The 288,358-nt window shown below is 37.6% G+C and overlaps 7 protein-coding genes, 2 long non-coding RNA genes, 1 other non-coding gene and 1 pseudogene across 15 annotated transcripts; 5 read left to right on the top strand and 6 right to left on the bottom strand.

The window, feature by feature from the left end:
* The first annotated feature begins 16,437 nt into the window (after positions 1-16,437).
* TMEM229A (transmembrane protein 229A) lies at positions 16,438-21,638 on the top strand. Its single transcript, XM_077857186.1, has one exon. The coding sequence runs from the start codon at positions 16,551-16,553 to the stop codon at positions 17,658-17,660; it is 1,110 nt and encodes a 369-aa protein (XP_077713312.1). The 5' UTR covers positions 16,438-16,550; the 3' UTR covers positions 17,661-21,638.
* Positions 21,639-37,606: 15,968 nt separating this feature from the next.
* LOC144289181 (gametocyte-specific factor 1-like) lies at positions 37,607-61,665 on the top strand (annotated as a pseudogene).
* A 5,054-nt stretch (positions 61,666-66,719) lies between these two features.
* SPAM1 (sperm adhesion molecule 1) lies at positions 66,720-86,038 on the bottom strand. 2 transcript variants are annotated; one of them, XM_077857184.1, is made up of 4 exons: positions 85,907-86,038; positions 74,263-75,398; positions 73,704-73,793; positions 66,720-68,171 (listed from the first exon to the last, which is right to left on the bottom strand). In XM_077857184.1, exons 2-4 carry the CDS (start codon positions 75,217-75,219, stop codon positions 67,593-67,595), a joined length of 1,626 nt encoding a protein of 541 aa, XP_077713310.1. In that variant the 5' UTR covers positions 75,220-75,398; positions 85,907-86,038; the 3' UTR covers positions 66,720-67,592. The 2 variants fall into 2 exon arrangements, with proteins under 2 accessions (XP_077713310.1, XP_077713311.1); XM_077857185.1 differs by having other exon boundaries at positions 85,824-85,946.
* A 45-nt stretch (positions 86,039-86,083) lies between these two features.
* On the top strand, positions 86,084-97,478 carry LOC144288361 (uncharacterized). The gene is made up of 3 exons (XR_013356306.1): positions 86,084-86,243; positions 96,842-97,014; positions 97,102-97,478. It is a non-coding gene; the product is annotated as an uncharacterized LOC144288361 (long non-coding RNA).
* Positions 97,479-99,170: 1,692 nt separating this feature from the next.
* On the bottom strand, positions 99,171-119,331 carry LOC144289004 (hyaluronidase-4). Of its 2 annotated transcripts, XM_077857183.1 has the most exons (4): positions 118,616-119,331; positions 105,793-106,788; positions 101,624-101,713; positions 99,171-99,895 (listed from the first exon to the last, which is right to left on the bottom strand). In XM_077857183.1, exons 2-4 carry the CDS (start codon positions 106,768-106,770, stop codon positions 99,494-99,496), a joined length of 1,470 nt encoding a protein of 489 aa, XP_077713309.1. In that variant the 5' UTR covers positions 106,771-106,788; positions 118,616-119,331; the 3' UTR covers positions 99,171-99,493. The 2 variants fall into 2 exon arrangements, 1 of the variants encoding a protein (XP_077713309.1); XR_013357063.1 differs by lacking the exons at positions 105,793-106,788; positions 118,616-119,331 and adding an exon at positions 102,060-102,710 and having other exon boundaries at positions 99,848-99,895.
* A 4,314-nt stretch (positions 119,332-123,645) lies between these two features.
* Positions 123,646-132,938, bottom strand: LOC144289003 (hyaluronidase-1-like). Of its 2 annotated transcripts, XM_077857181.1 has the most exons (4): positions 132,735-132,938; positions 131,113-132,056; positions 127,276-127,365; positions 123,646-124,182 (listed from the first exon to the last, which is right to left on the bottom strand). In XM_077857181.1, the coding sequence occupies exons 2-4, from the start codon at positions 132,031-132,033 to the stop codon at positions 123,736-123,738; spliced, it is 1,458 nt and encodes a 485-aa protein (XP_077713307.1). In that variant the 5' UTR covers positions 132,034-132,056; positions 132,735-132,938; the 3' UTR covers positions 123,646-123,735. The 2 variants fall into 2 exon arrangements, with proteins under 2 accessions (XP_077713307.1, XP_077713308.1); XM_077857182.1 differs by lacking the exon at positions 127,276-127,365 and having other exon boundaries at positions 132,735-132,937.
* A 498-nt stretch (positions 132,939-133,436) lies between these two features.
* Positions 133,437-191,278, bottom strand: LOC144289178 (uncharacterized). Its single transcript, XM_077857426.1, has 4 exons — positions 191,230-191,278; positions 190,484-191,021; positions 134,935-134,982; positions 133,437-133,574 (listed from the first exon to the last, which is right to left on the bottom strand). The coding sequence occupies exons 1-3, from the start codon at positions 191,276-191,278 to the stop codon at positions 134,955-134,957; spliced, it is 615 nt and encodes a 204-aa protein (XP_077713552.1). The 3' UTR covers positions 133,437-133,574; positions 134,935-134,954.
* On the top strand, positions 143,077-143,290 carry LOC144289241 (small nucleolar RNA U3). Its single transcript, XR_013357227.1, has one exon. It is a non-coding gene; the product is annotated as a small nucleolar RNA U3 (small nucleolar RNA).
* On the top strand, positions 190,893-263,943 carry WASL (WASP like actin nucleation promoting factor). Of its 3 annotated transcripts, none has more exons than XM_077857178.1 (11): positions 190,894-191,393; positions 232,955-233,089; positions 235,029-235,115; positions 236,394-236,490; positions 239,841-239,864; positions 246,452-246,620; positions 247,688-247,730; positions 249,157-249,310; positions 254,509-255,029; positions 258,700-258,808; positions 261,316-263,943. In XM_077857178.1, the coding sequence occupies exons 1-11, from the start codon at positions 191,277-191,279 to the stop codon at positions 261,375-261,377; spliced, it is 1,518 nt and encodes a 505-aa protein (XP_077713304.1). In that variant the 5' UTR covers positions 190,894-191,276; the 3' UTR covers positions 261,378-263,943. The 3 variants fall into 3 exon arrangements, with proteins under 3 accessions (XP_077713305.1, XP_077713304.1, XP_077713306.1); XM_077857180.1 differs by lacking the exon at positions 190,894-191,393 and adding an exon at positions 231,976-231,999; XM_077857179.1 differs by lacking the exon at positions 239,841-239,864 and having other exon boundaries at positions 190,893-191,393.
* On the bottom strand, positions 249,125-255,495 carry LOC144289002 (uncharacterized). Its single transcript, XR_013357061.1, has 3 exons — positions 255,418-255,495; positions 250,192-250,329; positions 249,125-249,638 (listed from the first exon to the last, which is right to left on the bottom strand). It is a non-coding gene; the product is annotated as an uncharacterized LOC144289002 (long non-coding RNA).
* A 15,624-nt stretch (positions 263,944-279,567) lies between the features above and the next one.
* Positions 279,568-287,657, bottom strand: LMOD2 (leiomodin 2). Its single transcript, XM_077857175.1, has 3 exons — positions 287,227-287,657; positions 280,647-282,068; positions 279,568-279,937 (listed from the first exon to the last, which is right to left on the bottom strand). The coding sequence occupies exons 1-3, from the start codon at positions 287,497-287,499 to the stop codon at positions 279,911-279,913; spliced, it is 1,722 nt and encodes a 573-aa protein (XP_077713301.1). The 5' UTR covers positions 287,500-287,657; the 3' UTR covers positions 279,568-279,910.
* Positions 287,658-288,358: the final 701 nt, after the last annotated feature.

Below are 288,358 nucleotides of genomic sequence, written 5' to 3'. Positions count from 1 at the left end.
ATGGACAGTGGTCAGCAGAATGATGCCCACAACGAGGACCACATCTTGTAAATATGTTATCTTATGCGGCAGGAAGGGACTTTGCAGATATGATTAAAGTTCAGGATCCTGAGATGGGGAGATTAGCATAACTTATCTAGGTGGGCCTGACATAATCACAAGGTCCTTAAAAGTAGAAGAGGAGGGCAGCCCGGGTGGCTCAGCTGTTTAGTACTGCCTTCAGCCTGGGGTGTGATCCTGGAAACTCAGGATCGAGTCCCACGTTGGGCTCCCTGCACAGAGCCTGCTTCTCCCTCTGCTTATCTCTCTCTCTCTCTCTCGAATAAATAAATAAATAAAATTTTTTAAAAAGTAGAAGAGGAAAGCAGAAGGGAGTCAGAGGAGATGTGACTAGGAAGAGTAGGTGGAGAGGTGTAATTTTGCTGGCTTTAGAAATGGAAGAAGATGCCAAAAATGTAGGCAGTCTCTGGAAACTGTAAAGGCAAAGACATTGATTCACCCCCGGAGACTCCAGAAAGGAATACAGTCCTGTTGACCCCTCAATTTTATTTCAGCAAGATCCATGTCATGCTTCTAACCTGCCAAAGTATAAGAAAGATTTTTGTTTTATTTTACCATGTTTGTGGTCATTTGTTACAGCAACAATAGAAGACTAATACATGGACTTACATCTGACTGAATAAACTCCTTTTGATGTTTTCCCATCTTAGACTATTATTTTCCTTTCAGCTATTATGATCAGGTTTTCCATTTTAAAGGGCAGCAAAACAGACCCTTTGCTTTTCCTATTTTATAGGTACTGGCTTTTTTGTTTAGTATTTCAGGCAGTTTACCACCATAGTATCAAATCTTCCTTGGTATCAATTTTGGATCCATTATAATGTGTCTATTTTCAGTGATGCCATGATGGAACATTTTTTGATGATCTTCTTTCCTAGAAACCTGAATAATTTCATCCTATTGCCCATGTCTTTTTTTCAAGAGATTCAACATCCAGAAACCACATTTTCAGAAACAAAAAAGAAAGTGATTAAGTGAAAGAAAAAAATGATTCTGTTTTTTCTGACACGATTAGTTTTATTTTTCTGTATCGAGTCTTCTAGACATAACTTCAGGTGTCACAGCAAGGTCAGAAGCTTTTGCTAAACACTCCACTTAACAATCATGTATTTTCATTTAATTATACCTTAAAGTAATTTTATGGTTGTCATTATATATGTACTAATCTTCACTTTCTCTAAACTGAAATTCTCTTTGCCTCTTTATGGGGAAAACATGGACTTTGAGCTAAATATATCTAGATTCCGGACCTGGCTCTCTCATTTACAGTCTACATAACCTTGAGCAAGTTATTTAACCTCTCTGAGCTTTCTCCAACTATAAATACAGAGGTTGTAATACTTTATACTGCCTACCTCACCACTGCACTACTGACATTTTGAATCAGAAAGCTCTTTGTTGTAAGGAGCTGTCCTCATGTTTTTCAGCAGCCCTGGTCTCTCTATTCGTTAGATGTGAATACATCCTCCACCCCTTGTAACAATCAAAATTTTTTCCAGACATTGTCAAATGCCCCCCTGGGGCAATGATTACTTGTTTGTTGAGTGGGTTAAATGAAATTATATGAATCATTTAGCACATTTTGACACATAATAGGTACACAATAAATGTAATTTTTGTATTATTGGTAGACCTGGATTCTCAATAATGACAACAACCACATTGTATTGCATAAAAACAAAGAATGAGAAATCAGAGAATGAAACTTTTTAAGTTATTATTATCAGGGAGAAGATTGGCTATAATTCAGAAAGGAAATAATTCAGTATTAGTTCGATTAGGATTATAGGAGTTTGGTTGTGCCTATTCTGAGGGAAGGAAAGGAGGGAACCTGAGTAAGTTAAAGCATTTGTGAATTTGACAGATACCAATTTCAACACTAGCTGCCATTTTTTTTTCTTTTAGTCCCCTGAGAAAAACATAGCCATTGGAATTTCAAATTAAATTCAAGCCTTATTTCCAACTGTCTGATAATGTAGAAAGAGTTCAGCATTGAGAAACAGGCAGGAAAATGTCTAACCATTCCAAGCCTATTTCCCTATCTGCAATATAAGGAGCAATAATATTATTACTTGATAGTGTTTTGTGAATATTCTGTATTTCATCTGGCAACCTACAATAGAACGCAAGGATTAAGCACCTGAGACCCTACCATTTATTGGTATCTCCTATGAACCAGGCATTGGTCGAAGAGCTTGCATATATTAACTCACTTAATCTTTAAAACAAAGACAAAAACTCCAAGAGTAGGACAGCACTAATTTAACCCTTTTTAAAGAAAGGCACCAAGGTGCTAAGGAACTTGCCAAAGGTCACATGACTGGGGGTGATGGAGCTAGAATCATAACCTTCCAACTCCAGAGTCTAAACTTGTAATAAGTAACATTTCTTAACTCTTATCCTCGCCTAGTTAGATATATATAGCTGGAGTCTGCATAAGGTCCCTTACTTAGGTTGATGGAAATGCCTTTTCACTTTGTTTTAAAGAATTTTGGGTTAATAAAGAAAATAGACATGATAATTCAGATTCCAAACTCTGGATTCAAAGTCATCCATAGTACAGCGATCACACAAACTAGTACCTGCATACCAGGAGCATCACATCAGAGCCCTAGGCACCTAATGAGAATTATTCATAAGACAAAAGTAATTTGTCTCTTGTTTAGACTATTTGGATGTTCTGCTTTTTAAAACAAAACCAAATCATAACTAGGTCATGTACATCATCTCATATAATCCTCATAACAACACTATCATTATACCTAATTTAGAAGTGAGGAACGAGGGGTGACTGGGTGGCTCAGTGGTTGCATCTGCCTTTGGCTCAGGTCATGATCCTGGGGTCCTGGGATTGAGTCCCAGATGGAGCTCCCAGCAGGGAACCTGGTTCTCCCTTTGCCTGTGTCTCTGCCTCTCTCTCTCTCTCTCTCTCTGTGTGTGTGTGTGTGTGTGTGTGTGTGTGTGTCTCATAAATAGATGAATAAAATCTTAAAAAAAAAAAAAAAAGGGAGGGATGAGCCTAAGAGAAATGAAGAGAGAGATTTGCCCAAGGTCATCCAAACAGGAGAAAGTAGAGCTAGAATTTAATCCAAGAAATCCAATGGCAGAGGCCATACTCATTATCACTAAGCTTTAGGAAACCATCTACTCTTTGATCTATCCAAAGGCATCCCACCCAGATAAAAATCAGTCGTTTCATTTTTTAACTTTTTATTAAACTATAGTATATGTAGAGAAAAGAACACATCCTTATTTTTTAAATGAGGAGCATTTTCAAAGTGTTATCTGGTTTCTAACTTATACTCTTTCTCCTCATTCATGTGCTCATTTTCCCTTGTCCCCAGATGACTATGTAAGCACCATTCTTTCCATGTTTATTTTATGACCCAGAAACACATTATTAAAAGACTCTGGAGACTTCTCTTTTGTAGGCTAGAAAACCACAGGTCCTTATGCTTTTATTTATAGATTTAATTTTCTAACTACTTGAATTATTCCCACTGTAAATCTTTAAGCATTCTTTAATCCCTCTCAATCTTTTACCTAAGTACCCTTCGTGGTGGCAAACTGAGCAGCATATATGGCTTGAGAATGGGTTTTTCACAGCACTTCCTTTGTGCCAGGCCAGGATTCATGCATTAGCCCACCCATCATATTGAGTAGATTTAAATACTTGGTGAGTTAAGAAGTTCTTTCTGTTTTTTGGAGACAAAGAGAGCTTTGTGTCATTGCTGAAAAGCCACATAAATAACTTGAAAACAAAGAGTTTGTCAATTACAATCTGTTCTTTATGTTTTCAGGATTTGTATTTGGCTAACCATAATCCACTAAAAGTCATCTGTAGACAGGAAGGCATGGGAAAAAGTGGTGCAATAGTTTCTTTCTGGGACAGACCCAGGGGGTCAGCAAATAGGGAGAGGTACACCATGCTCGAGAGGTAAATTTAGAGCAGGACAATTTCCATGGGTTAGGACATTGTCATGAGGAGAAATAAGCTCAAGAAATACAACTTGCTGTCACACACCCCCAGAAAAATCCAGGTGCCCAAATAGCTTAGATTCAAAAGAAAGATCTATGCCACTGTGAAATTCTAAAATTTAGAAGTCTAGAAGTTAATTTGTTTCCAGATATTTGGGTAAAAAAATTCAGAAAAGAAACATGACTTTTGCTAAGAAGGAGTACTCCGAGGTAAGATTAGAATCTCAGAAGGTTGTCTAAAGATGCTCAGAAATATGGAAAATTGGAAATTGAAATTCATCAACACTGTAAATTAATTACAGAGATGAAATAGTCTTACAGGAAAGAAACAAAAGGAGTATCATTACATGCAAATAGATAAATAATGTGAAAGATTTGCAAGTTCTGGAGATACTATCATTAAAAATGATTTTTTATTATTTTAGTATAATGATAAGAACATGAAATTTAGATCCAAAAGTCATGTGCATCACACAAAGAATGGATTTCTCTAATATATGAAAACTGCTGTTAATAAATTTAAAAAAGACCTATCACCCCAATGAAAAGGGACATGAAAAGATAGTTTACAGAAGAAAGACAAATAGTTCTTCTATATTTGACATAATGCTCCACTGTACTCAAAATATGACAATTAAAAATTAAAACTACCAATGAAATACTTTTCATCTCTTAAATTGGAGCATCAAAAAATGTAATAAAACATTATTCGCAAGACTGTGTGAAATAGACCCTTTCATAATTGCTGGCAGGAGTGAAAATTGATCCAATTTCTTAGGAGATCAATTTGGCAATATCTATCAAAATTACAAAGGTATACATCCTCTCACCTAAAAGCTTTGCTCTTACATCCTTAAGTCATCTACTCCCACATCTTGAAATGACTTGTGTTCAAGGCCTTTATAATGTAGCATTTTAAAAACTTGAGTATAGCTGACACACATTGTCACATTAGTTTCAAGTGTACAACATAGTGATTAAAAACTTTTATACATTATGCTATGTTCACCACAAGTACAGCTACCATCTGTCACCACACAAGGCTATTGCAGTATCATGGACTATATTCCTTATGCTGTGCCTTTTATTTCTATGACTTATTCATTCCCTAACTGCAAACCTGTATCTCCCACTCCCTGCACCTCGCCCCCGCCTCCTCTCTGTCAACCATCAGTTTGTTCTTTGTATTTATAATCCCGATTCTGCATTTTTTTGTTTGTTTATTCTTTTTTTGTAGTTTTCTTTTAGATTCCACATGTGAGTGAAATCATGGTTTGTCTTTATCAGTCTACCTTATTTCACTCAGCATAATACCTGCTAGGTCCATCCCTCTTGTCACTGAAGGCATGATCTCATCCTTTTTATGGCTGCATAATATTCCTCTGTGTGTGTGTGTGTGTGTGTGTGTGTGTGTGTGTGTCTCATATCTTCCTTCTTTCTTATCTTTTGACAAGTGTCCTATTGATGGACACTTAGGTTGCTTCCATATCTTGACTATTGTAAATATTGCTGTAGGAAACATAGCGATGCATATATATCTTTTCAAATTAGTGTTTACATTTTCTTTGGGGTAAATATCTAATAGTGGAATTATTGGATCATATGATATTTCCATCTTAATCTTTTGAGGAAGCTCTGTACTATTTTCCACAGTGGCTGTCCTAGTTTATATTCCCACCAACAGTATACAAGTGTTCCTTTTTATCCACATCCTTGTCAACACTTGTTTTCTTGTCTTTTTTATTTTAGCCATTCTGATACGTGTAACATGATATCTCATTATGGTTTTGATTTGCATTTCCCAGATGAATGATGTTGAACAACTTTTCATGAAGTCTGTTGGCCATGTATGTTTGTATATATTGTAACATTTTTACCATGATGAAAGATTTTAAACTATTTAAATGCTCACTGGTAAGGGCCTGGTTTGATCAATAGTGAATCACTCAATCAATGCACTACTTAGCTGTTTCAAATAAAAATTGAAGATGAATTCTTTATGCATAGATCTGGAATGATTTATGTGCAGAGTTAATAGGTGAAAAAAATAAGGTACAGAATAAAATGTATAGTATATTAGCATCAGCATAAAAAAAATGGTAGAGGAGGCTTCTATTCACTAGTATATGCATAGAATATCTCTGCATAGACAGCCAACTAACTAATACTAACCTAATGATATTGCCCCAAAAGGAAAATGGGTGGGTGGAGGACAAATGTCAGAGGGAAATTTTCTCTGCATAACTTTCTGTATCTTATAGATATTGACCATAGGAAAGTAGTAGTTCTTTTTTGTCTAAGAATAGTTCACATACAATGTGAATTGTTTTTAAATTAAATAAAAGCTAGATTAAAAAATCATCTAGGCTTGGACTCCGCCTCTCTAAGAGTTATTTTAACCTATTTTGAAATACAATTTACTATTTTGGAATTTCCCTAGCAATAAATGGTACTTCTTGCCTATCACACATTATTTCAGGGAACCAATGAGAAAACAAGCATGAGAGCACTTTGTAGACTATAAAGTACTATGCAAAGGCAAAAAAAAAAAAAAATTGTGTATATATAACAGTATTGACTGAGCCTAGATCCTTACTATAAAATAAATACCTAATATTCTAATAGTTTTGTTGAAACTCAGTTTAAGAATATCATACAAATTCTAACCCATTTATTTGCAAATTGTTTATTCTGGCTCCAAACAATGTTTGTTTTTTTGTTTGTTTGTTTGTTTTTGCCTTAAACACAAAAAAGAACTCACTTCATGTCATGTAATATTAAAAAATAGTCATGTGTAACTCAAACAATAACACATTTAGTGTACTAGGAAAGGGAATACCTGGGTGGCTCAGTCCAGTAAGAGTCTGCTTTCAGTTCAGGTCATGATCCCAGGGTCCTGAGATGGAGCCCCCTACTTTGGGATCTCTGCTGAGCAGGGAGCCTGCTTCTCCCTCTACCTTCTCCCTCTGCACTCCCTTCCTGCTCATACTCTCTCTCTCTGAAATAAAGAAATTAAATAGTTTTAAATGTTCTTAGGAAAGCTTGTGATCTCAAAAAATCCTACTGTGAGGATTTGCTTACCAGGAAGAGAACTTTTAAAGAATAAACAATTACCCCAAACATGAGAACATAGGTATATAAATGCAAATTATCATATATCTAATTTACCCCAGAAAGAGATAAATGCCCCATGTACATTCTAGAATGAGAATGCCATGTATGATTCATTTTCTTGCCAACTTCTGTTGATTGATGCTATCTTCTTGTATCATTCTGTTGAATGAGATTCCAAGGCAAACTCTGGACTTAATGGGAAAACATGCAGCAATAATTATGTCTGCCATGTATGTGAGAGTAAGGAATAGTTGGAAGGCCAGACACATTCACAACTGCTCTCTGCATTCGCATATGTTTCCCCTTTCTTCTTCAGCACCATAATTTTCTACAAAAAGATTGCTAGGAAAGAGGTTCAGGATAGGATTTAGGCAGACTGGTAGTAGGAAAGAAAGAAGTGTTCTCCTCCCTAGACTTCCTTAGCAAAAGGAAAGGATGAAGAGATGGAAGAAAAACTTGTTTGGAGCTCAGTTAGTTTTTCGCTCTGGTTATTATCATGACTAGTTCATATCGATACTACTAGATTTCATTTATATATAATGTAATAAATGAAGGTCAAGAATGTCCAAACAGTAGCTCATTTACATCAACATTAGAATCCACAGAAGTTGAATGATCTCCTTTTTGTGTATGTCTCCTTTTTTTTGTCTTGAGATTTTTATTTATATGAGAGAGAAAGAGAGAGAGAGAGAACACCAAAGCCTTAAAATGTATATAACTTTGATTCTCTATTTAAACTTTAAGGATATGTGGTCTAGGTAAATAAACATGGCTACATGAAGAAGATAATTAAGGAAATGCTTGTCACATAAAAGTTTATAGCAGCAAAACTTTTGAAACAACCTAACTAGCTAAATATTGGGGATTGGCTAAACAAATTATGGGATATCTCTACAAAGGAGTCTATTGTCGTCATACCCATGATGTAGCAGATTATCAAATGAAAAGATGCTCCCTAATCCCCAATAAGTGACAAGAACAATTATAAATTATAAAAGGAATGCATAATATAATCTTCTTTTTGGTGATACTATAATATTGTTGAAAGCCTACATACCAAAATATTAACAGTGGTTAACTATGGGTGGCGGTATCACGGGGGATGTGTACTTCTTTTACTTTCTACATATATTTATTTCCAATTCATTCAATAGACAAGCATATCTTTTGTAGTAAGCTATACTTGAAACGTCAAGAGGAGTAGACTTTGTTATATTCATTTTTTATGTCCAAGATATAGCACAAAATATTGCACATAAGTGTTCCATAACTGTGTGTTGAAGAAAAATATATTTAAACATATATTTATATTTAGTTATTATAAATAAAAGTTAAATAGGATATAAATATAAGAAATATATATTCTCTAAAGCAAGAGTTGTGGCAGTCGTAATCTCAGAGGAAAGCAATGTCACCAACACGACCATTCTCAGAAGAAACAGTCACACAGGTCAAGCCAAATAACTACAGTTAAAGGAAGAAAACCACTAGGTAATCACCAGGTGGCAGGAAATAGAACCAGCAACTTAGCTAAGGAAGCCAATGAGTATAGTGAGTTCTAGAAACTGCATCCTCCACAGAGGGCCTAAGAAATCCAGGCTATTGGCCAACAGGACTGACTCAGGCCTCCTTCACTTCCTTCTGCAATTCAAGTGAAAATAACTCCTCTCTTCTGAGCCCTGATCAGTGAGCTTGTTTCACACAGCCAGGGTGGGCGCTTAGAACCCTCCAGTGGGCTGGAGACATTTTGTAAGATAGGGAGTGTAGTCTGGAAGAAGGAATTTTTGGATTTTAAATGAGAAACAACTCAAAACAACTCTGTCATTAACAGCGTGTGAGTTTTGGCAAGTTGCATTTTCGTTTTACCTGTTAAGCATGAATTAGAAAACTAGCTCTGTTTGTCACAAGATAGAGGACAAAATGAGATAATGACTGAAAAAAAATTAAGAAGTACCATAACTAGGTGTTAAACTATAAAATATATTACCTTTACTACCCCAGAAAGAGAGAAATGCCCCATGTACATTCTAGAATGAGAATGCCATGTATGATTCATACGGAAGATGCTGAAATATAATATGCACTTAGGTTTTGGAGACCAGATACAAGTGGACTTGGGTGGCAGCCCGGGTGGTTCAGCGGTTTAGCGCCACCTTCCACCTGGGGTGTGATCCTGGGGACCCGGGATGGAGTCCCACGTCGGGCTCCCTCCGTGGAGCCTGCTTCTCCCTCTCCCTGTGTCTCTGTCTCTGTCTCTCTCTGTGTGTGTCTCTCATGAATAAATAAAATCTTAAAAAAAAAAAAAAACGAGTGGACTTGGGTAACTAGATGAACACATGCAAATCTATTGGTTAAGTCTCTGCACGGAAGCATGCCTAGGTTTTTAGGTTATGGCAGCCACAAATAGATGTGTTAACTGGAATAGCAGGGTGTGGTTTTGCTGAACTTCGATATCTAGAGACATGTCCCAACAGCGCACAGGAATACATTTGCATCCCATACTTATTTTCCTATTATCTGAGCTCTATCTTCTATTCCACACCAAACAGCAACCCCTTCCAGACAGCCCCATTTGTACAAATAAAGAGCCATTACTAATTTGTCATGAAACCCTGAAGGGGGAAAGTGGGGCACAATAAATAAGTACTGAACAGTAACAACAAAAGGATGTGAAAGATTGCATAGGTTGATGATTAAAATGATAGCCAAAGGGATGGAGTAGCTGGGGAGGGGTTAGGGATTCTTAAAGGAATGCCCACTAGAACTATAAACAGAATTGATCTTTTTTATTAAATCTGCAACTTCAACTCATTCAAGGTGGCTTTAATATAAGAACAGAAGAGAAAACACAGTGTGTGACAAATGAGCTGCGATGTCAAGTGGAAATGACTTCATTGTTGGCATTGGACTTAATAGCTAAGACCTTGAGCAAGTAACTTTTCTGAGCCCCAGTTTCAATATCTGTTCAAAAAAAAATAATAGAACAGTTGTAGGAATTACTGATAATCTATGTGAAGTGCACAGCTGACATGTAGGTGCGCATTAAGTAGTATCCATTGACAGTGATGACCTCTCTCACCCATAAACCTCAACCAATGTACCCAAGTAGTTTTATTCAAAATAAACTCCTTCCTCTGAAAACATAATGGAATTAACTAGGGAGGGGAAATCCTCTCCTTGTGCACTGAAGGTGAGTCACTGGCAGGCAGGCAGAAATTACACAAAGGGAGTGTTTCTGATTTGAATATTGCTCAAAGTGAAATTTTTAAGCAAGATTTTCCAAAACAGCTTGGTGCTCTTTTGGCTTTTCTTTAAATGTTGTGAATTTAAAGAATTTATTCAAAGTCTGTTCCTTAGGGCACCTCGGTGGCTCAGTCAGTTAAGTGTCTGCCTCCGGCTCAGGGACCCTGGGATGAAGCCCCACATCAGGCTCCCTGCTCCATGCGGACCCTGCTTCTCTCTCTCCTGCTACCCACTACCCCCACCCCCCGCTTGTGCTCTCACTCTCTCTTTTATTCTCTGTCAAATAAATAAATAAAATATTTTTTTAAAAAAGAAAAAAGAAAAAGAAGAGTATAGGTAAAGTAAATGAAACTGTAGACATATGCAGACAAATATTTTACACGGCTGTTTTTATGGAACTGTCAATCAATCTCTCTCTCCCTTCCCCTGCCCTCCACACACACTAAGGATGAGCATCATTTTAGCTAAACTCAGTATCAGCCTTGCTTCTTTGTTACCTTTACCTGTCCTTACTCAAATTATTCTCCTCAGATTAAAAACTGGTCCTCACTATTCGATTGTGTGAACCCAAGATCAGACATCTCTAAAGCTTATTGTCTACGTGGCCATGACATTATTGTTTGGCTGTCTTCATTAACATGACTTCTACTGTCTTCATCAACACAACTTTTTTATTCTAGGAAGCTCTGGAGCAGAGAGATAAAAGTTTATTGATTCTCAATACTTTTTGAAACACTCACCTCAAAACATTCATCTTATGTCCACCAAGCCAAAACTATTTTATCATAATCATTAGCTAATTCTAATCAAGCCCGTGTATTGAAAGACCCATTTTAAACTCAAACCCAAAAACCACTTAAATAGTCCAACATTGTCCTTCCCGCTCCAAGATGCTATTAAAACTTTGTCAAGGAAGAAAGCTTACTTAACCATGATAAGCAACAAACTCAGTTTTGCCTTAGCAACAGGTTATTTTGGTGGTATTTTTAGGGAGCTAGCATTCAGCAATTGCAAGCCTTCTTGGAACGGGTGTTCTCCTTAGTTTGATGATTATAGTATATAGGAGGGGGGTGTATGGGTATAATTTGATCTATAATAAGAAAGGTTTTTATATCTAGTGTTAATGTGGCTGCTGCCTTTTACTGTTTTCTTCTGTCATTACATTCATGCTTTACCCTAGTGAAAATTCCTTAAGCTTTCTTCTAAATGCTGTACTCTCCCCTCACTTTCCTTTGTTCTTCTGGTGTGCAATGAAAGGTCTCGGGCATTCCGCACATCTAAAAGACTACAACCATGACCCCATATTCACTAGACAACAATTCACTGAAGATTATCATAATCCTCCAGAGGACCCTTCTCCTAATTAGCAGATCTCTCCCTGCTCACACTAACTACACAGCTCAACCTGGCCAGTCCAGAATTTTTACATCTCTACAGGTCGTTACTGAGACAGCTTCACAGCTTCGGAGGACAAAGGAGACTGTGTTTTCCATGGAAGAACAATGCTTCAAAACATCCTTTGAATGGCTACTTTCTAACCTAAGGAGTCTCAACTCATGTTATTTTATTGCAGATTCCTGTTTCCTATTTTTAAATTTCCCTCACTCTTATGCCCACCAACTCCCAACAAGTTGCTGCTTTAACTGGTGGATCTTTGCAACCTAATGTTTGTAGTAGTCAAGACCAACACAGAAATGCTTTTAAGCATTTTATGATCATGGAGATTCTGATGCAACCATTGTAAATTATAAAATCATCATGGATCAGCAAAGCCGTTCTGCAGTTTTCCATTTGGAAACCCAGCAATGAAGTGTTTAAAACAAAAGAACAATGTGAAGATAAAGCAGAAACAAAGATTGGTATCATTGATGGGCTAACTTTTCAGAATGGTAGAAGATAATTCACTTTTTTTTTTAAATGAGGCAATGAGTGAAAATAATTAATAATAGCAAGTTATATAATGAATAGTTTCCTTGCCCTTTGTTTCATGCCTTTTTTAAAACTTTTCCTTTTATCCTTTTGGTCTACTTTTTAAAAAGGTTCGTGTTTCATACATTTTGAAGTGGCCTAACTAAGGCGAGGCCACAACAAAAATATAAAAAGAAATATAGAATAACAGGTAATAGCTGCTTTTTCTGCTATGGACTTATAACTGTTAATTGCTATTTTGCATTACTTCTCCCGGAAGAAATGAGAAACAGATTCAAAAAAAGGACCTAGAACATTGAGATTTTTAGTAATCTAACCCACTCCCCACTTAGCAGAGCAATACATTGACAACAGTGGTGAGACACAAGCCTTTTATTATATATTCCCTAATTTTAAAAAATTAGCGTGTTTAGAACATGCATGTGCTATACATGCATAAATTTTATACATGTCTTATTATACCAATATAATTCATATGACATGTATGGTACACAAAATTGAAATTTTGTTAAGTGTGGAAGCTAAAAATACAGAAATAGAAGATACTAATTTTTGTGTTTAATCCAAAAGATTTTCCTACATTCCCTGAGATGAACTAGTCTGAACTATCAAATTAGACCTTTCAAGGTTTTCCTTGCATCTTTAAGAAAGTTTATAATAGGGCAGCTCCAGTGGCTCAGCGGTTTAGCACGGCCTTCAGCCCAGGGCCTGATACTGGAGACCTGGGATCGAGTCCCACGTCAGGCTCCCTGCATGGAGCCTACTTCTCCCTCTGCCTGTGTCTCTGCCTCTCTCTCTCTCTCTCTCTCTCTGTGTCTGTCATGAATAAATAAATAAAACCTTTTTTAAAAAAAAGAAAGTTTATAATAAATAGAGGACTTAGAAGAGGACTTAGACCCTGGAAGTTTAGTATACTGTTAGAAAACAATTCAAGTTTAATATAGTGAATTAATATATGCATGTTTGAATGGCTATATTTATACTACCATGAAGTGCTTTCCCTTGCTTGGATAGCAATTTTGGAGAACAAGCGCATTTGTTTTTTAGTATCAATAAATTGGGCCCAGGGTTGAGTTTATTTAGTAAAATAATAACTCAAATATATTCATTGGTATGTATAGTAGTTCCCCTCCTTAGCCACAGGGGATATGTTCCAAGACCCCCAGCGAATGCCTGAAACCACCAGTGTTGAGTATATATACTATACATATTGTGTTTCTTTCCTGTACATACTTACCAATATCAAAGTTTAATTTCTAAATTAGGCACAGTGGGAGATTAACAGCAACAATAATAAAATTAAACAATTATAACATTAGACTTTAATAAAAGTAATGTGAATGTGATTTCTCTCCCTCAAAATATCTTATTGTACTATACTCATCCTTCTTATGATGATGTGAGATGATAAAATGCCTACATGATGAGACAAAGTGAGGTGAATGGCATAGTGTTAGGCTGCTACTGACCTTCTGATGATACATCAGAAGGAAGATCATCTGCTTTTGGACGGTGGAAAGCAAAATTATTGATCAAGGGGAGCTAGCTGGTCATAATTATTACCAGTAATAATCATAGGTAGGCTTTACACAGATATGGTAGGTTATTATCCTATCAACTAGAGTATACACTTCTTAAACAGTGCATCTTAAAACTCTTTATTTTCCCAGTGTATTTAGCATCTTGTATATAGTAAGTGCTCATGAAAATGTTTACAGTGTTTTAAAAAATAATAATAACAGACTCACTATGGAGTCCTTTGCCCTAAGACAGCAAACCAAGACTTAGTTACAGAAATGTGACTTTTAATCACCGTCTGGAATTTCCTGATCAGTACTAGTGTGGTGGTCTGCACGACAGACCCCCAACCCAAAGGAAGATGACCTTGCCTGAAACAATTCTTTCTTTGCTTTTACTAATAACTTTCCATGTCTTGCCTTGTTTCTGCCTATAAAAGTCTTCATTTTGTATAGCTCCTTGGAGCTCATTTCTGTTTGTTAAATGGGATGCAGCCCAATTCATGAATCATTGATTAAAGTCGATCAGATCTTCACATTTACTCAGTTGAACTTAGTTTTTTTTAACAACATTATTATTTTCTTCGTTGTACTTGCTCAGGCATTTGGGCAACTAACCCTCTCCTCTTTTGCAGCTGGTCTGACAGGCCTGTTACCTGAGGCTTTTGTCCCTGGCATGACCATTTCCACCCACTAACAGTTATCAAAGGAAGTCTGCCAATAAACCACAAGCTAACAAAACTAAAAAGAATAAGTCATTACTTTGCCCTTACACAAGTGATATTACTTTAACAATTTTTCTTCTCATCATACTTTTATTTCTCTCATACCCAAGTCACAGACAATTTAGCAACTATAGACTTTAACATAGGGGGTTGAAATAAGTAAAGGGAGGGAGTGTGGTGGAGATTGCTTTTAAAAATAGGGGCATTGGCCTCAGAATATTTATTTCTCCGAGAGGAAAAAAAGAAATCCCCAGAAAGCCTTCCGTCCAAGAAACATCCCATCTCCTTTCAGATTAGAACTGTTACCTAGTTTCTGCCTACAGATGAAGGGGGTAGGGGAGTATAAATCCCTTAAGGTAAAATATACCTTACGGTATAATTTACCTCTAAGTTTCTTTTCAATTTTAAGGCCTGATTCAAAATTGGATTATAAAGCACAGGCCCCGGGGCCGCCTGGGCGGCTCAGTGGTTGAGCATCCGCCTTTGGCTCAGGTGGTGATCCCAGGGTCCTGAGAGTCCCGCATCGGGCTTCCTGTGGGGAGCCTGCTTCTCCCTCTGCCTATGTCTCTGCCCCTCTGTCTCTCATGAATAAATAAAATCTTTAAAAAAAAGCACAGCCCCCAACACACCAAAGTTCTAGATTCTCTCATTCTACCTTAAATAAATAGATTAATTAATTAATTAATTAATTAAAAAATCTCACTCTCAGTCTTCATCTCTGGGATGATCTGGTTCTGCAAGGAGAAAAAGCAGCACTGGGGTGTAAGAGGCAGAGACACAGACAGAGGAGAAGCAGGCTCCATGCAGGGAGCCCGACGCGGGACTCGATCCCGGGTCTCCAGGATCGCGCCCTGGGCTGCAGGCAGGCGCCAAACCGCTGAGCCGCCCGGGCTGCCCTCAAGGGGGCTATTCTTGACAAGAGCCTCCGCGTCAGCCAGAGCAACGTCCAACCCAACTGGCCTCAGATCATTTCATAATTCGGGGGTGGGGGGTGGGGGTGGGGAGCCTTGGCCCCTCGCAGACTAACCTAGGAAAACAGGCTTGTCGGGGGGAGAGAGTGCAAAAGTGGACCAGGCGACGTTTCGGCTGCTGGGCCGTGCGGGCTCGGAGTCTCGGGTTTATCCTTTGTGCCTGGGACACGGCCGGCTCGAATCGGAGCGGGACACACACCGCACCGCAGCCTGCGCCCGGCCCGGCCTCCGGCGTGTGGCACGAGGCCCCGGTTGCGCGCTCCCGGGAGTGCCGGGCCCCCGCGCAGCCGGCGCAGCTCGGGTCACACCTGGTGGGGGTTTCTCCGCTCCTGCCCCCCCCCCCCGCCCGCCGACACCGCCCCAGGAGGGCGGAGAGGCGCGGCCGGGCTGCGTCGCCGGGACCCCGCGGGCCTCTGCGCGGAGGGCGGAGCGGGAGGGGGCCCGGCGAAGGCGGGAGAGGGCGAGCCGGAGGGGAGCACCGGGAGGCCGGGGAAGGGCGTCACTGCTCGCTCTCCGCTTCTGGAGCGGGCGGCCGAGGCGGCGGGGCGGGGCGGGGCGGGGGGGCTCGCGGCGGTCCTCGCCTCCACTCCTCCGTGGGCCGCGCGGAGGGAGCGCGGGCGCCGCGGGCTGCACCCACCCGGGCCGGAGGGCAGGGCGCGGGGCGGGGGGGGCTGCGCGGGGGGGGGCGGCCGCGCGTCTCCCGGACTCTAGGGCTCCCGCTGCACCCACCCGGGCCGGAGGGCAGGGCGCGGGGCGGGGGGGGCTGCGCGGGGGGGGCGGCCGCGCGTCTCCCGGACTCTAGGGCTCCCGCTGCACCCACCCGGGCCGGAGGGCAGGGCGCGGGGTGGGGGGGCTGCGCGGGGGGGGGTGCTCCGCGGGCTGGGCGGCCGCGCGTCTCCCGGACTCTAGGGCTCCGGCTGCCATCGGGCCGCGGCGGGACGGAGCTCCCTGCGCGCCCCGGGGGCCTCGGCGGCCCGGCCCCGCAGCTCCACGCCCGGGCAGCTGCGGAGCCCATGGCGGGCAGCGATGCGGGCGCGGAGGGGCGGGCGCGGAGGAGCGGCGCGGCGCGGCGCCCCGGGGGCCCGGGCGGGCGGGGGCGCGAGGCTGCCGCCAGCCGCCCGGAGCCGCTGTCCACTGCTGAAGCGCCGGCCGCCGGCGCCGCGCTGCCCGCCTGGATGCGACTCTACTTCTACGGGATGCACGGGATCACCCTGGACGTGCTGGCGTCCTCGGCTGGGCGCTTCGCCCGCAGCCCGGACCTGGACCTCCGGATGCTGGGGTTCTCCTCGCCCTACCGCTGCCTGCTGCACTCGCTCACCCACTTCGCCCTGGAGCAGGTCTACCTGCAGCGGCCGCGCTGCCCCAGCGCCTTCGTCTTCAATTTCCTGGTCTACCCGTCGGCCCACGTGGCGCTGCAGACCCTGGCCGGCCTGCGCGGCGGACCGGGCGCGGCGGTGCCGGGGCCGCTGCGCTGGGCGCTGCAGTACGTGCTGGCGCTCTACCACTGCCAAGTGTTCCTGAAGCGCTTCCTGCGCCTGCGGTACCGGCGGCCGCCCGAGCCGCGGCCCCAGCCTTGGCCGCGCGCGCCCCCCGCCGCCGCCGCCGCCGCCCCCGCCCCCGCCCCGGGCGCAGGTGGCCGGCGACGACCGCCGCGAGGCACCAGGGGCGTCGGGGGAGCCCCGGCTCGGGGGCTGCCGGACCCGCTCCGCTTTCTCTTCTTCGGAATGCACGGCTTTTTGGATGAGATCTTCTTCACTTTCTTCTTCAACTTCCTGGGGCAGGCGGACGGGCCGACCAGCGGCCACACGTCGCTCTGGTCCTTCTTTATGTACGGCAGCTGCAGCTTCGTGGTGGAGAGGCTCTACTTCCACCTGCACCGGGGCCGCGGCTGGAGCACCTGGAAGCGGGTGCCCGTCTACGTGACCTTCATCTACGCGTGGGAGCTGTGCTGGGGCCTGGGCCTCCGCTCGTGCGGCGCTTGCTCCTGGGACTATTCTCACTACCCGCTCAACTTCATGGGCCTCATCACCCTGATGTATTTACCTGGTTGGATATTCCTTAGTGTGTACCAGGACCTACTTTTCAACGTGTTGTGGCGGGTTCAGTACATACCAACTATCTAAAAAAGAAAGAAAGAAAGAAAGAAAGAAAAAGTCATTCGAGTCCCACGAACCAATTCGATTTATTTTTACACGTTTAAAACGGAGTGGTTTTTTTAGCCTTTTAATTTTTATACGTTTGCCTAAGCTCTTCTAATATGTTTTACTCGACTTTTCCGTTTTTCTGACACTTTGGAACCTATGCATAATACAACATTTTGAAATTTTACTCGAAACATAACTCAAAGTACTTGTCAATATTTAAAACCCCTTACAAGCCCAAACAGCAAAGCCATGATACCTTGACATCAGAAGCTGTAGTATATTCACTTATTGGGGCATGGGTGGGTGATAACTACTAGTCTTTTTTTTTTTTTTTTTTTTTTTTAAGAATGAATTTATTCAAACCAGAAATTAGTGATCTTTACAAGATTTGGTGAAATTTTCTAATTCAGTCATTTTTTTTCTTACTTTCTTTTTAATCCAATTTCATTTTAATTCCCTGCCGTATTTACCAATCACTGCTGAAACTCAGTGTCTTTTACTCCTAGAATGACAGTTAATAACTCTTAAAGTGCCTCCCTCTAGCACGCAAGTGGAAAGAAACTGACAAATGTGAAAACGCATCCTATGGATCGATTTTTAAATAAATCTTTTCTAGCAACTCAGACAGGTGACACTGTGTTAAGATATTTGATCTTCATCCTGGAGATGATTGTTTTTCCAATGTGGATTAGCCTTAAACGCCAAGTGTGTTAACATTGATCAGATGCTGTGTTATCTATAGCTGTAAATTTTTGCTGTAAAATGTTTACCTTATATGCCCAAAGGCCAAGCAAAGTTTTATCACCCACAATAGTATTCTAACCCTAAGGACTCTCTCTACACGCAGCTTCAAGAACAGAAACAGTCCCTTGGAATAAAATGAACCTGAATGTTCATTATACTCGCATTAGACCTAATTGCTTACCGTGAATACAGATAGGCGTTTTCAGAGTATTTCTGCCACGGCTCACTTGTAATCGTCTTTCTTTTTCCTTCTGCACCCACAGAGTTCTTGGGCCAAACCTGATGTGCTAATGTGTGGTATAAATCAATGATAGCTTTTTGGTGACTCATTATTGTCTGGAAGCTCCAAAGTTAAATGAGATGATAAAACCCGCTTTAAAAAATCATGTCTAATCAATAATAATGTACTTTAAGGTTGTTTGTTGTTTTATTATATTTAGAAAAGATGTAGAATTGAGTATAGCTCAGCCAAGGATGACTAACACTTTCTCAGTTTTCGTTACGAAAATTATGAGGAAAACTTACAGTTTGTACAAATGAATAGTTTCCGCTTCAAATTATTAGCTTGTCTATGCTATGCTTCTTTCTGGTTTCAAAAAATATTTGCTATAGCAGTAAAAACGAATATGTATTTAGATGATTGTTGGGAATAATTTTGAGAATGTTATTTGAATCCACTATCTGAGGTTGTGAGCTAAATTATAAATAATGCAATATAATCAACCCCACCTGTGGAATGAATCATGTCAAACTGATTAGTTTAGCTAGTCAAAGCTGAGTAGCAAACCAAATGTTTGCAGAAAGTTAAAGGGTCACTTTATGAAACTTGGTCATAGGTAAAGGATTTCTGAAAACACTGGCCAGAGAAAAGTAGAAGTATAGACACTAGTTAGTCAGATGCTAAGCAAATATTTGTAATATGAATGTGACCCATTGCACAGGAATCTGAGTTAAGTGTGGCACCACACCACACTTTCCTGTAAATGCTTAACCAAATCCTTGACTTCTAGGATACTTGCTAAATGTACATGTTTGCACTTACGTCCTTCACATGCTGCTCCTCATCCCTGCTTACCTGCTTACCAGCGTTCCTAAGTTCAGAAATCTGTCAGGAAGTAGGAAAGCCTGTTACTTTTTGTTTGTTTGTTTTGGTTTTAATGTTAAACTTATTTTAAAGAAAAGACCAAGGTTTCCATCCATTCAGTTCATTCAAGAAATAATTACTGTGCACCCATTATTTGCAAGGTGTTTGCCTAAATTCTGCAGATACAGCAATGACCCAACACAAACAAAATCTGTCCTGATGAAGCTCAGGTATTAGTGTTTTGGTTTATAGGAAGTTATACTTAACTCGGAAAGCTACTGTTTTAGTACTAGGCAATGAGAGGCAGTTGCTAGGAGGGTCCTCATCAGGCTGGATATTCATCAGAATGAACATCAATCCATCATCTCTAAAACAGAAGTCCATTAACAGCCCCTCTTCTAGTTCTACAAAGACTTCATTCGTATGTATTCCGGAAGTGATTATCCTGTCTATTAACTCAGCACCATGCTATAAGACTTCTTGTTATGTGTTTACTCAATTTCTTAATTGACATTTTGCTATAACTGAAACTTGAAAGAAAAAACACGGCAAGAATCATCAGATCAATCAATTTTGTTAACTCATTAGCAGTTCAGATATAGAAGTGACAAGCCAATATAATAGTTAATATTTAAGGAACACCACCTGCCAAAAAATGAGCCTCTATTACATACATAAAATCTGAAGTGAATATATGTATATATCCATGTATATATTTTAAATGAGTATCATTTATACATCTTAAGTAGATATATATAATCTTAATATATATCCATATACAAAGTAAAGCATATAAAATATGATCTATATCTCTTAATTGTGGATATATATACATATGTATGCATATACATACAGATACAAACCCACTGATTTTACTTAAACCTCTAGCAACCCTCCTTTTGCAACCAAGACAATGAAACTGAAGCCGGAAGAGGTTAAGTAACTGCTCAAGTCATACAGCTATTGAATATTTACACTTGAATCCAAGTACTCTATGCTCCAGGGTCTGTTCTTAACAGAAACACTGTCATGCCTCTGTCTACTGACAGCAATGATTTTGGATCTTCTACGGATTTCACCTTACAGTTTGTATTGCTCTTCCCTTTCACTATCACAAATGCAAGTGTAGATGTCTAAAAACCAGGCACTAGTAACAAAAACACTCTATTCCATGGGAAATAACAAGGATTTATTAATACCAGGATACATAACTGAAAATCAGCCTAGTACTAATTCCTCAGGTAATAGTCTTATACTTAAGCAGAGCTCTGAAGTGGAGTTCTTCATTTGAAGTCAGGCAATCTTGATCAAAGAATAATACACCAAGAGGCATGATACCTTATATCACAAGCTAGGAAAAATAGATAATTATTGCTACATATTTAACATAGCATTTGGAAGGATCATCATTGTGAGAGCTAAACGCCCCAAAAGTTAAAATTAAATTTTTTGCACGAACATTTATTCTGAGTTGGATTAAATACCTTAAAGTCTAAGGAGTCCTGAACAGAAAACATGGAAGAAAAGTAACAAGTATGATTTTTGCTCCATGTTTAACTTCAACAACACTGAAATTTTCTTCTAAAGGTGCTTTAAATTTTAAATCAATTCTATCTGGACACTGTATCTACAGAGAAATATGATCTTTTAAGTTTCTCATGTTAACAATGACATTTTTAGGTTATGCAAAGACTCCAAAAGGTTAATAATCCATATCAATATTTCAGACATTTCGGTGTACTTAACTTTGAATATTTTATCAATATTTGACATTTCATGTTTCGACTCAGCAAAACAAAACAGAAAAATATGACCTGTCCTTTGTTATTTAAGAAATGTTTCTAACTGGTTAGTCCTATCCTTTTGAAAAAATAATTTTCCCATACTGTTTTGAAATAGACTCCATTGACATAATGGACCTGGTTCTATTTAAGAGGGATGGTGAAGAATTTTGGTAGACTGCTTTGGTTCTTTTTCCACTTCCATAATACATTTAAAAATCAATGTACTTGGAAAGGAAGTTATAGTCATGCTACAGACTTGGAGTGATAAGTAAATCATTGTATTGTAATATCTGAAAGCATTTTAATAAAATCAATTTTTGTTTATATTAAAAGGCATTAAAAACACTTTACATTTTAAATTAATTTTAAATATACTATCTCCAATATGTTTTCCAACATTGTTTAATGGAACTAAGCTCCTTTACTGAGGGGATTAAAAGAAACACTCTTTCCCTCCCTCCATCAAACACATGCCTCAAAAAAAAAAAAAAAAAAAAAAACACATGCCTCAGTTTATGCTGAAGAGAAAGATGGCTGTAAAAGATGATGTTGTTGTGTTGCCAGATTTTTTTTTTCTTTCTATTCTTAGACTTGGTACCAGAGGAACCAACAAAAACAGCAATTGTTTGTGTGGACTTCTATTCACTAGAATTGGCCTCATTCTGATTTTTAACATTGAGGTATGAAACCATCACAGAGGCAGTGGCTTCTAGACACTAGCAACCCAATTGTAAATTAAACTGGGATGAGTGTAGTGAATTTTTCCCTAGAGACTTTTTCTCTTAATATAAAGAGAACATAAATTTAGAGACTTTTCCCCTTAATTTTTAAATTCTCTTTGCAGAAATGGTCTATTTTTAGGTAGCCCTTAGAGGGAGAAAGAAAAAGAAAGAAAAGAAAGGAAAAGAAAGGAAAGAAAGGAAAGAAAGGGAGTGGGAGTGAGGGACTGGTCTTTGACATACAGAAAGACTTGATTTTCATCTTTTAATGATTCCATTAGAATCCAAACATCACATGGACCAACTTTCCCATTTGGAAAAAATGAATTTTTACCATGATTAAGGAGAGTCAAGGTTTGAAAGAAAGCTGGTTAAACTGGTTAACATCCAGTTCCATCCCAGGCAGGAATTACTGACATGACATCTCTGACAGATGGTTTCTCAACTCAGCTTGGACTATTCAAGGCAGTATTAATTATGTTTTTCATGCAAAGACTGAATGAGGGGAAAGCTGTCAACAGCTGAGCTGATAAAACCCACTCTCTATCAGTGAAGGAAAAGGCTTTTCAAGGCTTTCAGGAGCTGACATATCTTGTGTATTGCACATTGCTAATGTATTGCTTAATACGTTGCTTGTGTATCGCAATGAAACGTTTTATAAGACACTCTTTTCTTGTCATTAAAAAAATCAGTGTTTCATTCTTTTATCATGATAAGTATGGTCTTACATCTTTCCAAATGATGCCTTCATTCACTGAGTCTAAGCAGCAAGGCTTTGAGAACTTTGAGAGTAATTGACATTACTTCAGAGAAAGAGGAAAAAAGAAACATTGGCTGTAGATGTAGGAGTTGAAGGTTAAATAGTAGGGACCCTGCTTGGGTTGCTGGAGTCTCAATGTGGCTGGACCCAGGAAAAGCCTTTGGTTGCTGCTTAGGGCTACCTACAGAATGTCAACTGGGAGACTTTCCGGATAGTTTCCTCTGGCAGACCTAAACAGCTGCATTAAGAAAGGAATTGAGAGGCCACAGGTGTCACAGAAGCAAGTAGCGAGTCAGGAAGGATGAAAGATGCCAATCGGAAAAAGAGAATTATATATTAAAGGGAAAGCTAGCTCCACTTTTGATGGGATTCCAACAGACATTTATGTTATATCTGAGATACTTTATTAATGTATTATTAAGATCCATGATGAAAATAAGACTTGTTTCACAGGATCTCAGATTCAGAACTTTAAATATTTGAAAGGTAGTTGTTGTTGGAGAAAAATGGTATTGAGAAGAATATGCAGAAAGTTTACATCATCTCATTTTGATTACCCACTAACTTTAAGATACTAAAGTAAAATTAAATATGCTCTTGTACATTTCTGAAGGAGAACTATTTTAGTCTTAACCTTTTATTAGAAACAATGAATGGACAGGAAGATAAAATAAATAAGAAAATTCCCTGGAGTACATCAGAGCAAGTACTCAGATCCTAAGTGCTCAAAAGCAAATATTTAACAAAATTTATCATTGTTCTTACTTGTAATGAGGATATTTTCAACAAATAAAACAGAAACAAAAGAATAATAAAGGCATTAGTAGGAGATATAATGAAAAGGATAGTATTCAGTAGCTTTAGAGAGCCCATGGATTTATCTTTCTATGTAAAATAATTCAGATTATGAATGTTTTTCTAAGTCTTTATATCATGTAAGATTTGAATTAAAAGAAAATGTTGAGTTCATGAAATACTGTACACCCTTAGTTTGGTGAGGTATCAAAATGTGTACTTTGTTATGTTAATATTTATTCAGCAAATTTTCTGAAGGTTTTTTTTTTTGCATGTGTAATGATGTGATTGGACATACTATAAAAGTTTTAATAATGTGCTTTTGAAGTGTCTACAAATGTACAAGTAAACAGTCCACAACTTACTAAAATATAAAATTATGGTATTTCAGGGGCACTTGGCTGGCTTAGTTGGTAGGGCATGTGACTCTTGATCTGGGGTTGTAAGTTTGAGCCCCACATTGGGTGTAGAGATTACTTAAAAAAAATTAAAATCTTAGGGAAATAAAAATAAATAAAACCATGGAGCTTCAGAATTTGAGGAGAGAACTAAAGGTCATCTAATTTAACTTCCAGACAGTAGAATAATTCCTTCTAGATCATCTTTTACAGGTGTCGTCCACTCTCTTCTTAATCACATCCAATGAGATTATGATACTTACTCAGCTCTCGCAGGCCAAGCCATTCTTTGTTCTATTGTTTTAGTTGCTAGAAAGTTCTTAACAGTAAGGGATATCTGTAATTTTCACACATTTTTCCAAGTTTTCACCCATAGAAAGAGGACCAAAGGTTTGAAGAAAGTTTCCAAGTGTGTCTTAATTGTTTTACTTCAGGTGAAATATCCAAGATCTTTCAGCAATAGATAATAAAGTGTACAATTAGAAAATTGTTATCTACTTCAATCAGGGCACTTTATTTCTGCAAATGGAACAACATTAAGCACTATTAGCTTTTTTAGCAGCTCTGACCACTTGATTGTTTCTTTTCTTTTCTTTTTTTTTTAAGGAGATTTATTTATTTGAGAGAGGGAGCAAGCTTGGGGGTAGGAGAGGGGCAGAGGGAGAGGAAGAGAGAGTCCTAAGCAGACTCTGCACTGAGCATGGAGCCAGGCTTGTGATCTCAAGATTCTGAGATCACCACCTAAACTGAAACCAAGAGCCTGACTGATGTTCAACTGACTGTGCAACCCAGGTTCCCCTACTTCAATGGTTTCAATTGAATTTTTATTTCTCCAAATACTCCGAGTCTCCTGTAAACTGCTGTTAAGCCCATGATCACTTTGTGTATATGCACATTAGTATAAAAATAATCGGCATGGATCGGTGCTATTCCCATACTCCATGAGTTAGCTTGAAGGTGAATGATAGAGAAATGAAGACAAATTGAGTGAAGAACAGAGAATCTACCATTGAATTCACTCTTCATTTCCTTCTTTCCTCTGATTTCCTACTCTCATTTTGAGAATGAGCATTTGTCATTCTTTATGTTTTCTCCACAGTTTGGAAAGAACCTAGCACAGAGCAGGTACTCAAATTTTGTTGTTGATGATGAACTTATCTGAGCTTTCATGTCAGACAATTCAATAGTGGAAGCAGGAATTAGGAATGTGCCACATGGCCACCTGGCCACAGAGGACATTAATTTATGGAACGTACACGAGACTCACCACGTGCCTAGAGTAAAGGTGGAATTTGCTTAATCTCTCCTCTCTTTCCCTCATCTGTTCAGCAACTTCTTTTGTCAGGTGCAGAACTCTATAAGAGATCTTAGTTACATTATAGATTAAAATTTGTAAGCTATTTATAGAACCTAAGTACCCTTTGAAATGTTATTTTGGAAATATGAATTTTAAAAAACTGACATGTACATGAACTAGTTGGTGGTATAAGTATTACTACATGACACTTCCCTAAGGACTGTCTTGTTCAGTTTGCAGCTTACTGATGCCTGTCTTGATTTTTGTTGGTTTTTTTTGCTGATGACCTTCTGGATTTTGGCAATTTTTGAATAAAAAAGAAAAACAAAATTCAAAATTAGTTATATTTAGAAAATTACTGCTAGTGACAGGTGGTAAACATTTATGTTTATTATCTATGTATCTGATAACTTCTTGCTATACTTTCAACTCCAAATATTATTGACAGATTGTATTAGTCAGGATTCTTCAGAGAAACAGAACCAGTAGGAGATATATATGTGTAGGTAGACAGATATTGTGATAGATAGATACAGAGATGGATAGAGATATACAAAAAGAGAGGCTTATTATAAGGAATCGGCTCACACAATTATGGAAGCTGACAAGTCCTGAGACCTGTGGGGTGAGTCTACAAGCTGGAGACCCAGGAGGGCCAATGGTGCAAGTTCTAGTCTGAGCCCAAAGACCTAAGAACCATGAGAAACAATAGTGTACCTTCAATTCAAGACTGGCAGTCTCAAGACAGGAAGAGCTGATGCTTCAATTGGAGTCTGAAGGCAAGAAAATACCAATGTCCCAGCTAGAAGGCAATAAGGCAGGAAGAATTTCCTTTTATTCAGAGATGGTCAGTCTTTTTGTTCTATTCGGGACTTCAGCGATTGGATGAGGCCCACCCACATTAGGAAGGACAATCTGTTTTACCTCATCTATTGATTTAAATATTAAACTCGGGGCACTTGGGTGGCTCAGTCGCTGAGCATCTGCTCAGATCATGATCCCGGGATCCTGGAGTCGAGCTCTGCATCAGGCTCCCTGCAGTGGGGAGCTTCTCCCTCTGCCTATGTCTTTGTCTCTCTGTGAGTCTCTCATGAATAAAATAAAATCTTTAAATATATATGTTTATATACTAAATATACTACATATATATATATATACACATATATATATTAAAGTCAGCCAGAAATATCTTCACTGAAATATTCAGAATATTTGATGAAATATTCAGGCATCCTTGGCTCCATCCAGTTAAGACATAAAATTTACCATCATACGGAGCAAAGCATTTGAACCAAAGGATTAAAAATGAGCATAAGGAAAATTGAGGAGGGTTTATTCACTCACCTGTTCAACAAATACTTAAATGTGTATTGTGTATTAAAAGCCAAAGGAGACATAGATAATTCTTCTTCTCATGGAGCAAAGATACCGATTTTAAAACAAAATTTTATGTCAGAGAAAGATGTTATTGGAGGAGAAATAACAGGCTGCCACCTAAACTGAAGAACATGGTGGCAAAATTCTACAAAGAGGGTCCAGGATGCTAAAGGTCCTGGCAAGAGTGAGTATCAGACACTGAGTAACTCAAAGCCCATGGAGTGTAGATTAAGAGAGAGTAGTGTAGAAGGGTGAATGAGAGCTGAGCTAGAAAGGTAGGCAAAAGGCAGGTCCTGAAGCCTTCCTGGCACATTAGAGTAGGAGAACCATTTCCTAAGGGTGTTGACAAGTTACTTAGAGAGTTCGAACAGACAAAGGACTGATCCTCTTTGCATTTTTGAAAGGAAACTGAGAGAGGACAAGATGAGAAATAGGAAAAGCCAGCTACGGGGCTATTATACAAAAAAGTGAGAGGGGCACCTGGGTGGTTGAGCATCTGCCTTCGGCTCAGGTTGTGATCCCAGAGTCCCTGGATCAAGTCCCACATTGGGTTCGCTGCAGGGAGCCTGTTTCACCCTCTGCCTGTGTCTCTGCCTCTCTCTGTATGTCTCTCATGAGTGAATGAATGAATGAATGAATGAATAAATAAATAAATAAATCTTTTTAAAAAGTGAGAGATGGATGCTGGACTGGGCCAGGATTGATGGTGGAGATGGACTGGCATAATACATCTGAGAGACACGTAAGAGACCCAGCAGACAGCGTGTGGTGATTAGATGGTTGTGCAAAGAGAAGGAGAGAAGCAGATGTAGTTGGCTGAGAAGTGACTGTAGACTCAGAGCCTTGATGACCTCCCAAAGCAAGTGATAAGAGGAATTCTGCAAGAGATGCAGGGATAAATAGTCAGATAAGCAGGTCGTCCAGAGAATGTGGTTTGGCAGACAACAGAAGAGAGAGAAGGAGGATGTGTTCAGTATCATTAAATTCAGCTTGAAATTAAAGCAAATTAAGAACAGAATCAATGACCATTGTATTCCAAGATATTCAGGAAGAGGAAGCGTAGGCAGGGATCTGAGATGTGAAACTGAAATATACTGAGGGTTGCAACTTGGGAAAATGATGATGGTGGCATATGTGACTTGTCTGAAAAGTGGCTGTGGGGGCACCTGGGTGACTCTGTCCACTAAGCCTCTGGCTCCTGGTTTCGGCTCAAGTTATGATCTCCTGGTAGGGGAGGGTGGGGAGATTGAGCCCCATGTGGAGCATCACATAGGACTCTGCTGAGCGGAAGTCTATCCCACTCCCCTGCCCTCTGTCCCTTCTTCCCTCCCCCACCCCATCCACATGTCTTTCTCTCTCTCTCAAATAAATAAATCTTTTAAAAAAAAATGTAAGCGTAGAGGGAAAGGACTGGCCTGTAGGCAAAAAGAGGTAAAGGGTCAAGGGAGAATTTTTTATCTTCTAAATTGGGAGATTTGTTCATATATAAATGTTGCTGGGAAGGAGCCAGTATAGAGGTTGAAGGTACAAAAGGAAGGAGATATTAGATCTCTGGTTAAAGTATGCTTAAGAATAATTGATAACTATGAGTGATGAGAGCTCACTATTTGTTTTCTAAGTATGACATGTATCAGTTTAATTCCCACAGCAACCTCCTCATAGGTACTATAATTATCTCCATTTTTACACATGCTGTTATTAGCACATGGGGTAGTTAACCATCTTGCCTAAGGCCACAAGAGGTAGAGCCAGGACTTGGGCCCAGGCAGTCTGGATCCCAAGCTGCATTCTCTGAACACCTTACATTCAAATGGAGGAAAAAGGTAAAGGGGCAGATAGAAAGGGAAGAAGAACCTGGGATTGGCTCTACACTGAATGTCCATGCTGCCCATATACAATCTAATAAACAAGTCAGAGAATGAATCTGAGAATTTAGATGCTTATCTGTTGACTAACTTTTGTATTTTGGATTCAATTATAGATTCGTTTATTCAGTAAAGACTTTTTGAGCACCTACTATGTAATAGGCACCGAAAATGCTCTGGGATTAAAAAATGAGCAAATCTAGGAATGCCTGGGTGACCCGGTCAGTTAAACATCTCCCTCTGGTTCAGACACGATCTCTGGGTCCTGGGATCAAGCCCGGAGTCCACTGGACTCCCTGCTCAGCAGGGAGTCTATGTCTCCCTCTCCCTCTGAACCTCCCCTCTTCTTGTGCTCTTCTTTGCTCTCTCTCAAATGAATGGATAGAAAAAATCTTTTAAAAAATATGAGCAAGTCTAACATGGACCCTACCCTTGATACCCTAACTTATTGTATTACTCAGCTCAGGCTGCAGACTGGTGCTGTGAGCAACAGAAACTTATTTTCTCTGTTCTGGAGGCTGGAAGTCCAGGATCAAGGTCCAGCAGGATGGGTTTCACGTGAGAGTGCTCTTCCCGGCTTGCTGATGGCTATCTTTTCACTTGTCGTCATATGGCAGAGAGAGCAAGGTCTCTGGTGTCTCTTCCTATAAGGACTAATCCTATCAAGATCAGAGTCTTACCCTTATGATCACATTTAAACATTACCTCCATAAAGGCCCTGTCTCCAGATATAGTGACATTGGGGGTTAGGGCTTCAACATATTCATTAGGGTGGGGAGGAGGGGAGAGAAAATTCGGTCCATAGTATATATTCTTTCTTAATTCCCCCAATGACCCTGTATGGTGGTGGTCGTTGTTATTTTTTTATTATCATTATTAATTTACAGTTCACAGATGAAGTGATTGAAACCTATCTGCCACACAGCTAGTAAGGGACAGGAATGAGACTCCATTTCAGCGTTCTTTTTAGGCAACACATCAGTCTCTTAGAAAGTCCAGGGTGGTATTATTAGTCAAGAGGGAAAGACTAAAAAAGAAGGAGCATCCTGTTAGTCTTAATCCTCTATAGTTACATAAACCAATCATCACTGGTTTTCATTCTCTCTAGAGATAAGTTCTATTTTGTCCATGCCTAATTTTAACCTTTCTTAGTATTTATACACAGATTTCTAAGTGAGCCCCTCCCCATTTTTATTTTATTTTTTCCCCAGTCTATTTGTTACCCAGAAAATTAGCTCTCTGGAAACATCTGATCACAGACACTATGTCTCCAGGACTTTCTGCAGGCTGACACAGAGGTTTTAAAGGGCAACTACACTCAGAGCCAATTCACTTCATTTCATACAATATATCTTGAGATTAGTGTTTAATATAGTTGCCCAGTGGTATTCAAGAGTACAAAATCAATTTTCGATGTATTATAACTTTTACTGGGTAATCACATTTCCATTAAGTTTCTAGGGTATTTATTTCCATTTCAGAAACATGAATTCCTAATATTTCTAGATGATCTATAAATAACTGTAGATATGCTTGCCAGTGTGTTGCTTTGCTTTTGATGGCATAAAATGGAAAACATAAATAACAAAGTATTTTGTTTTCTTAGCCAAAGGAAAGAATATCTTTTTTAAATCCAGAAAATTATATATTATTTTGGAAGCTGTATGCAAATCAGACAATTTAGATGCAATATCAGAAGGAAAGGTGGTCTCCTAGGAAACTCTTGGCAATTTAAATGTTTGGTAGGTTCCTTCTTCAATTAAAGCAGAGTACAGCAAAGGGATATATCCCTTGAGTCACCCCATGTATTAGAAGTCATCAGCCTTCCCAAAACACTAGTAGTCTGAGTGAAACTTTTTGTTGGAGCAACTGGGTGAAATCCTGGAGCGTAAATAAATTCCAGATTTTAAACTTCACCACACAGATTACATTTTGGGGGGATAATATGTTTAATTTCATGGTAAGAAATCTGTTGAGGGTCAACTTGCTGCCCCCAAATAGTTTAAGTAGGTCAATGGAAACTTCTCAAAATGGTAAAGGTCAGTGAATGGCCTTTCTACAAAAATACTTTCTTTTCCAATACTAGACTTTCTTGAATAGGCTCATTCACTAAATCAGATAAATGTTGATAAATAATTTGATAGTCAACTTTACACCAGGATGAACCAATGGAACACTTGTTTTGTTTTGTGCTTTGGCCTTTTATAAAACACAGTTGGGAAAAGGTTGCCCTAAATGGATCAACTAACATTCAGCCTATGCCATGACTCACTCTGATCTCTACAACAAAAGCACTCCTTTTGCCCAGGATTTAAGTGTATTAAAAAAGTTTCTCAAAATTTAAGAGTAGTTGAGATTCCTCCTTTTTACATACCTTACATGCAGCCAGGAACCCAGAATCTCCTCTGAAATTATCATTTACGTTAATTTCTTTCCATTCCCTCAGCCTCCAGAGCAAACAGAAATCAACTGTAAGGGTCTCATACATTACCTCCCTCACCCCAATTTCTGTACAGTTCAATGTCTAAACTAATCTTAGAGGACAGTATCAGGAGTTACATCTTCTACTGTATACCTAATACCTGTAGTTGACTTTTAGCAAAGCAACATCATCCATCATATTAAACAGTTTATTTTTTATGTTATTGCTTTATATTAATATAAAGATGCATTTCAGTTTTATCTTCATGTAGAGCCATAAATACAAGGTTTCATCCCCATTTTTGTCTATTCATTATTTAATATCCCTGATAATTTTTTCTCCCTCATAATTTTTTCTCCCTCAAGGACATTTCTGTAAGTTTCTTTCATGTAAGTGCCAGAAACATACTTTCTGCGATTTCCAGTTTTCATATACTATATTGTAGAAGAGCTTGGTACTTCAAATTGTGGCATTTTTTGTTTGTTTGTTTAAGGTTTTTATTTGTTTATTCATAAGAAACATACAGAGAGAGAGGCAGAGACATAGGCAGAGGGAGAAAAGGCTCCCTGCGGGGAGCTTGATGTGGGACTCCATCCCTGGACCCTGGGATCACGACCTGAGCCAAAGGCAGATATATGCTCAACCACTGAGCCACCCAGGTGCCCCGGAATAACAGAATTTAAAGACAGGTGCTGGCAAGTTCCAGGACTTGGGGTCAGCAAATAAGCAGAAGCCACACTTCCAAGCAAGGTACACGGTCTGCTTCTCATCCTCTGTTATCATCCCTCAGGCTGCCACAGGCTACGTTTTGGAGTGTGCATTTTTAGTAGAAGTAAGACAGCCCTCCTAATTGCAGCTTGCAAGAAAGCACTAGGAACAGAACTATGTTAAGGACACTTTCCCAGGAGGGCACAGATGTTCTGGGTGAAGCCCAGGTCTAATGGTTATGAATCCTTCAGTGGATCCATATTTTTTTATTCCAGAAAGTGTGTGTATGATCTGACTCTGAGCCTATGTACAGATGTACATGGGAGATCTAACAAGGGAAAGTCCTATTACCTGACCTATTTCCACATTGTCTAAACCAAGTGAAAAATCCATTTAGCCATAGGCTATAGAAATACAAATAAGAAAGAAAGATTTACTAGTAGAATATCTCTGACTAGATTTATGATTGTATAAAAAACACTATGTTTTTCTTGTTATCTCAGAGTTGAAAGCTATCCACTTTAAAACAAATACAGCATCATAGAAACATAACTTATTATAATACCTAATAAATAATAAATGTAAACATAATACTTATAAATACATATTAATAACTTTCTTGTATTAGTCTGGGGTTTCTTTTGATTACCTTGCATAGTATATTAAGTGATTTATACAGTTGAACTCTTTTACATGTTTTAGAAGACAAGCATATCTTAAAGTAATATGCTTAACGTTTTCAAACAGAAATTTGCAAGTCTTTCATCTTTTAAAGTGTCCTTACTTTCTTTTTTGAATGTATTTTTCATTTAGGCCCATAAGAAATGGTTACATTAGCACATTATAGTAGCATGTTTTAAAAATAGGTTGTTATAAATTTGTTGAGTATGGATATGGTTTAACTTAAGGAGTATTAATTTGGAATAAAATTGATTTGTGTATTTTTATCATTCAAATATTAATGTAGTCTAAGAGCAAGATACTTTAATACTCTAAAGTTCAAGTAGGTTCAATTTCATTGTTATAACATTTTATTTTCAATGAGTATGCACATTTATATGACACAACTCAAAACTATTCAAAAACGTATTCAAAAACTACAAAAGAGAATAAGAAACAAATCAGATTTAAGTGTTATGATACATTTAATTGCAATGCGATTTTAATGCTTATATGTTCTCCATAAGAATTCATGGTAAAAACTAAGGAAATTTCTTGTGTCTAGCAAAAAGCAACTGATTGAGACATCTCAAGATAACTGACTTATGTATTTTTTTTTAAGATTGTATTCATTTATTTGAGAGAGAGGGAGAGAGAGAATGAGCAGGGGAGGGGCAGAGGGAGAAGTAGACTCCCCCTGAGCAGGGAGCCCAATGCAGGGCTTTGTCTCAGGACTCTGGGAATATGACTGGGCTGAAGGCAAACACTTAACCTCCTGAGCAACTCAGGCACCCCCTGATTTATGTATTTTAATCATCAGATTTTTTTTTTTAAGATTTATTTTATTTTAGTTCAGGGAGGGTAGGAAGGAGCAGAGGGAAAGGGAGAGAGAGTAACTCAAGCAGAGTCCCCACTGAGGCAGAGTCCCACATGAGGCTTGATTGAAAGACCCATGAGATCACAACCTGAGCTGAAACCAAGAGTTCAGTGCCCAACTGACCGTGCCACCCAGGCACCCCAATCATTAGATATTTTGGTTAGAGTTTCTTGTCATTTACATATATTACTAGTTAGTCAATGTGGTGGATACAACTATTGTGAATTAACATTTGCTTCCCCCCCACACACACACCCACGGGTGTACTGAACTTATCTGACCCTTGACTTTGGGCTTGGCCATGTGACTTGCTTTGACAATGGGAGATTAGGAGGGTATGATAATTCAGGCCAGAAAGCACTTGCACAATTGAGTTTGTTTTCCTCATTCTTGCTGTTCCCACAAGAACATGCCTGGGCCAGCTTGGAGGTAAATGGAGCCCATCTGCCTCTGATGAGCTGCCCCAGCCGGGCCTAGCCAACCCCAGACACATGAGATATAATACATGATGGCTTGTTGAGGCACTGAGTTTTGGGGTGATTGGTTATACACCATTACTTTGGCAATGGGTAATGTAGAGGCTGCTTTTAGGCTACCAACTTGAACAACAGCAATCTGAGTAAGATAAAAGAGCCCACAGTAAAACCACAGAGCTATAAGCAAACAGGCAATGCAAACAGCCTCCTTAAGCAACCCACCTCAAAATAGCCGTAGGCCCTAACTGACCAATTACAACCAGGCACAATTTCTAAGATTACCAAGAGTGGGAAAATTTCATATGCTCCCATCCTCCCTTCCTCCCTCACTCCGCCCTCTAACTGTGGCCCCTTATCCTTCACACCCTCCACACCCTCCACACCCCATACACCTCTGCCTCATCACAGTCTCTGCTTTACTGTCCTGCCCATTGCTCCCTTACTGTGTATTTAAAATGCTCATATCTTTTTTTTGTTCTGCCTTGGGTGAATTCTTTCACTGCCTGGGCCACTGTCCTCCGCCTGGTAGGAGCACCCCACAGATAATCAATGCAGATACCAATAAGAAATGCAAGGGACAATACCTGCCTGGGTTTGAGTTCCAGCTCTGCCAGAGACTAGCTGTGTGACCTTGGCACATTTAACCTCTCTGAGCCCCTTTTGCAGCCTTTTCCTACTAGGAACATAAAGACAGAAGACTCCAGAAAAGCAGCTTCTCTGGAAGAAAAAGAACTTTGCACTAATTGGCAAGTTTGACAATATGGAAATTATATTGAGAGACTAATTGAGGATGTAGGAGGATTTAATGGTAGTTATAAAGAAAAGTATGTAAACGGGGGAAAAAATGAGTCAGTGATTACCTTCATGAGAAGCAAAAGTTATATCAAAAGGAAACAATCATAATACATGATTTGGCTCAACAATAAAAAAATCATAATAATTTAAATGCTGAATATTAATGTAAATAACAATCGTGCTATATCTGAGTTGAAAGGAAAGAGTGAAGGGAATATCACAGCACTATATTTACATTTACCCTCAGGTTTCTCAACCTTAGCTTTTGGGGCTACCTTAGTCTTTGTTGTGGGAGACCATGCTGTGCATTGTAGGGTGTTTAACAACATCCCTAGTCTGTACCTACTAAAAGCTGGTAGCGCACTCCCCAGTTGAAAATCCCTGGTGTACATTAAGAGAGAAATACGTAATGTCTAAAGCTGTTGAAGTTTCTAAGATATAAAAGTGTGTTTGGGGGCCTCTGGATGACTCAGTTGGAAGAGCATGCGACTCTTGATCTCAGGTTTCTGAGTTCAAGCCTCATGTTGGGTGTAGAGATTACTAAAAAAATAAATAAATAAAATAAAACTTGAATATGACCTTCTCTTCCTTTCCTGTCTCTCTCTGGTACATCTTTCCAAAACTCTAAACCTGGAAAAATCTGCTCTGTCTATTCCAGGACTTCACTCAAGCAACTGATAATGCAGAGAAAGGAGCTAGAAGAACTTAAGTTTAGAACTCAAAATCCAATTGCCCCCTAACATTGGCAGGCAGTATAAATACTTTTCCCTAGACAAGAAGTTGTCTTACTATTTTATAGTCTTTTGTGTATCTGGACTTTAATTCCAACATGTGAGGAGTAGGGGGGCCTTCTCTATAGCAAGAAGCAATGCTTGGACACCAGTAGGGGGTTTGAGAATTCAATCTAATTTAATTCTGATCTATTTACTCAAAGAGAGTATTAGATTTCACAGTTTGAAGGCTCAGTCCTACAAGATTGCCCCTACCCCACCTCCTCTGCAGATGCCTGTCACAAGCCCAGACTGTCACCTGTACTTCTGATTAACTGGCTATAGGATCATAGGTTCCAATGACTTCCTCCTTGGGTTTGATTAATCTGCTAGAGCAGCTCTCAGAACTCAGAGAAACATTTTACTCACTAGAGCACTGGTGTATTATAAAAGGACAGACTTTAGGAGCACCCAGATGGAAAAGATGCATAGGGCCAGGTATATAAAAAGTCCATGCCCTTTCCAGGCATGCCACTCTCCCCTAATCTCCAATGTGTTCACCAACCTGGAAGCTCTCTGAATCCTGTTCTTTTGGGGTTTTATGGAGGCTTCATTAAATAGTCACAACTGATTAATCATTGACGATTGCCCCTCTGCTTCAACCCTAACCACAAGGTGGATTCTCCTGGCAACCAGCCCCTATCCTTTGGGATTTCCAGAAGTTGCCTCATTAACATAACAAAAGACACCTTGGTTGCTCTCTTCACTTAGGAAATTCTAAGGATTTGAGGAACTCTGTTCCAGAAAAGGGACAGAGATCAAATATGTATTTTACTATCAATCACGATTTCACACCTAGCTTCTCCTTTTTCCTCACACTTCTGATACCCTTCTGTTTTTACATGAGATCATGACCTTGCTTCTTAGGACTAAGAAAATAGAGTCAGCAGAAGACAGTGTTGAGATCCCTGCTATCAACCAAACTACCAACCTCCCTGCATTTACAATTTTTATTCTGGCTTTTCTCCTATTTTTAAGAGTAAACATATTCCATATATTCCAATTTAAGGCCAGCTCCTGCACTGATGCACTGCCTCTGACCACTTCTTACAAACGTCCAGCATTTTGCTCCTATGGTAATCCCATTACCTCCTGTATCATCAAATTTTCTCTCTCCATTAGATCGATCATTCTCATGAGCTGACATACTTTAATAGCACCCATCTTTAAAAAACAAATTTAAGGGGCTCCTGGGGGGCTCAGTCGGATGAGTGTCCAACTCTTGATTTCAGCTCAGGTCATGATCTCAGGGTCATGGGATCGAGTCCCATGTTGGGCTCTGCACTGGGTGTGGAGTCGGCTTATGACTCTCTCTCTCTCCCTGGGCTTCTCTGCCCATTCCTCTAAAAAAAAAATTAAAAACAGACTAAAATGTCCCTTGACTTCACAGCTCTCTACCTATTGTCCATTTCCTGTTTTCCTTCACAGCACAGCTCTGTGAAGTGGATATCCACCCTGAAGTCTCTGCTTTCTCACAGCTCATTCTCTGTTGAATCCACTCCAGCAAGGTTTTATTTCCACCACTTATGGAAAATGCTCTTGTAAGGTCACCAGTGACCTCCAAGTGGCCAGATAGGAAGCCAGCCAGTGTCGTCTTCCCTGACCTCCCCGCAGCAATGGTGGCTGTGGCACCAACACTATTCCTCCTTTGCGCACCTTTGAAACAGTGTGTATTCGACTCTGCTCTAGTCTCCTACTCCCTCCCTCCGATATATCCTCAACAAAGCTTTAGGGCTTTTTTTTTCTTTTTCAAGCACATATATTACTTCACTATTCAAAAATTTTTAACAGCTACCTTCACCTTTGGTTCACCTAAAATGTCTTTGTTGGAGGACTTGTTTCCACATGGAGCTCATGTCGAAAACTCTACCTCTCTAACACTCATAGTCTGAAGAAGAGAGAAAGACTGAAGTCAGAGAGAAAGTCTGAAGAGAGAAAGACCCAATGTGAGGACAGGGATTCCTTCTTCAGCATTTCCAAGGCCAGCCTCCCTTATCCCAGCTTCCTGCCCAAACCCCTGCCACTTCTTCAGAAATTGACACTAATTATCACCACTTCACAAAAGACCTCTGCCCCCTAAGCACAGGAATGTGGCTTTACACTGTGCCTTCATCAGGGCCTCCAGGTCCGAAGAGAGAAATTGGAGTCAAGTCCTGGGTTCCAGTCCCCACTCTGCCAAGTTCCAGCTGTGTGAGAGCAGGTGACTAAATCCCTCTCCACCTCAGTGCCTGCCTTTGTAGAACAGGGATAATAATAGTACTTGCTTCATGGGGTCAATGTGAGGATGAAGTAAGATAATAGATGTCGAATACTGGAAACTCACCATGTTTAACTAGCTGTCATGCAGAGACATGCCTATGGCCCATTCACAGGGCACACAGGTAACTGGGAGAAATGTTCTTTGGCAAGAGTACTGATCGTGGAAGGCCTCGTCAAGAGTATCTTTGTCAGGCTGCAAAGGAACATGAAACCAGAGAGGGGCAGAGCCTTGACCAGCACATAAGGTAATCCCCACACCATTCTGCAAAGGAAGAATGACAGTTTCCGTCCTGTCCCTAGTCCGCTTGCCTCATCCCCATTTAGAATTCAAAGCCATTGACCTTCCCTGCTTCACCAGGATCCTTTGAAGTGCAAGTTTCACTCTGATCTTTAGAGGAGCCCCAGGGCCGGGTAATTCCTCTGCCCCTTTTATTATGCCACCGTGTTTCTGATCAAACAGAATTTGAGGAGAAGATCGAATCCATCCTGTCCAACAGTAAACAAAGGAACTCTCACGGTAGCCCAGCGCCCTCCCAGCGCCTCCAGCCTTAGGTGTCCTGGAATGCTCCTGCCCCGTAGAAAGCTACTTAACTCTTGAATGTAGAAAAGGATGGAGTATAATGACAGGACAGTTTGGCTGTTAAATGTGTCTGTGGGTGACTGTACTGATCTTTACGTTTTCAAAAATGCTGTAGAAGTATAGCTCGGTTGGTAAGAAGGTCAGCAATGTATTTTTCTGTCAAAGTCCAGATAGTAAATATTTTAGGCTTTTGGGCTATACTGTCTCTGTCTCAACTACTCAGGTCTGCCAGTGTAAGGGGAAGCAGCTACAGGCAGTAAGTGAAGGGCGGGACTGTGCCCTAATGATATGCTGTTTACAAAAGCAGGAGTGCATTTGGCCCAAGGTCCATAACTTGCCAAACACTGGCCTAGCGTAATGTTTCTCAATCTGGAGTCACGTCCGTACCACCTTCACTGTATTTTCTAAGCCTATGCACCTCTATGATTATAACATCAGTAAAGCTCACTCTATTTTTATTTTTATTTTTATTTTTTTAAAATTTTTTATTTATTTATGATAGTCACAGAGAGAGAGAGAGGCAGAGACATAAGCAGAGGGAGAAGCAGGCTCCATGCACCGGGAGCCCGACGTGGGATTCGATCCCGGGTCTCCAGGATCACGCCCTGGGCCAAAGGCAGGCGCCAAACCGCTGCGCCACCCAGGGATCCCTCACTCTATTTTTAAATAAATTGATCATAAAATAAAAATAATATTACCACAATAAAAGGAAAATGACTAGTGCAAGTACCAAAAAGGAGACCTTAAAAGTATAAGTACCATTAAAACAATTTAATTAATTAATTAATACAATTAAAACAATACATTGCAACTAAAATGCTAATTGAAATTTGAAGAATAAGATTTACCACTGAAGGTAAAGTTCTTTAAGTTCTTTAAAAAAGCTGGTCTCATTTTGTGCCACCTCGTTCCAGATGCTCTCTCCACCTTAGCACCGTGGCCTTCTTATAATCCCTTCTTGTATTATCCCTGCCACCATCGTGTGTGTGTGCACAAGCTACTCTATGTGTGCATAGTGTAAATAAGCCAGATCTCCTATTATAGCTGCTCATAGACTAGCAGGCCACTCCTTGGAAGTATATGTCACAAATGCCATTTTATATTGGAAATTATTGGATAATTTTCTGACTCCCCTGCTTATTACCATCTTCTTTTTGAAGTCAAGGGATCAGTATCTAACACTGCAAGTTACCACAGCAGCTTCTGAGAAATAATTATTGCACTGAATGAATAAATGAAATAACTAAGATTTTTAAAAATCTAAATTAGTCTTTTCTGGTTGTCACTTTTCTTTTTTGTAATCTAAATCTACATTTCATCCATGAGGCTCTATCAATTCATATTCTTATAACTAGTTAAAAGCCAACACCTTCTTAATAAGGGAAATGTTTAACTAGTTCCAGCAAAGACAAGGATCAGAACTATGCCCTCAAAATAGGGAAGAGAAAAGTTGAGTGACTCTGGGCCATTTGGAGGCTTAGCTTTCTCCAAATATCCCAAGACGTCACCCTTCCAATGTCAGGATCCCGTTCTTTCTTGGGCAGTACCGTCCATCTCATGAGACCTATTGAGAATGTCAATTTCATGCTTTAAAGTTAGTAGGCAATTCCTAAAATAAGAAACATTCATGTCTCATGTCCCTATCATCCAAAATGATCTTGCATTTTGCAACTGTGCTGTACATACTTGGGAACAGTGGCAAGTTAAACAGTAAAATTTTGGATCAAAGCCAACACTGGTTAGCATCCTTACTCTGCCCTTTACTGACTTTTGCAATCTATATTTCCTAATCTGTGACACGTGGATTTTTTTTTTATATCTGCAAAGATCCTATTTCAAAATTCAAAATAACATCACATGTATAGGTCCTGGTGATTAGGATTTGGATATATTTTTGCGTGTTGGGGGGGGGGACAATATTTAATGTGTTATAAAGTGAATGAAGGAATAGGTCTCTTCATAATCTGATTAATACTCTAGCCTTAGTGTGCAGGTCCAAAGCTATCTCGCAGGAGTTCAGTAACAAAAATTCAACCAAGTAAAGTTTAAAGATCTCCTTGGCTTTATTAAATCAATTCATGAATGAGGTAGCATTGAGGAAGTAGAGGGGAGCTCCAGAGGACCATGGAAAGGGAAAGGCTTTTCAAGGCAGGACAAGGAAATCATAAACAGAAAAAAGGATTATTTCAGGTGAGGTCACCTCTCTTTGGGAACAAAAAGGTCCTACTCATCTTTCTCTGGGTGATGGAGAGGGTCCATGTGACAGATTATCTTATTGATGTTGCCCAGACAATTCCTGACTGACCTGTTTAAGACTACATTTTGGGCAGAGATTGAAACTGCAATTAGATTAGCTGTTAAACTCTGGTTTGGTGCCATGGCCTAGAACAAGTGACTCATTTTGGGCCTGTGGTTTTCTTTTGAACACAGGACTATTCTAGGGATTTCGTTAAGATAATAATGTAGAGTAAATATTAAGCCCAAGATCTTACTAGTATATGATAAGCACCAAATAAATACTCATTATTGCTGCTAGTGTTACTTATAAAATTTACAAGCTCCATTCTCTTCAATGAAGATGAAAAAAAATGCTATTCACATCAAGAACATTTTTTTTTAATTGAGAAGAAAGGGATTATCCAGTAGATCTTTTCTGACTTAAAATACAGCATTATCTCTTTAACATTTCCTTTTGCCTTCATTAAGCACAAAATCCAAAAATAATTTGGAAGACAATTCTATGATAATAAACTCAATTTCAATGCAGATGAAAAAGAATGGAAATATAAAAACTCTAACCTGTATCTAAGGCTGATATCAAAAATGTTGGGGCAGCCCCAGTGGCCCAGTGGTTTAGCATCGCCTTCTGCCCGGGGTGTGATCCTGGAGACCAGGGATCAAGTCCCAGGTTGGGCTTCCTGCATGGAGCCTGCTTCTTCCTCTCCCTGTGTCTCTGCCTCTCTCTCTGTGTCTGTCATGAATAAATAAATCAAATATTTTTTTAAATGTTGAATGTAGGGAAATTTGTGGCAATCTCAGTATTTTTTAAGTTTTTATTTTTATTTTTTAAAGATTTTATTTATCTGAGAGAGAGAGTGTGTGAGAGTGCACAAGCAGGGGGAGGGGGTAGAAGGAGAGGGAAAAAAAGGCTCCCATCTGAGCAGGGACCCCCACCACCACCACCACCACGTGGGGACTCCATCCCAGGACCATGGGATCATGACCTGACCTGAAGGCAGGCAGCTGCTTAACTGACTAAGCCACCCAGGCACCCAAAAGTATTGTTTTAATCAAAGTGGGGGTTTTTTGTTAAATAAAAACTCCTTCAGCACTTTCAAGTCTTTGTCACTTCTCAGTGACATCCACCCTGACTGTCATGTTTATGATGTAACCTGCCCCATACCTCCTCTAGAAGCCCCTGGTCTCCCTATCCCTAGTCCTTTTTCCCTGTTTTCTGTGGGACTTCATCTATCTATCATCTATCTCTCCATTAGAATCTTCACAGGAAGGAATTTTTGTCTCTTCTCAGATGCCTCTCCTCCATCTATAACAGTGCCTGGCTGTTGTTGGACCTCAGTAAATACATGTTGAATAAAAGAATTAAGAAGGACAGAGACTACAGAACACCTTCTTATAGAAGAGTTATGTCCCCCAAATATTTAACAAAATCCTAAGCAAAAAAGCAACAGGAAATACCAATGTATAAAAGATATTATCTTTGTATTATATGTGAGTCTATACTTTAGGCAGTGCAAAGAGCTAGATTATGGCACAAGGAAGTGAGCTGGGGTTATATTAACTAACTGGAATTAAAATAAAAAACTAAACAACAACAACAAAAAGAAGTGAGGTAGGGTTGAGTTCTCTAGGAGATTTAGGGCTAATCCTGCAAAAGAACAAATCAGAGTCTCATTCCAGTTCCCACAATGATTTGCATGGAATTAGCAAGATACTCTTGCATCTATGAATTTAATAAGTCTCTGTTTCAGTAAGAGATGTTTGCGTAGAAATCACTGTCATGTCTTCATCATGTACTTGTTTGGAATGAAGCTTAAGCTATCACCTTATTTCTGCAGAGACCACCTCAGGTATTCAGTGTTATTATTGGACTTGATTAAACCAGTGTCGAAATTAATAGGAAGTGGAAATCTAATATATGGATAATATAGTTATATAGCCTCCAGATATGTCTAGAAACTAGAAAACTATAATATAAACTACTCCTAGTGGAGTATATGTATTACTTTTTTAAAAAAGTCATGTGTTTTCTCCATCTGTGTATACTTACTTCTTTTTGGAAATTTAACATAAACAATTATCCTTGTTCTATAAAATAGATTGAGACACAACATTTTAAAATTGATCTACAGCTAATCCTATCACATTTTAAATACCCAAGATACATTATTCAAAGGAACCCTGGAGTGGAAAAAGAATTGCCCTAAACAGCTGTTTTTCTGATCATTTCAAACCAACCGCGAATATGATATACAAATTTTGCTTCTTTCCTGTTCTCAGAGCAATAGAAAAATCCTTTCAGGGTAGAATATAAAGCAGACAGTAGACAATACAGTAGAAAAGGCAAATCAGGGAGATCCCTGGGTGGCTCAGTAGTTTAGCGCCTGCCTTTGGCCCAAGGCATGATCCTGGAGTCCCGGGATCGAGTTCCACGTCGGGCTCCCTGCATGGAGCCTGCTTCTCCCTCCTCCTGTGTCTCTGCCTCTCTCTCTCTCTGTGTGTGTCTCTCATGAATAAATAAGTAAAATATTTTAAAATAAAAAAAATAAAGATTGTGGTCAGTGAAAAAGGCAGAAAGAGGAAGAATCGTAGCTGCAAGATTTACTTCAAATTGTAGAAACTCAGTAAAAGTTGCATTTACAGTCAAAGTGCCCCCTTATCTTCACCTACAGTTTGGGAATAAACAAATAAAATCTTTTAAAAAAATACCAAACAGCTAACATCCCAACTGGGCATAGGCTCAGAGTTTGAAGAACTGGTCTTCTGAGAGCTTCATTTGATGTGCTACTCTGATGAAGGACGTTGGTGATGCAGGAGGCTGTGTGAGTGTGTGCGTGTGTGTGTGTGTGTGTGTGTGTGTGTGTGTGTAGTGGTGGTGGGTGTGTGAGAAATCTACGTACCTTTCCCTCAATTTTGTTGTTGAACCTGAAACTACTCTTAAAAATTGTCTTAATTTATTTAAAAAAGTAAACTGCAAATCAGTGTGTATGATTCCATTTTTTGGTAAACTATATTAAATGATGTATGTTTAGTTATAAGCTTAGAAACTAGTTTGGAAAAAATTTATTTACTTATACAATTCTGTGATGCTTATTTGTTTTAGAATTTACTAATCTTGTGCTTAATTTTTTTCTTAATGCTAAACCAAATGTAACTCAGTCACCTAAAAAGCACCAAATTATAAATTGTTTTTATAAGAGCTAAACTTAGTTTAATATCTGTTCCATATTTCTACCAAATTGGCATTTAAATCATAGCACACAGTCAAATAAGCCAATCAACCAAGCATTTGCCCTCTTTGAATATGATATTAACGGACTCTTTCTTATCTGTTAAGAATGTCAGGAACACTGAAAATAGCTAAGATTAGAATCACAAAATAGGGAACTTAATACCAAATAATTACTGTGTTTAATATTTGCCTTCCATTGTTCTAAGAATTTTTCAATTATAACTTATTTTATCCCCTAACAACCTTATCGTTATTTGCATGATACAGCTAAAGAAATTGAGAAATAGAGAGTTTGAATAACATGCCCAACGTCAAAGGTATTAAATGTGGATCTAGGATTTGAACTAAGCAATCCAGCTGCAGACCCTGTATATTTACCACTCAGTAACCAGTGGTCCTTCCAGAACTATTCTTAGACTAAACAATAGACAGCACACATCATAGGGCAGTCTTTTCTTATAGGGACAGTCCTAAATATTGAAGAGTTTTTGTTTTTAATCATATTGAACCAAAGTTGGCTTCCCTGTATCTTATGCCCATGGGTCTTAGTACTTCTATTTAGAACAATATAGAACAAATCAGAGAATCAGAGATCTTTGAGTAGAATAAACCTTAAGCTCAGACATCCTTCCGGTGCTTCTTCACCTAAATGGTATTTAAAGAAAGCTGTCATATCTCACTGGATTACTCTGCAAGCTTCACTCCTTCAGTTTCTTCAACCTGAGTTGCTTGTCAAAGTTTCTCTTCTTGATATGCAGAATTGACTTTAGCACTCAAGATTTGATATATTACAAAATCAGAGACATAAGTTCTTCATGCAGCTACTACTATAGTTTGATAGGCAGGACATCTCTGTTCTGCCCATATGTGTGTATCTCGTACCAATGTTGAACTATCATCTTAGGACACACTTGTCCTGTTGAGGTCAAAGTGTACTCTCATGCCAATCACAAGAGTAGAAACTAGGATCTCATTGTGATGAAGTAGTCATTCCCAATGTCAGTTGTCCATGGAAAAGACACATGCTGGGAATAGAATTAAGACCTGGAAGGGGGCCTATCATGTGAAAGAAATGGATCATTTTCCTCACTCCACTCAGGATCTTTGGAGATGTTTGGAGGTGTCTTGGTTGCTGGGGAAATTAGATACCACACAGGGAGGTAACTGAATGGTTAGCAAGGAAACAATGCTGTGGTTGGGCAGAGGGTCACACCCACAGGGGGTTCTGAGGCAAGCCCTAGTTCTGTTGTTTAGAAGAGCCATTCCTAGAAGCTGATTGCGTAGGGTAGTCTTTTTGTGGAAATTCCCTCATTTCCTGGTGACTTCCCTTAAATTATAGCTTGTGCCAGTGTAATCTCTTAAAGGATAAGAGAAAAGCTGTGATGTCCAACTGCTCATCCCTATCTGGAGACTCTCTGTCCATGGCCTAGCCTGGGAAATGAGTTATTCTATTAAGGGAACTGGTGAGCTTCTTTGTAGCATGCTAATACTTTAAGCTTTTCAACAATGACATCATACCTTAAAATTATGATACACTTCAGATCAATTAAAGTGCTCTAGATGTTCAGATATCTCTTCTATACACATACAGTACCTGTTTGAATTATGTTTTTTAACCAAAATATGAAGGCTCACAGTTTTTTGGGTTTTTTTTTCCTTGATTTCCCAGCATGTCAAGATCATACAGCCAATTTTTGATTGATTGTAGTGCTAGTGAGCCCTCTCTTACCTCTGGTCACATTCAAAGTGGACAAAAATGTTACTATGTCTTCAAGAGAATCATTTGTGAAAAAGAAAAATAAGATAGGGTCAAGGGTAAAAACTTGGTTTCTTTATCTGGCACTCCTTGAAATGAATTCACTTAATATTATCCAGTACATAATTCATCAAGTCCTCAAGGATATCCTAGGAGGCTTGTCAAATGGCTTGCTGCATTGACAGTACACTATGTTTATATCATTCCCTGATAACCTACTAGATAGTTATGGGAAAATAGAAAAAAGAAAAAATAGGTTAATTTAGTTATCAAATCTATCATATGGTTCTTGTGATCAACTTATTCCTTTCTAAAATACCAACCCATCAGCTTAATACTCATTTTTAACTTTTTGCCAAGAATCAATTTTAGTACTAATAGTATTCACATCCCTATTTTTTGAAAATATGAGCAGCAGTAGTCCATCAGTCTATTTTCTTTTTACAGAAGAGAAAAAAATCCAGCAACGTATCAGGTAGCTCTTCCACTGATATCACCTACTGCTAGTTCTAGAGATTTGGCAACAGCAGCAGAGCAATAGAGATAAAAGCCAAAGATCAGAAATAGGCTTCCTCCATTCCAAAAGTCCCTAAATATAAATGACCAGCAGAGCCAAGCAAGGAGTGTTGGTAAACTAGTTGGCAGATTTGTTTTAACATACATTCATTCCTTGGACCCACTCCCCAGTACTCCGGTTCAGCAGGCAAGGGGAGGCATCCAGGAATCCCCTGGAAGTTCTAACAAACAGCCGAGTTTGGGAATTATCATGCTCATACCACTATTTTTTTTCTCTTATATATGATGCAGTAAATCATTTAGAGAACTAATATGATTACTGTATTCCATAGATCCAAGACATTTTTATGCCCTCTAATATTTCTTATTAAGCTATATCTTACAATTGATCATTTATGGGTTTTTTTTTTTTTCATTTATGGTTTGAGAACTTTTTCTTCTTTCTTAGTGGAACTTAAAATGCTGCTGCTGCTTCCATTGGGATGGAATATTAGATTCAATGAAATATGGTGTTACAAGTTGTAAATTAATTTCTCTGTTCCAGAGTCACAAATTTATCTTTTATCTTTAAGTTCTAGGTAAATAAATACATGCCTTTGGTTATAAGGTGGAATTCGCTAAGGACATGTAAGAAACTATAAATTTCCTTAGGACTGTTGGAAAAAAATCAGTACTCTTTGTATTGCAGGAAAAGCCAAAAGTGTCTAGGATTTTTGGTAACAAAAATTGAGAAAAAAAATGAGCAGGGTCCATGAGGAATTATAGACTATTACAAGTTCTCAGCTTCATGTGGTTACAAGTGAGTTTTTAATAATGGTAACTTGAAAATTATGCTTAATAAGTTACAGAGGATAAAGTTTTTTTTATTTTCTTGTCTTCAGGAAAGCTTCCTGAATAGGAGGTAACGAAAGTAATAAACGGAGACCAGACAGTGACGAAGTGACAGGCATACACATCAGTGTAGGTTGCACAATGAAACACATGTGACAGTCACAGCAAGGGAAAAAGAAAGTACTGACCAGGAATCCTTAATTATATGAAAGAAGGAAATTAAGGAGAGTAGGAAAAATATCTAGTTATAGAGCAGGAATGGGAAACCAGGAGCATGGCTCTGAGTCCAGTGCTCTTTCAACTCTGTCACTCTATCAGGCTACCTCCCTTGGCACCTAAGCAAAGTGTGTGATTTTCTTTAACCTTGAAAATCAAGATTGCTTTGTATATCAAATTTTTCCATAACCTAAAGAACAAAATCCTCCAGTTATGTTTCACTGAGAAGTCTGTTTTTTTTTTCTTTTTATGGAAGTACAGATTTTTTTCAGCAAAAATATTTATCTTGGGAAAGAAGTTTGACCTCAAGCATTATCCCTTTCATTTCCTGACAATTATTTAAAAAGAAACAAAAGCAGAGCAAAAACCAATTTAAGTTGCTTACTCAAGACTATGGCAAAAATCCAAGACTGTGGTGGAGTCTTGTGGTGGTCTTGGCTTAAAGATCATTAAAATGCATCTTTAAAAAAAGTCTGCTTTAATAACAACAACAACAAAATTAGAGAAATCTTTTATCATGGATTCCAGGTACATAACAAAAAGATGCATATGTGGTGGAAAAGAAAACATTCTTCTCAGGCTTTACTCTATTTGATTAGGACTATTTAAAACAAGTTGTATAAAGTGACACTGAAGAACAACAATGGCCTTAACAAATGGTACTGGTAAAATCAGACATCTAAAAAGGATAACCAATGAACCTTGACTCTACCTTTCACCATAGAAAATAATAAATTCTAAATAGATGGCAGGTCGAAATCTAAGAGGTAAAACAATAGAATTTCTAGAGGATAACTGTAGACTTTTCCTTTGAGAGAGAGAGAGACAGAGAGACAGAGAGACAGAGAGCATGGGGGGAGGGGCAGAGAAAGAAGGAGGGAAACAATCCCAAGCAGAGTCCATGTTCAGCATGGAGCCCAACATGAGGCTCAATCTCACAACCCCAAGATCATAACCAGAGCCAAAATCAAGAGTTGGATGCTCAACTGACTGAACCACCCAGGCCATTCCTAGAATAACATAGAATTTATTAATGACCCTGGTCTAGGCAAAGATTTCTTTTTTTTTTTTTTTAATTTTTATTTATTTATGATAGTTACAGAGAGAGAGAGAGAGGCAGAGACACAGGCAGAGGGAGAAGCAGGCTCCATGCACCGGAAGCCCGATGTGGGATTCGATCCTGGGTCTCCAGGATCACGCCCTGGGCCAAAGGCAGGCGCCAAACCGCTGCGCCACCCAGGGATCCCTAGGCAAAGATTTCTTAAGCAGTACAGAAAAAGCACTACCTGAGAGAAAAAGACTAATAAATCAGGCTACATTAAAATTAGAAACAGTAAAGTGTTTCAATATGAGAATGCTTTGAACTGTCGATGTATGATCTGTATCTCTTTCTGAATGTATTGTTATACTTCAATAAGACAATTATTATAAAAAGGAAAAAAAATTCCAGTAATAGTCATCAATTGTGAAATTGATTAGGAATTGATTAGAAAAAAAAGGAATTAATAGAGCTGTAAGCTAGATAATCCAAAAAAATCACTGAATTTCAGCTAAGATAATTACCGGACTTAACTCTACATATTTCTGATTAGGCAGGACATTTATTAGCATACCAGTCTTTTCCAGATAAAATTTGCTGTTTTTTAAAGGTAATTTTCATTACTCCATTTATCATATATCATTTTTAAATGTATCATCCTCATTTTTTTATTTACCTTACTTCTATAACCTAAACAAATTTGATGAATTGCATCTTTTCTTCAGAGTTGGTTTTTATTGCTTGATTTTCTAACATTACACTTTTTAGTAGGAATTATATTCTATGGTCTTCTTTGAGTCTAAAATGAAAAATTTAGTGCTTCATATGTTCAACAGGTTGTGGAACTTACTGTTTTGATCTCATCTCTCTAGGGAATATGTATTACTGCATCCTCATTTGAGTTTGATGGAAAAACAAAACAGGCTTCACAAGCATGTTGGCCAATAACAAAGGCATTCCTTGTTCAAATGTTACCCTTCAGAGGCCCCTCAGTGGTATGAAGATGGGCCAAGGGACATCCTTTTTGAGGAACCTACTTTGTAGAGTGTCATTGCTGTCGGATCACTGGAGGGACAACTAGTCAGCTATCAAGATAGAAATGATCTCTGAAAAAGCAACAGATCTAATATTGAGAATGTATTTCCAATGGAATAATTTTCTCAGAGAATGGGATGTAGTTGAGCAGATTCCTAGTGTGGATGACATTCTCATCAACATTTAGGGGATGGCTGGCAGCTTCTCTCCACACTCTGGGAGCTGATACTTTGGGAGAAAGAGTAATCGTACCCCTGTCACAGGCAATAGTAATTTCAAGGTCTCTCACTCATCTTGAAATACACATCTTTAATCCTAAAACACTCAGTGTTTATTAAATGGGGATAACAAACTTCACCCAGGAAATATAACTGAGGACATTATTAGCAGTGATAAGGCAGAAATTATATACAAACTCAGGAATAACACTAGTAATAATAATAATAAGTCAGCTAATGAGTTACTTTTTGTGATTATTAATAAATTATTAATATTATTATAATCAAGAAGCACTTCCTCTATGCCATGCATCTCACTAAATTCTTTTTTTTTTAACCTGACTAAAGTCTTTCATGCTCTATCTCATGTAATCCTCATCACAATTTCCTGATTGTATGGGTGAAGGAGGCTCAGGGAGGAGTTAACATTAACCCTGGGTCCATGGCTCAGAAATGTGCATCCAGATCTTAAACCCACATCTGCCTGATTCACATCCATGCTAGCTAGTTATGTGGCAAGAATGATGAAGTTAGACATACGTCTATCTTTTCTTCACATTTTGCTCCATTTTGATATATATCTTCATCTGATGGACTTGTGAACTGCCATTACACATCTTAAGATGGGTGGCATTGATTTGGCTCACGGTGGTCATTCTTCCAGGTGCCGTGTGTGGTTACCAAAGGGCTCCTTTTTCTTGGGCAGAGCCTCCTGATGACAGCAGAGAGTGGAGGAGGAAGACTCTCTGGGAGACCCTGCAGCCTATGTCAAAACATAAGTGTTTTCTCGTCTATTGTCCCTTACGTTATTTTGTTCTCATGATAATCATATGTGTCACATAGACATTTATTAACATTCTTATATTAGAGAAGAAATTCTTGTCATAAATATGAAGTAATTCCTGCCTGATAAATCCAAGGTAATGGTGAATTAATCATGTTTTTTAATTTTCTGTATATTATTATGTTTTGACATCTTAAAACACCTTTCTGGCTGGGGAGACTGCTCCTCCCAGGGCAAGCTAATCCTTAGAGATAGCAGAGGGCATGCTATATGATATGCAAATGAATCAATGTAGAGTCCTACTTCCTCTATCTTCTCTGGACACCCCAGGAGTCAATATTCCCCTGTCTTAATCATCCCAGGACTAGGTACCAGGCAATTAGAGACCACCCCTATAACCCCAAGCCTACCAAAAGTATTCAAACTAGCCAATCCCAAACTATTTACCCTGCCCTGCCTTGACTTTTCCACAGAAACCCCAAAGGCATAACCTAGGTGCTACCCTCGCCCCCACCACACCTACTCCTCCCTCTGCTTCCCAACAAAAACCTGCAGTTCCTCATGTGTCCATGTGTGGTAAGCTGTGCCTCTTGTTCCTAGTAGAACTGAATCACATTAACCTTTTCTCTCAGTGGTATTGACCTCTCCATATAGTCACTCAGTCACCTGCATAAATGAAGACCCAGACACAAAACAAACCTTTCCCTGCCTTTTTTCCTACTTGGCAGCCCCCATCCCTATCACTTTACATTCAGCCCTTGTCTCTACCTGCCCTGTACCCAAGAAGAAAGATCCTTCTTTCTTCCTCTATCCCCATGCTGCCCCTTCCTCCTCTCACCTCATTCTCTGGTGCCTTCTCAGTGCAAGGAAAGGCACATGGCATACTTTCAGCATCCCCCTGAGTTGCAGTAATGACATTGTGAAAAACACCCATAGCCTTGCTGCATCCCACCTGTGCCCACCTCTTTGACTCTGGGAATAATACAGATTGTTTCAACATCCAGCTCAGTTCTTCTTTCTATCTGCTCTGGCTCTCTCTGCCTCTTTATTTCTCTGTGACCTTAAGCAAGTCAAACAAATGTTTTACCTCCTGCTTGGAGGCAGATGAAAAATGTTCCACTTCACAGGGGATTTGTGAGGACTCATTAAAAGCTCCTGAAGTGTTTTGAGAACCTGTCTGGTCTCAGGCAGAGGAAGCAGCCTTGACAGCATGGCTGCACATTTTTATTGTAAACATGGCATCTCATAACAAGCTCTTAGGACTGGGCTTTTGCTACAACTTCCTTGAGGTAGGAATGGACTGAAATTCAACTGCAGTGTGGTCAGCTGTCACTTCAGATGCAGCCATAATGCAAGGAGCTATTAGCACTGTGCTCTTTCTTGTGTCCACAATGCATTGAATATAAATGTAGCATTTTCTTTATTCTGACTTTCTCAGTTGGAGGCTTTCATGGAGGAGACCCAATGGTTAATATATGCCAGAATGTGTGTGAATATTATTTTTTTACAATAAAGAAGTAATCTTTGAGATTTCAGGCAAAAGTTTCTCTTAGGTTATTTGGTTGAAAGAAATCAGTTGCTAATTTATACCTCTAAATATGCCTGTGACATACAATGTAGCTCAAAATATATTGTCTAGTCAAAATGTGGGTGAGGGACACTAAGAAAAGCAGATGATGCTACCCAGAGGGTCCATCTGGGTGACTTACAACATACTATCTAAAGCAGAAGGAAGGATTAAATCCACTGTGGCAGAGAGCATGAGACACTGTTTTCAAATTGGAATCAGAAAGCAATCTGGGAAGTTTACGGGGCTGTGGATGACAGTACACTTACTCCAAATCTTGAGACTGGTGGGGTGGGCAGGAAGTTGAACTTGACAAGTCTCGAGATTAATCTTCTGCTTCTATTCCTTATTGTCTTTCCCTTGTTACTTCACAGAATCAACCTAAATGAACAAAAATGGCAGAAATTAACTGGCACAGCTTCAATGTTTGTGTCCCCCTCGAATTCAGATGAAGAAATCCTAATTCCCACAGATGATGATATCAGGTAGTAGAGCCTTTAGGAGTTGCTTAGGTCATGAGGGTGGAGCCCTCATGACTGAAATTAGTGTTCTTACAAAAGAGGCTCCAGAGAGATCTCTTAGCCCTTCCACACGTAGAGACAGTGAGAAAGTGCAAGGTGTGAGTCAAGAAGAAGCCTTCACCAAAATACGATCATGCTGGTGGATTGATCTTAGACTTCCCAGCCTCCAGAGCTGGGGGCAATACATTCCTGTTGTTTTTTGTTTTTTTTTTTTTTTTTTTTTTTTTTCATTCCTGTTGTTTATAAGCTACCCCATCTGTGGAATTTTATTATAGCAGCCCAAACAGACTAAAATATCAACTAAGATACTTTCTTCTTCTAACTTTGAGTTTCCTTGTTTGACAGAGGAAGATATAAGGGAGGAAATTCAGAAATGTAAACAGTTCAATCAAGCTAGATCCAGCTGGAGTCATTTCCCTCAGGCAGAACAAACTCCATGGTTGATAACCTGACAAAATTCCTTAGAAGAAATGAAAAGAAACCCAGCATGTGTTTGTACAGATCCCAGAGAAACACCTAGCCTCCACTCCATGAGCACCTTTTTAGAAAATGTGTTTTATTTTTTTGGTGTTCCTTTTTCTTCCTCTTGTTCTCTGCCCTCCCCAGGGTCAGTTTTCTGAACATATAAGTAAGACGCAGAGCAGTCACCACTCCTGCTCAATATGATTTTATGTCACTCAGAGGTAACAGGGGCACTCATTTCTAGCATATTCAAGGAGAAAGCATTTAAGATGGGCCTGACAGTAACTCAATAGTGCACGCAATTCCCTTTCACAGAAATACAGGGACCTGCAGTATGGGGCCCTGGCAGATGCGTGTCCCTCGAATCCAGGTGAAGTGGTGGCATGTGTCACCTGCACACAGACACGTGAGCACCCAGGATGGTCTGAGAAGCAGCCTCATGGAAAGAAGTCAATCAAATATGAACAGACCATTCAAAGGAAGCATCAACCTGAGGGCCTGGCCAGAGAAGGTGAATCCAGGCATGGTGATCATTGGAGACAATTGAAGAAGACTAGCTATAGGACATTTAAGGCAGAAGAGGTAGAGCAAAGAGCCTGATTTAAGGGCTGGCTCTACAGCTGCTCTCTAAGAAATTTTGGCTATGCCTTTTAAACTATTTTAACCTGGTTCCGCATCACAGACACAGTGAGAGCTTCTGCATCAAGTGTTATGAAGCAAAACATGATGATACATGTAAAACACTTAATACAACACTTGCACAGAGTACAGACTCCTTCTACTCCTTATTATCGCTATTGCTATTGACCCTAAATGAAGGGGAGGGTGGCTGTATCCACTTTCATAGGGTATTCATGTACTTGGTATGGCAAGGAGGGTTTAAAGAAATCTTATTTGGACAAATATAAGATCCCAGCACAATTTGACTTTAAACTGCCATCATTAAAAATGAGGGAACAGAGGTAAAAGGACTTTATGAAACTTATCTAGGTTACACAGAAAAACAGCAGAGTTAAAATTCAAGCCTATGTAATTTTCTCTGTCTTGATAGTTAAACATTTCCAACATAACTCTTAGCTTCTTAGAGCTGCCCACCCACAGTACTGGAAGTTCCTTGGTTATGGCATCTCCATTTTCAGTTTCTGTCCTTTGTCCTCCTCTCAACCTAAAGATCTTCTACTCAGTCTTTAAGTTGTTGCTCCAATGTTATCTTATCGAGGTCTTTTCTTTTCTAACACTACCAGGAAAGTGGTCTCTCCCACCATTGGGCTCACATCCTTCTGTAGTCACACTGGAATTTGGGTTTTGTTGAAGATACTGTCCACTCATTTCTACCAGTGCTCCACAGGAGGGCATTAGAGGGAGGTCTGTGAATCAGGCATATGGATGTGTGTGTGAACATACATGGGGACAGAAATGCATACATACATCTACAACAGTAATTTTTTATGTGATTCCTCCAAAATACCTTGGTGAATCCATTTTTTCAATGTCTATTGTGGCTGCTCCTATACACATGCACTGTAGTCATCAGTGTTGTCATATGTCAGAACAGCTTTCTATTGGTAGAAATTAAAAAATATGTGCCATCATTATGATGATGAGCATCTGTCTTTGTTTACTTCAGGATTGACTTAAATTAGAAAATGTCAAAGAAAATAATAAGGAAGAAATGTCAAATATCTTTTGGCTTTGGTTCTCACTGTGTGTGATAGAACACCAAAGCCCTAGTCCTTTTGCATGACACCATTCTTGTCAGTGAAAGAAGCATGAAGCCAAAAATGCTGAAGAAGTATCTCATAATTTTTGTTCCAAAAATTTACTAGTGTAGATCTTTTCTAAGAAGACTAGAGTTGAAAAGGCAAGACTTTCCCAAAATTTAGTCTGCCCTGATGAGTCAGCCTACTCTTAAAATAGCAACAAAGTAAATGGTAAAATCTGAGTACCCCAGAAATGGTCAAGTTAAGGGTGTGGTTTGGAGCAGAAGAGACAAGTTAAAGCTGTGCCTCCAAAAAATGAAATTATTCCATGATGGTTGACTTTTTAAAAATATTTTGAGGCATATGATGGAGGAATTGGAAGCTTCTTTATGCAGCCAGCTGATGCCTTCAAAAATAAATTCCTATTTAGAAAGTCCCTTCAGAAATTTTAAGTCCATTGATGTCTTTGAAATGCTGAAAAGTTTATTCAGCAAATGTAACTCATTGGGCACTTTGTGAATAGATGGAACACCTGTGGTGCTTGGTAACACAGCTTAGAGGACATATCTTGATGCTAGAAGCTCTACACCCGTTCCTTTCTCTGGGTCTGCAAGGTATCAATTTGTTTCCACCAGCACCTTGAATCATCGCCTTTTCAAAATGTTTTCTCATGAAATGAAAGCAGAATATGAACTTCTTCCCTTTTACAAATCTGTGATACAGAAATATGCAGACAACTTGAAACTCTGCAACTCTTAAAGTACTTCTGATCAGACAACCTGAAAATTGAAACATGAATTCTTAATCTTCCCTTTGCTGACATCAACAGCATCCCCTTGCTGAAGATGAAACTTCAGTGATGTGAAGCCAACAGAAATTAAACCACATAAATCCACTGTCCATATCAGATAATCTTGGAATATCTTGGTGTTCTCTTGTCATAAGCCCATTGTGTTATCTGTGAACATGAACTGATTCTGTTTGCTACCACACGCTGTTGTGAGCTCAGCTTTTTAGTGTATGTTACCATCAAAACAAAGTGTACAGGAAAGTATATGTGTAGAGACCATGCCAGAGACCACTCAGTAATTTTAGCTTCTCATTAAGCCAAGGGAGACATGCCTTTTCATTGAAATTTATTTTTTAACAAAGACAAAGTTTATGGTTTAATTTTATTTGCATACATTGGATTTCTTTCTTTCCTGCTTCCTATTTTTTAAGAATGTTGCCTTAAATTAATTTTACATGCAAAGAATGATGAAAAAAGCACAATTCTGCATATGAAAGTATTTTGATCTAATGCAACAAAATCAGCTGTATATATACTTTTGTTTATCATTATATATAAATATCTCTAGGAAGAGAAGCTCTAGCTTTTACTGGATTACCAAGCCTCTATGATGCAAGGAGGGTTAAAATTAATAGCATGAAATTATAAATATCTTGAGGTCAGAGAATCTTTGTAACCCACCTCTCTTTCCACAGCATCTGGGAGAGTGACTGCACTTAATACCTAGTATGTTGGTCGTGGTAGTCATGGCTGTCCCATTCCCTAAAGGATGTTGACTACAAGAGACAGAAAAGGCTGAATGAGCATGTAAACTCATGATTTTTTATTTTAAAATGAGTGCAAATCTTTTTCCTTAATCAAGAGAACAAAGAAAGCTTCTTCTTCCTCTTTTTTTTTTTTTTTAAAAAAAGGTTGTATTTATTTATTTTGAGAGAGAGAGAGTGCAGGTGGGTGGGGGGGCAGAGGAAAGAGCATCTTAAGCAGACTCTGTGCTGAGTGTGGAGCCTGACACAGGTCTTGATCTCACGACTTTGAGATTATGACCTGAGCCAAGACCAAGAGTCCAACCACAGCACCACCCAGGTGCCCTGAAAGCTACTTTATTAAATATCTTATGAATTGGAAAAGGAAGATCTGACTGGGAGGATGTAAAATGAAAATTTGTTTCCTTTTGTTGATATCTCAAAACGGTGGAGTAGAATGTTTCTTTACTTGTACTGCATTTCCATACTGGATTCAAAGTCAAAGTCTGTAACAATTAAAGTTAAAATCATTAGGGTATTGATATTGTTATGGGCCAAATTATGTTCCTTCAAAATTCATATTGAAGTTCTACTCCTAGTACCTCAGAATGTGACTTTATTTGTAGACAAGATATTTACAGAGGTAATCAAGTTAAAATGAGGTCATTAGGGTGGCTTCTAATCCAATATGACTAGTATCCTTATACGAAGAGGAAATTTGGACGTATACAGGGACAGATGGAAGACAAGGAGAGGAGATGGCCACCTACCAGCCAAGGAGAGAGACCTGGAACAGATCTTGTCCCTATGCCCCTTGGAAGGAACCAACTCTGCTGACACCTTGACCTTGGACTTCTATCCTTCAGAACTGTGATAAAATAAATTTCTGTAGTTAAAACTGCCCAGTCCATGGTACTTTGTTGTGGCAAGCCCTAGCAAACTAGCACATATATATAGGATAAGTCCCAGGACCTCCAGGCAAAGACTGAATATAGGCTGGAATACATCCTGGAAGTAACACTAAGCTGGGACATAGAAGCAGATATGATTATTAATCCCTGTAACCACTGCCTAGGGAAGGAGAAAGCTCTTAGGACCTAACATAGATCAGCAGCTCTGAGCTTCAAAGTTTTAAGTGCCTTCATCATACTTTGAGTCTATTGGATAATGTGAGGCCTCTGGTACAGGAGTCAAGATTCGTGTGTCTACTTAGTAATTTTTTTTCACGCACAGAAGTGTAAAATGTAAAATCTCAATATTAGGGTTAGAGGCAGAGGAGGAATTATGAGAGCAGCCTGAAAAATAAATCCTTACCTTACTGGGCTCCAGCTACAATCGACTTGACTAACCTGTTTCTGCTTCTTGCACTATGAGTCTTTAGTTGCCTTTTTCTGCCCTTATCCCCAGCTATGGAGGAATGATGGGTTTTCTGGCTCCTCTCCCTTTACACACTTTTATGATTTCAAGTATCATCTTAATGGGCTTGGACTCCTGTTGTCCTTTAGGATTGAGTTTGCATCCTGGCTCCACCCTTTATTTCCCAGTGGATTGCTTTGGAAAATCTCATCAGCCTTCCTGAGCTCTGAGTTTCTTAAGGTCCCAACAGTATCATCATCACAGGGTGTTACCGAGAGTTAAGTGTATCACCATCACAGGGTGTTACCGAGAGTTAGGTGAGAAATTGCCTATTAGCCCTTAGCACAGCTAGGGCCCAGAGCCCAGAGCGGGTGTCCCATAAATGAGAAATGAAATAAAAATAACAACAATATAACAAACTGGCATATGGTGCTTAACACCTGCCATGTTCGGATCTAAAAGCTTTACATGAATTAACTTACTTAATTCTTAAAACAAATGAGGAAACTAAGAGAGAAGTTATGTAATTTGCTCAAACTCACAGTCAGCAAATGATGGACCTGGAACTCGAACTCAGGTAGTCTGCTTCCAGATAACTATCTTCTCAAACTATTAGGCATACTATGTCTCTCCAACTATTATTATTTATTATTAATGACACCAGTCCTACTTTCTCTCTTATGCATCCAAATCACATGGCTTAAAAACAAAAATAAAAACAACAACAGAAAACTATCTGGATTCCCCAGTCACCTCTGATACAACATGCTCAAATGAGCCCCCCGCACTGCTGCCCTCCCCCTCCCTTCTCAGGAGTGGATGATATTGTCCAGGAAGAAACCTGGTGTCACATTAGGTTCCTTGTTTTTCCTAACCCTCGAAAACCCCAGCAATCTATTGATTTTTATTTCTACCCTCCTTTTTCCATCCTTCATACTTGCCTCATTCAAGACATCATCATCTCTGCTCTAGATAATAGCAACAGCCTTGTTTAACTAGTTTTCCAGGCTCATCTCCTCACCTTAACTTCTCCACAGATTTAAAACACAAACCTGACCATTTCAGGCCTGCCTAAAAGATTAATTTGGAGTTCATTAACATAGCCCAGAAGACCCTCATATATGACTCCTGTCTACCTCTCCAGCCTTAACTCCCCTTCCACCGAATTCCACACCTCCCTGTACTTGAGCAATTCCTTGGTGCTCTCTTCATCTCAGTCACCTTCCATCTCTGCCTCTCTTTCTCTCTGTCTCTGTCTCTCTTTAGGTCTCTCTCAAATGTTGTTTCACAGCTAGTATATCAGAATCTATGTTTAAAAAAAATCATTCAGCTTATCTATTAAGAATACATAAAGCAATTGCGGGAAAGACATAATCACTTACTTTCCCCACCCACCATTTTCCTCACTGCCAAAATATCCACCAAAAAATTTGTTGCTTGAAGGTAAAAAATCCCTTTTCAATCAGTTTTATAAGTAAGCAAATTTTTAAAGCATCATCACTCAAAGACAAAAATTCTAAAGTAACCACAAACCAGCAATTATTTATATTCTGTTTTTAGCCATCTAAATACCCCATGTTTTAGTGGAAAGATAAGACGACTGATTTTCTTCTGGTGACATAATGGGCTAGCATGTGACCAGTTACCATTTCTGTTTGCTGAAACTGAAAGGCTTCAAGGACAGAGACGGTATTGTTGAAAAAGCCTTGGGATTGACACTGTTATCCTACTGCCCCCTGCTGGTGTAAATGGAAAGTTTATCGCTGTGTGTCCTGATACTGGGGCTTCCTTTTTTTTGAATGACAGTTTCTCCTTTAATTCATGAAAACTATATATTTAAAATATATATGAAATTAAGTGGCCCTTGATCACCTGCACCCTGGGTCTAGCAGTCAGAAAAGTTCTCAGTAGTTGGCAGAGACTCATGGTCAGATGCTGCTATGGGGTAAAAAGAAGAAATCTGAAGTAGTTCTAAGGTCTATGTGCCATGTTATCTCATCTCATAACCTTATGGGAGGGAAGTATTTTGTAATGGTAGAACATGGTAGAATGGTAAAAAATAACAGGATTGGAAGTCAAAGCACTAGGGCCTTCTTTGCAGCTGTACTTATGTGACCTTGGGAAGTCACTTAATCTAAGGCTGTTTCTTCATTGGAGAAAAAAATTAAGTGGGAAGTTGTATATAAAACACACAAATGTTGGGTGACAAATGGAATCTCTTCTTATTTATGAAGGCTTCTAAGGCAGTGATTGACAATTTCAGCAAGGGTAGTTCTCAATTTCATATGGGACATGACATCACTAAAATTATTAGTCACTAAAATCGTCTTTCGCCATTTAAGGACTAATGTTTTCTGTATGATGCAAAAAGTATACTTTTGGCTTCTCAACTTTCAAAAATATTTGTATACTATGTATCACAAACTTCGTGATTGTTGCTACTTTTATAAAATGATTAATCCAGAAATCTTTTTTTACCTCTGATCTTCAATTAAAACCTATAAGAGAAAAATGAAACTATCCATTATGATTTGTTCTCCCAAAATTACATAATTGTATGTTAACCCAAGCCCATCCTTGTCTCTATATCTATTATTTAACATTAGCAGGTTGGTTTGGGGGAAGAAATATCTTTCAGTAAAAACTGTATGTTCTACCTCCCAATCTGATGTTTGTTATTAAAAATGTGCTATAATGAAATAATTGGAAACCAAGTAAGTGAACATAGTTGTATTATTACAATGTGTTAGAATTTTGTGGAGTCTAATAAGAAGCATGGCATATCAGGCACAAGACAGAAACCCCCAGAGGTATTAACTTTATTTTGATAATGTTTGTTACCAGTGCAACACATTGTGCATTACGCCAGAAGTAGATAATTTGTTTTCAATCAAATTAAACCTACTTATTCTTTTTAAGTAAAGAACTATTATAAATACATCTTACTGAATATCATATTCCCAAAAATGAAATTGCTGAGATCCTTAATTGGAACAAACTTTTTAGAAGATAATTCCGCAATGTGTATCTGAATTGAAATGTATATATACTTTCCATTAGCAATTCCATTTCATCCTGGCAAAAGTGTGCATATATATATATATATACACATACACACACATATATACATATACATACATATACACACATATACATACATACATACAAATGCTAACTCCAACATTTTTGACAGAGAAAAAAATCTTCAGAAAAGGACATTTTCATCAATAAGAACTTTAAAAAAATTGTCGTAGAGGGCACAGTGGAGTACAGTGTGGTTAACTACATATATTCCAAATATATTGTCATGTGGGAAAAGCAAGTTAACACCATAGCCCTATTTGTGTTAAATATACTGTTACACTAATTAAACAAAGGGCCACTTAGACTGACTGATGTGGCTCTATTGCTGTGGCAGCTTATAGAGGCAAACCAAAATCTAAACCTATAAATGCCTCAAAGTTAAAAATCAAAATACTAAGTACAACCAATCACAAACAGCCAACTATGCTCAAAGCTTTGACCAGTCAATAAGTTCCTTTCTTTGCTTCCCTTCTTTCTCTGTATAAGCCTTTTCCCTGTCTGTGGGGCACTCTTCATCACTTCTGGCTTGGTGCTACATGATTTGAATCAGTTTTTGCTCAAATAAGCTCTTAAAAATTCTAATATACCTCAGTTTATCTTTTAACAATATGCACAAACATTTGCTTCCACATGACTAGGAAATTTCTGGAATAACATACAAGAAACTATAACCAGGGATTATCACTAGCAGAGGGAGGAGGGAAGAGGACTTTTAGTTTCCCACTGTGTAACTTTGCATTATTTCACCATGAGTAGCAATGACTTGATAAGAACAAAATAGATTTTAAACCAACCTAATATAAAAGGTTAGACAAGTGTTTACATTTAAAAAATTATTGGAGTCACAGGAAATGGGAGTCCCATGCCCTAACTAACGTCAGGGGCCAAGATGTGGGGAGAAATGATTGTGGGGAGAGTGTGTCTCCACAGAGCACTTGGGTTTTGTTTCTTCATTTCCAACATGGAAGAAAATTACATTGATTCCCTGGACCCATTGTAATAACTTTGGGTTATGAAATAACCCAAAGTTATTACAATGCCACTATGATAAAAACCACCAGATCAGGGCTGCCAGGTTTCCTTATCATCTTATCAAGTGCAGAAAGAATCATCCTGTTGTCAAAGCAAAATGACTACTTGTCCTTTCAATGCTTGCTACCATGTTCCTCTGGTCAAAATCAGTCATCATATCTCAAGCTGTTTATGATAAAAGTTTTGTTGAGCAGGATGTTGCCAACAGAACCAGGAACCTTGGACAAAAGCCTGTTCCTGAAAGCACATGGCAGTGTCCTCCTTTGGATGAAAACTGAGATAAAGATCTGTAGGAACAGACCAGCAACCCCACTTGTCTGGGGTACAGTTAACTACTGTGGCAACAACAGCTCTGCAAGGAACATAGTTCTGGAACATAAGAGTAACCTGGTGTCAGGCATGTGTGCTCCCAAGTCTCTGCAGTATGTGCTGCCATGGAAAAACAATGGAAATGCCCAGTAACTAAATATCTGTCTCATCAAATGCCAGACCCTAGAAGACTTCCTACCAATGGATTCTTTCATTTTTTTCCCTCCTGATGTAGTTATAGGAAGATAGACGGTCTATGGCTTTCAAAAAAAAGTTATTAGAGCTTAAAAATGTACAATAATTATTTTAATCAGTTTGAGTGCTTTTACAGACATAGAGAAGGAAGATCTAAACAAAACATTATCCCTGTTCCTCACAGGAAATTTAATGCCTTGAAGAGTTGACCTTAAGATCTTAGTGACTTTGTATCATAACCTGTAGGTACATAGCAGACTGGATTTGGCACATCCCAAACAATACTGCCATTTTGCTTCATCTGCTTTGCTTCTTAAAGGGAATCTGAGGCAGGATCCCTGGGTGGCGCAGCGGTTTGGCGCCTGCCTTTGGCCCAGGGCGTGATCCTGGAGACCCGGGATCGAGTCCCACATCAGGCTCCCGGTGCATGGAGCCTGCTTCTTCCTCTGCCTGTGTCTCTGCCTCTCTCTCTCTCTCTCTCTGTGACTATCATAAATAAATAAATTTAAAAAAAAAAAAAAGGGAATCTGAGGCAAGGGGAGAAGGAGGAGGAAGTGACACTTGTGATATTTGTGACATCTGGGCAGTGAGTGTTTTTCCTTTTCCTCTACCTTCTCTCCCTACCTCCTTCCTTCCCTCTCTCTTGGATTGCAAGCAGAGGAAGAAAGAGAAGAGTGCAGTATCCAGGTTTTCAATTTTATGGATGGTTTGATGTGGATTTTCAAATTCTTTAATCACACCATGTCAAATTTCAGTGTCATCAAAATGTTAGTATCTTGTGCAGAATGATTGTGTGGAAGAAATCCTGGCAGTTTTGCAAGTGAAACATAATGTGAAGCCTGGTATTCCTACCTGGGGAACACTGGTAGGTAAGCCTCTGAGTTCTGGAATATGAACCCTACACCCAAGGTCAAGATTGCAGTATTTGCCGAGTTCAAAGGAAGCTGCCATCCATTAGGTACCATAATTCAAAAAGTCCTTTCCAAAAATTACTAACTGTGAAGATGCTCCTTCACAGTTAGTCCAAAAAACACACTTTAATGGACATATTGCTCATTTCAGTTAATATGTAGAGTATGAACTTACTACAGAACTCATGGTAAAAAACAAATATGAACAAAGAGAAAAGCATTTCTACTTTCCCATTTGTTCTGTGCTGGCGTCTTAATTTATAAAGGTGACACAGAGGGGGCATCTGGGCGGCTCAGTCAGCAAAGCATCTGGTTTCTGCTCAGGTTGTGATCCCAGGGTCCTGGGATGGAGACCCACATTGGGCAACCTACTCAGTGGAGGTCTGCTTCTCCCTCTCTCTCTGCCCCTCCCCCATTCCTGCACACGTGCGCATGCTCTTTCTCTTTCTCGCAAATAAATAAAATCTTTTTAAAAATGTAAAAATAAAGGTGACACAGAGGAACATATGAGGAACACCAGATTTTGGACAGGAAGCAGACCAGGAGAGAGGGGAAAGCCTTTATTGGAGTGTCCTTGAGAACTACAAGGCATAGGTTTGTGTTCAAGGGTAGGTTGAACAGTTTACGACTGGCTAGCTTGAATAATTTTAGCAGGCCTTGGACTGCAGAGAGGAAAAAATTCTCTATTCTTGTAGAGTCCTTGACTGGATCTGAAAATTAAACTGACAGATTACAGGAGCAAAGCATACAAATTAATTTAATATAAGATTTATGAAAAAACAAAAGATTTATGGGACACAGGAGCCTTCATAAGGAAAAGACCCCAAAAAAGTTAGACCTGTGTATTTTCATTATAGGTTTGATGAAGGATGGGAAGTAGTATGGAAATAAGAGGATAACGAGAATGTGCTAATTATGGAAACTAGGGGAAACTTAGCAAAGCCTGTTGGTTTGGATTCTTCTTGGCATCTCTTTGTCTTTGGAGACAAGGATGATCCTTTTGTCCAGGTATACGGAAGACATCTTTCACATGAGGGTTTTATGGTAAGAAGGGCAAGGTGAGAGGAGATCAGAGTGAACTTTCTGCTTCTGCCACTTTCTCAAAATCCTTTAGCTTAAAATATTCAATATGCCAAGGAGCCATATTTTGGAGTAATGTGTCCTGAACCCCAACAGGGCTATAGAGGTGATCTCTAGTTGCCTAGAGACCTAGTCCTGGGATGATAAAAACAACGGAATATTGCCTTCTGGGGTATATGGACCAGATAGAGGAGGTAGGGCTCTGGCATGGTTGGTTTGCTTATCAAATAACATGCCCTTTGTGATCTCAAAGAATTATCTCGCCCTGGGGATGGGGGCAGTCTCTCCCCTGACAGGTATGTTAAGATGTCAAAACATCCTAATATACAGAAAATAAAAAAACATAATTAACACACTATTACCTTGGACTTATCAGGCAGAAATTTAGGAGTAAGATCATTGTTGACGTATACCCAAAGAAACAGAGGAACGTGATGGGGAGCATTTCCAAAGTCAAAAATAATTTCAAATGAAGTGTTTCAAAAATAAATGTCTTCAAGCAAATGGAAAAAAATACATTCAATCACAGTAGCTAACCAACTGAATTAGGAATTTATCAAATTCACTTTCAACCAATGGCAATTTTGCTCAAGTCATTGCAACATTTTTTTCGACTTTTTCTGAGCACCTACTCTGTGCCAAGAATTGTGCTATGTCATAGAATCCAAGCACACAGCTGTGCCTTCACTGAGCTTCTCTGGGAGTGGAGTGGAAAGGATATAAACCAGAAATCATTGCGCTTTCATTGGAGTGTGAAGTTACATGGCAAATAAATGTCCTCACAGTTCTGAAATATCTAGTTACAAAATAAAATGTGCCTACCTATCCTCTTCCTCAGTAGGTCAGACACCATGTAAATATCACTATTACTTTGCCAGAAGCCAATTTATAGAAACGTCTGAGAAATTTCTTTCACTATTACTTAATTACCAAATAAAGGTTAACATTTTGGAAATATTTCTAATTTTGTGGACTTCTGCTCTCCATTTTGTCCTTGTATTCCTATGGGCTATCATTTTCCTGTTAGTCACTTTTGTCAGTGTAATGTTTGCTATATTAAGAATCCAATACTTAATATTCCCAAATGCGTATATATATCCAACTTCATTGACAAGAGCTTTTTTTTTTAATTCTATGTCTTTATCACTACTCAGTAGGTATGCTTAAATGATTATTCATGATCTCTTAGTAAACATCTATTTTCTTCCAACAACATTTAATGTATTTATATAATAAACTCAATAGTCTATATCTATACTTCTTTCAAATTTACTTTCAAAAATAGAAGCAGTTATCTTCATTAACACCTTTGGAGCTGAGCCTTCTGCTGTACCAGGGAGATATTTTGTATGACACTTGAGAGTTTAGGGTGCAGTCTGTATCTAACAAATGAATTCCATATCTTTTGAAGCTAAAATGCTCAATTCTTTTAGTATGTTGTGTTAACAGGATGAAACTATGTTTCTTATAGTTCTTCATTTTTTACAATTTCTGCATATGCCTCATTCTATGCACAGTTTTGGTTGATATATCATCTTTATCAATGTGCAAGCTCCTGAAGAGCAGGGATACCAAATTATTCTTGTATCTCAGATACAAACATGATCCCTGGTGAAAATATTGGATCTAAATGGAAATCCAACTTTGTTTTTGTAAACTTGATGGTATATAAAGTTGTGTATTATATAAATTATTTGTGCCAATTCTCTTTTTCTATTTAGTAGTCTCATTTCTTAATTGGGTTCATGGCCAAGTCTGCCATGGCGCAAGTCTACTGTTTTGATATTTCACCAGATGACAGCAATACAGGTAACATCTCACACCCAATAAAAACATATCCATCTCCTTTCTCCTACAGATGTTTACAGAGTTACTTCTAAAGTCAAATGCTTTCCATGTGTTATATTAGTCAATCCTCCCAAGAACCCTAAAAAGTATGTATTTTTGCTGTTATATAGAAGGTTACTTCTCTCAGGCTTGAATAGCTCATAACTGTTGGGGACTGGGATTTGCCTTTAAAGCTGTCAAACTCCAGAATCCATGCCTTTTCCAGTTTGCCTTGCAGCTTCTATTATTTCTAAGTCCTGGTCACTTGACAGCCATTTATGTATTCTAAGTAAACTAAACTAGTCCATATATAGTATCCTTTCCAGATCATTATCAAATTGTTCTTTTCATGGCTTACTTATGAAAACACGGCTTTGACCATAGAATTGTGATTGGAGCAGAGAACAAAGGACAGAGCTAAGGAAAAAGGCAGCATTGATCCAAGAGGACCCCAATTATAAAAAGTGGCCATGACGACTCTCACACTTACAATTCTTTTGTGGCTCCCTCTTGGCTTTTATTTGCTTAGTAAATGATTAGCAGGCTCCTATTAAGTCCCAGATACTGTTTATCACACTGTGGATATGGCAGCAAGTAAAATAGACCCGACAACTGTCCTCATGATGCTTGCATTATAGGAAGCTGATGGGGAGTAAAAATAGATAAATGAGTCATGTTGTGACAGGTATGAATGGGAAAACAGGGCAGGTTAAAAAGTTTGGGAGTGTCTTCCTCGTAAACTCCAAACTTCTTAGTATGGTGGAACAAAGCTTTCACCATTTGGCCCATCATCTACTGTATACCACTATAAAGACCACACTCAATGTTCCATCTTTCTGAAGTTCCCTTTGTCTTGTGTCTCTGCACTAATTGCTATTCAGTCTTCTGAGTAGTGGACACATCATCTCTTTCATGGCATCCTTGAAATTTTCTCTGACACCTCCAAATTCTTATTTGTATGCCAGAACAGGCTGAACTTCTATAATAGCATTTATATCACATTGTCATTTTCAAATTTCTGTCTTCTTCAAATATACAAATAAACTCACTGAGACAAGAACCATGGTAACGTCACCTTGAATCTGTGACAGTTAATACTGAGCCTGGCAGAGAGTGAACACTGAATAAATACTTGATGAAGGATGTGAATGGGTGCTCAGATAAAATAAGGCCGTTTGAGGACACAAGGTTGTCAAAGACCATCAAAAGTGTAAGAAAAACTGGACTATTTTTTTAATATTTATTTGGAATACCTTTAAACCATGTACAGGGTTGACAGGCTAATCACTTTTTAAAGGTTACCTTTTTATAAAACATAACTTGAATTATCAAGATGAAATCCCTGAAACCTATAGTTCTGTACTCAGCCAGACAGGTACACTTGGGATATTATATTTTAAAAGAGAAGCTTTATTACCATAATAATTTCATGATGTTTTTGTTGCAAATTAAGAACTACTTATAAGGACATTCATTTGCAGTAAACTAGAATTATTTAAATCTTTACTTTTCTCAGAAGAAAACTAGATCTCTAAGTGTTATAGACCTTACAATCTTTTATAGATAAAACCAAGAATATAGCAGATACCTATTAGTTCTGTATATACCTCATGGCATGTGAGATATTTGCTAAAGGCTCATGGCAATGAGAAAATACAAAATTAGATATCATCTTACGAAACTAATTCTATGCAATATTAATAATATTCTATTTGATTTTCAAAAGCAAAATGTAGTATCAATAGATTTCATTACTATTCATTCATTCATTACTATTTCATTTCATTACTCAGAAGAGTAACACTTTCCTGACTACAATTTTGAAAATTAAAAGTCCTAGCCAACATCTTTTGTGTATCAATTAATAATCATCTCAAATTCAATTTGATCATGAAAATGCAATCTGTGCTCAAAAATCAAAATACTATCTCAGCCATGAGTTTTGATTCACATCTCAAAAATAAATCTTCAAGTGTATAGTTATTATTACTTGCCTAAGAAAAATCTAAGCTAGCTAAACTATTAAATATAGAAATGCAAAAGATATTAAAACAATGTAATTAGAAAATTTAATAAACACAACTTATACTTGAATAGGTTTATTGTTTCTTATTTTTAATATGTATACTCTGATAGCCCATTTGAGTGGTTTTGGAGTTATCTTCTACTATAAATCTGGCTTTGAGGCACCTGTTGAGATCTCTACCAGGAACACATGGAGGCCCTGTAGCCGGTGGTGGCATGGCAGAGAAGATATTGCTGGAAGTGACATATTTTCCCTTCCAGTCAGAGGGGTGACCACTGGGTACTGAGTTTAGATAGACATCTATACAAACATCTTCACCCACGCATACTTTAACAGTATGAATGTCAGTCAGGTCGACTCTTTCTTTACACTGTGTATTAGCATAACAAGCGCAATAAAATTTTTTGGAAAATAGCTGCAGGTCTTCAAGTGTGGGTTTCCCTTGTACTGTGTATCTTCCACTTCTCTCAAGTTGAATAGCAAAATTCACTGGGTTCAGGTGAAGATAGTCATTTGAATTCCAATGTTTCCTTATACACACTCCTTGATCCTGGCAAAGCACTTGGCTACACATTTTGGCTGCTAGAGTGACGTTGATTATGTAAGGATTCAGCTTATTCTTTATGTAAGCGTCTAGCTCTGTGCAAATTTGCTGTAAGAGTATAAGAAGGTTAGAATATCAAGAGACAAGTATGTGAATTAATTCACTATGATATGCAATTTCTAAGGAAGCATGATAAAACAGAACCCAGCAAGAGATAGGAAACAGTTTACCTTTTTAAAATTTATCTAGCAAGATTATTCTGTTTTTGTAACATTTGTAAGTAAGTTTCACATGTCATTTCATGCCACTGAATAATTGACCAGTTGAACCTTAATTTCAACCTAGCCTTGGGCTTCTTCAATAACTCATAAACTAATAAGACAGAATGATACAGTGGTTAGAGAATGGTCTCTGGGGCCCATCTGCACACAGATTGGTCACAGTTCCATTGATGACTAGCTCTGTGACCCTTGGGAATCTCACAAGCTTTCTGAGTCTTAGTTTCTTATCTGGGTGACCTTGGGCAAGTCAATTAACTTGGTTATGCTTCAGTTTCATCATTTGTAAAAATATGGATAATTATAGCACTTACCTCATAGGGTTGTTGTGAGATGAAAAGATACAATGTATATAAAAGTGTTTATAGCACAGGGCCCAGCATACCATTGGCTAGCCCTCAAGAAATTATAAATTAAGGTAATAAGAATCATTTTGTAGGATAAGTTTAAACAGCGTGAGAAAGATTTCTCAACTTCTAGCTCAAAATAACTACACAGGTTCAACTGAGTATCCTTTATGTTAAATGTTATGTATAGTTTAAGTCATGGGTGAATTATGACAACTCTTTTACAAATGTACTTATTTGGCAAAGCTTGAGTGATGAATAACTAAAATGATTCATCTCAATACTGGTGCATTCTAAAACTGGGATGCTGTCTTTTTAACAACACAGAAGATAGTCACTCCCTTTCTTTCATAATCCATAGTTCCATTGAGTGAGATGGCTGTGCTAATCCTCCAGCAAACCAGAGGAAGGTGGTAGTAGATCAGAAGGCAAGTAGAGGAATCTTGGCAGCTTACACTTGAATCTATCTCGTTATATTCCTTGAGGTGACACCATTGATGGTAAGAAGAATAGGGCCTTCCGAGAATGTCCATTCCCTAATGCCCCAGAACCCATGACTATGCTACCTTGCATGGCAAAAAGAATATTACACATATTATTACAGATAAGAGTATGGATCTTCAGATGGAGAGATTATCTTGAGTTATCTGGCTGGGCTCAACCTAATCTTGTGAGTCCTTTAGAAATGTAGAAACTTTTCTGGCTGGGATTTAAAAAAAAAAATGAGATGGAAGAAAGAGAACAAATTCAAAGGTAAAGGAGACTCAATCTAGCATTGCTGGCTTTGAAGCTAGAAGGGAGGGCCAAGAACTAAAGAATGCAGTGACCTCTAGAAGCAGAAATGACCTTAGCCATAGCCTGCCAGAAAACAGACATCTTGTTGCTACCACCACAAGGAAATGAATTCTACCAACAACCCAAATAGGTAAGAGAAGATCATCCCGTGGAAAGGAATGCAACCCTACCAACATTTTTATTTTAGCCCAATAAGACCCATGCCAGACTTCTAAACTACAGAACTATCCCAGAGTCCTGGGATCACGCCCTGAGCCGAAGGCAGACGCTCAACCAATGAGCCACCCAGGCATCCCGAAAACCTCTTCTTAATCCTAGTTTTACATAGTGTTTATAACAAAATTCCATTTCTCCTGATTTTAATACAGCCTCATGTGAGGTAACCCTTCCTTCCTCTTGAACACCCCTCCCTTACCCACTATGCCTAGTAGTTGTTTCTTAAGCATGGCAAGTTCATTTCAAACTGCACTTACTTGTTTCCCTGCTTGGAATGTTCTTTCCTCTAATTTTTAACATAGTCACTTTACCTTGTCATTCAGACTGCAGCTTTAATTAAACCTCAGACACCTTTCCTATCTACTTTCTCACATCTTTCTATTTTAATTCTCTGCGCAGTACTTATCACATCAAATATTTCTCTTGTTTATTTTTTTCTATCCAGCCAATATTAATATAAACTCCATGACTGCAGAGACTTTGTCAATATTCTTCAACAGTGTATCCCCAGGGCCACAATATGAGAATTTATACGAAGTTCAGATGACAATCTGGGTGACCACAGGGACAAGAGCTGGGCAGAAAGAGGAGTAAAGGATGAGTATGGTTTGAGAATGATTAGCCTATACAAGATGTAGTCTTTGGAAGGATATGAAACTGGCTTTCTTAAAGATAAGGCCTGGTTTACAATGTTTGTCAATATCCATTGTGCAAATACATCTGCCATGGTCAATTTTAAGCTGTCAACTTAACATCACTGAGTGATTGGGAATCAAGAACTCATAATGGTAGTGTGGTACGGAGAAGCACATCATTACATACTATTTCCACTTATATAGATACACTAGATATACATAACCTCAAGATTATGGATAGTAGTAAAGTACATAACGAATACATTTTGAGTATTTATTACTTCTGTTTTTAACAGTATTTATTCCATTCTAAGTTTTTGTAATTTAAGTTTTAATAATGGTTGTGTTTAACAACCAGCTCACAAAATTTCCAAATATTCAACAATCAGGTCTCATGAGCTGGGACCAGTAGAAGCTGCTTGTCACATCAATGGATCTAATAAAATGGAATGGGTGTAAATAGTTTGCTTACATTGGATAACCATTGTTTTAAGTCAATTTCAGTCTTTAAACCTGTAGTTACCAGCTTCTCAAGTTGTCAACGAATCAGAGGAAATAAGATGAGTAATCCATGATTCTATTGATTACAAATGACATAGAAAAAGGGGGAAGCAATGATAGAACTAGCATTCAAAAGTAGCAGAAATATATAAAACAGAGGCCACAGGGGGCAATTTCAAGATAGTGTCATTAGGTAGACAATAGCCATATTTAAATTGAAGAACTGTCCCTGCATGAACAATGCTAAAGATTATCTGAGAGTAATGAGAGAAGAAGGTAAATTTAAGATTAAAGTGCAAAAGAAAGACCATATGTGACAATGAAATAGTATGTCACACCATACTACTAATTGGGGAATGCCTGATTCATTCCTCATCAGAATAAGGGTGGAGTTCTCAGTTCTGGAAAAAAATAAAAAAGGAAGTAGTATGGAGAATTTAAAATTATTCCATTAAAGAATTACAAGACCCTTGAGAAGAGTGTTTACATATTTGAGAAACAGTGAATGATAATCAGGAATATATTCAGGAGAATTATAATTTTTAATTGATTTTCTGACATGAAAGATTTTGCAAAAGGGACATATCCCTTTCTCCTAACTTCTATTTTATGTTATTTCTCTTTATTGGTGATCAAGCCAGAGATAATAGAGTTCTACCAATAAGTAGTAGGACTCAGATTACTTGGAAGAATCTCATAATGAGGACTACTGCTGAGTACTTTTAGAAATGAGTTAACAATACAATGAGTCTATTGAAGGACAAGAGACAAAAGGTCTCTTCTGGTCTTAGAGTGTTGTATGAAGTGTCTTCTCTATAGGTCCTAGGATAAGACCCCTGGACCATGAGCTTCATAGGATATTCTCAATGGCACCTAACTCACTAGTATTTCCACATCTGTTAGAGAAGCAAAAGTGGAGCTCCAATTCAGTAGTGGCCATGTAACAGCTTTACTCTTGTTTGAATCAAGAAGATTGAAGAGGTGAGGAAGAAAGACCTGTTATAGAGAACTAAACAAGGAAGAAAATGAAGGAAGAGGGAAAGGACTAGGGGGTGATACTTAAAATCTTTTTGAGCTAAAGAAAGTGCATTATGTGAAAATAAAAGCAAGTCATCTATACAGAAAAAAAATTACCATTTTTTCCCTAACAAAACAAGTTTTATTCAAAATTTTACTTAAAATAGATAATACTAAATATAACCTGTGGAAAATAAAGAAGCATTCCTTTTCATCTCCCTTAGAGAAATTTTGAACAATTTAGTAATATTTCAAAAAATTCCCAGTTGCCTATTCACCCCTTCCCCACTCCTGCCTGGCTCTTTTTGCTTCCTCCCTGCCCAACCCCACCAAACCATTTCTCCTAAAGTCTTTCCCATCTCAGAGGCAAGCCCTTCAAACCAAAAGCCTCAGTCATCTTAAACACTTCTTTTATCCAACCTACTCATCCAATCCCTCAGTCAGTCCTCTCAGTTCTACTTTTGGGTTATATTCACATACCAGCACCTATGGTCTAAACCATCAACTGCTTTCTCTTCCTGCTTCTGCTCTTGCCCCTCCACCAGGGATCTTCAGCTCAGCTAAATAAGAAATGTTTGAGATTGCAACTCTTCCTCTCAGATCTCCTCGTGGCCTTCCATGTCAGAGTGAAAGCCCCCTGGTGGCCCATGAAGTCCTACATCTGACCCTCTGTCTTCTTGCAGACCACACCTCTTACCCCTGTCTTCCTTGCTTACTGTATTCCAGTCATGCTGACCTCCTCGGTCTTTCTTGACAAGCACATTCCAGCCTGAAGGCTATTGCACTTATCATCTTGGTCCCTGATTTCCATCAGGTCTCTGTTCCAACAGCACCTCATCAGAGAGGCCTTCTGTGACTGCCCTATCTTAAGTATCACCATTTTATCTCTCTTTATCCTGCCTACACTGCTTCATTGCTCTCTATTGCACTTATCACTACCTAATATATCCTATCCGTATATGTTGCATTTCCACTTGTAAAGATGGAGCTTCATGGTGATGGGACTTTGCTTTGTTCACTGCTACATTTTTTAGCACTTACAGAATTATCTGGCACTTAATCAAAAGAGATGTTCAATAAACCGAGTGTCAGCAAACATTTTCTGTAAAGGGGCAGACAGTAAATATTTTGGGGTTTTGAATGATACAGTCTCTGCCATAACTATTCAATTATTTCTTTATACTGCAAAAGCAGCCATAGACACTGAAACTAAGGAGCATGCCTATACTCCAATAGAACTTTACTAATAGACGCTGAAATTTAAATCTTACAGAATTCTCACGTATTTTAAATACTATCATTTTGGGGCTTTTCCTCATCTATTTAAAAAGGTAAAATCATTCTTAGCCCATGAGCTGTACAAAAGCAAGTAGGTCAGATTTGGCCAATGGCCATCATTGCTGGCCCTTGTAATAAACTTCCACTGAATAACTAAATGAATAAGTAAAGTAAGTGCTTAATAAATAGTAATTGAATGAATAAAAGAATTGACTATTCTTTCATTGGCTAGTTCATAGGCTTTTTAAGATGAGACATATCACAAAAAAACAAACATCGTGTCAGAAAACTGAGGTTGTAGTCCTGTTTTTTGCCACTTACTAGCCAGATAGCCTAGAGAATTTCAGTCAATTTCACTGAATTTCTGTTTCCTCATTGGATAACAGGTACAAAATTTTCTGCCTTATAACATAACCACACAAAGGAAGGATAGTTTAATGCAACCAGTATTAATTAAGCACCTACCACTATGTGCCAAGCATAGTACTTATTTTATTATTCAGTACTCACAACAATCCTCAAACACATTAAAAGTGGAAATGTTTTCATCTATTTCCTATCAATTCAACTTACCACATTTTGGGTTAAATTGAGGCTTCCCCACATTACCATTCCAGAGACACCTAGAGAAACTGATTCACCGATTGTATTCACAAGATCCTCCTGGCGAATGTGACAAAAAGAGTTAACAAATAAAATAGAAATACTATGCATAACAAAATAACACCAAAGCTAAGAATTCTGGCTCAACAATAATAATTTAAGTCTTCCCCACTATTTATTTCTATCCTTGTTGCCACCACTATGCTACTATAACAAATTACAGATTTTTCTGTTATTGTTTTAATTGCTTCTATTGATAAAAGAGCAAAACCCATGAAAGCAAAAAAAGGAACTGAGTTACTATATTGTCTACTCTACCTAGTTTTTTATTGTTCTTAAGATATTATATGATTACATTAAAATGAAATATATTCTTTTTCATATGCGTATAACAGTGTACAGTCACCAATGTGAATATTCCTAAAGGATATTAAAAGCTAAATCTCACTCCCTTTGAAAATGATGTTGGATTCCACTAAACACCTTTTGTGGACACTAGTTCATAGGCCTCATGCCTTGATTTACTCACCTCTGTAAGATATTTCAACAACACATCAGTAAAAACTGGACGGGCATATACAAAGATCGGAAGTGGATGTTTAACATTTTTTACTTTAGAAACCCTAATGGCTTCCAAAACACGATTGCGGACATAAAGAGCAGCGAATGGAGAAGATTTTAATTTGCTGTTCAAATAAATGGATGGGAAAAGGGCTGTGCTTTCCTTCCACAACCAGTTGATCTCATCATTTCTTCTCTGTTCTATATCAAAGCAACTTCCATTGTAATTGGGACTTTTATAATTATAATTGTAGCAATCAGGATAAAGATAGAAACCCCATAAATAGTTTGGCCGAAGGAACTTTCCCAACTTTAAAGTCTCTTGCATGAAACATTTTCCTGCCTTTTCAAAATCTGCCTTGGCTATCTTGGTGACCTCTGTGAGATTAAGGTGTATATGTTGTTGCTGAGCCAAGTCAATAGACTGTTCCTTGTATATATGTTTAGGTCTCCAGTTTCTTTCCCAGTTAGGCCTCCAGCAGTCCCAGTCAATGACAGCCAAGCCCACGCTGTCTGTTTCTATGTAATGGGAAATATCTTTCTTGGCTTTGTCCAAGTGCTTTTTTAAGGATCCCAATTGGGGGATTCCTCCATTCACAATTTTGCCAGTCGTTTTATTTATGTGGGGATAGTAGCCCAGTCTGTCAGAATAAAATAATGCAATGCCTTGTCCTATGACGCCTTTTAGAGGGCTTCCTATCAGAGAGAAAAGATTCAGATCTAGCTGCACATTAAACCTTTTAGCACAAAGTTCAGTGGGGGCATTCCAGCCCCAGAGGAAAGAAACACCTGGGATGAAAGGGGGTGCTCTGAACTCTTGAGTCAAGCAACATGGAATCAGAAGGAAGATGAACAGTGCTTGGGTTGTTCCACTGGACCCCAAAAAGCTCCTAAAGAAGATATTCTGGAACCTGAGAACTCCCATTGCAAAGATTAATGACTATGAAGATTTCTTCCCGCTTTGGCTTATCCAATATTTCATGCACAGAAGAGAGATAGTGGAATGAGGCCACTTTGATAGATAAAGAGGTATAACGATCGTGTTACTTTTAAATATTATTCTTCTTACTTCATGTTTCAAGAATATTTTGCAAGTTGCTTCATCTGTAAGTGGAAAAAAATAATAAATAGAATATATTGTTACACTATGTTTCTGTATCAAGACTTTAAACTTTACCAAGTTTTCAACTTTAAGTGTAGGAGTTAAATTCAATTTTTAAAGCTGGAGAACTCCTGTGTTTGAATCAATAAAATTATTTTCCCCTCTGTGTGATACAAATCATGTTATAGCTAACATTTGTCTCATCTTTCCAAATCATTACTGAGACTACAGAGAGGTGAATGTGGCTATTTTTTCCCTTTTCCTTTCTGCTTCTGTAGGATGATGCGCCAATGACCTGTTAAATAAAATTCCAGTTGAACCTCTCGTTTTTGTTTGTTATTACTTGAAAGACCATTTTATAGTAGCATGCCAAAAATTGAAAATAACCTATCATAGAATTATGAGATTTCATCTTTTTTTTTTTTTGAAGGGGGGCACCTAGAGGAGGAAGCAAAAGTCACTTCTACCAGACGTAATATATCAAAAGTGTGTTCAAAACTATTGAATTAACCCAAATCTCCTACTGAGGAACAAGTTTAAGTGTTATTTGGAATAGTGCTCCATCATATCTCAAAGTAATGGAGTAAAAGATAAGTAAAATATGCACTATACTTATAGATATCTGTATCTCTATATATACGTACACAAAACTTATGTATAGGCACAAAAAATATGTAAATATTTTTATGAAACAAAGTATCTCTTCTTAATACATCTTTAGACAAAGTCTTGGGGCACAGAATTGGGGGCAGACCTGGGTTAGCATCTAGAAAGGCATCCTCATTGAGAGGATCTACTAGAGACTTTACACAAGAATCTCATCTCCCTAGAAAATCTTACCTGACTTAATTCCATATGATTAACATCTCTCCAGTAGTGTGTATAACGTTTGTTCTCAATTTAGATCAACTAGGTTGCTTTGCAAGTGTCCTTCTTGCCCATTGTCTGGATAAATGCTTCCTAAAGTCCTCCTGCTAAGCCTTTAGTATCTTCCCAATTCCTAACAATAGTATTTGCCCAGAAGTCCTTTCAGGGTCCAACCACTCAGCTTGTCTTCAGTGGTGCCCAGGCCAGAAGCCTGTTGGCTTTTTTTTTTTTTTTTAAGATTTGTATTTATTTATTTGAGAGAGAGAAAGAGAGAGAGAGAGAGAGAGAGAGAGAAAGCATGAGCAGGGGCGAGGGGCAGAAGGTGAATAAAAACTTGCTGCTGAGCAGGGAGCCCAGTATAGGACTCAATCCTAGGACCCTAGGATGATGACCCCAGCTAAAGGTAGATGCTTAATCGACTGAGCCACCCAGGCACACTGCCTGTTGGTTTTAACATCTTCCTAGAGCACTGGCAAGTCATTAACATTCCTTAAAAAAAAGATTGTTTTACCTCAGAATAAATTTAAAAGCTCAAGATTTGAAGACATCCAAAATCTTAATTAACTCTTACTCTTATAAAGAAATTTTATCATTACAACACATTAGCTAGAACCTTTGAAACAGGAATGTTTTATCTGAGAATTTGTTCTAAATTATTTTGTAATAAAAATGATATAGATATAGATACTTAAAATGTGTCATTCACCACTATGTATTGTAGCATCTATGACTAGAAAATACTAAAAGCAACTTCACCACCCAATGATGAGATGCTTAAATAAATACAGTATTTTAGCCTGAAGGAATTTGTGCAGCATCAGAGCTAGTTATAAAGATCGCTAAATAACATGTAAAGATGCTTGCCTAAAGTACTAGGGACCAACTAGCTCCTTGCCTTGATGTTACTGAAAACAAGCAGTTTTTTGAGATATACAGAAACATAAGCACATGCTTAAGGAATTAAAGAATATCCAGGGATGTAAAAGAATATTCATATTTCCTGAGGATCCATTACATGTTTTTGATCTTCTAATTTTCTTTCATTCAGCTACCATATAGTTTCTCAAATAAAAACTGAGGAGAAAAATAAAACTTAAGGCTAGCCTTTTGCTTGCCAAAAGAGATTTGAAGTTCAACTTCTCCTTAGTGGGAAGAGGAATATAATCATCCACCTTCTTATTGTTTATTCATTAGGATGCTTGTTCGGGGTGTTTTTGTTTTAACTTTTTTTTTCTTCTTTTAGAGAGAGAGAGAGAGAGAGAGGAAGAGAGTGAGAGCATACACACAAGTGCCTAATTGCTCACTCAGTGGGAGAGGCAGAAGAAGAGAGAGAGAGAGAGTATCCTAAGCAGACTCCTGAATGAGTGGAGCCTGATGAGGCTCAATCTAATGACCCATGAGATCACAACCTGAGCCAAAATCATGAGTTGCTCACTTGACCAGCTAAGCTGCCTAGGCGCCCCTCATTTTACTTTTCAAAGGAGCTGTGGTTGGGATTTTTGAGGTAAGGACAATCAAGACAGAAAAAGCCAAACAAAACAGCTAAATTTCTTGGTTTAATTCTAGCCTCTTCTTTTCTACTGCAAATGCTTTATTTCTAGAAAATCATAATTAACAGATGGAGAAGTCAAGTCATAGGACTGTCTTCAGAACCCACTCTTCTGCTATTCTCATTTCCTAGAAGGAGTCTATGTATATATTACCTCAATGGAATTAAGAACTGAATTCATATACTATCCTCTTACTATTATAGATTTTGAATATAAATTATTATTATCAATGTCAAAGTGAAATTCAGAAATGTGTACAAAAATTGATAAAGCCAAGATTATAACTTTAGTGAGAGCTAAATTAGGACTGAAGGGAGGGCCAGTGTGGAGAGTCCCAAGGTTGAAGATGTTCCACAGCACTTCTTAGGTCCCTGTTACTTACCCTACTGGCCTCAGAACAACTGAGCATGATAAAGGTTACAGTTACAATATTCACCAAATAGCCTCTAGCCTCAGGATGCTAAAGGTAACTTTAATGTATCTAGATTACCTCCATAAATACTTTGGGAATCATTCTTGAATATCAAAAAATAAGAAAACAAAACTTCAAGTGAGCAGCCAGCCCCAAATTTATTACCTTTGTAACCCTTGTATACTAATTACATTTGGTAGGCTATGTTTCATTTCTGAAGTATTACTTGGTCTCTAATTTCAACTCAAAGGCTGACTTCTACCTCCAATTACAAGTTATACTGGATCTCAGCTGAGTTCTGAGCAAACTTAAAGTAAGAAACCAGCATAATAGTCCCCAAAGCAGAAAAATCCATGTACAATTTTCTTCTCTTAAAGCAAAAATTTATTCATGCTTTCAGGAAAGAAAAGAGCCTTCAAGCAAGTTTTCTTTTTCTTTTTTTTTTTTTGTAGGAAATTTCTTATTAAGCTATGATGTTTTATAAATAACTTGGCCAGAAATGGATATGATGATAAACTTGATTAAACAAGAGAAGTTAATACTATTTTTGGTGGCGTTCCATCAACTCCTTCTTCCTTCTCCTTTTCCTTTGTTATTATTATCATTATTATTACTCTACTTTGTTCCTTTTGCTTCATTCTTAACTTTGTCAGTGTCTCCCACAGATAGTTTTTGCACAGTCTGGAGCTCCTCAAGGCTAAAGAAATTGCTCATTCTTGGGGCTCCTGGCTGGCTCAGTCCTTAGAGTATGTGACCCTTGATCTTGGGGTTGTAAATTTGAGTCCCATGTTGGGTGTAGAGATTACTTAAAAATAAAATCTTAAAAAAAAAAAAAAGAAAAAGAAGTTGCTCATTCTTAATCTGTATATCTACTACTAACCACTAAGTGCCAAACAATTTCCACTAAAGAGGTAGATTTAAAAACATGGCACATTATAGAACTTCTCATTCTTTTTCACAGATACCCATATTTGATTTTCCCTATCACACTATGCAGTAGAAAGAAAAAAAGACAACTTATTGCTGAGGCAGAATTGTAAAAGTTTCCTCTGAAATATCAGATCTGCTCCAGAAATTGCTCCAGATAATTGCTCATCAGTATTCAACGTGTTGGGTGGGAAAAGACAGCTCTTTGCCCAGTCAATTAAGGGAAGACTTAATCTTTTGAGATGTTACTGTGTGTATACTTGAGCTTTGCATCCTCGCAAATTCAAGAGCCTTATAGTAGCAAAAAAGATTGGTAAAGATGTCATATTAACAAAAAATGCTATAAATTTTAAGAACCCAGGTAAAACAAGTCCTAATTGCAGTTGTTTTGATTGCTAAAGCATTTTGTTAAATTAACAAAAGATTTCTGTGGTATAATAGAGATGAAGAATGAACTGGTTTCAAGGAAGTCCACAGCATTTGCTGTAAAAGTAATTTCTCCTCACAAAATTAAAAAGAATTTATATTTTCAAAGTGATTAAGAAAGCCGGGTTTGACATTTGTTAGAGAAAAATCCTAATTTTCTGAATCCCCTAAGGTAGGAAAGGAGAGGGGAGATTTAAAAAAAAAAAAAAAAAAAAAGAACCAAACAAATAAAATCCTTCGAAAGCAGTTCCCAAAATTAAACTTTATTTAATTGCTGTAGTAGAACATAGAGATGTAATTTATACATGTTGATGTTATGCAATAAAATTTTGTCCTGTTGGGCCATGATATAATTAGAAAGTCATAGATCTAAGAAGCTAGAAAACCATAGGATTATTAAACATGAATTCTAGATTTTGAGGCCTTAAGCAAGTTATATTGATATATTGTGAAAGATATTAATATTTCAGCTTTTGAAAATGCAAAATAGTTCAATAGCAAGAGTGTTTAATTGAAAATAAGAAAACAATTCATCCTAGTCTTAGAAGAAAATTCCTTTGGAAAGAAGGTGAATGTGCCTGTAATAACATTCTGTGTCTATAATATCTCTGTAGACACCAGAGGCCTTATAATAGAATGTATACATTATACCCTTAATCTGAGGATAGGGCTGTTTTTCAAATTTCCAAGTCACTTGACTTATGCTCAATAGATACATACGTGAGTTACTTCATTAATTGAATGAATGAGCTTGATATACTTTAAATTCCAGTAAACTCAAAGTTACAGCTAATAGGGACATTTTAAAAAGAAAGTGCTTGAACAAAAACCAAAACACACCATCCAGAATCCACAGAGCTGTCAAAGAAAAACCAGAGCAGTAAGGGAAAGAGACTGCAATGTAGAACTGAACTCAATTCCAAATACAAAAAGAAAAAGTGGGACTTTATAGCCAAAGAGCAAAGTGGAGGGTCTGTGGATAGAAAATTGCTAAGAGGGAACATCAGGGGCAAGGGAAAATTTGGCTAAGCTGACCTAACAGGATTCTTGCTGAAGTCAGGCCAGGGTGATGAGGCAAGCACTAGGGGAACAGTGGAAGACAGGAAACCTAATCAGATTTCCAAGATGACCAGATATAGAGGATGGGACTCCTTGCTAAACTGACTTACCAGGGTTCCTGCCAGAACTAGATTCTACAGGAAGGATACAGAAGCCCACCATTTGAGGATTTGTCAGAAAGAGAGGTCAACCAGCCTGATTGTCACGGTCAATAGAGAATCTTTGTCAGTCCCCACTATTGTGTACCCTGGATGAGTTAATAATATAATTAGGTAAATGAACCCAATGTACTCTGAACTTCAGGAAACTCAAAATCATGGCTTATGGCATCACTTTAAGATGAAAATGTTCAAATAAAAGCGTCCAGAAGCCACAGAGTTCAAACATTACTCAGAAGACAATTATGTCTTCTATAGCCAAACATGAAGCACCGACACACCCAGATATGACAAAACTAACTACTTGAATAATTGAATAAAGTCTTAAGGAGTCTCTAAATTTGAGCTAGTTAAAAACACAATAGCTTCGCTGGGGTTACTTTCTGCAATGCCATTTGTCAAGCCCCAGACTGAGCTTAGTAATGCAAGTAAATGACTTCCAGTCAACCCCACATCCCCCCATCATAAACCTGAGACCAATCCTAGTTCTTCTGTAATTACGGTGTCTCAGCTGCCTAGCACAAATTGGCAAAAGGCCTTAGTACCGCTCAAGTCAAAGTTTAGGAGTAACAAGCACCTCCATGATAACCAGTGCTGTGCACAATGAAATTCACGAAGGTATGCCAGTTATAACACGAGCTAGGAGTTTACAATTGGTCTTCTGTTAGCAAACTAATGATTCTCTTTCCTTGATCAGCCAGATGACTTTTTGGGTTTTATTTCTCTGAATTATTAAAGTCATAGTTACTAAATCTACATGTGGGATTATATTAAAGATCCAAATGGCCACTATAGTCTAATACAGAGAGCACCTATTTGCTCATAAAAGTAAAGGCAATAGGGATCCAATTGCATCAAATGTGATTAAGCACATTTGCAAATGCTGAAGATAAATGTCATTGAAGAAAAACATATGAGCTCAATTTCAAAGACAGTACAAGGTGTTTTACTTCTTATCAATTTACGATATTTGGTGCCTATAGAGATACTAGGCTCTTAGGATGCAGACTGATTTTTTTTTTTTCTTGAGAAGAAGACTGGTTCAAAAATCTTGTCAGAGTTTTAAGTGATTTGATACCTTTCTTCCTAAAAATACATGTTCTACAGTCTACCTTAAGAATGCACATTTTGTGAAAGCAAAACTATGGTTGAAGTTTCAAGCAAGCAAATGTCTTCCCAAGCTATTCATCTTTTTCTCCACTTCTGAGGAATGTGTGATAATTCAGTCTAGGCCAGCTTTTTAGCCAGGATCTAAAGTAAAATAAAACTCAAATCTTTAATTATCCACATGAAAATCCACAAGGAGAGTTTTGTGGTGACATTTCTTATGGGCAGTATGAATTCCATATGAGAATTATACATGTTTCATTCTAATGGGATCCTGCCTTGCATGTCTTGTATAAGTCTTTTTACCCTGGATCATTAAAAATTTATTCTGAGCCTAGAGATACCTCTCTCAATGACTGCTCCCACTGTGTAGCCATTCCAAACACATCTGACTATTGAAGTGTTCATTTCTGATTGCCACCAAGGTGAGTGTAAATGTGTTCAGGCTCTCAGAAAAATTGTACTCATTTCTTAGTACCAGTCACAGTTTTTATTCACATTTGAAACAAATATCTTTCTCACTAAACTATGAGCTCACTACTATGTCCCCAGTTCCCAGTACTGTATCTGATACATAGTAGAAGGTCCATAAGTACTCAACTGTATGGGTGAATGAGTGAATCTATCCATCAATTAATTCTTTGATCAAATTATTTTTTCCTTTTTTCCAGTTTCACTAAATTATTTTTAATTTCCTATTATTCTTCCAAAGCACAGATTTACCTATTGGATAAAATCCAATTTATTTTATCTTAAACATTAACAAGATAAGGAGTTACAAGAGTTAAAGAAGTAACAATGGCTACTTTTGACCTCACATTGTGGTATGAATAGTAACATTTATCCTAGAGATTATAATTAGCAGGGATTTTTAATATTACTAATTCAAGTCTAATCCCATCCTCTCAGGATGGTCCCCAACTGCTACCATTCTGTCCAATTAATGATGTGCTATAGCTCAAGAGTAGAACAAATATGCCACAGAGTATCACTAGTAACATTTAGTGGTGTCTCTTTTGGCAGTTGACTCTTCTCTCCTCTTCATACATTCACTTTTAATTTTTTTCTCTCTATCTTAACTGAGTCTTCCATCTGCCAGTGGGACCTGAAGGATGGAGATACTCACAGCTAAAGGGATTAAGGAGCTCAGATCTTGAGTGGGTTAAAATTAGAGAGAAAGACAAACCATAAGAGAATCCTAATTCTGGGAAACAAACAGAGTGGCAGAAGGGGAGGAGAGTGGGGGGAGTAACTGGGAGAAGGGTGCTAAGGAGGGCACTTGATGGGATAAGCACTGGATAGCTGGAAGATTCAAATTATTCAATCTTTAGGTATTAACTCTTTAGAAATATATTGGTGGTACCTGGATCAATCTCACTCGCAGGGATGCGGGGATAATATGTGAAATGATACCTATGAAGTATTTTTTACAAGAAGCTATACAAATATAGAGTGCACTATTTATATTATGAAATCTTCCTTGTGATGGTTCATTTGCATTTATCCCAGACTATAAGAATGACATCTAAAGTAAGGTGCAAGGTGTCAGTTGTTTTTGACTTCTAGCAATTGGAAAAGTCAAAATATGTAATTAGACTAGGACTACCTCTAAAAAAAAATTAGGGATTGTGAATTCCTAGTCCAAGAACACCAAAGAAATGTTTACTGCAGATACTGAAATTTTTAGATGATATGGACAAGTTTGGGGGAAATAGCCAGACTCTAACTATCCTTTAAAGATTGTGGTCAGTGGGCAGTCCTGGTGGTTCAGCGGTTTAGTGCCGCCTTCAGCCCAGGGCGTGATCCTGGAGACCCAGGATCGAGTCCCACGTCGGGCTCCCTGCATGGAGCCTGTTTCTCCCTCTGTCTGTGTCTCTGCCTCTCTCTCTCTCTCTCTCTGTGTCTCTCATGAATAAATAAGTAAAATATTTTAAAATTAAAAAAATAAAGATTGTGGTCAGTGAAAAAGGCAGAAAGGAAGAGGAAGAATCATAGCTGCAAAATTTACTTCAAATTGTAGAAACTCAGTAAAAGTTGTATTTACAGTCAAAGTGCCCCCTTATCTTCACCTACAGTTTGGGAGGTTGCTGCTGTTTGACCTCCAAGGAGATCACATGCTTCTAGTTCAAGGAAAAAGAGCACTGCAGAGCAAGGGCTAAACATCATCCCAGTATTTTAGATGCATTTTGGGCAAAAATGGAGAGTAGTTGTGAACTACTGATTATCCAAGAAAGTGATGTTCGATAGGCCTATTCCTAGGATTTTTTTCCCCTAAAGTTCAGACCATGGACTATTGGTGAGGCATAAAACTGATTTAACTGATTGTAATGAGCACTTTTTAAAAAAAAAGTGAAATCAATTATCATATAGTGGAATGGCTAAGCTAGGATAGAACAGGGCAGGACAGAATTGGAAGCAAGAGAATACCAATCATCACATGCAGTAAAACATATTATTTTATGAACCATATGTGTCAGTTATATATTTACAAATTTGTCCCCTTGGTCATAACATAAAATGTATTTTTTACCGTGGAACAGTTCAAGCCACTCAGATGGCAGAAGCGTTGGAGTCTGATGCACCTGGGTTTTTAATATCGAGAACAAGCCCTTTCTTATTGAGTGGGCCTTAGTCAAGTTCTCAAATCTCAATAATTTAATCTCTTCAGCACCCAGTATAGAATTCTGATCCCTTTGAAGACTCTTTAATGTCCATAAATGACTAAACTACCATAACAGCTTCCATGTGCCTGTAAAAATGTTAAAGTCTATATATTTTTCTCCTGTTAATCTGTCTTTTGTCAGCTCAACTCACAGGCTCCAGGTGCAGAATCTAACAGGGTAAAGGCAAGTTCTTCTTTCTACCATATACCTGACACAGAGTAAATACCAAATAAACGTAAGTTGTTCCTGTTGTTATTAATAATATTATCCCTTGCCTCCACCCTCTTTTGTGTGAAAGGCAGGGAAAAGCATGACAAACGGAGGCAAAGTCCAAGACTATTTCATGATTCATAAGCCTGCTAGTTTTAAAGCTTCCCTAGGAAATTAAAAAAAAAAAAATATATATATATATATATATATATTTTTTTTTTTTTACTCTAAATAAAAAAGCATTATGGATTTATTCTGGTGGAAGTGAGATACTCAACAAATTCATACCTCCATGGAGCCAGATCTGATGATGTTGCTGTGCCTACCAATGGCATTCATCAGCACATAGCATGATCTGAGAGGAAACCTACATGAGAAAGTCCTCATGGATCATGACTCTATCAGCAGATCAGACTGGCTCTAGCCTTAGTGTGCCTTGCATTAATTTGGCTGTGACTACTTCCTGGCATCTTATGGAGGAGTCCACTAAGAAAGCAACCTCTTCAAGCTCAGACTTCAAACTCTTCTCTCAGCCTGATGGAAATATTTTTCTAGCTTGTCAAATGTGATTATCCAGACAGTTTTCAGCCTTTATATTGGATTAGTGGAATAAGTAAGTGGCAAATAAATAACATTTAAAATGAATAATGGCAAAAATTATTAATGTAGGATTCAGATATCTCTATAATGTTGGGTGATTATATATTAGTTTGGCCAAATGAGGTGGCTCCGCTTCCATTTCATAAAAGAAAAAGAGCAGTTACCAAAACTCAAAGATACAATAGTTAACAAAATTATTTCTCAGTATCAAATTTCTTTTGGCTATTAGCATGCTTATTACGTCTACAAATACAAATAATCATTACTGTTGTTATTAAAATAAGCAATACATCTAACATATCACATATATCAAAATGTGTGACAGATGCTATCCAAAAAGAAAACTTAACTACAAAGTCAATCTTCTAATAACATTGTAAAGATCCATTAATATTTATAGTTATTTCTGCCCCCGTACACTATTCCATAAAAGCCTGAGCACATTTACCCTTGTAAAATGAGAAGAGCAGGCAGTTGTACTTGTCTCTTCACCAAGATCAGAGGAGAGCAGAAGTACCCTATGATTCTCACCTGAGACAAGGGAAACAGGAACTCAGAGTGACGAACAACTAGGATCTGGCTAATTTATGACGGGATGGGAGTGTCCCTAAGACTCACCTACTGGGAGAGAGCTCAAGAAAAAAAGGAATTCTGAGAGAATGGGGAAATCAGAATTTCTGGAGCAGAAATTCTGCTTTAGAACTTTTGAAGAGTTTGGACCAACTATGAAGGTGGGGGATGGACCAAGTATGAGTTTAGTGGATGGGGATAAGATCTTTATGAAACCTAGTATTTTGCTACCAAAACAAACAAGCACAAAACAGTAGATAACAAGATAACTTCAAAGATTTAAGAAGAAACTTCCAAGGCACGTGTTCACTTGTCAACATAATTATAGGGCAGTGAGTCTCTCGAGGTTGAATCTAATTAGTACTTTAGTTACTTAATGAATGTTTATAATTTTAAGAAAAAATATTGTTTTTATTCAATTGTGTATCGCTTATTTGCTTTTAATTCTTAACAAGCAATAGCTACAGTTTTAAAAATCCAAGATATAAGTAATATTTATTGGTCACCTAAACTGCTTTACACAAATGTGCAATATTTGTTATATATTAAATGTTAACATGAATACAGCAAGCCTTTCAGCAAAATGTCATTAAGAGACTGTTTACAGAAAAGCAATTTCTTTCAAGCAATCTTTAAAATCAGACAATCAACAAGTAATTATGAAGCCATCTAATGATTTTTAGTTAACAATTAATTATCGTATTTGAACATCTCCGTAACACTCTGGGGTAAGAATTATCATCCTCATTTTCTAAATGAGGAAGTAAGCATTAGCAAAAATTAGATAACTTGCCCACCAACAGAGTTCTAGCTAATTCTGAAGATCTTGCTCTTTACAACGTCCTCTACTGGACAAGTCACTATTATTATAGACATGAAAAGGTGTGCAGTTAGGGGTATGTAGGTGGCTCAATGGTTGAGCATCTGCCTTTGGCTCAGGTCGTGATCCCAGGGTCCTGGGATAAAGTCCCACATCAGGCTCCCTGCAAGGAGTCTGCTTCTCCCTTTGCCTATGTCTCTGCCTCTCTCTCTCTCTCTGTGTTTTTCATGAATAAATAAATAAAATCTTAAAAAAAAAAAAAAAAAAAGGTGTGCAGTTAGGCCCCATTTCCAGTGCTCTTACTCCTAAACCACTTGTCTGCTTTGGGTTTAGACAACTTTACCCTTTCTATTAATTTTTTTGCACAACTACTGTTTTTTGTTCATTCACTCTGAATGATACGTTGTATGAAGGTAGCAAATTATGTTTTATGTTTTGACTTCATTTACTCAGTTTTGAACAGGTAAGTGGAAATGCTGTGTTCATAGTTACTAACTTTCCACATTATGGGACCTGAGAAGTTAGAATAAGAAATCCTTTAAACTAAAAGACTAATACTTAATCTAAATTAGAAGTATATTTGAACTATTTATGGGGGTCTTTTATTTCCTGGTTAATGTATATTACCTTCTAACTTTGCCAACAGTGATAAAATACAGCCTTGTCATATAACTTTCTCAGAAAAGTACAATGTAGAGAGGGTGAAGTCTGTGCCCATCAGCACTGAGCCTACATCTTTGTCATATAAAGCACACTGAGATAACAGAGGACAAACGGCACTGGCTTGAGTCTAGCTTCAGTCCCAAATCTAAGAAGAGAGTTGAATAGTCACTAACATTTTAATTTTCTTCCTTTCCTTCCCTCCCTTTCCCTTCTTCCCTTCTCTCTCTAGACACTGTACACATATTAACACATTTCTTCCCAATAATAACCCTCAGAGGTAGGCACAAGTTTTGTCTGTTTTATACATGCTACTCAACTTTATTTTTTACTTCAGACAGGCAAGTTTCAGTTGAATCCCTTAGATTCAGATTTCAGAACCAATATTCTACATTGCCAAAGTCCTGGAGGGCCTTACGTCAGCAGTTCAGATGAGGAAAATAAACCAGTTCCTGTGTGGCCCAGGTGCCTTCTTCAGTTCATGAGATTTGTTTCATTAAAAAAGGGTGACATGCGAAAAGTTTCTGACTATCTTCAAAGATTTAGACTCAAATTTTAAATTTTCAGGGAGAGAACTCCAGAAACAGCCCAAAGAGTCATGGCTGGAGGTTCAGTCTTGCAGCACTGGTGTCTGTAGTCAAATATAAGATAGTGTACGAAGCGACAGAATTGTTCCACACCTCAGCCCAGCCCCTTTCCATATTCCTACCTGTGGCAAAAAGGAGGGTCTCCATTATTTTTGTCATAATCTGCCTAAATTTGCTGGCACCTCTAATGCCTCTCTCTTCATCTAGAAATAATGTCATATATTCCCCTTAACTCTTCTATGCCTGCACTCATGGGCTGCCCTCCATAGGCTCTGGCTGTACCCCACAGCTTTTCATCGCTTGCTTTGTTTTGATGCCTGAAGGATATTCTCCTGTGCCCTGGTTTTCACCTCTCTGCTTAGAACACCTCTCTGCTACAGTGTGAACACTGTAGTACTCTGCCTGCTTTGGTTTTAATTCTGGTTTCTCCTTTGTACTTTATCTTAAAACGTCTCTTGGCTATAAGCTCTGCAACCCAAGTAAAGCTTCTGACACTACTGCCAAGGTCTGCCATCTACTTGCTTGCAATTAATTAAGATTACCTCATGATTCTGATCTTACCTGGCTCACAACCTCAGTTACAACTTCTCTATTGCTCCGATTCCTTAGTCAATTTACTTCTATTTAGATTTTTTTAGTTTAATAAGCTCCCTAGTGTCTTAATTATTTGCCTAAGTGAGAATTTTAGATACTACAGAAGAATATTGAGATGTTCTAGATTCACTGGGGCATCTCCAGCTATACCATAGGTGCTGATTACTTAGTTGAATCAATAAATTAAGTAATACTTAATAAATTAAGTAATTATTTTATTTTTTAAAAGATTTTATTTTTAATCTCCACATCCATTGTGGAGTTTGAACTTTCAACCCTGAGATTAAGAGTCACACACTCCACCAACTGAGCCAGTCAGGCACCCTGATTCAACTATCTTAAATGGAGCATTTATTACAAGTCAAGCACAGGCATGGAGGACACCACTTAGGCCAGTCTCTGCTCTTGTAGAGCTTTAGTGTGAGGAGAAAATAAGCAAGTAAACAAGCAAATGATTTCAGAATGATAAATGCTGTTTTAATCCATTTGGATTGCTATAACAAAATAGCACAGACTAAGTCACTTATATACAACAGAAATTTATTTCTTACGGTTGTCAAGGCTAGGAAGTCTAAGGTCGAGGTGCCAGTATAGTTAGGTGTTGGCTCTTTTCCGGGTTGCAGACTTCTCTTTGTATCCTTACATAGTGGAAGAAGGCTAATAAGCTCTGTGTGGGCTTTTTCATAAGGGCAGTAATCCCATTCATGAAGACTCCACCCTCATGCCCTAAACACCTCCCAAGGACTCCACTTCCTAATACCACTACCTTGGGATTTCAACTTATGAATTTTGAGAGGACACAAATATTGAGACTATAGCAAATGCTATTATAAAACCTGAAAGAAGAATGAGAAAGATAGCAATGGGGGTTGAAAAGGTAAGCCTTGTCCACGTTTAAGTGAAATATGCCATGTTGATTCTTAAAGAGATTATATCAGTTAACACTCTCTCCAAGAATTGAGAAGCCTGATTTCCCCATATCCAAACTAACATTGTATTGTTATACTTTATAAAGACTTTGCCAACCTAGGTGATGTAAAAATGGCATCTCATTGTCATTTTAATCACAATTTCTTTTATTTAAGAAATTGGGCCATTTCATAGTTTCTTTGCTGTGATTTTCTATGTCCTTTTCCCATGTGAGATTTACATCTTTTTTTTTTTTTAAGATTATTTATTTATTCATGAGAGACGCAGAGAAGGAGAGGCAAAGACATAGGCAGAGAGAGAAGCAGGCTCCATACAGGGAGCACGATGTGGGACTCGATCACATAACTCCAGGATAACACCCCGGGGGGAAGGCAGGCGCTCAACCGCTGAGCCACCCAGGCGTCCCGGTTTGCATTGTTTTGAATTGATCTGTTTAAGAGTTCTTTATATAGAACAATTAGCACTTTGTCACATGTTCTAATGTGTTCTCCAATTAGTGTTTTAACTTGCTGTGATATTATATCCACATAAAAGGTAAGCTTCCTTCTTTATGCTTGTCTCTAAATATTTGGAGAACAAAAGAATTTTGGGTGAGGTTCCCTAGCAGCTAACTTAAGATAAAGTTTCATGTGTAGTGATTTATTAAGGAAGTTTTCTCAGGAAAAAAACGCTTAAGGAGAATAAAAGAAGCAGAAGGAGATGTAGCCAAGAAATGATGCAATTTCAATAAGGTCCTGAGGAGGGCAGCATAAGCTTGCTCACTCAAGGGATCCAGGTAAGGGCTGCGGGAAGCAAAACCACAGTGAATGGCACACTAACTCTGGGAACAAGATACACAACAGATTATATAAGGGACCTAGGGGGACCTGTGTGAACGGTGCCAGTGTCTGTTAATAATATATGGTTCAAGGACCAATGAACAGAAAGAATAGGGAAGTTCAAAAGCAACATTTGATTTCAGTGTGGAAATCTTATTATTTACTTGTGATTAATTATTAAACTAGGCAACAGAAACAATCTACACAGTCAGGACAATTTAGTTCACCCTGACCTAGTCACTAGTGATTACTCATGTACAATTTGTTTTCTCCTCTCCCTTACCTCTTCCTGGATTTTGACAATCAACCTCGATGGTGACAAAGTTTTGGAGAAAGTCAGTTTTGAATAAGTTGAAAGCCAAGTAAATAACTATAGGTTAAACTTTGGAAATCTATGAAAAGAGGTGATAGATTGAAAAGGGGATGCTTAAAAAAAAAAAAAAAAAAAAAAGAAAAGAAAAGGGGATGCTTGGTCTTGGCTAAGGAATACAAGATTTAACCTTGTACTATTGCTAATAAAGAACATCTTTGCTGTATTTCTGGAGCAACTGGAAAATAGCCCCTGATATTGACTCTCATCAGCATCTCAGACTATTTTTTCTTGGAGGATATAGGCTCCACAAAGGAAATGTTATTTTTTTTCTTAAAGATTTTATTTATTTCTTTATATGAGAAAATGAGAGAATACAAACAGGAGGAAATGTCATTCTTAATCCTCTTGTGAAGTAAAATTTTATAAGAATCAAGCTGAGAGCATTTGAAAAACTCTTATGACTCGTTTAATGGTGAAGACTTTTCTAGAACAGAGCATTAACTCTGGGGCTGACTTCTTCCACCTGTCACTTTCATGCATGTCATGTATGTAGATGAGTGATTCCCTAGGATTAGATGGGGGAATTGGGGAATAATGAAGAGTGACTGCTAAAGGGTTTGTAGTTTTGGGGGGAGTGATAAAAATATTCTAAAATTTAATGGGGTAATGAATGCACAACTCTGTGAATATAGTAAAAACCACTGAAATGAATACTTTGATGAATTATATAATATGTGAATTATATCTCAATTAAGTTGTACAATTTTTTAAAAATCCTCTGTATAAGAAAGCAACCCAAATTTTTGACACTTAGAATTCTCACAGATTAAAATCAAGAAAATATGAATTCATTATGAAAAATTGCTAAACACACAAACAAATATGGTATTATTATTAAGGTTAGCAAGAAAAAGAAACATTAAATATACAATCTCCTAATGTTCAAGAATTATAAATATCAAATATAAAATATTAAATATCTATGTATAAAAGGCTAAAAAGTAGCAATATGGAATAATAAAAATGATTAAGCAAAAGACTATCAAATGATAAGCAGGATAAGCAGAAAAAAAACCATTTAGACCCTAAACCAAAACTACAAAACTCCAAAATTAGACTTGTAAAATGGGCCAGATTACTTACAAAGGAAGGCAATTAGATAGAAAGCAGTTTTATCAAAAAAAAAAAAAAAAAGAAAGAAAGACAGAAAGCAGTTTTATCACCAAAAACCTAGGAAACTATGATAAGGATCTACAAAATGCTAAGGGAAAATAACCATCAATCTATACATTTATACCCACTGAGACTAACTTTCTAAATTAAGGGTAAAATTAAGAAATTATCAAATTAAAAACATAGAGAGTTCTCCCCCAGTAGACTTTCACTAATGGAACTATAAAAGATGACCCTCAGTAAAAAGGAAAGTGATCCTAGACAGAAATTTGATATATAAAAATGTAAAATGAGGGAATCAAAGGTAAATGTGTAAGTAAAGCTAAAGTGTCTATATATAATAAAAATAGTAATCATGTTTAATTTGGGAAATTAAAATGAAAAGAAGTAAAATACTGGACAGAAATGCAATTTAACAGGAAGGAAGGAAGGAAGGAAGGAAGGAAGGAAGGAAGGAAGGAAGGAAGGAAGGGAAGAAGGAAAGGAGAAAGAAAAGAAGAAAGAAGGGAGAAGTAGAGAGAGGAAAGCATTCCCACATTATGGCTTTCACAATTCTTAAGAACAATCTGTTTGCGGTCAGTACCACTTAGGTTGTGAAGCAGAACTCCAATTAATGTTTTTTAAAAGATTACATTACTTTTTCTTCTCTTATTATTTAGCTTAATGTTTTTCTCACTGGGAATACACATGAGAGTTGATTGGGGACCTTTTTCAGAATATGCATGTAAGTTCAAGACTTTTGACACCACAGTAGCTAGAAGGCCCAAGAATGCTTGTTTTGGGTTGGCTCCCCAAATGATTTTAATATGCGTCTCTGGCTAGCAAGTTATTATTTATTGTTTTAACAAACATTTTTCAGGTACTTCCTGTGTGCCTGGTCTGAGTTTGGTCTAGAGATACAATGGTGAATAAGATGTCCCTACTTTTCAGGAAATTTTAGTGAGTAGCAGAAGGAAAAAATTAAATGAAAAAAGTGTCCACTGTGCAGGATGAAGTAGTTGCATAGATTATTCATTATTTCCCAATCTCCTGTTCCATTTTTTAATGGTCTAGCCAAATGGCTGTCAGGAATAATAAAGACCACATTTGCCAGTCTTCCTTGCAGCTAAATGGAGTTGAGTGATCAAATTCTACCAAAGGATATAAACTAATGCATTATTTCCCCAGACAGTTTCTGGGAATATAAACTAACAGAGATTTATTGTGTTTGCTTTATTTGGACTTTCTTCCATTGTGCTGCCTGGAATTCAGAGGCAATAGCTAGAATGTCATGCACCATCTTGAGATGATCAGGTAGTGAGTTTGACAATATTTAGTCCCTGTGTTCTTTGTGGAAGAGAATCTTGCACTACCTCCAAAGGGCAAAATAAATTAATATTTTTTAAAGAGAGTAAGGACAGATTTCATATGCCCAGAGGGAAATATAGATTCTAAAAATACAAACAAATTAATTTAAAATCAATAAGTGCTCCTAGGTGAAAGAGTATGGCATCCTTGTACACTTAGATGTATAAACAGTACAATAGGCAATATGGTAGAAAAATAATATTTATTATTTATTTTTTCCTTGACAAAGGAATTGTGTTATTTTGGGTGTAGCAATAAATTTGATTGCAGAAAATTACTTCTCTTAGTATCTTATTAGAACAGAATGCAATAAGCAGTCTCAATGGTGACCTAAGATTTTTATTTTCCAAATACAAAGAATGGAGTATGTACTCTGTTCTAAGTTTCCATAACAAAAGGGATTTGAAGTGAATTTCATTGAAGTGAAAAATTGATGGTTCCTGGATCTGCAGAGAATAACAAAGTGTCAAGTTCATAAACAAATGTTCAGCAATATTAAAAATTTTCCAAGTTCTTAAAATTAGCATTAAAGACAGAGGAAGCAGTAAGTTTATACATTTAGTTCTCTAGTAGAAACACAAAGCACAATATTAAGATTCACTTTGATACATTTATTTTTCCCATTATTGAATTTTATTCTATCATTTTAAATTCTAATAATAGAGCTGCTGCCCAAGATTTAGAATAAGCAAATTTCTAAAAAATATTGAATAGAACCTATATATTACTTTATATTTGAGGTACATGACTTAATAATGGCTTATGTTGGTTAGTTGGTCAATTTTGGCTTTTGTATTTGGATCCTTTTCAGAGTCCCATAACCACTAGATCTTAAGAAATTTTAGATTAGTTTAGCTATACCCAGAAAGTGTATCTAAAACATGATGGAAATACATTTCTTTTTTTCTTTTTCTTTTTGGAAATACATTTCTAATGTATAAGGTCATGAGTTGCCTCCAATATGATTAGATAGAAGTGAAAATGAAACCCAAACAAGACAGTTGTATTTTAGAGATCCTTTGACAGCATACAGAGAACTTCCTCATTCCCTTTTAGAGCTGAATCTTATCCCATTGTCTAGATCTGCTATAATTCACTTAACAAGCCCTATGTTGATATACAGGTGGGTTCATTCTCCATTATTTATTTTTTTGCAATTTATTTGTTGATAAAACTGATTATTTGTGCTATAAAGCTCCTTAAAAGCTGAATTTTGATTATTATATCCCTGTCATGTTGTTCTGCATTTTCCTTTGTTCTTAATGTTTCCTGTGAATTTGAAGATACCTGATCAGATTTCTGCTGATTTCTAGAAGGATTTATCCTTAGCTAGTGTTACATACTTTGGTTAGGTGGTATGTAATGTCTGGCTTCATCTTTTATCATAATGTTAGCAGCCGTGATGATCTGTGCCTTATTCATTAATTCATTAGGAATTGCAAAATAGTTATATTCCAATAGTCTCATACTTTCTTCATTTATTCCCTTGAATATTTCCTTACTCCACTATTTGGTTACCCTGAGGTGTATAGAGTTCATATACGATATGGATAATAAATGGTTGGTTTTTCCCTTGTATTTAACAGTTTTCAAAGTAATAAGTTGGTTCCTTAATATTCTTCAAAGGTGATCAATGAAGGTTTTTCTTTAATATCATTTTGATTTCATGGATTGCACTTCTTTAATGACTCTTGAATTTTCCCACATTTGGCAGCAGAAGACTCTAAGTTGACTAGTGAGTATTTTTGATACAATTCTAGTGATGTTTGATAGCATCCCTGCTTAATGGTATAACAAGATATTTCTGATTATTGCGTACATTTCCTTCTTAGACCTAAAATCGGACATTTACTTAAGAGAACTTGGTTTCTTTTATATGTAAATGATATTTAGAGTATGCAAGCTAAGGGTACATTGCTAGTAGATTAATTTAACCATTTTTCTTACATGGGGTCAAAAAAAGCACTGAATACCTGATACCAGAATCAGTATATTTGTAGATTATATATCTATAGATTAGTATAAAGAAATTTGGTACAAATAAATCTCCTGTATTCTGCTGAGATCTGATGAAAAGATAACTAATTTAAGTTTCTTAAATGCCCCAAAAAGGGGCACCTGGTGGCTCAGTTGGTTAAGCATCTGCCTTTCACTCAGGTCATGATCCTGGGGTCCTGGGTCCTGGGATTGAGCCCTGCATCTGCATTGGGCACCCTGCTCAGTGGGGAGTCTGCTTCTCCCTCTTCTGGCGCTCCCCCCTTTTTGTGCCCTCTCTCTCTCTCTGTCTCTCTCAAATGAATAAATAAAATATCTTAAAAAGAAAAACAAGTTTCCCAAAAAAGGGCTCAAGGCCTGGATACTTCTTTGCAATATTAAGTAGTCATTTCAATACTCTGAATCATACGTAACTTTTTCTTCAAAATAAAGATAATATTGCCTGTCACAGCTTTTATGAAGACCCATATTGAAAGTACTTGATAATAATAGTTAACATTTGTTAGGGGTTTTTTATATGCCAGGTTTTATGCTAAGTATTTTACCTACTTGATTTCATTAAGTCAGGATAAAAGGACAAAAGAAACCATTATTATCTCCCTTTTATAAAATAGAATATTGCAGATTAGAGAGGATAAGTACCTTGCTGTTTCCATAAAGGGAAGTTAGGACAATCTAAAGAAGCTATGGTCATTAAGCAGCTCAGGAAGTAGATTTCCTTTCCAGCAGAAGTGAGCCAAATTAAACAGAGAATCTACGACTGGAATATCTGGAGTTTGATTGAACATGATTAGAAATAGTAGGCCAAATTAAATTTTAAAAATGCATTACATTCATGGTCAAAAGCTGAAAGAATATATTTGGATTCTATTACAACCAGTTAGGGTGGAAAGAAAATTCAGCAACTCCAAACTCTTTCCTTTCCAAAAAGGAAAGAAAACTTTTCCTTTTGCCAGGGGGGTGGGGAGGTGGGTGGGGGGAGTGAGAGGAGTATTTTTTTTTTTAAGCTTTTTATTTTAATTCCACTATAGTTAAAATACAGTGTTGTATTAGTTTCAGGGGTACAATATAGTGATTCAACAATTAGTGCTCATCATGATAAATGTAGTCTTTAATGCTCATTACCTGCTTCACCCATCCCCCACCACCAGATTGGGTTCTTTTACAAACTGGCTCTTTGACTTTGCCAAGTGATTCATTCTCTTTAGGCCTGAGTTCTTCAACAGAGGAGTTAAACTACAGATTTCAAGAGCTATTGTTCTAGGATTAGAATAGAACACTAATGCTTGAGTATTTGAGTATGGTTTGGCAATATCTTACTATTAATGTGTAGAATTAAAAAAAAAAAAAAAAACCCTTGTCATAAATAATGTAGCTGCCATTGATTCAAGTTACTGAACCATTGAATGACTCATTCATTCAAAATACTTAGGACACATACTATGTGCTAGGCACTATAGCAAGTAGTATTCTAGCAAATACTGAACATAATGAAGTCCTCATTTTTCTAGTTTACATTCTAGTAAGGGAAGACAGAAATAAACAAATATGTAATATACACCATGTCAGATGATAATAAATACTACAGGCCGAAAGATAAAAAGAGCTAATATTTGATATAAATTGCTTATTTGTATATTTAATATCTGTCTCTTCCAGCTAAAATGTAAATTCTGGGAAGACAAACCTCTGTTTTGTTCAAGCATACATTTCAACAGTGCCTGATAAGAAGTAATGCTTAATAAATTGATGAATGTAAAAACTGATTATTAGGTGAATGAATGAATTAGGAGGGTGATCTGGAAAGTATTCTCTGATGAAGTGACTAAACGGTAAAAGCTTGACATTTAAAAATTAAAATTTATGGGGGGCACCTGGGTGGCTCAGTCCTAAGCTTCCTACTCTTGATTTTGGCTCAGGTAATGGTCTTGGAGTCATGAGATGGAGAACCACATCAGGCTCCCTGGTCAGCAGGGAATGTGCTTGGGATTCACCCTCTCCTTCTCCCTCTGCCCCTTGCCTCCTCTTTCAAATAAATAAATAAATAAATAAATAAATAAATAAACAAACAAACAAACAAACTTATGGAAAATTGTTGATGAAATTTTGCTCCATCCAGTCGATAGATTCTTATGTGGCTTTAAAGATGACATTCAAATGACATTTATGAAGATTATGAAATAGTACGAAGTCTGCTTATAGCATGGTTAAGTGAAAAACACAGGACACAAAATTATGCATGAATTTTTATTACAATCATGTAAAAAAAAAACTCTTTAGAAGGCTAGAAATACACCAAAAGTTACCAATAGACCAATATGTCAAGAGTGATTATTTGTGACTTTCCTTATTTTTCTATTTTCTAAGTTTTCTATGTGATTATATCATCTTTGATATAAAAAATAAAATTTTTAAAAGTTTATGCAATGATACCTCTCATTCATAGTATTATAAAAGTTTTTTGTTTTCACTTGTATTTCACATTTAGAAATTAGACCTTAACCATGTCCAATAGTCTGACAAGCTGGACCCAGAGCTAAAAACAGCACACTTGGATTGAAAGGTTTCCTAGAAAAGAGAAAAGATGCCTTCTATTATAGCATTATATGTATCTAGGGTTTACCTTCTAAGTAAATTTTCTCCAGGGGTAGAACATGCCTCTCAACAACGCATAAGTGGTTTATAAATAGAACATAATGGGGATCCCTGGATGGCTCAACAGTTTAGCACCTGCCTTTGGCCCAGGGTGTGACCCTGGAGTCCCAGAATCAAGTCCCGCGTCGGGATCCCTGCATGGAGCCTGCCTCTCTTTCTCTCTCTCTGTGTGTGTCTCTCATGACTAAATAAATAAAATCTTTAAAAAAAAGAAAACATAACATCAGAAAGAGGAAATTGGGGACGCCTGGCTGGCTTAGTGGTTGAGCATCTGCCTTTGGCTCAGGTTGTAATTCCAGGGTCCTGGGGTCAAGTTCCGCATTGGGCTCCCTGCATGTAGCCTGCTTCTCCCTCTGCCTGGGTCTCTGTCTCTCTCTGGGTCTCTCATGAAGAAATAAAAAAAAACTTCAAAAAAGAAGAAGAAGAAGAAGAAGAAGAAGAAGAAGAAGAAGAAGAAGAAGAAGAAGAAGAAGAAGAAGAAGAACGAGGAAATTGGCCAAGACTTTGTTTTATTCTAAGTGTTTCTGTTACTTTGATGATTAAGGGAAGATAGTTGAAGATTAGCAACATGTATAAGAGCCAAAGTATGCATGGGATGTGCTATTCCATTTACTTTTGAGAATCCACTGAGCTGAGAACTGTATTACCAAATTTCAGATGAGAAAATGGGAAATATAAATAACTTAGCTAGAGTTGCACATCCAGTTGAATAATGAAAGCATGATTCAAATTAGATTCAAACTGACTCTAAACCACTGCTTAAAAACTTATATGTGGGAACCAAAATATCAAATATTTTTGGTAGAACCCCTTCTCAATGGCACTTCTGGGTCCCTTAAGTGTTTATTAAATATATTTTTAGTGATGATTTTTGTTGCAAAAGACACAAACTACATTTTTATTAGCATGACATCAATTTCTGGATTTAGAGCAATGTCAGCCTAGGCAAACGTGACTACTATCCTGAAGCCTTTTACGATGTTTAAATTGCCAAGGTCTGTGAAAGAAGGACTCATAGTGGGTAAGAGAAGCACCATATTGGAATAGATGGCTTTGCAATGAGTTAAGAACAGTTCCATTTGCCTCAGTCTCTGCACCTCCCATGAGAAGCCACATCAGGACCTAGTTTTGCACTCAGTGAGCTCAGGTGGGGAACAGAAGCCCAGTGTGAACCTTAGGCTAGGACAAGGAACTTTGCATTTGGTCCTTTTCAGTAGATCGAGTGACCAGTTCATACCCTGAGGTGACTTCTTCCATTGATTCAGATAATTGCTTAGCAATCTGTCCTTAATACATTTCTAGGCAAAACAAACAAACAAAAACACCCACAGGCTTTGAAATCAATAATTTAATATGTAGATGTACATACACATATGTTCATATAAAGACTAAAATATACAGGTCTAGTTTGAATACAACTTAAACATTCCAGTAAGGAAGAGGACTGCACTGATTTTATTCCTGGATCTGGTTTCTTAGCCAAATCAGGGCCAAATAAAGCAATATGCTCTTGTTTATGTTAAGTGACGTACATAATGTCTGCTTATGCTACCTTTTCAATGTATTTCATAAGAGAAAAAAAAAAGGTCCTAAGTTTCATCTTTTCTTTAAGTGACTACTCTACAGGGCACACAGTTCCATTTAAATTCAATTATGTCATGACCGGATACTCTGATAACCTGCTAAAACCAGCAGGCATAGTGTTATTAGTGAGCTAGAAAAAGAGAAAACCCCAGAGCAGCCGTCAGCCGTCTTTGTTCCTCTACAGTCGGCTCCTTCGTATCCCTGATAACAGTGACAGGAAAACTTCTCCTCCAACGCTTCCAGGTCCATATCAGATGCTTTTCCTTTCACAATAAATTCTCCATCCTTGGAGGCCTCTATGTGGTAACTTGCAGGGTTCAAGTGCAGGTAATCAGGAGCTTTCCATACCTTCCTTATGCATCTCCCATTACTCCTGCACAGGTGAAGGCTGCACACCTCAGCCGCTCTGGTCACATTGACTATGTAGTGTCCTAAGTCAGAACTCACATACTGCTTCACCTTTGTACAGTTGCCCTAGAAATGTAGAAACAAATGGGTTTTAGTGGGTTTTGGCACTAATAGGATTAGAGCATTTGGGCCCACGAGGCAGTTCTTTGGACCTGAGTGAAACCTAACATTTGGCTCCTGTTGTTGATCTCTTAGGCTCAGATGCTGCAACACAGGGAACCTGATCAGGAAAGCTGCAAGGAGGCACCTGGGTGGCTCAGTTATTGAGCATCTGCCTTCAGCCCAGGGTGTGACCCCAGAGTCCTGGGATGGAGTCCCACATCAGGCTTCCCACAGGGAGTCTGCTTCTCCCTCTGCCTATGTCTCTGCCTCTCTCTCATGAATAAATATAATCCTTCCAAGGGAAAAAGAAAAAAGAAAAAAGAAAGGAAGCAAGTCCAAGAGGCAGGAGATGGAGAATAGGTTACACTAGGGCTAAGCAACTGAACTTGTCAATGGGTCCCAGAGTCAGCATATGATGACCTTGCCTTCTTTCCATTTACATCTTTTTTTCTCCTTCTGGCCCCCCACATTAATGGAATGTGAAAAAAAGAACAAACCCAAATTAGAAATCATGCCAGAGTTGCTGTCCTCTGGCCACCTTTCAGGGTTGTGTAGGAACCTGAATTCTCATATTCTACCAGTTAATTGTTAAGTGGCAACCTGTAGCTTCCTAGATTTTCCTGTTAATTATGTTCAAATATCAACTGCCCTGGATTCTGGACATCTGTACACAATTGAAACACAGGAAAGCCTGGAAGGCTGACTGGGTCATTTTTTTGTGGTTCCGATTATGTGTTCTAAACAGAGGCCACCTGGTTTGTGCACTCAGCTTCCTGATGGAGCTCCTCTCTTGAGCCGCATGGGCTGGGGGAGGGAATGTCACACCTAGAGGGTCAGGAATTGATTCTCCCTACTTCTACCAAATTCTTATATTAGACAGAGGAAACTTTAACCTTATATTGTCACAGTTTCATGACAGATACCTTGACAGCAACAAATTGAGCCTGTGCAATCCTAAGAATAATGTCATATCATCATGAACTTGCAAAAAATTCAATTTAACAAAAAGTGTTGAGGATATGAGCATTACAATTCCAGGCAAACATATCGTATTATAGAGATATAAACAAACAGCATCTGGAAATACAGAAGAGGCTGTGACTAATGTGGATTGGGGAAAACTAGAAAGACTTATTAGGGTAAATAATATCTGAGCTGGGAGAAATTTGAAAAGAACTATATAGGTCTCATTTTAAATGCTATTAATTTTCAGCTAACTTCTCCATAAAGAAAAAATAGATTCAATGCAGAGATTAAAAAGTTACCATATGTTTCTTCTTCTTCTTCTCAAAATAGGATATGACACATTGTATGTAGTAGTTAAATGCAAGGGCTCCAGTCAAACTGTAGTTAATTTACCCTAGTTGGATTTCCTCTTTTGTTTCATTTATAAATAAATAACCCTACCGCATTAGGGTTATTATGACCAGTAAGTGAGCACATCCAAAACAAAAAGCAATTAGCACACAATCCCAGCACATAATAGTCTACAAATGTCAGTAATATGATTACTATCTTAACAAAAGTTAATAATACTATTGAGCTCCTTCTATGTATTAGGCACTGATTTGGACTTGAAGTCTAAAGCTGGTTTATTGTGGGAGTCATGAGAGCTCCGACTGGAGTTAGCTATAAAAGAAAAGAGCAAATACTTTAAATAATATTAACTATACCTTCAAGGTACTGCCTTACCTCAGATGAAGTTAAATTCATGTCTCCCCAGATAACAATGCCTGCAGCTCCCAAGGCAGCACTTTCTCCAATAGTACTGATTAGATCTTGCTAGATTGAAGACAATAGAGTTCATTATTCATTTGGCTATAAAACAGCATGCCAGGGATTAGGATTCGAGGTTGAGTTCAATATAATAGGATGATTCTTTAGTTCTCAGAGTAAAATAGATATTGAACAAAACAAGGCTCAAAATTATACTCCATATTCACATGGAAGAGCATACTAAATATTTTTAAGGAAAAGCTTGAATTTTTCCAAACAGGATATTATTTTGATGACAGCCTAGAAATAGCCAACAGAAGCTGTTTAATCAAAGTCAACTAAGGCCACATGCACACAAACCAGCCATCCGTACATGACCCAGAAATTTTTCTTCTCCGAATGTGAAGAATACCTTGCATTCCTCTTAGCTAAATTCTCTTCCCTGTTTGCAACACTCCCCTGAGGACTTTGCCTCCACAGGGACCCGGAGGGGGTTTGTGTCATTTGGATCCCAGGACGAGGCAAAGCAATACAGTGTTAAGGCCCTGCAGGCTCTAATTTGGTCTAGCCCCTTCTTAGGTGAGATAGGCTGGCTAGATGGGGCTAGAGCAGGGCATTTCCCTTGCAAGTGGGAGACCAGAGCCAACTGGAGTTGAGTATTTCCCTCCCCCTGCCCCCCTCACTTAGGCTCTGCTAAGTCCCCAGTAGGTTTGGCTCTGGTTAAATAGTTTCTCCTGAGGGCAGACCTTGTTAAGAAGAACAGAATGTTCTTGAGTATTCAAAACAGTTCTTTTTCTCCTGCCCCTTGCTAGATGCATAAGAAGATTTTTCTCTGATATTCATTGTGAGCACCTGATAAGCTTTTAGAGGGAAAACTCACAAAAGTACATACCCACCCATGATTGAGTCCCCTGGAGTTTTTATTTCTCAGACTTGTCCTCACTGAGTCTCTAGCAACTCATCAATTGTAATTCAGATTTCCCTACTCTGGAAGTGGTTCCCACAGAGATTTCTGATCTAGTAAGTTGTGATTCTCTGTATTCACCTGTCTGCCTCTCAAATTTTGAGGACAGGAATTTGTCTTGTGTCCTCATGAATCTAAAAATAGTTGATTTTTCTTTTTTCTTTTTTTTATGAAGCTTTGATTTTTCAGTCTGTTTAGTTTTTCACTTGTTAGGATGGAGTGGCAATGTCCAGGCTTCTTACCATGCTGAATCAGAAACTCTATATTACATATATTTTTGTAGCGTCTCAATTTTTCTCATTTGATTTTCATAATATTACAGCTAGGTAGGTAGGGCAGGTAATAGTGCCTCATTGTATATCTTAAGACACTGAGGTCTGGATAGGTGAGGAAATTTGCTACTTACTGTTAAATCATTTTTGTAATCCTAACTATATGTGTTTGTATATACTTGTGCAAACACACACATACACGACTACTCTAAAGTGCAGATATCAGGGTGCTGGCTGGCTCAGCCAGTGAAACATATGACTCTTGATTTCAGGTTTGTTAAGTTCGAGCCCCACATTGGGTATAGAGATTACTTAAAAATAAAAATATCTTAAAAATAAAGTGCAGCTATCTTGGGGAAGATTAGAAATGGAAGCCATTATTTGTCATTTATGACTTGGTGTAAATGAATATCAGGTTTCAAAAATTTTGTGGGCATATTTTTACAGAGGGTATAGTAAAATGGTGGCTGAACTGATGGTTTGAAATATTTGGAAATACCTTCCCATTCAGAAAGTTTTCAGAATGTTACAGAATGATTCCTGGGCCTGTCAAAGAGAGCTGCTTCTTCTTCTCTTTTTTTTTTTTTTTTTTTAAATATTTTTTATTTATTAGAGATACAGAGAGAGAAGCAGGCTCCATGCTGGGAGCCTGACACGGGACTCGATCCCAGGTCTGCAGGATCACACCCTGGGCTGACGGTGGCGCTAAACGGCTAAGCCACCAGGGCTGCCTGAGAGCTGTTTCTTAATGAGACCCTAACCTTTGTTCCTTATTTCCTTAGAACAGAAACATTTCTGAGGTTATAGCTACTCAAGGAAGCTTATCTAGGTTTATAGAATGTGCACAATGTACCAGTAGTCTAATCTTTCAATATGAACACTTCATCCTTTAAAGTTTATTTCTTTCAAAAGTAAATGTATTATCATCAAAGATAGAAACTTGTTTAAGCCAAATATAAAATGTAAAGAAGTTTCATAGAAGGAAGTAGTATTTAACTTTCAGTTCCAGGGTCAAGCAGTTCTAGAGAACTTTTTAAACCTCCTGGGTAGTATTGATTTCCTATCATTATTAATCATTTGTTGCTGACTTTTCTGGAAGTACAAATATCAGTTCACAATAAAGACTTTTTTTCTTACTGACCTCATCAATGGTGTCCAAGGCTTAGCATTTACCAAATCCCGATACATCTGTGCCTTTTCTTCCTCTGAGGATTAAGCTGTACTCCCTATATGCTCCATAGATACCTACTGGTCATACTAACATCCTCATCTGGATGTTTCCTGAGCCTTCTCCCTTGGGTGCCTCACAGTCAGAACATCTTTATATTTTAAGACACACTGATGAATTGAAACTTGTAATGGTGGGAAGGAAGAAATGTGATAAGCCCATAGTATCCAATAATATCTTAAAATACCACTATACCATCCATGTGAAAGCCTGAACAAGTCTCAACTCTTCTTAACATAGTAAGTTTACACATAATTATCCAAGTCTAACCACTAGAGTGTCATCTGCTTTTAAGTTTTTATTTCTATTTTTTTTATTGATTTATGATAGTCATACAGAGAGAGAGAGAGAGAGAGAGAGGCAGAGACATAGGCAGAGGGAGAAGAAGCAGGCTCCATGCACCGGGAGCCTGACGTGGGATTCGATCCCGGGTCTCCAGGATCGCGCCCTGGGCCAAAGGCAGGCGCCAAACCGCTGCGCCACCCAGGGATCCCTAAGTTTTTATTTCTAGAAGTTTCCATCTGAGTGAGTAGAGTAGCAAGGGGAGAAGAAGGGAGAGATAATTGGGCCAAAAGTTCATCTATTTTAAAAGTTACGCTTGTGGTTTATGGGAGGTCTTTGGATACAATAGTAAAATAAATAGACTAAAACTTGTATTTGTAAGTTTTAACCTAGGATTGCAAAATCATGGACTGGTGATGAATTTATGATTGAATTTAAAAACTTGCACCATTCTTACCCACTTTCCATTAGCTATGGTCATAGAGTCAAGAATAAACCAGATGGCTAAATCTATAGATCCACCTACTTTTTGCAGATTTGTAATGCCCCTATGCCTTTAAAAAAAAATTTTTTTTAATTTTTAAGAACTATTTAATTGTGGTAAAAAGACATAAAATTTACTACCTTCACCATTTCTAAGTGTATAGTTCAGTAGTGTTACATGTGTTCACATTGTTGTGCCTCTCTTGTACCTTTTATCAAAACCGGTATTAAATAACATTAATAACATTAAAACATTAAAAACATTAAAAAGAAAATATTTTCCTCTTGATATTAGATGGTGAGGCCAGAAGCAAGAACACTTCCAATTACACTTTCACATGTGTGAGCAAACTACTCCATTTTAAAATCCCCTCTCTGACTTTCCAGCTGGTCCACCACAACCTGCTCCCAATAAAGGCCAATCATGAGGGAGCACCATCAATTGGGGAGGAAAGTGGGGAGGAGTTGTTCTTATTGCCTTCTAACCTTCCTTCCATACCATGTTCCTTAAAAGAATGATAAATAATTAAGATTCAGTTGGCATAAATAAAGAGTCTAAGTGGATGGTAGTTAAAGGAACAATTACGCTCTTAGGAAAGAGCATAATTGGGAATTCTTCAAAGAAGAGAATTAACAAAGAAATGTCTGTTTTAGGGGTATCTTGGTGGCTCAGTAGGCTAAGCATCAGCCTCTGGCTAAGGTCATGACATCAGGGTTCTGCAATCAACCCTGTATGGGGTTCCCTGCTCAGCAGGAGTCTGCTTCTCCCTCTCCTTCTGCCCCTCTCCCTGCTTGTGCTCTCTGTCTCTCAAATAAATAGATAAATAGATAGATAAAATAAATTTTTGAAGAAAAAAAAAAAGTCTCTTTTAAGAACAGGATGGAAATCTCCCCATCTTTGCAAGGGATGTCTTACCTTAGAAAGAAAAAATAAGGGCTCATTTCTGTAGCCTAGCCTTGTGTAGACAAATATAGGCAGAGCATAATCATGGGATGTCATGGTGGAGATCCTCAGGGATTCATGCACTCGAAATCGCGAGAAGCGCAAAATGTTTTCATTGTCTTCAAGAGATTTTCTGACACCAATAGAAGGATATAAAGCAGCACTACTATTCCAGAGCCAAGAGAGCTCATTGTTTCTCAAAACTTCCTCTTCTGGGCATGACCCAGTATAATTTGGGGCATAAACATTATAATTGTGGCAATCAGGATATAAATAATAACCCCAGAGGCCCTTTGGTCTACTCTTAATTCCCAATTCGATGGTTTCCTTCATGAAAGCTTTTGCACTTTCTTCAAAGGTTGCTTTGGCTAAATATTCAATATCAGTAGCTGATACATTCTCTTGCATGTCAGAAATCAGCTTTCTTGACTTCTGTCTGTAGACATCTTTTGTGTTCCAGTTACGGGCCCACTGAGGTCGCCAGTATTCCCAGTCTATAACAGCCAGTCCATTGAAATCTTCAGCAGGGATGTAATAATTAATATCTTGGTCAGCTTTTTCTAGATGCACTTGCAAACTTATGTTCTGGGGGAGACCCCCATTAATGGGAACCCCCTGTGATGTATACCATGGATAGTATCCCAATCTGTTGACATAAAATATAGTGATATTTTGCCCCCTGGCCTTGGCCAGTGGGCTTCCAATAACCTGAAACATTTTCAAATTTAATCCTATATTGTATTTTATCAAACACTGATCCGTTGGGGCATTCCAAGCAGCTATAAAAGGTTTCCTTTGATAAATTGGAAGCCGGGCAGGTTTTAGAGAGGAGATAGACTTCAGAATGAAGAATATGAGCAGCCATGATGTGAGATGTATTGGTTGAACAACACAAAGCCTTAATTGTCCATCAGATAATACTTTCATAAGATAAAATCTTATCTTCTGCATTAATGTACTGTGGAAGACCTGTAGGGAGATGTAATTTTCTATTAGTGATAATTTGGAGGAAAAAATTTCAAATACTGGATGGATATTATTATTATTGGTATATATTTCTATTTTAAAGTGCTTTTTCTTTAAAGGTTTGAAAGAGGACTATACATAAATTGAGATATAGAAGCAAGGGTAGAATAGAAGCTTGCTTCTATTCAGAGGCAAGCAGTGCAATTTAATAAATATTCATGGAACTGGGATGCCTGGGTGGCTCAGTGATTGAGCGTATGCCTTCAGCTCAGGTAGTGATCCTGGGTTTCTGGAATCGAGTCCCATATCAGGCTCCCAGCTTCTCCCTCTGTCTATGTTCTCTGTCTCTCTGTGTCTCTCATGAATAAATTTTAAAAATCTAAAAAAAAAAAAAAAAGAAAAACACTCACAGAACTTCATGCCCTATGTCCAGAATATAAAATGAACAAGATGTGGTCCTTACCCTCAAAAAAAGCTCACGATTGAATAAAAATGTAGAATTATATCAACTATCATTCTGGAAAACTCATCAAATTCTGGGCACCAAGATTAAATACTTTATCAAATAGTCATCTCATTTAATCTTATAATAACTTTTTATTGTTTCATTAAGTAAGCGCAAACGTCCAGATGCTTACATAGGCTCCCTTGCAGCTAGGGTACCCATATGTGTTAGTGGCCAAGATCCATCCTACTCTAGACCTTGTGTGTGTGTGTGTGTGTGTGTGTGTGTGTGTGCCTTTCTTCCTACCCTAGACTTTGAATTGACATCTTAAGAACCAAAGAACCTGAAAGGTGGTGGTGCCAGAAATTCCCATGTCCAGGAGTGGCAGCTCCTGTTGGGGCATCCAGAACCACATATCCATGGTGTTGGTGTTAAGTGGCAACATTGTCCTCCTGGGACAGCACTTTTTGGCTCAAATCAGTGAGATTTTGTTTTGATTGGTTACAACTAGAAACTTCGACTGACATAGGTTTTTTTTCCATGGAATCTGTGGCTTTTGAGTATCAGCAAAGCTGCAAGCGCTGCATGTTGTATGTAATCAACATTTTTCACCACTAGATGTCACCAGCTAAACTGTATAACATTTTTTAGGTCTAGAACACGGAGGTAAAACCAAAATTTAAAATACTTTACGAAAAAATAAATAAATAAAATAATTTATGAAAACTAGAAAATCTGAACAGACCAATTACTAAAATAATATGAAAAGCTTTATTCAAAGACATTTAAGGAGTACTAAGTAAATGGATAGATACAAAAATATCAGTTTTCAAGTGCTATGGAGGTAGATATTTTCTTCATCCATAAATTGAATAGATATCTGTATTCCTCCATAGCACAAAGATGGGTAAGATTACCTCGCTTATCAACATATATGTTATACTGAAGGTATAAATTATGATTTGAAAAGAATGGTATTTTCTTTTTAAAAGATTTTATTTATTTGACACAGAGAGAGAGAGAACACAAGCAGGGGGATGCACAGAGGGAGAGGGAGAAGTAGGCTCCCCACTGAGCAGGGAGCCTGATGCCGGGTGATCCCAGGACCCCGGGATCACTACTTGAGCAGAAGGCAGATGTTTAACCAGCTTCACCACCCACGCGCCCCAGGAGAATGGTATTTTAAAGGGAATATAATTTTATGAATACGATAAGAATCATGGTCCTTAAAAGTGTTCCTTATCTTTGATTTTTTTTTATAGTCTGCCTCAAGATAAGAAAAATGGATTTATCTGCACATGTGTTCATCAATAGGGGAGAAAAAGCTTTTGCTAAAGTTAAAATTCACTTTATGTTAGAGAAGGCTATATATGTATATATAAAAATCTAACCTATCAGAACACTTTCTGCTTTGAGTTTTATTCAAAACATTGCTTTCCACTGATTACTGTTTTCCCTTTGGTCAACCCCCTCATTACTGCCTCAGAAATCCTCGCCCATTCATTACAAAGTTACCAAGCGATTCTCTCCTCCTTATTCCCCAGATTCTGGTGGATGGATGGGAGGTGCACTTTCCATGGCAGGTGGTAGGCAGAACTCCTTTTTTTTGTTTAAGATTTTATTTATTTATTCATGAGAGACACAGAGAGAAAGGCAGAGACACAGGCAGAGAAAGAAGCAAGCTGCTGGCAGGGAGCCCCATGCGGGCTCGATCCCAGGACCCCAGGATCACGACCTGAGCTGAAGGCGGTGCTAAACCACTGAGCCACCCAGGTGTCCCTAGAACTCCTAATAAAATGTGCAGCTTTACACAACAAATACAAGCAAAAAAAAAAAAAAAGAAAAAAAGAAAAAAAGAAAAAGGGCAATTCAGTGCCTGCGTCACCTGTTTGGTCTCAGCTTTCTGCTTCCTGCGTGTGCAGGACAGGGTGCTGGTGCACCTTCTATCATTCACCTAATTAAACATAGCTCGCTGAGAGGAGATCCCTTCACTCGGCACCTGTCAGCAAGTTTTGGGGTCCCCTGCCTGCACTGTGCAATCATTGGCTGGCTGCTTCTCCCACCCTCCTTTCTGCATCAGGGAACCTCCCCATGCCTGCCCTTCCGAACGTGCCCTTGGCCTCAGGACCGCTGTGAACCACTCAAATCCTCACCGCCCAGCTCCACCTGTCTCTTGTCTGCGCAGTTACACTGAACCAGGAGTCACCAGTAGCAACACCCTTCTTTGCTTCCTTACAATCATCCCGGGAAGGTTTGCTTCTTTAAGCAAATCTCTAATTGGTGGAATTTTAGGAAGCGTTGGGGGCAAGATATCGGAGGTGGGGATAAGTGAGGAGTTTCACTTGGACGTCACCCCTAGATTTTATCACCTAGTTTTCTCTTTGTGGGAATAGGGTTTGTTCTGGGAACATATACGAAGGACTAGTTCCCTTCCTTCACCATGGAAAGTTCTGTGAAGGTATTTTGAAAGCCCCTGAACAAATAACTCCCAGCAAAGTCTCACAATCCTGAAAACCCGAGAGGAAAGGGAGGTAGCTTTCTCCTCAAACCCCTCCCGCAGTAGAAAGAAGAGCCACCATGAGGAAGGCTTAGCTGAAACTGCTCTGACTTGTTTAGCCCACTAGTGGGGAATGTGACAAAGATAACAGAAAAGGGGGGACTGCCTTACATTGAGCAGGCCTCAGTCCTCACCCCATTCCGACGTGGAGGATGGTGAAAAAGGGGGGTCCCCTGTGAGACAGGCCCGACATGTGGACATACAAGAGTCTGCAGAGAACAGAGAAGTTTCTATCCTCTCCTTACACCTATTTCTCCAGTCACTCCTTCCCCACAAGTGTGTAGCTGCTTGTGATACATTTAAGGGGGAAAAACAAAAGCAACATCCAGATTTCAGAAGCTGGAGGCACTTAGAGCCATGCCGTGTTATTCTCCTGTCAGACTAACAATTTCACAGAATAACAACCTCAAACAAGTTTGATCTCAGGCTGTGACAAAATGAAACAAAGCAAGGCCACGTTTTCATTTTGCCCAAGCACAGATAAAAACAAGGTCAGGGGATCCCTGGGTGGCGCAGCGGTTTGGCGCGTGCCTTTGGCCCAGGGCGCGATCCTGGAGACCCGGGATCGAATCCCACGTCGGGCTCCCGGTGCATGGAGCCTGCTTCTCCCTCTGCCTGTGTCTCTGCCTCTCTCTCTCTCTCTCTCTATCATAAATAAATAATAATTTAAAAAAAATTATAAAACAAGGTCAGCGTGCCCCCCATATGATATCGAACATCCCTCTCTCTTGCTGAATGAACAACTGCTGTTCTTTACCCAATTATAGATATGCTCCGGCTTTTTGACAGCATCCAATGGACCAAACATCCATTTTCTTAGACCCTCTGCCGGATGACCCAACTAAAACTGAAGTTCTATTCCCAGGCTCTTGCTGATACCCTCTTACTGAGAAACCTCACAGTTCCTCATGCTGCGCATTTTCCCTTGCTGTAACATGTAATAAACCCAACTCATTCAACTGTAGGTGTGGTCCAGGTAGTCTTCGGGGCATTGACACCTGTGTGAAGGCAGTAGTTAGTGTTCAAGAAATATTTATTGAGCACCTATATACCAGGTTTCCCACGGTAAGTACTAGGAATACAATAGTGAACAAAGCAAACAAAAAACCCTGCCCTCTAAGGTTTAAACCTTTTCAGGGGAGACGAATGATAAACATGATGAGTACATAAAATGTATAGTACATTGGAAGGTTGTAATGGAAAAAAAAAAAAGCAGGGATTCATTGTAGATGGGAAGGCCTCACTGATCTACAAGAGAAAAGAAGTAAGCCTGAAGGATGTCTGAGAAAGCATGGGAGGCACGTAGGTGCAAAGGCCCTGAGGCAGGAGGATGCCTGCCATGTTTGTAGAACTTCAAAGAAACTGGTGGCCAGGTAAAAGAGAGAAGTAAGTGTGAGGGTCTTGTAGAGCTTTGCTGGGACTCTGGCTTTCCTTCTAAGTGAGATGGGAAAGAATTAGAAGGTTTTGAGAGAAGAATGACCTGGTCTGAATTGGGTTTAACTGGATTCCTCTGGCTGCTGTGTTAGGCAAGCCCAGAAGGGAAAGAGCACAAAAGAGAAGCAGCAGGAAGCCCAACAGGAGGCTCTTGCAATAATCCAGGATAGAGATGAGAGTGCTGCAACCCAGATATTCAGAATTTTACAGTATTTGTATCAATCACCAGAAGAGAAATATAATAATATTATAAATCTATAAATTAATCCTGCTAGTTTTGTTTTAATTTTGACTGCAACTCTAAATTCTAAATAGATGGAAGACTCTGGGAAGGCTTCTAAACATATACATACCCACACCCATCTCAATGTATTGGTAGGAGGAATTAATTTTCCAGATCTACAACTCTTATTTCTTTTTTTCATGATATTGAGATTTTGTTATCAAAACTTTAAGATGCCAAGTGTCTGCCCCTAAATCAGTAAGATTTATTTATTTATTTTTTAAATTTATTCAGAGAGAGAGAGAGAGAGAGAGGCAGAGACACAGGCAGAGGGAGAAGCAGGCCCCACACTGGGAGCCTGACACGGGACTCAATCCTGAGACTCCAGGATCGCGCCCTGGGCCAAAGGCAGGCGCCAAACCGCTGGGTCACCCAGGGATCCCCCCCCCAATCAGTAAGATTTAAAAGAGTATCCTGAAGGTCATGATCCCTAAGCGGGGATCCCAGTGAACCCCATTTTGGGGAGAAATTTAAAAATGCAGTGTTTTATTTCCAAGCCTTTCAGGAAAGGTTTGACCAAAGTGAAATTTTGTTGCTAGTAATACAAATATATGCATAAATATTTATCAGAATGGAAGATATAGGGACGCCGGGGTGGCTCAGCGGTTGGGCTCAGGTCATGATCCCAGAATCCAGGATCGAGTCCCACATCAGGCTTCCTGTGAGGAACCTGCTTCTCCCTCTGCCTGTGTCTCTGCCTCTCTCTCTCTGTGTCTCTCATGAATAAATAAATAAATCTTAAAAAAAAAAAAAAAGAATGGAAGATACAGCAGAACCACTTAGTTCAAAGCTGTACCCTCAGCTCTGTAGAGCTAATTGCTGACCTGCTTTCTAATAAAATCTCATTAAAGCAAAACCAATAATAGGCATCTATTCTTTCCTTTAAAGGATGTTACTGCCTTAGTCATTGTCAATTGACTTAGATTGTCAATCAGTGTCTTCTCCTAATGATTAAGTTCTTCTCTCATCAGTATTGTGAAATATCAATACTGTGAAAGCTGGATGTTCCAGCAGAAGAAAAAAATATACTGTAATGGATAGAAGTTTCTCACTTAAGTTTTCCCCATACATTTATCTTAAAAACTTGGTGCCAATATCTTATAAACTTGGTTTATAATAGAATCCACTATGTGATAATGTCTCTTTAAGTCCCCAAATTCATCATTATGTACTCATTTTATTACAACTCTATTTCATGCCTTTATCAAAGAGCACGATATCCCTCCATCAGAACAAATTTTAAAACTCCTGGATTATCTTGATTGTATGAAACTGCTTCCCTGCCAGTCTTCCTAAAATATAAGCTTAAATTCTGTTAAGTACATAAAAACGACTATTTCAGTGTCACTCGTGCTAATGGAAAATTCACCCTTCGGGGGGGAAGGCCATATTTTTTATGAAGCAAGAACAATTTCTGTTTTGAGAAATGTGATCTGAAAGAGAATGTAATTGTCCTTATGCAAGAGTATATACTTAGTCTTTGTCAAAAAGTTATTACTTTCCTTTAGGACTTGAAATTTCTTGCAGCCAAGATCAACAGCTTTCTTGGAAAAGCACACAAAGTCTTAGGACCACATTTTGAATAAAATGTTCTCTCTGTCAACCTGTTTTTAACTAAGCTCCTTAAAATAACATTAGGTTGATTTGAATCTTCAGCTTTCTAATTAAAGTTTTTGAACTGTAAAGCAATCTAATGGTTTGTGAAATGTTAACTTAAGTCCTTTCTGTGTCCATAGTCAAGATGATATTTGAAAACACCTCCTTCCTCCCAAGATATGAGCCAAGCCACTGACTGGAAGAGCTGGGTGGCAGACCAGGCAGGGTACACAGGAACTGGGAGCGGAGGCCCAACCTCAGGCCTGAGGACCTGAGCCATATTTACACAGGAGAGTTTGATCTGCGTTCTCCAGATACTAGATGGGAATGTCAGGGTACAGGGCTGGAGTGGAAGGACAGGCACACGAGAGGCCAGAGGTTGTAGCCAGATCACAAAATTTTGATTTAATTTAATGGCGTAATTTCATATTCTGAGTCCTGACAGCAATACCTTGGGGGAAATTAGGGTTGGCCTGGCTTTCCAGCTGGCACCCATCTCTCTGTACGGCATACATATTTCAGCCAGGTAAAAATCTGAGCAAGGTGAAATATGCAGGCATAGACTCCAAACTGTTTGTAATGAGGAAAGAGTAAAGAACTATGATGTATTCCCGATGGAAACAGATAACTGGAAATTTCTGTCTGAATTACAAATGCATAAAACTTTTTACTTAGAAATTCTGCTTCTATGTTATTCATAGTAGCATTGCCTATAATTATTAAGTTGGGAACAGATGGCCATTATTAAGGAAGTGGTTAAACTGTGGATTTCCACATAATGGAATACTATGCACTTACAGCAAAAGATGAAGTTGCTTCTACATATTGATATGGATATTCATGATACCATAATTATTCTTTAAGGTATATTTTGTTTTATATACATATCCGTACACATATTTAACATTTTTAAAAAGTGAGATGTGTATAGAATGCCGCCATTATTTTTCTGAGAAAGGAATGTGTTTATATTTATTTGTGCATGCATATGCATGTAATTTGAGTACTAAGGAATGCATCTGGAGGCACACTCAAGAATTATGTTGCTTGCCTCTAGGAGGGATAGCTGGTGGTAGAGGGAAAGAGTAGGTGAAATTTCTTTGAGCGGCAACTTCTGTTGGGATTTTGTCCTATGTTAATGTACCAGTTATTCAAAACCATTGTTTGAATTAAAAAACTAGTAAAGTTCTCTTGAAACAAACAAAAAAGGAAGATACAAATTGATTCTGACTTTAAGGAATCAGGCTTGCCTTCCTAAAAAGGTAACATCTGAGTTGGCTTTTATTACAAAGATTATTTCTTTATAAAGTTATTTGAGAAAATGCTATGATCTGCTGAAATCTGGCAAGAAATGCCCTTTTCAGGAAATAAGAAAGCCCCCTCCTCCTTTTTTTTTTTTTTTTTTTTTTTTTGTAGTGGAAGTGAATACCATCATCCAGTTTTAAGTTACCACTCTATTCTGACATGTGGCTAATTACAGTTTGGTTAATTATCTATGGTAATGAAAAACTAATGGGGTTAATGGTTTAGGAGATGCTCAGTAGAAACACAGAAGATAGGCTTGAAGAAAATGATTAGTATTATTATGCACCACAAAATGTGGTACACAACATGAGTTTGTTACTTATTACAAGTAGAAAAATATGCTGTAGAGTAATAGGCCTTGTCTGATTGTAAACAATGCAAAATTCTAGTTAGAACAATAAAAGTGCCTGGAGAAATTGAATATGAAAAAGATGCTTTGGTTCTCCTTACTTCCTTGACTATGTATTAGTTTCAATTATTTATCTAGCATAATTTTAAATTAAAACTCAGGTAGCTGCATTTTACCTATTCAACTTCAGATCATTTTTCCTTGAATTTTCCTAAGCACTTCAATTCCATTATATTTTATCCAATCAGACTTTTTTGACAAAGCTTAAATTCTGACAGTTTTTTAATTCTTCAGATGTTCACGGCATTATTTTTTATTTCTTTTTATTCTTCCTCACACTTTCCTGTAATAAATCCTTTCTCAACTCTTACTGCTTTTAAAAAATTCTGCTCAGCTATCCTTTTGTGTTATTTTACAAGACAAAATAAGGAAATTTCAGTGTAATATAACAGAAGCCAGTATGTAGCAGAGTTTAAAATCTTAGACTCCATGGGCAGCATGGGTGGCTCAGAGGTTTAGCGCTGCCTTCAGCTCAGGGCCTTATCTTGGAGTCCTGGGATCGAGTACCGCATTGGGCTCCCTGCATGGAGCCTGCTTCTCCCTCTGCCTGTGTCTCTGCCTCTCTCTCTCTCGCTCTCTCTCTCTCTATCTCTCATGAATAAATAAATAAAATCTTTAAAAAAAAAAAAAAGAAAGATAAAAACTTAGACTCCAGGGCTAGTTACCATCCAACACACTAGAAAAAGTTTCATGGTCTTACCTATTTAATTTTAATTTTTATTGTTTCTAATAGCCTTTCCTGTGTGTCACAATACTGTCTTTTGGGGGGAGTAGTGATGATAAGTAATGATAGCATTTTATAAATCCAAACACAATATAGATGTCTATTCTCTGCCAATGAGCTGAAGTCTTGGCTGTTGAAAATTAAAATTTCATTTTAATCTTTAAAATGTATGAATATGGGATAGAATATTGCCCATCACCCTTCCCCATGCCTCGCTGCAACTCTAGCCCTCTTGCTGGCATTTTCACACAGGACAGATTTTCTATTCAAGATGCCTATCTCTCTGAATTGGATTGCTCTCGGACATATCATTACTATGGTCTAATCTTCTGGTATTCAACTGAATTACACCTGAGTTTGCAGTGCCCTTTGGCATTGCAACTAATGTTTCCTACCTGAAATATCTCCATCAACTGTTGCTAAACTTTATGATAAACTGTCAAGCTCATCAAAATTAAGTTATCTGAAAAGATTGTGGCATATAATAAAAGTAAGAGCCGGTGAAGTCATGTTCACCTGTATTTTTTTCACTCTTTAGGTTTGGATCTTGTATAAGGAGCTACAGAGCTATCTCATAGCTCCTTCTAAGGCTAGGGCTTTCACTCCAGGTACACCTGCTGGATGAATGATGCGCTCTTGATTGCAACTGACCCTGCCAGTTAGGCTAATTTCCATCAAGTTTGAATAATAAATAATACGTATTGTTGTGCAACCAAGTGGATTATGCTTTGTTTCTTAATAAAATAATTATAAACTGTTGAAACACCAAAGATAGTATATAACTAATCAACAATTTGCATATATTTTAAACAGATCATTAGAGAACGTGTTCTCTACTTTGGTTGCCCATTCATAAGAGATGAGAACTCTGTTACATTTGGAGATTAATAAAGAAAGCTGAGTTTCTGCAGTCATGAAAGTTAACAATAACTTTCAATAACAAAACAATAGCAAACAATAACAAAAAGTTAACTGAGTTTCGCAGTCATGCAAGTTAACAATAAATATGGCATAAATACTTTTTCATACACAGACTTTAATTTTTAAAAAATAAGGTTATTTACTCAAGGCCATAATTGCATGCAATCTAATTATCCAAACCATATACCTTGAAAATATTAGGAAATAGATTTTAATTTCCAAATGTAACCTTGAGAGGGTCTCCTATGAATGGGGAACTGCAGAAATGTTCCACTTGCAGGTTCTGGGTTAGACTAAGGATGCAGCAAGGTTGTTCTGGAATGCCTATGACGGAGGCAGAGCAGTGCCAGCCTAGAATAAGAGCCAATTCTGGAGCCATCCAGTAGAATATGTCTAAGATATAGTGCTCCTTGAAGAGTAGGATTTTTCAAATATACTTGATAAGAGGGAAAATGGAATTCATTCATTTGGACCTATAATGAACACTAGACCGGTGCTCAGGTGAAAGGCTTTGTTCTGTCAAAAAGACAACTGGAAACTGTTCCTGTTAGAAATTCACAGCATTTACACTTCTATTATACATAGAAAAAGTCAAGGAATGTGCTAAAACCAAGGACACTAATATTTCAACAAACAAGTAATTATAGATGATGATGTAAGTATAAATATAACTCTACTGAACTTGATAAAGATTTTTCCAACAAAGAAGCTTATTGCTAAGACAATATGGTATACATTATAATTCTCAAAAAAAATCATAAAGAATATGAAACCTGAATCTTTGCACATGAATTTTTTATAACTTATTTTCTAGTTTTTCTTAACTTTCTCCATTTAACACCATTTCAATTCTTTGCTTGGGACTCCACTTAAATGTTAAGAATCTGTGAATACTTCAGCAAGATATCTTTCCTCCGTCATCAAACTGAATTTACAAACAAGGCTGAAATAAATCATGTAACTAAACTTTCTTAGCTATCACTACAATGTGAGTAGCTACCTGTAAGATAAGTACCTCAATTAACAATGGTTCTAGACTTAAGTTAATTATTCAGGAACTGGCAAAGGTTTTAGAGACACCAATTTTATTGCCTACATTACCTTATTCAACTCATAATTTTTCAAATCTTTCACCTTACCTTTGATATATGTAGCCACTGAAGTAGACAACTTTTTTTCCCCATCATTAGGAGATTTCTTGACTTTAAGATTTCCTGTCTCTGGATCAAGTGGTTTAAGATTTATCTTCTTTTATCATTTTGGCATTTGTTCTTTCTTTTCTGGAAATCTAAATCTACTTATCTATATATATATCTTCTTCCCAATTACTGAGAGATTTTCTTATTTGAAGTGCTGTTGATTGTCATCTCTAAGTATTCATCCCATTATTAGTATTTGAAAACAAAACTTAAAACCCATTTGTGTAACCAAAAAAAAAAAAAAAAATCCATTTTTTGAACCCTTTTAAATGCCATATATTTCCTAAAAACTGAATTTCCTTTTCTAAATAACAGTCTTCTAATATTGCCCATCATGGTAGTTATGATAATAACTATGGAACATATCTTTAAAAATATCCTTCATTAAAAATTGAGCAAAAATAAAATCGATTTTATCCAATCAAGAAATGCACTTATGTTCTAAAGAAAATATTTAGGTATATAAAGTTAGCTTGAGGAATTCCTCACAGCTATGTTATTAAAAATATTTTAAAAATAGTGTCTCTTCTGTGGCTTATTTACAGTTAGTTTTCTAATCTACTTCAGGGAATACATTCTGATATTATGAAAAGGTAAGTATTAGGTTATAATAACCCAACATACTGCAAAAAGCTACTTTTCAAAGAAATTGTGCATGTAGAAGAGAAATAAGTCTTTAATAAGAATCATTTTCAAATATAAATTTATAACAAATAAAAAACTAACTGAAATTTAACTTAAACTATCAGTGACAGATATATTTTGTAGAGTGCTAGGTTCATAAAAGCAAGCTCACATTTTGAAAAGTAAAGTATATAAGAAGTAAATAAGTTAGTCCAGAAAAGAAATTGGGGTATTCCAAGGAACAAAGTAAGTTTCCTTCTAACTCCCCTAAGAGAGCATATTTCTAAAAATAGTCCTTAAATTTTTCCCAACAGGATAGAAAGTATATTTTACCTTTCTTTTGTTCTCCTGCTGGCTCTTTAGTCACCTGATGCCAGGCAGAGATTGAGTGGCAAAGGATGCCCTGTGGTGGTTCAGAGAAACATGTCATTACAAGGGTGACTCAGTCCTCCAAGTTAAACTGGAGGCTTGCATTAAATCTCTTTAAAACCAAACTCAGACTCTCTTGAAAGCATATTGGTAGAAATGACAATTGCTTTCTGAAAACACCCAACTTAAATTCACTGACTTAAGAAAGAAAGAAAACTTTGATTGAGACTTTAGTTGGAAAATAGAGAGGTAAAGAAAACTATATTTAAAAGATTTCCAGATTAAAGAGAAAAAAGGAGGTCAAATCTATGTGTACTACAATATATATTATTTAAAAAATAGATTCTAATGAGCTGTCTTAACCCTTAACAAGGCATTAGCCATCATCCTGAGTAAATATAACATTAATTTACTAGAACTAAGCACATGTGTTTACTGCATCATTTTCAGCATATGCCCTTAGAAAAGAATATAATATAAACCTGAAACAAGAAGTGGTGAGATGATCCAAAGACTGAAAACATGAAATTGAATCAGAAATTTAAATTTTAAAAAAAAATTTAATTGCAGAGGTATGAACTATTCCTTCCTTTGGAGAGAGAAATCCTAAGTGCAGAGATAAGAGATCCCAAAGATGAAGTATGTTCAGGACTCATTATCAGAGCAATCAATTAAATATTTCTTCTGGTGTAGCAGAGCCAGTCAGACCATTCAACTTCACAGAGTATGTAGAATGACAAGTAGCAAAGGTGTTTGACCTCAAGACATTTATTTTTATTTTATTTATTTACTTATTTCTTTTAGTGATCTCTACACCCCATGTGGGGCTTGAACTCACAACACAGAGATCAAGAGTCGAATGTTCTTCTGACTGAGCCAGCCAGGTGCCCCATGACCCCAGGACATTTAAATATAAAGATCTTCCTAGGTAGAATTCAGAGTTTAGCAATTGGACCAACTACAAAAGCAGAGATGAACTGGTCTCCCTACTGGGCCTGAAGGGGATAAAAAAAGAAAGGCTATTCAGCCCCTAAAGAATTATACTCTTCATCCAGGATAAGTTTCTCTTTACCTTGATAATTATGAGGGTTCCTTCCAGACTTGCCTACTTTCTAATTACATGCTCCAGACAGAATCTGATTTGTCAGATTCTGAACATGCCTCAGCCCCTTTCACTGTCCACATGCAGTCCATTCTCCTATCCCACATAAGAATCTTGTTAAGTAAATATGCCCAGAGAAATGGGGGGATGGGAAATCCCTGTGACAGTATTTTTTATCATGCTGGTCCTTCATAAATAGAAATAGATGACCAAGGATCGCCAAACATTCAATACACATGAACAGTATGGAAGAGAAGAAATGAATAAAGGGAACAACTGATCTTAGAGACAGTGGAACAGAATATTACACTTAACAACAGCTACAATTTAAAAAAAAAATCCAATTGATATTCTCAGAGAGATTCAGGAAGCTATCAAATCCACAAACCAAAACAAGGCTATTATGAAAAAGGAGTGATTTCCTTCCACCCCCAATAAAGAGTTCTTTGGAATTAAAAGTATGATGAAACTTAACTAATATCCTAGAAGAAAAGGTGGGTGAATCTATAATACAAAGGAAAAAAGACAAAGACTCAGAATCCTGGAAAGGAAAACAACATCTAGTGTAGATCTGGACCTAAGATCCATCTAATAGTACTTTCATAAATGGATAGAGAGAATGGAAGAAAGGAAACCATGGAAAAATAATGCAAGAAAATTATCCTGAGCTAAAGATAAGAGTCTAAATTAAAAGGGAAATCTACAAGGCCTTGAAAGAATATCTCTAATTTAAAATGAAGATGATGACGTGAATTTACTGAGGACCAGAAAGTATAATGACAACATTCTGTTTCTGAGATGAAGACACACATTCCATCCAATTGTGGTGTGAAACAATTAAGACACTGGAAAAAAAACAAGAATGTGATCAAAAAGTTTGTGTTCAAAGAAAAGGTACTGTGATTTTTGAACGATTAATGAGTGGTAAGAAACAACACTTCCCTGAAGAGACAAAGTGTCATTGTTCAGGCTATTCAGGAGAGAGATGGATGCTTTTTGGGTTTCTAATGGGGACTACTTATCATCTGGGAAAATATGTTTCATTTACTAAAGTGATTTGTAGTACTTATAAGCTATTTTTATTGCTGTATCCTTTATTAATGTCTCTTGATGAATTATCATAGCATAGGAATAGAGTTAAATTTTGATCTTTTACAAGGAAAATAGAGAGGTGCATGTTTGTCTTTGAATTGGACATAATTGATGACTTCCCATCTTTATGAGATAGTTGACTAAGTATTATAGTTTGGAAACCCAAAATTATGTAAGTCAAAATAAATTACAACAAAGCAAAATATTATAGTTTGTTTTTAACTTGAGCAATTTTTTTTTTTTTTACAAAACAAAATTTTGAAGAATCGGTTATTAGAAATATGGTAGTTCCTTGGGTCTTAGTTTCTTTTGCTTGCTATTAAATTTAAGTGACATAACGGGACTCTTGGGTGACTCAGTTGTTGAGTGTCTGCCTTTGGCTCGCTTGTGATCCTGGGGTCCTCGGAATCGGGTCCTGCATGGGGCTCATACTTCTCCCTCTGCCTATGTCTCTGCCTCTCTCTCTGTATATCTCATGAATAAATAAAATATTTAAAATAATTTTAACTGGCATAAAATTTAACATTCTGTATTCAGAGAAAAATGATTTTCTGTGAGTTATAGATTTGGGATATTTCCTGTTTTTTTCAATGTATTTTCTATATGTTTTCCCTTTCTCTTTCATCTACCTTAATTTTTATTCCCAGATTACTTTGGAAGCACTGTAAGTTTAAACAGTAGAGAGCAGTGATGTGTATCCTTACTTTTTATTTCTTGATTAGTAGGTAAAATTGGCTATACCTTTTATTCTCTCCTTATCTTACTTTCTTCTTCTTCAAACTGGTGATAAAACTTATTAATAGGGGATCCCTGGGTGGCTCAGCGGTTTAGTGCCTACCTTCCACCTAGGGCTTGATCCTGGAGTCCCAGGATCGAGTCCCACACTGGGCTCCATGCATGGAGCCTGCTTCTCCCTCTGCCTGTGTCTCTGCCTCTCTCTCTGTCTCTCATGAATAAATAAATAAAATATTTTTCAAAACTTATTAATATTTGCCTTTTCCTGCTTTAGGGGGATTCATTGCATATCAAAACCTTGATAGATAAAAGTTTAAAACATCATTGTAAGGATAAGAGCCATTCCTTTTCACTTATCATGCCTTAGTACCAACTTTGATAGTCATTTCAAAAAAAAAAAAACAAAACAAAAAACAAACAAACAAAAAAAACAACCATTTCCTGTTTGGGTAAAGGGATTGAATGGTTGTAATTTCAGCCTTGGTGTAGCAGAATACTAACAAAATAGAGGAATTTAACAAATAGCTCTCAATCCGATTTACTCTATTTCACTGCCTCAATTTCTACTTCTCCTGAAAATGAATGAACAAATGAATAAATGAAGTCCAAATCTGAGTATGATCGACCTATCCACACTCTCTATATATGCCACATTTCATACATGTGAAAATGCAATATTTGGAAAGTGTCAGACTTATTAATACTATTAATCTCTTTTGAGCCTTTATAAAAGACATTAATCTGGATTATAACTGGGTCAGCCCAAGTGACCAAATGAATTTTTCAAATCATTTACCATGCATCAAGAGTTAAAAGGAAATGAATTGCTTAGATATAGTATACTTTAAGAAAGCAACAAATATCAAAGAATTTCTTATACAAATTCCATTTTATAGGAGTCTACTAAGATTTACCTTCTGATAAGGATGATTGCCAAATCAATTTCTAAGAGCTCTAGTGATACTTCTGATAAAATTGAACCCAACAGAATTCAGCATAGATTCCCTCTTGCCCTATGACTTGGTATCCTGAGGTCACTAGAATTACTTAGAAATTCCCAATCCTTGGAGCACAAGTAGCTAGAACATACTGTTTGCCTTCTTTAGCTTATTGTGTGTGCCATATTCCATATGACCTAATTTAAAGTTTCCAATTTGTTATAAATGATTGGGAGTCTCAAGAACATTGTAACAATACCCATCTACTCCTAAAAGATGCTCTTGTTTCTATCCAACTTGTGTGTCTTTATTTTTTAAATGTAGATATTATATCTTATTTGACCAGCTTTCCTCCAGAAATTTGTCTTTATTAAAAAAAAAAAAAAAAAAAAAAGGTACCTTTGCTCAGACTCTTAGCTCTTACAAAGTTAATGACCTTACTCTCCACTTCCCCTCTTCTTCCTCCTGCAGCAGCCACACTGGCCTTCTTGATGTCCAGAATTACTCCACTTCTGCTCCCACTTAATGGTTTTTTGTTTTGGGTTTTTTTGTTTGTTTGTTTTTTGTTTTGTTTTTTTGTTTGTTTTTTGTTTTATTTAGATTCTATTCATTTATTTATTCATGAGGCATACAGAGTGAGGCAGAGACATAGGCAGAGGTAAAAGTAGGCTCCTTGGAGGGAGCCCAATTGGCGACTCAGTCTTCTGAGTAGGATCAGGCCCTGAGCTGAAGGCAGACACTCAACCGCTAAGCCATCCAGGCGTCCCCCACTTACTGGTTTTTGCCTTTGCTCTTCCATATTCCCCATTCCAAGAACATGGATGTAATTAGCGATCTGCCTCTGTCTTCAGGTCCTCTCACAGGGGGCTTATTTGTTTACATATAATTTCCAGTGCTCCTCCACACACCCCTTCTCCTTTCACCCTGCTTTATTATTTTCCACCCACTTACCTTCATTGAATATATATGTATTTATTTATTGTTTACTTATTATTGTTCAGTTTCTCCCGCAAATCTCAGTTCCCCAGGGGTGGGGACTTCCGTGCACTCACTTCCCCATCCCTAGTGCCTAGCATGAAAGAAGTGCCCAATAAAATAATCCCTCTAGCAAGGAATGGAGCCAATGATCCCTTTAAAAAATTATTTTTACTTTAAAGCCAATAATATTTTAGGAGTATCTTAACGTTAAAGGAAAGAAAAGCAGCCTTTTTTACTCTTCAGTATTTCAAGGAAAAATTGACGTTGTAAGAGGAGGTGATAACATTCCATAGAATCACAGATAAGGTCGTGCTGAGAAAAACTGGTACAATAAAGCTAGTCCTTGGAGCCTTATTCTTCCCTCTCAAGATATCTGAAGAGGGTTGCTGACAAGATTCTCCCTGCCAGCCATAATAGCAATGACACACAAATCCATTCTTCATGACCTTTGTTGTCTTCAGTTTACTGGTTGAAGAAATGATGAATCTGAAACTCTTATTTAGGATGTATTTCTTAGTGCTACTTTCAGGCATATGCAGATAGGAGGAGGATTCAGGTGTTTTTCGGATACACCTTCCATTATTGTTACATAGACTTTGACTGCAGAATTTGGCTGCAGATGTCACATTAACAGCATAATGGCCCAATGGCCCTTGGATGGACTTTTGCACAGATAAGCAGCTCTCCTGTAGGAAAAACAGAGATCCATTTACATCACTCTCAAAATGTGATTCTGTTATGCAGGTAGTACTCATACCTGAAACCTGTATTTGGTAGAGCTGAGGAGGAAGACCCAGGTCTTTAACTGGGAATTAATATAAAGAGATAGTTGTAGTAACACTTTGAAAAGATCATCACTAATATGGTAGGATTATTTTAAATTTAACTTTAATTGTGAAATATCTTCAGTACCAATACTTAATATACATTAATATTATAGGTCAGATTTTTCTAAGACTGCCAAGTTATGCCATTCATCTCCCTACCTCAACCGATGTAACAGTCCTCCTGAAGTCAAGGGGGGGTAGTCGTCTTTGCATCCATGTTTTTATAACTTTTATATATATATATATATATAATCTTCACACATATATGTAATTATGAGCAGTTATAATATTATCTTGTTTTTAAACTTTCACATAAATTTATATCATTAGAGATTTTTATTTTCTGTAACTTGCCTTTTAAACCTAACATTTTCAAGATTTTTGTTTCATGTTGATATATATAGGTCTGTTTTTTCATTTTAGCTGTAATTCGGTATTTATGGTATAAATACAGCATACTTTATCTATCAGTCAGGGTGTAGTAGGTACAATATAAAAGATCATTATTTATAACCAAATGTCCAAGTCACCTGTATTAGCATATAGGGTCCAATGATAGTGAGGAAGGTAGTCTTCTCACAAGTTGCCATTACATGTCACTGATGTGACTTTAGGATACATTTTCTCCTGTTGATCTTGCTAGGATAGCCTGGACTAATTGACATGATATCATCAGCTAGCCCAAAAGAATCTGGCTAGAACCTTGATAAATTCCTGCCTTGATCCATATCGAAAGAACCTTGGGAAAATCCTGGTAGATCTATTAATAAAATACATTGAATTCTCTGTTAGCACTTCAATTATTTTGATCAATATGAACACTGGCCCATAATTAAAGTCCAATTAATGTAAAACAGTGGGATGTTTTCTCAATGAGAAGAGGCACCAGCACTGTGAATGCATCTCCTAAGGACTTACAGGGTTCCAGTGGAAAGGCATAAGCAGAATAAAGCTCCTAAAGACAGGTGGTTAAACAAGGTATCACTTTGGGCAGGAACAAGTGCTGAAAATCCGGTGTGTAATGTTTTTGGTCCAGGGACATCAATCTAAGCTAGCTTCATGTTATATTTAGGGTAAAATGCTATTTTTAATCAAAATAAGACTCCTTATCTGAGGAGTTTTTCAGGACAGATGGAATAAAATAAAAACAAGCAAACCATTGAATAAAAAAGGGAGAGAGAAAAAGATTGGGGGAAGACTGTAATCACGGAGAGCAGAGAACACAGGTAAATACAATCCAGTTCAACTTAGGCATCTCCTGTTCTGTCCCAACTTCCAGAACATCATACCCTCCTGGTTTTTTTCTACCTCACTGAATGTTTCTTCATAGTGCCCTCTACTAGCACCTGCTCATCTTTCCTGCCTCTGAGCACAGGAGTACTTTAGGCTTAATTCTTAGACCCCTTCTCTTCTCTAGCTGTACTTCTCTGGATATTTCCACCCTATATCCTTGCTTTAAATAGAACTCCCAAATGTGTATTTCCCAGACTTTATCCCTGAACCAATTGCATACCCACCTACCTATGTGACATCTCCACCTGCATGCTTCACAAGCATTTCAAACTTACGCTCCAATCTGATCTCCTGATCCTCTTGCCAGCCTGCAACTCTGGCAGCCTTCCCCATCTGAGAATATGCCAGTTTCCTCTTTCCAGTGCCTCAGGACCAAAGCCCTGGGGGGGTGGGTGTTGTGTGCAAACTGGGGGTGTCTCTAACCAAACCGCAGTGACCTCTCATGAGAGAAAGAGCTAGACCCCATGTGGGAGAAGAACTTCGAAAAACAAAAATAGTTATAAATGCCTCCAGATAAATAAAAATCACATTGCCCGCTTTGTCTCCTCCCCAACCCAGTCTCTCACACCCATCCTTAAAGCAATGGACAAAGAAATTGCCCCATATTCCTCTTCCCCATACCTAGGACCTAAGTGTGGGGTGTGTGGACAAAGGACTGGAAATGTTAATCCAGATAATAATAGCCAACACATACCTGGCACATATGCCACCCCAGGCACTGTTTTAAGTGCTTTATATATGTTATGATGCAATTCTCATAATGGCCCAATGAGACAGATACTATTACTTTCCCTATTTTACGGATAAAGAAATTGTAGAGTCAACGAGTTGCTCAAGGTCACATGGCTAGCAGGTGACAAAAAGCAAGCACTGGACCCCAAGCAACCCAACCTCAGGCCTCCTACTCTTACCGGCTCCACCATGCTGATTCTGATTCATGTCATGCTGAATGAAAAATGCTGGCTGTTTTTATGTTTTATGAGACTGGATGTTTTAATATCTGAAAATGAGACTATCTGTTCATACCTTGAAGTGAGGAAAAGCTGTGGCTCAGAATTTTCACTTAGGCAGTGCGACAGGTAACCAATAGAACATGTTCAAAGTCAGTTGTGGAAAATAATAGTTATTTTGTGTATGTACTACTCTCAAGAGCAGATTGTTAATAAACCTTTGTATACATACAATTTTTCCTCCCACAAGCATTTCTATCATTATTAATCAGGCAATAAAGAGCCATTTTTAGAAAAGCCATCCTCCTTAGTGTAGATGAAATAATATTTTTTAAATTTAGTATTCTTTCTCTTTGTCACATATAAATTATATCATTGCATTTACTGAAATCCCTGCAGAGTAGGTATTATTTTTAGGTGGAGAAACTGAGACTCAGCAAGGTTAATTGATTTGCCCAAGATTACACTTCTAGAACATGAAAATTGAGTTCTCCTTTAGGGGTGTCTGAATGGAAAACCTGTGCTCTTTCCATGCTACTGCTAAACAGAGTGGTTGGTACAGAACTGGTGCTCAAGCAATGTTAGTCCCTATATTCCTTAAACTTAAAGTCATGCGAGCAGATAACTATTTGCCTCTGATGTGAAAAATTAAAACAAAAAATAATATCTAGCATATATTCACGATGCTGACAGAGAAATCACTGCTTACCTTTGAATCAGAATATTCAAATCCTCCCCACAATATTACTCCTGCTGCCCCCAATGCGGCACTCTCACCAATTGTATGTACTAAATCTTCCTAAAAAAGAGAAGTACCACAAATAGTTTCTGCCAAACTAAATTTAGGCATTGACATTTCAGTGATAAGACTCAACCCATCAATAGTGGTGAAAAACACACTGATAATGTTATCCTTGTTTTTGAAATGATGGTCTGTAGAGCAGAATTAGAAAAAGTAATTCTGCCTTGGATACTTAGTTTGATTTGATAAATATTTATAATGTTCCAGGCAGTTTTCTAGACACCGAGAATATAAAAATGAAATAGATTCCAGTTCCTGTCCTCAACGGAGCTCTTAGTGTGATGGTTGAAGCAGACATATAAACAAGTAATTATAATTTGCTGGAACTCTTTTTTTTTAATATTTTATTTATTTATTTATTTATGAGAAACAGAGAGAGAGGCAGAGACATAGGCAGAGAGGCAGAGACATAGGCAGAGGGAGAAGCAGGCTCCCTGCTAGGAACCGGATGTGGGACTCGATCCTGGATCCGAGGATCACACCTTGAGCCAAAGGCCCACGCTCCAACTCTGAGCCACCCAGGTGCCCCTAATTTGCTGGAACTCTTAACTTTGATGTTATACTACCTCTAACACTGAATAATAATTAATAATAATAATAATAATAATAATAATAATAATAAAGAGAACAAAGTTTGCTGTGATAAAAAAACAAGTAATTATAGTGTAATAAATTAAATTCTATATTGTCCCACTAGACATATAGATTAGAGGTACTGCTAATGCTATATGGAGGAGTCTGGTAAAGCTTCCTTCAGGAGTTCAGATTTCAGATATGTCTTTGGAAATTAGTAAAAATTTGTAAGACTGATTAGAGAGAGCAGAATTTTGTGTACAGTAGGAATAATAAGGGCAGAGTTTCCAATGTAGAAAAATACAATCAACTCAGAGAGCTGCCAGTAACTCTTATGGTAAAGCACAGGGGATTTGGGAAGAAGTGAAGGAATCTAAATCTTTGTATATAAGTAGGATCCAAATACAAAGAATTATTTTATGCTATTTTAAATTATTAGGACTATGAAAAAAATTTTAGTACCGGAAAGCCACAAATTTGCAACTTCGATAGATGTTTTTGGCTGTCACATAAAACATGTATTGGAGGAGGAAGTCAACATGGTAGCAAGGGACACCTATTAGGAAGTGATGGACACTGCTCAATGAGAAATGATGAGGGTCTCAACAAAGGCAATGTCAGTCCTTATAAAGCAGAGGGGACAGGCTGAAAGTGATTTGAAAATTAAGATTTTGTTATCTATTGGATAATGGAAAAAGAAGAGAGGATACAAATGACTCTCAAGCTGAGTGATTAAGTAGATTATAATTTACCAAGACCTGAGGACATTATGTTTATGATTACAGATTAAGAACAAAGAAGCAAGGAATAAGGGGAGATGGAACAGAGAAGATGATAGATGAAGGAATCTCCATTGTTCCCCTCCCTCCAAGGTATGGAGAACCAGAGATCTGGTGCAAAGACACAATGTTCAAAAATTAGGATGAGAAAACGGCCATGCCACTACAAAGCATCCTGGCATTTTGGGATGTCTCCAGTAATACTAGAGCTTATTTTCTTTAATTTATATAGGTAATACAACAAGAAAGAAAACCATCCTTTTATTTTACTAGCTAGTATCACATTCCTTAAATGGAAATCAAGTCTCTCACTTAAATTGAGACACTTCTGAAAGAAAATATCAAACAAAGTTGGTATTTTAAATTATTTCATTGAAAAGTTACGTTATTTAGACAATAGGGAAAGAAGACCCATATCATTTGTTGATTGATGAAGGCAATAGCATAGTATGAAAATGTTTCATTATAATACTCAGATTAATTCTTTGGTTTTTAGTGAGTAGATTATGTGGTCTATTGATTCCTGAAGTAGAGCTCAGAGGTGATACTTAGCCCGTAATTTACATCAGAAGTCTAATAGCACAAAAAAAAAAAAAAAAAAAAAAAGAAAAGAAAAGAAAAGAAAAGGTTATGAACAAGACTTTCATTAAAATGTGGCTCATATCATTCTCTCATTGTCTTTCTTTTCTTAAGATTTTATTCATTTATTTGACAGAGAGAGAGAGAGAGAGAGAGAGAGCATAAGCAAGGAGAGAGGCAGGCAGAGGGAGAGAGAGAAGCAGGCTCCCACCCGAGCAAGAAGCCTGATGAGGAACTCTACCTTAGGACTCTGGGATCATGACCTGAGCTGAAGGCAGACACTTAACCAACTGAGCCACCCAGGCACCCTCATTCTGTCATTTTCTATCAAGACAAACTATCTAACTATATGGACTATTATTAGTTTCTACCATTTTTATTATTAACATTAATAATATTATTACTGTTATTATTAATAATATAATAACACAGTATAGTCACTCAATAAATAATTTTGGAATAATAAATATAACCCAGTCTTTTTCCTAAAAGGATTTCAGAAAGTGACTTGAGTTGAGACCAATTACTTGAGGAACAACTTATTGAGAAGACTTGGGTAGGTATAACTGATGTATTCAAATACCTGGGGACCTGACTTTTGAAAAAAGGATTTATGTATTCTAGATTGCACCGGAAGGTAGAAGTAGAATTAATGGTATGAAGTTTTCCAGGGGAAGAGTAGACTGAACATACTCAAGAACTTTCTGTGAATTAACATTGTCCCCAAATGGCAGTTTTTCTTCTGGAATAGGGAGAGCCCCATTAAAAAGTGCTGAAGCAGAGGCCAGGTAAGAATCCATGTTTGGGTGAGAGGTGGATTAGACACTTCTGAGATCCTCCAGCTTTTTGTCAAAATGCTGTGATTCTTTTCCTCCTAAACTTATTGAATGAACATCCCACTAATGAGTAATCCTTCAATGATAGAAATGTCAAGTCTAACCAATAGCATTTGGGTCAATAGATATTTATTCTGAAATATTTGAGGGAGAATTGATACTGCTTTTAGGTTTCCTCATTTCAGACAAGTGGTCTAGGAAGTCTATCCAATGGCTCTGCCATTGGATAGTGTTGGGTAGTGGGATAAGAGAGCTGTGGTCTCACAGGTATGGATGGAGATTTCAAGCTTTTCTTATCTATTTATCCAATGATTGAAGTCCTATAACAATGTTCTATCTAAATGACAATCTAGCTAAAGCTTGAATACTTCCAAGTGTCTTCAAACCATTATCTTCCAAACCAGCTCATTCCAACCTCTTTATGCTTCCTACTCTGTGTCAAGTCTAAGGACTAAATATCTATTTCATAAACCATTTTTAACACCTTGACACTGGCCACTAGATCACTTTGTAGACTCTTAAACATAAAATCAATAGAATCTACTATTTGGCAATGAACAATTAAAACATAAAAAGGCAGTATAACAGAAACTAATTGCTTACCCAAGGTTTATTCTGTATGCTTTAGATTTGAAAAATTGCTGCTACTATTTCACATTAAAAAGCTGATTCTGAAATTTCTGCAGGGCTAAAATTAATCTGTTGCATCATTTAACTCAAGCCTAACAACTGTTCTGCAGGAAAACCCTGAAAATGCTAAGCTGATAAGAATCATCATCTTAAAACCAAGTAAACATCTAATTGTCAGTGATACTATTTCAGAATTAGCTTGACATTTGAAGAAATATATACCTTTAATAATAAAATCGTGTTCTATTATTAAGGGAAATAATTATACTAAAACATTTTTTCACAGATTTTATATAGTCATTGTACTAAATTTCTATTTTTAGGTGAATGACTGTACTTTTTCTTACCTGTGACAAAGCTTCAATACTATGCACATAAAATGGTCTGGAAAAAATAAAAACTGGCAAAACATAGTCATGTCTAGCCATTTTAGCAATCCTCATGGCTTCCCTAACTCGATAATGAACAAATTTCAGAGCATTTAAACTTGACTTCAATATTTTATCCAAATATATTGAAGTATAAAGTGCTGTGCTTTTTTCCCAAAGCCACTGGAGTTGGTCATTGCGTAAAATTTCATCATTTGGGCATTTACCTGTGTACATTTGTGGATTTATCCTATAATCATAATTGTAACAGTCTGGGTAAAGATAAAAGCCCCATAAGCACTTTGGTCTCATTTCTAAAGCCAGTGTGAGAGTGGTGCTCATAAGATTCTTCCCAGAATTTTCAAATTCCTGTTGGGCAACTGTTTTCACTTTCATTTCTGACCAGTCAGGATGGAGGTTTCTAGTGAAGGCTAAGGAGTGGTTTTTATATATTAGTCTATTGCCCCAATTTCTATCCCATTGAGGTTTCCAGCTCTCCCAGTCAATGATAATAAGACCTTCTGATCTCCACCAAGAGACAACTTTTGCAATGTCATCAGTTGTCTTCTTGAGGTGTTTAGGAATACTTATATTCTGTGGTATCCCTCCATTAAAGGGTTTTCCATCTTGAGAGAAATAAGGATAATACCCTAATTCATTTGGATAAAATATGGCAATTGTTGATCCCTTCTGAGTCTCTAAAGGATTTGATATAATATTAAATAACTGGAGATTCAAATCCACGTTGAAGAAATGTTGACACTGCATTGTTGGGACAGCCCAGAAAATGTTGAAAGGTTGGTTCTTGATCACTGGAGGCAGTGCTGGTTTGAGGACTGAATGAGTGAACTTGATCAAGGGCAACAGCACTCCTAACCATGCTACCCATGGGTTACACATTTTTTCACCATTACAGCAGTCTCCTTAAAAATAAGAAAAGGAAAAATCATTAGACGTGATGGAGTCAAATGCCCCTTTAGTTTCATATTACACAGTGAGTAGCAAATGAAGTAAACTCACAGTGGTGTTCAAGCTATTCTTTAAATGATAGACCAATTTTTTTATAGATTTATGAGGTTTATTGATATCTAGGCCTAATTTATAGTTTCATTTGAACAAGGGGAGAGAAAATGAAACTTTTTTTTTTAACACTAGAAATGTGAAAGCAAAATCCAATGAATAAAAACTAAAGTAAAAATCTTCACACAAATTCTCAGTTATGTCAACTCTACCTGTGAGGTATTCTGGTTTTAATTTCCTATTATTCTTGACTACATTGATATAAATCATCCTGTATAGACAAAACTTTGGTTGTAAGGGAAACTAGGAAATAAAAGTATGAATGGTTTGCCATAGCTCCTTGATTACTGGAAAAGTGACCAAGAATATGCCCTGTTAAAAATTAACAAATATTGACATTTTAACAACTATTAATTAGAATTAAAAAGAACTAATATCAGCAATAAGCAATACTTTTCTTGCTACTTGAAATGCACTGGCCTCAAAGATTTGTCTACTTCTTTATCTGTTTTGTTTATAAAAGAAAGCAATCACCCTTGGATTTAGCACAGGCTAGAATACAAAACAGACATGACATTTACCTGCTATTGACTATGGATTTGGTGCTGTCTTCTCTCAGGAACATAAATAAGCCTTAAAACATGTATTAGTTCTTTAAATTCATGGTTTTCTCATCAAGATATTAGACTGTCTTTTCAGCAGTTAAATCCCAATGAAACTTTGCTCTTTAAAATCCCTTCTAAATAGTCAGTTGACCAAAAACTGCCAAAGAATCTTCCCAGAATATGAAGACTGCCTAATAAATGACACATTCCAGCCAATGAGATCTCATTTAGAAAGCAGTAGAGTTGAAGTTATATATCAAAATTATTTTATCATGTATAGTTTTACATAAAGGAATCACAGATTTTTCTCTGATGTAATTAGACTCAGTATCTTTTTGAGAGTCATACATCTTGTGTAGTTCTTGCTGTCTTTATTTAATATATTAAATGCAAGAAATGATGCCAGCCAAAATCATATGTTAACTCTGGCAAAATAGCACCTTAGTTTGTAAAGACTTTGGCATTATCTTGGGCCCTGGCATGCATTTTGTAATTAACTTCTATTATAGAAACAAAATTATGCATTATTAAACAATGAATTTTTAAATATAATTAATTCTTTCCCCATGATGCTTACTGAGATTTTATTCCATTTTTTAGCGATTTTTATTACTCAGAATATAAAGCTAGATCGAAATTTTCTGACTTATAACCTACATCCATGCATATATACACATACCTACATGCACTTTGTTTTTTGTTCAACGAATCTGTAGGAGTGCTGATGACACTGACTCCATCTCTGGTCCTCCATCTTGTTCATGCCTCCTTTGGGGCTATTGTTCCAGGCCCCATGGAAGTTAATGTAAGCCCTGCCTGGAACATGGGAAGACTTGTTCTAATCTCCCTAAAGTGGTGCCTGGAAGGCTCCACATTAGATAACTAGTAGAGAGCCTATGATGTGCAGGTGGTACCACTTTAGATAACTGCCCTTTGACCTCACCACCATGCCCCTGACTATAAAAACTGTGGCTTAAGGTCTGGACTGGGGGGGTGGGGGGTGGGGGGAAGCTGTGTGGCTGCCTGAATCCTTTGTATGATGTAGGAGATTGCAGATTCTCAGTTACAGAGGACATAACGGACAGTTTTGCCAGACCAGGGAGTGATGTGAATTTGGCTCAATGAGACGATACAGAGAGGAAAATACAAGTGATAAAAATAACCTGGGAGTTTGGGTTTTATGCATTAAAGGCGTGACGGAATGAGTTCTGATGGGCTTTTAAAGGGAGGTTAATAATCAGTTCCAATGAAAACCTACTTGTTATTGGTATCTTAGGTATTTGCAGTGAGAAGTAGGGGGACAGGGGGTCATTTTGCCAATAGCATTCAGAGTTCTGTGGTCTCTGTTTTCAATTCTGCCAAGAACTGTGTCAAAGGTGAGAAAGATACGGTTTTACCATGCTTTTGTTATACATTTTCTTCAACTGAAATGTGGACTTATTAAGATGGTTCTAAATATAGGTGTGTATGTGTACATATATTAGAGTCCAAATTCATTATGATTGGGGATTTTATTCTTTCCACTCAATGATAGCAAATCTTGTGATGTCTCCCAGAGAGATGTATTTTTTTTACACATGATAAAATGACTAATCACTAAGCTTGTTATGATAATACATTATTAACTTAGGATCCAGTAAAAAATCTCTCTGGGGTTTATAATTTTAAACCAACAAAAGTTTAGGGGCACCTGGCTAACTCAGTCAGCAGTACATGTGACTCTTGATCTCCAGGTCCTGAGTTCAAGCCCCAGGTTAGGTATAGAGATTATTTTAAATTAAAAAAAGAAATGAGGGGGACCTGGGTGGTTCAGTCAGTTAAGTGCCTTCAGCTCAGGGCTTGATCCCCACTCTTCATCAGGCTCCCTGCTCAGTGAGGAGCCTGCTTCTCCCTCTCCCTCTCCTACCGCTCCCCTACCCCTGCACATGCTCTCTTGCTCTATCTCAAATAAATAAATAATTAAAAATAAAATAAAATAAAATAAAGCATTGGCCTGAGGGCAGGCATCCAGTTTTAAAAAAAAAAAAGTTTGTGACTATTCTTTAGAACCTCTTAAAATACGTTGTGGGCCATTCGGGCAAAGATGAAATTTTCTCTCAAGCTGAGGTCTTGTTTGAGTGAAAATTGGAGCCCTGTTGAAAGCATTTAGAATAGGTTTTGTACTTATTTTTCTTACCTGCCGGTTATTTATGGTTTTTATTTTCTCAGAGAAAGAGCTATAGTTCTGTAAAACGAAAAAGAAGAGAAAGAGTGATTAAAGCCGATTTGATTCAATAGAGTATTTTGCTCAAATTTACCCATATTTCCAATTTCTAATGAAATGACAACCTAAGTCAAATTCAAGTTATTTAAATTTCTGTACCAAAAAAGAGGGAAGTAACAAAATTCTCTGAAAAGCTTATGAGATTTATACTTTCCCCAGAAATAAGTAGGGAAGTTGCTATTTATCATATAGGCTTTAAATTTGGGTAAAAGAAATTATGTGAACTGTTAAGAGAGAAACTGAGGCATATTTAAAATTTTAAGAGTTCTTTTGAACAAAAACCAATTAGAATTGGGCAGCACCAAACTAGAAGTGCTTAAAAGAACTCTGATAGGAGCTCTGGGAAAGACTTTTATGAGGTGAAGGTGAAAGTAAAGCAAGGCAATTATTGATTGGCTATAGCTTAAAGGCCTAGTTGGCTGTTTGTGATTGGTTGTCCTTAGATCTCAATTTTGTCATCTTGAAGCATAAACTTGGATTTACTTATGCAGGCCATTATGGTTTTAGAGCCACTTCAGAACAACATTATTTTCCCCAAAAAAGGTCCAGAGCAGGGGTAACTGTAGAACAACCATAACATCAGCAACGAAAGGACTTCATATGGAATAGCTGGACTATCTTGTCCCTTCCAGTTTCTTAAACACAAGGAGCACTGGGCTGAGGCTTTTATACCAAGCTGAATCCTTGAGAACTGCTCTCTAAACTTGTGGGACTGAATACTCCAACCCTCTCATCACGGACTGGTTCCCCTGGTAACCTTAGGTGCCTCCAAAGTCACCTCATTACCATAACAAGAGACACCTTTCATCCTCTCCTCAAGGGAAATTGCAAGGGTTTTAGCAGTTCTGGCCAAAAAGGGCAATGACAACCAAAGATCAATAACATTTCTTACTATAAATCATAATATAACAGGTGGATGCATATTTTACATTGCTATGTCTTCCTATTTTTTGTTCCTTTTATTTTATGTAATAACCTCTTTATCTTTTACAGTACTCTGTCAGGAAGTCTATTTTGATATTAATATAGCTTCTCCAGTTTTCTTATGCTTACTGTTTTCATAGCACCGTATCTTTTCCCTTCCTCTTACTTCCAGGCTGTCTGTATCTTTTTATCTAAAATGTTTTTCCTGGGGCATCTGGGTAGTGCAGTCAGTTAAGTGTCCACCCTTGATTTCTGCTCAGATCCTGATCTCAGGGTTCTAGGATCCAGCCCTATCTCAGGCTCCACCCTCAATGTGGAGTCTGCTTGAGATTCTCTTTCTCCCTCTCCCCTCTGCCTCTCCTGCACATGCTGTCTGTTTTTCTCTCTCAAATAAGTAAATAAAATCTAAGTATATATATATATATATATATATATATATATATATATATATATATATATATATATAAAATAAAGTGTTTCTCCTGTAGGTAGCACACAGTTGAGACTTGCTTTTTTTTTTTAACACAGTCCAACAATTTCTGCCTTTTAACTGATGTGTTTAGTCCATTTGCACATAATGTAATTCTCAGCATAGTTGATTTAAGTCTCTAATATGGCTACTTATTTTCATTCTACATCTTCTCTTTTTTGTTGATCTGTTAGGCCTTTCTTGCCTTCTTTTGGATTACCTGAATATTTTTTTTTCTCATTCCATTTTATCTACTGGCTTCTTAGCCATATCTCTTCTTATTATGTTGCTAATGTTTGTTCTACAACTAACAATAGGATTACTTAGCTCATCAATGTCTATTTACTGTCAATATTATCACTATTCACACTTGACCTTTTATACCTGACAGTTTCTGTTTCCCATTTTTCAATTCTCACTTTCCACTTGACATTTTATACTCCACGCTCCACAAATGTAATAACTTTACAACAACAGTATAATTCTATTTATTCACTCCCCTGCTTTTACAGACATAATAGGAAAGTAAAACTGCCATATTCAGACATTACTGTTTATGTAGAAAACTCAAAAGGATCCACAAAGAATTGAAAAAAAAAAAAAAAAGCAGTTTAACAGGTAGCTGGATATAAGATTAATATATAAGTCTGGTGTATTTCTATTCACCAGAAGGAAATAGCTAGAGAATGTAATTAAAGATTGAAAACTTGTGTAAGACTGCTACAAATAAAAGTTATTAATCTGCATTGAGATATATTATCAGAGACCCAAATAAATGGACTTGTGATTTCTCTACCCTTGCCATTTACTACATAACAGTGCATCTACTGACTCATGCTGTCTCCACCTTCCCAAACTACTTGGGGAAGAGAGGCCAGAGATTAAGAAGGGACTTGTCTCTGAGTGGCTTTGTCAGTTAGACCTCGGCCTTTGGCTCAGGTCATGATCTCAGGGTTCTGTGATGGAGTCCTCCTGCACTGGTATCTCTGCCCTGCAGGGATTCTGCTTCTTCCTCTCCATCTGCCCCTCTCTCCCACTTGTGCTCTGTTCTCTCTCCCAAATTAAAATAAATAAATAAATAAAAGCATGAAGAAGAAGAAGAAGAAGAAGAAGAAGAAGAAGAAGAAGAAGAAGAAGAAGAAGAAAGAAGAAGAAGGAGAAGGAGGAGGAGGAGGAGGAGGAGGAGGAGACTTGTCTCTGAGATCCTGGTTAGGAAAACCCACCCTCACCTCTGGACGTGAGAATAGATTATATTCCTAATCTGTGAAATGATTATGCTTAAGGCAAAAAATTATAAGGTCTGGTAAAAGTTCACTAACATAAAGAGATCAATAATGTCTCAGCTATGGCCAAATAGCTTAGTGAGTTCTGGCTGCAATAACAAAATGTCATAGACTAGGTGGTTTATCAACAGAGATTTTTTTTTCTCACGGTTCTGGAGGCTGAAAGTCTGAGATCAGAATACAAGCACCCTCAGGTTGCAGTGAAGTTCCTCTTCCAGGCTGTAGAATGCCAATTTCTCATTGTAGCCTTACACAGCAAAAAGAAGGTGAGAAAAGGGCAGCCCGGGGTGGGGGTGGGGGTGCTCAGCGGTTTAGTGCTACCTTCAGCCCAGGGCCTGATCCTGGAGACTGGGGATCAAATCCCACGTCAGGTTCCCTGCATGGAGCCTGCTTCTCCCTCTGCCTGTGTGTCTCTCTCTCTCTCTGTGTGTGTGTCTCTCATGAATAAATAAAAATAAAATCTTAAAAAAAAAAAAAAGGGGAGAAATCTCTCTGGGGTCCCTTTTATAAGGACACTAATCCCATTCATGAGAGCTCCACCCGTGAATTAGCAGGTTTTGCCTCCTAATACCATCACATTAATGATTAGGATTTTAATCTATGTATTTTAGGGGTATGCAAACATTTGGTTCATTGCACCAAAGTTTATAGAGATACTAACGTTTGGATTTGATGAATTTTGACAGTTTACCACATTCACAACACCATGCTTGATGTTAAAGGTTGATTCAAATTGTCTCTTAGGTCCAAGAACTCAGGCTAATGTGTGTGGGGACCTGTGTATATATATACAGATGTGTGCGTGTGTGTGTGCATAGACTGGGAATAGGGGAGGCTAGGGAAATATACATTTCAATTAAAATACCAGGCAGAAAGATGCAAGTGCTAACTTTTTTTTCTTTTTAAAAAACAGCTGCTTTCTTATAAAATTAATGATTATTGTACTGAATATGGAAGAATATAAAGAAAAATTCAGATTGATTGTATTTACATTACCCTCAAAGTAATACTTTTCTGTGCACTTTTACAGAGATTTCTCTAAATGTTAGTCCACATTTGTATGAGCAGAGACTCTGTTCCACTAGAGTGTAGCATCAGGCAGTCTGGATATCTGGGCTCTCTGTGAGCTCCTGGTAGAGCAGACACTTAATATCAGAGATAGGGACACTGGAACAGAAGTCCAGAAGACATGATTTCTGATTTTTATGAAGCCCAGGACTGTGGAAGAAAACATGAATCTCCCTTGTAGATAGGCTTCTAATTTGTAAATTCAGTTAGATTAATTCAGGTTCCCTGAAAGAGATGGCTAGAGGGAGAGTCCTGGAGGGAAATACAAGGGAGGTATACTAGTCTTTTTTCTTTTCTTTTTTCTTTCTTTCTTTCTTTCTTTCTTTCTTTCTTTCTTTCTTTCTTTCTTTCTTCTTTCTTTCTTTTCTTTCTTTCTTTCTCCTTCTTTTTTTCTCTTTAAGTAAGCTCTAGCCCAACATGGGTTTTGAACTTAAGATCCCAAGATCAAGAGTCTTACACTCTTCTGACTGAGTCAGTCATGTGCCCCAGAAGGTATAATAGTCTTGAGGGCTAGGTAGATTGAACTTCAGCATCCAAAGATTGGAGGGAACAGGTACAATGATTGTGTGAGATTGGGCTTGACCATCTCTCGAGCTCTTCTTGGCTCCTTCAGAAGCCTGCATGTTCTGGATATAGGAGTTGTGAGATAGGAGAAAGTAAGGCAGGAGAGTAAGGTTCTTGTCTCCAGAGTCGAAGAGTGAATCTCATGGACAAAGGAGAGTGAGTAAAGCAACAGTTTTATTAAGCAAAGATACAGAAAAAGCTCTCAGGATTGAGAGAGGTCCCAACAGGATTTCTAATGTGGGCCTCCACTGACAGTCTTATTTAGAATTGACCAAGGAGCCTGTGGCTTTATTCTTGTGATGTCTTGGTTTGAGTAAGGACTAGTAATAACATCTTTAATGCCTTACTTTCTTTTTAGCATCTGGTTATTCTTTGTTGGTCACAAGTGACTGTCCTAAAAAAGACTACCACCACCCCTCCCTTGACACACAGGGCAGGGTGATCTAGTGTGTTCCCATACCTCTGGTTTTCTTACACGTCTGCATTTATGATTTCTGTGAGCTTGATCCCATAGACCCCTACCTGTCTCTCCCTACCTAGCCCTTCCTGTCCTTTACTCAAAAGCCCTGTTTCCCACCATTGTAGGGACCCATAGTTCTCCTGTGGAATTCAGACAAGATTCTCACCTACCAGGATAGAGATAAAAGGATCAGTTTGTAGTGGTCTGGAATAGATTGGTGACCATGCAGCAAAGGGCAGGGACCAGACCCTTGAGCAAACTAGGTCACAATGTAAGAGCATATGATGCTTGAACAGAAGGAATGTGAAGGGCTGATTAAGTGAGAATCTTCTCCCTTCCTCTAGGAATCCACAAGGTAAAAATTGGAGAGGGCAATCAGAATGAAATGATCATCCACATGAGGGATATCAGAGCCCTGGGGTTCTGTGTATTATTTCACATGTGAAACATCTATCCTCAGTGATAGATGAAGTCAGGAAAAATATGTGCATAACCCTACTATCATACATTTCTTTAGAAAAACAATGTCATGTCATATATGCCATTTACTTCTGTGCTTTATTCACATCAGGCAGATGGAAGCTTGTGAGGATAATCAGCTTAGCTATAGATGGAGGAAAGCTATACTAACATGTATATAGTATATAGTAGGACTAACTTATGAATTATAGTATAAGGTGATTATATAAATAACCTACAAATTATGTGGAATAAAATCCAGTTCTCTAAGTTAGACATACCTGGAATGCCACATGAATTCAAAACATGAAGACATCAGATGTGGTTAAAGAAATCTGGATAAGGGACACTTGGGTGGCACAGTTGGTTAGCGTCTGATTCTTGGTTTCAGCTTGAGTCCTGATCTCAGAGTCTTAGGATCGAGCCCCACATCAGGCTTCATGATTAGCTTGGAGTCTGTTTGTCCCTCTTCCTCCCTGTTGCCACTCCCCATGCATGCTCTCTCTCTCTAATTAAATAAATAAAATCTTAAAAAAAAAAAAAAGAAGGAAAACTGGATAAGCTTTGTGCTGGAGATGATACTTAAGGCTTAACTTGCCAGCAGAATTTGAACAGGCTGAAATTGCAAAGGGACTCCAGATGGAGGGAATCACAAGAAGAAAGATACAGAGGAAGGAAGACAAAGGGCACATACAAATGGTAACAGACATTGCTTTTTGAGGTGTAGATATCTTAAGATGGTGACATCTGGCAAGCAGTTAGGAATTTTTCTAGGGGTGTAGAATTGGCAGTCTTCTGCGTTGACATGGTGGTTAACACAAAGGAGGGAAATATCTACAGAAAAGAGATGAGACCTGAAGACAGAATTTTGAGGATAATCTCAAAATCAAAGGGAGAAAATATTCAACAACAGAAAGAAAAAACAAAAATCACAGAATTTTGGAGGACAGTATAGTGTACCTAAAAATGAGGGGCCTTGTTATTTAAGGAAGGAAGGTAGAAGATGAACACCAGGGAAAGGCAACTTGCTGAGGCAGTTAGATGTTGACTAGTTTCAAAATATGAAGGGGTTTATGAGGAAATTAATTGAGTGAAAGCAGTATTGTTCCTTAGACTTGAGTACAGTTTCCCTGTGACCTCTCAATATCTCCCACTCAAGCTCTTTCAGCTGGAGTGGAGGGGGAGCCATTCTCAAGAAGGAATGCCTAATTGGTACAGGTTTCTCAGTGTCGGGGTACTCAACTCAATATACTCCTGAAGAGCTAAAGGAAGAGATTGACACTCAATTTGAAGTCCTAGTAAATAATTAGGTGCGTGGAACTTGGTGTCTTTTTGTCCTGAAGTAACAGAAAGGCTGGTTTTGAGAGATTTAAGAGAGAGGTGTAAGAGAGCACTAAACAACTGTAGATGTCCCTAATATAAAAGATATATGTGGAATAGCACGGCTTCTTTCATGATTATTTATTAAACCACTCTCATCTTTGCAAGCAGTTGAGAAATAGGTATTTGTTATTCTTTAGTTTTGCCTTTGGTGTCTTTTGATTTTATCTTTAACATTAAAGATTCAGTATCATAGAAAGATCTATACCATGCTCAAAAGTAACAAACAAGCTATACTCCTTCGCAGGGAAGTCTTAAAAAAAAAAAAAAGAAAGAAAGAAAAAGAGACATCTGGGTGACTCACTGGTTGAGCGACTGCCTTTGGCTCGGGGTGTGATCCCAGGGTCCCAGGATCGAGTCCTGCATCAGGCTCCCTTTGGGGAGCTTGCTTCTCTCCCTGCCTGTGTGTCTCTGCTTCTCTCTCTGTGTCTCTCATGAATAAATAAATAAAATATTTGAAAAAAAAATAAATAAAAAAGAAAAAAAGAGATCACCCCAACTTGATCTCTATGATTTAGTTTAAATTTTATAATGTTGATTAATAATATGGGGTGCCTGACTGGCTCAGTCCATAGGGCATGTGACTTTTGATCTCAGAGTTGTAAATTCGAACCCCACGTTGGGTGTAGAGATTACTTAAAAAAAAATCTTTTAAAAAAATTTTAGATTACTAATAAATGTAGCTCAATAATACACAAAATAAAGTAGATTAAACCTGATTTATTACCTAAATCAAAAAGCTAGTGGATGCAAAAAGATAAGAGTTCAATCTAAATTTAATTAAACAGGATTCTCTGAAACAGAGAAGGCATTCTTGGGTGATGTGTAAAAATAGGAAAGCTTTCCTGAAGAACATATTACCTGAACATATGAAAAGATTTACAGTAGAGGGAGCTACAGTAAAGAAAGGGATATGCTTAAATTTAGTTTTCCAAAAGTCCATATGGACATTTAAAATTAGAATTATCAAGCAAAAAAAAATATTATTTTATATAATGTCAGAAACTTCTGCAGTAAGCATCTGGAGAAATCTTTATTTTTAGAGGTATAAAGCATTACATTGGTTGCTTTGGCAGTAGTTATACTTGGAGATTACATACTCTGTTTCTTCTCCCAAACTCATCAATCAGCAAAATCACTCCTCCTCTCCTTGGGAGGGACGAGGGAAAGGATAAAGGTGGTTTCTTTTCCATACTATTCTAGAAAATTACTTCCCCTCAAGGACATAAAAGCCTAACACCTGGTCTGTCTATAGGGTGACCACACATTCTGGTTTGCTGGGCACAGTCATGGTTTATACTCATTGTTCCCAGGTGGTTAATAGCAGTACCACCTTTTAATTCTCAAAACTTCCCAATTCAGACAATAAATTTTATAGACACCCTACATATGTAGCAATTGCCCTATGTATACTCAGGAGACACACAATACCTAAAATAAAAATTTTAAAGACTATACTTTCAAGGATCATTTCTACAATTTGTTACTAGAGAAGTTTCTCTCAATGTGTAGAGCACCGGAAACTACCGGGAGGAGGCGCAGCATCTCTCCAGACTGTGAAGCTGGTTTTTAGTGTTTGCTTCTGCAACGCCATTCACCATTGATATTGGTTATTTCTTCTCTTCCTTCGGGGGAGCAAGAGAGGGAGGATGCAGATGAGGAAATGGAAGGAAGGAAGGAAGGAAGGAAGGAAGGAAGGAAGGAAGGAAGGAAGGAAGAAAAGTTATTTAAAACTTTCTACTTAGCCTACAAAATGGAGGAATTGAAATTGCAAAAAAAAAAAATCATAAAATCAAACACGCAATAAAATTGATGTCAATTATATATGATACTTTGATTAACTTTATATATGAGTTAAACTGAGTAGGAATAAGCAGGGTTTTAAAAATATTTAATTTATTTGAGAGAGAGCAAGTGCAAGAGAGAAAAGAGAAAGAAAGAAAGAAAGAAAGAAAGAAAGAAAGAAAGAAAGAAAGAAAGAAAGGAAGGAAGGAAGGAAGGAAGGAAGGAAGGAAGGAAGGAAGGAAGGAAGGAAGAAAGAAAGAAAGAAAGAAAGAAAGAAAGAAAGAAAGAAAGAAAGAAAGAAAGAGCGAAAAGAAGCAGAACCTCCCACCCCCATCAATAGAGAGCCCCAGGTGGGGCTCGATCTCAAGACCAGATCCCAGAACCCTGAGACATGACCTGAACCCAAAGCAGACACTTAACTGATTGAGCCGCCCAGGAACCCCAGGAATACGCAGTTTTTACATATTTTACATATTTTTAAATACATATTTTTAAATAACAAAAGGGTAGAATTGTTAGTCATCTTCAATTAAGTGATTTATACTTTTTTACTCTTTGTTCCCAGGAGGGAAAAGGTCCCATATAGTCATTAGTTGAAGCTAATGCGTGCACTGAAATATCTCATCTATTTTTGTGACACTATTAAGGTCCACAGATAGAAAATGGACCAAAATTTCTTTCCTGGATTAATAACTCCCAATACTACTCCCACCTCCACTTATTTCCACTTAAATTTGAAAAAGACTTTTAATAATTAAGTTTTAGAAATTTTTAATAAGTTTTATAAATTTTTTTCAAGTGCGGGGGCCCCTGGTAGTTTCCATCTGTGCAGCATGCAACTCTTGATCTAGGGGTTATGAGTTCAAGCCCCACATTGGGCATAGAGATTACTTTAAAAAAATTTTTTTTCCAAGTGCTTCAGTATGGAAACCAAAAATGAAATGAGAAATAATATGAACAAATGCCATAATTGAGTATATTCTTATAAGCCAACAAAGCGTAAGGAAATAAATAGGTAATAGGTAAAGGAAGATTAGTGAAGCCTATTTTTTCAAGAAGTTTACAATCTAGTGGATGAAATAGGCATAAAAAACAATGTGGCATAATGAACGATATTTCAAAATAACATTGACATTAAAAATGAGTATTACACTAGAAAGAATTTTTTAAATGCAGAGAAATAGTGACTACATTCTAATTGAATCATAGCAGATGATAGACTTACTTGATTTTTAAGTACCAAAAGAGAAGGAACTTCTGTTTTTACTTTATAATGAATTCACATACCAATAAATATATTGAGAAAAAAGTTTATACTAGAATTGAAATCAAAGACAGACCTAGTTTAAAATACAAGACCCTTGTTTGTAGAAAAATATGTCTGATAAAAAGAACAAAATGAACAAAAAGCACGGAGCCAAATGAATAAATGGGAAATGATTAACAAAAGTGTTAACAAAAGGATTCATAATTGCCTTTGAAAGTATTGTATTTTTTTAAAAGACCTAGAAAAATGATCCTACTGATAAAAGAATAGGGAATTGAAAATATTGGCTAAAAAGGAGCTATAAAAATAAATAATTTTTTCTGCATTGCCTTTTAACAAGAAAATTAAAGGAAATGTGCAATTAAGGAACAACAGTGTCTACATAAGGCTTAGGGAAAGGAAGAGGAGAGAATAGTACATTGAATGCGGATCAAAGGGAAATAGCATTAATATAACGGGTACTAAAGGAGCTTGTGATGAGTTTGCTGATGCATTCAGAGCTGACTGACCAATGAGGGCACCCTCATTGAACTATTGCAGCAGCCTCTTACCAGTCTCTCACCTTGTTCTCTTGCTTTGTCCAGTCTAGTTGCAACACAGCAACCACAGCGTCCTGCTAAAAACTTGTCAGATCATGCCACTCTTCTTCTGCTCATAATTTTTCAATGGTCTCCATGCCCCTCAGAGTAGATTAAGGTTTTATAGCATCCTAGTAAGCCCTATATGATTTGGTCACAGTTTCCTCTCTGACTCCTCTCCCATCTCCCCCAAAGACCTCTCTCTGGTCACATCAGCATCCTTGAAGTCCCGGCAACAGACCAGGCCACACCCTCAGGGACTTTGCTGCAGCTCAGTGGTTCTCAAAGGATGACCTAGGGATCCCTGTAAGTCCTCAGGATCTTTTCATGCGATCTCAATGGTCAACAATAAAATGAATGGTCAACAATAAAATGAAAGATCTTTGGGGTCTTTAACATATTTTAAGAGTATAAAAGAGTCCTGAGACTAAAGCATTGAGAATCATGCCTCTCGTGAATCCACTCCAGCCTGGGGTAGCCTGGCCTCAGATATCTGCCCAGCTCAGTCCTATTCCTTCTTCAATACTTTGCTTGTACTTTACTATCCTGGTAAGGCCTACCCTGACCACCTCTTCCCAATCCCAGACTTCTCATTCTCCTTACATTTTCTCTTTTCCGTGGTATTTATTACCTTGCAACATACTATATAATTTACTTAAATATCACATTTATTGTCTATCTCTAACTGTGATTAGCATTGCATAATATATAGAGTTACCAAATCACTATGTTGTACACCTGAAACTAATATATGATATGTCAACTATATTTTAACAATAAAAATTTTAAATATATATATTTCCAAGACATATTGAAATAGTGGCTTTACAAAATGCAGCGAAAATATATACTTTCATCAAAATTTAATTGGGGAAAAACATTTAAAGAACACATAAAAATAAAAGTAGCATAAAGACTGCAACTTTTTCTGGTGAACCTATGGCAGAAGAAAAGAAATCTTTGAAACATCTTGTATCAGTAATTATACGCTCCAGCTTGAGGATGACACACACCACTTCCATCACTGTTCATTACTTATTAGCTAGAACTAGTCACCTGGCCCCACCCAACCGAAAAAGGGACCAAAAGTATACTCCTACCATTTATCTGAAGGCAGGAACCTGAAAATATTTGACAAATAGCACTACTGCATTTGATAAATCAATTCAATAACCAAGATTAATAAAATTTCATGTGAAATTAGTTCAGAATATACAATGACTGTAAAAAGCAAGTAAGTTCCAGTTTCATTATAAATAATAAATGGCTTAATCTTGACTTATATAGTAGAAAAATAGGTTAAAAGAGACGCCTGGGTGGCTCCCCAGTTGAGTGTCTACCTTGGCTCAGGGTGTGATCATGCAGTTCTGGGATCAAGTCCCACATCAGGCTCCCTGCAGCGAGCCTGTTTCTCCCTCTGCCTAAGTCTCTGCCTCTCTATCTGTGTCTCTCATGAATAAATAAATAAAATCTAAAAAAAAAAAAATAGGTTAAGATATATTACATTAATCATAATGAACTTTATTAGTGGTTTGGACTTGGGAGCATTTCATATCTTCCTTCCTTCCTTCCTTCCTTCCTTCCTTCCTTCCTTCCTTCCTTCCTTCCTTCCTTCCCTCTTTCTTCTTTCAGCAAATATTTGTTGAACCCTTCTATGTATAGCTAATGGCTCTAGGTAATAGGGATACAACAGTGAATAGAAAAGATTCTTGCCTCCCACAGAGCCTACTGGGAGAACACTGGCAATAAACAGGTAAGCAGAATTTCAAAATCAAAATAGTTATATATTGTGATAAATATTATAATGAAGATAAACATTTGATAAAGAATACCTGGGATAGTCAGAAAAGTCTTTTGAAAGTGATATTTGAGATGAGATGTATTTAGACTATAAAGGAGCTAGTTTTGCAAAGATCCAGAGAAAGAGAATTTCAGACAGGGGACATGTGCGAAAGTCCTGGCATGACTGAGAAGTAGCAAGGAGTCCTGTATGGTTTGTACCGGGGGAAGAAGAAAGGTGAGAGATGAAGTTACAGCGCCAAGCAGAGACCAAACCATGTAGGGCTTTGTTGTTGAAGGTGACAGGTTTAGATTTTATTCTAAAAAGGTAGAGAAAAGTCATGAAAGGATTTTAACCAGGGGATTGCCTGGATTTCTTTTATGTTTTTAAATTTTTCATTGGTTTCTGTAAAAGAATGGATGGGGGGGGGGGGGCGATGCCTGGATTCATTGATTTTGTCTACAACTATTTTGGTCTTCAGTTTAACCCCTCTAGTTCTGAATTAAAAAAACAAATTAACTGTTTAATTCCATTTAAATGCAATCAAATCCAACATCTTTAAAAGTATTATGTTTCTTTCTATAGAATAAAAGTGCTCAATCTTTCTATGGCCTCCTTCATTTTTCTACATCTCTCAACAAGAGTGGTATCCTTTCATGTAGGGGTACATAAGGGGAGCTTAAATAACCTCATGGCAGCAGGAAAAAAAGCAAAGATCTTGAGTGTAAGGTCTTTTGCTTCTTCTGGTTTGTAATATAATATTCTTTATCTACCAGGATATTGCCTACCTTTGGAGGTATTTAAGGCTGAAGTTTAAGTTGGGCGCAGCTGTCATTTGGTTTGTCTAGTTTCATGGTAATAACTCCTGGGTGGCTAAATATCATTATGTCCCGCTGGTCCAGGTCCCTGCTCTAGATCTGGCTGTGCTTTCTATTTGATCCGAGTCTCTTCTAACATCCTGGCCACTAGGCCTGTTGCTCTGCTAAGGTGACTCCTTCTGGCATGCTCTCCAGTCTGATGCTCAATAACTTGGGGTCAATGCGTACCACATAGAATCAGAGGCAGCCCAGGAAAGCTACGTGACCATAGTTCATTTTTAGATGGCTCTGCTTAAAATTGGTGTATGGCAGCCAGCATGTTTGCTTCCTTCCAGAATCTCAAATGGTGAATAGGAGGGAAAAGTACTCCTCTGCTCTCAGTGTTCTCCTCACTTAAAGAATGCTTGCTCTAGGCCAGAGCCAAAACCCACAGAGGGAAAAGTACAGAGACATCTGCTCCCCTCAATCTTATTTTCTTACTCTCTTCTTCTTCCCATTATTCTCCTTAGTTCAAAAAGGAATGTATCTTATCCCAGAGAAGGCCTGGCAATCATAGGTAGGAGTGGCATCTCTCTATTGCTGGAGAACTGCTTAGCCAAATATCCTTCAAGCTAACATGGCTATTATCTTGCTGCACAATTCATATTTACATATGAAAAGCAGAATTTTAATTTATTCTTTATTCTTTTTCAAGATTTCATTTATTTATTCACGAGAGACACAGAGAGAGAGGCAGAGACATAGGCAGAGGGAGAAGCAGGCTCCCTGTGGGGAGCCAGCTGCAGGACTCGATCCCAGGACCCTGGGATCACGACCTGAGCCGAAGGCAGATGCTCAACCACTAAGCCACCCAGGTGCCTCGAATTTTAATTTATTCCATTTGCATTGCTACTATAACAAATTTTAAATTCATCTTACACAAAGGGAAGCTTCCTTAAAACCAAGATGAAAGTCATGAGCTCAGAAAAGCAAAAAAGAAAATTATATTCTCAATTTTTTTAAAGTACTCATAATTACTATTTGATTCAATCAATCTTCACATCAAATTTGTATGTCCAGTGATCTTATTACTTCTATTTTAGGGAAGAAACTGATACTTATGAAGATATTTTTACTTTTTAATTTATAATACAAATTATCAAATTACATTATTGGGACTCCAACCATTCTGTCTACAAAACTCATGCTAAAATGCTTTCTCTTGAAATTTTTGTAGTTAATACTTACAAAGAAAGGAAAATAAAAGTCAAGGATTCCAGTATGTAACATGGATGAAGACAGATCAACTTAAAAATTTACATTCTAACAAAAGCCCAAAAAAGCAAATAATCTGAAACAGAATCAAGTTAATATATTGCTTAGGAATGATGTAAGAAAGCCACAGAGCAGGAAGCAAGCTGGCATTGTTCTGGGCAAATGCTCAAGCGTTATGATCAACCCAAAATCTCAGTAGCTTAATAGAACAAAAATTTATTTTCTGTTTCCATTACATCTCCTATTGAGTTGACAGACTTTCTGGTCCACACAGAGATCTACACAGAGATGAAGCTGCCACCATTTTGTTAGCTTCACCATCCTGGGCATGCACCTTCCTTAGTATTTCATCAGGGGAAGAAAGATACTTGAGAAACTCTCATGGGCTTTTGACTTTCTCAGCCTGCAAATAACACACTTATGTCCACTAAGATTTCACTGGTCAGAACAAGTCCTTTATACTCACCCAATTGCAAGGGAGCCAGGAAGAGTAGGAGAGCAAATGGAATGTTTGCTCTGTCTCTGTCACAGCCCTGTGAACCCTGATCCACACATTCAGCTTAGGGAAAGGAAATTTCCCTAATTAGGATCTGAAATCCTAATTTCAGATCTTTCATTTCCAAGGTTGCTTTTAGGTTCAGAATAAATATTATCCTTGTTTTAGAGACTGCTTTACATTTTGTGACTGGAGAAGAATATTTCAAGAGCTTTGTAAATCTTTATTAAAGGTAAAATTACATGGGACGCCTGGGCAGTTCAGTAGTTGAACGTCTGCCTTCGGCTCAGGTTGTGATCCCGGGTCCTGGGATGGAATCCCACACTGGGTTCCCTGCATGGAGCCTGCTTCTCCCTCTGCCTGTGTCTCTGCCCCTCTCTCTGTGTCTCTCATGAATTAAAAAAAAAAAAATCTTAAAAAAAAAGACCAAGTTACAGTTCTAAGGTCGTTGCAGGTAATCTATTTTTTTTTTTAAGATTTTATTTATTTATTCACGACAGATACAGAAAAAGACACAGGTAGTGGGAGAAGCAGGCTCCATGCAGGGAGCCCGACGTGGGCCACGATTCAGGGTCTCCAGGATCACACCCCCGGCCGAAGGTGGCGCTAAACCGCTGGGCCACAGGAGCTGCCTTCTATTTTGCTTTTAATGAAGTAGTGTTTATGTGATGAGAACACATCTATTCTTACCCATGTTGGGAATAAGATACCCAGGCAAGTAGAAACGTAGGGTCTCTAGTGATTGTGTGGTTTCTGTCACCACTACTCGCTTGTGACCACTTACTTGGCCTTTCTACTGGTTTAAATATAAAAGAGTGACTTAAAAAGTCAAGCGCCCAGCTTTTCACTTACACTGACAGGTTTCCATTTACAGAATTCCTTATTACATTACAGAATGTGGAATAAGAGAAATGTGCAAATTTGAATATGAACATGGGGTACCTAAAACCTAACGTAATAAGAAATTGATATATTTAGGAAATGTAAGGAAGTAGCACCATCTGGTGGGTAAGAAAGAAAGAATGTGGAGAATCACTGAATGCGTATTGCGGGTGCTTTTTAAAATTATTATTGCCATAGACATAATCAGGTTTTCAAATGAGACTTTTTGGGAGCTTTAGAATTGAGACCTGAGGAATCAAATCCTCATCTGAGAAAACAGGGACAAATGCATGGTATGTGCCCTTTCGTATTACCATTTCTGACTGATGTTTGTTCACATGAAACGCAGGTCAATTAAAGCAGCCTTGGTGATGATGAGAGGGTTATTTACAACCTGAGACTATTAGCATCAAAGAGCCTAGTATCTTGGTAATTTTAGACAGTTTACACATGCCAGGCCCAGACACTGAGTACTGGCTTCCAATTATTAGTAAAGCGCCAACAGGGAGCCTTTCTTCATACCTGTTTATTGGTCAGTACCAGAAATAATTGTTAAATTTTTCTTTTTTTGACAAAGGCAAGAGAAATAAAAAAGTTTTCAGCTTTTCAGTTCTGAAGTATCCATTTACTTAGCTGACATTTTTTCACAACTTGAAGATTGCTTCCTTGCGAGATTAAGTTTGGAGTTCAATTTGGCCATTTTTGAAAGGTTAACTTCGTTAAATAGAGCAACAATGTAATAAATCTGATCTGGAATTCTACCCTGATACTTTTATCTCATATTTTCTGTGATGTTCAGCAGCAAAAAGAGAATAGTAGACATTTTACATAGGAAGGGAAGGGTACAAGCTATCCACTCATTTATCATTGAGCCTTATCAAGCCAGACTTCTTTAAGATTTCTTTTTAGTTGACTTTTCCTCCATGCATCTCAAAACCATATGTTGTATTTTTTTTCCTAAGGATTTCACTTATTCACTTGAGAGAGAGAGAGAGAGAGAACAAGCAGTGAGGACCGTCAAAGGGAGAGGGAGAAGCAGACTCCCCGCTGAGCAGGGAGTCAAATGCAGGGCTCAATCCCAGCAGACACTCAACTGACTGAGCCATGCAGATGCCCCCATATATATATATTTTTTTAAGATTTTGTTTATTTACTTAAGAGAGGGAACAAGAGAGAGAGCACAGAGGGAGAAGGAGAAGCAGACTCCCCACTGAGCAGGGAGCCAGACTTAGGGCTCAATCCCAGGACCCCATGTGGGATCATTAACTTGAGCTGAAGGCAGACACTTAACCAACTGAGCCACCCAGGTGCCCCCAAACCATGTGTATTTTAAAATTTCTGGTCAGCAGGCTTCTGTGGTCAAGAGAGATGGCATAGCCCAAAGGTTGAAAGCCCAGACTCTTTTACCAGATTCCCAATTTTCTGAGATTCTATTATCCCTCAGCTCTCACTTCTAATTCCCATGCCTTTCACCCTAAGCAACTACTAATTTACTTTCTGTCTCTACAGAGTTGCCTATTTTGGACATTTCATACAAATGGAATAATACAATAAGTGATCTCTATAACTGGCTTCTTTCTCTTAGCATTATGTTTCCAAAGTTCATCCATGTTATAGTACATATCAGCACTTCATTGTTTTATGCTGAATAATTTCCTTTGTATGGATATACTACATTTTGTTCATCCATTCCCCCAGCATGAACTTTTGAATTATTTTTTTAAGATTTATTTATTTATTCATGAGAGACAGAGAGAGAGATGCAGAGACATAGGCAGAGGGAGAAGCAGACTCCCTGTGGGGTGCCTGATGAAGGACACAATCCCAGGATCCCAGGATCATGCTCCAGGCCAAAGGCAGATGCTCAACCACTGAGCCACCCAGGCGTCCTTGGACTTTTGAATTATTTCCATCTTTTGGCTATTATTAATAATGCAGCTATAAATATTAGTGCACACATTTTTATGTGGATATGTTTTCATTTCTCTTGGAACAGAGTTAGTAGGCCCTGGGAGTGAAATTACTACATCATATGATAACTCTGTCTTTAATCAAGACTACCTGATTTTTTAATTCTCTGTTCCTTGCCCTGTGTTTTGGGGCAAGTTATGCCTCAGTTTGTTTATCTATAAAGTGGCACCAATAGTACTTCATGTGGTTGTTTTAAAGATTAAACAAATAACAATGTGAAAGACTCATAATATATCCATAAACATCACCTAAGTGGATTTTTAAAATTAATTCCCAGATTTTCTTCTTTAAAGATTTTGTGAGAATCTTTAAACCAGAATGACATAAGGAATATTCTCAGGTTTGGTCAGATCTGGATACTTCTTCCTCAACTGTCCCAGCTCTGCCAATCATTTTCTGTTCTCCCATGATGTCTACCTCCATACCATTCCCTATTTGAATTGTTACATCTTTTCTTCAGTGTCTTACAGGGTTTTAAATAGTATTTATTCTTTGCATTGGCAAAAGTTCAAAATTCACTTTAATACAAGCTTTATAGAGGCTTCATTTCCCTGCAATATAGTTTGCAAACAGTTGACTTCCTGATTTACTTATAAACTGTGGGGAAGGTTTTTATTTATTTTCTTGGCTCTTTACTCTTAACCTGAGCATCCTACCCTATGTGTCTCTGTCACATGGCACCGGAGGAACTCATTTTATTCTTCTCCATTTGCTTCTTGGGGTCCAAACTGAAATGGCTCTCAACATGGTATGGGGCCATGTCTCTTCCCTGGTAACTATTATACATTCTACTAATAGTTTTTCTGATTAAGCCAGTCATGCGGGATGTCTGGGTGGCTCAGTGGTTGGGTGTATGCCTTCGGCTAAGGGCATGATTCCAGGGTCTGCGAATGGAGTTCTACATCGGGCTCCCTGCGAAGAGCCTGCTTTTCCCTCTGCCTTTTTCTCTGCCTCTCTCTCTGTGTCTCTCATGAATAAATAAGTAAAATCTTAACAAAACAAAACAAAATAAAACCCAATCATGCTTATAATTGTGTAGGCTACATTGATAGTAAGCTCTCAAGTCCTGAGATGCTCTGTTTAACACGACCCAGAGGATTCTGGCTCACAGATTTTTTTTTCCCTACAAAAACAGTTAGGTTGGCATAAAGATCAAATATATTTTATAGCTAACTATCCACCAAATATATCAAATTATTCTTTGGCAAAGAAGACAAAGGGGAATTATGTTTACTAGTAGCTTACCATGTAGCAGACACTAGTTGCTTTAAGGAATATTTTAGAGTAGGTCAAAGTCGGAGCATGACATAAGGTCCTCTGTATGCCCCTGATAACACAGCTTTGGGTGACAGAATGTTCCAGGAGCTTTGTGACCATCACAGAATGCTCCCAAGGACTGAAACAGATGCGCAGACGTACATCTTGTTTTGCATGCTCCCAGGATCTGTAAAAGAGTGCTCAAACCTGGTTCACATGTTGTATTCAGGCATCCAGAAATCAGTCTATGGAACTGGAATCCCCCAAAGGAGGTTGGTCTGGAGACAGGGACCTCAGAACCTATGAAAAGCTATGGAAGAACAAGCCTGAGCTGGTAGTTTGCCCAAATGTCAGAAGGAGTAGTGGCAGCAAGAGGCTGTGCTTGATCTTCCCTGACATTTCCCTTCTCTCCCTCAGCTTGAATAGGCAATGAAAGCAGAAGGCAGGGACCTAAGGGGCTTAACTGTTGAAGTATCTCTGAGCATGGGACCCTAAAGGATTTTTCTCTACTGTCCAGAAGGAAAGAGAAGCATAAGATCAGCAACCTAGGGATAAGAGAAGAGTTGTGAGAATGAAATGAGTGCAGGCATACTTCACCCACGGGGCTTCCCAGACAGAATAAATTAATATGGAGCAAATACAGAGTGTATTTCATAATAATACCTTCCATTATATCTGTGAAATATGCACACTTAATATACCCACATAGGAAATAGGATGAAACAAGAATGTTTGGTATTATCTGGGGTAGCAGATCTGCCTTTGGGGACTGAATGTGTGTCTTTGCTCAAGACATTCCCTGCATTAGAAATACCTGCCTTCCCAGTCATCCTTTGTCCAGATGGGAGGTGACCTATTCTTTCAGGCCCAGTTCAATGACCCTTCTGTACTGAAATGCCCAATGCCTCTAGTTGAAAGTGGTTACAACCTCCATTGAACTCTGTTCCTCTTTTAGTATTCATCACTTTATGTCCAGAATTATAGTTTGTGTGTGTTTCTGTTGTTCCCACCCTGACAAAAAGTCTTCTTGAAGGTAACAGTTACTGATAAATCAGTGTTTTCATCAGAGCCTGCTCCAGGTCCTTGCCTAGGATGTCTTGATAAATACATGGTGAATAAATAAACTTTTGGGTCATTTTGGTTTCTGGGCTTTAAGTTATTCTCTCTAATTTGTACAATAGCAAGTCCTGAAAGAAACTTCTATCAGAGTGACTGTAACCTTTTATGTATGGTAGTGGTCTGGTGGTAAGCATTTATTAGGTAGTAAAGGAATGAACAGTAGCAGCCTGGGCTTTAGCTTTGAGTTTGAGAGTTGGCTTAAAATGACATTTTAAGTGAGGGAATTTTGTGAACAGAGGTAGTAAAATCGCACAGGCTTTGAAGTGTACTCTGGTGACTATACAGTAATCAAGGTACTTCCTTGTTCTCCCATGACATGTTCCTGATATTTATCAGTGATATAAACTCACTGCTAAAATTGTAACAAAAGCAAAGTACAAATGTCTGTGTACTTATCAAATATTTCACTTTCAAAGATATTTCTGTGCCCCCAATGAACAATGTGTACTTTCCATCCAAATTTGGAACACTTTACTAACTTCACATTACGTAAATAGACACAGTATCACAGAGATACAATGACTTCTTAGGGGAAAAAAGCAGAGCTGAAATCTATTTTAGATCGAAGAATTTTAAAATTCTAATTCAATGTGTTTGACATCCAATATTCCTTGTACCTTGGGGGAAAGCTCATCAAAATGGTATGACTGGAGGATAGAGATTTGTTCTTCAGTTCTATTCAACTAGTTTTACATTTTAATGCACCTAAAAATCCTAAAACCAGAATCACTCTAGAAGATAAGAATAATAATCCACAGTATACTGTGTTCATTGATCCAATTTTGATTGATTGATAACATATAGTAGCACTATGTTGAATGCTAAAGATCCAACATCTAGCCCCTACCTTCAAAGAGACCACTGTTTATGGGAGTAGACACAAACACCAACTGGTAAATCTTTATTTTTGTTTAATATCATTTTAATTTTCCCTGCAAATTTAGTCAGTTTGTCATAGTAAAATAAATGGTCTCCTTTCCTAACTTGTACCTGAAAAGATAAGGTCTATTTTCTCTTTATATGGCAGCTGCCCCTCCCTCACCCAAAATACACAAACAGAACAATTCAGAAAATTTAACTGTTTGGGATTCAGGCCCATTGAGGAAGATTATATTGAATTATCTCAGAAGGAGAGTGGATAGAGAAATTGAATTATTGTTTGGAATTGAATTCCTGAAGTGGGTAAGGACAAGGGTCCTATATCCAATCAGAATCCCAGTAGGTGGAATGACCGGTGGTAAGGAGCGCACATCAGTGGCTGGTGGTTCAGTCTCTACAGCTATAGCCTTGCAAGCCCTGAGTCTGAGTTGTAGAAAGGGCACTACACAAGCAACGGAGTAGCCTACCTTCCAGTAGGCCACATGGGCTTGAGCAATGGACATGACAACTGGGCGACAAGAATGAGCTCAAGTCAAGAATCCTTTCTCCATGATGATGTAGAATTGAACTATATAATACTCCTGGGGAATCATGAACAACCTCAAAGAAGGACTCTCTAGTGATTAATATTAAAGGTGTTGGGACGCCTGGGTGGCTCAGAGGTTGAGCGTCTGCCTTCGGCTCAGGGTGGGGATTGAATCCCATATCGGGCTCCCTGTGAGGAGCTTGCTTCTCCCTCTGCCTATGTCTCTGCCTCTCTCTCTCTGTCTCTCATGAATAAATAAATAAAATCGTTAAATAAACAAATAAATAAATAAATAAATAAATAAACAAACAAAGAAACAAACAAACCGATATGTTGACAAGGGAATTCAGACAAGATTTATTTTGATTTATTTTTTTTTTAACATGGGGCTTGAACTTACAACCCTGAGATCAAGACCTGAGCTGAGATTAAGAGTTGGACACTTAACCAACTGAGCCACCCAGGTGCAACTTATTTTGATTTTTTATAATAAGGTAATACAACTTTTGTTTTGTCCACGTCTCATGTGGCAAATTTGTATCCCTTATAACACATATGGTGTGATAACTACTAAAATAGAGTGGATACTATGTGCTCATAGTAGTAAGCAACTACGGTATTTTCTAGCTTTTAAAATGTGTTTGATCACTTTAACATTTTCGTATTGGAAATGTCTTAAATGTCACATGTCTTAAACTGATGCATATCTTTAATATTCTACTTGTGTGCTTTGATTTAGCAAAAAAGCTGATACCTTAGAATCAAGAAAATATCAAAATCCGCTAGGGAGCTAAGAGGGAGAAAGGAAAGCACCATATAGAATTGATTTTTTGATTGATTCAAAAGACGAGTAGTAGGGACTCATGGGTGGCTCAGCGGTTAAGCGCATCTGCCTTTGGCTCAGGGTATGATCCTGGAGTACCTGGATCGAGTCCCACATCGGGCTCCCTGCATGGAGCCTGCTTCTCCCTCTGCCTATGTCTTTGCCTCTCTCTTTCTGTGTCTGTCATGAATAAATAAATAAATAAAATCTTTAAAAGAAAAAAAAAAGATGAGTAGTGAACAAAATGAAGTAAAGACAGCATGTGTGTAGATGGAAATATGTGGGAAAACACAGCAGCGCAAGAAAACCTGAGTATTATTGGCAAGGGAATGATTTGGCATCTCTTTTAACTAATATATAAAAACTACTTGTTGGGCATTTATTTAGAGGGTATGGAAAATTATATTAATAAAAATTTGACATAGAAATAAATTCCTTTACTGATTGACATCTATTGGTCAGAGCATGGTCAATGTTCTGAAAGAATGTGACCACTTAGTTGGATACAGATCCTTAGATTACAATTTTAAATAAAAAGATTGATTATGTCCCCAGTAAGTAGTATTGTGACCTGCATTGTGGACCTTGGAATTGTGGCTGTTTGTAACTGCTTGTTTGCAAGAAAGTTCAGCATAGATAGCTAATTCTAGCAAGGGGAGTTTTGTTTTAGATTTTTATTTCCACTGAAGGGCTTGCCTCTTTTGGCAGAAATGAAGTTTGGCCAAGGATGACAGGTCAAAGCCTGCATTATCTGGCAACGTATTACCAACATAATCCAGGGCTGTGCAGCACTTTTATAGGTTGGCACTGGGCTGGATTTGTCCATGCCATGCCTTAATCTAACTCTGAGTTCAAGGCACTTTGAGAACTTAAAATGTGTTTATGGGAAGGAGAGGAATTGATGCAATATAGCAAATTATTATTTTAATGAACTGCTTGGGCATACACGGTCTCTCTTGATCTCCACATCATTATGAGGCATCATCACCTCCATTTTAAAGATTATGAAGCTACTACTGAGGAAATTAACTTATCTTAGACAAGGGTAATCTGATAGTAAATAAGTAGAAAATGGAGTGTAGGTCCCCTGAATCTCAGTTGATGTGCTGCCCCGCTACCCACCCCATCCTCCAAAACAGGCACGTGGCTGTCCAATCCAAGTGAGTCTTTCATTTGTTCAAAGAAATCAATATATTAAATGTTTCAGTAATTGTTTATTCCACAAATATTAAAGCAACTGAAAGGATGAAAGTAAAGTAACTGGTTTAGGTTAGAAAAACACCATCTTTCCCTTTGTTACACTCAACATAAAGGTCCTCTACACAATTAACAGGCTCCTAGTTGCAAATGGTGGACACTGTGGCTCATGATCTGACTCCTTCTAAGATGTGAATCATAACAAAAGGGACAACCACATAATTGGACCCAGTGATTGCCAGGGCCCCTCCCACATCCTGAAAGTCTCTTGGTTTTCAATGGAGTGGGTAGCTGTTGTGAAAATTGGCAAATTCAAATCTAAGCAGTTGTGGCTTATAAGGCTCTTGATAGAGTTAAGGTAAGCAAAGTTATTTGTAGCAAAATACATGCAAGGAAAGTCCTCTGGGATAAACATTCCTAAACAAAGTTGCTGAAACACTGTGGATTTTTAACCACAAAGTAATTCCCTAGTAATCAGTTTTGAATGCTGACAGGCTTGTTTTCTTCCTGGTTTCTTATTTCTGACCTCTTTAATTCCCTTCTTTAGCAACAGTAAGAATATTCCAAAATAATTCTTTCCACGGACTCAGTCAGCAGCTGTGAAACCTCTAAACTTCTGTTTTTATTTGGTTAGTCATTAAGTGAGGTCAGTGTGGGGGTTATGTCACACTTTGTAATTGAATTAAGCAGCTTTTCAACTGGTGAAAAATATAAGATTCTCAATTACTATTGCTATTTATGTAGTACACAGCAAGTGTGCTAAATTTCTGACTAATATGTTGAAATCATTCATCTGGCAACATTTTAATTTTATTTTTTCATTGTGTGTGTGTGCTTTCTTTTAGTTTTTTTCCTTGTTATTTTAATAAATAGACTGAAATTAAAGAATTTGAAAAAAATCAAAACTGGACATACTTGAAAATACCAGTATAATTATTTATGATACAGATGGGAGACTAAAGTAAATAACATTTAAACCACAGAATTAAACCCTCTTTTACAAATATACTCTGCTGCTGTTACATGGACACAGTCACATATACACAGCAGCCAGATACCTGGAAAGTTCTTGCTAAAATAACAAGATTAGCCTGGGGCTCCTGGGTGGCTCAGGGGTTGAGCATCTGCCTTTGGCTCAGGTTGTAATACCAGGGTTCTAGGATCAAGTCCGTATCAGGCTCCCTGTGGGGAGCCTGCTTCTCCCTCTGCCTCTTTCTCTTTATCTCTCATGAATAAATAAAATCTTTAAAAAAAAAAAAAGATTAGCTTATAAACATAGTTTATGACAATTACTGTATTGAAAGAGAGTGGTCAAATGCTATTGTGCACAGTGGTGATTCACTGTATTTTATCTCACTGGTAGAACTTTAACATACCTGTGAAAGTTCCTTTTCAGGATCTTAAAGAATTAGCCCTCTAACACTGAAGTGTACTCACTTGTGTCATAAAGTCATAGTCATGGGAATCATAGGTAATTTCCTCAAAATCCTTAACTACTATTTAAAGAGCCTTCATATTTTGTTCCCAATTATCTTTAAATTTCTATTTGTCCCCTCAGCACCCTTGCCTACTCCCAGCAATGTGAATCATGGGTTTTTCTGGTATTTCTTCTTTCTACAAACAATTCTCTTTGCCTGGAAATACTTCTACCTCTGCCTGTCATTTTAATCTTCTCTGCTCACATAGCACCTCCTCAGTAAAATCCTTTTCAGTGACATTGGGTAGAGGTGAGCAGGTACTGTGTTTTTGTTTTTGTTTTTGTTTTTTTTGGTACTGTGTTTTAATGTCACTTTGTTTATACCTGTTATGTGAACCAGATTAACACCATCCTGGATAAATCTGCCATGACTGCTCCATGACCTGAAGCCTTCCTGAACACAGCGTCCCCCCCTACCCCCCACCATTCTTTTCTTTTGTTTAACCACACCCTTAAGTACATACTTAAGGCATAATGTCCTTGATCTACTCTGGAGATATGACTGTGACACATATGTATTCTCAAGCATTCCCCTCCAGGGTGGTCCCCCAGCATGTACTCGCTAATCTGTAGGGCTATAAAAGCAGGTCTTATGGGAGGTGGGGTTGTGGAGATCTCATCTTGTGGCCCCACAAGACATGCCTCTGTTCATAAGTCCCCTTAATAAAATATTTCCTGTCAAGCTGTACTTCTTAGCCTTTTTGTTTGGTTCTCCAGCTCCTTCAGCCTTTGGAAGTCATTTTGCATATACTTCCGTTTCAAGCAAATAGCACCTAATGCAATCATCTGTACTTTACTGCTAGATTAACCCCACTAACATTTATAGGATTTTGGAAATCTTTGGCAAGAACTAACTAGAAATACAATTTTAAAAAACAACCAACCAACCAAAAATAGAAAAGTCCCTGCATAGAGGAGGCAAATCAATCCATTTATTTATGTGCAATTTGAGGATAATGATCATGTCTGATTCATCTTTGGATTATCAGCGTTAGGCTAGCATTTGATGTAGAAAAGACATATGATAAGTATTTACCGAAGTGAATCAGAATTTCAGAGCTGAAATTCAGATTTTCTGATCATGAATAAAAGAAAAATATTTAAGTAGGTATCTGTTCATGTTACTGCTATACTCTAGAAAAAGGCAGAGAGTTTGATTATATAAAAATCGTATATTTATGGGTGCCTGGGGAGCCCAGTTGGTTAAGCACCTGACTCTTGGTTTCAACTCAGGTCATGATCTCAGGGTCTTGGAATAAAGCCTGCTCTCTGCCTGCTCATCAGGGAGTCTGCTTGTCTCCCTCTCTCTCTCTGCCCCTCTTCACCCAACATCTCTCTCTGGAATAAATAAATCTAAAAACTTTTTTGTATTTATTTATATATGATAAAAAGTAATGCAACTATTTGTCAAAAATCTGGCTTTGAAAAATTCTGAATATGACTAAATTAGCTTTAAGTATGTTCTGTGGGATGTTAATATGTTCTATAGGAACAAAAGGAACTCCATAATGAAGTAAATTAAGCAAACATTGATTTAAACAAAGTTTCTGTCTTATATGACTTCTCAAATGCTAGTATGTGTTATAAATCTCTAAGAGCAGGATAGATTCATTTCCCAAACTTATTTGACCAAGGAATTGTTCCATCAGCAAAGATCTTACATAAAGGGTGACCATGTAATTTGTTGCCTAAACTGGGACAATTTTGGGAACAAAAGAGAGAGCTGTTAATTATGCCAGGATAATAGTTGTAAACTGGGATTATGCCAGGCAATCCAGGATGTATGGTCGGTCACCCTAATCTTATAGGATTAGTTTTCTTTTGGAATACACTTTCAAAAAAAGAAAAACTAAACTGGGGCACATGGGTGGCTCAGTCAGTTAAGTGTTGAACTCTTGGTTTCCATTTAGGTCATGATTTCAGGATTGTGAGTTCAAGCCCCACTTTGAGTAGAGGATTACTGGAAAAAGATAAATAAACTTTAAAACAAAAGTGACTTATAGTATTGTTGTAAGGCTTCAATGACTAAACTAATGTAAGGATTTAGCACAAAACCTGTAACATATTAAGCACAATAAATGTTGGCTTTGTTAGTATATTATTTCTATTATTGTTAATGTTATTGTAAGTATTGTAAAGTAGCAGAAACAGGAATCAAACTCAGATCTATCTGATTTTAGGATCTACACTTTTTTAAAGAACAACACAATCTGCATGCAAGCATCAATTAGTTTATTGCAACTAATTCCAAAAACACAATACTACTTATTGAATGATCGTTTTTGCTGTGTACTCAACATGTTTGTTCTTACTTTGCAAACTTCTTTAAGGGGTTCAAAATGTCAAAGAAATAGATAATGAGTATTCATGTTTAAAAAACCAGCCAAGGTTAGTCAGTTTGAACTCTTCCGAAGAAAGGTATTACATAAATCCATGAAACTATAATTAACATGTTTTAAATAATTATGACATTTCAGGCAATTAAGCTTGAGTCTCTCCTAAGCCTATACCACTAAAAAGCTTATCTAGAGATGAAGACTTTAAAACAACTTTTGCTTTGAAAATCTTCAAACCAACTCAAAATAGGATTTTATAATGAACCTCCAGGTAGCAATTGCACAGCTTCAGTGGTTAACCACACAATTTTATTTCATCTATACCCTCCTTACCACCACATCCACCACCATGCCACCACTGCTGCTGCCAATTGCCACCACCGCCGCCACCGCTGCCATCCCCCCTGCCACGCCATTAGCACTGCCACCAACACTACCACAGCTACCATTATCATCATTTGTATTATTTTAAAACCAATTTCAGACATCATATTACTTTACCTCTTAATATTACATTACATACCTCTAAAAGATAAGAATTTTCTGTGGAAAAACTCAGGCCTATACTGAAGATACTTTTGTCTAAAAGGTAAACTTACTCCTAGAATTTTAGTTTCAGTTCCATGTCATGGACACTTTCCTAAGAAATTTCCAGAATATAGCACTGATATCAGCATGTCATTTGGTCTTAGACAATGGTCTTCAAGCTTTCTGTTCTCAAGGCACCTTTACACGCTCAAACTTACAGAGGATCTCACAGAGCTTTGGTTTATATGAGTTATATTTATTGATATTTACTATGTCAGAAATTAATAGTGAGAAATTAAAAAATGTATTTAATTCATTTTAAAATAATAAAGGTTAGTTGAAATGTGAAATCATAAACCTATAACTCATTAACATGAATAACATATTTGTATGGAAATAACTTAATTCTCCAAACCATAAATAAACTAGTGGAGAAGAGTAGCATTATTCTACATTTTCACAAATCTCTTACTGTCTGCTTGATAGAATTCATCTGGATTCTCATATCTTTTTCTGCATTTACTCTACTGAGGTATATTGTTTTGCTTGAATATGAAGTAGAGTTAGTTCAGATAAGAATCATCAATATAGGGCAGCCCAGGCTCAGCGGTTTAGTGCCACCTTTGGCCCAGGGTGTGATCCTAGAGACCCGGGATGGAGTTCCATGTCAGGCTTCCTGCATGGAGCCTGCTTCTCCCTCTGCCTATGTTTTTGCCTTTCTCTCTGTATCTCTCATGAATAGTAAATAAAATCTTAAAAAAAAAAAAAGAATCATCAACATAGGCTAAAAATATGGGTGGAATAGGTAGTTAGTTAGTTAAAGTATCTGTCCTAATTATTTATGAATTACAAATTAATTTTAAAAGTTGTAAATTTTTTGTGATTGCATTTGTAACTTTACAGTGGAAAAGCCTAGTGGACACCACATTTATCAATGTATCACCAAAATGGGAAACTGATATGTTCTCCTGATGTGGTGCCTAAGATGAGAAAGTCACAGCATCACTTATGTTGTACTCCTGTCAAAAGATTCATAACCTGCTTATAATCACTTGCAAACTCATATCAAAGGATGCAGTACAAAACAATTAGCTCAGGCTCTTAAAAATATCGTTGTTATGAAATTAAAAAACAAAAAAGGCCAGAGAATAGTTCCAAATTAAAGGCAGCTAAAAAAGATTAGCTGATTAATAGTTCCAAATTAAATGACAGTTAAATACAATGCATGTTCCTGAATCAGATCCTAGATGAGGAGGATAGCAGGGAATAACATAGAGAAAATTGGTGAAATATAAATATGTATTATATAATAGATAATTACATTGAATTATGTTAAATTTCATGAATTTGATCATTGTGCTATGATTTTTATAGGAGAATATCCTTGTTCTCAGGAAATACTAACTGAAGTATTTTGGGGATAAAGAAAGAAAATGTCTGCAACTACCTTATGTGATTCATGAAAAAATAAAAAAATATGGATAGATAGATGATAGATATGGAGTATTAAAGCAAATGTGGCAAAATATAAATGATGAATCTAACTGAAGGTTATGCTATTCTTATAAATCTTCTGTAGGAAAATTATTTCCAAATAAATATTTAAAAATAAAAATCATAATTTGGAATTTTAGAAATTTAGCTAACATCCTCCCACTTATATCAAATTATCAAAGGCTTATAGAAATAAACACATTAATAAAGAAAATTGCCCTAATTTCTTTCTTAAAATTCCTGTTTTAGAGTATAAAGCAAGAGATGGAAAAATGAGTTCATGATGGAATTAAAATAATTCTGTTATTCATTAGCACATTTTCTGAACTGAATACTTTTTATAACAACACAAAGTTCTGTTTATGATCAAAATACGCTTATCTGGGACACAATCTAAAAGTAGCTCACAGATTTATGGAAATAAATGGATAGTCTTTTAAATCAATTTAAATTCATAAGGGTACAGTAAAAACTATCACATGCTATCAGTGCTTTAAGTATGTGGAAAAATGAAAAAATAGAAATTTAGAACCTATCCTCCAGGACCTTATAATTTTATCAAGCTAAAAAATTTTTCATGAATGAATTAAAAAGTAAAATAAATGAAAAAAGAGAGAGATCGAGGCAAACCATAAGAGAGACTCTTAACTATAAAGAACAAACTGAACATAGCTGGAGGGGAGGGGAGGGGAGGGGGATGGGTTAATGGGTGATGGAGATTAAGGACAGCGCTTGTTGTGATGAGCACTGGATGTTGTATGTAAGTGATGAATCACTAAATTCTACTCCTGAAACCAATGTTATACTACATGTTAATTAACTAAAATTTAAGTAAAAACTTGAAACAACAACAAAAAAATAAGATAAATGGCATATGATTTAGTGTCCAAATATTCATTATTGTAGTCTTATCTAATGGAAAAATAATGTAAGCCATATATATATATATATATATATATATATATATATAATTTTTAATTTTCCTGTGGTTACATTTAAAAAAGTAAAAAGAAGCATACCAAGCCTCAGAAATCAGCATGTATTTTACATGATCAATTCAGATCAGCCACATTTCAAGTACACAATAGACCGCTATGGCCTGTGGCTACAATTTTGCACAGAGCATGGGAAGGTGATGGGAGAATGGGGGAGAATTTCTTCCATAAAAATAGCACCAGGCAGTGTACTAAGGCCTTAGACACTGCATCCACGTGACCTTTTTGTAAATTTAACCCAAATTTTCCTCAGTCTCATCATCTTGGGAATACAAAGGAGTTGTTATTAATAGCAATTAATCAAATTTAATGAGCTTGTTTTCCTTTGTACTTCATGGGACAACTGTCTGTTGCAAAATTCTTCACAGTATTTTTTTCAAAGTCTCCAGGGGTGTCTTGCCTGTGTTCACACCAATCCCTTTTTCAACCTCCCTTGAAAAGCCGGTTGAAGGGACATATGGTCACTGTCAAAAGCTGTGTCTCCCAGTGCATCCCAAATCTTAAGCTGAAGGATCAAAAATGGTACCACATTCCGGTAAAAACTCATTATGCCTAGGTGGCAAAGTGTCCTCCAAAATGTAGAAAATGTTCCTCTCCCAAACCTTGTCTTATCTCATGAAAATGCTCCTTCAGCTTCCACTCAAAGCCCTTCTCTCCAAGAGGCTCGGATTCAGTAAGAGGTGAATCAAGAGACAGGTTGCGCCCGAAACATTTGTTTCTAGCTCCCAGGGACCCAGGCATAAAACTTCCTCAGACTTCCTATAGTGCAAAACAAAAATCCTCATGGCAACCCACCCATAAAAACTAGATTCTTCTTAGGCCTGCCCTACTAGTTTTCAAAAGTTCCAACAGTGGACCCTGTCCAGTTTAAAGCTGACATTCCTGTCATAGAAGGATTTACCCACAATTTACAGTAATTCAAATGCAGATACATATATAAATATATCTTACTTTATGAAGTAGATATTTTCATAAACTTTTATATGTGTTGAAAACTTGTAGGTTAATTCCTATTTAAAATGTACTATAGAGCAGTAAGTATTAGGTGATCCAACTCCTCTAATTTTCTAGATGAATCAAGTGACCTGACAGGTATGCACCTACACTTGAGATAGATGTGGTCCCCTCTATATTTCTGTATTGCTGTGAATCTTCCACTCCTGGTTGAGTGGCTTTCCATTTTATCAGTTGCCTAGGGAAGTTTACTATTTTAGAGATTTGTATAGAGAATGATTTTTCAAAAGGGAGAGGGTCTTTTTGTGGGTCACTTAATGGGGAGAAAAAAGAAAACAAAATCCAGAGACTAGAATTAAGAAGTCTAAATCTAAGTCCCTGTCACAAATGGGCTGCATTCAGCATTTTATATATGACACAAAGCATAGTGACTCTGTTCCTGTATTTACTTTTTTGTGTTATTTCAGATGTGAGAACTAACAACCATGTTATTATTGGTTATTTTCTATTTATTGTCCTAGTATGGAGTATAGAAAATGGACACTAATGGCATTTTAAAAAGATTTATATATATTCTCTTTTTAAAGTATTTAAAAAAAAATTTTAAGAGTAAATCTCTACAGCTAATGTGGGGCTCAAACTCACAACCCTGAGATCAAGAGTTTTACACTCCACCGACTGAGCCAGCCAAGCTTCCCTGTAAGTATTTTCTTAAAATATTTGAAATGTTTGTTTGGGGTGTTCTCTTGATCTATCATTCATTCATTCATTCATTCAACAAGTACTTATTTATCCCATACAATGTAACAAGCACTAAGCTAGTTTCCGGGTATATGGAGTGACATAGACATTTCCCCGTCTCTTTACAAAGACAAGATGAGACATAAAAACAAGAAGGCAGGGATATAAAAGACAACAGGAAAAGATGAGAAGCAATTTCAATACTGTCCCTGGTAAAGGTACACATAGAAGAGATACCGGACCCAGAGAAAGCTACCTGGAAGTAGAGATAGCAAAGCTGAGACATTAAATATGAGTTGGAATTAGCTAGGGAAAGGGTGGTGAAGGAGGTGGGGAGATAAAGAATGTCAAGGTGAAGAGTCAGAAGGGAAAGCTCATCAGAAGACCCAAAGATGAAATAGCACATGTTCAGGTTACTGCAGAGTTTTAGGGAAGAGTGCCAAGGCATCAGACAGATGAGATATATGTGAGCCAGATCAGGAAAAGAATTAAAGATTGGGATGTCATTGTAAGGGGACCAGAAGATACTGATGGGGTTTTGAGTATCTTGTGACAAGATCTGACTGGCATTTCAGGAAGATCCTAGGACTGCAGAGTTGAATATGAATCAGAGAAAGAGCGTTTTCAGTAATTAGCCGTTGCGTTTCTCCCGATGAGAAATGATAAAGACACCTGATCGAGGGTGATGTTAATGGAGACTGGTAGGAGCAACAAGGGACAGATTTAGCAGGAAAAGTGGCAGAATTGACAGAATTTGCTCACCAATTGAAGGGCAAGCCACCGAGCAAGCAAAGCAGAGGGGCAAGAATCCGGCTTGCGAGGCCATGTCTCATTCCCCTTGATTGTCCTCTGCCTAGCTAACTGCCATGCATGACACAGGGTGAGACAAGTGTTTGATGAATGGATGGATGAATTTAGATTTATTGATTGACTAAATGAATTCATTAATAAAAAGCAGAGGGGGGCACCTGGGTGACTCAGTGGTTGAGCATCTACCTTTGGCTCAGAGCATGATCCTGGGATCAAGTCCCGGGATCAAGTCTTGCCTCAGGCTCCCTGGAGGGAGCCTGCTTCTCCCTCTGCCTATGTCTCTGCCTCTCTCTCTGTGTCCTTCATGAATAAATTTTTTGAAAAAGCAGAGAACTTGAGGGGAGAGGTTAAAACAAAGAATGAATATTGCTAAAAAAGAAGGAAATTCAATTTGAACAATTAAAAATTCTCATCTAGATTAAGATTTCTGTGAACTCTGAATCACAAGCTTGAGGGACTTAAAGCAAACAATAAAGATCTGACTCAAACAATGAGTTGGTTGATATAAAGAACACATATACACTGGTAAAACTGAGTTGTTGAAAGCTAATACCATGAGAGAAATGCATGCTACCTAAAAACATTCTCTGTGATGAAATTTACCCCAAGAGCATATAACATCCACTGTGGTTATCCTTTTTTTTTTTTTTTTGAACTAGTATAAAATTGAACTAATACAAATTATATGAAATTTATAAACCAATAATGTAATCTCATGTAGTGATCAGGTTATATGTATCTTAATTTTCCATTAAAAAGAGGGAAAGAGGGGATCCCTGGGTGGCTCAGCGGTTTAGCGCCTGCCTTTGACCTGGGGCGCGATCCTGGAGTCCCAGGATCGAGTCTCACGTCGGGCTCCCTGCATGGAGCCTGCTTCTCCCTCTGCCTGTGTCTCTGCCTCCCTCTCTCTCTCTCTGTGTCTCTCGTGAATAAATAAATAAAATTTTTAAAAAAGAGGGAAAGAATTAAAAAGAATAACAAAGCAAACTTATTATTCCTAAATACAATTACTAAATTACTAAAATAGTAAATATCTAATTTTTCAAAATGTAAAACTAGACTGAAATCTGATAAATCACAGTTTGCATAGTTCTTTTCATAGTTCTTTCCTAACAAAGAGAAACTCATCCAAGAAGAGCACATGGGCCATTTTTTCTATTAACAGCAAAAACTTCTTAATTGATTATAAAATCTGAAGAAACAAAGAATAAGTCTAAGCAAGAATCAGGAAAAAAGACTAAAGATGTCCAGTAGCTTCCATAGTTAAGAATAGATTTAATCCATCATAAAAATACTTTACTGAGAGAATATAGGTTTTAATGTCATAGAAAAAAAGAAAACCAAATCAAGACAACCAGTGAATCTTAGGAGACATCATGGTGTGTCACCAATAGTTGGCATTCATTCTTTTTTCATGGGTGTTGTGTAGCTTGCTGTCTAATCTAGTTTTTTAACTGTAATATCAGCTAATCAGCTTCTGTGGGTCATCAGTTGATAGATAGTCCTCTGGGCCCTTTGATCTGCCCACCCCATGGCACTTTCTTCTGATTTTAGGCAGTGAACAATTTTCATAAGGCTAAGCTTGGTTTTAAGCCAATCTTCTATAATTTTGTTCCAAAGATATCGTACTTCTGGTTTCATTTACCATTCCGTAAATGACAGTTTTTACCATATAGTTCAAACCACTGAAATTCTTAGTTTCAGTCCCATTGTTTTGCCTAGTTGCTCATTTCCACCACTTCAGCCTCTGGGTTCGAAATTTTGTACCAGAAACAACATTATAATGGTTGGAAGGTGTATTATTTGTGCATCAGCCTCTCAAATGGCAACTGCATCTAGATGTCAGAGTATCACATGTCTGATTATGTTCTTGCCACCCATCGAGATGCCCCACTTTTAGATGTTGGTACCCACTGTTGCCTGACCTCTAACTGGATGTTGCTGTTACCATGGATTGTACCTACTAACCACTCTGCTTCTGGTCTTAGCGACTTCTCTCCAAATCCAAGTAATTGGTATCACGTACAAAGTACCCATAACAGAAATGCCAAAGTATTATAACAACCAAAGGTTTCTAAATTGCAACTACTATACTAGCAGAAAGGTGAAGCATTATAGCCTAACTCTTGAATTTATATGGGGGAAAAATACAGGATTACAAACATCCATGGACGATGAGGTAAAGAGAATAGCAACTTGGGTAGACTGAAATCAAATACAATTTCAAATATAAGTAATGGCTGTAGAAGTGTTTGTGAGAGGAGCAGCTGACAGATCCTCCTGATGTTCAAAAACATTGGTTTCTCTCCTTTTTAGAGCAAATACCGATGAATCCATGAGTAAAGACACAGAAGTATGAGCGATAAATTCAATACATTTCATCAGTGGTCGTTCAACAAAGTTTAGTCTTTGTGTAGACGTAATGAGGACAGAAATGTTGTCATGGAGTGGTCGTCATACTGTCAACTGGGCATTTTACCATCAATTACAACATGGATCAAAAATAAGGAGGTTCATCTCTCACTATAAAGGTCAATTTATATTTGTACATCTATACCTACTTGTGCATGTATCACAGTGGTTCTCCATTAGGGCTATTTTTACTCAGAAGGCAATATTTAGCAATATCTGGGAATATTTTTTGACTGTCACAATGGAGGATGCTACTGGCATTCAGTGGGTAGAGGACATGGATGCTGCCAAACATCATACAAAAGATATGTATAGGATAGCCCTCCAAGAAAAGAATTATCCAGTTCAAAACACCAAGTGCTGAGGTACAGCAATCCTGATATAGTTATTGAAATCTACCTACAGGCAGCTCTCATTTTGCATGGTACCATGTTGACTGAGATTTGATCTCAGTGAGGAGTGAGGAAATGGTTCTGATACGAACAAGATTCATATCAGAGCAAAGACTACCTTTATTTAGTTGTTGGGTGAAGCCAAACAATTCACAGTATAATAGCAAACAAGAAAAAGCATTTTTAGAAATAGACTTTCTCTCCAGCCTACTCTTCCTAAAGCAAATTATTTAAGTTCATGATGCCTGCAACTGAACGTTTTATCTTTTTTCAAAATCTGTCTCTTGCCCACTTTCATTTTTCCATTAATGGAACTACTCACTATCTTTCTCTTCCTTCTCGTTAGGCTCTTATATTCAATACATGGCCAAATCCTGTTGATTCCGTTTCTATTCTATTTCCACATCCATTTCCTTCTTAATATTCTCAATGCCACATTCCTAATCTGTGGCTTCCTTTTACCTTTCGCCAACTACAACAATAGCTTTATAACAAGACATAGAATCTCCACCATATAATCCATTTTAAGCATATTTCATGAATAAAAGCTATTTACTAAGAAGTTATTTTTCTTAAGGCACAAATATAATCATGTACATTCCTAGCTCAAAAACCTCTAATATTTCTCTATTGCTTACTGAATAATCAAGTCCCAACATACTTTAGTTTCATTGCTCAACACTCTTCTATATGACTAATGTCCCTCCTGAGCAGGATTACTACATTTCATTATGTGATTACACCCTATCTTTTCAATCTCCATGTCTTTGCCTACATTCTTCACTTAACTTGAAACCTCTTCCCTGATTCATCATGCTACATAGCTTTCCAGAACTGTCCAGATTTAAATGTCACCTTTCCTACAAAGTTTTTCCTGGTATCCTACATGGAACTTCTGAAGTTGGTTGTTCATTTTGTCTGATTGTTTTATGTCATGTATGGTAATGATTCCTAATACCAGTTCACAGTCACACTATTGGTGACATACTTTTCTCCTGTCCATGATAAGACAAAAAACAATACAGTACATTTTTATGAAGGTATATTTATTTAAACTTAAGTAGTCCTTTATTCTGGTATTGTGTCCATCCTAACTTTTAGTTTAAAATACACTGTTTCTTTAGTGATCATATTAAAAAAAAATTCTTACTTGGCAAATATAAAATCTGGTAACCTTATGTTTGTCATCTCAATTTTTAAGGGCAATTTCATTGGTCTATGAAATCCAAAAATCTGCCTATGTCACTTTATCTTATATTAGTAAATGGTCACCTTTTTCCCTTCAAATCTCATTCCCTTGTGGTTTTGTGATAGCTGTTATACACCATGAGATTATTTGCAAAAGGACTATATAAATTATGAAGTAGACAGATATTTGCATCTTATAACTTTGAGATGGTTAACTGTGGTGGACATTGTGATGAGTCACTCTGGTCCCCATCTCAGGAGGACTTGTTACCCCAGCTCCTGGAAGGGCTATTGGCCAACAGCTTTCAGCTGCCAGCCTCTAAAGGGATTGCTCCAAATATAAAGAGCCACCTCACTCAAAATCATGGACTTTTTGTCACATCCTGTGACTCTTTGACATCATCTTGGAAATATTCTACAAGCCATTTTAGCTCTAAAGTTTCCTGGGATAAGCCAACACAAACATGGAGTCCATAGCAGCTCTTTTACCACTACCCCTCTTTTACTTTAGAAACTATCTACCTTGCTACAAGCATATGTGGTGTGGGTGGAACTGATCCGTCTCCCTAGGTGCATGATCCAACCTTTCCCTGTTATAACACTGCACACTGCATGCCACAGTGGTAAGTAAGGAACATGTGACCATGGGGACAATGAGAGACAGACTGAAGACTTTTGCTCAGATTGGGGGAAAAGAGCAGTGCAGATTTTCTTAAATTGCTAAGCCGGTAGGTGCTAAGTCCTAGAGCTTCGGTGAGCCAACACATGGATAGAACCTGCCCAGGAACTGTAGCTACATAGAATAAAGATGAAATGTGGAGAATGAAGGGCTGGGACCTACCGTCATCAATGAGCTCTAAATCCACCTACACCTTAAGAAGTCTGTCTTGATCTTTTCAATTATGAGAACCAATAAATCCAATCTTTTCTCTCTCTCTCTCTCTCTCTCTTTTTTTTTTTTTTTTTGCATGAGCCCGTTGCACTTAGAATTCTATCACTTGCAGTTGGGTCCCTTTTAGCAAGTTATTTTGAGGCAGCAAAAAATATATACAATGAGGTTATTAATAGAAAATCAGAACCAAAATAAGCCAATCCTAAAAGTTAAAGCAGTTCAATGTTTTCCAATGGATAAAATTATACCACCAGTAGTGTGTGAGATGATTTTAAGCATGATGCATAGAGTAACTTTTTATTGTAACAGCTTAATATTTTAGTGTGATAGCTAGTGTATCAAACCCAAGTGTTCTTTTAAAATACATTTGTTAAAGCAAAAGAAAAAAAGAAGATCTGATTAAAGTGAGATTATAAATTCTTGTGGGAGGGTAAGGAGATGGCAAACATCTCAAAGGTATCAGGCAAATGTTGGAAATTTTGAAAACACTGAGTGTTCATAGGATATCAAATTTTCCTCTGAGTATCCTACTAGCCTGAGTGGAGCAGGTGGGGCTTTGGGGGATAGGGTAGAAATACATTATTTTACAGCTATTATCAGAAAAGAGCAATTATGTCAACACTTTTGGGGAGCCTATTTTCTGCAACTAAATTCTAAAAGAAATTTCTCAGTAAGCACTTTTAAAGAGAGCCTGTTAAACTCATAGTACTTAAGGAAAACATCCCAAACAATAATTTTATAATCAATATGAAAGTGAATTCATAATAGTTTTTGTTATAACAATCCTCTATTGAAGTCAATAGTTTTTAAACTATAACATAGTGCTTTTGGAACTATAACTTAGTGTATTCTGATCCCACAAGTGGTTTAAGTTAATGTGGTACAACTCTGTAGCCTTCCAGGGATCTAATTTAATGCCAAAATAAAAGTTAGGTTACCTAGGGGTTTCAATGGGGAGCATTTCCATTGAAAACTTTTCTAAATTTCACATTTCTTACTGGGTTTGAGAGTAGCTGAGTAGCAAAAAATTATGGTTTTGCTGCCTGAGGTGGTTTTGGAGTATTGATGTCCTATATTTCTAATTAAGGGCAGACTCACATGTCTTTAAAATCAAGAGAACAGAGGCAACTATTATTGATGACAAAAAGAAAAGACTTTTTGTAACACGAAGAGTTCTGTAGCAACTACAACTAGGATCCTTTTCATAATAGGTAAAATATCAACATAATGTCTTTCAGAACAGAATAGGAGTTATTATTAATTCAAATTTAGTAGATGCTGTGAACCAGGAACTATAGGAACAAGAACTGGAGAGTGAGAAAATTAAGAACCCATTTGTCGAAAAAAGAGTGAATAATATCATGGAACAACAGCAACAGGCAAATGAGAGAAATATCAGGAGTTGGCCTTGGAAAACATATCTTTGGAAGGAAATGAAAATAGCTAAAGGAAAAGGAGAATGATAAAAAAATGAAACCTGACCTCACAGGAGAGAGTGACAGAGCATGCCCAGAGAAGAAACCTCCTTGGAACAATGTTTTGCTACACTAAGGAAGCAGGAAGAGCATATTGTTTGCTTCAGTTGTAGCCTTGGTTTAAAGAAATATGAAAATGAAGATAAAGACCTGCACTATTTTGGTAGCAAATTAGCTGAAGAAATGCTGACTCCAGAAAGAGGAACAGCAAAAGTGGTTATTCTTCTCAGTCTTAGTTTTTGAGCATTTCAATATTGAAAAGTTATGTTTTCTTCTACCCACATAAATATTTGCCACCTAATGGATTAATTTTGAAAAGACAAACTATTTCTTTAGCAGTTATTGCTTTTGAGAAATTTATGAAAACTGAGAAGGGTATCAAGGGCAAAATTTAGGGAAAAGGACTTTAAGTCCCTTTCTTACCATGTTCCCCATAGAATTAACAGATACCCAGTACTATCGTATGTTAAGAACAGTGATTTCTCCACATAATGATTATGTTTTAAACCCTTGACTTGCAAAAATGCCTAACATATTTATCCCTGACAATTGTATACTGTCAATTTCTCTCTTTACCTATACGGACCTGGTCTTTCTTCCCTACCCCTGCCCCAACTTGCTTAGAAAGCAAGAAGATTGTTCTATCTAGGCAGCATCACCACTTGGTTATCATCTTTATTCACCTTCAGAGTGACAACTCATTTTCTTTATTTACCACTTGTGACTTTGTTAATACAAAAGAAATAAGATACAAAAATTTTCTCTGGACATTGACAAGTGTTTTGACTAATATATATTTTGAATGATGAATAAAATGTTCAAAATGATTAGCTTCTAAGTCTATGATGTTGCATTTTTTTGCAGTGGAAATATATTCAAATTGTATAAATATATGATTCCTGCTCAATCTAGTTCTATTATTGAATGTGTTTTGGTCATTAAAAGTCATTTTCTTTTTTTTTAAAGATTTTATTTATTTACTCATAAAAGACACACAGAGAGAGGCAGAGAAATAGGCAGAGGGAGAAACAAGCTCCCTGTGGGGAGCCAGATATTGGACTGGATCCCAGTCCCAGACTGGATCCCTCTGAGCCAAAAGCAGATGCTCAACCACTGAATCACCCAGGCGTCCCAAGAGTCATTTTCAAAAGAAAGTTTTGTTTTCTTTGTTTATGAAATTGTCAATTGTTAATCAAGAAATATTTATTGAGACTCTGTGCCAGGCAGTAAGGGAAGCATGTATAAGAAAAATCTACAATATGCATGTAAAAATACAGGATCCATCTCTTTAGAATCAAATGAGGAAACAAGTAAGTACAAACACGTTTAATTCATTTTAAGCTATGGTGGAATTGCATGCAAATTGCAACTGGGCACAGAGGAGCAAGGGACACCTACCCTGGGAAATTCAGTAAAGGCTTCACAAAAGTGGTCAATACTTGACCTGGTTGTTGAAGGAAAGGTGGTCACACAAACAAAGAAAAGGAGAGAGGACATTCCAATCAGAGGGAATAAGGTATAAGAAAGTGGCCTGTTTAGGCCATTGTAATACTAATGAAGCATGCGGTGTAAGGGGAGGAGGGAGAGAGGGAGGAGTGGGGAGAGGAAAAAGGGAGGAAGGATGGGAAGGAGGAGCCATCAGAGCAGGAGGCCAAATAGGTGGGTAGAGAGAGCTACTGAAGGGCCTCAGACATCTGAGCAAGGAACTTAAATCTTACTCTGTAAGCAATGAGGAACCTCTGAAGTATTTTTAATAGGGAGGGTAGCACGATGAGCTTCTTATGTGCTTGCTGGCAATAATGTGCAGGATGAATTGGGGGCAGGGCAGTGAGGCTAAACACAGGGAGACTATAAAGGCAGTCATGAATGGCCTGATTTGGGGCAAAGGCAGGAGAGATGAAAGCGGTGATGGACAGAGAGCTTAAAGGAGGTAAAATTGACATGATATGGTGAGTGAAGTTTAGAGGACAGAGACAGTGTGAGGGATAGAAGGGCAGATGATTTTGAAGTTTCTGATTGGGGAAGAGTATATGACAGTGCTATTCACAAAGATAGGGAACACCTAAAGAGGAAAGACTTGTAGCAAAGATTATGAGTTCAGATTTGTGCATGGTGACTTGGAGGAGCTGGTAAGTTGAAGCTACAGGTCTGGGACTCAGGAGAAAAGTCTGGAGAGATATATAAGAATCACAAAGATGACAGTAAAGGGATGCCTGGGTGGCTCAGCGGTTGAGCATCTGCCTTTGGTTCAGGATGTGATCCTGGAGTTCCGAGATCAAGTCCCACATTGGGCTCCTTCATGGAGCCTGCTTCTCCTCCCTCTGCCTATGTCTCTGCCTCTCTCTGTGTCTCTCATGAATAAATAAATAAAATCTTAAAAAAAAAAAAGATGACAGTAAAAAGTCATGGGCATTAAAAGTATCACGGTTAAGGGTATAAGCTATCTGTCAAAATAACCAGCTTTGAATCCAATTTTTCTCTCACTGACTTCCTCAAGTTGTCTAAATCTGAAAAGCAATGTTAAAAATATTTTGCATAAGCCAAGAAAGAATTAAATTAAATGAGAATGTATTTAAAGCACTCAGTAAGGTGTCTGGCATGTAATTAGTGCTCAATAAATGCTTGCTTATGTTATTCTGACAAATAGGATGAACAAATTAGAATTAATCTATTCATCAGATCATGTTAGAACTCCTACTATATTTGAAGCCAAAGAAAAGAAGCAAAATGATAGAACTCTGGTTGGATCAATATTTTTAAGATGCAAAGCCCACAGAGAAAATAAAGTGAGTGATCATACTCACGGGAGAGATAGATAATTATTGACTGACAACAGAGAGCCTACAAAGAAGAGAAAATGTCAGATTCTACCAATATGTCACATAACTAATACATTTGGGAGGGATTTAGTAGTTACTAAGTCACTGGTGAACTTAGTCACTGGAATGTTAGGGGTAGAAAGGAAAGAATAGGGACAGTGAATGAACAGAACCCTTTTTAGAAACTTGACTGTGAAAAGGAGAGATACAGGGGCACCTGGGCGGCTCAGTGGTTTAGCATCTGCCTTTGACTCAGGTCATGATCCCAGGGTCCTGGAATTGAGTCTTGCATTGGGCTCCCCGCAGGGAACCTGGTTCTCCCTCTGCCAATGTCTCTGCCTCTCTCTGTGTGTCTCTCATGAATAAAGAAATAAAATCTTAAAAAAAAAAAAAAAAAAAAGAAAGAAAGAAAAGGAGAGATAGAGGATAGTAGCAATCAGAGTAGTTTTAATTTTAATTTGAGAAATATTTGAGCATATTTGTATGTTGATTGGAGAAAGCCAATGAAGAAGAAAATACTTAAAATATAGAAAAGAAGGTGAATCATTGATGCAGCAAGTTTACAGAGCAATGTAGAGTACAGCAAATAAAAGGTTTTAGGAAGGGCAAAATGTTGCTTCATTGAGCATAGAGATGCCAGACATAATGCATATTGTGTTACCTTTATTGTCATTGGAAGGATAGATTCAAGCTGTCTTTATTATTATAAAAACAAAAAAGTGTAACATCTTAAGTTCAATGATTCTTATAATAAATTTACAATAAAATAGGCAGTGAGTTTCTTTGTTGTATTTTTAACGGTCATCCCTATATAATTCCAAAGGGGCAGCCCTGGTGGCTCAGCGGTTTAGCACCACCTTCAGCCCAGGGCGTGAACCTGGAGACCCACGATCGAGTCCCACGTTGGGTTCCCTGCATGGAGCCCGCTTCTCCCTCTGCCTGTGTCTCTGCCTCTCTCTCCCTCTCTTTCTGTCTCTCATGAATAAATAAATAAAATAAAATAAAATAAAATAAAATAAAATAAAATAAAATAAAATAAAATAAAAAAGTATTTAAGATACTCTAATCCGTAAGTCATTAGTTCAGCAATCCTGGATAAAATTATGAACTTCACTTGTGGCTATCTCAGTCTTATAGTCCTATCAGTCCAAGATAGATGTTTTTCAGAATTATCACTGAATGTCCCCAAGTATCAGGCTATGCTCTGAAGCAGAAATTTATAAACCAAAGCTTGTCATTCTCCCTGTTTAATTTATTCAATGCTATCTCAGTTACTGAATTATTCATACCTTTATTATATGATGACAAAAAATTACTTAATTACCTAGATCAGGGTTAACAAACTTTTTCTATACATGGCTAAACAGTAAATATTTGAGGCTTTGTGGGTTATACAGGTTTCTGTTGCAACTACTCAGCTCTGCTATTGTAGCATGAAAGCAGTCACAGGCAATACTTAAAAGAATGAGCATGGCTATGTTCTGATAAAGCTTTATTTATAAAAACAGGCAGCAGGCCAGATGGAGCTCCGGCCATAGTTTGCTGACCTCTGCTCTAGAGCTTTCTAGAATCTTGATAGATTCTAGGTTGTAATAACCATAGGCAGTAATGTTATGCTGTTTCACTACTAATTTCCCAACTTAAAATATGAATGACAGGTTCACTGCCTCTTGCCCCATCATAGCCAGAAAACCAATTCCAAGTAACCCAGCTTCCCTGATGATATGTTACCTGCAACCAAATTTATGATAGAAATTTTAGAACCATCTAGGCTTTCTAGGTCCAAAGAAGAAACTCACCCTGAATAACTAAAGCAAAAGGGAATTTATTGGAGGGATATTGTGAGGCTCACAGATCAGTTTATTTCTCAAACATAGGCTAGATCTCCGGGATCATGTTCCCGTTCCACCTGATATTGTGTTAGTTCACTGGATAACATAGTATCACACTGAAACTGACCTGTAGATCAGGAGGTTGCAAGTATTCTAGGTGCCTTGGTCAGATGTGATGGGGAAGTGAATATCACCAAATACAAAAGTCTGATACCATAGGGATGTTTCAGGAGGACATGTAAAAACATCTTCAAAATAAAGGACATGTTGCCATTCCTAACATGTCTTTCCAGTAAAAAAATGAGGCTTGGTGGACTTCTTTGGATGGCTATGTCAGTAGATATAATTGAATGCCTTATTTCAATTTATTAATCCAATGTTTGCAAACTGCTATTATAGAGTGGAGCCAAAAAGTAAAAAGAAGTAAAAAGTAAAAAGTAAAAAGAAGGCTCTCCAGTAAGTTCAGCCTGAGGTTAAGTGGTCTGCCAATTTGTCTCTTATGACTCAGTAAATCCAATGGTGCTTAGAGAGTCTGTGGAAGATTAGGATGTTGTGTGAGCCTTCATTAAAACAGGATATTGTGACAGGGTGACACATTCTCCTTATGAGTATCAGAACATTATAATGTGCATGCATGTAGATACCATCATTATGTAGGAACCGAATCAACATACTACGTCAGTTTTGATGCTTATTCGAGCTTTCCTCTTTCATTGGTTCCAAGTCCCAGTCTAACTGAATATAACATAAACAAACATACAATAGCTTTAGTATGAAGAGCATCCAGATGAAAAAAAAAAGTACCAGTGGGGCGCCTGGGTGGCTCAGTTAGTTAAGCATCTGCTTTCAGTTCAGGTCATGATCTCCTGGTTCTGGGATGGAGCCCTGCATCTGCATCGGGCTACCTGCTCAGCAGGGAGTCTACTTCTCCTTTCTCTCTCTCCCCCTCTGCCCCTCCCCACGTGCATTCTTTCTCTCTCAAATAAATATAGTATTAAAAAAAAAACAACAACAGTATTCCACTGTGTATATTTTCCTAACTATCCTAAAGGAGAAGAAAAGGAAATATGAGAAACAAAATATGTAACTTAATTTTTAAACTACCTTGTTTAAATTAGTTAAAATGTTAGCTTTAGCAAGGATCTTTTAGTCACAGGTAATAGTACCTCCCCCTTCCCTGGAATAAGGCAAAAAAGAGGCATTTATATAGGATAATGGGTATCTTCAGTATCCAAGAGTAGAAGCCCTACTGGGCCGCAGCTAGGAACTAGACTGCTAGCAGCGATACAGGCTACTCTTCTTGGATCTCCCTGTCTGGGGGTCACATGAGCTCCCATCTTTGCTTCTTTCTGTAAGTCTGCTTCATTTTAATTTCTCTCTGAAAATTCCAGCAGAAAATGGCTACCACACATTCCTTGCATTCTTCAGTTGATGCAGTTACCATGCGCTAGCATCTAGAACATATCATTCCCAGATCTCAGGAAACAAATTCGATTGGCCCAGCTGAGATTAGGTGTTCAGCCCTGGTCCAATTTTCTATGTTCAGGAGGGTCTTAGACCTTATATTTGACTCTCTAAGGGCAAGGTCACAAAATATAAACATGGCTACCACTACTTGACAGTATGGACATTAGCTTTTGTAGAACAGGTATGTGCTATAGGAAAATGGAAGAGTAAAGATATTATGTGGAATCCGATTGTCAGTAAATTATTTAAAAGCTAGTAATGAGAGACGCCTGAGTGGCTCAGTGGTTGAGTGTCTGCCTTTGGCTCAGGGCATGATCTTGGGGTCCTGGGATCAAGTCCCACATTGGCCTCCCTGCGGAAAGCCTGCTTCTCTGCCAGTGTCTCTGCCTCTCTCTTCTCTGTGTCTCTCATGAGTAAATAAATAAAAATCTTAAAAAAAATAAATAAAAGCTAGTAATGAGTAGAAACTCTGAATGAGAAAAATCCAGTCAAGAGAAAATGAATTTGGAAATATATACATATCCTGCTATCTCTGAGAGAGACATAGGGACTGGGAACTTAGGAGGCTACATACAACTTTCTAAGGTTATTTTAGCAAATAATATCATACCTGTCTTTAAGAATTTGCTATCAAACCAATTTTATCACCCTTCCTCTGTTCTGTTCTTATTGTAATGGGGTGACTCCTACAGAGGTTCAATTCCAAATCAGCTGATTTCCAGCTAGGTTCAGGCCCTTTCAGGACTGGAGGACTAGAGAAAGAGAGAAGTCAAGAAATTTCTCCCCTTCTTTTCTGGAGATGGTCTCTGACAGTAGAGAGCTTCCACTGAGTAGACCAGCTGAGGATCCAGCTAACGCCAGGTATCTCTGGTTCCCCCTGAGAGGAAATTCTAGTGACTTTCTCTTTCTGCTAATCTCTGTTTCTACTCTTCCCTCTTTGGTTTCTCAGCATTCCTAGCACCTGTGGAAACAATATCCTGGTTAAATGTATTCTGTCTTAAATACTTCATTTATGATTCCTTAGTTAGACCACGACTAATATGAGCATCGCTATCTTTTTTCTTCATTTTATTTATTTGAGAAAGAGAGCACATGTTGGGGATTGTGGGGAGGAGGAGAAGAAGAAGGAGAAGCAGACTCCCCAGTGAGCAGGGAGCTGACCATGGGGCTCAATTTCAGGACCCCGAGATTGTGACCCGAGGTTAAGGTAGATGCTTAACCAACTGAGCCATCCAGGTGCCCCTCTGTGGGTTTTTGATTGCCAAAGTTTTTCTGAAGTCTCACAATACTCCAGAGTTAGAGCCAAAGGCAAGAGTCTAACCCAAACAAAATATAAACCTCCAGATGCTTTAGAGACTAAGAAATGATTGCGTTTCACTGGTAACACGTGAAATCAAGATTAAGTGATGAAATCAAGATTAAGTGCTTTCTCAAACGAGAAAAGCAGTTATTGGGCTTTGATGAAAGGAAAATTTGTATCTAGGTATTATTTTTTTTTCCTTAAACGTTTATTTGTTAGTATTGCCTTTCTGGCCCTGCCGAGCAGTCTATACTGAGGCCCTTCACTTGCAGCTTATGCTTCAAGCGCTGTCACTAGCCTATTCAGTGCTTTTGTAGGAATTAGCAAAAAGTGCCCCCTCTGGGTGCCAAGGCCCATGACCTGGCTGTAGAACATGAACTAGATTTCAGCTGATAAAAATCTAGAAATGATTAATCAGCATGCTGTGAGTGCAAAGGACAAATCATGGATTTAGAAACCTTCCAGGAAGGAACGATAGTGTTGGCCTACCTCCCCCATCTCCTTGACCAATCCATGCATCCAGCTCCCAGTGTCGAAAGTGCTAACAACTCACAGTTGCTTCTCTTCTCCAGAGACGTGACATTGCTTTTGGCTAGTGGACATCACCACCTAAACTGCTCCCTCCTCCCAAAGCCAATGGCTGGGTGTGTAAATATGTGACCCACAAAAGGCTGATCCTCTTGCCTCAAGGTGACATTTCTGTGCAGTATTTATACTTCAGAGCCTCATCCTCCGGATGAGGCTAAGGCCAGACTTATTTCTCTTTCCCCTTGAAGCTTCCTTCATTTTGTTACTGAGTGCTTCCCAAAGAACAGTCCCTCCATAAATCATGCGTGCCTGAATCCCTATCTCAGACTCTGCTTCTAGGAAACCCGGTATAATACAAGCAGTAATTATAGGAATTTTTAAACCTCTACAGAAGGACAAATAGATTCTGGAGGAAGATAGTAATGATTTAAATAATAAGATATAATTAGTAATCTAATATTAAGATTTAAGGATTCAATCTTAAAACAAATGGCAAATTTGTACTTCTTGATGAGATTGGCAAAATATTTTTCTTAGATGAGAAATTTGAGAATTGAGAAAATAGCAGGGAAATGTTTTAAAATTTGATCTACATGCTATAGGGTTTTCAGGTTATGCATGTTTATATAGAATTTTATTTTATTTTTATTTTTTTATATAGAACTTTAGTTCTGTCTAGTAGTAATAGCTACATTTTCTGAGCAACAATTAAAGGCCACGTTGGTAGCAGGTGCTGTTATACTCATAATTTCAATTTTACTCCCTACCACAATCCCATGGATAGGTATTATTTCCATTTTACAGATGAGAAAAATGAGGTACAGTGAAATCAATTTGACTATTGCAGAGTTGGTCATCAATAGAGGTCAGACTATAATTTCTACGTTATTTTCATTATATTATGCTGCATTTCAATGGAATTTTTAGATAAATTTAATCAACAGCTATTGCTATGTAGCAAACCAAATATATCTACATATTCTTACACTTTTTTGCTTTTTCCGTTTTTAGGCATAGATCAAAGAGGAATTTGAACTATATAATTGCTAAGGTCCTCTAACACAATGATTTGAGCTGAAAGATTTCCAAACATGGAATAAGGCATTTATTATAATATAACCATTAACTCTGGCTAAATTCTTGACTCTTCAATGTTTTTCTCATCTACTAAAAAAAAAAAAAAAAAAACAAAAAACTATTATTAACTCCCAGTCATGGGAAATTGAGAAGCATGACTGATTTAGCAATTATCAAGTTTTATACAATCTAGTTTTGAATATAAATGATACATATTAGAGTGACATTTCCATGAAACCATAGTCACCAATTACCCATTCCTTTTTGCTGTGATAATTAGAAATAGGATTGTTATCCTTAGGGGATTGAAATTCTTACCAGCCCCTCTTGCAATAGAGGTGGGCTTATTGTAAGACTTATATATTCATTTTTATGCCACCAAAGGGCATTTGCAGTAACGAAAAAAATAGTATTGCTTATGTTCTCTAATGCGTTGCCTTTTTTCCCATTTAAAAAAAATACTGGATATCTTTTCATTCCAAAAAATATGGGACTGATTATATAATTTTAAGCTGCAAAGGACCTTAGCAACCATCAATTCATTCCTTTCATTTCAGAAATCAGAAATGGAAGCATACAGAAGTGACTTTACTAAGATTACCTGGCCAGTTAATATTAGTACTCAGATTGGAATAGCTAATCCATTTGCCCTAGCAGCTATTTTGCCAGATGTGAACAATGAAGACATTGTGCCTACAGATACTATATTATCTAGGCCTTAAACTGACAAGAATAAACCCCAGTGGTTTTTATAGTTCCCTCCCCAAAAAGGAATGGGATTCAGATACAGTGTGTAGAATTCTGTATACCTTATATGATGAGGAGGGGGAGGAAGGTAGTTGGTGGTGGTAGTAAATTTAACTCCCTTGATGTCCTCTTGATAATCTCCAGAAGGGCTTTTTAAAATATAGACTCATGGGTTCTGCCCCCATTGTTTCTGATTCAATTTCTAACTCAAGAATGGGGCCCGAGAATTTGTATTTACAACAAGTTCCCAGGTGATTCTTTTGCCACTGGTTGGAGGAACCACATTTTGAGAACTACTAGTCTATCTCTCCTAATTCCTAAGGATGGCCAGTCTGACTTTTTGTCCTGGTCCTTGTACTTCTTTTTTTTTTTTTTTTTTAAGATTTTATTTATTTATTCATGAGAGACACAGAGAGAGGCAGAGACATAGGCAGAGGGAGAAGCAGGCTCCCTGTGGGGAGCCTGATATGGGACTTGATCCCAGGAACCCCAAGATCGCACCCTGAGCTGAAGGCAGACGCTCAACCACTGAACCACTGAGGTGTCCCCTTACTTCAGTTTTTAATACACCTGGGTACTAGACTTGCTTTCAGTGTTGCTTTCCCAGACCAAGTCAGATCTTGATTTCTGGCAATTGATTCATGCTAAAATCTATTATTCCTAGAAATCCCTAAAAACAGATCCCACATTTCTCCAAACTAGGCCCCTGGATACTGCTCAGGAAAAAAAAAAAAAAAAAAAAAACACTTCATGCTCTGGACTTGAATTACTTTGCTGTGCCACCTACAGTGAGGGCCACCCCTGTCTATTGCAAGTTACAATCCCTCTCCCTGCTCCCACTAGGTTGTATGCAGATTTCTGTGTATTGTATTTTCTTTCTAGATACTCTTTGAATACTATATGATTAGTACTGTCTGGAAGAGTTTGGACAAGTCAGTAAGTTTTTTTTGTCTTGATTTCAGAGCATGTATATCTTTGTACCTTATGAGAAATATTCATATCTTGTTTTTTGAGTCAGAGGTGATCATTTGATCTAAGAATACACATTTAATACTATATAGGTTCAATATTAAGAATAAGAAAATAACAAGATAAATAAGACACAATTCCAGCTTTCAGAGAGCCTTCAGGCTAATAACGGAGGAGACATACATTTACAAAGTAATTATATTTACCAAATAGAAAATTTGTATATCACTGGCTTTGATAGCATATTATGATATATTAAGATGACACACGACAGTTTTCTTTAATGGACTGGCTAAGCATCTATTCATAGATAAATGACATCAAAGTGAATAATCTTAGTGTACCAATCCAATTAGCCATGACTAACTTTCTAAGGACAAACCTAGTTAACTTGCATGGGCAGGGGGAGGGAGGCCAGGGGCATTGCTAATTCTTATTAAAGAAAAAAAAGGAATGAGGAGGACTGCTTATTTCCTAGAGACGATTTTATGATTCTTCATGTATGTGATATGCAAGTAATGTAGTATACAAATGCTATCACCTTCATAAAATTAGAAAGCAAATACAGCTTATATTTGATATTATTGTTTTGTCTTTAAAAAGACCTTCTCTCCTAGAGTCCCCGGATTGAGTCCCATATCGGGCTCCCTGCATGGAGCCTGCTTCTCCCTCTGCCTGTGTCTCTGACTCTCTCTGTGTCTCTCATGAATAAATAAAATCTTTAAAAATAAATAAATAAATAAAATAAAAAGACCTTCTCTCTAGTCATCCAGCATCCTAAAGTTCTGTCTATTGCCACTTTCTCTCCAACCGAACCAACTTGCTCATAAGTGCCTACAAATATTCTTCCTATATTTAGGGACTTTTTGACCTTATGAATCTGCAGATCCCTAAAGTTCAACCTGACATCTCAGTCTCTCTTGCAGCTAGGGCACAGGTATGAGACTTTTCTCTAAACAGACAAATCCATGTGATTTGAAAGCACAAAGAAGGGGTGGCACAAGGAATCCACTCTGGCAAAGGTGGCAGCAGAAATATAGAGCTTTAAAAAAAGAAAGAAAAGAAATATATGGCTTTTAGAAACTTAGAAGAGATTCTAGTTTCTTGTTCCCAATGTTAAAAGTGGATTTATGGTGTCTGTGTCCAGAGATGATGACAGGTGAGAGTTCACTGGAGTTCAATTCTAGAGTGAAATTTATGTGTAGTTTCTAGTTGTGTAAGGAATGCACTAGGAAGTTTAATGTTTGACCAACAGGTATTCCGAAAGAGAAGAGAAAAACTGTGTAGAAAATGATGAGAAAGTAACATAAGAAAAATTTTTAGTACCAAAGAACATGAGTTTTTAGATAGAAAAAGCCTTTGGAATACCTAGTACAAGGAATGTATATATTTTAAAAAGCCACGAATATACAACATCAGATTTCAAAATTCCATGAGCAAAGAGAAGATTCTAAAGCTTCTGGAGATAATAAAAAATCACGCACCAAGGATCAGAATCAGAATAACACCACATATGTCTGGCAATGTTGAACATAAGAAACCAATGGAATAATACCTTCAAATTTTGAAGAAAACTGATTTTCATTCTGAAACCTATAACCTGTTAAACTGTCAGTCAAGGGTGAGATTAGAATAAGACATTATCTGACATGCAAGGTGTCCAAAATTTTACTTTCTACTACTTTTTTTCCTAAGGAAACCACTAATGGATGTACACTACCAAAATAAGGGAATTAAACCAATGTAGATGATGTAGGATCCAGAAACAGAGGGCCCAACACATAAAAGGGTTGACGGGAAATCTCAGATAACAACCATGTATGCAGTCAAGAGAGTAACAGGGCACCCGGGTGGCTCAGTCAGGTGAGCGTCTGCCTTTGGCTCGGGTCATGATCTCAGGGTCCTGGAATCCAGCCCCACATTGGGCTCCCTGCTCAGCGGGAGTCTGCCTCTCTCTGCCCCTCTGCCCCTCCTCTCCTTGTTCGTGCTCTAATAAATAAGTAAAATCTTTAAAAAAGAGAGAGAGAGAGAGAGAGAGCGCAACAGTCTAGATTCCCATAGGATGGGGGAAGCCTCCGGGAGAGAGGTCTCTGATTAATAAAAACAACAGAAATACATCTAATCGATTCCTGATACATTTGGTTACCTAGAAAATAGTACAGAGAGGGATTTTAGAGTCGTTAAAGAATCTGGAAGACATGAAACAATTATCTCATTAAAAAAATATACAAGCCTAGACTTCCACTCTGAAATGGGAAGAGAACTAGTAATTATGAAGCCTGAAGTAGAAGAGTGATAAAAACACAAAAATTATTGAAATAGAAAATCAGTATAACAACAACAACACATTACATGATAGAGAAGACTGTATCCTTTACCTGGATAATTTTAATGAGGTAATGGGGATACACGGCATCACAAGTATCCAATGTGTCTACTAATTCAATCAAGGTAGATCGATATCGAGTACATTTAAATAAAGGAACCAATGTTTTTCCCTTCTTGTCTGAAATAATTAAACTGAGAACCACTGAATATTCATTAACTTTAAAGAGCAGTGGTGAAAAAAGCCAGTAAGCAGCACGCTGGGAACTATAACATACTTAGATGTTTAAATAATTTCTTCAATAAAGGTATCTGGAGATTATGCCATATAGTGGTAGTGACTATCACTGTAGTTTGCTAACATGAATATTTTCTACTAACATCAGTAAGAAATCAGAATTATAAATAAAATTTATTTCTTAAAAAGGTAAGCTCCAGAGAGGCTTAGACACAAAATGAATTTAAGAGAAAGAGGGGAGGATGCCTGGGTGGCTCAGTTAGTGTCTGCCTCTTGATTTTGCCTGGAGTCATGATCTCAGGGTTGACATTTGAGCCATGTGTGGGGCTGTGTGCTGGGTATGGAACCTGCTTAAGATTCTCTCTCCATCTCCCTGTGTCCCTCCTACCTGCTCCCTCTCTAAAAATAAAAATAAAAGGAAGAGGGAAGGGAAAATAGTTTGCTAGCTTGCTTTTTAAGATTTTAGTTGGTGAAAAACAAAACATGCAACATTTAATGAGAGAAAGTACTAGGACAAATTCTCTTAAACATTGTTATAAACAACATTTACTTAAACATAGACAACGTGAGCATTTTAAACCCAAGGAACTTGGAGGTTGCATGGTAGAAATCACATTCATCACCCCTGCAGTATCCAGGTTGGCTGGGGTTCTGTCTCTAAACTCCATTCTGCCAAGTAAAGCAGCTAGTCAGTACTGGTAATTATAGCTACAATGGCTGCTCAATGCAATTGATTCCTGTGTGTGGCTACCTCCACATTCCTCTGCAATGATGGGTGTCACTACATTTTAAATTATTAACATTAGTAAGGAGAACAGAGTGTTTCAAAGGACTTGTAACAGTATGTAAACAGTGATATTTGTGAAGAAAAGTGGATTAACAAAAGAGAAATTTGCAAAGTATAATGATAATGGCAGGGAATACTTCTGAAATTATGCCCTCATTTCCATAAATAAGCTACCCTAACGTTTTCTGTTAAAATGAGGACTTTTCCTTAAAGGGTCATAGCAAAAAAGAAGAAAATAAAAGTAGAATAGATTTTCGGCCGGAAAGTCAAATGGAAGAAATTAAATTTAAGAACTGCCTTATTCTTACTTATCTTCATAGACATTTTAATATAGCATATGCATTTTATACATATAAGAAGATAAAATCCTTACAGTCTTCTTAACCTAGCTTATAAATTTCAAGATACTTAATGGAAGGGAAATAGAATCCTTCTTATTTCCTGGACCAAATCCAATCTCTCAAACTGGATAAAAAGAATTTGAGATAAGAAAATAACTTGCCAAAGAAAACAGAGAGAAAGATGTCTTGCGTTCTGCCAAATAGAGGATATGCTATCAAGAATGAAACAAGAGACTTGCTAAAACTTTGAAACAAATCAAACTGCTACTGCTTGGTATGGGGATGAACATGGGAAAATAAAATCCTTGTATGCACGGTAAGAAGGGAAAACCCCAAATGTTGCTTGCTCACATGCTCCTAAGAATAAGGAAGTCATATTTCCAACGTAATGTTCACGGTAACATTTTCCACATTTAAGAACAGGGTGTTGGAAAAAGGCCAAAGAAAAGCAAAAATAACAACAAAGGGGTAAAAAATAAGAACTTAGGTTGCAATTTTGTGCACAAAATATATTTCAAATTTTGAGTCCAAGTTAAAGAAATGATTTGGGCTTGAGAAAAAAGTCTATGGTGGTTATAATTTTTAAACAAAAAAGACAGGGGCAAATAGAAAACTGCACCTAGAAATAGATAAGCCATTTAATATCTCCTGAAAGAAAAAAAAAAAAGCAATTGAAACAATACATAGTCTAAGCTAACAAGAGGTTGTGAATGATTGGAACCCAATAGTTAGCTCACAGCTGCTGTCCCTTCAACTAGCCTCCCATGCTGCCTGCTTTTTCCTGTAGCCCTCTTCCATGTGTCTCCCATCTTCAAAATAGTTGGGTTGTTTATAAGCTTTCAAAAGCTAGCATACTAGCATAAAAATCGCTGCCTTTCAGTTTTTACTAACGAACAAAATTAGTATTAGAAAATAGGGGGATCCCTGGGTGGCGCAGCGGTTTAGCGCCTACCTTTGGCCCAGGGCGCGATCCTGGAGACCCGGGATCGAATCCCACGTCGGGCTCCCGGTGCATGGAGCCTGCTTCTCCCTCTGCCTGTGCCTCTGCCTCTCTTTCTCTCTCTGTGACTATCATAAAAAAAAAAAAAAAAAAAAAAAAAAACTTAGAAAATATAATATGGGGCAGCCCCGGTGGCTCAGTGCTTTAGCGCGGCCTTCAGCCGGGGGTGTGATCCTGGAGACCCGGGATCGAGTCCCACGTCGGGCTCCCTGCATGGAGCCTGCTTCTCCCTCTGCCTGTGTCTCTGCCTCTCTCTCTCTGTGTGTGTCTGTTATGAACAAATAAATAAAATCATAAGAAAAGAAAGAAAGAAAGAAAGAAAGAAAGAAAGAAAGAAAGAAAGAAAGAAAGAAAGAAAAAACATAATATGATAAAATAGTATTTAATATTATAAAGATAGTATTAGGAACAAATGATTGTCTCTAGATTTATAGTTTTTAAAAGTTTTGTAATTTTGACATAATAGTACATATATCGTCCATGCGGCATCCTATATAGCCTAAGTAGAAATTCTGCTAAGAAATTATGCCCCCAATTTACCACTATACATTTGAAGAAATACAGAGAGTTCTAAATGCTACAGTTTTTTGAAATTTCATGCTTAGATAGCACAAAGATAAAAAATACACATTTCAACTCCACTTTTGATCCTTAGCTAAGGGAAGGGAAGCAAACCATAGGCAAAGGGAAGATAAGGACTATAGAGCAAGTAATGTTTGAGTAACCACCGTCCATCAGGTATTTCACGTATGCTTTCCGGGTAAATTTTACTACTTAGAAGTAGGTTTAGTTATCTCTATACTACACCTTTATTAAATAGGAATAGAAAGATGAGAAGGTGGGGGGGGGGAGAATATTTTCCAATTTTCAAGATGGGGAAAAACGTGTTCAGGGCACTTCAGAGAAAAGAGCCTGAATTTAAATGTTCTCAATACACTCATCCCACGCAACACTCCAGGCGAGCGGTAGAAAATTTTAAGTGCGTTTGGTTTTTGTTAACATCCATCAGCAAGCTCTTTCACAACTCCGGGAGAGAGGCCTGTGTGTTCCTCTACACCCACTGCTGAAGTTTGCACAAAGTTTGAGAAACCCCCGGCACCTGCAGCTCCGACCCAGGAGCACAGGGGAGCGCGTCACTTTCCCGTCTTCCGTCTCCAGATCCTTTTGACCTGCAGTAAGAACGTCCGGCTTCTGCGCCCCCCAAATAAGAGCCATTCCGGGGAAGGGGGACCTGGGGCCGCACAAACGCTTCGCCAAGGTGTGCGTCCGCAGAACTCGCGCGGGCCACTTCTGTTTTTGGCAGACGGCGGCCGCCCGGCCCAAGCCCCGCAGAAACCAGCACGGGAGCAGGGGCCCGCACGCGCGATCCCCGCCCCCGCCCACGCGCCCGCGCCCCGGCCGGAAGTGGGCGGGGCCTGAGCCGGCGCGGTGGGCCGGCCGCGGCGTGGGGGGGGGGGCGCTTCTCCCGGGCCCGGCCCGCAGCCGCGCGTTTCCGGCGCGCTCCCCCGCGTCCTGCGTCCTGTGGTCTCGTCCGCCCCCGCAGCCATGTTGGATTGTGCGGCCGCCACCGCCGCCGCTGCCGCCGCCGCCGCCGCCGCAGGAGGGTTGGAGGAGGAGTTGGGAGTTTAGCGCAGTCGCTGGAGTACGAGGTCAACGACCATCCGGCCTGGGACTCGCCGGGCGGGAGCCGGGAGCTTCCCTTTCTTTGCGCGGCCCGTCGTTGGCTCCTCCTTCCCGCGGCCTCCTCCTCCTCCTCCTCCTCCCCGCGCCCGAGGAGCTGCGAGATGCTGCGCCTCTGATTCCCCTCCTCCCACCCCTGTCACCGAGAGGGGAGAGAGCGCTCGCCTGCTCGCCGGAGACGGCCCCGGACGCTCAGCCCCGCCGGCGAAACCATGAGCTCGGGCCAGCAGCAGCCGCCGCCGCCGCGGAGGGTCACCAACGTGGGGTCCTTGCTGCTCACCCCGCAGGAGAATGAGTCCCTCTTCACCTTCCTCGGCAAGAAATGTGTGGTCAGTGGCCGAGACCCGCGTCGCCATCCCCGACGATACCTCACGGGCCCGGGCACGAGGGCCGGGAAGCGGGAGCGGGGACGAAGGCGGGAGCGGCGCGGGGAGGGTCCGGCCGCCGCCAGGCCTCCAGCCAGCCCGGCGCGGCGGGTGCGGGCGGTGCGGGCCGGCGCCGCCGCCGCCGCCGCCGCCGCCGCCGCCGCCCCCCGCCTCCCGAAGCTGACCGTGAGCAGGGAAGTGTCACCTCCGCAGGCCCGCCCTGGAACCCCTCCTGGCCGGGCCCAGGTCTGCGCCCTTGCTGCTGGCTCAAACTTTGCTCTCAGGCCAAGAGGAGATTTTATTCCTGCACGAGCTGCTGGATCTTAAAAACCGGGCGTCCGTACTGGCCCTTGTTTCACCTCCTGCCGCTTGATCTGGGGGTGGGGAGGAGGCTACCTTCTTTCACAATGGCAGAGGTTTCAGAAGTGGGTAGATCGGGGAATGAAGCCCGGATATGAATGAAGCGGGCCAGAATGGGGGTTTTTGATCCCCGTTTAGGCTCCCAGGAGAAAGTGAAGTCGATTGCATCGGTTCAGAATGAGGGCAGGGAATGTTGCTGCCCCCCATTGCAGAGAAACAGCGTTTTTTTTTTTTTTTTTTTCCTCCAGCAGCCTCACCAGGCCTGGTTTCTGCTCTCCTCTCCACTGATTTTTTTTTTTTTTTTAACCCTTCATTGGTGGGAGGAGGTGCTGCTCTCCCCACGACCATGCGCAGGAGAACCACAGTCTCTAGTAGTTCGTGGCCTTTTGGGGCCTGAGAGTGATTCTTAGGTTGGTGCTGTGCGGCCTGTTCCAACCCCAGATGGCCGGTTGGGAGCAAGCAGTTCTGCTGTGGGAAGGGGAATGTGTGTTGTTGACGGAAGCATTCATTACATTGGCTGCTGGCACTTCTGGGGGTGGGGAGGTTCTGCTCTGTGGTGTAGGCCTCGTCTGGCTGCATCTTACTGCTGTGGCTCCGTTGAACTGTAGTCGAGTTTGCTGAAATGCTGTTTGGGTCCCTGTCTCCCCTCTTTGCGTCTTAGCACCTGCATAGTATGTGCCACTGGAAACCAGGAAACCCCTACTGAAATGTCAACAGAGCAGTACCATTTTACAGCTTCTGTTAGTAGTGTTAAATATGTCAAACGAGGCTACATCTATCTGTTTAAGAAGTTAGGATAGACAATTTCTGGAAAGTTACTCTATGGGTTAATTGTTAACTTTATAGGAGTCAGCCTTTTTGTATCCTCTTGGAGATTGAATCATTACCTTCAATTCAGACGGGCCTGGTATTTTACTGATTAGAAGAATGAAATAAGAGGACTGGCTTAAAATCAAAATTTTGGGCAACAGTTTTAAAGACAATCAACTGTCGTGTGTGTCCGTGTCCCCTCCCTCCCTCGCTTTTGAACAAATGAGAAAACTGAGCCAGTGAACCCCAAGTCACACAGCAGTTTAGTAGGTAACCAGAACTAGAAAGCCAGGACTTTGGATGCCTAGTCTGCTGTAGTTTCCACTACATCATGTTGTTTTAGAAGGGTTTTTTTCTTACTTGTTATTGATTTATTTCAAAAAATGGTGCAAAAGGAATAATCAGTTCTTTTTTTTTTCCCCACCAAAACTTGGTATAATTAGTGTGTGAGATTCTTAAAGCAGCACTAATTTTTGTATATTTTCGATTTAGGAAAAGCTCCAGCTCTTTAAACTGTTACAATATCTGCAAATGAAAAAAAAATTAAAATTTTTTTGTTTTAGTTTCATTTGCTATATGATCTGTATCAGAAAGGAAATAGTTGTTTTACGTTTTACATACCAGACACATTAAGCTTAGGCAGGAAGGACATTATATTCAAACACTAGTACACTGACTAATTGCTCTATGCTTACCTGTAATGTTTACTGGTTTCAGAAAAATGAAAGATGTGAGAGAATACTGTGATTGAGAAAGATAGCCTTGCTTTCTGGTTAGCATAAGTGGATTGCTGAATAAGCCATCAGTATTCAGTGCTCAGTATCTTTATGTCATCTATTATTAATCACCTTTACCTTTTGAATTTGGCATTTCATACACTCTTGTGGTATGAAATTGTTGTGAAGATTAATATTTGAAGTCTCCAGTTACTTGAGAGTAAAGACTATTTTGTTTTGAAAAATCCTTTTTTCTTTGCTGACTATGCCGCTTTTTGTAGTTTAAAATTATAGTGAAATACATTATCTCATTAAAAACATCAGCAATAACATTTACAAGTCGACCGGAATTTGTTAGGACAGAAGTATATTCAGAGCCCTAAGAGTTCAAGAAATGAAACAAATAGTTACAGTCCCAGTTCTGGAGGAGCTGCATTCCTTCTTTGACTCAACAATATTGAGTAACTAAATGTTGAGGTCAAAATCAGGGTTGATGCCTACCCTCAAGGAACTTACTAGGTCTAAAAAGGGAAACAAATATGTAAACTGATGAGTAAGTGCTTCAGAGTAATGTGTAAGAGGCTGCACGTCACAATGTAAAACATCTTGGCTTTGTAGTCAGCCTGCCAGAGTTCCAACTCATTTGGTCACTTAGGACAAGTTTTTCTTTTGTTTTTTCTTTTTGTTTTACTTCCTGTAGTAGAATTGGTTTTCGTATTTCTAAAATAGGGATATTATGGGCTAATTTTGTGGATTAGAAGGACTTTATGTTAAATATATGGATGTTGCTATTTTTCACAAAAGTTTAGGAGATTGAGAGAGGATGAGAAGTGTTTTAGGATGGGTGATACCTGAATATTTAAGATTATGATGAGAGGAATGAAATAGCTTGGAAAGTCGGGGGCCTACAAGTAGTTATGGAGCAACGAAGGTATCTGCTTGGGTTCTCAAACTTAGATATGCATTAGAAACATTGTGGAGATTACAAATATTGCTAGCCCGAATTCCTAGATAATATTCAGTGGGTTTGAGTTGGAACTTGGGCATTTCTATTTTTAGCAAGCTTATTAACAGGAGACTTTTGCATATATGAAGGTAACTGAAGTTTACTGTTTTCTGATAGGGTAGTCTTGAAACACATTTGAAATGTTTATATGTTTCCCTTCAATCTTAGGTGTATATTTTGTGAGTTAAGGTTAAACTAAAACAAAGGTTTTTTTTTGTTGTTTGTTTTGTTTTTTTAGTACAGACTTTCTCTAACCCATTAAGATATCAGTGTATATTTCATAGGTATAAGAGATACAGTTGAGGAAGTATTGCACTAGTTAGTGCTCAAGATCAGATACAACTTTTAGAAAGTTTTGGAGAAAGATGAAGGCACTATAGAAGGTGGATTGAGGGTTGTAAGAGTGGAGACAAAGGAGATCAAGTAATTTCACAACAGTGCACATAAGATATGAAGGCCTAAATTAAGGCACTGTTGATAGGAATTCCAGGACAATTAGCCTTTAGCAGGATTTCATTCCCCTTAGGTTTAGTGAGTGGGTGAGGGAAGAGAATTAGGTCAAAGAAAGGTAAAACCACCAGCAGAAAAAGTAGGCAGAAGCATACATACTTTACTAGATGGAAATATGCTTGTATATTACTCTAGGTTGGTGATTGGTTTCATGGAAGAGATGAATCTTTTTTTTTATTTTTTTAAAAAATTTTTTAAAATTTTTATTTTTTTATGATAGTCACACAGAGAGAGAGAGAGAGGCAGAGACACAGGCAGAGGGAGAAGCAGGCTCCATGCACCGGGAGCCCGACGTGGGATTCGATCCCGGGTCTCCAGGATTATGCCCTGGGCCAAAGGCAGGCGCTAAACCGCTGCGCCACCCAGGGTTCCCAAGAGATGAATCTTAAATCTATTTTGCCACAGTTATAAAAAATATATTTATTGGGGATCCCTCCCTCTCTCTCTCTCTCTCTCTCTCTCTTTCTTTTTCTATGTCTATCATAAATAAGTAAATAAATAAATCTTTAAAAAAATAGATTTAGTGAAAGTTGAGGTTTCAATTAAAGTTGTATGTAATAAATATGTATTTTGTACTTAAATAGTTCTGATGTAATTCATTAGCTGGTAGTATTTTCTTAGGACAATAAAGAAGAGTTAAAAACAAGATTTATCAGGTCTTATTTTGTAGTTCTGTTGTTTTTTCATGTACTGTGATTTAACTTAATTTTCTATAGAGTATAGGCCAACTTGTCAAGTGGAGTTAAATATATATAGTCCTGAAAAAGAAATTAAGGCTTGAGAAAAAAAAAAAAAAATCTCATACTAGCTCTCTACATCCATCTTTGGTCCAAATGGTTGAGGTTAGTATCCTTGACTGCTACTTTTTTTTTTTTTTTGCCATGCTCACCTGTTTTGTTTCAAGATTTAGTGGTGCTTAAGAAGTCATTTTTATTAACCACCTTTAATCTTCATTTCTTTTGATTGCTCAGCACTTGTTTTAACTTGCTTATATTATTTTTTTTTTTGTTTTCTCACCGTATATATAATTCTGGGAGATTAGACCTTATGCCTGTGTAGTTTTCTATATTTTTTTATAATATCTAGCATACAGATCACTGAATACTTATTAATTGTTAACTGTTTTATTTCTTAGGAGCTCATTTAGCATTTCTCATTGCTTGGTCAGGTTATTAAAATCTTCAAATTTTTTTTTTTTAATATTTATTTATTCATGAGAGAGAGAGAGAGAGAGGCAGAGACACAGACAGAGAGAGAAGCAGGCTCCATGCAGGGAGCCAGCCCGATGTGGGACTCCAGGATCACGCCCTGGGCGGAAGGCAGGCACTAAACGGCTGAGCCACCCAGGGATCCCCAAATCTTCAGTTTCTGACGCAGGTTGTATCTGGGCTTAAGTCTTCCTTTATTAGAACAAAATGATTTAAGTCAGATGCTGAACTAATATAGGTTGTAACAGTAGTTGTCCAATAGGTACTTTGTTTCTGTTTTAAAATCTTAAGTTGGTTTACAGGGAGAGATGCCTAGATGGATCATTGTTTTGATAAAGGCCTGAATTAAAGCAGCACTGGTGGCAAGTTAGGGCTGAGAATGTATTTGAGTAGGGAATTGAGATATGAGTATGGAAAGAGAAGATTAATATTTGTGAGATTTGGAATATACAAAGCTGGGAAGGCAACCTTGTCTACTACAGAGGAAAAAGGTGAATATAAAAGTGTGGGTCATAAGGGGTAAATTATAAATATAGGAGGAGATTGAGAAGAATCTAGCAGATTTGGGTTTTTTATTTTTTTTTTAGATTTGGGTTTTAAATCCTATTTCTCATTATTCCTAGTTTATAAGGAAATTTCTTAACCACTTTGAGCCTTACTATCTAGATTTATAAAATGGGCTTACTCAAGGATTTCAGCGAATAATGCTATAATGTATGTACAGCACTTGGAGTACCTGCCACTTCTAAAGTGTTCTGGCTGTTTTTGGAGAAACATGTGAAAGAAGGTAAAAAAAGATTTTTTAGAAGTTTTTGTCTTAGATGGAACAGTTATAGTAAACTGACTTGGTCATTTTAAAGACTGATTCAAAGTTGAGGTATAATAGAGCAGATAGAGATAATTAATTGTAAATTAATCTGTCTAGAAGTTTATAGAGCCAGCATTAGTACAGTATATTAGTATAGAAGTCACTTTTCACTGTAAATATTTTGGAAGCAAAACAAATTCATACGTTCTTGTCTGTCCACAGTAACACATATGGTTAACTGTAAAGGTAACTCTTATTGGTTTATGACTGAACAATCTAATATTTTTAAGTGATTATGTTTTATTTAGTAATTAGAAGATGCTTGGTGTATTTAACTCTATCTGCAAATATAGCATAACAGAAATTATTGTTTTTATTTATCATATCTTCTTAGAGGTTATGGAGGATTATTGACTATAATGTCAATATAGGAGAGTGAAATTAATTAGATATTAGTTTCATTTTGGAGTTAATGTGTAGAGGAATTGTGACCCTTTTTTAAAGAGACGAAATAATTAGCTTTAGAGTAATATTGAAGAGGCAAATCTAGAAAAGTCCCCTTTAGAAAATAGAATCAAATGAAAGATTTGTAGTAACTTCATAGTTCAATTACTATGGCTTTCTGTTATTTTACTTGTTTTCTCAGTTTCCTTGGCCACTTGGTTTCTCTGCCATAGTGATTTCTTAAACTTATTTTTATTTTTAACTCGACCTAAAGATTACTGTAGAAATGTGTGTAAAAAGAGTACTCCTTAAGCACCAGACAACTACAAAGAAAAGGGAAATACGAAAGATATCTAGGAATATAAAATGCTGTTAATAATGATGAGACCAAAATTATAAGCCAAACATACATAACCTTTGGACAATGAAATGTTTTTCAAGTTGAGAAGCAAAAACTATCTAGTATTTTTAATTATTAAAATAGAGGTGAAGTTGTTTATCATGTCTTTGGTTCCAAGATAAAAAATTTTAAGTGAAATTCTCCCTCCACTATGGCAAATACTTTTGTTGCCATAAAATATTAGGGGATACTTAAATGCCTAAGAAATTTTCATTGTAGTAAAGGGGCTGATTGATTTGTATGTAATGCACAGAGCTAGTTAGAAACCCAGATGATTTTCTCTGTTTTTATTAATGCAATGTCATCATGATCAAGTATTAAGGATTTACTGAGAATAACACCATCTCAGTACCTTGGATTATGTGAAAATAGTAAGGAAGATTTATTTAGTCTTTATACCTTAGTTACTTACCAAGTAGCTGGGGAAGACAAAAATCATGCAAAAAAAAACATATGTTTCATAAACTAATATATACTAAAGATTTAAATAATAAAGAAGAAAGATAGATCACAGTGGGATTTGATACATCATTGTGGGACTTGAACATGAGGACTTACATGCCCTTATTTAGTCAGGAACAAGGAAGCAGCTCAGTTCAAATAGAGGGAAAGGTGTAAGTCAGTTTAGGGAGAGAACATTTGCATGAAGCATTAGGAAATATTAAATAGACTGGTAGGAAATATTAAATAGACTGGCTTGGCTAGAAATGAGAATGGTATTTGCTTAAGACTATAATGAATGATAAGTTTGAAGGGTAAATTGAGGCCAGATTTTAGAGGACGTTGAGTTTCAGTCCTTAAGTAGTAAGGAGTCAAAAAGATTTTTGATTTGGGACGCCTGGGTGGCTCAGTGGTTCAGCGTCTGCCTTTGGCTCAGGGCATGATCCATTGGATCCCTGTGAGGAGCCTGCTTCTCCCTCTGTGTTTCTGCCTTTCTGTCTCTCTTATGAATAAATAAATAAAATCTTAAAAATTCTCTCACTCTCTGTCCCTCCCCTTCTCTCTCTTTTTTTTAAAAAAAGATTTTTGATTAAAAAAGTATGAAGATAGGAAGGACCTAGAGATGGGGAAAACTGGAAATTGTAACCATAATGGAAATAATTCAGTAATGGCTTAAAATTTAGTAAACATTTTCATATTCCTTATCTCAGCTGACCTGGCCTGGCTAAGGAACCTGAATTATAGCAGCATCTGAAACAAAAAAAGGGTTATGAGGTATAGTAAATCCTTGGTCTTTGTGCACATGGCAGATACTAACTATTGCTCATGGCATTTTTTCCTACTATGTCCAGATCTGGTCTCGAGTACTCAGCATATCCCTACAGGCAGGCACTGCCAGTCAGTCCAAGTTCACATGGATGAAATCTAGTTGCCATGCCAAGGCTATAGAAATGTTGTGAAGAAAAAATTGGCAATATTTAGTTAGCTGTGTGAATTCCAGATTGCAGCAGAAACTCCTGCTAGTAATGGCTAGATAGTGGGAATTGTAGGAGTAGAGCTTTTGGAATCCTTTGCAGAATGTTGATTATTGAGGCCTTGGATGTGAATTTGATCTATGAAGGTATCAGTACAGGTCAGGATTATAGAGGGGAGTAGTCTAACCCATATTTGACTTGGCCAGCACTTGAGAAGGGTGGATTTCGGTGAGTAGTTGGAGAAGGAGAAAGATGTTCTTTTTAATTTACCTGAAAAATGGTATTAATACATGCTATTCAGAAACTTAATTTTTTCTCTTGTATTAATGTATCTTATATTTCCATTTATATGTGTTGCATACTTTTTATTACTACATCCTCTATTTTGTTAGTTTCTTGTAACTTATTTTAACTATTGAAAGGCAGATTTATTCTTGCTCTCTTTGGAGAGCTAGCAGTCCGTGAAATCAAGATGTCAGCAGGGTTGATTCTTTCTAGAGGCACTGAGAGAATTTGTGCCATGCCTCTCTCCGAGTTTCTGGCATTGCTGGCAATCCTTGATGTTCTTTGATTTATAGATTCATGACTCTAAGCTCTACCTATGTAATCACATGGTGTTCTCTACTTGTCTGTGTCTTCTCTTACAAGGAAACTAGTCATTGGATTAATGTCAACCCTAATGACCTCGCCTTAACCTTTCACCTCGCCTTCTGTTTACAAAGACACTCTTTCAAAGTAAGGTCCATTCATAGATACAGGTGTTAGAACTTCAGTATATCTTTTAAAGAGACATAATTCAGTCCTGAACAATAGGTATTTTTTACTCTCCCAAGTTTTTGCCTGTTAGAAACAGTGCTGTAATGAACATTCAAGTATATATTTTTAGGTATTCTTTTTAAGTAATTCTATAGAGTGAATTCTTAGAAGTGAAGTCAGAGGGTGTGAACATTAAAAATATTAACATGTACTGCTGGATTGTCTTCCAAAGCATTTGTTTTTAAACTCCATATATTCTCATCAACACTAGGATTTAAAAATCATTTCCATTTTGACAGTTTTACTGGTCAAAAAAATCTTATTTGATTTATAGTTTTTAGTGAAGTTAAATATCCTTTTATGTCTGTTTATGATATTTCTTCTGTGAATTGTTCTTGTCTTTAGACCATTTTTTTCTATTGGGTTGGTTTTTTTCTTAGTGATTTGAAGAACTTTTTAGGGATAGTTACTGTATATTACAGGGTTTTTTGGCAGTTAGTCATTTATCTTTTGACAGAAGTATATTTGGTGTTTCTGGTCATTGCATGGGTTTTGATGTTTTGTATAGTTAGATATAATCTTTTTATTATATCAAGTTTTTATTTAATACTGTACTAGCTTAGAGTTGCAAAAATATTTTCTCAATTTTCTTAGTGCTTTTTGGTTATATTTTGAACATCTTTTCTTTGATCTTTCTGGAAATGACTTTGGAAAATAAGTATAGTAGAATTCTAGCTTTATATTTTTACAAATGGCTGGGTGTCCCAATACCATTTGTTGAATAATTTTTTTCTCTGATCTATTTGAAATGCAGCCTTTATTATTTACTAAATTTCTGGACGTACGTACTTACATGTATTTCTGCAGTCTCTTAAATTTATTTCATTTATTTCTTTGCTTATATTCAGAATTTTTAATGAATGTAGCTTTATAATGATGGTACTGTTTGATTACCATTAAGTCCCTCATTACTCTCCTTTTCTATATGTATATATATATATATATATATATATATGACTATGCTTTGTATTTTTTCAAGAGCTTACCTCCTACCTCTGTCCCTCACCAAAAAATATTTGCTTTGATTTGGAATAGCATTGAGTTTTTTAGATTAATTTAGGAAGAATTTGACATATTGTGGCTTCCCATTGAAAAGCAGATCTCTTTTATTTACTTTTAGGTGTTATCTCATTCTTTAGTTTTATAATATTTTATCATATTTATGAGCCATTTAAAGATGTTTTAGAGTGCAAAAGTAATACCCACTTATATTCATTGTTTGAAACACACACACACAATTGCACTATACAGTGTCGAAAGTTAAAATGACCCTTTACCCCTCTTAATTTTCCAATACAATTGGGCTCTATATAAAGTTCATCTTAATGGTTTGATTTGACTGTTTCCCTTTTTTTTCTTCTATGTTCATTCAATGCTATAAATTTGCCTCTAAGCACTGCTTTTGCTGCATTTCACAAATTTTGATGTTATATTTTCATTTAGTTCCAGATGTTTAAAATATTTTTCAAGACCTCAAATACTTTCAAAATTTCTTTTGATTTCTACATTGTTGTCTGAAAGCATACTTTGCATGTTTTCTGTTCTTTTATTTAAAAAAATTTTTTTTAAGATTTTATTTACTTATTTGAGAAACAGCATTGAGTGGCAGGGGGTTGGGGGGAAGGCGGGGGGAGAAAGAGAGCAGAGGGAGAGTGAAAAGCAATGCTAGGCTCCGTCCCAGGACCTGGGAAATCACAACCTGAGCCAAAGGCAGATGCTTAACTGACTGAGCTGTGCAGGTGCCCCCTCTTCTATTAAATTTAAGTTGTGCTTTATGGCCCAGAATGGGGCCTCCGTTGGTGATTATTCCATGTAAATGTGAAAAGAATGTGAATTCTGCTGTTGTTAAATGGAGTATTCTATAAATGTGAACTAGATCCAGCTGATTGATGAATAGTGTGGAGTCCTCACTGATTTTCTGCCTGCTAAATCTGTCAATTATTGGTTGAAGAGTTTTGTACTCTCCAGCTTAAATAGTGGATTCATCTATTTCTTGTTGCAGTTCTATCAGCTTTCGCCTCATGTATTTTGATGCATTGTTGTTAAATGCAAACATATTAAGTATTGCTATATATTCCTGGAGAAATGGTCTCCTTATCATAATGTCCCTCTTTTTCCTGATAATTTTTCTTGCTCTGAAGCATGCTTTGTCCAAGAGTAATATAGCTACTCCAGCTTTTTTTTTTCCATTTACTGTTAGCAGAGTATATTTTTCTCTATTGCTTTTCTTTTAATTATCCGTGTCTTTATAATTAAAATGTGTGGGGTTTTTTTGTAAACAACATATACTTGGCTGTATTTTTTAATCCACTCTGACAGTCACTATCTTTTTATTGGTATATTTAGACCACTTACATTTAAAGTGATTATTGATATAATTGGATTAATATCTACTATATTGTTTTCTATTTGTTGCCCTGTTCTTTGTTTCTTTTTTCTCTCTCCCCCCCCCCTTTTTTAAAGATTTTATTTACGTATTTATTTTAGCAAGAGAGGGAGAATGTGCACGTGTGAGCAGAGAGAGGGAGAGGGAATCTGAAGCAGACTCTGGGCTCAGCTCAACCCCAACGTGAAGCTCAATCTTACAATGCCTGATCATGACCCGATCTGAAACCAAGGGTCAGAGGCTTAACCAACTGAGCCACCCAGGTGCCCCATGCTTTGTTTGGTTTTAATTGAGTATATGATTCCATTTTCTTTCCTCTCAACATACCAATTGCATTTCCTAAAAAACATTTTTAGTGGTTTTCCTGTATTGTATAATATACATTTACAGTCAGTCAAAGCCCATTATCAAATAACACTATAATGCCTCATGAGTAGTAAAGGTACCTTATAACAGAGTACTCCCAGTTCTCCATATCATCCCTTATAACATTGCTGTCATTCATTTCACTGATCTATAAGCCATAATCACTGAATACATTGTTGCTGTTACCCGTTAGAGCAATTAAAAATAAGAAAAAAATAAAAGATTTTATTTAACCTTTATTTATTTCTTCTCTAACACTTTTTTCTTTCAAGTATATTCAAGTTTCTGACATACCACTTGCTTCACTCTAAAGGATTTTTTAACATTTCTTCCAAGTAGGCTTCTTGTCTAGTGGGAATAAAGTCTCTCAATTTCTGTTTATCTTAAAAAGTACCTAATCCACTTTTGAGAACAGTTTTGCTGGATATGGAATTGTAGATTGATGGGTTTTTCTTTAAGCATTTTAGAGAATTTAAACCACTCTCTTGTTTGTATGGCTTCTGAGGAGATATTTGATACAGTTCTTTTAATAGGAGGAGAAAATTGCTCCAATAGAAATTCTCAGGTTTATTTAAAGATATACTGAATGAATCCTTAATTTTTCCAGCCTATGTTTGATGCATCTAATGATTATGATCTTTTTCTTGTTTTGAGAACTCAGAGGTTTGCGAAGCAGAAGTTATTTTAATTCTTTATTTGATTAAACATACTCTGAATGATCTAAATCTCACATTAAAAGACCTCAAAATAATGTTCATAGTATATAGCTAATCAGTTACTATTTATTAAATTTGACCACCAGGAATTCACTATTAGAACATGTGGAAATCAGGGAATTGGCTTTATGCATACACCCACCTATATACATTTTTATTTAATTTTTGTATTGTAGTTCTTTCTTCCACAAGCTCAGACCAACCTGTTCAATTTTAAAAACAGAATTTTCCCAGAGAATGCTGGAAACAGTTTGAGTAACTCAAAAGATTATGTAATATTCAGGTGAGAGACTTTGGAAAAAGGTTTCTGAGAGCAGTCAAGTGACTGCTTAAAAGATGATTTTTCCTTTTCGTTAAAAATACAGTGTTTATTACGAAGATTAAGACCTTAACTGCCTGATAATGTAACTGGTAGCTATTAGCTACATATGTTGAGCACTTGAAGTATTATTAGTTCAAATTGAGATATGCAATAAGTGTGAGATACACACTGGATTTCTAAGACTTAGTGCAAAAATGCAAAATATTTCACTGGGATTTTAATATTGGGGTGCGTGGCTGGCTCAGTCAGGGAGCATGTGATTCTTGATCTTCAGAAGAGCATGTGATTCTTTTTTTTTTTTTGAGCATGTGATTCTTGATCTTTGGGTTGTGAGTTTGAGCCCCATGTTGGGTGAAGAGATTACTTAAATAAATTTTTAAAAAGATTGTAATATTGGTTATAAGCTGAAATGATTAAGAAACCTATCCAGTCAAATAAAATTTATTAAAATTAATTTCATCTACTTTTTACTTACATACTGGCTAGAAAATTTGAAATTGCTTATGTCACATTATATTTCTACTGGACAGCGCAGACTTAGGCAATTTACAAGGTAATAATGATAAAAATGGAAATCATCTATGAACCCCATCACCCAGGAATAACTCATGAATGTTTTTGTGTATATCTTTCTGGGTTTTATTTTTCTTGAATTACTGAATGATAAATGAACAGGCGTACTTACTCTCGGCAAACACCCCCAGACAAACATAGATACTAATTTTTTATTGACATTGTCTTCCATGTCAGTGAGTATACTGTTTTCAGTGGACGGACACATTATGGAAGATTGACCAGTTTCCTAGAGATAGTGAATTTTCTTTTTTCTTCTTACTTCTTCTAACATTCTCCCTATCGTTTGTGTGTGTATACATATATTCCATCTATCTTCACAGACTTTGTTCTGTTATTTTACTATGGTAATTTTGAAGAACTAGAATTGCTTAAAGGGATATAAGCACATTTAAAATTTGATTTTATATGTCCAAATTGTGCTGTCCAATAATTTGTGCCTTTTATTATGATAATCTACTGTATTCTTTATAGTTCTTGAAAGTGCCCAATTCCTATGTTACTGTACCTATGGAACTATTAATGCTAAATAATATTAAACAAGTATTAGCATAATTTTTAAAATTTGAGTCCACAAAAATATTCTGATTTCTTAAATATGGTTTTCCTGAGTCCTGGATATGATTTTTCTAAGAATTAGAGATTTTTCAAATTTTATTTTATTTTATTTTATTTTATTTTATTTTATTTTATTTTATTTTATTTTATTATTTTATTTTATTTTATTTTATTTTATTTTTTTAAATTTTACTTATTTATTCATGAGAGACACAGAGAGAGAGAGAGAGAGAGAGAGAGAGGCAGAGACACAGGCAGAGGGAGAAGCAGGCTCCATGCAGGGAGCTCGACGTGGGACTGGATCCCCGGTCTCCAGGATCACTCCCCGGGCTGAAGGTGGCACTAAACTGCTGAGCCACCCGGGCTGCCTGAGATTTTTCAATTTTAAAGTGAAAATGAATGAATTGACAGTAAAGTATGGAAAGAGTCCAAATGTCCATTGGCAGATGAATAGATAAAGAAGATATGGTATACATAAACAATGGAATATTCCACAGCCATCAAAAATGAATGGCATCCTTGCCCTTTGCAATGATGTGGATGGAGCTAGAGTGTATTATGCTAAGTAAGTCAGTAAGAGAAAGACAAATACCATATGATTTCACTCATGTGGAATTTAAGAAACAAAACAGATGAACATAGGGGAAGGGAAGGAAAATAAAATAAGGTGAAAACAGAGACGGAGGCAAACCATAAGAGACTCTTAACTATAGAGAACAAACCGAAGGTGGAGGGAAGGAGGATTGGGTAAATGGGTGCTGGGCATTAAGGAGGGTGCTGGTGATGAGCACTGGGTAAAGTGATGAATCAACAGATTCTACTCCTTAAACTAATGTTGCACTATATATTAACTAATTTGAAATTAAATCTTGGGGAAAAATAAAAATAGGATGAAAGTGAATGAACGAGAAGATAAATATAACAAGGTGCTTTACAGATTTTATTTATTTATTTATTCATGAGAAACAGACAGAGAGGTAGAGACACAGGCAGAGGGAGAAGCAGGCTCCATGCAAGGAGCCAGACATGGAACTCAATCCTGGGTCTCCAGGATCATGCCCTGGGCTGAAGGCAGTGCTAAACCGCTGAGCTACCCAGGCTGCCCAAGTGCTTTACAATCAAAGTTTTATGTATCTCCTTGTAAGAGTAGGATATTATGGGTTTTTCAAAAAAAGCAAGTAAGAAGGTTGCATTAATATTTATTGTCACCAATAACTTCCCCCTTACTTTACCTAGCCACCTTACAAACAAGATTGTGTCAAACATAAAAGTAATTAGTTGGATAGTTTGTTTTAAAAACTCATCACAGGGGACACCTGGGTTGCTCAGTGGTTGAGCTCCTGCCTTCGGCTCAGGGTGTGATCCCAGGATCCGGAATTGAGTCCCACATCTGGCTCCTTGCAGGGAGCCTGCTTTTCCCTCTGCCTGTATCTCTGCCTTTCTCTCCCTGTGTCTCTTATGAATAAATAAATAAAATCTTAAAAAAATAAACTCATCACGGGTAATTTTTTTCACTTTTAAAATGAAGTATGATTTACATACAATAAAATACAAAGTTACAAATCTTTGTATACTTAATTTTTATATACCTAAATACAAAGATTGAATTTTGACATGTGATACACTTGTGTAATGAACACCCAGAAAAACCAAGATTAAGAATATCTCTGACACCTTATAAAGTTCCCTATGTCTCTATCCAGCCAATTACTTTCTAATTCTTAACCTCTCCTTTACCCATCCCCCCACCTTCCCCCACCCCAGTGCTTAGCAATCCCTAACTATCACTATGGCTTAGTTTTTGCCTGTTTTGACTTTTTTCACTCAGCATGTTTTTGAGATTTCTCTGTGTTATTGCATAGGTATTTGTTTTTATTGCTCAGTAGTGTTCCATTGAAGAATGTATTACAGTTTATGCATTCTCTTATTTATGGATATTTAAGTTGTTTCCAGTTTGGCACAATTAAAAATAAAGCTTCTGTGAATGTTCTGGCACAAGTTTTTTTATGTCTCACAAGTTTTTTTTTTATTTCTTTGGGGTAAATACCTAGGAGAAGAATTACATTATTTGTAGGAAGACATATTTTATAACAAACTTTCAGATAGTTCTCTAAGTGGCTAATGCTGTTTTGCACGTCGACCAACAACATATGGGACTTCTAGTTCCATGTCTTCTCCAACATTTGGTATGGTCAGTCTTTTTGATTTTAGCCATTCTAGTGTGAATTAGTGTCTCAGAGTGGCTTTTATTTGCATTTTCCTGACAGGTAATGATGTTGAACAACCTTTCATGTGTTTATTATCAATTAAGTATCTTTGTTTTTTGTGTAGCTTTCAAACCTTATTCATATATTTAGTGAGTTATCTGTTATTAATGACTTCATATATTTTGGACACAAGGTCGTTTATCTACTTCAAATATTTTTTCCCAGTCTGTGGCTTGCCTAATTATTTCCTAAGTGATGTCTATTGATGGGTTGAATTTTTTTGTTTTGATAAGGTCTAATTTATAATTTGTTTTTCTTTTCCAGAAAATGTTTTTTGTATTCTAAGAAGTCTTTGCCTATGCCAAGGTTGCAATGATAGTTAAATGCTTCTTCTAGTTCTAATTTTTTTTTTTTAATTTTTTTTTCATTTATTTATGATAGTCACACACAGAGAGAGAGAGAGGCAGAGACATAGGCAGAGGGAGAAGCAGGCTCCATGCACCAGGAGCCTGACGTGGGATTCGATCCCGGGTCTCCAGGATCGTGCCCTGGGCCAAAGGCAGGCGCTAAACCGCTGCGCCACCCAGGGATCCCTAGTTCTAATTTTTTTATATTTAGTTTCATTTCTAATTTTTTAATCTCTAATTGTTTTATATGGAGTGCAGAAAGAGATGAGATGATCATTTGATTTTTTTTTTTCTCTTTAGAGGTCCATTTTTGGGACGCCTGGGTGTGGCTCAATGGTTGAGCGTCTACCTTCAGCTCAGGGCATGATACCAGAGTCCCGAGATTGAGTCCCACGTCAGGCTCCCTGCATGGAGTCTGCTTCTCCTCCCTCTGCCTATGTCTCTGCCTCTCTCTGTGTCTCTTGTGAATAAATAAATCTTTTTTTTTTTTAAAGGTCCATTTTTTCCCATATAGTTCCTTACCCATTTGATAATTGTAATTCATAAAAAAGAATCATCATGGGGCACCTGGGTGGCTCAGTCACTTGTGTCTGCCTTCAGCTCAGGTCATGATCCTGGGGTCCTGGGATTAAGCTCTATGTCAGGCTCCTTGCTCAGCAGGGAACCTGCTTTTTCTTTTCCCCTCTGCCACTACCCTGCTTGTGCTCTCTCTGTCAAATAAGTAAAATCTTTTTTTTTTTTTTTTTTTTTTTTTTTAAAGAATCATCATGACCAAGTGGGGTCATCAATGTACTTTGCCTCATTAACAAAATAGAAAAAAAAAATCATATCATCTTACTAGGTGCCAAAAAAAAAAAAAAAGAGTTGGCAAAAGCGAACACTTCTTCATAATAAAAGTTGCCGGCAAACTAAGCATAAACAGCAGCTTCCTCAATTTGAAAAGGGACATCTGTGAAAAAAGCCTGCTGTTCCCCACCAGTATCAGAAACAAAGATAGAATGTCTATTCTTACCACTTCTATTCCAGGTTGTATTAGAGATCTAAGCTAGGTAAATAAGGCAGGAATAATAAAAGGCATAAAGATGGGGAGGAAAAAAAATAAAACTTCCATTATTCACAGAAGACATGGTTGTATGCAAAAATATTATAGAATCTAAAAAATATTACAGAATCTTTAAAAAAAAGCTACTGGAACTTAGCAAGGTTTCAGGATACAGGGTCAATGTACTACATGCTTGTATATGTTAGCAATTAGAAAATAAAAATTTTAAATAATACCACTTACGATAGCATATGAAGAAAATACCTAGAAATACGTGAATATTGAGATATGTTCATGGGTTGGAAAATTCAATATTGTTACAATACCCACTCTCACCAAATTGGTCAATAGATCTAACACAATCCCAATCAAAATCCCAGAAGGAAAAGTTAAAACACTTTTTTAAAGTTTAGATAGACATTCGAAGGACCTAGAATAGCCAAAACAATCTTGAAAAAAGAATCTCAAAACCAGGTGCACCATACCTGATTTTAAGACTTTGATAAAGCTATAATAATCAAATCATTGTTATATTGGCATTATGAAAAAGGTTCTAAGTCAAGTCAGTGATGAAGAATGAGACTTGCCTCTCTCTATGAATGGAGTTTGAGATGGAAGCAAATTCCTGTGGTTTGTGGCTTTAAAATACTAGGAATGGGGATGCATTAACTTAGAGTTTTCACCATTTCATATTTATGACTAATTGAAATGCCAAGAAGAGAACTTGTTCTAAAAATAATGTAAATACTACAGATTAGCAATTTCTACCTTTCTGACAGTTTTTTTTGTATATTTTTTATTGGAGTTCAATTTGCCAACATACAGCATAACACGCACGTGCTCATCTCGTCAAGTGCCCCCCTCAGTGCCTGTCACCCAAAAACCCCCCACCCACCTCCCTTTCCACGACCCCTTGTTCATTTCCCAGAGTTAGGAGTCTCTCTTGTTCTGTCCCCCTCACTGATATTTTCACTCATTTTCTCTCCTTTCCCCTTTATTCCCTTTCACTAATTTTTATATTCCCCAAATAAATGAGAACCGTATAATGTTTGTCCTTCTCTGATTGACTTTACTCAGCATAATACCCTCCGGTTCTATCCACGTTGAAGCAAATAGTGGCTATTCGCCGTTTCTAATGGCGAATGTTCCATTGTATATATAGACCACATCTTGATCCATTCATCTGTTGAAGGACATCGGGGCTCTTTCCACAGTTTGGCTATTATGGACATTGATGTTATAAACATTGGGGTGCAGGTGTCCCGGCGTTTTACTGCATCTATATTTTTGGGGTAAATCCCCAGCAGTGCAACTGCTGGGTCGTAGGGCAGTTCTATTTTTAACTCTTTGGGGAACCTCCCCGCAGTTTTCCAGAGTGGCTGTACCAGTTCACATTCCCACCAATAGTGCAAGAGGGTTCCCCTTTCTCCACATCCTCTCCAACATTTGTTGTTTCCTGCCTTGTTAATTTTCCCCATTCTCACTGGTGTGAGGTGGTATCTCATTGTGGTTTTGATTTGTATTCCCCTGACAGCAAGTGATGCAGAGCATTTTCTCATGTGCTTGTTAGCCATGTCTATGTCTTCCTTTGGAATTTCTGTTCTTATCTTTTGCCCATTTCATGATTGGATTGTTTGTTTCTTGGGTGCTAAGTTAGATAAGTTCTTTCTTTATTTATTTTTTTTAATTTTTATTTATTTATGATAGTCATAGAGAGAGAAAGAGAGAGAGGCAGAGACATAGGCAGAGGGAGAAGCAGGCTCCATGCACCGGAAGCCCAATGTGGGATTCGATCCCGGGTCTCCAGGATCGCGCCCTGGGCCAAAGACAGGCGCCAAACCGCTGCGCCACCGGGGATCCCAGATAAGTTCTTTATAGATCTTGAATACTAGCCCTTTATCTGATAGGTCATTTGCAAATATCTTCTCCCATTCTATAGGTTGTCTTTTAGTTTTGTTGACTGTTTCTTTTGCTGTGCAGAAGCTTTTTATCTTAAGTCCCAATAGTTTCTTTTTTGCTTTGTTTCCCTTGCCTTCATAGATGATGTATCTTACAAGAAGTTGCTGTGGCCAAGTTCAAAAAGGGTGTTGCCTGTGTTCTCCTCTAGGATTTTGATGGATTCTTGTCTCACATTTAGATCTTTCATCCATTTTGAGTTTATCTTGGTGTATGGTGTAAGAGAATGGTCTAGTTTCATTCTTCTGCATGTGGCTTCTGATAAAGTATTTAAAATAATTTTTATAATTAGTAATATTCTAAAAACAATTTAATTGAGCTAATGAATGAGTGCAAAATGCACTTAATATACTGTGCTGGGGCTAAGTGTACATAATTGGAGATTATGTACATGTGGCCTTTGGTTTCAGAGGATGTATGGTGTATTGGTGAAGCAGATCCTATGTAGCGACCTATCACAAGTCATTCAATGAAATGTGCTTCATTGGATGTGTAAATGAAACACTGGGATATGCAGAGGGAGAAGTATTTGAGGAAGTAGGGGAAAAACTTGGATATTTGAACTAGGTATATGGAATTTGAAAAGTTTTAGATAATACAGCAGAGTAAACAAACATCATTAAGATGTTAAGATGAGAAATATGGTAATATGGGCATCTGCACATTATTTGGTTGCTGTCTGATAAATATTGGGTTAATAGCAGGAGATGAAGGTAAAGTTGTTAATTGCCTCAGGTTAAGAAAGAGCTTGAATCCTTGCCAAACAATTGGACCTTATTCTTATCAAATAGGAATCTACTGTTTTTTGAGCATGAATCTATACATTAAAAGATAATTGACAAAAATATATGGAGAATAAAATAAAGGCAGACGTCCTCTTAGGCTTTTCAAATCTTGAGGCCAAAGGAAGGTATAAATTTCAGGTCCCTGTTTATACAATTGTGCATATACATACAGTGGAAAAAGTGTCCTTTCTCATTGATTTCCATTAAAACTCAGAGGTATGAGAATGTATTTATTATAAAAATTTAACAAGTTTGGGCAGCCCAGGTGGCTCAGTGGTTTAGCGCCGCCTTCAGCCCAGGGCCTGATCCTGGAGACCCGGGATCGAGTCCCACGTCAGGCTCCCTGCATGAAGCCTGCTTCTCCCTCTGCCTGTGTTTCTGCTTCTCTCTCTCTCTCTGTCTCTGTCTCTCTCTCTCTCTCTCTCCCCCCCCTCTGTCTCTCATGAATAAATAAATAAAATCTAAATAAATAAATAAATAAATAAATAAATAAATAAATAAATAAATAAATAAAAATTTAACAAGTTTATTGTTAAGGTTCTTTGGTACAAATAACAGAAACTAATTCTGGCTGACTTAAGCAAAAAGGAGTTTATTTGCTATCAGAGATCCCTCGAAACCTGGAACAGAATTGAATAAAACCTAGGGAACAGCAAGAGGCTGGGAAGTTGTGAGAACAATAGCAGGAGTTGGTGGAACTTCTCTCAATTCCAGTCATCTCCTCCTTCAACCTTCAGTCCTATGACTCAGTTTGGAATTCTGAATTTTTAAGAGAGAATCTCTGTTGAGCTTCAGCACAGGAGCTTGTCCTGGGAGAGAGACTGTGGGTCTCTAACATCAGAAGTATTAGGAACCGGGGACAGGCAGTGCCTGCTTAAGATAGGTTAACTATGTATATAAAAATTAGTGAAATTTCTATTAAGATATAGTACATGATTATTTATTTGGTGTGTCACTGACCTAAACCTGCTTTAGGTGCCATCATTAAAAATATTTCCTCTACTAGGGTTGCCTGGGTGGCTCAATCAGTTAGTTGTCCAGCTCTTGATTTTGGCTCAGGTCATGATCTCAGTGTCCTGTAATCAAGCCCTGAGTCAGTGCTGCACTCGCTGTGGAGTCGGCTTGTCCCTCTCCCTCTGCTCCTCCCCTGGCTTGTGCGCACAAGCATGCTGTCTCTAAAATAAATCTTTTAAAAAATATTTACTATACTGAAGTGCTTTTTTAGTTATAATTCTGATCCTAGATCTGCAGACCATAAAGGTGTAAGGGTGTCTTTCATGTTTTTGCAAGCTTAGGGTTTTTTCTGGTTCTCCTTTTAATTGACCAATTTGCTGAAAACAGGACATATTAATCCTCTAATTAGTTTCTGTAAGCTAGTAGTAGAGCTTTAAAATGATCTGATTGGAAGTAGAGCAGCTAATACTATGATAATACCAGTGTCATAATAATTAACATTCGATAAGTGTATACAATGACAAGCAATTTTACAATACACTTTCTGTGTAGTATTTTATTCAATTTTAATCGCCCTATGATGAAGAAATTGTTCAGAGCACTTTACATGTATCAACTAATTTATAACACAAAATGATAGTAATATTATCCTCATTTTGCTGATCAGGAAATGGATAGGGAGAAGTACATAATAACCTTAAAACAGTTAGCAAGTAAGTGATGGGATCTATCCCAGAGTCTGTGCTCTCTTTAGTCTTCATATTATTCCCTGGGACGTCTCTGATTTTCTACTTCACCTTGTCCCCAGTGAGAACTCAGGGTTTGCTTCTCAGCCTTCCCAGAGCACTTTGTTTCTGCTTTCATTTGGGTATATTTTCATTTGGTACATTTTTTTTTATTTTTTATTTTTTATTTTTTATTTTTAATTTATTTTTTATTGGTGTTCAATTTACTAACATACAGAATAACCCCCAGTGCCCGTCACCCAATCATTCCCACCCCCCGCCCTCCTCCCCTTCTACCACCCCTAGTTCGTTTCCCAGAGTTAGCAGTCTTTACGTTATGTCTCCCTTTCTGATATTTCCCACACATTTCTTCTCCCTTCCCTTATATTCCCTTTCACTATTATTTATATTCCCCACATGAATGAGAACATATAATGTTTGTCCTTCTCCGACTGACTAACTTCACTCAGCATACTACCCTCCAATTCCATCCACGTTGAAGCAAATGGTGGGTATTTGTCGTTTCTAATGGCTGAGGAATATTCCATTGTATACATAAACCACATCTTCTTTATCCATTCATCTTTCGATGGACACCAAGGCTCCTTCCACAGTTTGGCTATTGTGGACATTGCTGCTAGAAACATCGGGGTGCAGGTGTCCCGGCGTTTCATTGCATCTGAGTCATTGGGGTAAATCCCCAACAGTGCAATTGCTGGGTCGTAGGGCAGGTCTATTTTTAACTCTTTGAGGAACCTCCACACAGTTTTCCAGAGTGGCTGCACCAGTTCACATTCCCACCAACAGTGTAAGAGGGTTCCCTTTTCACTGCATCCTCTCCAACATTTGTTGTTTCCTGCCTCATTTGGTACATTTTTATTTGATAGCATACTTTGTTATTTTTTTAAACATATCTCCCTAACTAGGTTATTAATTTATCAAAGACAGAGACCAACCTTTGTTTTTCTATTTTCAGATATAATATCTGTTAAATTGAATTTAATGCCCTATTCAAACTTAGTCTCTAAATTAGCTAGACATTTTGTGACTAAATAGGATTTTATTCTTTTTAATATGAATATTCCTTGGGTGATGATCCCAACTCTGTTCTACCCTTGACTTTATAAATTCCATGTCTTATTCTAAGAAAGTATTTATATAAAATCTCTTCCCTAGGATTTTCCAGAGTAGTACTGTCCAATGAAGCTTTTTATGATAGTGGACATATTCTATGCCATTTAATAAGTAGCCACCCATGGCTATTGAGCATTTGAAATGTGGCTAGTATGACCAAGGAACTGAATCTTCAACTTTAAATAGCTATATGTGGCTATTGACCTCCTTATCAGTGTAGCTCCAGTAAGCAGAAAGGAGTCTAGAACCTAAATAGCACCCTTCTATCTCCTGCCTAGTCACCTAGAAAAGGCACTCACCTGGAGAGGATAGTAACATTGTAAAATCTATTTGGTTCAAAGTTAATTAATTCCCAAATAATTTAAGCACTAAATATATTTATTATATTTACATGGGATCCAAGCCACCCATTCCATTTAGAGAGAAAATCATTAGTTTTTGCTTTTGTAGCACTTAGTGTAATATTAGTAGAATTATATAAAATCCTGACATTTTCCCCTGCCCCCCAAGTTTATGGTTTACTAATGGTAGAGATCTTTTGAAAGAAAAAATAGCATGATCAACCTTTTTTAAAAAATATAGTCTGCTTCCTTCTCCTTTGTGGTAGTTGCAATCAAACATCTAGTTAGGCGTGTTCATTCAGTTTCAGTAATAACTAGAGTTAGAAATATTGGTTCATGCATTTTGAGTAAAAAATGCCTTTTGCGGGACGCCTGAGTGGCTCAGTGGTTGAGCATCTGACTTTGGCTCAGAGCGTGATCCTGGGAACCAGGATCAAGTCTCACATTGGGCTCCTTGCAGGGAGCCTGCCTCTTCCTCTGGCTATGTTTCTGCCTCTCTCTGTGTCTCTCATGAATAAATAAAAAAAAATATTAAAAAAAAAAAAAACCTCAAGATTAAAAAAAAAAATGCCTTTTGAAACTAGCAACATTGAGCTTTCTGAGGAACTATTTAAAACCTAGTTTACTAAATAAATGGTTTTTCAAATTATTGATTAGATTGTTACTAATATTTTACACTATAAGTCTGAAATTGCTAGTAAAGTGTAAATTTTTAAACTGAAGAATAATTGAAATACAATATCCTGTTAGTTTCAGGGTACAACATAGTGATTCAATATTTATATTGAACCATATCACCTATATCCCCTTCCCTGGTTACCATAACATGTAAATCTTAAAAACAACTTTAGAAAGGTTCTTGCCTTTCCTTTTTTTCTCTTCTAATTCTTACACATAATGTATGAGAGAGCCTCAAGTATTGAATTTAAAGTCCTTAGTTAGGTTGTATGTTGAATTTAAGATATCACTTTACTCTCCGATAAACCTTCTCTTTGTATGTCCTTCCCCCACCTTGATTGTACTTAACAAAAGTCAAGCAAATTAAATGTGTGTATGTATATAATATATAATGTATACAAAAAAAATATATATATATATAATATGTAATATGTACACACATCTTTTGACTTTAAAAACTTGGATAATTATGAGTTACTACCTATAGAGGAACAAGTAGGGAAGACAAAGCCAATTGAATTTTATTTAAACTTGCTTGTCTTGATTAATCATGTTTAAGAGTTCAGAAAACTCTAAGGGAAAGTTTTTGAAAGAAATCATAGACTTTGGCCTTCATTACAGACATAGGCTATCTCTTTATAGTAGCCAAAGTTTGCTTTTTTATTACTTTATGCATTCAGATATGATAGTAGGTTATGTTAATGCAGTGTGTTATTTTCAGCAATGTTCATTTTTCATTTTTAAGGGGAAGGCTTTTTAAAGCTACTAGAAATTCAAGGATCCTTTTTCCCTCCACATTTATGCCATGATATGACTTAAGTAGGTCTTTTTCTTTCTTTTGTGTATTTTCAAATGAATATTTAGTTTTTTGAAAAGCTAAAAGAGTCACATGCTTTAAAATCAAAATGTATGAAAGCAAAGTTTTTTTTTCCAACCTATCTTGCATTTGCCTAGGAAGCTTCCCTGACAGAACACCTATGCATACACAAAACATCTAGCAGCTGTGTCCCTTTCCAGTTTTATGCATACTGAGGCAATTATTGATTTTTGCTCCCGTTGTCATCCAGAAATGTTAACATACTATACCTTTCATTTTATAGCTTACCTTCTTCTCACAGCAGTGTAACATGAGGATCTTTCTTTATCATTACTTAGACCCTCTTCATTCCTTTTTTCTTTCTTTTTTCTTTTTTTAGCTGCTGTATTGTATCTCAGTGTATAGCTGAATTTAATGAGTTGAGTGGTTCTTTTTCTTGATGACTTAGAAATTCTAGTTGCCTGAATGATTTTGGATAATATTTAGGTTCTGAAGATCTTAATTAATAAATGTAAGATTTGAAGTATTCCAGTGATTTTGATGGAAGACTTTCTAAAGTATGTACCTTTGCCATAGTTTAAATAGACCAAGCACATTTCTGAACTTAGTTTAACTTCTGTATGATAAACTAGGTTATCTCTGTGAATGTTTTGGGTACCATATATTTTACCATACTATGTTTCCTTGCTCCAAAGGAAATATATCATTATTGTAGGATGCAAATTGTCATATCATGCTGCATCTTATGAATTTATTCATTTTGACTGTGGTTAAGACTTAAGTTTTTTAGGGTTATTGCTGGTCAGTTGTAGCTCTTCTTTCACTCTGTATGTTATATTATCTTTGATTATGTAATATTTCTCATCCCTGCTAATGATTAGGTACTTCTATCTCAGTATTTTGTAGATTTGTTACTGTTTCGCATAAGCAAGATTGTTTGAGTAATGCTTGCCTTTATTTTCTGAGTATGTAGGCTTTATTGCAGAGGATGTATGGCAGATGGTCCAGGAAGCATTCAAATGGACTTCCTTTCAGAGAATTGTTATTAGTACTTGTGCATACTAGTAGGAAAACTCTTGTACCAGCTACATCAGAGATCATAATTTTCCTATTCCAAGTATGTATGTATGTATGTTGATGTATAGTTGACATACAACATTGTTAGTTTCAGGTGTGTACAACATATGCTCACCACCAAAAGTGTAGATACTATATAATGTTATACAATATTGACTATGTTCCCTGTAGTTTTTAAAATGAACTCTAAGTTTTTCAGCATGTTTACTTCTTATAGACTTTTTAATTCTGTATTTCATTTTATTCTTTAGCATTTCCTGTCCATTAAAAAATGTTCAGCCTGACCATTGGTGTAGTTTGAGAGGCCCTAATTACCTAACCAGTCCACTGACTTTTGAAAAGAATCTTCTTGGTAAGGCCCAGTGAAAGAAAAAGTGCTTCCTCCTTCTGATTTTTGATGACCGAAACTAACTAAAGTGTCTTGTGAGGCAAGCTTATGTTGCTTATTCTCATAAATAATATGATATTAACAGTTGGTTAAGTTGTAACGCTTTTTTGAGAGAGTCAGGGAAGGGATATAGGTGACATCTGAACTGAGGTTTGAAAAGTGGGCAGAATTAGGTAAAATGAGAGAGAGTTTTGTTTTTGTGAACACAGAATTGAAATGAAGATCAGGAGGTGAGAGAGTGATTTAGAGGTAGAAGAAGGTCCCATCTGTTTTCAGTATACAGTGTAACATAGGAGAATGAGGCTGCACATGCATTTCTTTTTGTTACTGGAACAAGTTATTTCCTACATCATTTTGTGAATATTCTGCATTGTTGAGGCCACATGTAAGTATCTATTTTATTTTACCAGACTGATAAAGAATCCATAAATCAGGTCAAATGAGGAATGATCGAAATAAATTCTTACTGAAAAAGAGATGACCTGAGAAGTTGGGTTACTGGGGATCTTTATGGAAGTGAACTTGTTACTACCACTACACAGATATAAGTATGCTTTAATTAGTGGCGAACAGTTTACATCTCCAGTTTTGCAGCATTGTAGCCAAAGTAACTAGCCCTGTGCCTAGCAACTGTTCAACAGATATTTAAATGAATGATGAAAAATTGAATACCTATGAGTAGAAATTGCCAGGAAAACAGGTTTAGGTTCAGTATTAATTTTCTCTGAGTTGCTCAACAATAAGAGTTTTTCCCCTTGAGTTGTGAGCTCTCCATTACAGCAAGCTTTCAAGCAAATGCTATTTCATCATCTATTAAGAATATTAGATGAAGGATTTCTACTTTGGATAGAAGGTTGACTGTAAAAGACTTGCAACCCATCCACACACACACACACACACACACACACACACCCATTGACCTTTCACATGTTTTTTATTGAGTGGGTTTTTTAAAGTTGCTTGGCCACAGTTTTCTTTTATGGATAAGGTCATTATATGTTAAAAGTTTACTACATTAGGTTTGGTTAGGCAAAAGGAATATACTAACTTAGATAATTTGTTTTTTTCAAGATATAGAATCCTGTTGCTGCAATTGATGCGTGATTTTTCTTACGCCAAGTAAGGCTGATCCAGTTTTTGTGGCCTGAACCTTAGACAATTTGGAGAGGTTCTCTTTAAAAAAAGAGAATCCAAAATTAAATATAAAAATGAAGGCTTACTTACTATGAGAAAAGATCACAACAAAAAAATACCATAAACATCACAAAATCCAAAAAAATAGTTTATTATTATTATAACTTATTTCTGTTATTATTAATTGACTGATACGCCTTCCCTTTTTTTGAAGATTTTATTTTATTTATTTGAGAGAGTGAGTGAGAGAATGAGTGGGGGGAGAGACAGAAGAGAAGCAAACTCCCTGAGTGGCAGGGACCCCAGTGTGGGTCTTAATCTCAGGACCCTGGGATCAGGACCTGAGCTGAAGGCAGACAGTTGACTGAGCCACCCATCCACCCTGATACACCTTCTTGATATTTTTTCCTATTTTGGCTACATATTCATTGAACACCTCTTTACATGACAACAATTTTATGTTTTCTAAGAGAGAACCTTTCCTCTTAAACAGGGATTGGTAAAGTATAGCCTATTAACTAAATCCATCCTGCTTGTGTTTGAAAATGAAGTTTTATTAGAACATATGCATCTCCAAATTATCTATGGCTGCTTTTGCACACAGCATAGGGCAGAGGTAGAAGAGATCAAATAGCCCATGATGCCTAAAATATTAACTATGTGGCACTTTACAGAAAAAGACTCCTGCTGTAGTGTGTTTGATGAAAATGTTGATAGTTGCGAAGCTGAAGGAAATCTCCTGAAAGCAGTTACTGGTGGTGGTACATCTTTAATTTCCTTCACTTTATTGAGAGGGTGCTTCTTGCCTGGGGAAAACTCCAGTTTTTTTTTTTTTTTTTTTAATCTCAATTGGCTGGACTACTCCCCAATCCCCAGAAGTGTTCCTGAAGTTTGGTCTTAGTATGCCACCTCCAGCAGGGAGCCAGACAGTACTCATTCAGACCCTTTCCTTGGGGTTAAAGTTTGGGTCTGGATGCATTTTGTGGTCCAAGAGGGACAGATGTTGAAGTAATGCATCTTTGATGGAATTACCAGGATCACCTTCAAGGATAGCTAGAGAGAAGCCCCTAAGTGTGAGGTTGGGGTTACTGCTACCTCATGTGCTCCCTAAAGGAGAATGAGCCAAACCTTGTAAGGGGCTCTTCCAAGTAAACGACCCTGAAACTTAAACTAATTGACTTCATGGTAAATCTACCTTTGTCCCAGGACATATAACTTACATCTGTTTGAAGTTTTTCTTTTCATAAAGATCCTTTCTTCTCATATACTAGCAAACCTCTGTTTTCCACCACCACTAACCTTCCCTTATGCTTCTCCCAAATAAAGTAAGCCAAATGGGATCAGTAGAGGAATAAAATTATAATAAGAATATATAGTTTTTTGAGAATCCTTTAAATAGGATAGGGCAAAAGTATAACAAATTAGGACCTGGGATGAACCAGTGAGTCGTGTATAGGGAATATAAAATGAGCATCTGATTGTGAAATTCATCCAGAGCTAAGATGACCTTTGGCAAATAAATTAACCTCTTCTATAAAATGAGGGGATTGGATTATATTCTGGATAAAGTTATGGAGAAATGGGGATCCCTGGGTGGCACAGTGGTTTAGCGCCTGCCTTTGGCCCACGGCGTGATCCTGGAGACCCGGGATTGAATCCCACGTCGGGCTCCCGGTGCATGGAGCCTGCTTCTCCCTCTGCCTGTGTGTCTGCCTCTCTCTCTCTCTCTCTGTGTGACTATCATAAATAAATAAAAATAAAAAAAAAAAAGTTATGGAGAAATGGTGTTGTGTGTGTGTGTGTGTGTATATATATAAAATATATAAATTTTGTATATTTTATAATATATAATAAATATACTTATGTTTTGTATACATAAAATATATACTATTTTATAAATATATATTTTCTGAAACATTTTATGTATAATATACTTTATATAGTTTATAATTTATAATTTATATACTCAAACATATTGTTATCAGGGCATGGGTCTTGGCTGGTAAATGTTAAACTTCAGTCAGCTGAGGTCATAATCCTAGGGATCCTCCTTCCCACCTCCATCTTCATTCCCTGAAAATTGAACACTTCAGATTTCACCATAGGTTTTGCTGACTGTAAGAGGCATACAAAGGGAAGAGGAGACAAGAGGAAGGAAGAAAAACTTTTGAAAGCAGGTCTGCTTATCCTGCATGGAGGGAGAGGCAGAGGAGAGCAAGCCAATACCTATTTGCTGCCTTTTAGCACAATGTTCTCACCTGTTTGCAAACATAAATCAGTCTGTAATGAGATCAGTATCACTCTCACCTTTATCTATATATGGTTATCCTTCAAGGAGAAAATTAAGAGTATGGTAAACCTTGCAATTTGTGGTTTTAGCATCTATAATTTTGATGATAGGTAATGCTAAAGGTCTTTGCCACATAATTTACAATTTTCTGATACATGATTTTAAATCACAGGCACCATATGAGATTGATGTGTGGCTATGAGTGGTTTAGTGAGTGAGCCTAGTCTCTTGTACAGTACCTAGTTTTTAGTAAGGCTTTTGGATATAAAATGCATTTTAAAAATGATTCTAAAAAAGAAAGTACGTTGATAGCTCTAAAACTTTTGTGATTTTTAGATAAAAAAATTTTGGTGACTTTACTGGTATTTGTAAACACATGTCCAGTATAAATGAATGGGAGGAAGGAGCTAGCACCATTTATTCTAGGTTATTATATTAAAAATAATCTCCTACATATAGCTGCGAAGAAACCGTCTAAAGACTGTGACTTAAAGCAGTATTATGTTTTATGATTCTGTGGATTGGCAGGATGGTTAGTTTGTCACCTGTGCTCACTCATGCAGTGGCATTCAGCTGACAGATCTAATAGGAACTGGCCTCAGCAAAGGCAAGGGGCCTTGCTCTTCATATGGTCTTGCACTTCAAGATTTTAGTTCAGCAGTTCCCAGAGGGCAAGCCACATGATACAGGTAGTTTTCAACCTTCTTTCAAGATTTGCAGAGGTCCTGTTAGTCAAAGCAAGTCATATGGACAAACCCAGGGTCACTGGGGGAGAAGAGTATACCAGAACTGGGATACTAAGAGGAATCAAAAGACATTAGAGGAATGATAAACCACTATACCACATCTCTGGACAGGGTTTCCAAACTACACGTAGCTGTTTATCTCTAAACCACGTAATTGAGCTGAGTTTGATGTTACTTAGTATGAAATCTTTAACTTCATTCCATGCCACTCTTCTCTTTCTCAGCTCCCCAAACTCCTTTAGCACTTTCCCATGGGTAGGGTTTTGTTGATATGTCTGCAAAGAATGCTGTTTCCTCTCCTCTTCTCTTCATTCCTTTGCTCACCTGACTCATTCAGTTTCATCCTCCAGATAAATTGTCACTTTGGGGAAGCCTTCCCAGGCTGGGTAAGTTTTATATTTTTCCTGCATATTGAATTTTTCCTTTAGCATTTGTAATAGTTATTAATGTCTGCACGCCCCATATCATGAGGATCATGTCTGTGTAATAAATCTTTTTACTCAACCTCACTTTCGTTTGTACCCCCCGCCCCATCACAGTTCCATGTATGCAGTAGGTACTCAGTAAACATTTGGTAAATGAATATACCTAACATGTCCCTTAACAGTCGTTTTCTTAAACAGCTACTAGGCCTAAAAGACCATTTCTACTTGATCTGAAAAACAGCAACTGTTACCACGTGACCACTTTTATTCACTGTTGAGATTCTGTTACTGCTTTTGTCTTCTTCCTCTTCTAATCCTCCAACTTTGCTTTTTAAAAAATTACTGTTTCTTGTGGAGTCTTCTGTCTTTGATGTATTTTTAAATCTCTATCTTTTTGTATTGTTTTTCTTTCTTTTTCTGGTTCTCATTGTGAAAGTTACCAAGAGATTAAAAAAAAAATCTCTCCTTTCTATAGTAAATTATTTGTGTTTTTTTTCTCCTGGATAATTTTCACTGGTAGTCACCAATCAGGACTCTTGTTTTTCTTTTTTGAATTGCTGGTTTCTGTATTGGGTGTTTTTAATTTCTAATTTTTTTAATTTTTTTATTGGAGTTCAATTTGCCAACCTATAGCATAACACCCAGTGCTCATCCCGCCAAGTGCCCCCCTCAGTGCCCATCACCCAGTCACCCCAACCCCCAGCCCACCTCCCCTACCACAAACCCTTGTTCATTTCCCAGAATTAGGTGTCTCTCATGTTTTGTCACCCTCACTGATATTTTCACTCATTTTCTCTCCTTTCCCCTTTATTCCCTTTCACTAATTTTTATATTCCCCAAATGAATGAGACCATATAATGTTTGGCCTTTTCCGATTGACTTATTTCACTCAGCATAATACCCTCCATATCCATCTACGTCAAAGCCAAAGGGGGGCAGTTGTCGTTTCTAATGGCTGAGTAATATTCCATTGTATACATATACCACATCTTCTTTATCCATTCATCTTTCCATGGACACCGAGGTTCCTTCCACTGTTTGGCTATTGTGGACATTGCTGCTATAAACATTGGGGTGCAGGTGTCCCGGCGTTTCACTACATCAGTATCTTTGAGGTAAATCCCCAGCAATGCAATTGCTGGGTGGTAGGGCAGTTCTATTTTTAACTCTTTGAGGAACCTCCACACAGTTTTCCAGAGTGGCTGTACCAGTTCACATTCCCACTAACAGTGCAAGAGGGTTCCCCTTTCTCCACATCCTCTCCAACATTTATTGTTTCCTGTCTTGTTAATTTTCCCCATTCTCACTGGTGTGAGGTGGTATCTCATTGTGGTTTTGATTTGCATTTCCCTGATGGAAAGTGATGCAGAACATTTTCTAATGTGCTTGTTGGGCATGTCTATGTCTTCCTCTGTGAAATTTCCGTTCATGTCTTTTGCCCATTTCATGATTGGATTGTTTGTTTCTTTGCTGTTGAGTTAGATAAGTATTTTCTAGATCTTGGATACTAGCTCTTTATCTGATAGGTCATTTGCAAATATCTTCTCCCATTCTGTAGGTTGTCTTTTAGTTTTGTTGACTGTTATTTTGCTGTGCAGAAGCTTTTTATCTTAAGTCCCAGTAATTCATTTTTGCTTTTGTTTCTCTTGCCTTCATGGATGTATCTTGCAAGAAGTTGCTGTGGCCAAGTTCAAAAAGGGTGTTGCCTGTGTTCTTCTCTAGGATTTTGATGGAATCTTGTCTCACATTTAGATCTTTCATCCATTTTGAGTTTATCTTTGTGTATGGTGTAAGAGAATGGTCTAGTTTCATTCTTCTGCATGTGGATGTCCAATTTTCCCAGCACCATTTATTGAAGAGACTGTCTTTCTTCCAATGGATAGTCTTTCCTCCTTTATCAAATATTAGTTGACCATAAAGTTCAAGGTCCACTTCTGGGTTCTCTATTCTGTTCCATTGATCTATGTGTCTGTTTTTGTGCCAGTACCACACTGTCTTGATGACCACAGCTTTGTAGTCCAACCTGAAATCTGGCATTGTGATGCCCCAAACTATGGTTTTCTTTTTTAATATTTCCCCCGGCTATTCGGGGTCTTTTCTGATTCCACACAAATCTTAAGATGATTTGTTCCAACTCTCTGAAGAAAGTCCATGGTATTTTGATAGGGATTGCATTAAATGTGTATATTGCCCTGGGGAACATTGACATTTTCACAATATTAATTCTTCCAATCCATGAGCATGGAATATTTTTCCATCTCTTTGTGTCTGCCTCAATTTCTTTCAGAAGTGTTCTGTAGTTTTTAGGGTATAGAACCTTTACCTCTTTGGTTAGGTTTATTCCTAGGTATCTTATGCTTTTGGGTGCAATTGTAAATGAGATTGACTCCTTAATTTCTCTTTCTTCAGACTCATTGTTAGTGTATAGAGATGCCACTGATTTCTGGGCATCGATTTTGTATCCTGCCACGCTACCGAATTGCTGTATGAGTTCTAGCAATCTTGGGGTGGAGTCTTTTGGGTTTTCTATGTAGAGTATAATGTCATCTGCCAAGAGGGAGAGTTTGACGACTTCTTTGCCAATTTGAATGCCTTTTAATGTCTTTTTGTTGTCTGATTGCTGAGGCTAGGACTTCTAGTACTATGTTGAATAGCAGTGGTGAGAGTGGACAGTCCCTGTCTCGTTCCTGATCTTAGGGGAAAGGCTCCCAGTGTTTCCTCATTGAGAATGATATTTGCTGTGGGCTTTTCGTAGATGGCTTTCAAGATGCTGAGGAATGTTGCCTCTATCCCTATACTCTGAAGAGTTTTGATCAGGAATGGATGGTGTACTTTGTCAAATGCTTTCTCTGCATCTATTGAGAGGATCATATGGTTCTTGTTTTTTCTCTTGCTGATATGATGAATCACATTGATTGTTCTACAAATGTTGAACCAGCCTTGCATCCCCGGGATAAATCCCATGTGGTCATGGTGAATAATCTTCTTAATGTATTGTTGGATCCTATTGGCTAGTATCTTGTTGAGAATTTTTGCAGCTGTGTTCATCAGGGATATTGGTCTGTAATTCTCCTTTTTGGTTGGGTCTTTGTCTGGTTTTGGAATTAAGGTGATGCTGGCCTCATAGAATGAATTTGGAAGTACTCCATCTCTTTCTATCTTTCCAAACAGCTTTAGTAGAATAGGTATGGTTTCTTCTTTAAACGTTTAATAGAATTCCCCTGGGAAGCCATCTGGCCTGGGATTTTGGTGTCTTGGGAGGTTTTTGATGACTGCTTCAATTTCCTCCCTGGTTATCAGCCTGTTCAGGTTTTCTAATTCTTCCTGTTCCAGATTTGGTAGCTTGCGGTTTTTGAGAAATGCATCCATTTCTTCTAGATTGCCTAATTTATTGGTGTATAGCTGCTCATAATAAGTTTTTAAAATCGTTTTATTTCCTTGGTGTTGGTGGTGATCCCTTCTTTCTCATTCATGATTTTTAATTTGAGTCTTTTCTCTCTTCTTTTTAATAAGGCTGGCTAATGGTTTATCTATCTTATTAATTTTTTCAAAGAACCAACTCTTGGTTTTGTTGATCTGTTCCACAGTTCTTCTGCTCTATTTCATTGAGTTCTGCTCGAATCTTTATTAACTCTCTTCTTCTGCTGGGTGTAGGATCTATTTGCTGTTTTTTCTCCAGCTCCTTTAGGTGGAAGGTTAGCTTTTGTATTTGAGTTCTTTCCAGTTTTTATTTTATTTTTTTAAATTTTTTTTATAAATTTTTATTTATTTATGATAGTCACACAGAGAGAGGCAGGCAGAGACACAGGCAGAGGGAGACGCAGGCTCCATGCACCTGGAGCCCGAAGTGGGATTCGATCCCGGGTCTTCAGGATCGCGTCCTGGGCCAAAGGCAGGTGCCAAACCGCTGCGCCACCCAGGGATCCCTCTTTCCAGTTTTTAGATGGGTGCTTGTATTGCGATGTATGTCCCCCTCGGGACTGCTTTTGCTGCATCCCAAAGATTTTGAACGGGTTGTATCTTCATTCTCATTAGTTTCCATGGATCTTTTTAATTCTTCTCTAATTTCCTGGTTGACCCTTTCATCTTTTAGCAGGATGGTCCTTAACCTCCACGTATTTCAAGTCCTTCCAAACTTCTTCTTGTGATTTAGTTCTAGTTTCAAAGCATTATGGTCTGCAAATATGCAGGGGACGATCCCAATCTTTTGGTAGCGTTTAAGACCTGATTTGTGACCCAGTATGTGGTCTATTCTAGAGAAAGTTTCATGTGCACTTGAGAAGAATGTGTATTGAGTTGCGTTTGGATGTAAACTTCTGTAAATATCTGTGAAATCCATCTGGTCCAGTGTATCATTTAAAGCTCTTGGGGATCCCTGGGTGGTGCAGCAGTTTGGCGCCTGCCTTTGGCCCAGGGCACGATCCTGCAGACCCGGGATCGAATCCCACATCAGGCTCCGGGTCATGGAGCCTGCTTCTCCCTCTGCCTGTGTCTCTGCCTCTCTCTCTCTCTCTCTGTGTGACTATCATAAAAAAAAAAAAAAAAAAAAAGTAAAAAGCTCTTGTTTCTTTGGAGATGTTGTGCTTAGAAAATCCGTCGATTGTAGAAAGCACTGTGTTCAAGTCACCAAGTATAAGTGTATTTTTATCTAAGTATGTCTTAACTGGTTATTAATTGATATACTTGGTGGCTCCCACATTCGGGGCATAAATATTCATGATTGTTAGGTCCTCTTGTTGGATAGATGCTTTAAGTATGATAGAGTGTCCCTCTTCATCTCTTACTACAGTCTTTGGGATAAACTTTAATTTATCTGATACAAGAATTGCTACCCCTGTTTTCTTTTGAGGACCATTTGAATGGTAAATGGTTCTCCAACCTTTTATTATTAGGCTGTAGGTATCCTTACGTCTGAAATGAGTCTCTTGTAGACAGCAAATAGATAGGTCTTGCTTTTTTATCCAGTCTGTAACCCTGCGCCTTTTGATGGGGTCATTAAGCCCATTCACGTTCAGAGTTACTATTGAAAGATATGAATTTAGTGTCATCATGATACCTATTCAGTCCCTGTTTTTGTGGATTGTTTCCTTGGACTTCCTCTTTCTTTTACAGAGTCCCCCTTAATATTTCTTGTAGAGCTGGTTTGGTGGTCACATATTTTTTCTGTTTCTGCCTGTCTTGGAAGCTCTTTATGTCTCCTATTCTGAATGAGAGCCTTGCTGGATAAAGTATTCTTGGCTGCAGGTTCTTCTCTGTTAGGACTCTGAATATATCCTGCCAGCCCTTTCTGGCCTGCCAGGTCTCTGTGGAGAGATCTGCTGTTAACCTAATACTTCTTCTCATAAAGGTTATGGATTTCTTGTCTCTTGCTGCTTAAAGGATCTTCTTTTATCTTTGGAATTTCCAAGTTTCACTATTAAATGTCAAGGTGTTGAATGATTTTTATTGATTTTGGGGGGTGGGGGGGATCTCTCTACCTCCTGGATCTGAATGCCTGTTTCCCTTCCCAAGTTAGTGAAGTTCAGCTATGATTTGTTCAAATATACTTTCTGGTCCTCTGTCCCTTTCGGCGCCCTCAGGAACTCCAATTAAATGTAGATTTTTCCTTCTGAGGCTGTCATTTATTTCCCTTATCCTATCCTCATGATGTTTTAATTGTTTTTCTCTTTTTTCCTCAGTTTCCTTCCTTACCATCAACTCGTCTTCTGTGTCACTCACTCTTTCTTCTATCTCGTTAACCCTTGTCATTAGGACCTCCACTTTGGATTGCATCTCATTTAATTGATTTTTAATTTCAGCCCAATTAGATCTAAATTCTACAGTCATGAAGTCTCTTGAGTCCTTTATGCTTTTTTCTAGAGCCACCAGTAGCTTTATAATTGTGCTTCTGAAATGGCTTTCTGACATTGAATTGTAATCCAAATTTTGTAACTCTGTGGGAGAGAGGACTGTTTCTGATTCTTTCTTTTGTGGTGAGTTTTTCCTTCTAGTCATTTTGCTCAGTGCAGAGTGGCTAAAATTAAGTTGTACTGGAAAAAGGAGAAAAGAGAGAAAAAAGGAAAAGGGGGGGGACAAACAAAACAAACAACAAAGGGGGGTATCCTCTGATTCTATATACTGTAAATCCCTCGACTTTCCCTGGAACTTTCCAGCGCTGCTTGGCTAAGAACTTGCTCTTCTCCTGTCCTTCCTGCTGGTCTTCTGGGGGAGGGGCCCGCTTTGCTGATTCTCAGGTGTGTGCACCTGGGGGAGCTGCCCAGTCAGTCCCCTGCCAGGTGTACAGCTCAGTGGGAGCTGTTTATCCTGTGAGGCTCCTGCTCCCGGGCAGCCCTGCTCAGCCCCAGGCACAGGGTGACACCAAGAGGAATACCACCACTGGTGGTGGCCAGCTCTCCAGCTCTGGAGTCCGCTCCCGCAGTAACTACTGCAGCTCCCAGTCCGCAGGGGCCTGGATGGGCCAGGGAAGGGTGGCACTGATGTGCACAGCTCAGGGCCGCCCAGTGGCAGGAGCGTCTTCACTGCCCTGTGTCCTCCCGGCGTCCGCCTGTCCTGGGGGTAGCGCTGGATCCTGGGCTGTGTCCCCGTGGAGCCCTGAGCTCCAGGGCCTGCACCTCTGGAATCGTGCTTCTGGTACTGCGCAGCCCCCTCTGTGCGGATTTGCCACCTGAGCTGAGCCGCTGCTCAAGGTGTTACCGAGCTGCGCAGCCCCCTCTGTGCAGAGCCGCTGCTGGAGCTGACGCTTGGGCTCCTCCCAGGACCCTGCCGGGATGCGCTCCGGCCCTTTCTGGTGCTGGTGGTGTGGCGAGCTCTCCCCCGGGGCGCAGGTCCTCAGTTAGTGCCCCTGGGAGCCTGAGGGCATCCACGCCCTTCCTGGGATCCTGCTCCAACTCCCTGGGAGCACCTTTCCCTTCAGGAAGATTGGTAAAGCTCCTGCCTCTCCGGGTCGGGGCTTTCCTGTCCTGGGGGCACTCACCGCTTGGCCTTAGCCCGGCTCTTCGCAGGGCCCCTCCCCCCTTGGATGCTTTTTTATTTCTTTATTTTTTTTTTTCGTCTTCCTACCTTGATAGAAGCGAGAACTCGTCTCTCTGTAGCATTCCAGCTGTTCTCTCTTTAAATCTCTGGCCGAATTTGTAGGTTTTCAGGATGATTTGAAAGTTATCTAGGTAAGTTGGTGGGGACAGGTGACTTGGGGACCCTACTCCTCAGCCATCTTGCCCCGCCTGTATTGGGTTTTTTAGGAGGTCATGTAATTGAGGTGTTTTTTAAACTTCTATTATGTAGAAAATTGCTCCTTGAGATCACTGCATAATTAAGAATTCCGCCAAATTCCTTGTTTAAATAACTTTCAATTTTTAATTGAAGTATAACCAAATTTTTTTCTTTACTTTTGTAATTCCTTTTATGTTTCATAATTAAATTTCACGTTCATGATACTAAGGGGACATTTCACATGAATATATCATCAGAGTATTTAGGAACATACTTAAAATATCTTTATATAATGAGAAAACTTAGGATGGATTTTCCTGGTTTGATTTTTAGGAATTTGGGTACATACACATACACAGAAGCTGGAGTGTTTTGGCTATTAATCTAGGCCATTGTGACCATAAAAAAGATTTCTTTATTCAATCCTGTGGTTTCTTTTCCCACACTCAGTGTATTTTGGATATTAATTAAAAATATATCTTTAAAAATTATTTCCTTTAACAATATTGTGTATTTATTGGAATATTAAAATAATAATAGTTAATATTCACTATTAAGTCCCCTTAGTACTTGTAGGCAGTTGTTTGTCAAACAAGGATCTGTAAGACCTAGTATTTTCCAGTCTTTTTCCTGTCATTAGCTGATTCTATCTCTTTTATTAAAGAAGCATCTATTTTCCTGGTTTAAAATTCTTACTCTGACCTGTTACATAATGTGGTTGTTGTGATAATGTGTAAAGAATTTGAACTATAAAAGTAGTGGATATTTATGATTTAAGTCTTACTCAGGATGAAGCTTCTAACAAAGTTTGTATCAGTATAGAAGGAATTTGAAGAAGTGGTAGTTTTCGTAGTTTTGGATCAGTGTGGGTGGTGGTTTATATATGTACGTGTAGCAGTGGCTCTGAGAAGAGAAACAACTTCCCAAGGCTGTCATGACTGTGCAAGTAGGTGGAGAGTCTTAGGCTTTTGTGAATCATATGGGCTTTAATGTTTTTAATTTCAAAATAATTTCATACAGAAAAGTTACAGATGCAGTAACAAAGAATTCCTGCATATTTTCATCCAGATTTGTCAACCATTTATAACATTTTACCAGGGTTTCTTCTATGTATACATATGCATATTATTATTTTCAGAATCACTTGAGAGTAATGGCCAATATGATGCCCCTTTATAATACTTTAAGATGTGTATCCTCTTAAAAAATTGTTGATTTATTTATGGGGGGGGGGCATGAGCGAATGGAGGGAAGGGGCAGAGGGAGAGAGAGAAAAAAACTTCAGGACCTGAGCCAAAACCAAGAGTCAGATCAACCAACTCTGCCACCCATTCATCCCCAAGATGTATATCCTTAAATAAAGGGCATTTATCATAGTATTATTATCAAAATCAGAATATGTAATTTTTAATTTAGCAAATGTTTGCTTAGTTGGAGCAAAGTGTAGGTAAAGTGAAAGTATAATCTAGAAACTATACTTTCTACAATATAGAAAGTAGTTGCTTAAGGAAATTACAGTCTGCTTAATGAGTAATAAATCAATTACAGAAAATTACTCTATTTTAAAATAAGATCTGTGATGTAATGAGATTTATACAAGGTATTTAAAAAGGTACTCTAGAAATATGAAAAAAGCATTCACTTAACATAGGGAATCAGTGAAATAGTTCCTGATGGTGCTGAGTAAGCCCAAGAGATAAAAATGCCCTGTTGAAGGACAGTGGGAGGGATTCACATCCCAGAATTCATCCTTTATCTTATTTCTGCCCTTGACAAAGTTCTGAGGATGAATATGTTACTGCAATAACTTCATACTGAAATATCAGCAATATGTTAAGATAGGACAGTTTCTATTTCCATGAAACTTGATGTAGTGCTTTTTTCCTTTTAATTAATAAATTTTAACCTAACTTTATTGGGCTAATAAGAAATAGATTTCCTTTCCTAAGCACTTGTCCCTGTGTTGTTTTTTAATAATATCTTCTCAGTTATTAAAGACAAGAAGTAATGGCGTTGGTGAGCTGTAATTACCTTAAAGGAATGGAAGGAATGTTTTTAAAAACTTAATGAAGCCACTGTCAATCTAAAGCATAAGGAATAGTCACTGTTTTTATATTTCTATCATTTATATACTAAATTTTATACATGTAAGCTATTCTCACATTCACTATAATTTTCCTGAGTTAGAAATAGCCTTATATAATTTTTAGACTGCTAGTTTAAGATAAAAAGGAGTGAAAGAGGCATAGTTAGACTGATAATATAACTGTAGCAAAATTTTGAAAATCTAGTTACTGAAAATAGCTTGTGATAAGGTGGTTTCTTCAGTATGAAAATTTTATAAATTGTTTTAGAATAAGGTCTATAGTGCCAACCACTTTTATAGGGAATGTAACTGAACTGTTTCACTGGTCTTTATTTCTTAAGCAGATGTTTTAAGAATCTGTTGTAAATTTATATAAATGCTTAAATGTGGATTTTTAGCTTTTTGTTACTTTTTTTTGAGTTCACATATACATTCAGTGTTTTATGTGTTAACATTTGGACATTTGGTAAGGGAATTCCCATAATGGAATTTCAGACTGTATTTGATAATATGCTATTTCTTTTGCAATCTGTTACTTATTGTTTTTTGGTTTAAAAAAAAGGGTTTTTTTTTTTAAGATTTATGTATTTGAGAGAGAGAGGCGCATGCCCACTCTCATGTGTGAGACGGGGGAGGGGCAGAGGAAAAGGGAGACCAGCAGAGCCAGGAGCTTTGTGTCTCTGTCCCATAGATCCCTGAGATCATGACATGAACTGAAATCAGCAGTTGGATGCCCAACCTACTAGGTCACCCAGGTACCCCTAAAAGGATTTTTTGATGTTTTTTTTTCTTGATATCCTAATTATGTTTTTTTTGTAGAAATGAATGCATTTTGATAGCATCATACTAAAAGAGCTGTAATTTATATGAATTTGCCTTAGAAAACAAATTTACTCATCTGATTTTTTAATCCTTTGGCTTGGTCTTTAATACCTTTGGATAATAAATGTAAAATCCTTTTTTTTTTTTTTTTTAATTTTTAATATTAGGAATTTGGGGTCAGAGAACCCAAGCAAATGATGATATGTATTATATTTTCAGAAGAACAAAGTATGTTTTGAGCAGGCCAAAGTCATACTCCGCATTCTTAGTATCCTAGAATATACATTTTTAAAATTTCTAAGCTATCTTCATAATTTTTTAATGGCTCTTGTGGATATTTTCCTGCTGCTTTGTGTCCTATTCATGACTGAAATTCAAAGATGAGTTTGGTATACACAAGTTAAAAACATGGAACAGTATTTCTTAGGGGTCTTTATACAATTTTGGTCCCCCAAAATACACTGATCTTACATTTTTGACTTTATTATTATAAAAGACATGTATATACATGCAGTTCTTTGGAATCTTATCAGAGGAGGGCTTCCCCAGCCATAGTTAAGTAGCCCAAAACAACTTTATTTCTAAATCTTAACACAATTTCTGACACATTCTAAGCATCAGTAAATGTTTGTTCTCCTTAGTTATTTTTAGTGTAGTTATTGTGTTATTTGTTACTACATAAGAAATTACTTCCAAAAAGGAATGGCTTAAAATAACAATAAATGTTTTATTATCTCCTTGTTTCTATGGGTCAGGAAATTAGGAGCAGCGTAGCTGGGTGGTTCAGGTTGAATGTCTCTCATGAGGTTACAGTGAAGATGTCAGCAGGGGCTGTGGTCATCTGAATGTTATTTTGAACCTAATGGCTATAAATTTTATATTTTTCAGACTATGTCTTCAGCAGTGGTACAGTTATATGCAGCAGATCGTAACTGTATGTGGTCAAAGAAGTGTAGCGGTGTTGCTTGTCTTGTTAAGGACAATCCACAGAGATCTTATTTTTTAAGAATATTTGATATTAAGGTGAGTTTTGTTTCCAATTTAAATGGTGGGTGAATAGGTTTTTTAACCTCAGTTATAATTTATATATGTAGTTATATATATAATTTTGATTCATCCTGCATATTAGAAGAATGAAACTTGGTTTTAGGTAATGAAACTTGGGCATTGCAAACAAACAGGAATAGGTTGTAAGCCAGAATTAATAGCTTCCTATTTTATCTTTCAACTGCCACCACACGTTAAAGGATTTGTTTGTTTTTTAAATACCTTTACATCTTGGGCTTTCCCTATGTTCTCTTTTTCTAATGATATTCTTTTATTCCATTTTGTCCATTACAGAGTAGCATATATAGTTCTTTCAGGGAATTATAAAAGTATATTTTAGTTTAGTATGTACTGTTAGTTACTTCAGCCTAGGTTTAAAGCCTTATACAATACCTATAATAATGTATTTGCTACCAATTTTTCCTTATGTTGTTTCTTAACATAGGTATGTTCAGATTTTCACAGCTTTGTATCTCTCACATTTAAACACATATCCACATTGTCCTAGATTGGATGCCCATTCTCAGGTATTCATCTTATAGTTGATGTTGATTACCTTTTTGCAGAGATGACGTCTCCATTTATCTTTTTTTTTTTTCCATTTATCTTTTAAAACCTTTTCTGTAGGTAGACTTTTATAATATGTATATGTGGAATAATTACCTCCCAAAAAATTGAACTCTCCTGGGGGATGCTTAAGGGCAGATAGATTGTAGCCAAACTGTTTACTTCTCTGGGCCTTGGCTTATTAATTTATAAAATGGAAAACCATCTGGGTCTATTGCAAAGTGTTTTCCTGAGATTCAATAAGAGTTAAGTTACTGTGCTTTGTAACTTAGCGCTTCTTAACATCCACTTTTCCATTCTACAAGACAGCTGAGAAATGTGGCATATTGCTGTTATCAGTGGCTTACTGCCGGCAGTGATTCTAGGAAATAGGGAACATATGCATAGTTTGCAAGAAACTGCTTAGTTTTTTTGACATATTTCTCCTTGTTAGTGAGAAACACTCTTTAGAAATCAAGTGCACATATAACTCCACTGAGAAGAAAGGAATTGCATTATATGTGTGTATAGCATATTCTGGATATTTTTAAATCATGATCTAGGTAGAACTTTGCTTTCAAAATAGGGTAATACTTATATTTCTCTAACCACTTATTTCTAATTGTAGGTAACCATTGCTGAATACTTGCAGTTAGCCACCTTTGGTATTAAGTTTAATTATATTTCTTCTACTGTGGCCGTAGATATGACAGTCCAGTCATCCCTGGGTCTCTTAATCATACTTTAACCTTCGTGCACTTCAATCATCAGTCTCTTTCTGCACATGATTGATACTAACTACTTTTACCAGTATTTAACTAGAGGGCCAGTGTGTAAAAGTTAGGAATTCAAAGATTATTAATGAACAGTACAGAAGGTATATTTGACCTTCCCATCACCTGCAGGGGTGAGGAAAAGAGCATGAAATGTTCCTGTAATACTTGATAGCACACAGTCTATTGCTGATGGAACTATGCATTGATAATCAGTGCATGTGCAACAGTATTCTACTCTTGTCTAACATTGATGATCTAGTAATTGTTTTAGTTTTATATTTGACTGAGTAACTATATTTGGGAATATAAATCTAATGAAATTATATCTTAGCATACTGAATTAAACTCAACTTGATAGGTAGTTTTTATGAAAGAAACTTCAGAATTTACTGTTTTATTAAGAAATTACTGATTAAATTATGTTATTTATGTTATACACGTGTTTTCTGTACATTTAAAAGCTAATGTTAATATAAGCAATTCCCTGAATATGAGTCATCTATTTTGTTTTATTCCTGGAGATTCTTCTTGGTAACTATTTGTTTTATTCCTGGAGATTCTTCTTGGTAACTCTTATTTGAACTTTTTTCTAGGATGGGAAACTATTGTGGGAACAAGAGTTATACAATAACTTTGTATATAATAGTCCTAGAGGATATTTTCATACCTTTGCTGGAGATGTAAGTCATATATTTTTATAGCCCTGTGTAATGTTATTGTTTTTACATTTGTCTGTGGAAAGCATTTATAAGCTTTTTATGCAAACACTGTATAAAGTAAAAAGAATTATTTTACTTTCAAAGCTTCTTCATAGATAGTATAGCTAAATTGGAAGAAATGGCTAAGATTTTAAAGGGCCAAAAAAAAAAAAAAAAGATTTCAAAGAGTACTGTAAATATAATTTGCTGTGTAGAAAAGAAATTTGTTTTTTCATCATCTTTCTGTCTTTGGGCAAATAGCTTAACCTTTTTGGGATTTAGTTTTCTTATTTATAAAAATGAAATCTTCATTGCCCACTAAACTATAGTATCATTTAAACATTAAATATTAAATTGCAATTCAAAATGTGTGTGTGTGTGTGTGTGTGTGTATGTGTGTGAGAGAGAGAGAAAGAATAGTTCATGGCCTAGAAAAGTGCTAAAATACAATAAATGTGTGTAAAAGGAGAACAGATTTTTAAAAATATATTGCTTATACTTGAGGAAGATGTTAGAAAGATTTTCGTACCATATGCTCACAAGGATTGTTCGAGTGACAAGGTTATAGGTGATTTTAATTTTCTTTATTTTCATATTTGTATTTCCTAAATTTTCTATAATGAGAAACAAGGTTGGATTAGATGATACATCTTTTCAAAAAGTATTTTTTTCTCTAGCTGTTTTTTTCACATTTTCCTTAATAAAATATAAATATATGTGTGTGTGTATGTATATATGTGTGTGTGTGTGTGTGTGTGCATTAAATGCCATTGTTGTTAATGGCAGTGTGTTTCCACATTTTAATTTATCTGAATTAAGATAATAATTTAAATAATATCTACAATTAAGCTGTAAAATAAAAATATAACTTAGTAAAGGTAGACCTGACCTGCATTTGACCAACTTTTCCAGTGTTTGCCTTTTCTAAAATCTAAATTATTTTACAGAGCTCTGTTGAATGATAAATTCAATATGCTATTGTGTTTTTTTTTGTTGAAGATGGAGTATTCCATTTAATATTTGAATGTCCACTATGAGAGCCAGCCTTTCTAATAGTAGTCTTTTACTTTGCCTTCTCCATGCCGTTACCATTCTTAAGTAATTCGATAGAATTAAAACTAAGCTAAATAAGTGCTTATCTGCTTAGTAAACTCAACTTTCCTTCTTCAGAAATGTACTTTATTGTTTATCAACCTTTTCATTAAATAAGCTAAATTCATGTTTTTTTGTTGTGTGCCTTTTTTAATAAAAATGTTTCAGACTTGTCAAGTTGCTCTTAATTTTGCCAATGAAGAAGAAGCAAAAAAATTCCGAAAAGCAGTTACAGACTTGTTGGGCCGGCGACAAAGGAAATCTGGTAAACTTTTTTTTTTTTAAAACATGAGATGGCAAAGTATGGCTCATGGGACAGATCTGGCCCACCACTTATTTTTATAAATAAAGTTTTAGTGAGACACAGTTGTGCTCATTGACTTACATTTTGTCTGTGTAATACATCTAATGGCTGCTTTTTTTGTCACAACAATAGTTGGATAGTTACAACAAAGACCATATAGCATGCGAATCCTAAAATATTTATTCTCTGTCCCCACCCCCCCCCAAAATGTGCTAATCCTTACTTAAGAGAAATATTTTTATTAAGAACTAATTTTTTTCAGGTTTACTTAAGAACTCATTCTAATAATCTTTTTTTTGTTGTAACATTCCATAAATACTGCCTCTAACACTTGCATTTTTATGGCATTGTTCTTACATTCTTAGAATATTAAATACTTTGTGAACAAAGACTTTTAGGCAAGCATAGAAGCAAATAAGCAAAGTTGCAAACACAATCTATGAACATTGTTTTGTCTTTATTTTGTCTCTACTGTTGTCTATTATAAAACCGTAAGGAACTTAGTTTAGCACATGAGACTGTAATACATATGAAATAATTAGAGAATGATGCAGGAGAGTATAAAATTTTAAATTTATTGATATAGAAATATTTGACAACAGTGTACTAGGCCTTTCTGTTGTGAAGTGGAAGATGGATGATTAGGAAAGGTGAACCTCTCTAAAATCATCATCCTAAGCAGATCAGTTTTAGGAGAAGAAAGAACATATGGGAGATGTGATCAGCAAATAGATCCCCTTAAAACTAGCCAAGCTGTTTACTCCTTAAAAAGTTTTTCTGTATATCTGGCGGTGTGTGTTACCATAGTTCTGAAGATCAGTATATTTCAGGATGTGCTTTACCACCAAGAGGGACTAAGCCATGAAAAAATAAGACATTGGATCCAGAAAACAGGAATGTAAAATCATGTATTCCATTTTGTACATCTTTATTGTTATTTTAATGAGTTTCCAAGAGGGTGGTGAGGTAGAAATGAAAATAAAATGAACTAAGTTGTTGCCTCACAATTGCCTTCTTATTATATCTCAATTGATGAGTACATAGAATTATTAGGGACCTATTTTTTGTTACTTCTATTTGGGACCAAGGATATTTACTACTTGATTCCATGCTAGGAAAGGGTTTAAAGGTACAGAATCATTTATGGTTCAGTGCCCTATTTCAGTGACATGTGGTGCTAAGCCATGGTGCTCTCTGGGGTACCTTTTAGTTAGAATATATGACATTTCCAAATCAAAACAAGTAAAAATATTTCTTAAAATACATAATAATTGACTTTGAAATAGGAAGGTCACTTAAAGGTGTCTTTCAGCTGGTACAGGAATTTTGTTTTATGTAGATCCTAAACTTTTAAAAGCATGGTGTTTCCAAAACAGAAAGATCACATTAGGGAGACAGCTGATTCATCACTGGGTAGCACTTCGTGCTAAGTCAAACTCCAGCCTTGCTTCTCTCTAACTTAGATGTATAGAGTCTGACTTTTGGAGCAACGAAGAATTAGATTATTTTCTTTTCCTCTCAGGAGTCGTTTAATATTGGAAGCCTTCTATTGTGTTATGCCTTCACTTCTTAGTTTAACCAGTTTCAGTTTCTTACTCCTCACACGGTGTAGTTTATAGATGCATCATCCTGAATACTGTGGTCCAAATCCACTATAGAGACTTTTATGTCTTCTTCATGTGGTCCAGATTTGGAGAAGTCTGTAGTCAAATTTGAACACAGTACTCCACAAACTAGTCTTACTTATTCTTTGATGTTAAAACACCTCTTGATTTGATTAAACACTGTTCTGCTAATGTTTCTAGCCAGTACCCTCACACCAGTAACTCCCATTCTTCTTTGTTCACCAGATCTTCCCCTTTTTTCATATGAATGGCTCTCAAGCCAGAATAGTGACTTATTTGTAAATTACTTTTTAGAACTTAACCTCTGAACTTTATATTAATCTCAGTATATTTCCGTATCTGTATTATCATCAGTTTAAGAAGTTTTTCCTCTCTGGTTGCAGAGGTCATATCACCTGGGAAATGGGAGATTGACATTCATTGACATAGATAGGACTTGCTTATGTCAAATATTTTAGAAAGTTACTTCATCAGACCACCAGATGGAGTAATAAATTTATGTTTCCCATTGCCAAGATTTTTTAACTTGTCCCTCAGTTAAATTCTATTGATTTTAGTTTATATCTATTTATAAACTAATTACTTTATTATATCATTATTTATGGGTATTTCTCTTATAATTTTAGACAGTTTCATATTTGAAAATCTGTGGAAATTACATTTTTAAAAAAATTCTTCAACGACTTTTGAATTTCTTAAAGCCAAAATGATATCAAACCTGGTATGTAAGAGTGCAAAAGATTGATAGTTCTCCTGGTTTTACTCCTTCCTGATCTGCTATAACTTTTTATTATTATTTGATCTGCCTCAGTGATCAGATCTTCCTCAGTATTCTCATTACCCTTGTGCTTTCATTCAGTCCTGTGGCTTTGAAAACTGTCCATATGCTGATGCCTCCCCAAGTTTTATCTACATTGCTGACCTCTCCCCCAAGCTTCAGGCTTGTTTACTTCATTTGGACATAAGAATAGCCTTCAAACGTAACATGTCTGAGCAGAACATTTGATCTATGTTCCCTAACCCCAGTTAGACCCATTCCTACTCCTCCCCTCATCTTCCCCAACCTGGTAAAGGGCTCCATTCTGGTTCACCATGGTCTCTTATAAATCCAGTGAATCTGTTGTCTTTGTTTTCAAAAACATAATGTGAATCTATTTCTCATTGCCTCTGCTGCTCCCCTAATCTAAGCCACCGTCATTGGTCAACTGGACTACTGTAACTCCCTCACTAGTCTCCCTGCTGTCACTCAGTGCCTCCTACAACCTCTTTTCCACATTGTAGCCAAAGTTAACTTTTAAAAACATAGATTATGTCACTTGCCCTACTGAAAACCCTATAGGATCTTCCTATCATATATAGAATACAGTCTGTATTCCTTACCATGGCCTGTGGGACCCTACGTGGTGATCCAAGTCCCTGGCTCTCCTTCTGATTTATCTCCTTTTGCTCTTCTGTTGGCTCACTCCAGTCCAGGCTTTATGATGTTCCTTCGTGCTGTTCCTCCTTAGGGCCTTTAAAAATGTTCACTCTCATTTTATTCAGATGTCAGTTCCTCAGAGAAACCTTTCTTAACTACTTGTACATTGACTTAGGAATAAGACCAAATTTAGGTGAATTAATTGATTTTTATGTTGATGTTTGTATTACATATGTCTAATAATACTATTTTAATTTATTTTCAAACAGAGAAGAGGCGAGACCCCCCAAATGGTAAGCTCTTTGATACAAATTATTGATCAAGAAGATTTTAGATTGTAGTTTAATCCCTTTAGAAACATGTATCATACATTAATACTTAATGTTTAATATCTGTCATCAAATACTATTATGTCATTTTGAAATAACAAAGATGACTCTTAGAAATATACTATACTTTGGCTTTTTTGTAGGATGAAGGAGGACTAGAGAGGGTAATGATCACTATTATATCTTCATTTTGTATTGATTGATTAAGTTCAGAATCTGTATAATCCTGACTTAATGTCTTCCTTAAAGGTGGTAAATTTTGTGTAGCAACTTGTTCATTTCCTATGTTAAGATTTATGTTTTTTTCTTATTTCAAAATATTATTTCACACTGGTAATATGAAACTGGCCCCTATAAGAATGAGCACTGACTTTAATAGTGTGTTTTAAACTAATAATAGCTGTATATAGCCTTCCTTAATTTGATGATGAGCAAGCACTTGAGGTATTGAGAATTCATTTTAAAAAAGCCAAACATGTATACTGGAAAGTAAAAGCAGAATTCCAAAATGAAAAGGAAAATCCCAGATCTTTAGGGCAGAGATTCTCATCCTGGACTTCATAAATCCTCCCTGAAATAGTGTGCTAAATTTTTAAGTGTATATATTTTCTCTGAAGGTAGAGGATGCGGAGCTTTCATCACATTTAAATGAGGTCCCTGACTCTGGATGTAAGGAATCATTGCTTCAGGAATCTTCATTATAATGGAGAATAAGGCTTTTTTATTTTTATTATTTTTTTAAACATCTTGCATCCTCTCATCAGAATTTAGATGAATTATTCAGGGAAACATATAATCTATGACAACTATTGGTGATTGTTAGGGTTTGTTTCTTTTAAAAAGATATATTGCTTTCTGATTTTGTCCTTAAATTTGTTTTCCTGTTATAAAAACATGAACTAAATATTGCTGTATTAAGTTTTGGATTATTTACCTTATTATAATTTTTCAAAAAAATGACTACCTCCAGTAGGGCTTACTTTGTGCTAGGTATTATAAATGGAAATTTGTCTTTAAATGGAAATTTTAATACTTAATAGGACTGCTGTGGGGATTAAACGAAGTAATCAAAGTACTTAGCATAGTACTTACTAAATACTTGTTATCATGAAGACGACAATGACAACAATAATTATAGCAGCTACTATTTAATGATTATTTACTACCAGCCAGGCACTGCCCAGCAGTCTAATGAAGTGGCTGCTATTATCCCCATTTTATAGAAGAGCAAATGGGCACAGGTAGGTACTTGTTCAGGATCACAAAACTAGTAAGTGGTAGAGCAGGATGCAGTCTCAAGAAGTCTTAACTTCACAGCCTGGCCCCTTAATCACTATGCTACATCCATAAGGTTTTGAAGGAGGAGCTGAGACCTGGAAAGGGTAAATAACATGCCTTAAGTTACGCAACTAATACATGTCAGAGACAAAGGATGCAGGAGCTGCTGAGTCAGAAGTCCTTGATCTGTGAACTTTTACGATGTGTTAGAATTTTTTCCCTTGTCGTGTGCTCAATATTTTAATCCTTTTGAATTTATTATTCTGCAGTCTGCAAGTGGTATTGAGTACCAATGGGGAAGGCTTCCTAGCAGTGGTATGAGAAAGTAATCTGAGATTTTAAAGTGCAGATGTTGTATAAATAATATAATTAAAGTTAACGATATAAATACTTTATGGAGTTCTCAAAATTTTAATCTTTTCAATACATATAAAATGTACTTCTGAAGAGGCACCTAATCCATGAATACACAGAATTTGTGTGTGTGTGTGTATATATATATATATATATATTTTAAGATTTTATTTGAGAGGGAGAGGGAGCTCTGAGTGGGAGGAGCAGAGGGGGAAGGGAGGGAAAGAGAGGGACAAGCAGACTGTGCTAAGATATAAGATAGATCATGACCTGAGCCCAAACCAAGAGTCTGACACTTAACTGACTGAGCCACCCAGGCCCCACCATGAGTTTGGATATTCTTTATGTGTCAGTGGAGTCTCACAATTTTATTACTCCTGGTAGGAGAGGTACTCAAAGAGAGTTACTTTTGTGTGATCACTCTTGATTTTAAATCTTTAGATTTGTAGTTTTAACTTTTTGGCACAATGATTCCAAACTTCTTTTCATTAAGTGAGATTTTAAAAAAATAGTATTATTAAAAGGCAAAATTATATGGCATGTGTTGCCAGCATTTGTATATTTCTTTATAAAATATACATATAATATGGTATTAATATATTACATACACAATAAAGGATGAAATAATTATTAATAGAAATTTTAATATTTTTTCCTGCTGTGCAGTCATTTGTCTTGCTCTCTTCACTATGTGAAGACCTCTGTTTTAAGGACAGCATATTACTTTTCTGCATTTGATACACAACTAGGAGGTGCAGTGGACACCTTAACCACCTTGCGATGTCCATGCAGGTGCTTTGTCTTAAATCTTCATTTGGATGATCAGTTTAGCAGATTTTTTCAAATTGTAACTATTAAAAAGACACTTTATGTAGAAGTAACATATATTCCTGAAATGCAATTCAGTGTCTTCCTCACTAACTCCTAATTCATACATCTTTCTTTTTTCTTTATCGGTCAGTCTCACCTTTTAGCTTAGACGCTTTCCAATGATTTGTTCTCAGCTTCATGACTGCTTGACATCAGAGGCCTCTGGGCCACCTGTTTCTCAACTATTTTACCTTGGTGAGAGTTCTCTGCTTTTTATGTAATTAAGGGGAAGACTTTAGTTTGTTCTTTTAGTTTTAAAATTAACTAGAAATGCTGTTCAGTGAAAATATTAAAAAGCCTTTTCTGTGACAGTTGTCTTTAACCAGAAGATGGTAATTTTTCATTTGGGGTTTTTTTTTTTGTTTTTTTTTTTTTTTGAAAAAAGAAAGAAGGGAGGGAGAGAGAGAGAGAGAGAGAGAGAGAGAGAGAGAGAGAGAAAGAAAGAAAGAAAGAAAGAAAGAAAGAAAGAAAGAAAAAGAAAGAAAGAAGAAAAGAAAAGAAAAGAAAAGAAGAAAAGGCCCCCTCCATTATATATGTATTTAGTATATGTTCTTAGGATAAGTATAATTTCATAAATGAAATAAATTAATCTCTACGAGAAGTGATTTAAGAGTATCTCCATTACCAAATCTTCCATAAGCTTTAGTAAAAAAACATCTGGGCCTCCACAGGTTGTCAATCCTTTTAGTTTGTCACTTTTGAAACAAATATTTAATTGAGCTCTAGAACACCATTTTAAACGTATTTCCGAACACCTTCAAATTCTAAAGCAAATGACTGTTATCAACAGAAATAACCAAGTACCTAATCTCTTGATTATGTAGGAAACTTTTTTCCTAAATTTTGAAAGTTACTAGTAAATATTTATTGAATGATGAACTGTTGAAATATATAAACTGAGAGAACTAATTGGTAAGGAAGTGATATATGATAACATTGGTAAAGTTAGCATTATCAATCATCTTATAGTTTGACTTTAGTGTAAAATAGCACAGTAGTAGTTAAAGAAAGGGTGGTGGACTAGGAACCACGGTAGCAGAATTCACCTTTGCTTGTGTCACTAATTGTGTGTCACCTGAACTCTTCTCATCCTTAGTTGTCATCTATAAGATGAAAAGTTTAGAAAAACACTCTAATTTCCCAGATAATGTTAATTTTCTGTACATCTCTATAATTTGGATTTTCCTATATAGACTTAAATAAGGTTTTAACCAATACTAATGAAATTCATGTGTAATGACACTAAATAGCTAACTCAAAGACTTTATAAACTACTTGACAGCCGTGTAACAGTATATCCACATCTCCTTTTGGGGTAGGGGGAGGAGGGGAAAAACAATCTGACTACAGTGTGAGTTAAACTTTATTATTCATTCCGCATACCACTTCTGTTTGGTTCCTGTCTTCTTTAGCCTTGAACTTTCTTTAGACATAGCTGAATTATTTTCTGTAGTGAGTTGTGAATCAGGCTTACAAGAATCTTTATCAAATTTCCGAGAAATTTCAACTACTAAACTTAACTTTGCCCAAATCTATTACCATTTAAAACATCCATGGTATAATAATTTTTATGTAACCTAAAACGGCATAAAAAATGTTTTTATTTTTTTTTCTAAAAACTAATAGTTTTTTTTTGTTTTTTTGGATGATGATTCTGGTTGCTGCTTTATAGTTTATACCACCTATTTCAGGAGGGTTGGTAATGTATAAGGAGAGTGCCTCACTGATACTCCTCTAAGTCTTAAGTTACTTCTTAAATTCTATTAAGTATAAACATAAAAGAGTAAACAGTGATTCGCAAGCATCTTACTGTGGGTGGTGTTGCTGATACTAACTTGTAAAGCTAAATTATTAGAGGGAAGGCAAAAAGGGAAAGATGAGAAGTAAAAACAGATCAGTAGATAAGCCTTTGAGTATGACACCAGTTTAATCCTCTAACACTTGAATTCTGGGAATTCTCAGGAAGTCCCTTACTTTGTGAAACTACGGTAAACACTGAAATCTGATACCTGAACGAATGTGAAAAATCTAAGCATATCAGCTATTCAGTTAGCCTTCTGTATTGCACAACTAATCTTTAATTATTGATCCAGTTATTTTTATTATTCCTTGACTGAATCAGCTCATTTTAATGATCTTGTCCATATTATTCACTAGCATCCATTCTTCTCAAATAACAGTTTCCTTATCTCTTGCCAATATGAGCAACTTCCCATGGAATTTTACATGAAAATACAAATAGAACTTTTAGACACGTACATATAAGTAGACTTCGAATATGAAGGGAAGATAGCTGAATTTTGGTGATATTAAAAATACAAATCTTTCCAAAATGTTTACTTGTCCGATAAGGTGGAAGATGCCTTTTGTAAATTTATTTTAGTTCTATTTCATCTTTAATAGAGTTGAAAGAACATGGGTTATATATAATTTACCCATTTAAACATTGTTCTTTCAGGTAAATTTAATGAATAAGCTACATTCGAGGTTTTCAGTGAAATTGAATTAAAGTCAAATTGGCATTTAGTTATCACCTAATGTACGGGTAGCCTGTAATTTCTTGGGATTTTTGTTTGCCATTCTTTGATTGTGTCAGGAGTCCTCAAGACCACCCCATGGTTGATTTGCTGGAAGAACTCAATAGAACCATAAAGTGAGGTGCTCATGGCAAAGATTCACAACAGTGAAAGGTTATAAAACAAAATCAACAAAGGGAAAGACACCTAGGGTTAGGTCTGAGGGAAACCGTACACAACTTTGCCATGATCTTCTTCCATTGGAGTCAGAAAGGATGCACATAATTCTTCCACTAATAAATTGTTAAAACACATGTGAAATGTCCCAAAGAGAAACTCAGTAGGGATTCAGTGCCGAGCTTATTGGGTGCTACTTTCACATAGTCCTCCTTTGTCTAGCACATACCAAGGTTCTAGTTTCCCAGAAAAAAAGTAGGCATTTAGCCTTAAGTACATTGTTAGCACAAATAGTTGAGGCACAACTAGCCCATCTTCTTAGAGAATGATAAAAACCTTCTTGGAATTCTATTTTCCGGATGCCAGCTCAAAGCAAACCTTTAAGCCTAAGGATGGCAGTCTCAAACCTGCTGTGTTAATAACTGTTTCTCTGTGCAATTTTGGTTGCATTTTATTCAACATTTTAAAAGTTGTCATTAATGTACTCATCTCAGAAATTTAGTCTAAGAGGTTTTATCAGAGAATCCTATATTAAAGTGGACTCTACAGAATATGTGATACCATTTAGTTAAATTTGTAAGGAATTTTTAAATTGAATACATTTAATTTAGACTCTCATGCTTTTAAGACCAAGAATATTTTTGTGAATTTAGAACAGATTTTGTATATTATGTTTAGTGTCACTCCTAAGGGTTCTATTAAATAATATATGAAAATGCTGAGATATTTTCACTGTTGATTTTTGTGGAAGATTAGTGTTTTGAGAATTTTTCAATCTTGTTAAGCCCTGTACTTATAATGGTCAATGTGCATATATGTTGATAGGGAAAATATTATTGGACTTACATGTGGTAGTTTTGGAAAATATAGTAGTAATAATTGTATAAGTAATTTTTCCCCTCATGGACTAATAAAGTTGAAATAAGATTAGATTTGTCAGATTTTTTTAAAAAGTATATGCTCTTTTTAATTTTTATTATTCTTGTTATATGATACCACTTTACCAACAAGTAATATGATGCATGTGAGGCTATCATAGTCAAAATTTAATGCATTAGACCAATTAAATTTCAATTCTTACTGAAAATTTATATTTTCAATGAAATTTAGTGTTATAAGTTCGCTTTGAAATAACATCTATGCTAATGTGTTTAAGAATTTATGATAGCCTTTTGAAATTTAGGCAGTACTTTATCCTTATTTATAAAAAATTCACCTGCAAGTTCAAAATTTAAATATATATGTGAAGTGGTCCTACTTCAGAGAAAGATATTTGTTATAAATTATTTTTTTGTTATAAATTATTAATATAATAATTGTTATCTTAAATTATATCCCTTTCATATTGTTTTGCAGGTCCTAATCTACCCATGGCAACAGTTGACATCAAAAATCCAGAAATCACAACCAATAGATTTTATGGTCCACAAGTCAATAACATCTCCCATACCAAAGAAAAGAAAAAAGGAAAAGCTAAAAAGAAGAGATTAACCAAGGCAGATATTGGAACACCAAGCAATTTCCAGTGAGAGTTCTTTTTGTTTTTCTTATCTTGATTTACTCATTGCTGCTTTTGAGTTTTACCTTATTAGAAAATTTTGTTTTCTCTTTGGGAGAACCCTTACATGTATTATTTGCATACCTTTTTCACTATAGATTTTGGTGGAAGTTCCCCCCCGCCCCCCCCCCCCCCCCCTTAAGGCTATTATAGCTCACTAGAGTTTCTATGAATCTTACAGTTATTTACTTTTCTACCCGTCAGGAAAGAAAGATGGAAGTCGTTTCTTTAAATAATTGTTGGACATAATGATTTCTTACTTTTTTCCTATAAATGTTATTTGGAAATTTTTTAGAAGCACTGCCTTAATTCATTTGAGCTGCTATAACAGAATACCATAGACAGAGTAGCTTAGAAGTAGCAGAAATTTATTTCTACAGTTCTGGAGACTATAGAAGAGACAGGCAAAATTTAGTGTCTGGTGAGGGTCCCCACTGCCTGGTTAATAGACAGCTGTTTTTTTGGCTGTCTCCCTCTTACGTTGGAAGAGGGCAGGAGAGCTCCCTGGGCCCTTTTTTTTTTTAAGAGCACTAATCCCATTCTGAAATCCATTCTCAAAACCTAATCACCTCCCTAAATCCTTGCCTCCAAATGCTATCACATTGGGGATTAGGTAAACATAGGAATTGTTAGGGGACACAAACATTTAGTTTATAGTAGGCATCAAACCTTTGGTATTTATCTGACCTATTTTAAGCATTTTCAATACATCATTTCATTAGCTCATTACAAAACTATCCTCTCATCCTCTCATATAATGCTTGTATTCTTCTGTTAGTTTGACAGTTGAGGAAATGGATGCTCAGAAAGATTGTGCAAAAATGTTAAAATTCATTTAGCAGAACCACTGCTAGAATCCTGGCCTCCTGACTCCTCACACAGTTTTTCCCTGAATATGAGTATGTCTGTGAGAATTATTAGTTCAGGCTCAAAATTTATTGGTTGGATTGGATTTCATATATTTTATGCTTTAAATGTTCTTTATGTATTTTCTGTTTTTTATTTATATGTATTTTTTTTGTCTACTTCTTTAGGCATATTGGACATGTTGGTTGGGATCCGAATACTGGCTTTGATGTAAGTGTCTTTGCAAGCCATAAATGTTATTGCTCTAAATATGTGGGAATACTATGGCCTTTGTGTAGGTTTTTATTATTATTCTTTTTTTGTGAATTCTAGCATTTATTTGAATGTGTTTATGTATATATTCCACTGAGGTTGGAAGTCTTAGTGTTGTTCTGTCATTTATGGCTATGTCTCTAAAGACAAAGATTTTATTTTTTAATTTATTTTTTTAAAGATTTTATTTATTCACGAGAGACACATAGAGGCAGAGGTAGAAAGAGGCTTCATGGAGGGAGCCCGATGTGGGACTTGATCCTGGGACCAGGATCACACCCTGAGCTGAAGGCAGACACTTAACTGCTGAGCCACCCAGGTGTCCCTAGACAAAGGTTTTATACTCCTTTGGTTTATATACTATAACATAGGGACACCTGAGTGACTCAGTTGCTTAAACGTCCAACTCCTGGTTTCAACTCCAGTCATGATCTTAGGGTCATGAGATTGAATCCCGCGTTGGCTCTGTGCTCAGCATGGAGTCCGCTCAAGGTTCTCTCTCTCCCTCTCCCCCTGCCTCCTCTCCCTGCTTGCACATGGATGTTCTCTCTTTCTCTCTCTCAAATAAATAAATAATCAATCTTATATACTGTGATATAAAATTCTTGGGTGTTAAAAGCCAAGAGAAGAAAATCATTTCTGCTAACTGATCATTTTAGGGGAATGTATGCCAAATTACTGGAAAGTACTATAATCAAATTTTGAATATCCAGTTATTAAATTATCTAGATCTTTTCATTCTTTATGGCAGTTTTTGCCATTATTTAATTTATAGTACCATGAGCAAAGTAGGCAAAACTGCTGGCAAAAATAAGTGTTTTTAACATTTTTATCTATTTTGGTTGCTTAAGTAATATGTTTTTCCCATTTGACTGATAATCTAGGTTTGGGAAAATTATTTTGAAGAGAAATATGATTTGTGATTGGGGGCAGAAATCCTTCTGGTTATTTTTGTTATAACTGCAATGTTAACTCCACATTTATTGAATGCTTCTTTGTGTTGGGCTCTGTACAGGATGCTGAGGTTGTAAGGAGGCCCTTTCCTCAAATTTTCAAGTTGATTTATTTTTTAAATTTGTGTTTATATTTAAGTCTTATTTAGAAATAGGAGAGATATCTTAATCATGAATGAGTGAGATAGATTCCTTCTTTTTGAAGATAGGGAACAAAAAGGGAAAAAATTATTCTTTGTTCTTATCTTTTTTATTTATTTTTTTAAATAAGGGAGTTTAGTTGGCTTATAAATAATCCATGTTAAAAATATATAAATTTAAAATAATTTTATAGAGGGCACAGGTGAGAACTAAATTTGAATGTGATCATGTGCTAATTTTTTAAAAATTGGGATACATTTTATAGTTAATAGTTATTTTATCTGTTGTAGCTGAATAATTTGGATCCAGAATTGAAGAATCTTTTTGATTTGTGTGGAATCTCAGAGGCACAACTTAAAGACCGAGAAACATCAAAAGTTATATATGACTTCATTGAAAAAACAGGAGGTGTAGAAGCTGTTAAGAATGAACTACGAAGGCAAGGTAATATTTTTTTTCTATTGAGGCATTCTAATCTTTTTTTTCTTGTGAATCTTTTGAAGTCAGTTTCATGGAAGACAGCTACACATACTCATGTGAACTTTCCTTAAGCAAAATACTAAAATTTTAGATAAGTAGTTTGGTCTGGCTGCTTTGCATTATTTTGCTGTAACCAAAAAATTTGATAAGATTTTTCTTCTTAAATATTAAAAAGTCTTACATTGGGTACCTGGTGGCAACTGTGTGGCTCAGTCAGTTAAGCATCGGACTCTGATACCAGCTCAGATCTTGATTTCTAGGTTGAGTTCAAGCCCCATGCTGGGTATATAGCCTACGTAAAAAAAATTTTAAGAAGTCTTATATTAAATTCATGAATATCCATACAAAATCTTTTGACTATTCTATTTTAGAATAAAAAATTATAGCTGCCTAGTATTTTACTTAATGAACCTTAGAAACCACCATTAAAGTTGTTTTTATTACAGCTCAGAAGTAGTAATTTAAAAATAATCATTGTCTAGTCAGTGATGTATAAGTATTTTCAGAGATAAATAATGAAAACCTGTTTAATTTGAAATACAAACATTTTTTTCTTGATGAAGTATAAACTTTGTCATTTAATACCTTGAGAATACAATTTGCATCCTTTTAAGATCTGATATTTTATTTAAAGCACTTTGTATTTTAGTTGTGTCTTAATAATTACCACAATAAAATACAAACTCAATAACTAAACTTTTCAGTATGAGCATCATCTTTTTGCCACCTTATTCATTTGAGATTGCTTTTGTTCTTCCTAGTTTTTATGTACTGGAGCAAAAACTTTAGTTAAAGCATTTTTCTGAAGAATTTAACGGTCATTTTAAATTAGGTATTTGACTTACCTATATCTTTTTCACTAATGATGTTCATTCAGTCTTTTCATTAATTCAGATATTCTGTAAACATTTTTATGCCAGCACTGGTTTTCATTCAGGATATTTAGATGTAAATAAAAGGTTTCTGTCCTCAAAAATCTTATACTGTAGTGTGGAAACAGATATGTAAACAAGCATACAGTCAAAAATTGCTATTGTAGAAACACAATGTTAGTTTTAATGAAACTAGTATGATCCTAATTTATCTTATTTTTTGAAAAAATTACATTTCCAGATTCTATGGATTTTTAATAAAAACATCTTGGGCATAGCACCATTGTTTTTAAATGCTCCCAGAGTAAGTCACATTTACTATTAGTGTGTTTCTTGCCTCTCTCTTTGTGCACTGTTACCACGCACCTTGACATTACTCTATCAAATGTCACCTGGCGTCTCTCTGAATCTATAAATTTATAAATCATTCCTGACATTTAGTAGGTCATGCATACACCTGCTGTCATACCTGAATTCCTGTACTAAGAGTTGACTATATTAATGTGATTGGATTTGTTTTTAAAATTTTATCATGATTGCTTTTTATTCTAGCTGCTTTAAGCAAGGTCTTCCCTTAATTCAGTTACCTAAAACAAAAAAATAATACAGGCATTAAAAAAACATGCTTTGGGAACAAAGTTAAATTCTTTTCATACTCAAGAACTTCTCTCTCAATGTGGAATCTTTTGGATACCGAAGAATGACATTATAGAAGGTTTTTTAAAAGGAAGAATAAAAAGACTAATGATTTATTAAGGAACTGTTTTCTAGGCAGAACATATAATGTGTTTAGAAGCATAAAAAGAAATTTATGAAGTTGTCTTAATACATTCTATTAAAAAAATTATATATACTTTGTAAAATCTACTGAATCAAATCTCTTGAAATTTGTTTTGTAAAATTATGTAATCAGATTTTTAAAAGTAGTAGACTTGTGATTTCCAACATGTTTTTTGTGTGTCTTTGCAATTGTTTGAAGACCATTAATTCGTAATAATATGCTATATAGGTCCATCACAATGGAGTGGTTGTATGTGGAATGTTATTTGGCCCAGTACTCTAAATTATGCATGCTTTGATATGTTTATTTTCAAAGAAGTTAAGAGTTCATTTATCCTGCTTCCAAAGCTAATATCCAGTGAGATTATTTGCCCTCTACTCAAATGAATGTTTTTGCCATATAGAGGCTAAAGTAAAGAGAAAATTTATTTCTGTATGAGTCAGAACTCCTATTTCATCTGGATTTTTAAAAAACCCCTCTTACCCATAGCACCACTGGTTTTATTTTTGCTTATTATACTTATTCCTAGGGATTGTTTTTCACATTTGGCATTATTTGAGTAACCTAAATAAATATATACTTAGATTTTTACATGAATTTGGGTCAGGGAGGGGGTATTAGATATAAATACACAGTTCTATAAATGTCTACTCAGGGAGTTGTTGGTATTCTCATAAATTTAAATTTATGTTTAATAGCATTTTTCTGTTTGCTTTACTTTGATGAGAGTGCATGAGAGCAGTTCTTTTAGTTTCCCGAATTCTGTAATACTATATTTCTTTTAAATGTTAGTTATATTGCTTTATAGTTTCTGCTTAGAATTCCTGTAAATATCAAATATCTAGAGAGCTCTATATTCTTAATGTTGATTTGCAATAATATTTTTAAGTATGTGAGTTTTTTTTGTAGTATAACATCAAGACAATAATCATCAGTTTTTCTTCCTTTTTAACTAAATTTTGATAGTAAGTTTTATTTGTTGTAACCTTTGTTTCATGCTTTTCACTTTATTTCCTTTTGAGAAATCTAAGAACTATTGTCATCTGATTCTGGTGTTTGTGGTGACTTAAAAGTTTTGCAAGTCTATAGGCCATCAGATTTTCTCTTGGTGTGTGTGGTGTCTGCTTTGCAAGCATTTTTGTGCTTGTAAATGTCTAACTCACATTTGTGCCATCTGTTCTGTCCTATCCTTTTTAATTCTTTCACATCTTTATGTTGGGATATGGCATGTTTTTCACATACTTTTTATGTAGAAATAATACATATTATATAAAAATAGAAAGTTGGTAATACAGCTTTTTGTCATAAAAATATAGAGACCATTTCCAGTCATTTTTCAAGATAATAGAAATGCTGAACTTGTGCTCTACCCAAACTGGATGCAGTTAATAATTTACTCACAATCAATTAAGTCTTCCCTTTTCCCTAGGCAATGGTTTAATGTCTATTTAAATGAGTAATAGCTAGAGCCCAGATTATTCCAATAAATGTATTTACTGGAAGTTTGAAAGAATCTTTATTCTCTCTATTGAAGAAATACATCATTTTACATATAAAAGATTGTAGATCCAGAGTTCTCAGTGAGCCCATGAGAAATGATTTACTAATGCTTTTTATAGAAGGATAGGGTAGGTGTTTTCCTCTTGATTAACAAACAAGTAAATCATATTTGAAATATAAACCTTAGACTGATTAAAATTGCTTGAAAGCTTTAATGTACTGTCCTATTCAGAGTATACATAATATATTTATGTCGTATCCTCCTGGTTTTGCTCTTATATTACAAAATATGTTAGAAAAGGACTTTTGCTTGTAACAAGTTTAGTAAGTCTCCTCACTTTGGATCCAGTGAGAAAATCGAGCAAATCTTAGCTGCAACACTGAGACCTCCAGTGTGCCTTGAATTGTAAATCATAGGACCTTTACCCTGTGATGGGGGACATTTAAGTAGGGGAACCCTCCTGTTTGCAGATAGATATTATTTCCACTTTTAAAATTTTATATGCAAGGTGGGACGCCTGGGTGGCTCAGTGGTTGAGCATCTGCCTTCAGCTCAGGGTGTGGTCCCGGTGTCCCAGGATCGAGTCCCATATCCGGCTCCCTGCATGGAGCCTGCTTCTCCCTCTGCCTATGTCTCTGCCTCTCTCTCTCTGTGTCTCTCATGAATAAATAAATTAAAAATCTTAAAAAAAAAAAAGTTTATATGCAAGGAGACAATACCCTGTGAGTATTGGTCTTTCTGCCTATATTATCTAATTTTTATGATTATTTTTGATAGCATGTTTTTATAGCATGTTTCCCATGATTGTCCCAAATTAAATTGGAAGATACCATTTTATTTCCTTTGAAATGAGGGTTTTATCCCTCCTCTCTGATATCACTGTATTATTGAACATCTAAAGGTAGTTGTTATTATTTGTAATTAAGGTTGGTATTTGTATTTTGTAAGATTGTAGAACTACCCATCACTAATATAGTTTATATCAGTAAATATACATAGTTTTTATGAATTCTAGGATTTCTCTACTCCTAAAATAGTTATTTTTTCTAAAATAGTTAATTTTTCTATCCAGTCTTTAAATGAATGGAAAAATAATGAAGTTCATTATTATCTAAATTTGTGTATACTGTTGGTAAAATCATGCCTCCAGAAATGTAATAAATGTACTTTGAATTTGTTTCCTTAGTGTATCTTACATTTTTACGTAAGTAGAAAAAGAACATGAATATCATTAATTCTAGAATGTTAATTTTTATTAATAACTTTAATTCAGCTTTTCAGTGTGTAGAAGTTCTCAGTTAATGTATTAATAGTTAATTGTGTCTCCTGAATAAATAGTTGAATATTTTACCAGAGCAACCAAACTCCCTTACTGCCATCACTAGAATTACCATTGTATAGAAATACAGAATATTATATATATTATTATATATTATAGTATATATATTTTATTTTTTTAGAAAATATAAGACAATATAAACAAGGTGGCAAAGGTTTAACTTTTAAAAGAAAAATATTCAATTTGGGTTTAGCTCAGATTAACTTGAATAAATTCTAATAGGTTATGCTACATCAGCTATTTAATTCTGAGTGTAAATTAATTTTATAAAATAACGAAAAGAACTCGATTCTTTAAAGAGGGAAGGTACCCATTTTTATTAAAATGTTAAATAAGACTAATTGACCAAACTGTTTAATTTTGTTGTGATATTTTTGTTATTATATAAGAAAGTGTTTATTCCTTTACTGTCAAAAGTGGTGCTGATTCCTAAAATCCGAATTCTACAGTCTTAGCTAAGAAACAAAAAGATGATCTTTAGTTGAGTATTTCTAAATAGAATTGTATCATCTGTGCTCACCAACTTTGTCAAATAAAATGCAAAGATGAGTCCTTTCTTTTTCTTGTATCATTTTTTTATACACATTGAAGTAAGTTTGTTTTTTTTTTTTTCAGTATGATGTTTGTGGAGGGAAAAAGCATGCTTTCTTTTTTCTGTTTCTATTTCAGCACCACCTCCTCCACCACCCTCTAGGGGAGGGCCGCCACCTCCGCCCCCGCCTCCACATAGTTCCGGCCCTCCTCCCCCTCCTGCCCGGGGGAGAGGCGCTCCTCCACCACCACCTTCTAGAGCTCCCACAGCTGCACCACCACCACCGCCTCCGTCCAGGCCAGGTGTAGGAGTCCCTCCGCCACCACCAAATAGGATGTACCCTCCTCCGCCTCCAGCCCTTCCCTCCTCAGCACCATCAGGGCCTCCACCACCGCCTCCACCCCTGTCATTGGCGGGGTCAGCGGCACCACCCCCTCCACCACCACCTCCACCTCCCCCGGGGCCACCACCTCCCCCTGGCCTCCCTTCTGATGGTGACCATCAAGTTCCAACTCCTGCAGGAAGCAAAGCAGCTCTCTTAGATCAAATTAGAGAGGGTGCTCAGCTAAAAAAAGTGGAACAAAACAGTCGACCGGTATCCTGCTCTGGAAGGGATGCACTTTTAGACCAGATACGACAGGGTATTCAGCTGAAATCTGTAAGTAAACTGTACCTTTCAGTTTAGACTATCTGTCTTATGGATTTTAAAGTAATTTATAAGACAACTTGGAAAGTCTTTAATTCACTTTCTGCTCTTTCTCTTGGTATTCATGTAACCCTTTGAATTTCTGATAGTTTTACATACCATCAAACACACACATTGATACCTACTCTTGTGTAACCCATACTTTTGTAATCAAAATATCACCCCAGAAAAAGTTCCCTCATGCCTGTTTTAGAACTTCATGTAAGGGGAGTATTACAACGTGTTTGCTTCACTTCTGAATAAAATTTACTCTAAATTTAAAGAAAAATCTTTAAACCGTGAAGTAAGCCCTGCCTTTAACGAATTACAAATACCTTGGTAAGTTCAAACCATTAATTACCTTTATGGAAACTAATGTATTCTAAAGTTCCTGTGTTCTGAAATTTAGATTAGTAGGGAATCCGGTTCTGCAGAGAATTGAAAGAGTTCTAATAGAATTTTCGATCGTGGTAGTAGATAATTTTGGAATCTCTGTACTGGGTGAGGCAGAAGTTGGCAAAATGGTTTTTTTGTTTGTTTGTTTGTTTGTTTGTTTTAAGGACCACATATAAATATTTTAGGCTTGCAGGCTATGTGGGTCTCTGTCACAACTACTCATTTCTACTGTTGAGCCATAAAAGCAACAGCATAGACAGTGCCTAATCAAATGGGCATGATTGTGTTCTATAAAGCTTATTTAGGGACACTGAAATTTGAATTACATGTAATTCTCACATGTCACAAATATTCTTCTTTTGATCTTCTTCTAGCCATTTAAAAATGTAGAACTAATTGTTTACTTGAAAAAGTTCCACAGAAATAGGACAGACTAGATGTGGCCCATGGCAGTTTGCTGACCCCTTTTCTAGAACCTAAACTGCCTATATTTACATACTTCCTTCTGGGTACATGTAGTCTGTTAGTTCCAACAGGAACATTTGCTCTGTGGGGCTTCAGATGAGTATGGACGGTAGTTCTTCTATGGAGTAAATGAAGATGAAAGAAGGAGATTTTAATAGAAAATTATTTTGTGACGTAGAGAATTATGGTAACTTTCTAAATCTCCAGAGCTTTGGCTAGGAAGAGAATGATGGATACGGAACACAGCTAATTGAATGAAAACATCTAAACATTGACATAGCACAGATTTTAAAAACTCTCTTTAGAGTGTATCTAGAGCTTTTTCTGCCAGGTGATCCACCTGTGAGCAGCCGTCTCTGTTCCCTCTCCCCCTTTAGTTTAGACTAAAGGTTTCTCAGGAACAGTTGAAGAATTTTGAATAGTTGTTAGTGGGAAGAATTAGTGTCAAAATGACCACAGCCAAGGTGAGTAACAGGTTTTAATGGAGTCATTTTCAGTGTGTAGCTTAGAATCTGTGCCCCCTCCCGCCGTGTCACTCATTCCCATATCTGCCACTCTTAACTTCCCTTTTTGTTTTTCTTTACTATTTTCTCTCTCTTCCACAATCACCTTTTATTTCTTTTTCTCATTTACTGAGACTAATAAGTTGTTATTTTTAATGAAGTTGTGTTCTCTTTTTAAAATCACATCCCATGTCATCTTTTCCTAATTTAAAAAATTGCTGAATTAAATTCCCTATTAATTTTCCCTGTCATTACTTCTTCCCATCCCATCCCATCCCACTCTCTCCCTGCCCAAAACACCTTGTAAGTAGATCTCTACATTTTTTTAGAGAGAAAAATGTGTTCCATTCTAAGCATAGGCCATCCTTACCCTAAATAATCACTTTTTAAAAAAATTAGCTGCAGAGTAATATCCTAAAGGGCATAAGTCAGTAAATTATTAGCATATTATATATGTGATCTGAGACCATAATTTTATTTCATTTTTTAAGAAACCATTCTGTGGTTGAAATTTCTCTAGCTGTGTTTCTTTAAACTGTCTATATAAATCATTTATTCAGTGATGAAAATGACTAGCATAAGATCAGATTTACTTAAAGAGCTGACAGAAAGTGTATAGGTATTCACTTACATATATTTTGAATTCCATGTTCACAGTACCTAAACAGCACTGTGTCCAAGTCAGTGCTTTAGAAGACGTATTTATGGTAGTGTTGTGCTCCTACCGTGCTACCCGCTTGGTATTGCCAGCTTCTTCAAGGGCATCTTTCTGCCTATGGCTGCCGCACTCCTTTGATGGCCTTATGCTGACATGAGGCCAACACCTAAATACTAATGAATGAGTCAGTATCTTATGGAGAATTACTTTGAATATTTTTAAAAGAAAAAGATCTGTAAGTCCAGAAAGACAAGTAGTAGTATTAGAAAAGTTGTAAAGACCAAAATAAAAAGTTTGCCCTAAGAAAATTTTTTTTCTTTTGAAAATGATTTAGAATTGAAACAACTGTATGATTTCATTTTTTTAATAAAATAATTTTTATTGGTGTTCAATTTACCAACATACAGAATAACACCCAGTGCTTATCCCGTCAAGTGTCCCCCTCAGTGCCTGTCACCCACTCACCCCCATCCCCCGCCCTCCTCCCCTTCCACCACTCCTAGTTCGTTTCCCAGAGTTAGGAGTCTTTATGTTCTGTCTCCCTTTCTGATATTTCCCACACATTTCTTCTCCCTTCCCTTATATTCCCTTTCACTATTATTTATATTTATATTTATTATTTATATTTATTATTTATTTTTAATTATACCAGTATTCTACCTTTATATAAGTAATATAATTCCAGAGACAAAATAAGCAAAATAAGTATTTTGTATAAATTACTGCTCAGTTTAGTTAAAGTACACTTAGAGCAGTACTTCTGAAATTTTTTTTTCCTGAATCTCTACAGAGTCCTGTATTCTCTCTTTTTAAATGAGAGTTAAGATCAGAGAATATTATTTACAGAAATTAGATTTTAATGAGACCCCTTGAGGTTGATATTTTTTTCCCCCTTGAATGTAGTTTATACTAGATAGAAGTACTTTAGTTAGGGATAGTTGGTTCAAGCCTTGTGAGGTAGGTACATTTTGAAAGCTACCTAACCTAACTGACCTCTGAAGAGAAGTTCTGTGCTATGAGAAGGAAAGTTTATTTTGAGTTAAAGCTTATATATACACATACACAGACACACACACACACACATATATGTGTGTGTAATGTTACATATTAATATCATATGAGGTATGAATGTAAGTATATAAAGTTATAAAGCTTGTGAGTAAAGCTGAGTTTTCCTAGGAGAGCAGAAGTCTCTTCAGTTGCTCTTAGACATCTTAAGTGTCCTTCTCACCTAACAACTCCAGGAATCTGGGTATCATAGTTTTATAAAATGATATTCCTTGATAATAGTTTTAAAGTTTCATCAGCTAAGGCTTTGTGTACTAAAATGAAAATGAACAGAAATAATCCAGCTGTAAGGGCAAGTATTATTTAGGGAAAGGTTTGTTATTCTAAATTATAAAATATGTTGGTGGCTTTATACATTAAGGAGAATGAAATATACCTTGAATAATTATTTTAAGACAGCAATTTATTTCTTCTTAACTTAGTTAATCCTGTCATTTGCTTATTTGCTCTTTTTTTTTTTTTAATAGGAAGTGATTCTAAAAAAGTAAGACTTTGGAGACAAAAATTTTTTGCTAAGAATTTTTTTAAATTTTGCTAACTTTTTTTCCCCAAGGTATCTGATGGCCAAGAATCTACACCACCAACACCTGCACCCACTTCAGGAATTGTGGGTGCATTAATGGAAGTAATGCAGAAAAGGAGCAAAGCCATTCATTCTTCAGGTATATTTTCATGTGTATACGTATATTTAATTTTAATATTTGAAGTTCTATTTTCTATTTATTGTTGTTGTTGTTGTTGTTATAGTCTGTTAGCTTTTTCCCTGCTTTTGAATAACACTGATGTGGATTTTAGGGCAAATTTTTAAAAGTTGTTGCCACTGTGACTAATCTATCTGAAGCCTAATGAGTTCCAGGACACCATAGCCATAACCATAAATTGGAAGAACGACTTAAGAAAAATGGCAATTTCATCTCCTATATCAGAAATACTAATAAAATGCCTGGCAAACTTCTAAACGAGGCTTGAGATTCTGGATTTCATTCCTGTGACATTCTTGTGACATGAAAAATTCAAGTTCCCATAATTTGTGAGAGTCAGGGCTGAGAAACTGGTTTTCTGGGATTTGCTAACGAATCTTAAAGTTTTTTGTGTCTTCTTTTTTGGGATTTCTTAAAAAGTTTATTTGAATAAACTAGTCCCTATTCTGAGGCCAGTATTAAGCATATGTGCACCACCATATAAGTGAATATTCCTTTCAAAAGAGAAAGCAGTGGGTCTTGCTGATGTAATACTTGAGGTTTACTAAAGAGCTTACCCAGCATGATGGACCAGAATTAGTTCTTTATTCATATTAATCTATTATTTACTTTCTGTGGACCTCAATTTTCTTACATGTTGTATGGAGAGAATTCATGAATCATGATTGATATGAAGAATAAAATAATATGTAAGTAACCAGCAGATTACATAGCACATAGTAGGTGCTCAGTAAATGTCATTTTTCTTCTCTTTGTTTCTCTGTAAGGATGTGGATATCTAGGATCTGTTACCAATATTTGTTTTCCTTAAATAGACCTCTTTCTTCTCATACTATGTAATAAAGATAGAATAGGCTAGTTCATTCCACAAATATTTATCGTGGAATTAAAAAAACAAAAAACAAAAATCCTGGCCTTCATAGAGCATGCATTCCAGTGAGAGACAAACAGTAAAATTAAGTTAGAAAAATACATGGTAAGTGATGATTATGTACTGAGGACAAAAATTAAGCAGAAAAGGGAGATATAGGGACTTCTAAGATGTGTGAGGGAAGTTCATTTTGAAATAGGATGAGGCCTAATAACTGATGGGACATTTGCAAGAAGACCAGAAGGAGTTCAGGGAGTAAACCATGTAGAAAACATGTTCATTCAGGTGGAAAGAACAGCAAGTGCAAAGTCCCTAAGGTTTAGGAACATTAGTAAGGTCAGTATGGCTGAGTAAGGAAGGGAGGGAAAGAACAGTAAAGTAATGAAGTGTGAGAGGTAGTAGGAAGCCAGTAGTGAGGCTTTGGAGGCCATGAGTGTCATGGGAGGCCACTGAAAGGTCCTTAGCAGAAGAATGGCAACGAGCCAGGAAAGAGACAGTAGAGGTTTGAATCAGATTGGTAGCACCAGTGAGCAGGGGTTGGATGCTTGAAATATTTTGAATCTGGAGATCTTTGGGTTTGCTGATGGATTGGAAGTGAGGTTTGGAAAAAAGGAGTGAAGGATAACTCCCCAAGATTTTTGACATGAGCATGAAAGGAGTGAAGGTTTGAGAGGAAATATCAGGAGGTTGTTTTTTTTTTTTTTAATATTGAATTTGAGATACTTACTAAAAATTCAAATGTAGATGTTGTACAGGCATTTGGTTATGAGCCTGGAATCGAAGGGCAAGGTCTGGACTGTTAATATAAATTTACCTGCTGTTAAAATAGGTGAGGTATTTAAAGTTACAGAACTGGCTGGGATCATTAAAGAAGTGGATGTAAAAGGGGAAAGAAGGTGTAATAAGGTCTGAAGGCTGGAGAGTGTATTGTCTTAGAAGATACATGAAGTGTTGGAACGAGGATGGAGTGACGATCTGAGTCAAATGTGTGTGATCGGTCAAGATAATGAGAACAGGAAATTGAGCTTTAGCTTTAGCAACAGTAGGTCATTGGTGACCTGGAAAGACCAATGTCGTTGGGTTCAGGAGAGAATAGGAGGGAGGGTAGGAAGAGAGGCTGGCTTTTGAACTGCCTGCTGTGTTTCCTTAGTGGCTTAGTGTCAGTGAGTTTCCTGCCTATTCCTGGAATTATAGCAGGAACTGGTAGCTGAACAATCTTGTCAGGTTTATTTTTTACAAATTTTCTTTAAAGGTAGTTATTAAAGGGGCATTTCTTATTTGAGATATGTGAAAATTCAGAGGCCAACCTAAATGTGGGTTTACACATAAGAAGCACTGGTTGAAATTTGTTACATAGATACTAAGGAATTAGAATCCAAGTCTTCTAACTCCTATTGTAATCTTCAACTGACCATAATACTGTTTAGGTGTATTTTATTTGTTTCATCTTAAGTTGTCCTAGTAACCAGATTCCTCCAGAAATCGAATGGCTTTATTTCAGAAATTAAATAATTGGAGAAATCATCCAAGAATCATGTAATGTTATTTTATTTATATATATATGTTTAGATTATTTATCTTGATGATTTTCTTCTAGATGAAGATGAGGATGAAGATGATGAAGAAGATTTTGAGGATGATGATGAATGGGAAGACTGATCTATATATTATATATATATATTTTTAAGGTGAAATACTAAACACTACTTTCTGTCTATGGGTTCTGTAAAATTATCATGTAAATGTTCTACCAATTTGCTGTATATTTTTGTTGCCTTTTTTGCTTTTTTTTATTAATCTGTGCAATACCTCATTTAATCTGTAAAGGTTTGTCAAAATCCTCTACAAAGCTACTCCCTGTTATTGTGTGCAAGTTTACACCAGGATGCTCACTTAATTTGTGAATATTTTTCATTCCATCAGCAGGGGAGTTTAAATATTATACGTGAGACTGACAAAAACCTTAATGTAATTTAGTTATAATGCCAGAAGGAAAACACTATTTTCATACCCTACTTTTTCTGTACCTAAATTTTCTTATTAAAATCTAGTATAGCACTACATTCTTTTTTAAGTGATACAGACCTTAGTTTATTTAGCCCCTTCATTTTGAACACCATGCTACATGAATGTTGAAGCTGACACATTGCACAGTTCTCTAGACATCACTACACTGATGGAGTTTTTTAAGTTGTAGCAGTATGCTCTACATTATGTCACTACAGAGACACTAGTCGGGAAAATTAGTGACACACCTCTTACAACAATATTGCCTGTTCTTGTACAGAAGTGGTATTTGGAGGCTGGAATCATAAGGAGACCTTGCATACCTTTACTTGACTGAGATTATTTTTATGCTATAGCAAATGTGGCAGGCTCTTTTTAGCAAAAATTTAAAGATATTTTTGGTATTACTCTTAAACAATTAAGTTTTTGCAGTTTGTGGGACTTTTGGGGTAATATTCTACATGAACTGAAGGAGGCTATACATTATGGTTACTTCAGTATCTAGTTAAATATACTATAAAAATCAGAACATTATAAAAATGATGTGGAATTATTTTTATTGTGTAATGTGTATGGATTGAGGTATTCAGAAATACCAGCCATACAAATAGAATCTAGCTGGCAAAGGTAAACACTGTAATGCTGAACCTATTTAATTTTTTAAAAATAATTTCTCAAGGTTTTTGTCAAATGTCAGGTGAAGGGTTACATTTTTCTTAAAAGATTGGTGGTCCCAGTGTCATATTTCTTGAAATACATAACTGAATGATAGATTCTTTTTTTTTTTTAATAAAACTTTACAACCTGCACATTTGTTATGTATACTAAATGATGTGTTAAAGTTAGGGTTTCCTTGCCTCTCTACAATACACTAATCTGCCTAAAGATGGTTGTTTTCATATTTATAGTGCTAATTACCAGACCTACCTACTTTAAATTTTAGGTAGAGAAATGATCTGATTTAAATACAGACACGTATTTTTCTCACATTGAGTCATACACAGAATGTAGTTCCAAATGTATTTCAATACTATAATCACAATATCCAACTAAAAATTAAGCTCTCTAGAATTGTACCGACCAAAATCTAGTATTGGCATGATCTTGACAGGCTGGACCTGCAAGATATGGCTTGAATTTTAACCAGTTATCACATAATCTCTAGTGATCATGCATCTAGTTATCATAAGAAATAATTTAAAAGGTTTTGTTGCCTGAAAGCAGTAAGTGGTACAGTAAGATAGTTAAGTTATTCAAAGAATGTTACCTTTCTTGCAAGAGTAATTTAAACACATGGGAAAGATTCTAGACTTTTTGTTTCTTGCAAAAACAGTGCCCTCTGCTGCTAGAAACCTTTTTCTGCTTACTCTCATTTTTATTGTGGCTTGAACTCAGTGACGCTGAGTCTGGTGTGGATGAGGCTGGACAACTACTAACCAATAGAGTTAGGAATTTGTGCAAATGGTAAATAGAACATTATAATTATTTTAAGTAAATATTAAACATCCTCCCTTTTTTTGACATTATGAAAAACATTTTAAATATTCTAGAAAGGTCCTTAAGGTATGCCAATTTAAGATCTCTCTTAACTTTTGGCCAAGGAATTCAAGGTTTTCCAGCTAACTTCGGTGTGATAAATATTTATCAGGAGCTGCTCCAAGGAAAGGATATCAATTCTTTGAGTTGGAAACACAATTTTCAACATGTAAGATGGGTATAAAATTTGCTAAAGGTAATTGAATTTATTCTTCAAGAAAAAAAAAGGCTTTCTGTTATTGTTGCACAAAGTCTAAATTACTATTGGTTGAAACACAGCAGCAGTGGCGTTGAGTCCAGGCATGAAGATTAAATCCACTGTAGATGTAACGGTTGCATGTTTCAGCCTTCCACCACCTTGCACTGTGGGCAGCACTGTATCTGCGCATTGTCTGAAAGCCTCCTGTGTATACTGCAGCTAAATGATTGTCCGGTAGCCTTCGCATTTAACAAACTAGCATGAGGCTTTTTATATCTAAATGCTACGTGATAGACAATTTCAGCTAGCCACATATTGTATGCGTGAGATTCATAAAGACTTTTCAATCATTCATTTCCATTTATCAACTGAAATTTTGTTTAGTATGTGAATTTTTTTTTGAAATGTATAGTGATAGGATGTTGCACTGGTGGCAATTCATCATGGAGCATAATAAAATTAATTTGACCCAAATAGATTAAAGTAGCTGTGTTTTTCTTTATTGTTAAGAGATTAAAGTGGGTAAAAAATCATTTATTTACTGTAGACTACAGTAAAGGGCACACAGCAGTGAATGATGATGGTCGAAGTCTTCAGCAAACTGCGTGCCCCAAGAGAGTGTGCCATTAAATAAACACGGTGAGCAAAAAGAATGCTACACCCTGTTCTGCTGGGAAACGTGACAGCTGCTCAGCAGCTCCCTGGAAGCCACTGCTGTGGTATACAGAGCATTCACATTGCAAGGTCAAACTGAAGCTCTTTGGCATACCAAAAATGTTGAAGTTCCCTAAAATCCGAGTGAAACTGAAGTTTACTGGTCATTTCAGTAAAAGCCAAATATAGCAGTTCATGTGGGACTTAAATAAATGGTATCCAAGATGGAGCTTTAAACAGGAACTTCAGTTTTGATAAATAGAATTTTTTGTGCCGCTGACTTTGGGACAAGTGGGTGTCTGAAGATTAAACTGAGTTATGGAATCTAGTGTGTAGGATGCTACAAAACGCCTCCTAAGAGCTTTAGCCGAATTTAAACATTTCAGTAATATGTTCTATTAAAAATTTGTTTCTACTGTGCAAATGTGAACACTAAAGAATGTATTAAACTTTAAAAAAATTTTTTTGAGAGACAAATGCCTCAGAATTGCCCTTGTCGCATTGTATTTATCTAATCAAAGGAGAAATTCCTGAAATAACTTACTCTCCTTTAGAAATGGCGTTCTTAAAGGACAAGTATAGTGATAAAGTTTATTTATAGTATAATAGAAAATTCTCAATGAAAAAAAAATTTTACATTGCACACTTTTATTGACGTTATGTCTTGCCTACAAAATACAGCATTCTCCTATAATTTCTTAAGTCTTTTATTGATGGATTTTTTTAACCTTTGCTTTTTAGTGAACCCACTGGGAAAAGGTATAATAAATTGGCTGTTATGAATATGACAAGGAACATACTTTGCAGTTAATGCTACGACTGCATTTACTTCTACATGTGCTATGTGGTATCCTTGCATGAAGGAGTCCATTGAAAATTTTGGCTTTATAACAAAACATGTCTACATAAATCAGCTGTAGCTTTTTTTTTTTTTTAATATATATCAGTGGTCATCCTAACTATTGCTGCCATATTTAATTTCACACAAGCCCAGTGTAAATCTAAATTGGTCGTATGTACCACCATCAGGATTGACATATCAAGATCTGAATTGCACACAATCATTTTGAGTAAAATGTAACAGTAGCTTATATGTGGTTTCAGGTTAGTCAAATATTTGCGTATTGGGGAATTTCTAGTATTTTGAAGTCCTTTAATTTTTTAACAACCACAAAAATTTCTTACATTTTAGTAAGAAATTTTTTAAAATTTTCAAGAGGAAGTTGCATTTTAGCAGTATCAAATTACATTATGGAACTGGAAGTTCCAGGTATCATACTGACATTGCTTTCTGTCTTGGACTGGTTGGCATGTCTTGACCTAAATTCACTTTTATCTCGATTATGGCTAGATGTGTGGGGATTTTCATCCAAACCCGATTCTAAGAAGTTTTAAGCATCAATATCATCATATTTAAACAATTGTGTATTAAGACTAAATAGATAATGGACATTAAAATATAATTGTAATAAAGTAGATTTCCCTTCCTCAAATCTAAAATACTCATTTCACAGCTGAAAGACAGCTGAGTTTCATCAAAGCAACTCTTCAATAGTAGAGGGGCAAGCCTGATGTTAGAAGGAGCTATACTAGAATTCAGATCTGACTACTAGTTCGGTTGTTTTTTTTCATGCACCACAATACTGTATTATCCTCGTTTTTAAGATTTTTTTTTTTTAAGATTTAAAAAGGTTTTTTTTTTTTTTTTTTTTTTTAAGATTTTATTTATTCATGAGAGGCAGAGAGAGAGAGACCCAGGCAGAGGAAGAAGCAGGCTTCTTGCAAGGAGCCCAATGTGGGACTCGATCCTAGATCCCGGGATCAGGCCCTGAGTTGAAGGCAGACGCTCAACCACAGAGCCACCCAGGGGTCCCTCTGTATTTATTCTTAAATTATGAATAAATTACAGATTTACTTTGTTCCTGAAAGATTTATGGCTATAAATTTCACTCTTTCTCATTTGCCATCTGGGTGTTGATAGAAGCCACCAGCATCCTGTTCCCCTCTCTGCTGGGAAAGCTGGCTTGCTTTGAGGAGTCGGCCTCTGACTCTGAAGCATGTGATTGTATTTTGGCTCAGTGATGGTGGACACCCTACATTGTCCAAGCATTCGGTCATCACAGGACACTCTTGTCATTTAGTACTGGGTTAAAATAAAATTGAGCTTTATTTTCTACACTCAAATTATTTGTGTTAGTTTCCTATGGATGTAACAGGGTATTGCCTTTATTTAGACATAAGTATTTTGTAAGCCTTTAGCACTCAACTTGCCTGACAGAAAATTAGTTTGAGAACGTATTAATCTTTCTGTATAATTTTCAGTCAACAGCTGCAGTGTGAATTTAAAGACTGGGAGTTCTTCCAAGAGATCAAGGACAAACTGAACACTTTCAATCCAACTTCCTGGTTTTCTTATTAGTGAGAGAGGGGAGATTCTAATTTAGTGGCGTGTATTTCACCCTTACTGGAAAAAAAAAAAAAAAAAAAAAACCCCAGGAAAATAAAGCTTATATTCCAGTGCTTGTGGTGTTGAAAGAAACAAATTGAAAGGAAAAGGCATCATCATCCCCAGTTAACTATAGGGAGACCTAAGCAAAGCCTTTGTTCATGTCTCAATTCTATAGTGATCTGTTAAGGATCTAGCTCCTTAAATCAGCTTCTGTCTCTAAGAAGAAACAACCTTTATTTTATTTATTTACTTTTTTGTTAGGGTGGAAGTCTAAGGAGGCAGAGAATAGAAAGGAGAATTCGTTTTTGCAAGCAGACTTTTTGTCTTTGGGGTTGGGAAAACATTCAGCAAGTAAAATGGAGTGTGTCAAAATCTTCATTTTGGAAAGTGATAACTAGTTAAGAAGCTGATGAAATCGGATGTTTGGCTTTTGTTTATTTATTAAGCAAGGAAACAGGCGTACCGAGGTGGCCCAGTTGTTTAAGTGTCTGACTCTTGATTTTGGCTCAGGTCATGATTTCAGGCACTCTCATCTCAGAGTCTGCTTGAGATTCTCTCTCCTTCTCGCTCTGGCCCTCCCACTCCTGTGTCCTCTCTCTCTCTTTCTAAAATGACATCTTCAAAAAATTTTTTTTATTTAAAAAAAAGGCTATAAATGCAGAGGGGCCAGCTTTTTCTTAATTGTATATTCAGCTAAAACTCCATCTACATCCGTCTTCAAATGGAGAATTCAACTGTTTTTCCTTTTTTAAAAGATTTCTCTGAACTTTGCCGTGGATATTTGCCAAAGGCTGTGATGTAGTTAACATGAACAATTATGGAATTATGAAAGAGTCTGATTTAATAAGCATAATCCTAGAATCGCAACCATTTTCTTTCTAAGCCACTGGTAAGTAGAGCATGCACGTTATGGTTCTATTTCAGTGGTCTTGCTTTGTCCCTGGTTGAATGCTTGGAAGCTATAGAATATGTTTGTAAGGACCTGCTGCTTAAAAATATTTAGGAAATTTGAGTTGATTCTGAGCCAGATGATTGTGTTAGGTCTGCACCAGAGCCCAAGAGTTTACAACCACCGTGTCTGGGTCAGTCTGATGTGGTTTATGCCATGAAACTGTGCAGAGCCTGGCTCCATGTGCTCCTGAGCCTTCTCAACATCCTCCTCTTTCCACTTGCAATACTTGGCTTTCCAGAACAACAGAAATCACTGGCTTGATGGGAAATCACTGTATTTTTTCATAGATATTTCTTTATTTCCCAACTATCTAAATATTAAGCCAAGAATCATGCCACTGAGAAGAAAAGTAGGGAGAGACAAGTAGATTCTGCATTTGAGTTCAGTTTTGACTCTGTAAAGCTTACTTCTATTTAGACAGTTGAACTCCCAACAGGACTTGGTCATTGGAAAAGATAGGCTAACTTGTAGGGGGCAAATGTGTTCTTCCCACCACGTGGCTGGTTAACACTTAATTGTAGCCTTGTCTTTGTATCTTGGTCTTAGTTTGTGATGCATGGTAAGTTAGAATTGCAATAATGACTCCACACGCAAATGGCTTGACATAATAAAGCAAGTATCTTTCAACATTTGGAAACTATTGCTGTATCTTCATGAAGCTACAGCTGATTTATGTAGACACGTTTTGTTATAAAGCTTCAAAATTGAGGATAGGGATGGGCAGTGTAAAAACTGAAGGAATTTTTTGAGTTTTTCTCAAAAAGCTTTCAAATACACAAGTTTTAAAAATGTTAATAGGAACTGGCGAGTAAAGCAAGAAGGAACAGGAACAAGGAATGTTTCCCGAGTCTTCAAAAATTCCCAGACATCTATTTTCGGAGCTGCTAGAGGAGTGCACTTAAATGCAAGTGTTATTATCCTAATGTCCTATATTTAGCCAAACTCCTTAAAATGAATTAATGTTACTGTAGGTGGGAAGTAGGCCCCAGAATAAAACAAATCTGTTGTTCTGTACTAATATATCTCTAGATCAGGATTACAGAAAGTCACGTGGCCACGTAGCGCTAAGACCTACAGAGAAATTAGGCTTCCCACCTCCCCTGCCAGCTTTGTAACAGATTTTTTTTTTTGTAGTTTATTAAATTATCTTGACATTGTTTAGGAATAGAAAGAAGGTGTGATTATGAACGAATGGCCAAAAGGCAAGCATCAGTGAAACCGGAAAGGAGGCTGGAAAAACCTTGACGCTGAATGCTGGAGATACACTTGTGTGTCTACCAGTGCATGTGAGCCACTTCCAAACCTGTTTCAAAATACAAGGTCTGCCTTAGCAGGTCACTGGAGATGTAGCCTTGCAGCCACTTAATTTTATTTACGAAATTGTCTTAGTGTGCATGAGCAAGAACATTTATGTCTATTGATGTATACAAAATGTATTCATGGAACCACCCTGATCTGTGGAAATTAGAACAACTTGCCCAGATACAAGGAGGAGGGAGTAGTGCACAAGTACTTGACTGGCTCCATTTAGTTTGAGAACTAGCATTTTAGCCATAGGTCCTGAATCTTAGAAGGTTTACATTTATGCACTCAACATCTAATGAGAAAATTTGGGAGGAATTACAAAAAGATAAGGAAAAGATTTATATTTGTAATGATTACTCACAAGACTGACAATGGGTCGAATGTTGAAAACTTAGGCTAGTTTCAAGATTTGCTGACTACAGGCTCCTGAAAGGATCGATTAATATAGACTGCTGTATAATTTATAAATGCAGCAAGAATTTAAGTAGGTCACTGATGTAACATAGGAAATATACGGATATCCTTCAAGAATCGTCAATGCTAAGTCAGAATTTCTCCACGGCTGGTTTTTCTCTTATACTTGGGGAACAGGACCAACCGTTAGGCATGGCATTTTGGGCGTGCAGATTCTCAGTATCCAATTTACTATTCAGTGAAATGTTTGTGCTGGTAACATGTAGACAATAATCTATTTCTTCCAAAATAACTGACCTGAATTAACATGACCTTGACAATGATATTAATTGACTCACCAGAGCAGTTCTGATAAGTCTTTTGGAGAAACAAAAATGATGCTGTGTAAAGTTCAAAATACAGAACATTTTTTCCTAAGTTGGTTTGGTTTCCAGCCTTAAATTCCCATTGACAATTTTTCACAGCATCTACCCCAAAGATAGAAACTACTGCACCATGCTGAAACAACAGGTTTCAGAAAATTACGAAGGCTGCTTTCCCCATCTGAGTTACTGTTTCTCTTGAAAGCATTTATCCTCTTAACTCACCCTCCAGCATTACTCTTTCTCTTAGTATGGTAGTGATAACCTCCCTTGTGCTTAGCCCTCCTAGAAATTATCCAATACAATTTTTTTGTTGTTGTTTCATGTCATTCCCTTCTACTTCCCTCCCTTGTCACAGAAATGAACAGTAATTGTCAGATAATTAAAGAGGCTGAGAAAAAAAAAAAAGAGGCTGAGAGTATAAAATGCACAGAAGAGAACTGAGTTCACGTGTGTGTTTTTGAAACTTGGGAGTTGATACTGGGAAATAGCATAGTGAAGATCCCATGGACTTTGTGTAATAGGAAATACTGCCCATATTCAAATATTCAGATATTGGCAATACGTTTACCAGCCCGTGCAAATATTTTTGGTTTTTTTATTCTTTCCACTTTTTAAAATTAAGTTTTAATTTTAATTCCAGTATAGCTACAAGTGTTTTTCTAATAAACACTTTTCCCAGACAGCACAGTCAACACCTGCCCACTTAGTTTGCAAATCCCAGTGTCTCCTGCTCTGACTTCCTCAGACACCCCCAACCCTGTCTCCTTTCTGCAAGGGGAACTATAATGTGGGGACTCATCGAATTTCAGACTGGGCTACTCTTTGATAATAATGATGAAGCCACTTAAGGGGTCTTCCAAAAGCCCCATGGCAGTGCTTACTCCATGCCCATTTATTTTTCCTTTGAGGAAAGTCATATTTTAAAAGTATCCATTTTAGGGATGCCTGGGTGGCTCAGCAGTGCCTGCCTTCAGCTCAGGGCGTGACCCTGGAGTCCCAGGATCAAGTCCCACATCAGGTTCTCTGCATGAGCCTACTTCTCCCACTACCTGTGTCTCTGCCTCTCTCTCCCTCTCTGTGTGTCTCTCATGAATACATAAATAAAATCTTAAGATTTTATCTTCATCTTCATCTTAGGATTTTATTTATGTATTCATGAGAGACACACACACAGAGAAGCAGAGATACAGGCAGAAGGAGAAGCAGGCTCCATGCAGGAAGCCCAACGTGGGACTCGATCCCGGGACTCCAGGATCACATCCTGAGCCAAAGGCAGGCGCTAAACCGCTGAGCCACCCAGGGATTCCCCCTCCCTTTTCTTAAAGAATAAAATAAATTACCCATTTTCATACAAACCAGTATTTATTAGAACACTTAAAACAGGCAGTTGGACATGGCATGGAAATAGTTTACATGAGGAAGTTGTCGCAATTTTTCAGCCAATGCAAATAAAATAGGTTAAACAATTTGCACAAAGTTAAATAGCTGGTACCTGGCAGAGCTGAGCCTCAAACTTAGATCTGTCTTAATACAGAGGATGTGCCTTGAACCAGTGCAGTTCCTTGCCTCCCAGGTGCATTAAATCATTGGTGATAGTTTGGGTAAAAAATAAAAAGAGTACTCCAACAGCTTGACTTCAAATGTAGGCTTGGGATTGTTCTGCTTATGCACGTGCAAAGGTCCAAAGGGAAATGCTGTCATTCTCCGTTTTCCAGAAGAAAACAAACAAAAAACAGCAAAATTCAACAGAAAGGAAAATATGATCACGCAGCTAAAACAGCAGCCACTGAAGCAAGCCAAAGCAAGTTGTGAGATTTGTACAGGCTCATATTCTGGGAGTATTCAGTAAATAAAATATAGTACTTTTATAATTTATCTTTGGTTTGCTCATCCCCAACTCCCTCTTCCGCTTTCCATCAGTGCTAAAATATTTTTTCCCATTTGAAATATTAGATTAGGTAACTAACATGTTTGAGTAATCCCAAATGCTTAATAAATGATGACACCAGAATTTATTTGGAATTACCTCAGAGTCCTCACTTTGAACCCGAAGTAATCCGTCTATTCAAATACGTATATTGAGTGTCTCCTTTCCTTAAGCATTTTTCACTTACTTCATATTTTTATCATCCCAATGGTGATTTTTAATTTATGAATATCACATGTGGAGACAGAATGGGATTTGGTTTGTAGGGTTTTTTTTTTTTTTTTTTTACTTATGTTAAAAAAATGTGCATTTCTTTAAAAACAAGGTTCACCACTAATAGCTTCTGAGGTAAAAGCATGGTTACCCATCCCAACAAATCAAGATTCCTGTTCCACTTCCTGTCAGTATCTCCAAAAAGAGTCACAAAAAAATTCTTGGCAGCATTTAGAGAAAAATAATTGAAGGTGTTAATATTACCTTGTTCCTCCTGAATGTGCTATTTACAGCTTTCTGCCGGTCTCCTGGGTAGGCCCCACAACTCCCAACTGGTACCATGTGGATAGAATGAAGCTGCAGAAGACTAAAGGATAACTTCTAAAACAGCAATCATAAATATGAAAAAATACATGTCTTTTTTCCCCTCTGACTCTTCCTTCCAATGTCCAAAAAACAATGTTAAAAAAAAAGTCCTTTACTTTTCCCACTTTTGCCGAGCAGTTTGCAAAAAGTTCCTCTGAGCAACCATGTGTTGGATTATGTTCACTGGGATGTCCTGGTTTTTAATCTGGGGTTTTAACCTGGTTTTTAATGCTGCCACCACTCAGCCTCTGGCTTGCAAAGGAATTAATACAGGATACATTCAGGGAGGGCAACTTGCAGATTGTAATCTGAGACTGACTTTTTTGATCATCTGTTTCTGTGTTTATGTAACAGTGATCACTCAGATGGATCATCTGAGATTTCATTTAGGAAGAGAGAAAATTTAACAGTTTGTGCTAGTGTCAACACTATTTTGACCACAGATTAGTATGCTTTCCAATTACATGTCTAATTTTTTTAAATTCAAAATATATAACCCCACAAAAGTAGTGTTGCCAAAAAACTTCAGTTTATAATAAAAATTATATAGCTAATTAGACAATGTTTCTTTTTTTTAATATTTTATTTATTTATTCATGAGAGACACAGAGGCAGAGACACAGGCAGAGGGAGAAGCAGGCTCCCTGTGGGGAATCCCATGTGGGACTCAATCCCCAGACTCCGGGATCACAACCTGAGCCGAAGGCTGACGCCCAATCACTGAGCCACCCAGGCGTCCATTAGATAATGTTTCAATCTGGGACAAGTGATTTGTCATCTGAAAATTAGTGCAGCATAGCTAATATGCAAATCGGTGATGTATTAAAGTAAAAAACTTCTGGTTTAGAGTGCAAATTTGTCTTCAGGGTTTTGAAGATCAGGCTAATTTTACCTCAGGATCATTCATTTAGAGAACAGGACTTTCGTTTTCCAGTTATCCGCCCCTGGCTAGCCCAAATGCACTCCTAACGGTAGCTTGCAGAGCCACTCGTGACGATAGCCTGACCACTGCTCCCAGATGACATGTAGGAAAGGGGCAGAGGCTTTGAGGGAGGAGGCGCAGGGAAAGTGGAGGCTAATATTCTTAGAATTGTGGCCCTACAATGTGCACAGAGGAAATGGTGTCCCTGGGTGCTCATTGGAGCCCCTTAGCCTCCCATGTGTATGTCCTGACCTGTCCTAGAACCTAGGACCAATCTTGCCTCTAGAACTTCATTTCTCAGCCATGTTCCTTTTTGATCCCAGACCACTGTTGGCCACTGTAGGAAGAATGATGAGAAGATATGGTCATGTCTCTTCATTGTTGTTGAGCAGCTACTATCTCCGTCTACCCCAATACATATATTGAGTACTCGGTGTTTATTAGTCAGAAAGATAAGATACAGTCCCCGATCTCCAGATATACAGTCCAGTAAAGATAGTGGGGAGATCAGGACAGGTACACAAGTAGTATATAATGCAAGGCAAAATGTACTGTGAGACTGTGGAAAATAGATTACAACAGGAGCAGGTGTTGAACGAGGGAGATGGGTTCAGTTTTAAAAACATCATGTCTCAATGTGGATGTGTGCGTTCAGAATCATGGGGGCCTTTATTTGTGCTGGATTTGGGGGTCATGTGGTATGAATAGTATTTTACTTTGAATGAGATCATCCAGGAGAACAGGGAGATGAACAGAGGCTCTTTTGAAGAATGCTTTTTTCCTTCTCAACTTGGGTCAATATGCTACTTGTGTTTCAAGGAAGGCCCCTTTTAGGGGAGGGATGAGGCACTCACCAGACTTAAGGAGTGGGAGAGGTCTTCCTGAAAGAGTGTTTGTCAGGGGGCACCACTTGCTCCGTGGGCTGCGGGTCGCTCAGTGTGGCTTGAGCACAAGGTACATGAGGACACTTGATGGAAGCTGAGGCAGACAGGTCATCAGGGCCATGTTTGCCATGCTAAGGGATGTGAACTTTATTCTGGAGAAGATGGGCCACCCCTGAAGAATTTCAAGCAGGTGACTGCTTGATTGGACTTGCATCTTGGAAAGAATATCTCTCTAGCCTGTTAAAGACAAGTTGGGAAGAGTGAGCACAGATGCAGAGAAGCCAGTTTGGAAGAAACCAGCTCAGGAGCAGCGGTCCTGATAACAGGTCGTGAGCGACTCTGAGCGTTTTTGTATTGTTTGGGGAGAACATATGCCATCTTCTGGGGCAGGCGGGGGTGAGGGGTGGGATTCTTTTCACAGCCATAAGTCTAGGGGTGGCTCCTGGTAAATAAAAGGCTTGTGGCATCTGTACCACACTCGTGAGTTTGGAGGTGCAAAGGTAGACAGGATCTGCACCTTGGGAGAGGACCAGAGACAGCTGAATTTGCTGTGCATAGCAGAGCAAAAGGGATCTGGAATTCCTCAGGGTAATATAGGAGGACAGTAGTGCTGCAGAAGCCTGAGGGGAGACGAAGTGATACACTAGCAAGAAAACGGAGACAACTAAGTGGGATGAAATAGCCAGTGGCAGGGGAGGCGGGGGTGGGGGGTGGGGGTGGGGTGGGGGAATCTCTGACCGTCGAGGACTTTTCACAGCAGTAATGTCTCATGTTTGATTTGAAGTCGTTTGTGTTGCTGCCATGTCAACCCTTTCTTTGTCTCCTTAAATGTTCATACAAAGTTGAGTCTGTGAAAAAGGGGAGAGAGGGCTGACTGCCACAGGTCAATTGCCACATTAGGTGAATATACTTTGGAGCAAGGCCATTAAGTCCATGGGTTTGCAAGGTGCAGGGACTATGAGCAGGAATACTCTTCCATCCCAGGAATTCTCAGCAATCTTGCAGAAGACCATGGCCTGTCACAGAGATGGAATGAGATTTCCAGCTGACTTTTCCAGAATATACACACAATTTTCCCTCACTATCCTAAAGCAGAGCATTCCTATAAAAGCCTCCATAAGCAGAATGGGCCCAAAGCAAAGCAGCAATGACTTAATTTATATGCAACAGCTTATGAGTACTCCCAGACCCACAAAATAACCTCTCTGAGGCTCTTCTGTGACACATCTTCCTAAGAGATGCACAAAATAAGTTGAGATAAAGCACAGATGCTCACAGACATGGTTCAAAGCCAAGAAGGCTTGATGTTGAGATGCCAAGTGCAGGTCCTGGGGAGAGGACTTGGTGGTTGAGGTGCACGCTGCCTCTGTAACAGCTCGCTGTAAAACAAACACTGCATGTTATCCCCCTCACTTCTGTAAAGGTAAAAATTCTCTTTGGAGTCCCTTTGGTCAGTGAAAACGGGTACCAATATATGTGTTCCATAAAAGCGAAGTGGCATAATGCAAACTTTCAAACACAAGTGTCAGCATAGGCTCCTTTCATTGCCTCCTGCCCTACACCTGCTCAGTTACTAAGTTCGGTGGAGTAGGTGCTTTCTTGGTCTCTGCTCTATCTGTTTGGACCCCTTTACACTTACGCAGTGTCCACAGTTCAAATTTGTATCACTTCACTCTTAAGTGATTACAATGGTCTCCTGCCTGGTCTTCCTGTCACCAGCTTGGACTTCATGGAGTCCATCCTTCTCTTGGTTACACAGGTCATATTTTGAAAACCTATATAAACATCATGTCTCTCCTCCTCTTGAAATTCTTTGATGCTCCCAGGACTTTCATAATTAAGTCCACATTCCTTAACTTGCAGCAAGTTGTTCAGGTTGGGCTTTTGTATTCAGAAGTAGAAAATTGTACAAACTTTTTTGAAAGCATCTTAACTAATGCATGCATCTGCAGTTCAGATAGGCATATCAAATTTGGCTGAGAGAAAGTTGGTAAAAATGACAATTTGGTTGAAACCTAATTTCCAGTTTTGGTGTACCACAATGATGGCTCACCACTCTTGTCCATCTGGCAGATGGCTTTGTAGCTGTCAATCATTCATCTGTTCTTCTAAGGGCCTTCTGGAAGAGTCACAAGTCAGAATAACTAAAAGGGATAGGCTGACACAACTATATATCCAACATCAGAGGACTAATCAAAATAACCTAAATATCCAACAATCATTGAACTTTCTTACATAAAATATAGTGGGTTATATTATGGTATATATGCTGTCTTCTCCTTTTTGTAGAAAACATAGTAATTTGTATATATAGATATGCCTTAAGGAGAACCTAAAAGGATATACACTAAAGGATCATCAGTGGTTGTTCTGTGTGGGTGGGAATATGAGGATTCATTATGTCCTTTTGCTTATCTGTATATTCTGATTTTTCTTAATGATCACATACTATTTTTGTAAAAAAAAAAAAAAAAGACCATACAGAAAATATAGTTCTATTTTTAATTCATCAAAATTATCAATACTAGAAAAAAAGACTGAAATATTAACTCTTTACCAAATCCTTGTTCTTACAGAATTACATTAAGCCCTATGATTTTCAATTATTTTATATATTGCCTTATTTCCTCAAACTTAAATACCCTTCTGTACTGGGACACCTGGGTGGTTCAGTGGTTGAGCGTCTGTCTTCAGCTCATGGCATGATCCCGGTGTCCTGGGATCGAGTTCTGCATTGAGTTCCCCACAGGAAACCTGCTTCTCCCTCTGCCTATGTCTCTGCCTCTCTCTGTGTGTCTCTCATGAATAAATAAATACAATTAAAAATATATATATCCTTCCTTATTCCCTAACCCCATCAATTGACTCTTTTTTTTAGCCTGGATAAAAAAATCATGTGTCGCTGTCTCAGAGAAGCTTTTCTTTTCTCGTTTTGTTTTTCTTTTCTTTTTTAGAGAGAGAGAGAGGTGGGGAAGGAGCAGAGAGAGAATCCCAAGCAGGCTCTACAACCAGCATGGAGCCCAACTTGGGGCTCACAACCCTGAGATCATGACCTGAGCCAAAATCATGAGTCAGACACTTCACCCACTGAACTACCCAGGCACCTCCCCTGAGAAACTTTTCTTGAGTCCTTATTTGCTTTTGGTCAAGGGTCTACAGGGAAAACTGTGGCTCACAAATCAAATCCATCCAACACCTATTTTTTGTAGAGCCTGTGAACTAAGAAAAGCATTTACATTTTTAAATGGTCAGAAAAAATCAAAAGAGGAACGTTAACTCTGGAATGTTACATAAATTTGAATGTCTATAAATAAAGTATATTAGGACACACACATGCTTTCTCATTTACAGATTGCCAACGGCTGTTTTTGCCCTGCAGTCGCAAAGTTAACTAGTTCTGGCAGAAACCAAACAGCTCACAAACTCTAAAATATTTACTCTTTAGTTCTTTACAGAAAAAGTTTGCTCACACTAACTTTACGTGATTAGGCTTCCTCCGTGTCCACAGAGGACCCTAAACCTGTCTCTAAGTCAGTTCTTATCACGTATTCGGGAAGGGATGGTTCTCTCGGGATTCCCACTGCTTTGAGGTAGGGGACACTTTCTAATGTGACTTGGTCTCCCCCAGCACCAAGCAGAGTATCTCATACACAGGAACTTGATAAGTAAGGGCATGATCCTGGCAGGAATGGTGGAAGCTTCCTCGATGAGAATGTCAGTTACATGAGGAGAGATTTTTATCTCCTTCGTTCCCTGTGTATCCTCAGCACCCAGAAAAGCTCCTGGAACACAGTAGGCATTTAGAAAATCCTTGTGGGAATTGTCAGGTGCATTCACGTTGGTACCATATTTCTGATTCTGTAATCCTTAGCTCAATTCTTGGTCTCTTAGATCAAGCTCTTTGATGATTAATGAAAATAAAACTCCACGTTCCAAGCCTCAGAGGACTAAAGAAAAGATAGTGTTAACTCTGTCATGAAAGGCAGTGGGTAGGAGGTCTTTTCCAGAACCTATGGATTTGCCCTACTCAGTAGGTGCATCTCAGGGTAGGCCTAGTAGCCTGTTATTACCCCCTTCCCTTCTCTGGTTCGGAACAACTACGTCAGGGCAGGTATTAAATCAACGTCGTGCTGACACTGACTTATAAATGCCTAGGGCGGCAGGGCTCCCGACGCAGAGTGAGACTTAGCATCCTGGCCCCGTTTCAAATCAGGATGATGTGTACTTCAAGAGATTAATGTGCAAATATAAATCACAGCCTAAACACTTCATCTGCCCTTACACTCTTCTCCCAGTGAGCTGAAAGCTCTTTATAGAGAATGAACTAATCTCTGAGTTTGCAGGAAGGATGAACTAAGAATCCCTGTCCTGTGCTGAATAGAGTCATAGCACCTCAAATGTTTACAGTGTTGTATTCTGAAATAACATTCTAGCAAAGTCTTTCCTGAATGATTAATGTACCCACTTAGTATCTGATCACCTCTTACCTGTCTTATCACGGACTATTTATAATATTATGTTTGGTTTTTCACCTTTTCACGTTTTGGGGAAAAGTATACATGAGAAAATTCAGATAGCTCAGAAAGTGTCAATCACTCTTCACATGGAGCCAGAGTCCTGACTCAGCTCACAGGCCTCTGGCACCCTCCGTAAGACATTACATAGGTGGTGCTCACAGAGTAAGAGAATGGCAGAATGATAGAAACAGACTAAAAGAAACAAAGCCAAGAACTTTTGGACAAATTTCCTAGTGACATACAATCCTCTTGATTGGAGATAATCCAAAGCTTTGTAAGTAGAACAAACAATTATTGAATGGGTGGCCCAGAGAGCTTTGCCAGGAGCACTGTTAGACTCTGCAGGACACAGGGGAAACATTGCTAATCTTAGTTAATACAAAGGACTTTGGAAGAGATTTATAGCTTTCATAAACTGGAGTGGAGCACGGGGGTGGGATGAGGGTAATCTCGGGTATTATTTGAACTCAGACCTTCCTTGAGTGAGAGAGAGGTGGTGGGAATCCAATGATATTTGGGGATTAGAAACGCATGTGCCTCTGTCCTGGGATGTGTGTCAAGGATGTCCGCATCACCACCTGTGTAGGGCAGAAGACGGCGGAGGCCCACCGGACTAAGGAGAGTTCAAAGGGAGACTTGAGCAGGGAGCCTTTAGTATCAGCCACAAGATAGCTCTGAATTCAGGGCTTATGTTCTAGGAATTCCCCGAACACTATTTCCTCTACCAAGAAGCTTTCCTTTATTTTTTTTTTTTCTTCCCGAAATAGTTGTAAATATTCAGTTGACTCCTGGGTACAAATCAGCCTTTCGGGGAATGTGGGGGTGTCAGCTGACACCCTGGGTCTAGTATCAATGCATCCACGATGATAGCAGCCACTTTGGGGTCTTCTAGAGCTTTTACCTCACTGCCAAGAAGACTTTTAGGAAAATTTTTATTTCAGACTTTTTAGAAAGAGCTCTGATCGAATTTTCTTAGACATGAAAACAACAAAGAAAGGAAAATGCTAAGGACCCAAACCCTTTTAGGGTGAGAATGTAATAGTTGTAATATTTGGCAATGTTACATACATACCTGACAGATGTATCAACTCACACACACAAAAACTGGTTTGTTCTTAAAAAAAAAAAAAAAAACCAAAAAACTTCAATCCAAATTTATTGGGATTACAAAAATAACAGCACATTTCATTAACTCATTACAGCTCGGAGTTATCAGCATATCCAGAGATATAAGCGCATCTTTAAATAAACCGCTTTTTGCCAACACAAATCTCATAACATAAAAAAAAAGTAGTTTATTTTCATATTTACAGAAGAAACATGCCGATTGTTTCTTAAAATTCTTTTCTGGGATTAACGGGTAAGGCTATTATTAAAGTCAGGAAACATTTCAAATTGAAGAAGGGATCATAGAAACATCTCACAATGCATCTTATTTAATACCACCGAATGGTTCTTCATCCTCTTCTAAAGATCATGTTTTTATCGCAGAGCTTCTGGAACTTCCACCTATAAAAATAGGGGATTTTCTTTCAGTAAAACAACACAAATGAGAAAGTGAAAAATATCTGTAGGGCGTGTCTCTAGCAGGATCCTCTGAGACAAACTCGGATCGGACAGACCGATCACTGCCGTGTGATACTCGATACTCAGACCGTGTAACATAACGAGGTTGTAGGGATCCCTGGGTGGCTCAGCGGTATGGCGCCTGCCTTTGGCCCAGGGCGCGATCCTGGAGTCCCGGGATTGAGTCCCGCATCGGGCTCCCTGTCTCTGCCTCTCTCTATGTCTATCATGAATAAATAAATAAAATCTTTAAAAAAAATAAATGAGGTTGTAAATCACTTGCAACTTCTGCGGTAAAATTTTTGCCAAGTGATGACTCTGTTTCGGAATGTAAATCCTATTCCCCAATTTTCTTATTAAGGAAATCAGGATGTTCACATGCCGGAGTGTCTTAAAATCGGCCTGGCCCTTCCAGAACCGAGGTGCTGAGAAGGTGGCCCAGGCGCCCTTCTCAGACGTTGGAAACGTGCTCCCTGATGACCTGCTCCTCGCGCTCCAGGCCTGGAGGCTTGCTCCTGCACACCAAAATATCTTAAACATTCATCGCTCAACATTTCTAGAGCCCCCCCCCCCCCATCCCCGTGCCCTCGAGCCACCGAGGCTCAGTCACTTACTGCACATGCGCCCCCAAGCCGCCCCGGGGCTGACTTACCCGCCTCAGCTGCTTGATGCTGCTTCCCCGAATAGCTTCCATGAGGTTCTCGTGAGCTGACCTCAGGGGCGTAGAAGGGCGGGAACTCTCTTCCGCTTTCTTTTCTTGCACTGACCTCAGGGAATTTTTGATCTCCTTTAGGATATTGTTTGGTTGCTTCTTAACCTTCTTCCCTTTTTTCTTTTTCTGTCCATTCTGTAACGCCCGCTGGGCGCTCTCCTGTTGTCGGATGACTTCTGCGATGTTTCGCGTGATCAGTTTCTTCTCCGGGGGCGGCGGCGGGGGCGGCGGTGGGGGCGGCGGTGGGGGCGGCGGCAGCTTCTGCGGGGGCGGCGGGGGCGCGGGGGGCGCCGCGGGGGACGCAGGCCGCCTCGCCGCCGCCGCCGAGTGGCCTTTCGCGGGGAGTTTGGGGGATGACCAGGGAGAGCCCCTGGGAGACGCATAGGGTGAAGAGCCAGGGGTTCCCCTTTGCCAGACTTTGGTCCTCAGGTTGGCTCCCCCGTCGCAGCCCTCTTGCTGTTTTTGCTCCTGCCTCCGTTTCTGCCTCTGTTTATCCATATTTCTCGTGAGGAGGCTCGTCATGCTCATTCTTGGTCCCGGGAGCTCGAAGTGGTAGCCCAGCCTCAGCAGCGTCGTGTTGTCCCTGAGCAGCTTGACGATCTCCATCTCCACCTGGCTGCCCAGGATGTGGCGCTGGTTGTGGAAGCGCAGCTCGGTGAGCACCGTGTTGTGCTGCAGGGCCCTCATGAGGGCCAGGACGCCCTTGCCCGTGAGGAAGTTGGACTCCACGTTGACGCTGGTGATGTGCCGGTTGACCCGCAGCATCTCGGCGATGGCGGCGGCGGCGCTGTCGTCGGCGCGCGTGTTGGCGAGGCTGAAGGTCCTCACCGCCGTGTTGGCCGCGAGCGCGGCGGCGAAGCGGGCGAGGGTCTGCGGCGCGATGTTCTCGATGTTGTTCAGGTTGACCTCCGTGGTGTCGGGGTCGTTGTTCCGGATCTTCTCCAGGGTCTCCTCGATCGCCGTGGGGTTCCCGCAGGGGTGAGCGGCCGCCGGGGGCTCCGCGTTCCCCCCACCGTGGCCGTTGGTCAGATGGACGTTCTCTATTTGGCTTCGGAACGTCTGGGGCCTGGCGTTGCCAGAACCGCCGCCGCCGCTTCCGCTTCCGCTGCCGCTGCCGCTTCCGCTTCCGGGACTGGCCGTTCCGTTGATGCTTTTCTCCTTTTCCGCTGTTCCCTGCTCCCCGCCCCCCTGCCGCCCCTCGTGCCCCTCGCGGCCCTCGCGCTCCTCGTGCTCCTCGTGCTCCTCGTCCTCCTCGTCCTCCTCGTCCTCCTCCTCGGTGTACACCTCCTCGGAAACCTCGCTGTTAGTCTCCGTGAACACCAGCTCCTCCTCGCTCTCATCTTTGTCCTCTTCCTCGGCCACCTGGAGAGCACGACAGCGTCAACTCGGTCATTTCTAAGCACCGGGTTTTGAGACTCACAAAAGTAACGCATGATTTTTGCGACCTGTGAAATCACTACTTTTCACATCTACAACCCAAACGGTGTTTCTACGCCGACTGTATCCCTGGGAAATAAAAAAGGGAAATGACGCGTGGCAAAGAACACAGAAGCAGGTAAGGCAAAGGTTGGTCTCTGGCCTCCGAGCTCCCTGGTTGGGGCCAGCAGGGTAAGCCCTTCGCTGCAGAACTTTCAACAGTCGTTTGCAGGCAAACATTTTTCTTTCCTGAGGAATAAATATCCAGAATTCTGCGTATTATGTTGACATTTGCAATCGTTTTTGCCGGTTTGAACAAACGAGTGGGAACTTCAGCTTTGGAAAACCCTTGGTCCATTTTCCATTCTCTTAACCACTTGGTCAGAACTCCCTGACTCCCTGTCTGCTTAGAATTGAGCAAATCCAGCCCTCCCTTCTGGAATCCCTCCTCGGTCCTTCCTTATTTCTCCATCTCTAATGAACAAATGGCAACAAAAATACACAACATGTAAATGGACTCCCTTTTTTAAAGTTCAGAAATTCTGCCTCAAATTTGCCTCCCGTAGCAGCTGGGACAGTCGCCGAGTGCTCTGTGCCCTTGGTCGATGGCTTGTGTGGGCGTCCTTCGTTTCTCCAACATTAATGTGCCTCTGGGGTAGAGCCTGGCTCGGGGTCTCAGAGACACCCCCCCCCCCCAACCAGCTGAGAGCTGCGGCTGTCTCTGTTGCTGCTGTGGCAAGGGAAGCCCAGGGGGCAGGGGGGCCATTTGCTCATGGCAGCAGCAGGTCACAACCTAGCTCCGCAGGAAAACATCCAGGTCACCCTTTGCTGCACATTGACTCGAGATCTCACGCTAGCTAGCGCAGGGTTAAATGAGACGGACTGCGGGAGACACGGGGTGGGAAAGATAATCGCCCCTGGCACTAGCCAGATTCTAACCATAGCATGAAACAGCAGAGACCAGTAGGAAATCTTGAGGCAAGCCATTGCCCCGGCCTGATGGTCTTCAATTATTTACCATGTATCAATTATGAAAGACTTTCAGGCATACACAGCCTTAATTCTGTCTTTTTTCCTGCTTAAGAGACTTTGTACTAAAATGCCGAGTGACCCACCCACCCACCCTCCCTTCCTTCCTTCCTTCCTTCCTTCCTTCCTTCCTTCCTTCCTTTTTCTTTCTTTCTTTCTTTCTTTTCTTTCTTTCTTTCTTTTCTTTCTTTCTTTCTTTCTTTCTTTCTTTCTTTCTTTCTTTCTTTCTTTCTTTCTTTCTTTCTTTCTTTCTTTCTTTCATCTTTTCTGATAAAAAAAGAATTCTGGAAATTGCTGATAGAGTCGAATTTCCCCTAATGCCATCTGTTTAGTCCTTTCTTTTATCTCCTCTAAAGCCTCAATCCTTCCCTTTTCCCCAAAGCCTAGGTCATTCCCTCTACATTGGCAACTTTTTTTTTTTTAACCCCCAGGGCTTCTGCTGCCTGAGACATGTGGAATGAGCTTTGGAAAACACTGTACTGTGTCTCCAGGTTTGTTTGCCCAGTTGCTACCACAAAACAGCCTCCAGTTATCCACTTGTTTGGAGTGGCAGGCACCAAGTGATGGCCTGGGGCAGGGGTCAGCCGCTCCTGGGATGGTTGGCTGGTCTCTGTTTACTCACTTCTTCAGGAGCAGGAGGAAGGGGGATAGTGCGTGCATGCCGTGTGTTTGTGTGAAGTTCTAGCTGTTTCAATATTTGGAGAAAAGAGACTTACCTGTCTCAAAATCTAAGATATATTGCCTTTCATGCCACTATTAAATTTTATCCCCTTTGCTTTTTAAAAGACCTTTGGGCTCCGGTTTCAAGAGATGTTTTTCCCTCAAAACGTGTCTGAAGAGACAATATCTGCAACTGTTATCCAGCGATGAGTTGTCATGTAACATCCAAATGACACTTTTTTCCAGAAAGCCTTCTTTGACGCCTCCTCACATTATCTCCTCATATTCTTCATCATATGTGGCATTCTACTTCCCCCACTAAATAGGTACCTATTTTAATTACTTGTTTGTCATTTTCCCAAAAGATTGTTATTTGGGTGAGGACAAGGATCGTGTCTGGTTGGTTCACCTAGCACAGTGTTGAACATGTAGTAGGGGTTCTATAAATATTTGTTGACTGAACGGATCTAAATGGACATTGGCTACCAGCCACTGAGAGTCAGGACACGGCCAGGGCTAGGTGGGTGACTGTGCTGGCTTGCCTGGGACTGTGGGGTTTCCCAGGGTGCAGGATTTGTAGTTCTTAAGCCTGAATAGTCCCAGACAATCTGGGATGGCTAGCTGCCCCAGGTGGGGGACATCTAGGAGGATACCAGAATATCTAGAGAGGGAAATAAGAGGATGTGAAAAAGCAGGCTTTGCCTACTTCCTGTATTATCTGGCATTTGGACTGACTGTACTGTTTCAGGTCTGCTATCTGCCACTGCTCTGGAGTTAACCTTGATCCTTGTGAGAATGGGGGTGGGAGGGCGGGGATGGGGTGCGGCCTGAGGGGTGAGTACAGAGAAGGCAAATGTTGACCCTCTTAGGGAATATATAAGGCAACAAGAATGGGTGGCCAACCGTGTCTCCTGATCACCTCCCTGGCATCATCATATAAACAAGGAGGGGAGAGTGCTTGATTTTGGGTTCTGAGTCTACCCCGGAAGAGCTGGTTGACTGTGTAGTCAAGTTGGTAAAGCTCTGAGAAGTCTCAGAGAAGCCATGGTACAGTTGCGTGGTCCTTAACTGTAGTGTGTGTCATAATCACCCCTGGGGGCTCATGAGACCACAGAATGCTGGCCCCCACTCCCCGGAGGCCTGGGGGAGCCCGAGAATGAGTACTTCTGAGAAATTCCCAGGTGATGCTGAAGGGTTGGGCACCGACATTTTGAGAATGGCAATCTCGGCACCAGCAGACCTTCGTTTGAATGTCTGCTCTCCTTATAAACTGTTCACTTCAACTCAATTTCTTAACCTCCCCTCATCTCAGTTCTCATGTGCAGAAGGTGACAATTCCCTGTAATCTTGTGAGTGAACTCACTGGCCCCTCTGCCTGTCACCCAGCAGATACTCAAGTTAGGGGAGCCAGACCCTCTGGTCTCCAAGGCCCCTTGGAGCTTAAGGGAGCATAATTTGTGTGGACCCACAGGGGCACAGTCCATCATTCAATAGGCACTGAACATGATTTTTGTAAGTCTTTACAGAGCCAATAGCCTTATAACAAAGACCCTCATTTCCTTCTCCTGGTCCGTTCTGCACTGCTCTTCCCTTATATGGCCACTCCAGCCCCCACCCACCCGCCAGCTGCCTTGAGCTTTGTCCTGTGGTGGGGATGAGTTTACACCCTCTATCCCCAGGCTTCTGCTCAGCACTCCTTGTGACTACAGAGACAGCTGGCCAGCTGGGAGAGTGCAGTGGGAGAAAAGTTAACTCCGGAGAAAGGAATCAAAGTTCATCAACACACAGCCTCTCTAATTGAGCTGATAAGACATTGGCAGGGATCAGCAAAACCTTTGGCAGTATCAGGATGCGTCCCGTCATGACTGACAACAAGCTTTGCCCTTGATCTCCCACTGATCTCAAGACACTAAGAGGTGAAAATGCCTTTGCTGGGTTACTGCTACGATGGCAGTCTCTCCTGAATATTCTGTGGCAATTTTCATCTTTTTATCAAGGAAATTCTTTAAGGACCATAACAAAAATGTTATGTTTTACATATTTTGTCAGATATTCTCACATCAGGAAAAATAAAAAAAAAAAGACCTCTAAGAATCATGGTTGTGGAGGAACTGACCAGCCCAATTCCAGCCTCCCCCCCACCCTTCTGCCCCCAGTGCAGACAGCCACCGTGGCCTTGGCAGACCCTGGCCTGATCCCAGTGGCCCATCCCGTGATGATTGACATGAACAAGGCTCACACATATCTTGCTACAAATGTGGCCCACACACCCTATCATCAAGATCATCTAACAGTGCCTAGATTAGTACTGTGGAAGTCTTGCCATTGGCTTCGGGCCATTTTGATTTTAGATGATTCTAGTGGAGGTTTTAAACCGTTGCTCCTGACCTGTGTTCTCACACAAATTCAGGACTTTATTATACAGTATTAACATTGTTATTGCCATTACTATTTTCCCAGAACATAGTCTTTTGAACTTTCTTCTGATAATGACTTATTAGGCAAATTCAAAGTAACTTTAAGTAACCTAAAATTCAAAGGAACTGTTTCCTGGGCAGAAAACAAAACTTAACAGACCTGAGCTTTAGTAGAAGAACATTTCCTGGTCTCAGAGTCACCATTATAAAGTAGAAACGAATCTTAGCGGTCACCTACCAGGTGTGCCTAACATGGGTTCCTCAGGTGGGCGTCAGGATGTGTGTTGCCATTTTGAAATTCCATGTAAAAGTTTGTGTATGTATGCACAAGCACACCTTTCTTAAGGAGAAGGCCCCTAACTTATCAAAATCTCAAAGGGGTTCTTGATTTACAAAAGAAACCCTGGATTCAACTCCCTCAATGGATGGATAGAAAAGAGAACTCTGCAGAGATGACTCCCTGTTCAAGGCCTAACAACCGGCTCTCATTGCCATGTCCTTTCCACCTCCACTCACTTCTTGGTGTTGGAAGTCAAAGAATTATTTTTACTGTGGCCACCCTCACAGAAAAAGCAACCAGAGTATAATCACTTCTGTCTTTACACACATATATGTATACATATGTCTTTCTCTCTCTCTCCCTCTTTCTTTCTCTCTCTCTCTATATATACAGTCACAGATACTATGCCGCATTAGCAACTTACAGCCTAAATTAGACTTATGTTTGGCAATATATCTAAACCCATGTCTTGCTTGTGGATTATTTTCCATCCTGATTGATTAAAGTCACTCAGAGGATCCCAGCTAAGAGTTTTACATACTTTGATCCACCGGGGTGGGGGTGGGGGGTGCTCCTGAGGAATCTTTCAGTAGCAGGTGCAAATGGGTTATGAGAAAAGGCAAGTGAAGCAGGATGTAAAGTTACGGAAAACAGGTTCCTGGGTTGGGGGTGGGGGGACCGAGGGTGGGAGCCGCTAAGGAAAAACCCGAGAGCCTACCTTTCCACACTCCCCCAGCCTCTCCTTCTCCAGGAGTTTTTGGGACTCCTTTTCCCAATAGGCCATCAGTGCCTCTCTGCTGAACGTCCCCGTGGGGGTTTTCTCGGTCAGACTCTTTTGCCTTAGCCCCACGGGCAGGCTGTGATCGGGTTCAATGTCTTCCAGCTCCCTCTCTAGCTCCTTCAGCTCCTCAGCTGACAGGGAAGCCAGAAGTTCATCCTCGTCGATGGATTCATATTTGCTAAGTCCTCTCCTGTAGCCAAAGGTAGACATGGTCCTGCCTTGTTAGACCCCCACGGAACTGGAAGAGGCAGGCATCCGAGGCAGCCGGCAGGCAGGCCGGGAGGCAAGTGGGCAGGCTGGTCGGCAACTGGAGCCAGGAGTGGCCTTTTAAGAGCGGTGAGACAGGGCCGTGACAATGCAGAGAGGGGGTGAAAGCATGGGCTGTTTTAAGCAGCAGACGTCAGCTAGACATTTGAACACAAAGAATGTCACATCGGCGGTGGATGGAGGTCTCAGAACCAGTGGGGATTATTAACATACTGGCCAGGGACATATTTAGCTGAGCCCGATAGCTCATGAGGACAGGCAGAGAGTGCTTCAGATAGGGAGTAACACAGTCCTCACTTTGTATTCAAACAACAGGGGCATAAGACTTATTTTGAAAAGGACTCGCTACCACCACCACGGCCATGAAAAGATCCTTTGATTATATATAGTCTCAGAGGTTGAGAAATGACTATACATCACTCTGTTATGAGTGGTTATTCAGGTTCTTCCAGAAACATACTGTGGGTGGCAGTGATGGTAGCAGAAGGCTGTAATAATACAGCACCTTTAAACTTATATTGTATTTTGCAGTTTACAAGGCACCAATCATAACAAGTCCTGCGAGGTGATTGTCCTCCTTTACAGATTTTGGAAACTGAAGCTCTGAGAGTTTAAGTGAAAACTTTGAAGTCAGACAGCTAGACGTACAGAAGTGGCTTTCTCCACTCATGAAATGGCTTCCTTCTCCTCAGCTGAGAGTATTAGTAAACAATTAGATTTGAAGATAAAACTCCAAAAAGACAAATAATAATACTGGGTATGGCTTATTAGTGCTAAGCATTTTATATATTTTATTGCATTT

The sequence above is a fragment of the Canis aureus genome, chromosome 18 (assembly GCF_053574225.1).
Source record: "Canis aureus isolate CA01 chromosome 18, VMU_Caureus_v.1.0, whole genome shotgun sequence".
Classification (NCBI taxonomy): domain Eukaryota; kingdom Metazoa; phylum Chordata; class Mammalia; order Carnivora; family Canidae; genus Canis; species Canis aureus.
The sequence above is the reverse complement of the archived record's forward strand: the minus strand, read 5'-3'. Positions and strand labels throughout refer to the sequence as shown.

Excerpts from the sequence above, each read along its gene's own strand:
- TMEM229A (XM_077857186.1), top strand. The coding sequence starts at position 16,551 with ATGGCGGGCAGCGATGCGGGCGCGGAGGGGCGGGCGCGGAGGAGCGGC.
- SPAM1 (XM_077857184.1), bottom strand. The coding sequence starts at position 75,219 with ATGGGAGTTCTCAGGTTCCAGAATATCTTCTTTAGGAGCTTTTTGGGG. Across the intron at positions 73,794-74,262 it reads TGTTGAAATATCTTACAGAG|GAGGATCTTGTGAATACAAT; the intron begins GTGAGTAAATCA and ends CACATTCGCCAG. Across the intron at positions 68,172-73,703 it reads TCAATTTAACCCAAAATGTG|CAAATTTGCACAGAGCTAGA; the intron begins GTAAGTTGAATT and ends ATACTCTTACAG.
- LOC144289004 (XM_077857183.1), bottom strand. The coding sequence starts at position 106,770 with ATGCAGAAGATAAGATTTTATCTTATGAAAGTATTATCTGATGGACAA. Across the intron at positions 101,714-105,792 it reads CCTTATTTTTTCTTTCTAAG|CAAGATCTAATCAGTACTAT; the intron begins GTAAGACATCCC and ends TCTTCAATCTAG. Across the intron at positions 99,896-101,623 it reads TGAATTTAACTTCATCTGAG|GGCAACTGTACAAAGGTGAA; the intron begins GTAAGGCAGTAC and ends CTACATTTCTAG.
- LOC144289003 (XM_077857181.1), bottom strand. The coding sequence starts at position 132,033 with ATGTGTAACCCATGGGTAGCATGGTTAGGAGTGCTGTTGCCCTTGATC. Across the intron at positions 127,366-131,112 it reads GTATTGAAGCTTTGTCACAG|GAAGATTTAGTACATACAAT; the intron begins GTAAGAAAAAGT and ends TCTCTTTTTTAG. Across the intron at positions 124,183-127,275 it reads TTGAATATTCTGATTCAAAG|GAGAGCTGCTTATCTGTGCA; the intron begins GTAAGCAGTGAT and ends TTTTTCCTACAG.
- WASL (XM_077857178.1), top strand. The coding sequence starts at position 191,277 with ATGAGCTCGGGCCAGCAGCAGCCGCCGCCGCCGCGGAGGGTCACCAAC. Across the intron at positions 191,394-232,954 it reads TCCTCGGCAAGAAATGTGTG|ACTATGTCTTCAGCAGTGGT; the intron begins GTCAGTGGCCGA and ends TATATTTTTCAG. Across the intron at positions 233,090-235,028 it reads TAAGAATATTTGATATTAAG|GATGGGAAACTATTGTGGGA; the intron begins GTGAGTTTTGTT and ends ACTTTTTTCTAG.
- LOC144289178 (XM_077857426.1), bottom strand. The coding sequence starts at position 191,278 with ATGGTTTCGCCGGCGGGGCTGAGCGTCCGGGGCCGTCTCCGGCGAGCA. Across the intron at positions 191,022-191,229 it reads GGGCCGTCTCCGGCGAGCAG|CGACTGCGCTAAACTCCCAA; the intron begins GCGAGCGCTCTC and ends CTCGTACTCCAG. Across the intron at positions 134,983-190,483 it reads CTCCTGGGTCGGAGCTGCAG|AACTATAGCTCTTTCTCTGA; the intron begins GTGCCGGGGGTT and ends TTCGTTTTACAG.
- LMOD2 (XM_077857175.1), bottom strand. The coding sequence starts at position 287,499 with ATGTCTACCTTTGGCTACAGGAGAGGACTTAGCAAATATGAATCCATC. Across the intron at positions 282,069-287,226 it reads GGCTGGGGGAGTGTGGAAAG|GTGGCCGAGGAAGAGGACAA; the intron begins GTAGGCTCTCGG and ends CGTGCTCTCCAG. Across the intron at positions 279,938-280,646 it reads GCATCAAGCAGCTGAGGCGG|GTGGAAGTTCCAGAAGCTCT; the intron begins GTAAGTCAGCCC and ends CTATTTTTATAG.